The 275,947-nt window shown below is 55.6% G+C and overlaps 13 protein-coding genes across 17 annotated transcripts in view; 5 read left to right on the top strand and 8 right to left on the bottom strand.

Annotated features, from left to right (window-relative positions):
• The window catches only part of WNT9B (Wnt family member 9B), a 17,883-nt gene extending 2,452 nt beyond the window's left edge, over positions 1–15,431 (bottom strand). The window contains exons 1-2 of the mRNA XM_050327476.1: positions 15,343–15,431; positions 5,249–5,505 (exon numbers count right to left, since the gene is read on the bottom strand). Of these exons, the coding sequence (XP_050183433.1) occupies positions 5,249–5,505; positions 15,343–15,431 (346 nt within the window). The remainder of the gene's footprint in view (positions 1–5,248; positions 5,506–15,342) is intronic.
• An 18,871-nt stretch (positions 15,432–34,302) lies between these two features.
• On the top strand, positions 34,303–70,609 carry WNT3 (Wnt family member 3). Its single transcript, XM_050327560.1, has 4 exons — positions 34,303–34,468; positions 60,275–60,516; positions 68,618–68,883; positions 70,086–70,609. Exons 1-4 carry the CDS (start codon positions 34,389–34,391, stop codon positions 70,563–70,565), a joined length of 1,068 nt encoding a protein of 355 aa, XP_050183517.1. The 5' UTR covers positions 34,303–34,388; the 3' UTR covers positions 70,566–70,609.
• Positions 70,610–73,375: 2,766 nt separating this feature from the next.
• NSF (N-ethylmaleimide sensitive factor, vesicle fusing ATPase) lies at positions 73,376–134,212 on the bottom strand. 2 transcript variants are annotated; one of them, XM_050327555.1, is made up of 21 exons: positions 134,159–134,212; positions 123,029–123,114; positions 117,987–118,086; positions 116,832–116,871; positions 114,174–114,340; positions 112,783–112,890; positions 112,273–112,348; positions 108,474–108,629; positions 99,317–99,516; positions 97,460–97,625; positions 96,917–96,991; positions 94,928–95,115; positions 91,724–91,819; positions 90,997–91,153; positions 89,424–89,557; positions 88,735–88,801; positions 88,479–88,558; positions 81,429–81,563; positions 80,546–80,659; positions 75,455–75,510; positions 73,376–75,071 (listed from the first exon to the last, which is right to left on the bottom strand). In XM_050327555.1, exons 1-21 carry the CDS (start codon positions 134,168–134,170, stop codon positions 75,056–75,058), a joined length of 2,229 nt encoding a protein of 742 aa, XP_050183512.1. In that variant the 5' UTR covers positions 134,171–134,212; the 3' UTR covers positions 73,376–75,055. The 2 variants fall into 2 exon arrangements, with proteins under 2 accessions (XP_050183512.1, XP_050183511.1); XM_050327554.1 differs by having other exon boundaries at positions 73,376–74,870.
• Positions 134,213–138,992: 4,780 nt separating this feature from the next.
• On the top strand, positions 138,993–156,388 carry MEIOC (meiosis specific with coiled-coil domain). The gene is made up of 8 exons (XM_050327427.1): positions 138,993–139,100; positions 140,720–140,845; positions 147,067–147,224; positions 147,351–147,455; positions 148,841–150,662; positions 152,379–152,513; positions 154,204–154,384; positions 156,096–156,388. Exons 1-8 carry the CDS (start codon positions 138,993–138,995, stop codon positions 156,386–156,388), a joined length of 2,928 nt encoding a protein of 975 aa, XP_050183384.1.
• Positions 156,389–159,177: 2,789 nt separating this feature from the next.
• CCDC43 (coiled-coil domain containing 43) lies at positions 159,178–166,368 on the bottom strand. The gene is made up of 5 exons (XM_050327564.1): positions 165,990–166,368; positions 164,334–164,421; positions 162,390–162,528; positions 161,723–161,781; positions 159,178–160,610 (listed from the first exon to the last, which is right to left on the bottom strand). Exons 1-5 carry the CDS (start codon positions 166,212–166,214, stop codon positions 160,429–160,431), a joined length of 693 nt encoding a protein of 230 aa, XP_050183521.1. The 5' UTR covers positions 166,215–166,368; the 3' UTR covers positions 159,178–160,428.
• Positions 166,369–166,414: 46 nt separating this feature from the next.
• On the top strand, positions 166,415–179,361 carry DBF4B (DBF4 zinc finger B). Of its 2 annotated transcripts, none has more exons than XM_050327550.1 (11): positions 166,415–166,627; positions 169,089–169,280; positions 170,629–170,679; positions 171,312–171,381; positions 172,218–172,288; positions 172,975–173,011; positions 174,884–174,926; positions 175,751–175,867; positions 176,032–176,137; positions 176,817–176,926; positions 177,450–179,361. In XM_050327550.1, the coding sequence occupies exons 1-11, from the start codon at positions 166,511–166,513 to the stop codon at positions 178,849–178,851; spliced, it is 2,316 nt and encodes a 771-aa protein (XP_050183507.1). In that variant the 5' UTR covers positions 166,415–166,510; the 3' UTR covers positions 178,852–179,361. The 2 variants fall into 2 exon arrangements, with proteins under 2 accessions (XP_050183507.1, XP_050183506.1); XM_050327549.1 differs by having other exon boundaries at positions 174,881–174,926.
• Positions 179,362–181,822: 2,461 nt separating this feature from the next.
• On the top strand, positions 181,823–193,842 carry ADAM11 (ADAM metallopeptidase domain 11). 2 transcript variants are annotated; one of them, XM_050327552.1, is made up of 27 exons: positions 181,927–182,052; positions 183,291–183,490; positions 184,848–184,924; positions 185,345–185,411; positions 185,769–185,854; positions 185,935–186,001; positions 186,131–186,179; positions 186,268–186,335; positions 186,636–186,710; positions 186,801–186,872; positions 187,386–187,552; positions 187,629–187,713; positions 187,796–187,886; positions 187,994–188,045; positions 188,197–188,296; positions 188,581–188,652; positions 188,767–188,859; positions 188,951–189,031; positions 189,111–189,161; positions 189,622–189,685; positions 189,756–189,855; positions 189,929–190,048; positions 190,179–190,347; positions 190,420–190,534; positions 190,993–191,083; positions 191,558–191,575; positions 191,886–193,842. In XM_050327552.1, the coding sequence occupies exons 1-27, from the start codon at positions 181,995–181,997 to the stop codon at positions 191,899–191,901; spliced, it is 2,304 nt and encodes a 767-aa protein (XP_050183509.1). In that variant the 5' UTR covers positions 181,927–181,994; the 3' UTR covers positions 191,902–193,842. The 2 variants fall into 2 exon arrangements, with proteins under 2 accessions (XP_050183508.1, XP_050183509.1); XM_050327551.1 differs by having other exon boundaries at positions 181,823–182,052; positions 191,558–193,842.
• An 8,460-nt stretch (positions 193,843–202,302) lies between these two features.
• On the bottom strand, positions 202,303–222,716 carry GJC1 (gap junction protein gamma 1). The gene is made up of 4 exons (XM_050327559.1): positions 222,368–222,716; positions 207,624–207,731; positions 206,498–206,567; positions 202,303–206,361 (listed from the first exon to the last, which is right to left on the bottom strand). Exon 4 carries the CDS (start codon positions 206,340–206,342, stop codon positions 205,161–205,163), a length of 1,182 nt encoding a protein of 393 aa, XP_050183516.1. The 5' UTR covers positions 206,343–206,361; positions 206,498–206,567; positions 207,624–207,731; positions 222,368–222,716; the 3' UTR covers positions 202,303–205,160.
• A 4,757-nt stretch (positions 222,717–227,473) lies between these two features.
• EFTUD2 (elongation factor Tu GTP binding domain containing 2) lies at positions 227,474–248,165 on the bottom strand. Its single transcript, XM_050327548.1, has 28 exons — positions 248,044–248,165; positions 247,744–247,849; positions 247,192–247,357; positions 246,763–246,841; positions 244,544–244,619; positions 243,948–244,013; positions 243,763–243,798; positions 242,860–242,950; positions 241,896–241,978; positions 241,239–241,405; positions 240,143–240,267; positions 238,483–238,546; positions 238,044–238,134; positions 237,130–237,265; positions 236,738–236,865; positions 235,510–235,703; positions 235,278–235,389; positions 234,935–235,075; positions 234,418–234,519; positions 233,836–233,918; positions 232,254–232,340; positions 231,865–231,991; positions 231,375–231,462; positions 230,903–231,021; positions 230,367–230,461; positions 229,435–229,588; positions 228,434–228,541; positions 227,474–227,878 (listed from the first exon to the last, which is right to left on the bottom strand). The coding sequence occupies exons 2-28, from the start codon at positions 247,846–247,848 to the stop codon at positions 227,783–227,785; spliced, it is 2,919 nt and encodes a 972-aa protein (XP_050183505.1). The 5' UTR covers position 247,849; positions 248,044–248,165; the 3' UTR covers positions 227,474–227,782.
• A 355-nt stretch (positions 248,166–248,520) lies between these two features.
• On the top strand, positions 248,521–252,041 carry CCDC103 (coiled-coil domain containing 103). The gene is made up of 3 exons (XM_050327562.1): positions 248,521–248,951; positions 249,861–249,993; positions 251,174–252,041. The coding sequence occupies exons 1-3, from the start codon at positions 248,803–248,805 to the stop codon at positions 251,633–251,635; spliced, it is 744 nt and encodes a 247-aa protein (XP_050183519.1). The 5' UTR covers positions 248,521–248,802; the 3' UTR covers positions 251,636–252,041.
• Positions 252,042–253,050: 1,009 nt separating this feature from the next.
• Positions 253,051–258,077, bottom strand: GFAP (glial fibrillary acidic protein). Of its 2 annotated transcripts, XM_050327557.1 has the most exons (9): positions 257,636–258,077; positions 257,093–257,153; positions 256,499–256,594; positions 256,264–256,425; positions 255,870–255,995; positions 255,452–255,672; positions 255,268–255,311; positions 254,817–254,902; positions 254,342–254,516 (listed from the first exon to the last, which is right to left on the bottom strand). In XM_050327557.1, exons 1-9 carry the CDS (start codon positions 258,034–258,036, stop codon positions 254,475–254,477), a joined length of 1,239 nt encoding a protein of 412 aa, XP_050183514.1. In that variant the 5' UTR covers positions 258,037–258,077; the 3' UTR covers positions 254,342–254,474. The 2 variants fall into 2 exon arrangements, with proteins under 2 accessions (XP_050183513.1, XP_050183514.1); XM_050327556.1 differs by having other exon boundaries at positions 253,051–254,516; positions 255,870–256,425.
• A 3,749-nt stretch (positions 258,078–261,826) lies between these two features.
• On the bottom strand, positions 261,827–263,071 carry FAM187A (family with sequence similarity 187 member A). Its single transcript, XM_050327558.1, has one exon. It carries the CDS (start codon positions 263,069–263,071, stop codon positions 261,827–261,829), a length of 1,245 nt encoding a protein of 414 aa, XP_050183515.1.
• A 1,992-nt stretch (positions 263,072–265,063) lies between these two features.
• On the bottom strand, positions 265,064–271,353 carry C1QL1 (complement C1q like 1). The gene is given in 3 exon segments (XM_050327563.1): positions 265,064–265,846; positions 270,678–270,986; positions 270,989–271,353. Coding segments are annotated over 3 exon segments (738 nt in total). The 5' UTR covers positions 271,238–271,353; the 3' UTR covers positions 265,064–265,666.
• Positions 271,354–275,947: the final 4,594 nt, after the last annotated feature.

The raw sequence follows: 275,947 nt of genomic DNA, 5'->3' as shown, positions 1-275,947 counted from the left end.
TGGGCCTGTGCAGGGCCAGGAGCTGGACCCGATGATCCTTGTGGGTCCCTTCCAACCCAGCATGTCCTGTGACTCTGTGACATGGACAGGAGGCTGCTCATGGATCAAGGGAGGGGTGGGAAAACATCCAACTGCAAAAAGAGACATCCGTGGAGCTCCGTGTGTGCCCACCCTCCCCACGGGCTGATGGACTGTGTGATGGGTGGGTGTGAGTGGGTTTTCTGCATTCCCTGTCAATTACCCACTCCCAGGGACTGCAGGGCTGTGTTCTGAATTCTCTTCCCAAAGGAGCCTTCCCAGGTTGGCCACAGTCCCTGAGGTCCTGGTGTGACCATGGCACACCAGGACATTTAACCAGAAATCAAAAATCAGTGACTGCATGAAAATTCAGCCTGGAGATGTGAGATCAGGCAGGAATGGGAGTGTTGATACAGTGCCCATGAGCTCCATAGAAGTTCCAGAAACTCTGATTGACACAAACCTGACCTAAACCCCAAAATAGTTTATTTACTCCTTATATTTACCTCTTTGCCTATTCAATCATAGGGATAATCCTAATATTCTTTCCACAGTTTGTTTGTAGAAAAGAAAACTATTAATGAGAACTTGTTTAACAAGTCCACAATTTAGGAATCAGTGCAAGGAAGAGAGGTAGGTGATGGATCAACAGCTCTGAGTGCAGGAATGGGTAAGATCAGCCAAAACAGAAAAAAAAATAGTTTATGAAAAATAGAGCACTGGCACTTTGCATGGAGGAAAACACATTGAAGCAAACAGATATTCCATATGGGAAAATTCCAATTTTCCTTCCACATCAGATGAAAATCTGTTTCCCCCAGTAATGGAAGAGAGAGAGACAACCACAGAGACCTGATCTAGCTTTACAGGCACCTGCTTGGAGCAGAGATTGGAAATCACCTCTGGAATTCACCGAGTCCAACCTCAGATCTTTCCATTATTCTGTTCCCTCAAACAATTCCCATCAAGCTGCAATAAGAGATCAGGCCACTGCCTGCTGAGATCTGAGTCACACCACCACAAATCCGACCCGAGAACAGGACACAGAGCTCTCCTGGTGGTTGGCAGCAAGAAGAATAAGATGTGGGACTGACCATGAGCCCAGTGGAGAGGCTGCATTGGCCAACTTCAGTACAGACTGCACAGGAGCTCCTTGGAACTGCAGAATTGCAGATAAAGATCCAACGACAGTATGGGCACGAGGGGAGAGTCAAAGCATGGAGGAGGTCAAGGAGATCAACCACCAAACTCCTTCCTGCCCTCACCATCTTGGTCGCTGCAAGCACTGGGGCAATAATATTTGCAGTTAACCTCTCTGGTTGATGATGCCCTGTAACATTTCTCAGGGTACTGGAAGAACAATGTCACCAAATCCATCAAAAGATTTGGAAAAGCTGGTGTGAGACACAGCCAGTGCAGACTGTGGACAGCAACAAGGTGCTCACACATTTTCAAACAGTGGCCAACTCACCCCAAAGAAGGAGCCAAGAGGGGGTGAAATATTTTTGTGACCCTGTTAAATCATTCCAGAAGCCAATCTCCAAATGTTTACCAGATTCCCAGTATCCTCTCTGTCCCTCTGATCCCAAAAGCAAGGAGAACATTCCAGAAAGCCTTTCTCATACCATCTGAACGAGGAGCAGCCCCCGGGCAGCTCCTCAGCCCCTACTAAATCTGGCTCTGTGGAACACCACACTGCTCCTGCTGTTTCTGCCCAGCACTGCCCTGGTTATCCTGTGGCACTCCATGGAAGTGCTGGCCAGCTCTCAGCCCACTGCAAACCAGAGGCCATGGCTTGTGGTCAGGCCACTGCAGACAGCAGGGACTGCACATCCCAAGCAGGCTTTCAAATCATCTCCTTCTCTGCCCCTCCCACCTCCTCCCGAGGCAAAGCTTCGACATCTCCAGGCTGCCAAACGCTTGTCCAAAGAGTCTGAGATGATTCCTTGTTCTCTGTCCTAAGGGATCGATCACCATTTCATGGTGAAGGGAGAACTGAAAGAGCCTTCAGCCCCTGTGGAATAACAATGTGCAACAGAGCAGCAGCTGGAGTTTCAGTGGGACACACCACAAATGGGCAGCAATCAGCTGCAATGAGCAGATTGAAGATCTGAGGAGAGGTTTCCCTATGAGTCCTGGTGTCCCTCCTCCCACTGTGCCAAAGCAGCCCTTGTCACCGGAGCCAGCGGAGCCTGGAGCCGATGCCGGGCTGGCAGGACCCACTCTGGGGATGAGTCACTGCCCTGAGCCCTCTGACTGGGACCAGATGGAATCTGAAACACTTGGGGCAAGGGGGAACCTCTCCCTGCAGATGTGTTCGCAGCACAGCAGGAATTCCAAGCAAACCAGCCCCCTCGGTGGGACCTTGCACGGGCCCAAGGCTTCCCCTGAGCTCTCTGGGAGGATTTCTGAGCTCAGCAGCCTATAAATACAGAGAGATGTTTGCTGCAATGGCACCGCTGTTCTGACTGTGCTGTGCTCCAGACCACAAGGAAAACTATAACAGGAGGAGTTCAGCCATGGGCTGGTTCTGCCAAAGGAGAGATGTTCATGGGCAATGATTTTTCAGTGCTGCAGTGAAGATAAGTGAGCCTTTCAGAATAAGTGGAGGAGGGAAAACAATCACATCAACAAACCAACCAACCAACCAACCAACCAAACGACAAAGAGCTGTGGAAGGATTTAGGATGGAAGGATTCTCGAGGTCTTTAGCACAACCTCCTGCTCAAAACAGGGCTAACTCAGTGCCAGCTGCTCAGGTCTTCTCCAGCTGAGTTCCCAAAATCTCCCGTGGTGGAAATTCCACATCTCTGAGCTACCACCCCTCTGCTGCACCGTTCCTCGATTCCTCATGGCATCAACAAAAGCACTGCTTGAAGGTCAAAAAGTCCAGCATGAGGCCAAGAAATGGATTGATGGATGGAAGGATTGTAGAGTGCTCATTTCCCAAGAAGGATTTTTTTTTTTTTTTTTTTTGAGTGCCTGGTTTGGAGCTGTTTGCTGTAGGTATTTATTTTCCCTAAAGCACCATCTTGTTGGAGATGAAATTCTGTTTACCTGACCTTCAGCAACCTTTATGGCACTCTTGGGACACCAAGTGACCATCAGTGCTTTACAAAGACACCAACTGCCACTGTCCAAGAGGATGGCTTCAGATGTCTCTCCAGAATCATTTTCAGTCTAACTCTTAGCATGGATTTTTAAGGAAGTGGAGAGGGAATGCAGAAGGATTTGCATGGATCAGTGAACAGTGACAGCTGTCATAAGTGACAATGGTCACAAAGGAGTTGCAGGTTATGCAAAAGAAAAGTGTCCAGAACAACAAATGGTGCAGACTGTGACTATAATAATCTGGCATTTCAAAGACCAGAAAGCCCTTGACTCTTTTTGGGGTTTTCCCCATCTCTAAAGCAGGAAAACATCGATGACCCACATCAGCCATGGCAGTTTGGGACTAAAAAATTGGGTGTGGCTCTTCACTCCTCCCAGAAACAACCCAGCTCACTGGGACACGACCTTCTTCATTCTCTTGCACTCGTGAGACCTTCAAAGACTGTTAAAAATGTGTATTTTTTTCTTTGTGGTTTCTCTCTAATGGTTTGATCACTCCTAAAACTCTTCAGTTTTAGGAGAAGGGTCCATTGTCTGGCCAACAATTTCCAAGAGATTTCCAAGCAATGTGAGAAACAGGAGTTTGGTTCCTTCACAAAGAGCATCAGCACTCTCAGCTGCCACAAAAGTGGCAGCTGAGAGTGCTGATGCTCTTTGTGAAGGAACCAAACTCCTTTGGAAGCTGCAGGCAAAGGAGAACCAAAAACTGCTCCCAACCCACTGTCCCCTCACCCGGGGGGGGGGCACCCAGCATACCTGGCCGTATTAAATCATCATTTGAGCCTTAAAGATTGTGTAATAAAAGTTTTCAACCCCTTCTCCTCCCTTGCCAAAACAGGTTTGAAATTCCAGGTGATATTTTATTTTGTCAGTCAGGAGTCCCTGGAAATGTCAAGGCTTGTCACCGCCGGGGTAATGAAATGTTTTGCGGCTATTTGAAGAGGAGGATTATTCAATTGTCATTTTCAAGTTCTTTGAGGCTGATGATGAAGGTGCAGGTGTCAGAAAGACGCTCAAAATGATCACAAACAGCTTCTTCAACTAAAGAAATTTGCTTTTGTGTGCTAAAATTAAAAAAAAAAATTGCAATGGAACCTTGCAAGGAGGTAAATCTGACCCTGCACGTACTGGTTTAATAAAATATTACCTTTATATTTAATATAGTAAAAGTGGATAATTTTAAATGGAAACGTTAAAAATGTTCAATCCAAAGGCTAATTAAAATTTGCATTTATTTTCATCGAAGTTAATTTTGGCTTGGCCGGGCCCTTTTTTAAAAAAACTTTAAGTTACTAAATGTTATTAAAGGATTGAAATTCAGTGATTCTGAAGAATGAAGTTTAGTAAATGCCACTAAAAGTCATTGAAGGGCTGAAAGTGGGTAACACTCAGTGAGGCTTTGTTTGGGTCAGGACAGGTTTAGCAAAAGTACTTTTACTAAGAAATGATTTCAGTGTCTGTCTTAATTCTGTTTTTCTCAAGTTCTTATAATTTGAAGGATTTGTTGTGCTCCCTCCTACCTCAAATAGAGAATTTAAGGGACATGTTCTTCCTCTAAAGCATTTTGGGAAACAGAAGTCAATGGCTCATTTGTCCATCCTAAACTTCTACAAAAACTCCAAATTTACGGGAAAGAGTCTCAGGAGAGATTTGTCAGCTTGCACTGAGATGCCTGAATGCTGATAAATGGCAAACAGGTATAAACAGTCCTGCTGACCAACAGAAAGTGGGTATAAATTTTGCATCTGAGAATAACAAATACCCAGAGGCCTAAAAAGGGTTTCTTATTAAAACATCCCTTGACATCAAGCCCTGCCCCTCTTTCCCCACACTATCACCCTGATTCCCAGCTGAGGAGGGTGCTCAGTCCAGGGACCTCTGGACAAAAATCCACAAGCCAAGGGTGACAGCGTCCTCCCACCCTCCAATCCGGGACAAACCGTGCAGGGAACAGGGGGACAAAGTTTGTTCTGCAGCAAAGGGGCCCGGCTCGCCCATCCCGGGGCCAAAGGGATGCCCTGGGCGCTCCCTCAGACCCCCCTTGGCTGGATCTGAGCTGGGCATTCCAGGGGCTGCAGCACCGGGAGCTTTCCCTGCCAACCAACCAACTACCTTGTACCTCTCTTGAGCAGGCTGGTCCTCCCCTCCAGGCTGCAGTTCCAGCGCTCGCTGCGGAACTGGAACTGGCACTCCACGATGCCCAGGCGGATGGAGTCGCGCAGGGTCTCGGCCAGGCCCGGCTCCCTCCGGCACAGCCGCTTCTGCTTGCGGGACAGCTGGAGCAGATCACACTGCTTGACGTGCACCCTGCCCTGGGCAGAGCCCGCGGGGGGCACCAGCGATGGGAAGTGGGTCAGGGCTTCCTTCCCAGTCAGGCTGAAAGGAAGCAGGGAAAGCAGAGGTTACGGATCCAGAGCTCAGGGAGCTCAGGCACAGGGTGTGACTCTGGGGGAGGGTCCTGCGCAGGGCCAGGAGCTGGACTGGATGATCCTTGAGGGTCTCTTCCAACCTGGTGTATTCTGTGACTCCCTGAAGGCCAGGTTGGACAGGAGCTCTGAGAAACCTGGACTAGTGGAAGGTGTCCCTGCCCGTGGCAGGGCGTGGGGCTCGATGGCTTTTACAGGTCCATTCCAACCCCAAACATTTGGGGACTCTCTGCTGATTCTCAAATGGCAGATTGCAGGGCAGGATATTTGGAAAGCTGCAGGTCATGGTCCTCCACCATCTCAGAAGATCAATCAATACAGATTGATTAGGTCTTGTGTCCCATCTCCACCACACACCAAGGCAGAGTGCCAGGGTGATGCTGTGGGCAGCAAGGAAAAACACATGTGTTGTCTCCAGCAACCCCTGGTGGGAAGGTTCTCTTGGCTCTGTGACAGGGTGACAAGGATGAGGAGGGGACTGGAGCACCTCTGGGAGCTGAGGGAGCCCAGAGGAGACACAGAGAGGGGCCCTCCCCAGGGTGTGTCAGTGCCTGCAGGGAGGGGGCAGAGGATGGACCAGGCTCTGCTGGGGGGGGCCCAGCAATGGCACAAAAGGAACAGGCAGGAACTGATGCCCAGGAAGCTCCACCTGGACAGGAGGAAGAACTTCTTTGGTGTGCAGTGACCCAGCACTGAAGAGGGTGTGGACTTTTCCTCACTGGGGATATTCCAGACCCCTCTGGACACAATCCTGTGCCACGTGCTCTGGGATGGCCCTCCTGGAGCAGGGAGATGGGACCAAGGTGACCCACTGTGGTCCTTTCCACCCTGACCCATTCTAGGGTCCTATGATACATCTACACCCCTCCAGTTTGGTTTCCTTCCCAGTCACAGAGTGAGTTCCCAGTTCCTGGTTACCCCATGGTGCTGCAGGTCAGAGCTCTCCAAAAAGCTCTAACCACGCCCTTCCCAGAATTTGTGCCACTGGACACTACCAGGAAAGCCCAGTGGGGAGACAGCATCAATGACCACCTTCCTACAGCCAGCATGAGTTTTGCTGGAAAACATATTCTTGCTGAAAAAAAAATGAAGGAAAAATCAAATAAAAATGTCCTGCCAGACGTAACAGCAACAGGTAACTCAGCTGGAAAATGCAACATATTTTTGAGGCAAACGTTTTCCCTTTTAGGGCAAGACAATATTTTTCTTGCAGAATTTATCTTCAGGATGCTTGAAAACACAGAGGAGTTGTTTTGGTTTGATGCAAGCTTTGAGGGCTGCAAACACACCGGGGGCAGGTGGGATTGCCCAGCAGGGATCTGGAGAGGCCACAGCCAGAGGGGGAAGGTGAAGTCACAAATTCAGACCTTGAGCAGACAGAGTTTAACTCAGGGCTGTTGAGCTCCCCCTGGTTTGTCAGGGGCATTGATGCACTTCAAGCAGCAGCTGCAAAGCCAAGACTGAGCTCTCCTGTAGCTCAGGGGTGGCTGATTCCTGTCTGGGGGCTGACCCAGAAGGACAATGTGGTGCAAAAGGTATTGCTTGAATCTGCCTGAGTGTGAAAGGCAGAAAAGGTGGCACCTGGTTGCCAAACACAGGATCACAGAGTGCCCCAACCCCCACCCAGAAAATACCAAACCCAGGGAAATGGGAACATCCTGGAACCTCCACTTCTGGACACATCTCAGCCTCCACAGTAACATTTGCAGACAACACCTTCCCTCTCCCAAAACATGTGGCTTTCTGTGCAAGTCCATGGGTAGTTTAGGGAGTACAAATGGAAGAGCTGGTTGGTTCTTGCTCCTCTCCCCAACTCAGGCAAATGGGCCCCACTCCACTGTGGGAGCCAGACCAGCAGAGCTGGAGAGGGAGGGATGCAACGAGGAGCCAGCTCTGGAGCATTCCCACGAGGACATCCTGGCCACTGGCACTGCCACCAGCAGTGCAGGGACTCTCCATCCCTTTCCCTGCCCACCTGAGCAACACAAAGCAGGTGGAGATGGGCAGGAAGGTGGTGCTTCCAGCAGCTTGTTGGTACCAAGCAAGCCATTCCCCCCAGCAGAGCAGGCAGTGAGACTCTTCATCTGTGCACCATTCCCAGGCTCCTGGGAAAACAAGGCTCTTCCCAGTGGAACTGTCCAACACTCTGACTGTCTGTGTTTGCAGGTGTGTGGAGCCATCCCAGTCTATCCAGGCACAGGAGTCCAGTTCAGGCCTAACCCCACAGAACTCTGCCTCTGTTCTCACCTCCAGATGTGCTCACACACCCTTATCTGGGAACAAATGCAATGAAATAACACATAGAATCACCCAGGGACCTGCAAACTTCCCAAGAACAGGGAACCTTGTGGATCCCACAGAACCCCGAGATGAGCTCAGCTGGTCAGAGCGTGGAGCTGATAATGCCAAAGTTGTGGGCTCAGTCCCTGTGTGGACAATTCACTGAAGACATGGACTTGGTGTCCCTTCCAACTCAGAATATTGTGGGATTCTGTGATGTTCTGTGAGCACTGAGCCTTAGAAACCAAGTGGGTGAGAAGAATCTTTTCATCCCATCATCAGTGCTGAACTGGGGGACAGAAACACAGGACGACCCAGTGAGCCAAGAAACAACCAGGCAAGGCTGGAGACAGAGGCAGGGCTTTGGGGCAGGTTCAGCTCAAGAAACTCGAACTGACACAGCTTGGTGAGCTCCAGAGAGCAGTTCAGGCAGCACAGGTCCAAGCCCTGTGTGACACCAAACTCTGCCCAGAGGAGCCAGCACAGCTGGTGCTCGAGGGACACGACAGGCCTGAGGCGGAGGAACTGCACTGAGGGACAAGAGGTTGACCTAAGGGAGTGAGGCCAACCAGGATGAGGCAGCCTGATGGCTCTGCCTGGCTCACGTGGTGCCAAAAAGCCAAGACTCGGAGCTCTTCTGCAGCTCTGGGCACTCAGGGGGTGTCTGATGGCATCGAGGGCTGACAGGAAGGAAAATGTGCTGTAAAGGTATTGCTTGAGTGTGAAAGGGAGAAAAAGGTGATAAACATCCTCCAAATTTTTACAAGAGATGTGATGAATGACAGCACTGGGAAGAGCTGAGAGAAACTCTGAAACCTGAGTAGAATTAGCGGGGAGAGGTTAAACACAGAACAGGGGAGAAGAGGCAACACAGCTTTTGTGGAAAGTGGTCAGGCCTCTTAAAACCTGCTGTGAAGGAGCCACTGAAGAGACAACTCAAATTCTACCATCCTGTATAGTGGACAGGTTTCCAAAATAGCTTGTGTATGAACACAGATGGACTGGGTGTCTCCCACAACTCCTACCAGGACAAAAAAGGAACACAAGGAGAACATGGGGCTTTGAAAGCAGGACTGACCTGTGAATGAGTCAAGATTATTCTGACTCCAATATACAAGAGCCAGGGGGAATGATGGTAATTTATGAGCTGATAGACCAAAGCTAAGTGAAATGGGGCACAGAGGCTGCAGGTGGACTTGAAGCCCTGCTCAATGCCAGGGCACAAGGAATGCCAAAGTATCCACGTGTTCATGCAAACTATGGAAGAAGAACTCATCAAACACAAAGATACTTTGACAGAGGCAACTCTTGAGGGGCAAACTGTCAGAAACTGGAGGGGATCCTGAGAGAGCATCTCTATCTGCTGTTCTGCTCCTTTTTGTGCTCTTCTCTTCATATTTCTCATTCCCAGTGCTGACTCAGGTGGGGAAGCCACATGAGCCCTTGGTCTGGGCCAGGACAGCTGGTCTGCAATCCTGGGCAGAGATTATCTCCAGAGTGGCCCACCAGTGAGATCTGGGAGAAGGTGATTTTGCCATTTTCCAGGCCTTGAAGGATGCTGGGTGCTAACATTTGTGGGAAACCCAAACAGAACAACAACAGGCACCCTGAGAACCTTCGAAGAACTTGGTGCCATTTGCAGAGCAATCTCAACAGTGCAGAGCAAACACGCCCTGGGGCCACACACAGAGCAGAGATACCAAGTCTAATTCATCCTTTACACCATGCAAAGTGAAAGCTTCAGGGGAAAAACACTTCCTAGAACCAAATCCAGCAACACTTGAAATTCTGACAGAGGTAACGCAGCATCTGACACGAAGAGCACAGGAAAACTTCCTTACACAGGCAGAGAATCCCAGAATATTCTGAGCTGGAAGGGACCTTGAGGATCATCCAGTCCAGCTCTTGAGTGACTTTCAGTTTGATCCCATTCACGGATCAAACCTGGTGTTGTTGGCACCAGCTGAGCCCACCTCAGAGCACGTGGCACTCCTTGCTGTGATTGTTCTCTTTGTTGTGCTTATCACTGAGTTTGTGATGTTGCAACACACAAAGCAACTTGGTTTTCCTCTAGAAATGGAGCTCAGAAATAACCAGATGGAAACATCACGGTCAGTGAAACAAGTAGTAAATTGGTTAAGTCATGTCATTAAAGCTACCTGGAACATAACCTTTCTCTCACAACCATCACCTCAGACAGGTGAAGGCCAGCAGGAAAAATTGCACTGCTGTGTTTGGAGGCTCAGGATCCTGTCAGGGATCAGGATTCCAGGAACAAGATCCATGCCCAGACACCACTGTCCAAACCAGTCCCTCACATCACCTCCAATCCAACCAAGCAGGCAGAGCAGTTAAAGGGGTGCCCAAGGCCCTGGGGGTGACCAGTGGCACAACTGGGAGCAGAAGCCACTCTCTGGGTCACAACTGACCCACCAGGATCACCCATCTGAGGGGAGGCTTTGCAGGTTCCCACCACAACTGTGTTTCATTGGGGTAAAACCAGCACAGGGTCAGACCAAGAGCACAGGATGGAAACACTCAAACAATATTAAATATAAAGTATGCAGATATTTGCACTTGGTCAAACTGCACATCGTTTTTAGATGATTTAGGGTTTATTATCTACAGATCATACGGCGAAAAAAGGGAGCTCTTTGAATTAATGCACACCTGCTCGTGATCTGAGAGAACAATAAGGAGCTCCAACTTTTATTTCTCTCTGCTTTTTCTGTCTGAGCACTTTGGTAAATTCATCTATTTCCTTTAATCTCCTTCCAGCCACATTCCAGCTGCTTAAGAGACTTTTAATGAGAGAGCCTGTTCTTGTGCAGTGCCCGATGTCCTCTGGAGCTGAGAGGTCTGAAAAACCCGTCAAAATGTGCCTTTCCTACCTCTCCCAAGCAAGGAGAAAAATCAAAGGGAGCCCCTGCAATCCTCCCTATCTGATTTCAGGGGCCTTTCATGTTCCACAGGAACATCTACACCCTACTGAGAGCTGCAAGAGGCGTTCAGGGAAGGCTGAGGGAACGTGGGATGTGAGCAAAGCAAGGCCAGGGTGGTGCACAAAGGTCCTGCAGTGTCCTCTGTCCCCGCTCCCAGCTTAGTGAAAGAGTTCTGGTCCTTTCAGAAACACCACATTTAATCCTCCAGATCTGTCCCTGATGAAGTGAGTGTTGTACTGCTGGGATTAGTTGGGATGGTCCCTGCTTTGCACCACCCACTGCCTACAAAGAAGGAGGCAGAAATCCCCAAAGCCTCCAAATTATACATCTCAATAACCAATATTGGGATTTAATGACTGATATCAAAGGTTTTGACCTTGCACCATCAGAGCTGTCATTTCAGCCCCCGGGGCAGGTGTCTCTATTCCTGTCGTCCTCCAGGTTTTCTACCAAGTTTCTGCTCCTCACAGAGTCAAAAAAAGCTTGAATTAAAACCTCAGGTGAGTTTACACGAGGTTATGAGCTGGAATCCTCTGGTGGGGGCTCTGCTTGCTGCAAACCCTTCCTGGGAGCAGCAACAGTTGGGGTGTCCACACCCATTTTTTAAAAGGAATTCTCCCGAAGCTCCACAGAGAACAGGATATCAAATTCTCACATCAGAGGTCTGGGAGGAAAAGGAGTGACCTGGGTGAGGGCTGAGCTGGGATCTTTCAGTCAGAGCCTTTACCCCTGCAACACATCCCTGTTGTGGCAATCACTGCCCACTCCATCCTCACACTCCAGCTTTCCAAGGCTCAGCTGAAAGTTGCCCTCCCCTCCATTTCTGCCCCTTCTCTCTCTTTTTTAACACCCAAGTGACTGAAAATGCCAAAAAAACTAGGCTGTGACAAACCCTCCTGCTACACTGGGCTGTGAGGAATGAGGATGCAGCCTGTAAGTAACAGCAGCTTTTAATTTATCGGCTCAACAGGAAGAGAAACGTTCTCTGAAACCTTTCCAGGAACACTCAGACAGCAGAGTCCCTATTTGAGGGACATTTGGCCCATTAGGTTTGTCAGGGAAATGCTGCAATAAAGGAGTTGCCAAAGAAAATGTAGGAATGTGGGTAAATGGGTTAATGGGATGGAATCCAAGCCTTGCTGGACATCCCCAGGACACAGGGGAGGTGGGGACAGTGGGTTTGAGGGGGTTTATATTAACATGAAGATGTCATTTGGCACATTATGCTGCTTTCAATACTATGCAAGCCCCAGATTCAACAGACCTGCAGGTCACCTGCTGGTTTTACTCCCCAGGGAGCCCAAAAAACCTCTCCCATCACGAAATGAGCAACAATTGTGCCCCTGGCCATGGTGGGAGCAGAACCAGCCCTAAACACAGAGGGCACAGGCAGGCTGGGCAAAGAGGAGCTGTGAGCCCAGCCAGCACATCCTGGGAAATCCCAGGAATCCTGTGAAATCCCAGGAGTCCCGGTGCCTCTGCACCTACCACAGGTATTTCAGGAGGGGTTCTGAAGGCTCCAGCAGATCTGGCTGCCCACAGAGCACAGGCCAGGCTGGCCCATGGGTCAGACAGGTCCCAGCCTGCTCCACAGAGCTCTCCCAGGAAAAGGCTTTGATCAGGTTTGGAACTTCCCAACAACATCCTACCTGAGGGAGGTCTCTTCCAGATTGTGCCCCGGTCTAATTCTAGGAGGACCCACCTCCTCAGCCTCTCTGAGGAGCTCTTTGCCCTCCAGCACATCCTAAATGCCTTTTCACCTTGAAAACACGGCCCCTGAGGAGGCAGCAGGAGGCTGAGAGAGCTTTTAATGAGATCTGGAGAGATTCCCAGCACCCCAGGACATGAACACCCTGGAAGGGGGGCTGAGGCAAGGAGGGAACACCTCCCAGGAGCTGCAGGATGGGGGGGGACTGAAGCAAAGGTGAAAGCAGCAGGAAGGAAGTTGGGAGGTGCTCACCAGCTGTGCCCAGGGGAGCAGCCCCTCCAGGATTCCTGCAGCCAGGAAACCCCACACAGCCCCTGCCACAGCCCACGGTGCACAGAGAGCCTCTCCTAAAAGCAGGTTTGAATTTACCCCCTGCAGACCCTGCCCTGGCAGTTCAGGGTCTGTTCAAGCCCAGCCAGAGCACTGACACCAGTGAGCCAAGAGCTCCAGGAGCTGGGGATGGAGGGGGAGCTGCTGTCCTTTAAAAGCCCCTTGTCCTAAAGCCCTGGCAGAGCTTTGTAGATTTGTATGTTCAGGGATGATCTGCATCTTTTCCCAGGCACTTGGATGATTTTTGCTGGGCTGCCCCACGCACTTCATGCCTCACTTCTATCCCGATGGAATCAAACTTGGCTGTTTCTTCACCTTTTCAACCAGCAACACTTCATCTTTGCCAAACACCCTGCACACACAGGAAGGGCTCAGGTCCCCTCTCTTCCCCCAAAAACCTTCCCTTTTTCTTGCACCTTTGCAGGTTTTCCTCATTAAGTGTTTGGAAGGCAGAGATCTGAGTCACTTGTCAAAGTCTCTCCTGTTTGGCAAAACCTGGAGGCAAACACTGACCCAGCTCTCCAGTCCCCTCAGCTCAGGAGTAATCTGGATGTGAGGTTGCTTTTCTCCCCAGCTGAGGCCACATCTAAAGTATTCTAAAATATTCTAAAATATTCGAAGATATTCTAGACTATTCAAGTTCCCTCACAAGTCTATAAACTCAACTTTCTCTCTGAAATATTGCCACACACTGCTCACCACCAGGAGTTCTCAGACTTCAGTTTCTTCTTGTTGCTTCCAGATGAAGAGGTGGGGGATATGCAGGACACCCCTGGGTCGAACCCCTCAGGGAACAAAAATCCCCACACTTCAGAGGGAACCTGCAGCCTCAGAGCCCGGGCTGGGCATTGTCAGGAGGCAGCACACACAGATTTGGTAGCCCAGAAAGCAGCTTGCACCCAACAGGTTGATGCCACAGGGTGAGGAATAATTCAGGTTTCTCAAAGAAAATCCAGCCTGAGCAAAAGTCTTGGTGTTGCCTGGAAGGGCAGAACAAATTCATTGCCTTCCACTGGCACAACCATGGGCTCATGTCCCTGTGGGTGGCAAGCCAAAAACCCCTTCACAGAGCAGGTTCCTGCACAGCTCTGGGTGAGGGAGAAAAGGGAGCCCTCCCCATCAGCAGAGACCCAGATGTGAGCAAGGCTGAATGATACAGGTAGTAAATTTAAAATCCAGCTGATTTAAGGAAGCTTTGCAGCAGAAACGAAACAGGGATCGTGTCCTAGGTGAGCAAACCAGCAGAGCCTTCCCAGCCAAGGCAGCACTGACCTGTCCTGAGAGCTGCAATCCCTCCCAACAGTGTCTGAATGTGCTGATGTTTGTGCCTGTTCTGCACTCCCTGACACACACACACAGCCCAACAGCTCTGGCTACCCTTAAGAGAGTCTAAAAAACGTGTCTGAGGAGCAGCTCACACAGAAAACGAGGCAAAACAGAACACTCTGCATGGGAAATTCTGCCTTGACCCAACCTGTTCCAAACCCATCTCTGCCTTTATCCCAAGCAAACAGAAATGTGGGGGGAGGACAATCGAGCCCAGGGGACCCTGCAGCGTCCCATGCTGGAGCAGCAGCTCTGCCTCCCTGCACCCGAGGGGACCCCTCTGTCCCTGTGCTGGCTTTAGTCCCGTGGAGCCCCTCAGCACCCTGGGGTCACCCTCCCCTCCCCGCTGGGCCCTGGCTCCCTTTACCAGCCCCATCATCCCACCCTCTGCCCCCCGGGGAAACCGCCTAGCAGGGAGGAATCACTGCCAGCCACGTCCCTGAGCAGACACGGGGCTGCACTTCGGGGCTACAGGTCCAGTTTTTCCCCCTCTTGCTCCCAGCAGACAGCTTGTCCCACCCCGTGTCCCCGGCCCGTTCCCACAGGGTGATTCCCCCCCGGTCCCCTCTCTCCGGGCTGCCCGGGAGCAACGGGGGGGCTGCTGCGACACCCAAACCCTACGGCCCTTCCGCGGCTCCTCCCGGGCCGTGCGGGGGATGCTCCGGGGGATGCTCCGGGCGCTGCAGGTGCGGGGCCCGAGCGGGACCCCCCGCCCAAGGAGCGGTCGGGACGGTCCCCATGGCCAGGGTAGCCCCGTGGAGCCCCCGCGGCCCCTCCGCGGGGCATCCACGGGAACGGCGATCCCACGGGAACCGCGATCCCACCACGGGCCCCGGACTGCCCCACGGACACTCCGAACTGCCCCACGGACACTCCACATTCCCCTCCGGAGCCCGTGCACTGTCCCACGGACACTCCCACGGCCCCCGACGCTGCCCCACGGACGTTCCGAGCTGTCCCACGGACGCTCCGCGTTCCCTCTCAGACCCCGTCGCCGTCCCACGGACACTCCGTCCCCCATCCCCGGATCCCGCTGCTGTCCCACGGACACTCGCAACTGTCCCACGGACACTCCCAGCTGTCCCACGGACACTCCGTTCCACCCCTGCGGGTCCCGGTGCTGCCCCACGGCCCCTCGCGCTCCCCCCGTGTCCGCGGCGCGGAGGCGGCGCCGGGGCCGGTGCCCGCGGGCGGTGCTGACCCGAAGTAGGCGGCGGCGGGCGGCGGCGGCAGGAGGAGGAGGAGGAGGAGGAGGAGGAGGATGCGGCTGAGGGCGGCGGCGGAGCGCATGGTGCGGGCGCTGCGGGTCCCTCTCGCTCGGGCCGCCCGGCAGCGCGGCCCTTTAAGCGGGAGGCGGGGCGGCCCCGTCCCGTCCCGTCCCGTCCCGTCCCGTCCCATCGCTCCCGGGCACCCCCGGGGTTCCCTGGGGAGCCGCCGCCCCTTCCAGCCCTCGGGGAAGCTGCGCAGGGTCGCGCCCCGCCGGGTCCCTCCATCCCCGCGGAATCCTTCCATCCCCACAGGATCCCTCCATCCCCGCGGGATCCCTCCATCCCTACTGGATCCTTCCATCCCTGCAGGATCCCTCCATTCCTGCAGAATCCCCCATTCCCACGGAATCCTTCCATTCCCACAGAATCCCTCCATCCCCGCGGGATCCCCCAATTCCCACGGAATCCTTCCATCCCTACAGGATCCCTCCATCCCCACGGGATTCCTTCATCCACACAGGATCCCTTCCATCCCCACAGAATCCCTCCGTCCCTGCAGGATCCCTCCATTCCTTCAGAATCCCCCATTCCCACGGAATCCTTCCATTCCCACAGAATCCCTCCATCCCCGTGGGATCCCTCCATCCCCGCCAAGTCTCTCCATCCCCACAGGATCCCTCCATCCCCACGGGATCCCTCTATCCCCGCCGGGTCTCTCCATCCCCGCAGGGTCCCAGGGCGACCCTCGGGGCTCTGCGGCTCCCGGGCCGTGCTGGGGCATCGGCAGGACCTGCACCCTTCCGGGTGTGCCCGGCAGTGCCCCGTGGAATGACGACGGTGGGAGAACATCGCCGTTCCAGCCCCAGCGCTGCCCTGGGCGGGGCGCGGCTCTTCGTGCGGGTCGGAGGTGCTGGGGAAAGGGGGAAGAGGCACCTGCCGTGCCCGGGCACCCTGAACCCTCCCAGCACATCCCTCCCGCTGCCTGGGCTGCCTGCTCTGATGTTCCTGGATGGAGCAGGAGGATCCCAACACTCGTCCCAGAGTATGGACAGACACATCTCACCAAAGGTGATGCACAAGAGACACCTCACAGAAGTGCTGGTGGGAAGGACCCTTAGGAGGTCTCTGGATCAACCTCCTGCCCCAAGACAGGCTGTGCCCAGTCTGGAGAAGGGTGGCTGTGACTTTGTGTGTCCAAATCCTGCAGAACTCCACGGATGCCCATCCCCAGGCCTCCCTTATCCTACAGATACACTTCCCTCCAGGGGAAGGGTTTCACATCCAGCCTGACCCTCCCAAGTGCCAGGAGACAAAACTTTCATGCAGGAACTCCACAGCAAAACTTCCAGAAGCCAATCCAAGACTTTGCAGCAAATGTTAGGAAGGTACAACCCCAGTGCCCTGCAAACACTCCCACAAAATCCCGGAGCTGTGGAGCCACACAAGGAGAAGGGCTCTGGGCAGGCAGACAGACCAGCCCCCCCAGGCAATACCAGGGCAGCTGTGCCGAGCTGGGGGGCCCCTCCTGGATGTCCCACCCTCCTCCAAACCTCGTGAACCTGGAAGGTGCTTTGCAAACAGCACAAAGGTGTGTGTGAGGCGGTGAAATCCAGTCCTTCCTGGTGACAAAGAACCCCAGCTGAGCCTGGGATTGGTCCCATCGCTGCAGCAGGACCCTCAAATGCCTCAGGACAGGGAGGGTAAAGCCCTGTTCTCTGCTACTGGGACCAGTGTTGTTCTCCAATCTGTTCTGGGGCTCCTCCAGTTTGTTCCCTGCACGGGGGCTCCTCGTGGCACTTCCCCTGTAACCCCTCCCCTGCCTGACAGACACGGGCTGCAAGGACTGGGGGGTTTAGGAGAGAGATTAAAACATGGACAGTCCCCATCTCACACCAGTCCCACAACAGCAGGCAGAGAAAGCCCCGCTCTCCTCCCCTGCTCTGAGCTGGGCTGTGCCCCTGCAGCCACAGTGACACAGGAGGTTGAACAGGGTTGTTTTTTGGGAAGGGAAGCAGAGGAAGGTGTGTGGCTGCATGTCAGAAAAGTCTGGATTCATGAAGGGGGGAAGATGAGAGTCTCACATACCATGAAGGGAAACACAGCTGTCTTCAGCCCTTTCAGAGCTCCCCAACACCCAGTGCTCCTCACTGTCCCTGGACCCTGATGACTCCTCTTGATCTTCCCTCTAAACCTGCTCTGCCTCAGCCTTTTTGCCCAAATATTCAAGGAGGAGCAAAGTTCCATTTTCCCTGCCCCTCCCAAAAGCTTTTCTCCTCTCCTGCTCTTGGCTCATGAGGTGAGACAGAGATTTGCTGATTTTGTTCCCCCTGTTCAGGGCTCCTTGCAGAAGAAAGGCTTTTGATGGTGTTTTTCATAGAAACCCAGAATGGTTTGGCTGGGAAGGGACCTTAAAGACCACCAAGTTCAAGCCATGGGCAGGGACACCTTCCACTGGCCCAGGTTGCTCCAAGCCCTGTCCAACCTGGCCTTGGACACTTCCAGGATGAAGCAGATCCCATTGGATTGGGCAATCCCACAGGGACCTGCTGAGGAAGGGTGAAGGGGACTGGCCAGGATCCAAGTGATGAAACACCCACAGAGGTCGATTATGTGCTGATGCACCAACCTTTCAGTCCCAGAGAGAGAATTCCAAGGAAAGACCAGCTCACTGAGGGCTGCCAAGGGAGGCAGGTCAGCAGTGGGGGGAAGAAGCCATCAACACCTCTCTGCTGCCTCCTGGGAAGTGTCTCTGATGCGAGGAAGGGTCTTTGGAAGCCACAACCACAGCCAGATTTTCACAGCTTTGGCAGTGCCTGTTTCTGTTGGCAGAGTGGTGCCTGGCAGGACACGTCCTCCCTTCTGGCTGGTGGGAAGGAGGGAACTTCAAACGGTGTGTGAGTGGCTGGGGAGGGGGTGGGAGCTCCAGGGCAGAGGTTGGCTAAGGAAGGACAATCCCTGCTGTACCTCTTGCTTTGCTCATCCCAAGCCAACAGGACAACTAGAGATGAATCTTCAGCAGGAGGTGTCAAAGGGACACCGTGGGACAATGGGAGTGCTCATCTTCCTTCTTGACCCTTCAGGCAACCACTGTGGCAGGGCCTTTCCCTGTGACTCCTGCCTTGGTCCCGAGGTGTGAGGGAGCCAAGTGTGGGGAGAGGAGGTTGCAAAAGGAGGGCTCTTGTGGAGAAGATCTTGGGGAAAATGCAACAAACCTCAGGTTGGGCAGTGAGGAGCTGGGTCAGAGGGAGGAGAAAGGGAAGGGTGGGTTGGTGTCTGGGGCAGAGAAGGTGTCAGGAGAGAGAGACACTGGAGGAGGACAAGCTGGTGGAGGAGGTGGGCAAGGAGCACGTCCAGGAGCAGGAAGGTGGGTGGTTTAGTGCTTGGCTCAAGAGTTTGTGCCGACAGCAGGAATGGAAAAGAGGCAGGGCTGAGGCTCAGGTGTGTTGGGGACTTTTGGAGGAGAAGGACATAACACATCAGGAGAAGGGAAAACTGGTGACAGGAGGAAGGTACCAGGAGCACCTGAGAGGCTCCCCCTGGGTGGGTGAGAACACTGTTCTCCCTGCTGCATTTGTTCCACTGCTCAGTGCAAGGCCAAGGCTCAGGCTTTGCCATGGGGTTCACAAGCCAGTGAATCCTAGAAAAGCCTGGAGAAAGGAGGAACAGTTGTCTTCTGTCCTGGCATGTTGTTTTACCCCAGTTCCTGGGGTCACACTCCAGGGCTTGGCATTGTAGGTGTCTCTCCAGTTAAATCACTTCCTTTCAGAGCTGATTTGATCTGTGCTGTTTTGAAAGCAGTTTGGGGGATGTTTCCCAAGGAACAATGGCCATGTTTCTTCTAAACCAGGTGGTTTCTGAGGCAGCTGCTCCTTGCCCTGTTCCCTGTCCTGTTGCCTTTTGGACAAGTCTCTGTCCCAGTAGTTATTTCACACCTACAGCTTATGTGGGGGTTTATATGTGGCATTTCAAGGACCTCTTAAATGGATTTCAGTTGCCACCTGACTTTATTTGAGTCCCAAAAAAGAGGCCCTTTGTGAGGCATGCTGTGAGATTTTGGAGAACAGGTGTTTTGAGGGATCCGTGGAAAGCAAAGAAACCTTCCCAATCGCTGCTTCAACGTGCAGGAGTTTGGCTGCACAGGAATTTCTGATACTCCAACCACATGCTTTGGGAAAAATCCTCCTTTGGGGAGCTTTACAAACCCCACCCCACTGGTGTAAGCTGTAAATTAGTCCACACAGCCACATCCAGGACAGAGATCCCCACGTCCTCAGGATCAGGGTGCCACTGGCATTGTCTGCCCACAGGGCAGAACTGCTGTTCTGTTCCCCATCACGACTACCCAGCAGGTCTGAGATGATATTTCTATACAAGGCTGTGCTTAATTAAGCACTTGTTGAACATTAAAAACTCATTATCGAGCAAGGCAAGCTGATTAATTATCTCAGATGTAGAGACCCAGAGCACAGACACCCAACAGATCTCTCTCCTCGTGTCCCACTGTGAAAATGGTGCTCCTTCCACCAGACTAGAGCAGCCCTCAGCTCCCCCCAGGTGATGTTCTGGAGCACTCCCTGAGCCCAGCACTGCTCTGCAGCTTCACTGACACCCAACACTCTCCCACACGGAGGGATCTGGGGAGTCCTGTGCAGGGCCAGGAGCTGGACCTGATGAGCCTGATGGGTCCCTTCCAGCTCAGCAGATTGGATAATTCCATGGTTTCCTGATGCTTGGAGATCCAGGCCCGTGTCAGCCTCCCTCCCAACCTCAAACAGGGGTGCACTGGAACAGGGAAAGGTTTGGAGAACTTGGTCTGAGACAGAGAAGGGATCTGGAGGAGGAGTTACAGAGCAGGGACCCTTCAATTTGGGTGAGGGACAACTGATGTTGACACAACACCCCTTGTCCAGACCACTTCATCTGACAGAGGGTAGCCAGGAACTTGTGATAATTGTGGCATCAAATTAAATAAAATTAAATAAAGCCTAAACCCCCACACTGGATGCTGTTCCTCACACCACCAGGAGCTGTGGGGCTGCAGGTGACTCCACGTCACCGAAGCCAAGCATTCACATGCAGTCTGAGGAGGAACCACGTAGATTTTTGGAAGGAAAAAAAATAAAAATAAACACTGTTACTAAAACCATCAACACCACCTTGGGCTGGGGAAGTCCCCAAGCTGCAAATTCTTGGTGTCTGGGAAGTTTTTTTTCGGGAGGGGAGTCGTTACGTGCACATTCTGTTCCTGTGATTTTCCCAAGGAATCTGCTTTTGCACGGAGCTGCTGCTGGGAGGGAGCCAGGTTTCAAAATCTAAACAGAAAATTGGGGAAATTGTGAAACAGATCAAAAGAGAAAAAAATCGAATTACAAAGACGACAAAAGTGAGAGCGAGGGACATGTCCAGGATCAGAAACACACACGCCTTGGAGAGATGAAAGGCAGGGGGGAACGTGATGGAACTCCTCTGGAAATGCCCACTGCTCCCTGACATCCCAGGACCTGCTGGGGATTTCCTGCTGGAGTTGCAACAGGTTGGATCCACGGTCACCAGTGGGGGTGTGAAACAGCCACTTGTCCAGAGCTTGTGCAGAGCAGGGGACGCTGCTGAGGGGTCCAATGGCCCCATGGGCCCTCGAGTGGGGTGGACAGGGATGAAGTAGAAGCACCAGGAGACCCCAGAGGACCTTGAAATCCGTGTTCCTCAGGGTTTGCCTCTGGCCACAAAGAGGAGTTGTGTGAGGGGTGCTGGGAGCTGCACTGGGAGCACCCCCACCTTCATCACACTGCAGGACATTTTCAAGCCATTCTGGACCTGATATGAACTGGAATCCTGGATTTCCAACTTCCTTTGCTAGTGGAAGGTCCTTGTCTGTGCAGGAAGCCAGGTCATGGAGATGGATGATCTCAAGGTAGGATTGAAGAGCAGGGTCAGGATGGTCCTTGCACCCTGGAGGAAACAGGAGAACAGAGAGGAGATCACCCTTCCTGGCCATGCCATGGCAGCCTTGCTGAGGTCCCAGGAAAGGGCCAACAGCTCTTGGGTGGATGGAAAAGGACTGTTGACCACAAGTCATACTCAATCAGCCCAGGCAGAGCTGCTGGGCTTCAAGGGGGGAATCAAGGACAGGGGACCAACTGAGCCACTCTGAGAGCCCCCTGCTGCCCCCTCCTCTCTTCATCCCCCCTCTGCTCCCAACATCAGCCCTGACCACCGTGTTACACCCTGTCCTGCAGTTCTGCACCCTTGGTGATCTGATCCAGGGAGAGCCCTGAGGGCCCTGAGCCCCTTCCAGGTGGGAGGGAGGGAGGGAGGGATGGAGGGATGGACACAGAACCCTTGGCAGAGGCAGAGGGATGTGCAGAGCAGCCCCCTCCTTCTGTCAGTGCTGCTCCCTGAGCTCCCACCACCTCAGGGAGCTTCCCCAGAACATCTTGTCCCAACCCCACGTTTGTCCTGGCAGCCAAAGCTGCAGCCACAGCAGGGGCTGAGTGAGATCCCCTGCTCAGCCTGAGCCCTGCAGTGCCAGCCAAGCTCCCAGCCGAGCTCAGGTGAGCTGAGCCTCACCCACAGTGTTCAATCCAAGCCCACACTGCTCCTCTCCCCAGCTCTCCCAGCTGTGCTGCAGCTCCCAGGTGCTGATGGTTTGGCAGGTGTGAACCAATTGCTATTTCCAAGGCACTGAGCACGCAGCTCCTCAGTCAGGGGCGTTCTGATGGATGAGCCAGGCCTAGGAAAACAAAACCCAGGGAGTGCAGCCAAGCAGGGACTGTCCTGCCCCTTCTTACCCATCCTTGACCAGCAGGGCCACATCCCAGGAGTGGCACCGAGTCCTGGATCACTTCTGAACCCACAAATACTTTGGGGGGTTGTGTTTTGAATGCTCTGGGTTTGCTTTGAACCACAGTTTCCTGGCCACAGTGTGTGGGCCAGTGCTGAGTGCTCTGAGCTCCCTCTTACCATGAGCTGCACACTCCAGACACTGCTCTGAGAGGACAAACAGCCACCCACAGGAGCAAGGAAGTGATTAAGGGGAAACAAAGTGGATGTGGACGCCAGACTTGAGGGTTCTGAGAGCAGGAATGAACTACTAACAGCCTCAAATCGATCATCTGCTATTTCTTCAGCAAATAAATTGAAGTGTGTGTGTGTGGGGGAGCCTGGGAGACTCAGAGGAAAAAAAAAACACCGTGCTGAGAGGAATGGAAAAGGACAGACCAGAAATAAATTTGGGCTGAGAGGGGAGGGAGGAAGTGTGTAATGCACACTCCGATGGAGAAGAAGGCAGGGGTTAAAAACATCAATATTTAAGCTGCAGTTTAGTAAAAAAAAATAAAAAATAAAAAAAAAAAAATTAAAAAAAAAAAAAAAAAAAACAAGGAAAAAGTGATTAAAATCTACCAATGTAAAACCTCCACGCAGATTTGGCAAGCTGGGCTCTCAGGGGGGCATTTACATCCCTTCCCTCTGCAGAGGGGAAAACATCATAGCCTGAATTAGCAGCTCCGACCGTCCCGGGGGAAACCTCCCCCTCGCAGGGAAAGCTCGACTTTGAGGTCTAAATTTGCCACCTAAATATGCAAAACCGGGCTGAATTAAGGGCAGGGGTGGTTCCCGCTCTGATCCCGGGTCAATCCGAGCTGCCCGGGCTGGCTGTGCCCGCATCCATCGCTCGCTCCGCTGCGGCGCTGCCAGCAGGTGGTACTGTGCCCCCGAGGATCGCACAGAGTGGCTTTCCAGGGAAAAAAAATCCCTTCCAAACACTCGGGAAAGGTGTATCTCGCTCTTTTCCCATTGCCCTGTGAGCTCACCCCGCTGCCCTTGGAGCCCTTTTCTTGCCCTGAGCGCCCGAGGTGAGGTGTGAGGGGTGTGAGGGGTGTGGGGGTGTGGGGGTCACCTCCTGTCACTCCTCAGTGACACGACCCCAGGAGTGACTCCGGTGACGTGGATTTTGCTTCCTCCCCATCGCCTGGAGCAGTTCCACCTCGGGCAGCTCAGAGAGATGGGATGCAATGGGCTGGCCCTCCGTGGATGGTTCTTCTGGAATAGTTGTCCTCCCGTATCCTCACAGCTGGGACACCCCGGTGACGGGCACTGCCAGGTCCCCACAGCCCTGGGAAGGCGTTTGCAGGGATAGGATCTGTGCCTGTGCTCTGCTGAACAGCCCAGCTGGGACCAGGAGAGCAGCAGTGACCCAGAACTTCCCCCCACGCCACAAATGGACCTGCACGGGTTGTCCAGAGAAGCTGAGGCTGCCCCTGGATCCCTGGGAGTGTCCAAGGCCGGGTTGGACGGGGCTTGGAGCAGCCTGGGCTGGTGGAAGGTGTCCCTGCCCATGGCAGAGGTGGGATGGGATGAGTTTAAGGTCCCTTCCAACCCATTCCGTGTGTGACTCCGTGATCCACGTGGCACTCCGCTGGATGGCACTGTGTCCCACGCTCCCGAGCTCTCCTCCGGTCCCTCCATCCTCTCGTGCTCATCCCCCAGCCCACAGAGAGCACGGGAGGGAGGGAACTGCTCTGCGGGTCGGCAGCAGGTTCTGCACCGCCGGCACTGCATTTTAGGACAGTTTTCCTGGAGAATAAGGATGGTTTTTGAGAAACACCAGTAATTGAGAGTCAGCCTTTGTTGCAAAAGCGTGAGCGAGACAAAAGATGCTGCACATGCCGGTTCTGATTCACAAACATTCACTCCTGTGGTCACAGAGACAGTGATCTGCTCCAATACACAGACAACCTGCTGCTCTCTGTGTGCGCTTTCCACCAAAAACGTGATAACAAATCAAAAGGAGCAACAGGTAAAGGTGGCATGGATGTAAACAGAGATTGCACCCCCCCCCAAAAAAAAAAGTAATTTTTACAACTGTCACCATGAACAGGACACCAGGATAACTGGGGGTGGGTAACTGCAGGAGGGGAACGTGTGGCTGTGATGACACAGTGACAGAGAAATTTGAACCAGAGCTGTGGCCGAGGAGGACCTGAGGAACCCCCACCTGAGGAGCCCTCACCTGAGGAACCCCCACCTGAGGAGCCCTCACCACTCTCTCTGAACTGGGAACACTGTGGGCTGGGTACAGAGAGGACCACACTGACTGGGGGATGCTCCAGTTGGGTTTGTTTTCCCTTGTTATGGAACAGAAATGGATTTACAGGGATCCAAAGCAAAGCTCTGGTGTGTTTACAGCTCCAGCTTCCCCCAGCAGTAAGACCCCCAGGGGTGGCCCACTTGTCAAGCTGCATGATGGAAGGATGATGCTCTCACAGTCTGAGGGGTGCAAGTTCCTTTATTTTTGTCTGCAGACAGCAGGGAAGGCCCTGCAGGAGTGACAGAGCCTGGAAAATCTCAGCTGCTCTGCAAAGCAGGGCCATGGAGCTGACAAAAAAAGTCCTGGCTGGGTGGGAGGAGGATGGGATGTGTGTCCAGGGAGCAGCACTGGGAACAGGAGACAGAACTGCCCAGAACAGGAAAATCTGGCAAAGACAGGCAAATCCTGCCTGCAAACACTTGTGGCAGGTGGGTGTCCATCAACACAGCTGCTCTTCATTCAGTGATACCAGCCTTCCCTCCCTGAAGGTCAGTAAGTGCTTTGTGTTATTACCACACACAAAAACTAGACCAGGCAGTAAATGCACCTTGAAAGCAATCCAGCATCACCTTCTCACACAAGTGCTGGTGGGAAGGAGCCTCTGGAGGTCTCCAATCCATCCTCCTGCTGACAGTGGGAAGGTTCCCTGTGGTTTTGTCTGCCTGAGTCTCCAGAACCTCCAAGGATGGATGTCCCACAGTCTGTCCAGTCAATGAGGTCCCTTCAGACAGTTCTGGGTTTAAAAAGAAACCCAGGAAGCTGATGGAAACAGGCTGAGATCTGCCCAGCCCTTCCTATGTTGGCACTTGGACACTCCAGCCCTTCTCAGGGCCTGGCTCTGCTCTCAGAGGGTGAGAGCCAAGAGCAGATTGTCCACCCTGACCTGGGTTCTGCCTCTGTCCCTCTCCTCACTCCTGTCACAGAATCCAACTCCTCAGCTCAGCACAGGGCTGGGAAAGGGGCTCTGGAGCAAAGTTCTGAAGGTTGGGAGGGTGAGCAGGGCCCAACCTCGGTCACCATCCCCTGTCCCAGCCACTGCTGCTCTTTCAGAGCTCACCACCAAAGGTCCAAGAAGCCCTGAGAGCCCCCACAAACACAGGGACAGAGGTGGGCTCTGATGACCAGCTGAGCCCAGCTGGCTGAAAGCTGAGCTATGCTCTGCTCCCAGTGCTGTCCTGCCCCTGCAGGAGACTCATTTCTCCTGCTGCCACCTCTGCCTCCCTTTCTGTCCCCTGTGTCCAACACCAAATGGGCCTGAGCAGGACCTTTGGAGCTCATCCCACTGTGGACTGGGAATGAGAGCCCCCAGCTCCAACCCCACCACGAGGCAGACCCAAGGGCACAATCTGAGCTCCAACAACACAACTCTGGGGCTTGTGTTATGCAACTGCCCACAGGAGGAATCCCAGGAGGCAGCACAGAGCTGGATTTATCCCTTTCACTTCAGCTCCTGGCGCTTGGTCAGCCAGATCCCTCCCGAAATCCCAGGAGCCGTGACAGGCAAGAAAAGTGTCTCCAGCTCCCCTGGCAGGAGGTGTCCAACCCCCCTTCATGCGGGAGGCTGTTTGGGTGCCAGGCTTGGTGTGAGCTGTCTGTCAGCTCTGAGCAAGTAACAATTCCACAACTGCAGAGGACCTGGGGCTGGGGGAATAATGGGCTGGAAGAGGCTGGTCCTGCCCTGTGGGGATGGTCCCTGGGGCACAGGGAGCACAACTTGTCCTAGATTATGGGTTTTTTCCCCCCTTCTTTTTTTTTTTTCACTGAGATCCAAACGTTTAGTTGTAGGAGGGGACAAGGGGGGAAAATGAGCTGAAGACTCTTAACTGCAGAGGCCGTTCCCTGTGAGCAAAGGGCCACATGTCCCCTTTTATCGCCAGCCATAATTCCCTCCTTGGCTCAAAGGCGGCTGTGAAAAGAGCAGGACTGGTTCAAACTTCCTTGGGGTCTCCATGGCAACCAGCCCTGCAGGAGCCTTTTCTTCCTTTCCCCACTTTCCTCTTTTGTTGTTGTTGTTGTTGTGTCATTAAAACTTCCCGGATTGGGTCCCCACCGGGCTGCTCCGCAGGCAGCGCTCCAGCCCTGCTGCCTGCCCTGCCTCCAGCCAGCTGCCCTGCCTTTTCTCAGCCCCTGCAGCAGCCCAGCCCAGCAAAGCCCACTCCAAACTCAGCCCTAGCCCAGCAAAACCCAGCCCAGCAAAGCCCACTCCAAACTCAGCCCCAGCCCAGCTTCCCACAGGGATGTTCATCCTGTCCCACCTCAACCCTCCCAAGTACTTTGATTTCCTGCCCTCCAGCCCAACATCCTCAGAGTAATCAAGGGAAAATGGTGATTCCCTGATCCCCCCCCAGGCTGGGCTGTCTCAGAAGGGCATTCCAGACCTGCAGGCCCAGGGCTGAGCAGAGCCCCTCTTGCATCGGGTGTTTGGGCACAGAGAGGGCTCTTGGGGACCTGTGGAGCCTCATGGCCTTGGACAGTCAGTCCCAGATCCAACACAGACCTCACACCCACTCAGAGTGGGGGTGACAGCCCAAGATGCAAGAGAGACTGAGATCTGTGTCACCCATCCCTCCCTTGGCAGCACCACTGCCATGGGCAGTGCAGTGATTGGAGCTGGGTAAGAAAGCAGAAAATGTGGCTTAGAGCTCTGATCTCTCCTCCCTGGTGAGCAGGGACAGGACACAGGGAAGGGCTGGAGCTGTGTCAGGAAGGGTCAGGTTGGATCTCAGGGAAAGGTTCTTCCCCCAGAGGGTGGTTGGCACTGAACAGGCTCCCCAGGGCAGTGGGCACAGCCCCAAGGCTGCCAGAGCTCCAGGAGGGTTTGGACAACGCTCTGAGGGACAGGGGGGGATTGCTGGGGTGTCTGTGCAGGGCCAGGGGTTGCACTGGATGGTCCCTGGGAGTCCATCCAGCTCAGGGTGCTCTGTGATTCTGTGACTGCAGGCAGGGGCTTTACCTGTGGGCTCAGCAGCCTGGGCAGGGGCTCAGCAGGGAGAAGATCTCCCATCCTCACCCTGTTCCAGTTCACTCCCCTGACCACACAGCCCAGGAGACACAAGGCTGATGTAAATTCAGCAGCTCCTTTTCCTGCAGCAACACAGGCCCTCACCAACATCAGAGGGCCCCAGGATTTCCAGCTACAACACCCTGGAAAGTCACAGCCTGCAGCAAAAAATAGCTGGGCTCATTTTTTACCCACCTCCAGGACAGTGCTAGACAGGAGTCCTGGGGAAGGAGAGAAGGAAGGGGAGGACTGACTCTGCTCCCCCTGCCCCCCATCCCTGGGATGCATTCCTGCAGATGTCAAGGTAGACAGAGCTACCTGCAAACAATCCAAGACCTGGGGCGTAGTTTCTTCTCCTGCTCAGCCCGTGCAATTACTCAGATTTACAGCAGCTCTGAGGGGCAGCTCAGCCTCTCCCTCAGACTGAGGCTGCCCTGGAACACGAGGGGCACAACTGCTCTGCACTTCCAGCTCCAGAGGAAACGTTCAGTGACTTCCCAGCACTGTGTGTGGGTACAACAACAGGAGGGGAACAGAGAAGGCTTTAGAGCTGCCTCCCAAGTGCTGCCCCTGCACCAGCCCCTTGCAGCAGCAGTGTCCCCACAGGGGGCAAGGTGGGCCAGCACTGTTTGAGGAAAACTGTGCCAGTCAAACACAATGATGTCCTTGCATTTACTGCACTTTGTGATGGGTTTCATTGCTCCAACTTGCCACAGTCACCAAAACCCACGAGTTAGGGCTTCGTTAGGTGATTCCTTTTCTGTGGCAGGATAGAGAAAGATGTGAAAATCTAAGAGAGTTTGAAGTGCTGAAGGAATTTCAGGAGATGACAGTGAAAGAAAGATGGTTTTACTCACAGTGTGTAAGAGCTGTGGGTCAGTGGCACCCAGGCACTGATGAAGTTCCTTAGAGGGTTTCTGGCTCACTGGCACTGGTGGAGGAGCCAGGACTCAGCATTTCCACTTCACTGTTTCCTGTGATCCCCTGGCCACAGAGCAGGATAGATGTGAATAAAACAACTGAGCCATGGGCATCACCACTTACCCTTCTTGTGCCCTTCAAATGCAAAACCTGGGGCTCCAGTTCTGCTCCTGCATTCATCTGCTCAGTGTTTGTGAAGTCTGTGATCCATGACTGTCCCTTGGTGTTCTGGCTCAGGAGCTGACAAGATACACACAGAAACAGGTACTCCCACAGGTTTACAAGTCGAAAATTTCGGGATCAGACAAGGAACCTGAGACAGCCAAACCGTGCGTGAGGAGTCATCGGCAAAGCTGAGAACAAAACCCTCATTTCTTGAGTTTGGGTCTGAAAACAGGTACTACAGCAGATTACTCTGCCAGTGGGTTTAAATGAGAGGCTCTGAGATAACTGAGATAACTTGGAACTGGCAAAGGTGGAGCAAAGGTGGGGATGGGGCTCCCAATGGGGCCGTGGGGTGTGCTCGGCCAGCCCAGGCAGTGTCGAGGGCAGGGAAAAGCATCCCGAGGGCTGCTCCATCAAAATAGGTGGACCTTCCAAATGTAACCCCAGAAAACCAAGACCTGAAATTTTGAAAGACCCCCTGAGTTCTGCAGGATGGGGGTAAAGGCAGGAGGACAAGTCAGAATGCCTCGAGCACCAATGAGACGAGGAGCAGAAATTATTGAAGAGAACTCGAAGCATCAAGTAATTAGTGCAAAAATGACAGGAATCATCAAAAGTGTAGTCAGTAAGTGTGAAATATGTTTGCAAAAGAATCCCCAGTCCTACAAAAGGTCTCCTCTGGGGGCCACAGGAAGAGGGAACTGTCCTGGACATTACTGGCAAACAGGTTTTCCTGAGGTCCCCCAACAAGGCAGTTTTAGGTGACACGTTTTCTGGAGGGCACAAAGCTTTTCCCTGGCACCCCAACAGAGCAAGAGAAGTTACCAAGGTGTTGTTAGAAGAAATAATGCCCCAATTCCATTGGGAATGTCAGGTCACTGGTGGTAGAGCACATGGAGAAGATCCATGGAGATACACAGCGATGTTCCTGTCCGAGGAATATCCACCAGACCCTTCTTTAAGCTGCTCTGCTCATGGGGTGAACACAGGATGGCTCTTTCCAGGTAAGGACCACCTGGCTGAGCCCAGGGAACACCAGCTAAGGTGTGAAGAGGCAGAAACAGCAGGGGAGAACTGCCTGTTCGATCCAGAGGGAGCACAAAGGACCTGGGAGAGAGATTCGGCCAAGAAAGCTGAGGAACAGATAAGTTTAGAGGGAAGTGTTGATGTTCACAGCAAACACAGCCCTCAGAAACACATGAGATTTCATCAGTTTAAGATGGAAGGAATTCAAACAGCTCATTTATGCTTTGAGGAAGGGTTTCCTCAGCTCTTTACACACTTTTATATAACTATTTACTCTAGAATGGGTGGCCACGGCCATCAACGCACTAATGTCCTGGTTTACCTCCACTTCAGATAGTAAGACCAGAATTTAGGTCTTCAGCAAACCCAGCTGATTCTGGTACTTGAAACCCCTGAAAAGACCATTGTCCAAGAGATTCACCTTCTCAGTTTCTGTTTCTGGCCATGCCCAAAAGTGCCCAGGTGTGCAGCTCAACCTCTGGCACCCAACTACACCACCCTCCACCAAAGACCTGGGGTCAACCTGCAAGTCAAACCCTCTGATACCACTGCTTGGGGCTGAAGCACAGCTCTTGTACATCCCCTGGCTCCCCCAACACACCAGATCAGGTGTCTAAACCCCCTCTGACACCATCCATCCATCCATCCATCCATCCACCAGGCCATCCCAGATCATCCATCTCTTGCCCTTGGCAGTGAGGTTTGAGTTGTCCTCTTCACATCACACTGACCGTAGGGTGGTCCCCCCAGGAGGGGTCTGAGCTCCTGGTGTCCCACCCTGCCCAGTGGCTCAGTGCTTGCAATCCATGCTGAGAGCAGATCCAGGAGGCTCCATCACCTTCCCCAGGCACTCAGTTCCTTCCTGGCTGGAGATTCCGATGGGGAAAGGAAGAAAAGCTTAAAAGAAGGAGAAGTCGCAGAAGTTAGAGCCCAAGGGGGAGAAGAGGCACATTTCCAGTGTGGTTACAATGCTCCTTTGCTGGAGGATTGCTGGAATGAAGCGAAGGATCCCTTTGGGTTCCTCGGCACCTCCAGCGACCACGTCTGCAGGACCACAATGTCCCACAAGACAGAAGGACCTTTATACTGACATTGTAAAGGCAACAGGGCTTTTCTTGAGCAGCCAAACCTCTGACTTCCTCAATTTCTTTCATTTCTGGGCACATGGAAGCTGGTCTATGAGAGTCAATATTGCCAAACTAGACAGAGTGATGTGATTGAAGAGACCCTCAGTTAATAAACCTGTCAGTCAGCAGCACAAGGAGGGGTCTATGAGTCAAATTTTGAAATTGTACTCTTCGGGGTAACTGTCATTAGCTCTTAGAAATTACATTTAAAATTAATGTTTGCTGTGGAACTTATAAATATTTGTTCAGGCTGGCATGAAACACCCCCGGGGTAATTTTAGCATGTCCGCATCAGATTTTCATTTCGCAGCAGAGAAGACTCAAAGTGAGTCTGTTCCTTCCACAAACAACGTTGTCTTCATCCCTGGGAGACAGGTCCTGCTCCCTGGGGAGCCAGGCCTGCCATTCCAAGGCTTTGGGGATCAAGGCTGGTGCAACCCAAGACACAACTCAAACCTGGCATTGCTTCTCCACTCCTTTTTCCACTCATTTCAGCGGGAGAAACTCGGAGCCAAGAGTGACCGGTCAGGGACAGGGGGGACCTCCTACTCACAGCATTTCCAAGCCAAAGCAACTGCAGACAAGATGAGAGAACATCATGAGTTGCTGATGATGGTGGGACAAACAGATGTTCAGAGCAGGCAAAGGGAGCAGCGAGAGACGTTCAGAGGAGTTCGGGCGGCTCGAGAAGCTTCATCGGAGCCAAAGAAGGCCATGGAGAGTTCTCCTGTGGCTTCAGCTGCTTGGGATCAAACCTCTGCCAACACACTTCATCTTTCAGGGCCTGTGTGTGGCCATGTCAGTGATGCTGGGCAGGTACAGGGGCTGGGTGGGAGCTTTCACATCTCTGCTGCTGTGGGGACACAGGGCAGCTCTGAGACCTCTGCCCATCTCCCAGCAACACATAAAGACTCTGGGTTTGGTCTCAGGTCACTTTTCCACTTGTTTTCCTGCAGATGAACCATTATGCAGCTGGGTTTTGGCTTGGCTTACAAATCCTGGCATGGAGAGATGGATAAAGAGCACTTTGTATTCCCCAGAGTGTGATGGACAGGAGTGTCTCAGCCACCAGAGAATCAAAGAATTATTAAGGTTGGAAAAGACCTTTAAGATCATCAAGTCCAACCATTAACCCACCATTGCCAGGTCCACCAACACCTTGATGGTGGTCTCCAACCAACCATTCAATTCAGATTTCAAAAGCTTTCTCCATGTGGATTCCCACATGAGTTTTGTTGTCCCCTTCCACGGGCTCTGTCACCTGCAGTGTCACCTGAGACAACTCACTTCAGTCTCTCTTTGCTGCCTCTCTGAGAGTTTGACATTTCAGTGTCACAAATTCTGTCACTCAGTACTGTTAATCCTTATTCTGTTTGTGAAGCTTCAAAAGAACCAACAGTAGAGGTACAGACCTGGGCAGCACTTTCAGTTCTGCTTTTCTGGACAGGGTCATGGGTGTTTTTGTGACATTTCACCCACTCCATGGCTTTCTTCAACCAGTAAGTGGAAAATGACCATTCCCTGGGACTGGAATGAGACAGACAGGGGCACAGAACCACCTTCATCCATCCTCCTAAACTTCCTTAACCTCCAGAAGAGGTGGGTCACACCTTAAGGGTCTGTTTGGAATAGTTCCTGTTCCACACCAACCTCAAACTGGGGCTAAAATATCTGCAGGGCTGTGCAGCTTGGCCAGGCCAGGCCCAATCCAGGGTCCATCTCCACAGTTAAAAACATGGGCAACAGAGTTCAAGAGCTGGGGAATATTTCCAGGCAGAGTTTAATTTATTGAAACAGATTAAATCCATGTCTTCAAAATGCTCCTTTGACAATCGTGGCTTCCTTAGACCCAGATGGTTGTGTTCAGTAAAACATTTGGGTGTCAGGAAAAGATTTGCCAGGGCAGACTAAACACCCAACAAAACCCTTTGGGATTTGAAATCCAACAAGCCATAATTAACATCTGTGATGGGTCATAAACAGCTGGAAAACCCACTGCATGAAACCTGGTGAAGTTTGACCTCCCAGTCCAGGAACTGTTGAAGAGGGAAGGTGTGAGGAGCTGCTCTTGGGTGTGTGATGGCCAAGAAAACAATTATCACTTCTGAGAGCAGCTCTGCATTAACTCAGTTAAACAAAAATCAACAAAAACCAGGAATCAAGAAAGCAAGAGGCAGGTGCATCATTGGATCATGGAATGGTTTGGATTGGGAGGGACCTCAAAGCCCATCCAGTGCCACCCCTGCCACGGGCAGGGACACCTTCCACCAGCCCAGGCTGCTCCAAGCCCCGTCCAGCCTGGCCTTGGACACTTCCAGGGATCCAGGGGCAGCCACAGCTTCTCTGGGCACCCTGTGCCAGTGTGTAACCCAACACCAAGAAATCTGCTGTGCTCAGAGCCTCAGTATAAGGAGCAGGTTGAGAGCTTTCAAACCCATGAGGTGACTGAGCTGTCTGAGAGCACCTTGAACCTCTGTTGTGGCCATGGCTCTGAAATAAAGCTGATTTATTGTCTGCTCCTGAAGCCCCTGAACTCCAGGTGGTCACACCCCGTCAGCCCCAGGGCAGCCACAGAGCTGTGGGTGCTGAGTGTGTTTTAGGAGCAACTGTTTTGGGGTTTCCCCTTCCTTTGTCCCACCCCTGCTCTGACACAGCAGCCCCTGCAAAAAGAGGCTCTCTATCCAATGACAGGGATTTTTAAGGCAAAGCTTTGTTGGCTCCATTTGCAAACCATGACACCCATTGTGATTTTTTTTTTTTTTTATACTCCCACCCGTGGGGTTTTGATAACATTTACAACTTTCTGCCTCCAGAGGTGGATGCCCTTCAGAAGAAACCCACCCATGGGCCACATTCCCACCTCCCTGCTCCCCTCTCACCGTGACATGGCATTTTTTTCCCAGTGGAAACCCAGCCTGCCAGCGCTTCTCCCCTGCACCCACCCCACCCACCCACTGAAAACCCGGGCACTGCGGGTTTCCTTCCGAGGTCAGGAGCAGTTTTGCCCCCACCAAGGCACCCAGGGGGTTGTTGTGCCCCCTGGGGTGCCTCCATCAGCAGGGCTTGGTGCTCACCTCTCCCTCCACCTGGAGAACACGCCGTGTGTCCCACCCCCAGCTCGACTGAGCCACCCGTGGACCCTTCCCCACGGCCACCCCTCACCCTTACCTTGCACAGTCCTGGCGAGGAAGGGCCGAGCATCCCGGGCTGCCAGTGAAATTACTGGGGGGGGAGGAAAATTAAACCAAAAAAATTCAAATACCAAATTACCCCCCCCATCCCCCCCCCCAGAATGTAAGTGCCCCAGCAGAGCCTGGTGCACAGAGGGTTTGTGTGGCAGCCAGGGCTCGGAACAAAGTTGTGGGGTGGAGGGGGAGGAGGTGATTGACAGCCCTGGGCTGAGGCTCATCCCTCACCTTGGGCCCTGATTGGCCGCCTGCTGACATCCCCGAGCCCTGCACTTTTTAATAGACGCTTTTGGATGATCTACGGGGGAAAGGCTTGGAGAGGTGTGTTTCTGACAAGCCAGAAAGTCACCCACCCCGCACCACCAGGGACTTGGACTTGGCTTAACTCTTCTTTTTTCGCCTTTTTTTTTTTTAATTTTTTTTTTTTAATTATTTTCCTGCGAGGAGGGGGATCCTTCATTCTGGCACTTCATGTTTTGCTGAAAACTTCGCCGAGGTTTCCCCCCTGCACCAGCCTGGACTGATGGATTACCACCTGCTTGGACTAATTCTGTCTTTTCTCTTCAATGGCACAAAGGTCTTAGCCGGGTACCCAATTTGGTGGTAAGATTTCTTCCTTCCCTCCCTCCCTCCCCCCCACCCTTCCCTCTTTCTATGATTGATTAATGAATTAATTAATTATTAGCCATGGGGGCTGTGTGGACGCAGGTTCCCTTTCACCCCTTGCCCTGCTGAGCTGGTTGATTCGGAGCATAATTTGACCTGCAATTAATGAAATGAATGAAAAGTTTGGGGGTTATTTTGAAAGGGTTTCCCTTTGCACAAATGGAGGCTTCCCCACCACTCTTAATTTCTCCATTTTCGGCACTGGAGCGAAAGGCTTTTGGTTGAGATGGGGAAGGATGAGGTTTTATTTCCTTGAGCAATGGGAATTTTGTCTCTCTCATGACTCTGTCACAGGGATTTTCCTCCTTTCCGTTAAACTGCTATCGAGCCTTTAAAAAAAAAAAAGAAAGAAATAATTTAATTCTATTTTCTTTTTTGGCTGCTGCATTTTTTGGACTTCTTTCTCTTCTTTTGTTGCATCCTGTCATGTGAATTTAGTCCGGCAAATAAGCCCAGAACACAAATGGCACCTGAGAAAATATTCCTTAGTAAAATTCTTCACAGACGGATTTTGTTCATTTTAATTGTGGAAATGGTACCGATTTGCTTGCGCCGACAACGAAAATAATTTTGAAAAGAATTGGTTATATCTTAGAACGGGGCTGAGAAGTAACCTGAGTTACTTATTTTAAAAATAAATAGAACACCACAGAAAGAAATGCATGAGCAAAACGCCATTGGAAGCACTTTAGAACAAAAAATACCGAATCAAACATTTCAGGTCGTCTGAACCCAGCAGACAGCGAGTTGCATAACAGAATATTTCAGGGAATTTTTTCCCTTTATGTTGGATTTCTCCTTGGAATATCTCTCGTGGAGTTCGTGTCTGTAGGTAGGGGCTGGGAGCCCGAGGATCCAGAGGGCAAAGAGGGAGATGGTGGAATTCGGTGCTGCTGAGATCCTTGGGTTATTTTTCGCCTTTCCAGAAAAGTCCCCCTTTATTTATGACTGAATTTCATCCTTTCGGTGACAACATGGAGATGGCAAGAAGTCGGTGGGAATGAACTTGGGAATGGGCTGCCGTGGCTGGGGATATTTAGGAATCAGAAGGGGGGAAAGGAGGTTGTTTTTGTGGGTTTTTTTTTCAATAATCCATTTATTACCGTGGGCTTTGGGCATGGGATTGTGGCGTTCCTGTGGGGAAAAGACCGAGAGCACAATGAGAGAAGTCCCCGCTCAGGAAGCGTTTAAAGGCTCCGCAGGTTCGGGAAATGGCTCAGTCACAGCAGGTTTGCCTGAGGAATTAAACGATTTCCTCGCCCCGAGAGCGGCTGCCCAACTTCAGGACCTCAGCCTGGGGCAGGGGAGGCTCCTGGATCACAGGAGCAGCACTTTGATTCCTGCCAGCCCTCCCATTCCCAGCCCTTGTCTCCTTCCCCGGGGACACGCGTGAGGTGGGACAGGTCAGGACGGCGGGGCTGAACTGAAGGCAGGAGCTGCACCCACACCTTGCTGTGCCACCAGCTCTGCCAGGGTCTCACCAGCTCCTGACCTGCCCCGGGTTTGATATAAACGGGGATTGAAAGGCCGAATCGAGGAGGGGTTTGATTCTCCAAGCGAAACCTCCTCGGAGGAAAGGGCTGGGTTTAACCTGGGAGGCAAAAACCTCCCTGCGGGCCCACAGTGCCTCCCTGTCTGCAGGAGGAAAGGCTGCAGACAGGTACAGGTGGCTGCCCCGAGCCCTCACCTCGTCCACAGCCCCCAGGAGTTCCCCCAGCTGAACAATGCAGAGATGTCAGCCCCAGACACCGGGGCACGGCGGGGAGGCGGACGCGCTCTCCTCGCAGTTTCAGTCCACACGTCCAGGCTTGGCGGATTTTTTAGGGACTGTGGCAGCACCAAAGGTCCAGAGAGTCTCTCTCATCAGTGCTGAGATGCCCCACGCAGGGCTGAGGCTGTGAATGCCGGGGGGTTGCAGAGGTTTTGTGGAGGCTGAGGGAGCAGGAGGCAGGAATATCTGGGCCAGGGCGCTCTCATTGCAGAGACAAAGCTCCCACAGCACAGGAATGAAACGTCTCCTTCGGTCCCACCGAGGGCTGTCAGGTCAGTGCCTGCCCTGGGCAGCTGAGGTGTGTGCAGTGGGCTCTGCATGCTGTCATAACACCCTTAAAACAACATCCTTCTCCAGTTGCCTTCCTGAACCTCTGATCTTCAGGCAGCACGGAGCAGACTTTGGGGGCTGAGCCTCAAAACAGGGGGAGGGAAGCACAGGTGGGGCACAGCATCAGCCCAGGCCCCTGTGCTGGGCTTCTGCACCCCACCAGCCCAGGCTGGGCTGGGCATCCTCACCCTCAGCTCAGCCCAGCCCAGCTAAACATGACAGCTCCAGGAGGATTGTTCACCTGGCAGGACCCCAGGGATGCTGCCAGACACTGCCCTGTCCTGCTGGGACAACCCTTCTGGGGGTTTTCCTGCTGTGTGGGGAATGTTTCCACAGCAAAATCAAAGCAGGTGATTTCTGCTGTGGGACAGGAACAGGAAAAGGGTTTATTCCTGTGGTGCTGAGGAAGTGTCTGGATCTGTCCCAGGAAAAGAAGGGCAATAAGAGCGGGGTCTCAGCACCTTGGAAATGGGTTTGGGGCTGGCTGGAACAATCCAGCTGCTCCAGACAATGGCCAGCAAGGGCCAGCAAGGATGGCAGCGTGGTGGAGGGGTAGAGGCAAAGGGATGAAGCAGCTGAGGGTTTGTGGAGTTGCAGTTTTATTGAGGGGCTGGGGAAGGACATGGCCATCTGGTCACAGTGTCTGGAGGGAGCAAACCCCCAACTGCAGCCCTGCAGCTCCTCAGCATCACATCAGGAGTGGGTCCTGCCTTGGCCTCTGTGGTGAAGCTCTTCGAGCAGAGCAGAGGGGTCACCCCACCAGCTCTGGGCAGGGGGCTCGGTGTGGGGAGATGGCACCCAAAGGGCAGGGGTTTGTGGTGCAAATCCAGAGCTCAGTGTCCAAGCCCACTGGTGGCAGCAGGACAGGGCTGCAGAGCAGCCTGGTTGTTGGCAATCCCCTGGCATCTCCCTGTCCCACTCCAACCAGCACTGAGTGAGGTCCAGGGGTGGCACGGGCTGGATGTAACCCTGAGTGAGCGGGGGAGGGATTTTGACACAGGTCCAACCCTTCTCCACATGCTCCCATCCCATTAGAGCAGAGCAAAGGAACAAATGGGGCACAGATGGGAAAAGGTCAGTGAAATGCTGCCTGTGGGAGTGCTGACAGGAGAGGCTGAGGCCAACAAAGCTCCCTCAGATGCGTGTCCAACTCTTGGGCTGTCTGGGTTACTGCTGCTGAAAGAGGGGCGGAGAAGGAGGAGATGGGGAGATGTGGAAGGCCATGGAGGCCAGCACTGCTGCTCCTCCTGACCCTCAGGGCAGCAGGGCCATGGCTGGCACCCCAGACCCATGGGCAGCAGTTCTGGGTCATGCCAAGAGGCTCCTTTGGGACCAGCAGGAGGGGTGGGGTGACACCAACCACACTTGCAGTCGTTTGTTCAATCCCAAATGCCCTGATGGCACAAGAGGTGGCAGGACATGTCTGAGGCACTGGGGCTGGGGGGTATGAAGGTGTGAAAGACAGGTCAGTGCAGTGTATGGACAGACTGGTGGGTGGGCCTGAGCTGTGCTGGGAGAATTCAGGTGGAAATGAAGCCCATGGGCAGAGCTGTGCCAGTGCAGGCCAACAGAGACACTGTGGCCCAGGGAACAACCAGAAACAGCTGCCAGGTTGTTCATACATGTGCAGGGACTGAGAAGGGCAATCAGAGAGACAGCCCCACCCAGGAACTGAGAAGAAACACCAAATGCTCTCCTCTTCCATGGACATCATTCCCTAAAAAGTCTTGAGAACCCCTGGTGTGTCACCAGCCTGGAGAGAGGGGAAAGGTTTGGAGTCACTGGTGTAAACAGGGAGTAAAGACTGAGCCCCACTCCTGTCATCACTCCTCAGGCCTTGGCACTCATGGTCACTGCCCAGAACTGTGGCTGGTGCATCTCCCCATCCAACACTCCCTTGTCTCTCAGTAGATGACTCAGCCACTGCAGGACTGGCTTTGGCCTTCCCAAGTTATTTTATTTCTGTCCCTCAGGAGTGTTTTTGGGGGTAACTGGAGGCTCTGGCAGCTGGCTGAGGATCCCAGTGGCCTTGGGCCCTGAGAAAGGGGCAGAGAGGAGCTTAAAAACCATGTTCCCACTGGTCCCAGAGCAGCTTCCTCATAAGGAAAATCCCAGGGGTGAGAACCCCCTGTAGCTGCAGTCTGAGGTGATGTGTACCTGGTGTCCCTCAGCTGCCCCCCTGCTGGAGCCACAACATTCCCTGCAGCCCCATGGGCTGGGGACAGAGTGGCTGGAGAGCAGCCAGGCAGGAAGGGACCTGGGAGTCTGGATTGACAGGAAGCTGAACAGGAGCCAGAGTGTGCCCAGGTGGCCAAGAAAGCCAATGGATCCTGGCCTGGCTCAGGAACAGAGTGGCAGCAGGAGCAGGGAAGTGATTCTTCTCCTGTACTCAGTGCTGGTGAGGCCACCCCTGGAGTGCTGTGTCCAGCTCTGAGCCCCTCAGGTCAGGAAGGACATGGAGGGGCTGGAGCAGGTGCAGAGAAGAGCAACCAGGCTGGGGAAGGGCCTGGAGCACAAGTGCTGTGAGGAGAGGCTGAGGTAGCTGGACTTTTTTAGCCTGGAGAAGAGGAGGCTCAGGTGTGACCTCCTCACTCTCTCCAACTCCTGACAGGAGGTTGCAGCCAGGTGGGGGTTGGTCTCCCAGAACCAGCAGTAGGACAAGAGGGCTCGGTCTAAAGCTGTGCCAGGGGAGGTTTAGGTTGGATATTGGGAAGAAGTTCTTTACAGAGAGAGTGATCAGGCATTGGAATGGCCTGCCCAGAGAGGTGGTGGATTCTCTGTCCCTGGAGGTTTTTAGGACCAGGCTGGATGTGGCATCAGTGCCATGATCTGGTAATCACAGCGGGGTTGGATCAAGGTGATCCAACTTGATGATCTTGGAGGTCTCTTCCAAACCAGTTAATTCTACAATTCTGTGAAAAGGGAGGTTTCATCCTCTTGGCACTGTGGTTTTTCCCATTCTCTGCAGGCTCAGAACTGCTGTCCTGTGTTCTGTCAGAGGCCCCCACAGCCTCATCCTGAAGGAGCAAAGGGACAGTGCAGGGTCAGACTCGGTGACCCTCGGGGGTCCCTGCTGTGCTGGGACTGTGGCAATGGGGGGGGTGATGGAGCTTGCCAGAGATGGAGCTGATGGCACCTGCAAGCCCAGAGGGGCTGCCCTGGGAGCACAGACACTCCCAGCAGCAGGCTGGGCTGGCACGTGGAGCTCTGAACCTCATGCCTAAACCACACATCACCTCCTGCTGCTGCTGCCAGCACCCACCAGTGCCTGGGGGTGCCACTGCTGCCCCTCAGAGTGCCCCAGCTGCTGCCAGGGCTGCAGGGGGATCTGCCTGGGCACTGCAGCTGGGGTGACCTGTGGCTGCTCATGAACACAGCTGTCAGCAGCTGAATGGCCACAAGTGTTCAGGACCTGCTGCTTTGAGAGGGGTTTGTGGCTTTAAAGGTTTCCTTCAGCATCTCCTACAGCCAGACATGGCCAGGGGGAATCCACATCACCCCCTCCAGAGGATGGGCAGTCCATGCCATGAAAGCAAGAGCTCTCCAGGCTGGAGTTCAGATTCCCCCCTGTCCTGAGCAGCACATTCACCAGCTCCTGCCCACTGCCAGGGGAGAGATTGCAAGGATGCACAGCCTGGGGAACCTCAGCACTCCCCAGGCCTTGCAGATGCCAGGTGCCATCTCTTGTTGGTTTTCTCTCTCCCCTGCACAGAATCCCTGAATGATCTGGGTTGGAAGGGACTTAAAGACCATCTCATTCCACCCCTGCCATGGCCCAGGGCGGTGCAGGGCAGTCCTGAGCTCAGCAACAGCTTCAAAAAAATGCTGGAGCACCAGAGCAATCAGAAATTTCACATTCCCCTGAATATCAGAGAATAATCCCTCCAAATGTACCCACTCCTGTCTCCTGGAGCCACATGAGCACAGGGAGAAGGGCTCTGACTCACACCAAGACTTACAAGTGTTTCTGCCCTTAAGCCAGAAATCTCTGGTACCAATCCTGTAACTAAATCTGGAAGTCAATTTAAGTGGCCACAAAGAGCTTTAAGAGGCAGTTTAATTGCAAACTGGCTGTTTCTCATCAGCCAGGAGGAGGCTGGGGGTGTTCAGCTTCTCAGAGGGCTCCTACAGGCAGGACAGAGCTGATCTTTTCTCTCCAGTGCCAAACAGTCCAACAGAGGGCCTGGTGGGGATGTTAAAGGCTGGTTCCTGAGGGCACCCTCCCTGCTGCAGGGTGGTGAAGCTCTCAGGTGCCCCTGGAGGTGAGGAGGAGCTGTCCTTGGGCATTTACAGCATTTACCTGCATGAAACCTTGGCCACTGAGGGGTGTCCTGCTCTGAGCAGGAGCTTGGGCTGGAGACCTGCAGGCAGGGAGCAGACCTGAGCAGCCTGAGGGGACACAGCTCTTAAATCCCTAAATCACTTTTTTAATTGCACTTTCACCCTTTCCTGACACCCTGAGGGCATTTGGCTTCCCGGGGGACAGATGAACACTCTCCCCAGGGCTGGGAAGCAGGGGCAGAGGGTTGTCTGCCACCTCACACTGGTGAAAGAGCCTCAGAGATGCTCACCAGGCCCTCCCACTGCCAGGTCAAGCAGTCCAGCCTGGCTGGATGCTGCGTGGAAAGGCAGGAAAACCTCTGGGCAGTGGTTTGAAAGAGCTAAAAACCAAACCTTAAGCACGAAATTGCAAAGACTAAAGAAGTGTGCTGTGTGCTGGGGCCGTGCAGATGTGATGCACGGCATTTTAAGTTACCTCTGTTACATGCCAAGTGACCCAGCTGGGTCAGGGGGTGCTCTGAGCCCTCTCACTGCTGACACTTTGCCATTGTCCAGTGAGCCCAAGCTGTTTCTGAGCCAATCTGGCTCTACTTGAGCCCCTTCTCAGACTTCTGCCAGGCCTGAGTGAACCATCCCTGGCATGTCTAGCAGGAGCCTGGGCACTGCTGGTTGCCCTCTCCCCGCTGACCAGCGTTTGGCTGGTCCAAAATGTGACAGCACATCCAACATGGAATACTCTTGAGCATTAAAGCAGAAAGAACTCTGGGTTCAGAGTCCAGCCCTTCACCAGCATGGACATATCCACAGTCCTTGATGGAAGTCAGGGCCTTTCCTCTTCCAGAAAATCCTTCTGGTGACTATTATCATTTTTGCAACGTTATAAAGCTTTTAGAAGACGGATTCGTGGATTTTATTGGTGTCCAGGGGATTCTGATCACATCTCAGGAGACAGAGTGGAACCTGGGCATGCAAATCCAGTGGTCTGGTGTTCCTTGGTTTTTAAGCACAGTCCTGCTCCCAGATTCCTGAAGGCAATGGCTCTAAAGGGAGCTTGTGATGGAAATTGGATTCAGCCTGGCACAGCTCTGAGCAGTTATGAGCTGCATCCCAAAATCCTGACCCACAGCAGAGGAACTGGGATGGGATGTCTGTCCCAGGAGAGGAAACCCCCAGGGCAGAGTCTGCTGCTGCCTCTGTGTAAAGCAGAGCTCCAGAGGGTCTCAGGTCAGACCTTGGGAGGGATGAAATCCTCCCCTGGTGGATGGAGCAGCCAATGACTCCAGAACAGGCACCTGGTTTTCACTGGCTGTTGTTTTGATGAGACAAATTTGGTGTTCACCAGCTCCTGCTCCACAGCCTTGCTCCTCTTCAGCTCCCAGCACCACTCAGGGGATCAATCACAGATTTTCCTACAGGGCATGAAATGGGAAGGGTTTGTCAGGCTGTAAAATTTACACATTCAGTCCCAGCTCATGCTCCCTAAGTCACCTTAAGCTGAATTTTAGCCTTACATGTCATCTTATTTTTGCTGACCTCATCTGAGGTTCATTTTGCATCTACAAATGGAGGTGGCTGTGAGCCTTGCAGGTGATATTACAGCGGTTCTGGCTGGAATGGAAGGTTTTGATGTCAGCATGTGTTACTCAGGGTTGTTTGGGTGGAGTTTTCAGGGTAAAGGCCATGGCTGGATGGGGACTGTGCTGTGATTAACACTTGGTGCCCCTTTAGCACCACCTGGGCACTGGGATTTGCAGCTTTTCCTGGGCTAATCCCTGGAAAGAAAGCTCAGAACTGCTCTAATCTCGAGACTCCCTCAGCTCTCCCACCCCAGGAGCCCCCTCTTCCCTGTCCTTTGACTGGGAGCAAAGCCAGGGCTCCTGAAAAATTCCAAACTACCCCCAAATCAGGAGGTGCTTGCACAGCACGGGATAAGGCAGTGGTGGCTTACAAATCCACATCCTCTGTCCAGCCTGGAAAATGGAATATTCCCCCTGTAAAATCAAAACTGGTGGTCCCCAGGGCTGCCAGTGCAGCTGCTTTGGCACCCCTGACACGTTAAAGGAGCACACTTTGAGAAGCAAATCTGCTGAGGTGATGGAGCCAGAGCTCCTCACTCCTGTGCAGCAGAGAGCAGGTCCCCTCCTTGGCTAATTTGCTCATTTGTCTTTTTCACAGTGTGCTGAACCTGCCTGTGTTTAATTAATCTTACAAATCTAATCAGGTCTAACTGGCACCTTTCCCAGTCCTTTCACCTTTGAATGAGGATCCCTTTCCCTGCTCCCCTCTGGCATCAGGCACAGGGACCCTCCTGCAGCTTTTCAACAGGCAGAGCCTCCAAGTCAAAGGCAGGAGGGGTCGGTGTCAGGTGATAAAACAGTGATTTATTTTTATTCTGATCCTATTTCTGTGTCCCACAGTCACCCAGTTTTCCTGTAGTTGCTTTCTAGAAGCTGTGAAGGCTCCTAATGAGGAAATTTGTGGTGATGCCTGAACGATGTCACAGGAGTTTGTCACAGCTCTGGAGTCCCAACAAGTGTCACTGAGCTACCCCCTCCCTCTCCCCCCCTCCCACGGCACACACCTGGGCTGGGCTGGTTTCCTTGCTCACTGTGGCACATTTGCAGCTCAGGTTGTACCTGCAGAGGTGTAAAATGAGCCCAGTGCCAGTTTTGGTCCCTGGATGGAGGTGGCAGAGCAGGACAGTGGTCTCAGCTGAAATGCCTGCAGTCCATGAGAGCACTCCTGTACCACAGCTGGGTCCAGGTCACCCACAAACACCACAAAACTGTTGATTTTCCTGTAGGAGCTCCCATTTCAGCCCCATCCCAGGTTTCAGCCAACAGCACAGCTATCCCAGATCTCAGCTCTGCAAACCCCTGATCACTGATCTGCCTTTCACTCCATGCCCTCCCATGTACTTTCCATCCCTGCTGATGCTTCCAATACTTAAGGCTTTTTGGGTTTTTGTTGCAAAAGATTCCACCTGTGTCTTTTAAACTCTGATTATTGCACGAGGTGTGCTCTGGCCTCATTAGGTTTGGGAACAACCAGCTCACCTTCAGTAAGTTTCTAATGAAACCCCCCTGATGTCTGTCTGACAAGTGGTTAATGCAGAACCCCAACCCAGGGCTGGCTGGATATTTTCACTTTTCATTCCAGTTTGTTCTTTTTTTTTTTTTTTAATTCCTCTGTAAATCTCCTAAAAACAAGATCTGCAGAAACAAAAGTCTCGTTTGTGGCTCTGGTGGGGCACGTCCTGCTGCTTCTTTTTGGTTGAGTGAGAGCATGAAGAGGTCTGGGAGCTGATTTGAGCCCCTGCACAAAGGGAGCATGTGCCTCAAACCGTGCTGCAACTCCCACAATTGGAGTTTTGGAGGCCTAAACTCTACCAAAGCCCCTGAAGGAGCCCCCTCCCCACGTCCACTGCCCGTGGTCTTCCCAGTCTTGCTGTGGGCAGTGATCTCATACCCTGGTGACACCCTCTGAGCAGGGAAATGAGCTGCCCAAAGGCTCTGGAGGGAGAACTGGAGTAGCCCCATCACCTTCACACCCCGTGGTGTGAAGTTCTTGAGAACCAGCCCTTTTATACCCAGAGGACTCAGATGAGTCTTCCCAGCTGCTCAGAGGGGATGTGACCCCACGCAGTGCAGATGTGCCCAGCCTGAGGCAGATGTGTGTTTACCCTGGTGGTGCCTCCCACCAGCCCCCTGCTCCTGATGCTGCCCCAGCTCCTGCTCCCCCTTCCTGCTTCAGGTTTGGAGACCTGGCTGGAGGGGTTGGAGTTTGAGTCACACCAAAACCTTCAGTTTTGGTCCAGGTCTTCATGGCCCTGCTGTGAGTCCTTGGTGTCCCACCCAGCCCGAGGTTTAGTTGTGTTTCTCCCAAACCCCCTCATCCCAGCAGCCCTTTTTCGATCCTGCTGGGCTGGGAGACGTGGCTGGGTGACAGCTGAGGGTCCATGGGCTGGGATTTGGAGGAGAGAGCCCTGGAGATCCACCCTGAGCCTCCAGACCTTGGCTCGAGGTGCGTGTTGGCTCTGCTGCTGGGGTGGAAACCACAGGCAAACTGGAGCATCAGCTCTCTGATGTGGGTTTGAGTGTCGGGAATATTCAAGGTAACCCCTGAGAAATGAGAGAAATGGGGGGGTAAGAACCACCCCCCACCCTGGGTGCTGGAATGACTTACCCTGGAAAACTGCTCTGCAGGGAAAGCCTCTTCAAAGAACATCTGCTCTGGGCTTGTGCTTTTAGTCTGTGCTTCCTGAGTCCTATCAGGCTCCAGGGATGTGTTTTGCCTGGGCTCACACCTGGGATCACCTGATACCACCCCTCCACCACCTTCCCCAGGATGGGCTCTGGGCTCAGCTGGGATCAGTAGAGCTGCTACTGGCCAGAAAAACAGGGAAAAAAATGATTAAAAAGAAGGGATTTCTCGGCAATAACAAATCTGTGAGGAAAGGTTTGGTTTTTCAGATCGATGCCCCTCTATTCCTGACCAAGAACTCTGGGAGTAAAGGGTATTTCTCATGATATCCATGAAATCCAGATCTGATTTTCCTTCAAAAATTATGGAAAAGGTGTTTTTTGGCATTGGTGAGGAGCCTGCAGGAGAGCTGTGCAAGGACACAGAGTGTCCAGCATGCTGAGAAAAGGTTGTAAGGGGAGAGCAGAGGAAACCTGGGCTGGTGGAGGTGTCCCTGCCCGTGGCAGGGGGGTTGGAATGGGATGAACTTTGAGGTCCCTTCCACCCCAAACCATCCTGTGACTCCATGGAGATTCTGTGATGGAGTTTGCCCAAAGGCTGGGCCACAGAGGGCAGGGCTGGCTGACATTTATCCAGGGGGATAACACAGGGGCAGATTAGTGGGAGTTCATTGCCCATGAAGGAGTGGAAATTAGGAAAGGGTCCCAAACCTGCCCAGTGCTGACAGAGGCTGGATTTTCTATGGCAGCTACGCTGGGAACAGCCATCCTTATGGACAGTTTTATTATGGACAGTTTTATTGTGGGCAGTTCTTTGCAGGGGGGACTTCAGTGCTCAGTAATAAACAGTAATAAACAGTATAATGTGCATCTCCAAGATTTGCACCCTGTTGCTCTCTCACTTGCCCAGATTCCTGGGGCTGTGTTGGATGACAGAAAGGTCTGTGGGGAGCTGTGATGGATCTTTTACTCTGAGCAGAAAACATCAGCCTGTCACTATTTTAGCCACTGATTATTTTTTATTGCTGCATCCCGAGGTCTATTTGCAATCTGATCATTGAATTTCCCCCCAAAAAATGGTTCTATAAAACGAGGAAAGCACAGCAACAACCCCCCAGGAGCAAGGGGCTCACTGCTCAGGATGTTGGGGGTTACAGGGGGGCAGCCCAGCACCAAAGCTGTTCCCTGGCAGTGGGGTGGGGGAGACAATCAGAGGGTAAAAGTGCAAAACTCGTGGCTTGAAATAGGGACAGTTCAGTTGGTAAAGCAAAGCTGAACACACAAGGTAGGCAAAGTGAGGAATCCTTCCAACATTCCCATCACAGGCAGGTGTTCAGCCTCTCCCAGGAATGCAGGGACCCATCACACATCCTGGTCACCTGGGAAGGCAATGCTGGAGCTCCAAACACCCCCCACATCCTCCTGCTTCCCCAGCTTGTTGGTTAGTTGGTTATTTATCACTCAGGGTGAGCCACCTCCCCTGGAAAGGTTCCAAAATGTCTCTCTCTCCACCAGTCCATGATCACCTCCAGGACTGCTGGGTCAGCAGAGTTTCCCATCCAAGCCCTGGGCAGTGAGATCCCCTGCATGGGGTCAGGTGTGTGATGCACCAAGAGAACGCCCTTGAACCCTCACTGAGGTGCCAAGAGGAGCTGTGCTCCAGTTCCAACCTTCCTGAGGTGTTTCAAACCCCTCCACTCACGTCCCTCTTTCCCTTGGAGGGTTGAAAGTACATTTCTCACAGCTTGTCCTGTCTGGGCTGGCCCAAAGCCCCCCCCACAGACTGTCTCCTGTTTAACTCATTGCAAGGCTTCTTGCTGCTGCTCAGGGGAATTATTGACCCCTGGAATTGAAATTATCTGAGGGAAATGTGTAATTGGATTGTGGGACAAGTTCCCAGGAGGAACTGTGGGGGCTACAAACACCGTGGGGTGAGAAAACCACTGAGCATCACTTCAGTCACTGTCCTTAAACAGGCCAGTCCAGAGCCAGCCCCCAGCTCAGGACATCCCCCATCCCCTCCCTGCTGAGCCTGCCTGGACAGGGCACAGCCACCTTTCCCCCTTGCCTTGTGTCTCGTGGTGCCTCCCAGCAGAGCTGAGTTACCTGTGCAGGAGGCAGAGCACCATCTACACTGACCTTCACAGCCCCAGAGCACCCCAGGGGTCAAGATTTTCTTCAATAATCATGGCACTTTGTGTCTCACACCCTCCTAGAGCCCAGAACCCTCCACCCCAGTGCTGCTTTGCTCTCCATGGAGAGAGGACACCCCTAGCCAGTAGTAAAGAGGCCTAATTTTTCACCAGAGGAAACCACCAGGACTGGTTCTAGATGTGGTTTCCAGAAGGTCCAACTTGGCTGGATGAGACACAAAACTCTGCCAGACCCAGCTCAGCCTGCTGAGACAGAACTGGGTGCCCCCAGGATGGGCAGCCCAAGTGACCCCAGGCCCTGCTGTCCCCTCCTGGGCCAGGCTCGTCCCTCCTGTGGGATAAACACCCCGGGTTGTTGATGGCAGCAGAGCCACCCCTGGCACCCCAGTCCTGCTCTCAGAGAAGGACTCTCCAAAGATGCAAACCCCCCTTAGATCACACCCCAAATTGTGGGACAGCTGAGGTGGCCCTGGTCACACAGGGTGCACTCACAGAGGTACAGCCCCACCAGGACCCCCCGACCTCGGGGGGGAGATTCCCCAAACAAACCCCAGCGTCTCCCTTCGGAAGGGAAGGTTTTTCCAGCGCTGAAAATCCTGCCGTGTTTATCGAGGTCACAATCCCGGGAGCCTGGATTTGCATATGCAAATCATATGCATTTATGTAAATTCCCGGCCGAATAATATTCTCCCGGTGCCCGCAGAACAGATCCTCTCCCACGGCAAATCCCCTGATTGTGTTTTCCAGGCCGAGGGTGACATTGCTTTGACCGAACGTAACATTTCTATCTGCTGCGGGAACAATGCGGGGGGAGCCCCGCTCCGGGCACGCACCCCCTGTGCGAGCCGCTCCATCCCTCGCCGGGAGCAGCGGCTCCATCTCCCCTCCCCAGCCCTGCCTCCCCCACCAACCTCCCCCTATCCCCACCCTCCCGGCCTCTGCCGGCAAAGAACTGCGAGCCAAACCGCGTGCGATGCCAAGACAAAGCGCTGGGAGCAGACGCCAAATCACTTCCAAGCCCGCGACAGAGCCCTGAGTCACCCAAACCGGAGCGGCTCCCCCGGAACGGGCTCATCTCCCAAAAGTGCTGTTGCTGCAGCAACACTAATCCACACGTCGGTGGGCAGGGAGAGAGAATGTGAGGGATGCAACGCCCTCCCCGTGCTCAGACGAGGGGAAATTACACCAGGGCAGAGGGATCTGCTGGCCCTGCCGGGAGGCCCTTTGGTGTGGGGACTCCTCGGGCAGAGGGTTCTGCCCCAGAGGGGACCGCTCTGGGAGCAGGTGAAGGGCTCAGCTCTGACCTCACTCGCTGCCCCACAAGCTGAGAGGGAGGAGGAGGTGACAGAGCTCCCTGAGCTGTCTGGGCTGACTTCTGACTTCTCCACAAGGTCACCTGAGGCCCCGAGGTCTCAGCTGGACTGACTGTGCCTCACACCCAGTCTGGGCTGAGCAGCATTTGTGTCCTGGCCCCAGTTCCTTGGCTCGTGTCACCAGCAGGTTCCAGGGCCACCCTTCCCCTCTCTGCCCTCCCCTCCTGCCCTGCTCCCCTCGGGGGCTCACAGAATACCCTGAGCTGGAGGGACCCTCCAGGATCACCCCAAGGACCCCACCACATCCCTGAGAGCATCATCCAAACACTCCCTGGGCTCTGTGAGGGCTGTGGGAGACAGAAGAGCAGCAGTGGGGGTGACATCAGGAGGGGAAGTTGGGTGCAGAGACAAGAGGGTTGCAGTGAGCAGCAGCACAGAGGGAAGGAGGGAAGGCCAGGGGTAGGAGGTTTGTGGAGGAAGAAGGTTGTGACTGAGCAAAGAGAGGGTGAATGTGACACTTTTGGGGGGAGAGACTTTCTCCCATCAGAAACGTAATGGCTTTTGGGGTGAGGCTGTTGACAGATGTCAGTGAAACAACCCAGCTTGGAAATGAGAGGCTTTCTGGGTGTTCAGAAGGCAGGAGGGGGGCAAGTTTGAGATTTGGGACTCGGCAATTCCCATCTCAGGACTGAGCAGGGAGGACACAGGAAGGGAAGAGGAGAAATGAGAGCTGCAGAGGGGAGAGGAGCTGCCCTCCCAGTTACAGCTCTGGGCAGAGACACAGCAATTCCAGCTCCCAGCTGCCCAGGGAAGCTCAGCCAGGCAGATGGGCTGGAGTGGCTGCAGGACAACGGTGTTGACTGTGTGACAGTGGCACTGAAACCACCCAGGACATCCTGGTGCCACCCTGCACTCCTCCCCCTGCCACCCTGCCAGGCATCTCTCCATCCTCCCTCACAGAGTGGGGGATCCCAGCAGAGCATCGGTCAGATCCATCCCAACCCCCCCAAGCCAAGCTTCTGGTCCTTCAGCAGGTTGTCCAGGGCTGTGTCCTGGTTGTGTCTCCAAGGACAAAGGCCCCACAAGATCTCTGGGGAACCTCTTTCAGTGCTCTGTCACCTCACAGTGAGCAATCCTCTTGTGTTCAGAGAGTATTCCATGTGTTCCAGCTTGTTCTCATTGCCCCTTGTCCTGTCTCTGGATACCATCAGAGGAGTCTGGCTGCAGCTTCTCCACTCCCTCCCATCAGTTATTTACACTCACTGACCAGATCTCTGCATGGATTTCTCTTTATTTACACTCACTGACCAGGTCTCCATGGGTTTCTTTCCCTCAGTCTCCACAGTTCCGTCTCTCCCAGCCCCTTGTACATCAGGTGCTCCATCCCCAGAACACCTTTGCTCCTGCACCAGCTGCACAGACATTTCCCAGCCCCACAGGGCACTGAAGGGAGCATTTAAATGGCCTTTGGTGCTCTTGCCTGCCCACACAATGCCCAGGATTGCAAGGCAATTGCAAAATGCTCCCCTGCTGGACTCCTCTGACTCCATTCCCATCTCATCCCCTGGATCTGCTCTCAACCAGTTGCCCAGAAGGGAAAATGCCACTTCCCTTCCCTGCACAGCTCACCTGCCCAAGCCTCTGTGTGTGCAGAGGGAGGTGCTGGGGGGGTTCTGAGGCTGAAAGGGTCACCTGCTGCTCTCTTATCCAGAGGGGCTGCTCAGAACAGCCCCCTGACCATCCTGGGGGGCTCCACCAGACTCCCACCTGCATGTCCATGTCCTGGGGAGCCCCAAACTGGACATGGGATTCCACAGGTGCTGAGTAGAGGGGAGGAATCACATCCCTCAGGGTTCCAGCCTTGCCAGTGCAGGCCCAGCATGCAGATGACCTTTTTTCCTGCATGGATAAAAGGGACTCCCGTTCCAGTTGTTGCCCACCAGGATCCTGGAGTCCTTTCCTGCCAAGGGAGTCAGCCCAGCCTGTCATGCTGCAGGGGGCTGTCCCACCCCTGAGGCAGGACCTTGCATTGGCTTTTCTTGAGTTTCATGAGGTTCATGGAAGTGTCCAAGGCCAGGTTGGACGGGGCTTGGAGCAACCTGGGACAATGGAAGGTGTCCCTGCCCGTGGCAGGGGGGTGGAATTGGATGATCTTTAAGGTCCCTTCCAACCCAAACCAGCCTGGGATCCCATGGTTCTAATCATGCCTCTAAAATGAGCTGCTGGAGGGGAGGGGTTTATCTCCTGATTGCACTGATTGAATTCCTGTGCACAAGTCCTTTAACAACCATCCTGACCTTCCTTCTGCCTCTTCCTTCTGTGCTGGACACAGGGCTCTGAATTTCTTTATTCCTTTAACTGCCAGGACTGTGAGAGTCAGCTCAGACTTCCAGCCCCAACTACACCATCTCCCATGCTTTTGGTGCCAGGTCCCTGCAAGAAGCAAGACACTCCTGAGGAAGGGGCCGAGGGGACAGACAGGGATCAGGACAGCCAGCTGGGCTGGTGGGAGCAGCTCCCAGGTTTCCAGTGGTGCTTGTGGGCTGTGGACTGTTCCTGCACAGGGAGCTGCAGGCAGAGCACTTGGAAAATGTTTAGAAGCTCATTTCTGCAACCACTGACCCTCAGCCTTTCACCCCAGGGTGAGCAATTCATCTGCAGGGCCTCACACAGTTCTGCTCACAGCAGCACAGGCTGGTTTTGGTGGCACTCAGAGAACGTGCAACAAGTGTTGGGCACTGGTCTTTGTCTTTGAGAATTGTGCCTTTGCATTTGCCTGGTCTGAATTCCCACTCACCAGCCATTGTCTCACCCTCTTCTGCTGGACACAAAGTCTTAATCTTCCCCCTCTTCTCACTGTAACTAAATAATCTCTCAGAAGTCCTTCCAATAGACTAATCAAACTGTCAGCATAAGCCACTGCCTCAGCTCGCTGCTATTGCTCCTTTGTCCCCTTCCCATGTTTAACATCCCCTTTACAAGGAGGAGGAGGCTTAAACCTCTGCAGATTGTGCAGCACCGTGTGCTCCTGACGGGGAGAGACGGCTCAGGCTGGGCCAGAGCTCTGGGGAGGAAACCCCAGGGATGGGCACTGCAGTGGCCTGGTTGGGGGGGTGTCACACACATTTCTTCAGCCAAACTCATCTGATTTCCATCCAGAAGGTACCTGGAACAGCAAAGCCACTCCAGCAAGAGACCCCTCTCAGAAGGGACCAGACCTGCAGCTCCATCTCCCTTCCCTTTGGCCCCCCTGCCAAGCACTCCCCACCCACTCACAGGGAAGTGCTCAGGGCCAGGTCAGGTGGGGCCCTGAGCAGCCTGCTCTGGTGGGAGGCAGGGCTTGGAAGGAGATGATCTTTAAGGTGCCTTCCAAGCCAAACCACCCTGTGGTTCCATCATCTCTTTTGATCAGAGCCAAAATCACTTTGACTTGCTAAACCACCAGAACACCAACTCAGCAAAACCAAACCCAGTCAGTGGCAGGGCAGCACCTGGGTCTTGTGCAGGGAAGGCAGGTGAGACACCCTATTTTTTTTATTTTATTTTTATTTATTTTTATTTATTTTATTTTATTTTTATTTTATTTTTATTTTATTTTACTTTATTTTATTTTATTTTGCTGCAACCTGGCCTGTGACACCGGGCAGAGCAGTGGGTGCAGGGATGTGGGTGATGGCTGGCAAGCCCATGCACAGGAGAGCAGCTCATGCCATGCCTACAGAGAAAAAAAAATTGAACAAAACAGCAACATTTAATTCAGTTTATGTGGAAAAAAAATCTCCCTGTGAACCTTCTGGGGTCTGGCCTTGGTCATCCTTCACCCAGAGAACACCCACGTGCACTGCACTGCCCAGAACTCAAGGGCAGCTTCATCTGAGCTGATCTGGGAAGTCCTTCCCTAATTCTCTGAGGAGCCAGAGGAGCTGCTCTGGGCTGTGATCTCCCTGCTCTGCAGCAGCTCCACGTGGACCAGAGTGACTGTGTCCCACCTGTGCCTGCTGCTCCCCACCAGTCCCTTGGGAATTCTGAGCTGCAGCCCCTGGGGTTTAAAGGGGAGAAGTGGCCCCCAGTGGCAGGGAGGGCAGGAGATCCCATCAGCAGTGCCAGGAACACCCAGGGTAGGAGGAAAGCTGAGGAAATCAATGTTTTCAGAAGCCCTGATGCACCCAACACACCCCTGCCCTCGCACCCACCTCACCACCCAGGTGAACCCTCACCTGACAGAGCCGCTCCTGGTCCCAACCTGCACCTGTTTGCACTGGCGATATTTGCATTTCCCTGAAATCTCCCACATCAAAGAACTCCAGCTCTGCTGAAGGGGAGCAGCCCCTGCAAGGCACCAACCCCTCCCCAGGCCCACAGCCCTGCCCCCCCAGGTACCCCTGGATTGCAGCCACACTCAGGTTCACTGAAGCTCCTGATGCGTTTCGGAGCTGGACGTGGATTTTTCATGGCTCTCTCTGTGGAAAGATCCTTCCCACAGAGAACAGTGGCCACCCCCAGCCCATCAGACACACCAGCTGTGAACAAGTCTCTGCAAATAAGCCCAGTGTGGGAATTTGCTGTGTCCAACAGCAACAGCTCCTGGAGTGTGTGCAGCTGGGGCTGAGGCTGAGGCTCCTGGACACGTCTCTGTTGGGATGCAGTTTGCTTTTGGCCTTGGCAGCAAGCCCAGGGCACGGCAGGTGCTGACCCAGAGCAGGAGGGTGAATCCCTGGGGGATGATTTGGGAGTTGTCCATCAGCTGGTGCTGGTACCTGTGGAGGGGGAGGCTCTGCAGCTCTCCTGGGAGCCGCCTCCTCCCATCCCCCTCCTCCTCAGCCCCAGGCTCTGTCCTGTCCTTCTCAGGCAGCCTGAGGTGACAGCTGGGACACCAAGGGGACAGATGGTTCCCCTTCTGCCCCAAAATCAGAGCCTGGGACACCAGGTCACAGCAGTGTTGGTGGGAAGGGATCCTGCCAGCCTGCAGTGCCAGCTCCTCTGGAGCAGCATTCCAGAGCAGCAGGGACTGTGTCCAGCTGACACCCCCAAATTCCCAAGGATGACACCCCCCCAGCACTGCTGGGCACCTGGAAAGGGAATCCTTCCTGATGCCCAGCCTGAACTTCCAGGCTGCTCCTCAGCTGTTTCCCCTTCTTATGTCATCTGTGATGCCAGTGGGAAGAGTTTGGCTCCATCACACCTGTAGCTGTTGTGGGACACCCTCAGTGAACCTTGTGAGAGGAAACAAACCCCAGACAATTACCCTGATTCTTTCAGAGGTTTAGCAAACACGCAGGGCTGGGGCTGTGAGGAGCAGGAGGATCCTGCTGGTGACTCTGCCCAGCACAGCCAGGGGGAGGGTGGCACAGCCTTCTTGGGCAGCATCACATTGGCAGGGAAACCTCCTGGCTTTGTGGATTAGGAGAGGTTGTGGCGTCAGAAACAGCAGCAAATATGAGGGGTTTAACCCTGGAAGAGCTGGGTCATTTCCACCCTTTGCTTTCACCTTCATCTGCTTTTCTGCACTGGCTCTTCTTCTTTTTTATTGACTGACAGAGCAGAATGGGAAATACATAAAATGATGGATAATAATCCCATTTGTAACATAAATACAATAAACACCCACACTGAGCAGGGCAGCCCCAACACTCACCTTGGTGCTTCCATGAGCCTCATCCTGGCTATTCCCTGCTCTGGCTTTCCCTTCCCATATCCCTGCACTCTTTTTCTTTTCCACTCATGTCTTCCTGGGATTAAACACTCAAGAGTTTACAGTAATCCATCCCCTGCCAGCCTGTCTACAGTGTGTCCATCCATCCCTCCATCCATCCCTCCATCCCTCCATCCCTCCATCCATCCATCCATCCGTCCATCCCTCCATCTGTCCATCCATCCCTCCATCCATCCATCCATCCCTCCATCCATCCATCCCTCCACCCACCCATCCCCTCAGTGGCACTGCAGGTCCCAGGGGCAGTGTCTGTGCCAGACCCACCACTCTGCTCTGGTGCCCACCCAGCACTGGTGGAGCCCCCAGGGAGTGGGATGGGGGGATGGGGATGGATCCTGGGGCTTGAGCTGCTGTCCTGCAGCCCAGGATCCCTCCCAGCTCAGCTTTCCCACTCACCACCAGCAGATGAGGAGCCACCACCTCACTGGTGTCTCTCCATGATTTGACAGCTCTTCAGACCTGGCAGCTCCAACCCCTCCACCTCTTGCAGAGGATACTTCATTTCCAGGCAGCAGAGAGGGTGGGGAGGATGGGAAGCACTCCCAGGGGTGAGATCAGAGTGGCTCAACCGCTGCCACTGCAGCACCGACTCACTCTGGACTCACAGAGAACTGCCACAGGGACTCAAACCCTTCCTGAGTGACACAGTCACACACAGCCCCCCACTCTGAGAGGCTCCTGAGCCACTGCCCATCCCCAGGGGCTTCTTTGGTGGGGCACCATCCCCTGGAAGGGCAGCCTTGCTGAGCTCTGCTGCCTCTGCACCTGCAGCACAGGACAGGGACAGGTCACAGGGACATGGGATCCCCCCTCTGGAATAAGCAGAGCATTTGGCATCCAGCCAACATGAAAACACTCCTGGTGTTACTAAGAACAATTTTCTCTGTGTGCAGATATTTGGGCTTTTCATTTGAATTAATGCAGATTTAGCCTGGGATGTGTTTCAGTAGCTGCTTCAACATCAGTGTTGGTTGGAGGCTGAAATAAAACAGCAGCAGCCCCTTCCTCTGACTCCTCAGCCCTGGAGCTGCCCCTCTTCAGCACCTCTTTGGAGTATTCCTGGGAGTGATTCCCAGGTGAACTCCTGCCTTTGTGAGGGGTTTGAGAGGGTTCCAGCCCTCAGGTGTGACCACACGAAGAGAGAATTGTAGCTGGGCAGAAAGTGGCCTTGTGGGCTGGGGAGTGTTGGGCAGGTCACACACACAATTTAATGAGGTCCTTTTCAAACACACCAGCTGGGAACAAAGCTCTTGGCCAAGAGGTCCCACCACTGGTGTGGAAAGTGCACAGAGACTTTCCAGGGCAGCTGAACATGAAAGCCCCACATCCCTCCCCTGCCTGTGGGACTCATCCTTAGCTGGAGGATCCTGTTTAAAAACTGTTTTATTGGCCCCCCCAAGGATTGCAGAGCTGGGGGGTGGTCTGTGGGGATGGTGATATCTCAGACCGGGGAAAAAAGTGTCCCCTCTGTGGGAAAGCTCAACACTCTGGACAGGCTGAGCCGAGATTAAGCAGGGGGTGATTCCAGAGTTAAAGTTTAACCAGTAGAGCTACCACCCAGTCCCTCAAACTGCAATTGGAATGGAAAGTGCTGCTCCCCCCGGGCCAGGCAGAGCTGTGACAGCAGGAGGCCACTGGCACAGCGGGCTGTGGGAAGCAGAACATGGACCAGAACTGGAAAACAACAAATACCTCTGAAAACCATGCAGTGAAAACGGGCAGAGACAGCTTTTCCCCAAGGCAGCAGGTGGCAAACAAGGTCTGAACCGTGAGCTGGCTTTCTCCTGCTGGTTCTCAGCTTTCCCAGGGCATTGGCACGACATCAGAGGGCATGAGCAGGCCAGTGTTTGCCTTGTCACCCTGTGCTGCAGTGACCTGAGCTGCTGGGGGAGGGAAAACCTCTTGCCCAGAGAAGCTGTGCCTGCCTCTGGATCCCTGGAAGTGTCCAAGGCCAGCTTGGACAGGGCTTGGAGCACCCTGGGCTGGTGGAAGGTGTCCCTGCCATGCATTGGATGGGCTTTGAGGTCCCTTCCCACCCAAACCATCCTGGGATTCCATGATCAGGATTTCAAAGAGCTTCATTTCTATCATTCCTGCAGCTCTCAGGGACGTTTCTGGCCGTGGCTTTTGAGGCATTTGGGAAGGGCAGTTGTTATTTAAGTGCTGCTGGGACAAAGGGAGCAGGATCTGCTTTCAGCTGCTGAGTCCAGAGCCTGAAAACATTCCCTCAGCAGCACAGCCCAGGAATGTTCTCCCTGCATTTGGAGGGGAAAGCAGCAGCACTGACCTCAGGCAGTCCCAGGGGCTCACTGGAGGATGCAGCACAGCCTGCACTCAAAGGTCAACCCTGCACAGGGCTGAGGCAGCTCCCTGCCCACCTCCAGGACTCCCAGGGCTCCCACGACAGCGACAGGTTCATGGGATTGCAGGAGAAAGAGAAAGGGGTGACCCCACCTGGTTGTTCCCCAGTCCCCTCCTGGTCCTTTACTTCCCTTTTGTCCTCATGAAACTGGAATATGAAACACAGGTGAGCAAACCCCAGGTCAGAGCTCACCATGCCCTGCACACACAGCAGAGAGAGGATGGACAAACCTCTCCCCAGGGAGCTGCTTTCCTGCCAGGGCATCCCCTCTGGGAGGGTTCCACGGAGGAGCCTCTCCCCAGGGTTTGTCTGGGAACACCCAGCTGGGATGAGCAGCCTGTGGCACCTGGTGAGGCCAGTCCTGAGCGCTCCAAGCATCCTCCAGCCTCCTGCAGGCAGGGGAGAAGAAATTCCCCAGCAGCTTTGGAGCTCACTGTCAGGAAACCTGCCCTGGGGATCACCCCAAAAGCTGCTTTTCACCTGTGTGGGCACAGTTCCAGTCTGGCCAAATCCTGCTACTTCCAGGCACTGCAAGGTCTCATTTCTCTTGCTGCCACGTGTCTTTCCAACTGGAAAGATGAGTTTTCTGGCCAGCTCTGCAGGAAGGATGAGGGTGGGAGGGAGGGCAGAGCATCCTCCACACTCAGGCAGTGGGAGGACACGAGTCAGCTCTGCAGGGATCAGAGGATGCACCCACTGGCAGCTACAGAAAGAGGATCTGCACAGGACAATTCACTCCCAGGGCTTCAAAAGCCCATCCCAGGGCACTGAGAACCTTGGAGAGCCAGCTGGGTGTCTGGCACCAGCGGGTGGGAATGAGAGGAGTCGCTGGCCTGAGAGGGTCAGGACTCCTGAGAGGCTGAAGGGGGGAGGCAGAGAAAGAGGGAAGGGATCTCCTGTGTGTCTGCCATCAGCACTCAGTGCCTGTGTGTGCCCTGCACTCCCACAGCACTCACAAACAACCTCACACGTGTCCATGAACAGATAAAGGGGCTCCCAGCCCCGTGGAGCTACCCCTGAGGGTGCACAGGGACTGGGACTGGAGCTGCTGCTGGAAAGAGGGGTCTGTCACCTTCTGGGTGGAAAGCTGAGGGCAGGAAATGAGGATTTCCCTCTGATGTGATGGGAGCCAGAGAAAGGTGGGCTCAGGCAGCCAGGAGGGGCACTGAGAGCATGGAGAGCAAGGCAGGGCAGTGTGGGCTCTGCCACTCCTGCAGGCACAGCCCTGGGGTCGTGTCTGGGCTTTAAAAATTGTCCTTGTCCTCCACCTGCCCCAAATTCACCCCGTGACACTTCCTCCCCAATGCGATTCCTTCGTCTCCATGAGCTCTTGTTGTTGAGATTTAACCTTGTGATTTAGATTTAATTTGTGATTTAGATTTAATTTGTGATTTAGATTTAATTTGTGATTTAGATTTGATTTGTGATTTAGGTCTAATTTGTGATTTAGATTTAATTTGGGATTTGGATTTAACTCTGTGATTTAGATTTTAGATTTAACACCTTGTGTTAGAGCCAGTATTTGCCCCTGGGATCCCAGATCCGGATTTCAGAGAGGTTTTGTTTCATCTTCACATCTCAGCTGCTCCACAGAGGAACCACCAGCCCACAGGACCCAGGAGCTGCAGTCACTCCCAGGGGACTCCTGGGGAGGTGGGGATGAGGGGCAAAGAGGAATTGAGGGGGTTTTTTTGTGTGTCTAAGAAGGGTCAGCAGAGTGGGGAAATCACTGACAGGGGGACAAAACTGAACATTGGGTGGTGACTGGAGAGGAGAAGGTGCTGTCAGTGAGGTCAACAGGGAACATAAGGAGCAAACACTTGGCAGTGATGGAGGAGGAAAAGGGAAAGATGGGAAAGCTTGGATCAGGTGATCAGAAGCACATGGAATCCTCCACCAGCTGGGTGTGTGGCCATGGGCAACCTGAGCAGCCTCCACCCTGCCCAGCACACTCATCACCATCCCAGCCTCAACAGAGGCACCAGAACCAGCTGCACATCCTTTACATCATTCAAACCATTAGTGTGTCACTAAATCCACCACTTGGGGCCAGCCCTGTGTCCAGCCTGAGACTCCAGGCTGGGAGAGCAGCTCAGGACAAGGACAGTCAGCCCCAGGGCTCAGAAAGCAGCAGCATCTCTGTCCTTGGAGGTGCTTGAATAGGGGGACAAGGCCCTGAGAAACCCCCATCAACCCTGCCCTGAGCAGGAGGTTGGGCCAAAGCCCTGCTGAGGGCCCTCCTGGATTAACCAAGGCCCACAAAGGATTGGTTCATTCCCATACAGCCCTCAGGTGTGGGCAGGTGTGTGAGGGAGGAACAAGTGAAGTGGGAGAGGTGGTTGATGCCCCCCCAGAGCTGCTGTTTGAAGGTGCTTGCATGGGCAGACAGGAATGTGCTGCACCCCAGGCAGGGGATATGGGGAAAACAACCTGGGCAGCAACAACCCCCTGCACCTGTAAGGGCTGGGGGCCAACCAGCTGCACAGCAGGGCCTGGGGGGGCTGCAGGACCAAGATGTGAATGTGAAGTAGCCAAGGCAGTCATGAGGGCAGCCCAAGGACAGCACTGACAGCAGGCAGAGAGAGGAGCTCCTTCCCTTCTCCTCAGCACTGGTGGGACCCCACCTTCAGTCCTGTGGGCTCCCAGGAGGAGAGAAGGAGAATCCAAGAAAAACAGAATCTTCTGAGCTGGGAGGGGGCCCCAAGGATCGTAGAGTCCAACTGCTGGCCCTGCACAGGACGCCCCAGCAATCCCACCCTGATAAGTCAAATCTCTGTCATATCTGCCCATGCTGGCACCTGCACTGCGAGGTCTCTGCTCAGAGCTCCTGCTGGCACAGAACTGCTGCTGCCTCTCAGCTGTCCCCAGGGACCCCCCAGGCTGGGCTGGAGCCTGAGCAGCAGCTCAGCCTGTCCCTGCTGGTGTGACACAGCAGTGTCTCAGTGCTTCTCTAAAAAAAAAAATACACCCATTTCCACCCTTCGGTGACAATTTCTGGCCAGAGAAGCAATTTGACATTTAATGCTGGGCCACTGCCAGCTCCTCTCAGCTCTGCCCTTCCCAGCACTCAGCTGCTGCTGCAGACTGGGATCCAGCCAGGTGGGACTGGGGTGGCTCAGTGGCCGCTGGGATCACCTGCACAGGTGTCCACCCAGCCTGGGACACCTCTGACCCCTCTCCAGGAACGCTGGTCCCTCTGCTGACGGACTCACAGGTGTTGCCTCCCCAGCCCCAGCCCCTCGCAGGTCCTGTCAGACCCTCCAGCCCCTCGGGGGGGTCTCAGACACTTGGGAATATCTGGAATGGCTCCGGAGGGCTGAGCCCTCCCTCGGTGCCCACCAAGGCCCGGGGTGCCCCCAGGTGGGAAAGCCCTTTGCACACCAGTGGTGCCAGCAGCAGGAAGTCTCTTTTCCTCGGGAAACACCCATTTTTCAGTGCTTTTTTTGAACAGCTGGTTCACCCTGGCTCACCAAATTCCTGCTTTTCAGCACTTTTTTGTCCCCCCGATCTCTCTGTTCCCTTTGGCTCACCGAACTCCCTCTGGGATAAGGGGGTGGGGTAGAGCAGGACCATCAGTGGCTGCAGTTCCCAGCGCTCACGCTGTCCCTGTCCCCGCAGGTCCCTCGCCCTGGGGCAGCAGTACAGCTCCCTGGGGTCCCAGCCCATCCTCTGCGGCTCCATCCCGGGGCTGGTCCCGAAGCAGCTCCGCTTCTGCCGCAACTACATCGAGATCATGCCCAGCGTGGCCGAGGGGGTGAAGTTGGGCATCCAGGAGTGCCAGCACCAGTTCCGCGGCCGCCGCTGGAACTGCACCACCATCGACGACAGCCTGGCCATCTTCGGGCCCGTCCTGGACAAAGGTAACACCGCGGGGCCCCGGGGGCAGCCCGGGCGGGGCGGGCAGAGCTGGCACAGCCCTGCTTGGCCTCTGGAGACACCTCATCCTACCGGGAACGCGGCAGGGAATGACCCGGACCTCCCAGCTTTCAGCCCCAATGTCCCTGTTCTCTTTTTCCCATTTTTTTTGTGTGTTACATCCCAGGGGAAGGCTCTGCTCCCACCTCAGAAGGACCAGGGAGGATGGAAAGCACAGGAAGGGGAGGTTTAGCCCCAGGCACGTTCCCATGTCCTGGAATTGTGGGCTCCATCCCAACAGGGACCAGCAGGACTGGGGAAAGCCAAGGAGAGGGGCTGGGGTTGAGTTCCTGGGATTGATGCAAGGCTATTGGAGCTCACCCTGCCCACCCCAGGAGGTTTCCCCACCAGGGAGAAGCCATGGTTGGGAAATCCACGGTCCTGGTCAGGCTGAGTTGGGATTTCAATGGATCTTTTCACAGATGAGCCCAAAACCCTCAGGGCTGGGAACAAAGGCAGAGAACAAATGTGCTTTCCCTTCTCTTCATCACCTCCCCCTGAAAGGCCACCTTTCGGGATCCATTGACATGGATCAGGCACACTGGGAGCACGTGGATGAGGCACCATAAAATTGTGATTCCCAGGGGGATCTTGGGCCAAAATGAGGTTTCTGGGCCCCAGGACACCCTGAAGGGAGAGGCTGGAGGGCTCTGGTGGCAGATCACAGCAGCACAAAGTCCCCTGGGTTGCAAGTGACCCACAAGGACCATCCAGTCCAACCCCTGGCCCTGCACAGACACCTCAACAATCCCCCCCTGTCCCTCAGAGCGTTGTCCAAACCCTCCTGCAGCTCTGGCAGCCTTGGGGCTGTGCCCACTGCCCTGGGGAGCCTGTTCAGTGCCAACCACCCTGTGGAGGAAGAACCTTTCCCTGAGATCCAACCTGACCCTCCCTGACACAGCCCAGATAACCTGGATACAGATAACCTGTCCCACAGCTCAGACATCCCATGAGCAAACCAAGACCTTGGACTGAAAGGCAATCCCAGGAAACTGAGCCCAGGGGTGGATTAGGAACTGCCAGTGGATAAAAATCTCCAGTGTGTCCATCCCGCCCCCTGGGCTCTGGTGCCTCTGGGCCATGTTCAGCACAGGGGACATCCCCAGGTGACATCTTGGTTTCACAGCTTCCCAAACACAACCAGGAGCGTTTCCTCTCAGCCCCAGGGGTGTCCACACCCTCTGGGTCCCTGCAGCCTCTTGATTGCACAGGAATTATCCTTTCCAGTGCTGCCTTGGAAATGGGAATATTATGGTATAGCCTTTAAGAAACTGGAGAGGTTGGACTGGGAGCAGGACACTGGACTATTTCCCAATGCTCTCCTGGAGAGTGCAGGGCTTCTGGTGAATTTTCTCCCAGAGCCCCAAGGCTGTGCACATCAACAGCTCATGAGATCTTTTTCCAAGCTTCAGCCTCCCAGGAAGGGAAGGAAGAGTTTCAGGTCCCTGAAATGACAGTCCAATATTTCGGTGAGAATTACTCCTTTGTGTTAAAGTTCAGTCCTTTGTAGGAATCAGGATTGTGAAGTCTCATTAGAGCACTAATAGGGACCCTGACAATCATTTCCCCTCTTTTTGCCCAGGATGTATTTTGGGGTAACTACTGTATTTACTAGCAAACAACCTGTCATCGAGGCTCACCACACTCTAACTTGCTGCCTAATAAAAACCTGTCCTAAATTTCAGCACTTAAAAGATCAGAAAGTTTTAATTCTCTTAAAAAAAAAAAAAAAACAAAAAAACCCCACAAAACTATCATTAAAAAACTGTCATAAAAATTTTAAACACGTTCTGAAAGAACTGTTGGAGTGCTGAAAATCTCTCACCACCGCTTCTGTCAGCGTGAAAGCACTTACTTAAAAATTGGATTTGAACCATCCTGCCAGTAATGAGCAAACTGAACTTTGGATTTATGAAGAATATTTTAAGACCCTTTGGGCTGCAGGGACTGGAGCAGAGCCTCCTGTGTGGACTTGCCTCAGCACTGCCACGCAGTCAGCCCGAGCTGACAGGGTAAAATATCACCCGAACGCTGAAACTCCTCCTGACAGATGGAGGAGAAATCCAGGAGCGCACTCCTTATCCAGCTTTCCCCATCCCAGGCAGCACTGCCAGCCCCCCACTCCCCAAATGCGTTCATTCTGGTGCCTCACTAACCTGTAAGTAGAGCAGTTAAAAATAAACATCTCATCTGCAAACAAGGACACATCAAAGCCCAGCCCACGAGGGGGGGGTTGTTTACGTTTCCGAGCTGTGCTTGTGTCTTTTCTCTGCTGTCTGAGGAATTAATTCGGGGGACAGGGTGGGACTCTGTCACCCATGTGCCAGTGAGGAACACAGGGAACCTCTGAGAGTCCCAAAGTTTGCAGTGAGAGGAGGCACAGAGAGAACCAGAACCTTTCCAGCTTCCTCAGCTGAGGGCAGAGGGAAGGTTGGTGACAGAGCTGACAAGACTGGTTATCTGTGCTGGCTCTGGGACCAGCACAATCATCACTGCTGAGGGGGTGTGGGGAGGGGAGGCCACTCCTGGGCCCTCAGGGAATCACTGGACAGTTTGGGAAGGGACTTTTTAAAGAGCATCATGTCCAACACAGCATTGCCTTCTCCCAGCCTGCTGCACCATCTTCCTCAGATGCAGCAACAACAAGAATCATGGAAAGTCCCTCTCAACAGAAAGCCCCACTCCAGTTTCTTGGAGCAACCTTAGGAGAGCTTCAAATCGAGTTTTTGAGCCCAGAACCTGGATCTGAGCCCCGTGGCATCCATGGGAACCTTTGCCATGTCCCCTGTCAGTGATCTCCAGCACACACCGAGGGCAACCCCAACGAGCAGACCCAGACTAGGAGGACAATCCCACTGTCATTGGGCCAACAGCCAGGGAACACCAAGCCCAAAGGAGTTGGTGTCCCACCTGTGCCTGGATGAAGTCACCCCTGAGTAGCAGAGCAACATTTGGGGTAATCTCTTCCTCTGCTCCCTCAGGTACATTGAGGCTGTTTTGGAAAACCTTCAGAGGTGCAGCTCTCACTACAATAGCATCACAAATCATTTCTAGTACAGCCTGGAAGGAAAATTAGGGTAATTTCCTTTTGAAGGAGCTGCATTCACCACAGGGTTCATCACAGTGGTTTCCATTCAAGGAGAACTTAGTCTGGAAAACAATTCAGCTTCTGGGCACATCTGATTGTCTTCCTCCATGGAAGGACAGGCTGGGAGAGCTGAGGGATGTTCAGCCTGGAGAACAGAAGGCTCCAGGGAGACCCGAGAGCCCCTTCCAGGGCCTAAAGGGGCTCCAAGAAAACTGGAGAGGGACTTTAGACAAGAGTATAATACAGTGACAGGACAAGGAGTGAAGGCTTCCCACTGCCAGAGGGCAGGTTAGATGGGATGTTGGGAAGGAATCTTCCCTGTGAGGGTGGGCAGGCCCTGGCACAGGTTGCCCAGAGAAGCTGTGGCTGCCCCTGGATCCCTGGAAGTGTCCAAGGCCAGCTTGGACAGGGCTTGGAGCAAGCTGGGCTGGTGGAAGGTGTCCCTGCCAGTGGCAGGGGGGAAATGAGATGATCTTTAAGGTCCCTTCCAACTCAAACCATCCTGGCATTCTAAGTTTTCTCCTTTGCATGTCTTATTTCCTTACCTGGGCTATGAAAAAAAAAAAAAAAAACAAAACAACCAAACAACCCAAACCAACCCCCGAACGTGGGGTAAGATCATGTTTTTACAAGCAAATTCCCCAGGATGATTTATACTGCAGGTGTGCAGTCTGGGACAGGGAGGGAGGAAAAACCTGCTTTCCCCCCCTCCCTCCTCTCCCTTTTCTTTGTGCAGTAAGGTCAGTTCTTATCCCAGAGTCGGTGGCTCCTCCAGCCAAGCCCTGCCCAAAGCCCGGGCTGAGCCAGCAGCCGGGTGGCACTGCCCTGGGAGGGTGGGGAATGCCCATTCCCTGGGGCAGTGATAAACCCCCGGTTTTGCTCCGAGCTGGTGCCCAGAACGAGCTGGTTGTGAGGGCAGGGAGGCCCCACGGGCATCTGGAGACCGAGCCCTGGGATCTGGGAGAGGTCTGGGAGCCTCGGGCAGGGCGGGATCCGCCGGAGCGATCTGCGGGAGGCTCACACATCTCCCCCCGTGCCGGGGGCCAGGGGATCCGCTCTGCCCCTGCCTCCTCGCCCTCCTGCTCCGGGAAGATGCCGCCGGTCCTCCGGGACCGTCCTCCCCGCGGGGCAGGGCGGGGGAGGCAGCGGGGCCTCCGGGGGTCCTTGTGCTCTGCTGAGCCCCCGCCACGAGCTGTGAAAAGGCCCAGGCCCCGCACCAAGATAACCCGTGGCTTTTCTCAGCCACGACACTCGCAGTCATTTGCATCTAAACAGGGGTGTGTGGGATCAGGGGGGGCCGTCTTGATATAAACTCAGCAGCTTAAAGGGAGGGGGAGGGAAAGGAGAGAGGGAGAGAGAGAAAAATAAGCTTATACCGATGAGAAAGAGCTAAGCTTCCTCCCCTACTGTGAGGCAGGGCGAGCGATACCATCCGAGCGCCGCAGTCGTTTCAAATCGCTGCCGCATTCACACGCCCTTTGGGCCATTCTGAGCCGGGGGCGGGGGGCCGGGGAGCGCCATCAATAGGGATTTCCCAGCCGGGCCGGCGGGATTGGAGGGTGACGGCAGGACAGGGGAACATTGCCCCGTTGCTACGAGGTGCTCCTGGGGAATGCCAGTGCTCTGTGCCGTGGGTACGCTGGCCGGCGGAAACATTCCGCATTATGCGGGTAATACAGTGTGACACGGCGGGAACAATGGCAAATTGAGTGTCCCAGCAGGTAACGGCCCGGCCGGGACACAGGCGCGGTGGTGCACTGTCAAGGCGGCTCTAATCCTCCCTCGCCAGCCCCTCCCCTGGTTCTGGGAACGCCGCTCCCGCATCTCGTCTCTGGGAAATTCTCCCGGCTCCTCGCCCAGAGCCGGGCGAGGATTTCGAGGCGAGGGGTTTGTGTTTGCAGCTCGCTCTCCCCACCGCCGGCATCGCGGGGACACGCGGGGGTACCCGGGGAGCTGCGGGTGCAGCTCCGGGGCCGTGCCAGTCCCGCCTCGGCTCCCTCCCACCATCCCCGCTCCCTTCCCAGACGTACAAAATCCGCGCTGACCCTCCTTCCCGTGCCCCTCCTTCCCGTGCCCCTCCTGGTGCCCATCCACACCCTCTGGATGGAACGCGAAGGCACCTCAGCCGGGAGAGCAGCTCCAGTCCCCTCCCTGTCCCCGAGCCGTCCCGGTCCGGGGCCAGAAGGGCTCCCTGGCTCCTCTAATCTCATGTGCTTTCGATCACAGGACACCCAAAGAGGCTGAAACAGCCCCCTTGGTGCAGGGATCTTCAGCTGGTGGCCCACAGCTCCCAGTGGTCCCGGTACAGGCAGCTGGTGAAAGATACCCAAGGAAAACCTTGGGATGTGGATCCCTGCTGGCACACGGGAGGTGGGAAGGGCAAGGAGGGAAGAGTTTGAACTCAAAGCCAGTGGAACCCCCAGCAGGGTCCCACCAGCACAGACAGGACTGAGCAGCCCCGGTTTGGGACCCCATTTGGCTGCAGCAGAGCAGAGCTGTGGCTTCCACAGCTGGAACAACCCACAGCCATCCCCTCCCAGTGCCTGCACGGGCTGCAGTCAGCCCAGCTTGGGGGGCCTGGGTTTTGGAAGCCAGACCCACCTCCACAGAGAGACTGGAGCTGGAGAGAGACCTGCTGCAGGGGAGGGGTGCAGGGACAGCTGAGGGGATGGGCCAAGGCTGGCCATGCTCTGGAAGGAGGGGATGAGCTCCAAGGTTGTTTTCTCAGCAGAAATTTGTGGCTTTTGTCCCACATCCCCTGAGTGTCCTGATCACCAGCTCATACCACACCCAGAGGCTCTGGAACCCTCCTGCCCCCTGCCCAGGCACAGCAGCCCCTGAAAAACGGCCTTCAGCTCCTCCCTGCCTCCTGCACGAGGAGGGGGAGGTTGGATTGACTCCCACATCTGCTCTGGATCGAGAGACCTGCAATCTCCATCCTTACAGGGGGGGTGAAGCCCCCCAGGGCCACTCTCTAGAGAGCTGGGGGTGTGCAGAGAGTGGCACAACGAGGCTCTGGGCCAAAAGGCACCCCAGGTGATGCTGAGACACTGCCTGTGCCCGGGAGAGCCTGGCTCGGTGCAGCCACTGAGATCAACAGTCCAACTCCCACTCCTCTTGATTCTGAAATGAGTAGAAAGAGCACAACACTGCTTTGGAAAACAGAGAGGAAACTTAAAAAACACCCAGCCAAAAGAGGAGGAAAGGTTTGAGGACACCCTGGCAGTGAACAGCCAGCTCACCACTGCAGGAACTGCCCAAGGGAGCAGGGAGTCCAACTGAGCAGGGACAGCCACGGGGGACCTGCCAGGCTGTGCCCTGAAACAGGAGACACCTCTGACCTGTGGAGGGACGTGCTCTGCCCTCAGCTGAGGGACAGTTGGCTCCTGGTCACCCCCCTGGAAAGGGGAATCACCCCAGAGATGGGTAGCCAGGCTGGGGACTGCCATGGACAACATTTTATGGAAAGATTCAACAAAAACGGCTCTTTGAGCAAGGGAAAAAGGCAGTTTTGCTCCCTGCAAGAACCATGGAGTAAACTCAGGGGAACAAGGCATGTAACTTGGCTGGGCTTTAAAAAATCCAGGTTCTCCAGTGTCCTGCCTTCAAACCATCAGACAGCACTAGGGAAAGGACCAGCTCAGTTCAGAGCTTGTCACAGCTTCTCCAGCAACCTCCTGGGGGGATCAGCTCACCAAGATAATGCAGGAAAATGCAGGAAACACCCTTTCAGTTTGACTGTGTTTTGTCCACCTATGGACAGAGGTCAGGACTCCCAAACCCAGGACGTTAAATTCACAGAACTCACAGTAGGGAAATGCCACCCAGGCCACACAAACTGCTGGGGACATCCCTGGGGGGCACTGTCACTGCTGCTGTCCCCAGTCCAGGTCAGGCCCCACGGGATGTGCAGGGAAAGGGGTGGCTTGAGGGTCACCCTGCCATGGCCACAGGTGGGAGAGGGGATGGACTGGGATGCTCCAGCTTAGTAAACCCACTGTACCTTCTTCATCTTCCAGTGGATTTTCTGGTTTGTCCCCACCACCTGCCCAGGTTTCTCTGTCCTGCTGGAACATTTCCCCTCCCTTAGCACAGGGATCCCCCCACCACTGCCATTCCCAGCCCCCATCCACCCAGGAATCCTGGGCACTTTATTTCACCCTTTCTGCAGCTCTCAGCACCTTTCAGGGCTGTCTCCAGCTTTGCTTCCTTGGGGCCAAAATTCATTCACTGCAACTGTTCCCTGGAGCCTGGCAGTGGTTCCAGAGAGCCCTGAGTTTCATCTGCTTCCCGAGAGGAAAGTCCTGCTTAGCAAACCTGAGGATCCTGTGCAGGGCCAGGAGTGGCACTCCATGATCCCTGTGGGTCCCTTCCAACCCAGCTTATTTTGTGACTGAATTCCTCCAGGGTTGCTCAGTAACCAGCGAGCAACTTCGAGGGCATCTTGAAGTCGGGTTTTATCATTTATTACCTGTTTATCTCCACTCAAGGACAAGTCACATGCTGTTTGTGTGGGCACATTGAACAGGAATGACCAGCTCTTGGGCTTTGTGCTGCCACAGTCCGTGCTGAATGACCTGAAACCTTTCTCAGGGCCAGTGGGCTCTGTCACCTCCCCTGGGAATAACCCTGGCGTGGAGCCCTCCCTGGGTTCCAGCAATTCTCTTCTGGAGCTCCCTGAGCTCCTACTGATGTTCTGCTCACCCCTTGGCCCCTGTGCTGGATCAAATCCCGCACCAGCTCTATTTGGGAGAACTCCAGAGCTGCAATCCCGCTCCTCTCCCTCCTCCTCCTCCTCCTGCAGCGGGCAATTCCGGCAGCACCCGCTCCGGAAAACATTCCTTAAAATAACCAATAAAACAACTCGTGGCTCTCCAGCGGGGTTTAGAAGCTGCTGAGGGAGGTTGGGAAGGGAAGGGGCTGCCCTCTAATCCCGTCCCCCTGCTCTGTTTTGGCAGCCACCCGCGAGTCCGCCTTCGTGCACGCCATCGCCTCGGCCGGCGTGGCCTTCGCCGTCACCCGCTCCTGCGCCGAGGGCACCTCCACCATCTGCGGCTGCGACTCCCACCACAAGGGCCCCCCCGGGGACGGCTGGAAGTGGGGGGGCTGCAGCGAGGACGCCGATTTCGGGGTGTTGGTGTCCCGGGAGTTCGCGGACGCGCGGGAGAACCGGCCGGACGCGCGCTCGGCCATGAACAGGCACAACAACGAGGCCGGCAGGACGGTGAGTGCGGGCAGGGGGGGCTCCTCCTGGTGTAATTCCCAGGCTGAGGCTTCCTAAGGTTGTTTCCCAGGGCCCAGCATTTCCACTCTCTCCAAAGAGGTTTCTGCTCCATCCAAACACGCCTTGCTGGCAGCACACATGGAATCATGGCACAGTTGGGGTGGGAAGGGACTTAAAGCCCGGCCAGTGCCACCCCCTGCTAAGGCCAGGGGCACTTTCCACCATCCCAAGGCTGCTCCAAGCCCTGTCCAAGCCCCTGGACACTTCCAGGGATGAGGCAGCCACAGCTTCTCTGGGCAACCTGAGAGCATCTTCCAAGGCCACGTTGTACAAACACAAGTCAGCCAGGACAGACCCCAGGCCAGCAGAGGAACAAGAGGATTTTCCTCCCAGGCTCCTCCTTCCTACAGGTTCCCTGTTATAACATTGTCCCAGTGATTCCCTGGAGTAGATGATGGCTGTCAGTCCCTTCCAACTCAAATATTCTACTCTATTCTAGTCAGGTCTATTATTTCTATTTCTATTCCATTCCATTCCATTCTATTCCATTCCTGCTGTCAGCGTGGTCTGGGTCATTTGCAAACTCAGTCAGACCTTTCCAACAGTGCTTGAAGCAAACACTGATAAGGCTTTTCCACACCACAGCAGGCAGAGGGGGAAGGGTAGAAGGCTGACAGTTTCTGGCACAAAAACCCCACCAAACTCCAGTAATTTTGGCAGAAATCAGTGATTATTTTGCTCCACACAGAGGAGTTTTCTGGGAAAGAGATTAATGTCCACAGATCCACGATTTCATTATGTTCTAGTGCAAACTGTCAGACTTGGGCCATGAAGGAAGGGTCATCAGCAAAGAGAGGACAAGGGATCAGTCTCCATCCAACCCTCCCCTTCTCTGAGCTCTCGCTGTGCACACACACAAGGTAGGGGGACCCCAGTGAAAGGACCTGACCCTGGGATTAGACTGGATTAGATTGGGTTGGATTAGATTAGATTAGATTAGGTTGGGTGGATGGTTAGAGCACTGCCCACCTCATGCTTTCCTAGTGCAATGCCTGCCTGGAGACGTTTCTGGCCACCAAAACTCATTCCCAAGCAGCCCACACTTCCCAGCCCGAGCTCAGAGCAGCCATTTGAGCCCAGGTGGCAAAGGCAGGGGATGGAAAGCAAACCCTGCTGCTGATCCTGTTCTCCCACACACACAGACCATCCTGGACCACATGCACCTCAAGTGCAAGTGCCACGGGCTGTCGGGGAGCTGCGAGGTGAAGACCTGCTGGTGGGCCCAGCCCGATTTCCGTGCCATCGGGGACTTCCTGAAGGACAAATACGACAGCGCCTCGGAGATGGTGGTGGAAAAGCACCGGGAATCCCGGGGCTGGGTGGAGACTCTCAGGGCCAAGTACGCGCTTTTCAAGCCGCCCACGGAGCGGGACCTGGTGTACTACGAGAACTCGCCCAACTTCTGCGAGCCCAACCCCGAGACGGGCTCCTTTGGCACCAGGGACAGGACCTGCAACGTCACCTCCCACGGCATCGACGGCTGCGACCTCCTGTGCTGCGGCCGCGGCCACAACACCCGGACTGAGAAGCGCAAGGAGAAGTGTCACTGCATCTTCCACTGGTGCTGCTACGTCAGCTGCCAGGAGTGCACCCGCGTCTACGACGTCCACACCTGCAAGTAGGGCCCAGGGAGGAGTCTGCTCGCGGAGGGTGCCCCAGAGCAGGGGCCTCGCCCTGCAGAGGACGGCACGGAACTGCTGGTGGCCCCAGCCCCTCGCCCAGGGTAGGGCTGGCCTGGTGGATCTCGTGGGATCTGTGACTGCTGCTCCCTGGGGACAGGCAGGGATGGTGGGGGAGCCAAAGCCAGGCCTGGCCACAGCAGGCAGAGCTGCCACGGCACACCCTGAGCTCTGTGCTAGGCCAGAGGTCCTGCCTGTGCGGACACCGGTGCAGGGCTCAGGTGGAAATGGGTTCTACATGGTGCAAGCTGAGCAGACACAGCTCCCCCAGCTGCTGCCAGGGCTGGCCTGGGCTTGGCAGATGGGGTGGGTAAGAGGAAAGGAGGCAAACCCTCAGAACCAGCCCAGCTCCCTCCTGCCTGCTCCACAGAGATGGGGCTGGAGAACCAAACCTGTCCGAGTACACAGAGCCTACGGGTGGTCTCCTCTTCCCTCTGCTCTCTCTGCTCCCCACGTCTCCTCCAGTCCCCTGGGGAGGATGGCAGGAAGGCAGAGCCCAGAGCTGATCCTCCAGGACGAGGGCAGGGCTCAGGGCACTGCTGGCACTGCCACAGGGGACACGGCACGGCCCCAGCGCCTGGGAGGGGATCTCTGGGATCCGCCCAGTCCCTGCACCTGTTGGCTAAACATTCCCTGATCCTTCACATCCCAGAGGGAGCTCAGGGGTGCCTCTGGGGACAGGTCACCTGCCAGCTGAGCTGCTGCTCCAGCAGTCCTGGGGACACAGGGGCCATGCAGAGGGAATGCCCATCCCAGCCCTGCCCAGCAGACACAGCGATCCAACCACTGCATCGAGCCAGGGACAGGTGAGGGAGGCAGGGAAGGGAGCCCTGGATCCCACAGCACAACCCAGGCAGACCCTCCCCTTCCCACAGGATTTGCTGAGCTATCAGCAGCTGTCCCTGAAGTCCCCACCGAGCACGGAGGCTCCAAACCATCCGCAGGGATTTATTTGGGCCCCCCAGGCCCCAGACCCACTCAGTGCAGAAGAACTGGGGTTTGTCCCACCTGTGCGGGGACAACCAGGGCAAAATTCCAGGTCCTTCCTGGGCAGTGTGAGGAGCTCCTGCACCCCCAGGGCCAGAGGAGCCTCCACTTCCAAAAAATAAAATCACAGAGAGCTCAAAAACCCCTCCCCACCCAGAGCCAAGCCGTCCTCTGATATGCATCTATTTAAAGTATATATTAAATTCCATGTCTGGAAAGACTCCCACTACCTGACTTTAAACAAAATCCCCTTTTTGTTTTTTTTTTTTTAATCAAGAAAAGGTATTTAATATTAAATAGAACATTTATTGCCTTGTAATTATTTTACTGTAGCCAGGTATTCTAGCACTGAATGGAAGATCTTTTTCCATCAATCTGCTGTATCCAAAGTTTTGTATAAAGTTGTAGAGGTCGATTTTTTTTTATTTTATATTCAGAAAATTTCTCTTTTTATAAGCATTATTTATTATACAATGTATATACTTGAGTTAACTAAGATTATATATTATATAAATATATATATTTGGAGAAAAATATATTTCAACTTGCATTTCTTTTGTGGTACACCATTAAAGAGAAGGTAAAAAAAAAAAAAAATCAAAAATATGTACTTGCCAGCTTGTGTGGTTTGGGTCCTTCAGGTCCTGCTGAAGTGGGGGGTCCTTATCCAGATGCTTATGGGCAGGGGCACTCGTGGAATTATGGAATCACAGAGTGCTTTGGGTTGGAAGGGACCTTAAAAACCACCTGGTCCCCAGGTGCCACATCCACATGTCCTTTAAATCCCCCCAGGGATGGGGACTCCACCTGGACAGCCCTTTCCATGAAGAAATTTTCCCTAAAATCCAACTTAAAGCTCCCCTGGCACAGCCTGAGGCCATTCCCTCTCCTCCTGTCCCCGTTCCCTGGGAGCAGAGCCCGACCCTCCCCATTTCCCCCCTCCTGCCAGGGAGTTGCAGAGAGAGAGAAGATTAAATTAATCTTAGTGGATGAAAACAGGTTTTAGACTTCATACACTCCCCCATGAACCCCCAGGCTGTCACTGACTCACCTTCCAGCGGTTTGGACAGACCAAGATCCAAATTTCCTCACGTTAAAACATCTTCTCCTGCCCAGGAATAACCTGTGGGGGTTTCTGCAGCGTCTCCCCCGTGTTAACGATGCTTTTAAGTGCACGTGGTTTTCCACAGCACTGGCCTCAAATACCCCTGTGTGAGGGGCAAAAGCAAACATAAAACCCCTCAGTGTTCTTTCCTTGCACACAAAGCCATCCCAGCACCTGGAAATAACCTGTCCCTGGTTAAACAGCTCCATTTCAGGGATGTGGCTGGAAGGTTCAAGGTGAAACAGGGCAAGGAAGGGGATGAAGACCTTGGCCCTTGTTGAAAGCAATATTGTTTATATCTTACATGTGCAAGGCCGCTCCAGGAGCCCTTCCCTCGTGCCACCTGCAGGAAACAGCTCAGATGGAGATCCTGGAATAGGCTGGAGGTCACACCCAGCAGCTCACCCTGGTTTTCCAACAGGAACTTCTCCAGGAGTGACACACCCACCTCACACACAGAGGGACATCCCTGGGGGCTCCTCAGCCCTGCAGGGCCCACAATGGGCTGGACCAGAGACCCCTCAGCCAATTCCTTTGAGACCACGGGGGCTCAAACTGTCCAGGCTGGGGGTAAATTCACTTTTAGGCACCCCCTGAGAACAGCTCTGCTCCTCACACGCCTCAGCTCGACCCCCTCCAGACACAGATGGCACCCAGGGCATCACAAGGAGTTGTGCTTTTTATTGAATCCATTGAATGTGCAATTAAACCAGATATTTATTCATCAATATAGTTCTGGACAAAGACATGATAAGGTTTACAGCATTTACTCTGAAAGATAAGTTAACTGTGTGCTGCTGTCACCCGGACTGGCAGAGGGGAGGGAGGAACAAATAAACCCACAAGATCATACACGAAATGAGAGGGGATAACCAGCACTGGGACTCACAAGGGCATCACAACACAACAGCACTGCCAGAGAACAGAGGGGTGGCTGGAACGCCCCCACTGCTGCAAGCACACACTGAGGACAACAGTACCTGCACCTTGGGCCTGCAAGGACGGGGAGCATCTCCTTCCCTGGACACCCCTCTGGAACCACTGCAAGCCCTGACAGCGGCTCTGGTCAAGTTTAGGAAGCTACACTGGCTAAAATCTGACAAATGGCTTTGATTTCATGCCCCACCAGGCTGAGGTATGTTCCATGGACATCATTGGAGGAGTGGAGCCCCAGAAGCAGGGGGAGCCTCGAGCAGCCACCGACAGCACTCACCGAGGCCAGGTGACAGCCGGGAAGGACCACGGAGCGAGGTCTGATACATTCCTTTGTTTCAGTGCAAAACCACGGCAATCACATCTCGTGCACCTGCAGGGCTTGGCTTCCTCTCTGAGTGCAGGGAGGAATTTCAACCTTTGGTAGCATGGCATGGAAATGGGATGTGAGGCTGGAGGACACCAAAGCTGCCACCTGCACGACCTCGGGAAGAGCTGGAGGCTCTGTTAGAGGTGCTGGAACCAGCACTTCTAAAACTGTTGTTGAATTAACAAGCTTCTGATGCCTTAAATACTGGATTTGGAAATTTCCTCTACTCTGATCAACATTCCCTGCCCTCTTCCAGTCCCCAGTGCCACTGGCAGTGTCTCAGGGGGCCCCGAAATACCTGGCTATAAATAAAGCAGGTGCACCATCCAGGCAGCCCTGGAGCTGGACTGCTGTGGGCACTGTCTGTGGGGTGTGGGTCTGGCTCAGAGCTCAGTGAGGGATGGGGTGACACCACAAGAAAGCCTTCACCTGACCAGGATATGACAGAGCAGTGCTCCAGTGTCCCTCCACCAGACTGGCAGGTTTATCAGGAGTCAGGATCTCTTTCCCACTGCAGGAATGCTGGACACAAGTGAGCACTGGCTTCAAACTCCCACGACATTCCCCCATGCTCAAATCAAAGGATGCAGCCTGGCTGCACAGAGACAGAAGCACAGTGTTCTAGGAGACACTTCCACGTGACATCAGAATATTAAAGACAAAGAATAAAGATACTGCAGTATTGCACTAAACATGCAGATTCCACATGGGGCTCTGGGAAATGGGGAGCATTTCACTTTGTCCAGTGTGTTGAGCACAGAAGAGTAAAGATCCCAGTGCATTTTCTCCAGGTTGGTCGCTTTTCCAGCTGTTGATCTTGCACTTGGTCCACCTTCAGTCTAGGGTAGGGACTCTTGCAAAAGAAGCCAAATCCATCAGGAAAGCATCATGCACATGTATAAAAGCATCAAGCACACACTGGAACCCACTCACATGTAGCCAGGATAGACAGTGGTGTGAGCTGCCCCAGCACAGGCACTGCCCTACATGTATTAGAAAGTCATTCTCTAGGAGCTGCCACTGTCCCACTGGGCTCAACTACTCCCTGTGGCACCTACGGGGAAAGAGTAGGACATCCTTCTCTCAGACAGGAGGCACAAGAAATCAAAGTCCCAGATTTCACACAAGCAGCTGGATTTTAACTCGAGGATTTTAACCTCTTCTGATTTACTTCAGTTAATTGTGGCCCGGTGTCTCATGGAAACTTGAAATCAAGGGTGAATTAAGACAGGCAGAGAATTCAGACGTGCAAGTTCTCAGCTCCTTCACCCCTCCCCCCTCCCCAAGCGCTGTGAGAACTGATCTGACACAGCTCTGAAAACACAGAGGGGCCACCAATGAGAGCAGATACCCCAGCACTGCAGGTTCCCCTCACAGATGCTCATTTCTGAGCAGAACAGAGGATTTCAAGCAATGCTTTAAACTGAAAGTACTTACGTTCCTTCTTCTCTCAGAAGAGCCAAGAACTTCTTCACCCGATACTCAGGATCCATCTGAACACCAAACAAACAGGTCCTGTTAGTGCCCTGCAGCCCCCCAGGAAATCACAGAACCTCCTGAGCTGGGAGGGACCCACAGGGACCACCCAGTGCAACCCCTGGCCCTGCACAGACACCCCAACAATCCCCCCCTGTCCCTCAGAGCGTTGTCCAAACCCTCCTGGAGCTCTGGCAGCCTTGGGGCTGTGCCCACTGCCCTGGGGAGCCTGTTCAGTGCCAACCACCCTGTGGGGGAAGAACCTTTGCCAGGAACATCCCTTAAGGACAGTCCTGCCTCTGCCCCAGCACAGGCACTGAGACAGGAGCAGGGAGTGGGAGGGAGGGCTGAGGAGACACTCAGGCTGCCAGCAGAAGACACAACATGTTACTGCCTCAGTCCTGGTGCATGGGATGGTTGGTTCTCCCATGGAAGGACTTCCCCTAGATGTGCACCAAAATACACTGAGTGAGGACTGTGAACATTTGGAAATCAGAGGCTGTTGGTGCTCAGGATCTTTGTGTTGTACTGTAACAGTTCCTGTGTCCTAGAAACTCCAACCTGCGTCCCCTCTGCAACCTGCACTGACATCCTGGATCTTTAACACCCTGGGATAATACAGGGCATTCAATCTGCAAACATCCAGTACAAGGATCTAGGAAGCTGACTGGTTCCAAGACTCCCAGCTCTGTCACTCCTGGCAATAAACAGGCAAGTCTCTATTCAGACATTTAAACCCCTGAGTGCTGCAGTGGAGGGCAACACAAACCTCTTCAGAAACAGCTCAGGGAAAATAAATCCTAACCCACCATCAGTGTCCCCAGTGATGCAGGCAGGGGACAGAGCCAGGGAGAACTTCTGCTTTGAGCTAAGAAAAGCCTGAAAATGTAAAACTTGCCAGTGCTGTGAGATGTGTTAGCAAGGCCAGGACCTCAGTGCCGACTGCTGAGCTACTTTTAGATCACAAAAATAAATTCACTGAAACAAGCAGATCCAAAGGAACTTGCTGAGGCTCTCTGAGTTAATCAGATGGGTTTAACATGCACGGGAGTGCTGGTGATGGTCAGGTCCTGGCAGAGATGAAAGGCCACCCCCCACCTAACACAGTGCTTGGAGCGTGGAATGCCCAGGTGCGGATGTGGCACTGGGGGACAGGGTTCAGTGGTGGCCTTGGCAGGGCTGGGGTAACAGCTGGACTCGATGATCTCAGAGGGCTTTTCCAACCTCAGTGATCCTGGGATTCCACCAGAAAGGCTGGGGGCAGCTGGGGCAGGAGCCACACACCCTGAACACTGGTTCAGTGTCCCCTTTCCCTGGGGGCATTCACAGGTCCAACCCACCCTACAGCACTCAGCATGTTCTGTTAAAAACCCAACACGATCCAACACAAACAAATCTCTCCTTTTCATCCTTGGAAAACCCCTGCTAAAGCCCCCAGCTGCGATTCAAACTTGCCAAGGCCAGTGTGTTCTGCTTCCCACGCTGAAGATGCTGAGGTGGCCACGGCAAGACCCTGTCCATAACCTGCACTGACTGCTGGGGAGGGACAGCTCTGACCTGCAGGCACACACCTTGTACAAAAGGCTACAGCAGGCAGCTGAAAGGCCACAAAGACTCCAGCTGGACCAAATGGCTTATTAAAAATGCAGGCCCAAACCCCAGAGGCTGATCTGCCTGGGAAGGAGTGCATAGGAAGCAGGTTCCAGACTCTTGGACAGACCCTCTGGTGCCCTGTGGAAGTGGAAATGCTGCTGCCAAGGGGGGGTGGGCTCAGACAGGGGAAAGGACATGGGTGCTCCTGCCTGGGCAATGCAGCACCCCCAGGACATGCCCAGGAGCCCTCAGGAAACAAAGGAACTGCAGGGACTTCGTTAACCTGCAGTGCAGGGAAGGAGATCCTGCACCAAGCTGTGACATTCCTGCTGGGAGTGCAGAGCTCCTGAACACCTGCCATCAACCCCAGACCTTCAGCACATCCAGGGAGAGCATTTGCTTTAAAGCAAATTGGGCAATATTACAGGATGAGCTTTCCAAACAAGTTCCCATCTCAGTTAGGATACATTAAAGACAAACAGCTTAGATTTAAGTTTTATTTATGCTGATTAGGTTTTATTTATGCTAAACAGAAGTTACCAAATCAGGAAACCCTGGAGGTGCCAAAAGGGGCTTTCTGGAACCCTGCCTGGCTCATCCAGGTTCCTGCTCCAAGGGGAGAGAGCCCTTGGGTCTGGGAGTGCTGCCAGCAAGGTCCAGGAGCAACCAACAGGCAGGGAAGGAACCAGATCTGCAAAGATCAGGTGTCCAGCAGCACCCAGGGCAGGGTGAGGCACCCAGAGCACTGTGAGGGGCCTTGTGCTGCAGCCAGGGCCACTCCAAACCAACCTCCTCTGGATCCACACGGGAAACCCTGGGAGTATCCATGGATCAAAGGCCTCCCCTTGGAAAAGAACATCATCAGGACACTCAGTGTACACGGGAGGGCCAAATATGTGACACTAAACACGAGCAGCTGGACATTAAAGGGCAGGAGCAGCAATAAACAGTGTGAGGGGGATGCAGCTGCCAAAAGCTGGGGGGTTACACAGCTCATAAAGGCACCAGGGCAGGGCAGGTACCCCAAGAAAGGATTTTGATATTGAGGGTCTGGTTCAGTGTGATTTTAGCCTGAAACAGTCTGGAAGTTCATTGACCAGCTTAGGAATCCCTACAGAGAGCACAGGGTGGGTTCACTGCTCCAACAGAGCAAACCCCACTGTTAAATTCAGGGAAAGGCACTGTATGCACACTTTTGACAAAGAATTCATTCACCATGCCATCTAATCAGCTGAATTCTGAGAAATTTCATCCATCAGTTGGAATTTTCAGGAGATTTCAGATTCGAATTTCTTTCTGAAAAGCTGTGCTCCAGCTCAGGGAAAGAAGGAAGCAGTCCTGGAGTGGTGCAATTGTGCTTTCCTGTAACACCCAGCCAGACCAGAGCTCCCTGTGAGTTCCAGAGCACTCAGAGCCAGTGCTGTGTGTGCAGGGAGAGCTGCTCTCCTGTATTTATAGCACTTCAGCAGATGGAGTTATGGAAACACCTCAGACCTTTGGGAGCAGAGCTTGCTCATATTTAGCTCCCATATGCTGTTGCCTCTGCTGTTACACAACCACCTGAACTGGGTGTGACAGCACAAACCACCCTCCTGCCACCCCTCCCTGTGCAGCAGCCAGGGGGACCAGCAGTGGCTTCGTGGGCAGCAGTTCATGGGACACTTTCCCAGTGTGTCACAAAGGGCAGAGCAACAGCTCTGTCTGTTCTCTGCCAGCCTGGCTGGTCATGGACCCACTCACAAAACACCAGTCTGGTTAAAAAATTAATGCACCAGATCAGTTTAGCTGCACAGCCAGGGCAGCACGATGGACAACAACACAGGTCACAGAGCCACAGAATATCCTGAGCTGGGAGGGACCTCCAGGGACCACCCAGTCCAACCCCTGGCCCTGCACAGACACCTCAACAATCCCCCCCTGTCCCTCAGAGCGTTGTCCAAACCCTCCTGGAGCTCTGGCAGCCTTGGGGCTGTGCCCACTGCCCTGAGGAGCCTGTTCAGTGCCAACCACCCTGTGGGGGAAGAACCTTTCCCTGAGATCCAACCTGACCCTCCCTGGCACAGCTCCAGCCCTTCCCTGGGTGCTGTCCCTGCCCACCCAGAGCAGAGGTCAGAGCTGCCCCTCCAGACCCCTCGGGAGGAGCTGCAGACCCCAGTGAGGCCTGACCTTAGTCTGCTCTTCCTCACCTCAACAAGCCAAGTGACCTCAGACACTCCTTGTATGGCCCCTCCAGTCCCTTCCCCATCCTGTGTCCCTCCTTTGGACACTCTCTACTGCCTTTATACCCTCCTGATACTCTGGCTCCCAAAGTGCCCTCAGGACTCGAGCAGAGGCCACCCCAGCAGGGCAGAGCAGAGCAGAGAATGCAAAGCAGAGAGTGCAGCCACGGGGCCAGGCTGGGAAGGGGGCTGGGGGCAGCATTCCCATCCACCCCCCAGTCCAGGACTGCCCCTGATTTACAGAACCTTCCCCTTCAGCTTTGCAAACAACCAGCACTGGAGGTCAGATCAGCCCAAGAGCACGTCCTGTGGCAGGGGAAGGGCTGCACTGTGAGGGCTGAGGGGACGGGGCTGCAGCAGAGCCCCCCAAGGCCAGCCCCCCTCACAGCCAGCTCATGCACGTGAGCAATGACTTACTGACTTGCCTGTAGGTGTGGAATTAAAAGCCAAGGAAGAAGAGGAAAAAGTAATCTAGATAAATGACTTTATTCCCTGAGGTGACATCCAGTCAGAGCAGATCCTCAGCGCTGAGCAAGTTCTAACAGAACCGGGAGCAGCGAACAGAGGGGGACACGACTCATCTGCTGGGAACCACGTGCCTCTTCCCTCCTGCTCTGCCTCTGCCAGGCACATCTGAGGACAGTTCACTCAGCTGCACTAAATCCATCTGATGGGAGCAGGGGGGGCACGGGGATGTCAGGGGGGGATTAGGGCTGCACCTCACCCCGTGTCAGCACGAGCCCCGAGTGCTGGCTGGCTCCAGGCAGGGGAGGGCTCAGAGCTGCATATTTCTGCCCTCTGCAATTATTTGCTTTAAAGTGCTGAAAGTGGAAAAAATAAAGAGAAGAGCAGCTGAACAGCCTGACAGATTTATCTTCTTTGGGGAAGGAGCACATACACCTGCACAGGCACCTTCTTCTTGAAAAAAAAACCAGCCAGGTGATTGCTATCTGCTGGGTGGAGAGCAGGAATTCCATGAAAGGTGAGTTAATCCAACCCCTCCCGCAGCAGATGCTCTGCTCTGAATGCAGCTCTGAACCGCCCATGGGTACGGGCTGGGGGGATTTAAAGATCTCTGAGGACCAAGACCCGGTGATTCCTTTGTTCTGAAAATGTCTCCTCACTGCAGCTCTTTTCCCACTTCAGGCTCCCACCACAACTTCAGGGGAGTCTGCAGAGAAGGGGGAACCTCCAGGAGCCCTCCAAGACCCCAGTCCTGCCTGCCCCCAAACATTCCTACCTGTAATGACATTTCTATCAGCATCAGCAGCTTCTTGATCCCGATCCAGACAGGCTTCCCTTTGACATTCTGGGCAATGGTGCTGCGCTCCTTGTCTTTGAAGTTCCCCAGGAGCTGGGGGAGAGAATTCAGATTAAAGTCAGCAACAGCAGACTAACAACAGGGAAAATGTACCCACCTCAGGAGAAAGGGAATGGGAGGCTTAGGAGGAGAGTTTGCTGCAATGTGCCTCGACAAGGCAAAACACTGAGACTCTTTTATTCCATAATGGTTCTTTCCATGACATCCCACGTCCAACGGTTGGGGCTGCATTCCTGGTTTTCTCCAGATCAGAGATTGCAAGGACACAGTGGTTCAAGCCACAGGAAGATTCCAAACCTGCTGCAGGAGCATCTGAGCCTCTCAGGCTTCGGTGACACCGTCAGTGGGACACGTTTGCCAGTTGGCAGGAGAGATCTGCCTGTTCAGTTTATCTGAACAACCTTCAGCACCAAATTCCCACTATGGCACAGAACAAGGAGCCACTAAAGGCAGGAATTTCTGAGGAACAGATAATCTCCTCAGCACCAAACACCCTCAGGGGATGCTGCCAGCTCCTGGCACCCTCTGGGCACACTGAGTGCAACTGTCCCAATTATATTCACTACCCACTGCCATGCCCTTTGTGGAGTCTTTCAATCCACACCACAAACCTCTCCCCCAGACCTGCTGTTCTCTTACTGTGCCTTAATTTAATGCATGAGAGAGTCACTGGGAGAAGCCCTGGAACTGCTGTTATGACATGATATGAGCGGGACAATGTCACCAAGCCAAGAGCCACTGGAAAATCCCCCCATTCCCAGCAAATGCTGAGCTTGCTTGTTACCCTTGCACTGTTCCTCACCTCCAAGGCCTCCATGAGCTGCTCCCCTGTCGCAATGTTGGGCACGTGGATGGTGGTGCTGAAGGCGTTCAGCATTTCCATCTCCTGCAGGACATCCTTGCGGCTCGTGGTGCCGATGATCAGGAGCTTCCGGCCCTGCCCGGGGAACAAAGGGTCAGGAAGGGGAGAACAGGAGGCCAAGCAGCCTGGGGGAGCTTCAGCAAACCACAGATGGGAAAATGGCCGGTAAAAAACCCACCTCAAATGAAATTATTAGGATTAAATCTGTCAGTAATTGAAGGAGCCGACGCCGAGCACACAGGGCCGGGATCAGATCTCGGAGTTGTGGCAGCAACAGGGTCTAAAAATTCGGGTGCACAGAACCCCCCCACAGTCCCAGCTTTGCCACCTCACTGCTCCTTCTGAATCCAGCATTATAAATAGCTGGATCCTCATTAAATTTAAAAGCCTGAGCAAACTCCCACTCCTAAAAGCTGAATTACAAATGACTCCTCGGGGGAACAGCCTGTCTTTAGGAACCTGTGGGTACAGGGAATTCTCTGTCCCTGCACAGACAGTTCCAATGGATTTCCAGCTCAGGCTTTGGAGCAGAGGCTGCTGTGAGTCCCCAAGTTCCCACTGCAGTGGGAGGTACAGGACAGTCCCACCCTGGCAGCCCCCATGCCCCAATCCACTGTTCACACAGCAACCCTAAGTCAGCCTGAGCAATAGCAGGGTTTGTAAATAATGAGCTATGAGTGGAAAACATCAGCTGCCAGTACAAATCCACTGCTGTTCACTGCTCTTGCAGAGGCATTTCCAGTGCAATTTGAATTTCCCCACGCAGGGGTCAGACACTGATCGACACTGGCTGATGGAAGGAGCTGCTGGGATCATCAGATGGGATCAGTCCCTTTTCCATCTCAGTGCCCAGGGAGCCCCTGGGCTGGGAGGGGCCTGGCTGGCCATGGGTCCTCCTCTCTTGCTGTTCAGCAGTTTGGCTGATGCTAAGAGACAAAGGGAAAGTTCCAGTGCCAAACTAGAGGGTGGTTGGCACTGAACAGGCTCCCCAGGGCAGTGGGCACAGCCCCAAGGCTGCCAGAGCTCCAGGAGGGTTTGGACAATGCTCTGAGGGACAGGGGGGATTGTTGGGGTGTCCTGGAATTGGTCTTGATGATCTTTGGGGGTCCCTCCCAGCTCAGGACATTTTATGGTTCTATGGCTCTCTACAAGTTCTGTATTTCAACTTCATGACACAAAACTCTGCTCATCCCCATAAAAACAAAACAATACCCTAAAAATCCATTTAAATCCAACACACCTCTGACACAGACAGTGCATTTCACAGAGCCTGCTCTTCCCCAAGAGCTGCTGCATTCCCTGGACAGCCAATTCCTGAACTGACGATGGAAATGCCATCCAGAAGTGCAGTGGGGGCACGGAATGCATTATCAGTTGACAAAACTCAGCTGCTGGCAGCACACAACACACAAAAATGGGTCTGAGGGTCCCAAACTGTCTGCAGGTCACCTTGGGAAGGTGTAGTGTCCTCGGGAAGCAGCAGCACAGCCATTCCATGGGGTTATGCCCCATTCCACAGCCTGCTGCTTCCACCACCCCCTGCATGGCCAGGGCTTCCCCGCTGCTCAGTGTTTGTTTCCTTGTTGATGGTCACTGTCCAGCCAGGCCAGCAAAACACCTCATGGAATTTGAGCCAAACCTGAGCAATTTGGGAAGGGGTGGCAGGCAAAGATGAGAACCCAACACACCCAGCGGAGAGGAAACGAGTGGAGTTGGATCCTCACCCCCACAGGAACTCAGGAATCCCCATCAGGTGCCCATTTTCAGAGAATCCCAGACTGGGTAGGGTTGGAAGGGACCTTAAAGACCATTCAGTCCCAACTCTTGCCCTTGGAACACCTTGCCTTGGACACCCTCCACTGGAGATTTTCAGCTGAAGCCCTTTTAGACCAGGATCAATTAGTGATGCTCAGCAACAGAGGAAGCCAAGGACACACTCCAGGGAAGGACTGAGGCCTCCAAAACATGCAGCAACCCCTCCTGCAAGTGCTGCACCACCCAGACCCATCTGCCTCCCCAGCTCTGGCAATTCTCATAAAAAATTGTTTGTTACCGTCAGAAACTCCAACTCCAGAAGAGCTTGGGGAAGGGGTTGTGTTACCAACAGTTTGCCATGAACTATGAGCATTTTAGGGGGGAAAAAAAACCCTGCTAAACTGCACCAGAGCAGCGTTTGTTCCCCAAATATAGCTCCCAGCATGTGTGCAGTGCCTGGCACAGCAGACCAGACATCAATCAAAGGGACAGCAACTCCAGAGTCACTGCCTGAGGGATCCCACCCCAGCAGCTCCCACATGATGGACCCTGGGTCTGATTGCAATAAAAATGAGCCTAGTTTGGGGCTTCAGGAGAGACTGAAAGGTCTGACCAGGGAAGGACAGGAGCAGCACAGGAATGTCACCAGTGAGGGGAGTTTTACCTCCTGTCCCTTCAGGGGTCCATGACTGGTCTCACTCCCAGCATTTCCTTCTCAAGGGAGCCCAGATGACGCATTTCTCCTCCCAGAGAAGGCGCCCACACCCTGCACTCACAGAACAAACATTTCCTCCCCAGCCAGCTCAGCCCTGGCAGCCCCACTGAGTCACCTGAACCCCCAAATCAGGTCAGCAGGCAATTCCTCCACAGACAGAAATGGCTGTAAATGCCTCACTGCCATCGAGGAAAACCACTGGAATGGGTTGTTGTGGGAATTCTGTGAGAGCACCAGCTCAGTTCAATCTCACTCAGAACGAGACCAGACAGTTCCAGAGTGGGAAAAGGGTAAAACAGGGTCCTCATCTGCCATGTGAGCCCAGGGAGCTCCTTCAGACACTGTGCAGCCCTTTCTGTTTCAAACAGAACTTCAAATCCATTATTTCAAGGCCAGGTTGGACAGGGTTTGGAGCAACCTGGGCTGGTGGAAGGAGTCCCTGCCCATGGCAAGGGGTGGGATTGGCTGGGCTTTGAGGTCCTTTCCAATCAAACCATTCTGGGGTTCTATTTAGTTGGAGAAATCAGGGCGAAGCGCTGGGGATGGTCAGAAACAGGAAATAACTTGCCTGAATAAATCCTTGGTAAATTGATGGGGTAAACAGAGAGGTCTATAAAACCCTCGATGGTTTAGAGGAGGTGAGGGGGAAAAATGCAGCTCCTCAAAATAAAAGCAAGCCAGAGAGCACAGGATGGAATCACCAAACAGGAGCTGAACTCAGCTGGACTCAGGCAGCTCTAGCCCAGTCCTTTCACCAGCAGAGATCAGACACAGGCACAGCACTTAGGCCTGGATTCATCCTGTCCATTTTTAGGCCAAGTGCTCCAATTTGGAGCCCCAGATCCCTCTGTGCTGACAGGGGGATTGTAGAGAGGTGTGTCCTGCCCCCACAGGATAATCCCAAATTCCAGCCCTCTGCTGCAGCTGACTCAAGGACATTGCCATGCTGGGAACTGTGGGACTCAAGGATGAACCCCCTACATTTTCCAGCCCCATGGGATGTTTTCCTGCACCACAGCACCAGTGGTGCCCAGCAGTGACTGCCCCAGGGAAAGCAGAGCACGAGGCTTACACAGGTCCTGCTCTGAGCAACTGGAGCCTCAGCTCCTCAGTGGAGCCTCCAGTTATGGGATTCCAGCAAAGCCAGACAGCCCCAGGGAAGGGCAGTGAGGGAGCCCGAGCTGGGCTGGGAACAGGCACAGGTGACACGAGTGGCTCTGTCACCCACCAGCTGCTCACTGTGCTCGGGACACGGGAGCACCCTCATCCTTGGGTTTGGGGTCTCAGCAATTCCTCACATGGAAGGGGGGAGAACACCATTCCTCAGGTTTATGGGTACAAAGGGAACGTCACTGCTGACTGGAGTCGCTTCCAATTCACACCAAGGGATGTGGAATCAGGGATGCACCTGGGATTAGATCAAACTGGGAGATTATTCCCCCCCTTTACTCTCATAAATCAACAAAAGTCTCTGGTGTCCCAGCAAGGAAAGGGGCTGGGAGCAGTGGAAGGGCAGCCCCAGGAGTGGGTGTCCCTTTGAGGGAAGGGGTTTGGAGCTCAGGAGCAGTGGAAGGGCAGCCCCAGGAGTGGGTGTCCCTTTGAGGGAAGGGGTTTGGAGCTCAGGAGCAATGGAAGGGCAGCCCCAGGAGTGGGTGTCCCTTTGAGGGAAGGGACTGGGGGCTCAGGAACAGTGGAAGGGCAGCCCCAGGAGTGAGTGGGTCTCCCTGTGAGAGCACCCCACGCAGGCAGACGTTCCCCAGCCCTGCCCAGACTGCGTGTCCCGCTCCACGGGGATGCTGCTGGTCCTGCCCCCGGGATGCAATTGTTGGGAAGCAGCAGGGAAGCACATGTGAACGCTCTGTGGGGCTGGGGAGCGTCTCCAGGCCCTGTGTGACTCTCATGTAGATGAAGCAGCCCCGGCCCTGGGAGCTGCCTGTGCTCAGTTCTCAGGGAAGTGCTTTTCTCCCGCCCGGCTCCCTGCTGAGCCAGCCCTTTTCAGCCTTTCCACCCCCCCAGTCCCTTCCCCTGCACAACACAGGGGAACTTCATTGAATTCAAGGCCCAAGAGAACATGGTTTATTTTCTTCTCTTCAAGCCGGTTCAGAAAAGATTCTTAATTGGTTTAAAAAAAGATGCTAAACAAAATGCAATGGTTTTCAGTCCCCTGGAACCAGCAGTAACAGATACCACTATTTAACACTGCTGAGTGGAACCACAAGCAGGAGCTGTGACTGGGAATTTAAAGCAAGCTCAGAGAGGTTTCTAGTTTATTTAGAGTCTAAAGTGTTTAGTCTCAAAAGAAAACCAGAACCTTCAAGTGTCTGCCCTTCCCACACCACGTTCCAATAATGCAGCCTCACCAGGAAGAGGGGAGCCTGGGAGGCAGCTCTCACACACCAACTCAACAGAGACACGCACACCTCGATGCATAATTAATAACATTTCAGCCCAGAAATGCTTGTCTGATTGCAGGGAGCTGTTTGCACATCAAGTGCTGTGACACCCCAGTGAATTCCTAATCTGGGCCACAGCGATGGAGCAGCTGCAGCCGCTCCTGCCTGCTCCTTGTGGGGCTCCCACTGCTTCGGTCCTGGGTCCAGGCTTTTCCAGCCCACAGGAGAGCTGGGGAGGGACTTGGGACAAGGGATGGAGGGAGAGGATAAGGGGGAATGGCTTCAAAGTGCCACAGGGCAGGGTTAGATGGGATATTGGGAAGAAATCCTTCCCTGGGAGGGTGGGCAGGCCCTGGCACAGGTTGCCCAGAGAAGCTGAGGCTGCCCCTGGATCCCTGGAAGTGTCCAAGGCCAGGCTGGACGGGGCTTGGAGCAAGCTGGGCTGGTGGAAGGTGTCCCTGCCCCTGGCAGGGGGTGGGAAGGGATGGTCTTTAAGGTCCCTTCCAACCCAAACCATTCCAGGGATCTCTGAAATCCAGAAACACTGAAGATCCCACTGACAGCAATGGGGAGCAGGAATTGTCTCCCCAGCACGTGCCATGGATTTCTCTCAGCACAGGGACATGCCTGGCATGCCCCAGGACACTCCATTTTCACAGGGAATGATCCTAACCCACGATCCCAGTCCCACAGAAATGCATGGTGATTCCCACAGAGCCAACTCTGGACACTTAGGAAAAAAAAAAACAAAACAAAACAAAAACCCCCACATGATCAATCAAAGAGTGACATTTCCTCAGCAACCTCACTCCCTGCCCTCCAACAATTTATGGCTTAAGTCACCATAATATTGGCTGTCAAGGCAGAGTCTCCCAGCCCCCAGGGCACTTCAAACCCTGCTGAGAACAAACCTCTGCAACATGCACAAACTTGGCAAGTGCCTGTGAGCTCCAGCCCTGTGTCCTGCCCCTGGGAGTCCCAGGTGCCAACCCAAGAGCAGCCCAGCAGCAACACACACTCAGCATGGTCAAATGGGCAATTTAATATTTTAAATTCCTTCTAAAACCTGAACCAAATCAAGCCCCGTTTTCCCTACTGATTTATGGGAACAATCACGTCCTGGCACTGTGGAACACCCAGTAACAGGTCAATGATTCCATGAGACTCTGGGATCAGAAATGGCTGTGCTGTTGCACACAGGCAGCTGCTCTGTCCCAACCACGTGCTAAACTTGGGTTCTGTTATGTCACAGACTTCATATGGCCTAGAAAGCTCACTGGGGAGATCTTTGTTCTCCCAGGCTGACAGTCACACAGGGAACTCAGGGCCTGTGGCACTACAATTGAGTTCAAAGTCGTGTGTTTGAAAGGTCTTTTCACCAGCCTCTGTAATGAAAACAACACTCACACACAGGTTGCTGTGCCAGGATATTAAACATGACAAAAATCTGACTTCACCCAGGCTGAGCTTCGCTGCTGTTTCCTGACACCAACTTTCAAGGTGTTCCTGTTCTGATGTTATTTATTCATGCACAGAGAGCAGAGATCCAGTGAACAACGGGGAAATGGCAAACAAGAAAGGAGGCCCTGCCTGCCTGTCTCATTCAGGGTGAGCTGCAGAACCCTCAGCACTTGGGATGTTCTTGAATCTCATCGAGGATCAGCATGAGAGGCACCTCCCCAGTCACTGTAATTAACACCTGATCATTTCAGGTTAAGAACAAATAACACCTCTGACAACCACAATCACAGATCACAGAGAAATTGATTTATAAACAGGGAGGGAGCACGTGGTGAGCCAGGGCTTGGTCTGGCCCAAACAGCTCCTCAGAGAACAGGCAGCTGGAGTGTTTCAGCTTTACATGGTGAAGCTTAAATGGGTTTGCTTAGTCAGTATTTTTAGGACTGACTGCAGAAGATTCAGCCCTCAGTAATTAGATATTTCAAGTGGAATCCCTTGTGGTTATCCCAGAAATGCCCAAGTGGATGAAGAGCAGCAGGCTGGGATTAACGTGGCTGACTCAGGGACAAAGGCACCAACACCACTGGCAGCACAGCAGCTCCCAGCACACCCAAAGCTCCCCCTGTCCCAGTTCCCACAGGAACAGGGCACCTCACTCGGCCTTACCTGAGGGGGGGCCTTCTTCAGCAGCACAAGCAGGGCTTGCAAGACCAGATTGGAGAACCGAGGTCCGATGGGGACATAGTCTGAAAGGAAAAATGCACTTTATTGCCCACGAGCAGATGTACATTTAACTGCATCAAAACCAGCCCAGTGCTCCCAAAGCAAGTGGTGCCAGACCACGTCCAGTTTGCAGTGTTTCAGTGTGTCAATATATCAGCAGTGCTGCAGCAGCCAGCACGGCTCTCCCTCCCTGACTCACCCAGCAGGCGCTCGATGTCGTCCACGACCACACAGCTGAGCTGGGACTTGTAGGCATCATCAAAGATCTGCAACCAGCAAAACCCCTCAGGGTTAAACTCAGCAGCAAATACAACAGCCACAGCCAGACCTGCTGGTGTGGCTTCAGCAAACACAGTAGCACTGAGAGGAAAAAACTGAGAATGGACAAGGCAAGTATCCTGAGAGCAGGCTCTGAAACATTCCCTGAGTCACCCAGTGTCACAAAAGCATTATTGCAAGGGCCTGGAGTGACAGGGCAAGGGGAATGGCTTTAAGATGTAGCAGGGTAGATTTAGATGGGATATTGGGAAGAAATTCCTCCCTGTGAGGGTGGGCAGGCCCTGGTACAGGTTGCCCAGAGAAGCTGTGGCTGCCCCTGGATCCCTGGAAGTGTCCCAGGCCAGGTTGGACGGGGCTTGGAGCAACCTGGGCTGGTGGAAGGTGTCCCTGCCTGTGGTAGGGGGTGGGACTGAATGGTCTTTAAGGTCCCTTCCAACTCAAACCAGTCTACAATTCTATGATCCATTCAACTTTACAAATAAATACATGCACAGAAATTCTGGACCCAGAGAGAGCAGAAAACACCATCCCAAGGGTGATTCACCTTTCCCTCCCTGAGAGAACCCAGAACTGGGCTGTGATCAGGCAGAGAACAGGACCTGTACTTACCTTCTTCATGGCCTGGCACTTGGCTGTTTCAGAAAACCCAATCATCTTATCTGGAGAACAGATCTTGATAAAGGGGAAGTTGGATTCTTCAGCTATTTTTGCTGCTAGAGCAGTTTTCCCACTGTGGGGGGGACCTGAGACAAAGCACAAGCAATGAATAAACACAGGAGAAAGCAGCTCTGGCAATGATCAGTGTGGATCATATTTACAGCATGTTTTCATCCCAGCCAGAGGTATCTGCATTTGAAAGGACCTTTCCTTCTACTTGCAGAAGGAGCAACAGACTCCTGGGGCAATCCAATCCAGTCCAGTCCAATCCAATCCAGTCCAATCCAGTCCAACCCAATCCAGTCCAACCCAGTCCTCCAATGAATGGAACCATTTGAGCACATGCAGACTGATTTGCCATGAAACCAAAAGAGGACATTACATATTCTGCAGGACTGGCCACTGCACCAAAATCAGTCAGTTTGTGCTTTTGGGAAACTTCTTGAACTGTGTTTATGTCCCCTCTAAAGATGATTTCTGCTGGTACTGTGGCAAACAAGCCAGCAGAAACACCAGGGAAATAATGACAAAGGCAATTGGGCTTTGGCCTGAACTCACACCAGGATAATTCAGAGACCAAAGACATCTGGATCCATGAACCCAACACAGATTAACTGGGGGGCCAGAAGGAACTGCACACAGGACATGTGTCACAGACACACAGAGTCATCCAGGGGCTCTGCTCAGGGTTAATTCCAAAGCTACAGAACCACCAAGCAACAGTGGCCATCCACCTTTCAGGAAAATAAAGAGGGAAGAGCTAAACTCCAAATTCTACTGCAGCACCTGCTTCCAGTGTCTGGGAACTCTGCACAGCCAGCACCAGTCTGGATAAAGGGAAATGCAGCTCTGGCTGACAGAGACACCTCAGCTGCTGGAACTCAGTTCATTACACTGATGAGCTCTGCAGTGACTTCAAAGGGAACTGAGACAACTGACTCAGCCTGAGACACCTTCACTGTAAAACAGCCACGTGCAGGGCATTAGCTGCTACATTTTGGGTATTAACTGGTGTATTTTGGTTATTCACTGGTACATTTTGGGTATTAACTGGTACAGTTTGGGTATTAACTGGTATATTTTGGGTAATAACTGGGTACATTTTGGGCATTCACTGGGTATATTTTGGGTATTAACTGGTACAGTTTGGGTATTAACTGGTATATTTTGGTTATTATCTGGGTACATTTCTTCTCCCTTGTTCCAAACACAGGATTTCTCACAGAATCAAGCAGGCTGGAAAAACCCTCTGAGGCCAAACCCACCCTCTGACCCGAACTCCCTCCATCTGAGCAGCCAGTGTTACCATCCGAAGCAACTTCCCCCCAGCACACTGGGAGAGCCCAGCTCCATTTCTCCCCCCCCACCTGCTTCCTACACACACAGGCACAGGATGGAACCGGCAGTGGGGGGTGCCGGTGGCAGGAGCAGCGTGAGGAGTGCCCAGGGTGTCCCCTGGGTGTCCCTGGGTGTCCCCTGGGTGTCCCTGGGTGTCCCCTGGGTGTCCGTGGGTGTCCCTGGGTACCTTCCAGCAGCACGCTGACCAGCGGGGTGCGGTCGCTGTTCTTGGTCTGCTGCACCAGCAGCTCCCCATCGTCCAACACCCTCGTCACAGGGTCTCCCCACTTGATGATGCCGTTCATGATGTAGCTGGCATAGTCCTCCTGGTTGGTCCCGAAGGCCTGGGTAAAAGTAGGGACATTTCTTTTACCAGAAAGTGCCATGTCAGAAAGCACACAAAACAATTAAAGTGTCACCAAAATGACGGGGGCCAAGGGCCTGGAAGTGCTGAAGTGAGACAGTCAGACCCACTGGTGACTCCCAGCATTCCAGCTGGACAGGGGTGCAGGCCAGGCACATCTTTACACACGCCCTCACAACCAGCTCTAGCCAGGGCAAGTTGCCAGTGGGTTCTGACTGCACATCCTGTGAAGACAATTCTCAGAAAGGAGGCTTAAGCCTCTTCCTGCAGCCCATGTTAAAGCTGTCACCCTGGAACTGAAAGAGGCCTAAAGAGGAGAGAGCACATATGGTAAGGAGAAGAAATTCTGAGTTGTTCTTTACCTGTTCTTTTGTTTTTCATTACTCTCCAGCAGCAACAGGCACAGACAGAGCCCCAGAGGCTCCCCACTGTCACCCCCCCAACACAGGGCACTGTCAGCCCTGGGGCACCGCTGCCTGTGTGATCCCAGCAGGAATCTGCTCCCCCCCACCCTGGGGGGCTGTCCCAGGAGCTCCACATCCCCACTCACCGGTTTGATGTCGTTCTCCAGGGACGCAAAGAAGTCTCCCCTGGTCACACGGAGGCTCTCGGCCTTCTCCATGTCCACTTCCACTTTATTGCTGGCCTAAAAGGGCAAGAGAAGGCCCCGAGGTGCAGCAGCAGCATCACACAGAGCCCTCATCACCCTCCCTGCACTGATGCTCCTGTGACAAATGTCCCTGCAGGGGCATGTGCTGGACAGCCCCGGAGCAGAGCTCAGCTCCCAGCTCAGCTCCCACAGCCACACCCAGCCCCAGGGAGCCCCCAGGTCACTGCTGGGCACTGGGGTGCTCAGCAGGAGGGCCCGGCACTGGTTTACTCTGTTCTTATTTTCCTGGGAAGGTTTCAGAAGCAGCAAACTGGATGCTCCATTCTCCTGTCAAACGAGCAGGGAATGATCAGCCAGCTGAGCAGTGACTGACTTTGGAGAATCCTTCAGGATCTGACACTGATAATCCTTTCCCTCCCCTGGCAATCCTTAATTCTGCTTTGCCTGGGACCTGTAATAGTGTTGTGTGTCAGGGTAGGGTTGAATGCCCTCAAACTTTGAGTTTTCCCTGGAAGCAAATTAGCAGGAATGCTCCAGTGAAACCCAGGGAGGGATTCCAGCTGGGGAGTCACTGGAGCCAGGACTGCAAAGGGCTTTGGGCAGCACTCAGGAATTACATGGATCCATCCACAGAATTCCAGGCTGGAAAGGACCTTGAGGATCATCTTGGTAGAAGGACAGTCAAGACAAGATGGTCCAGCTCAATCTCCAAAGTCTGCAATGCTGGAGAACCCCCCACTTCCCAGGGAAGATCATTCCAAAGGCTGATGTCGTTCCTCAAGTTGTTTGTACATTTAAACCCAGGGGAGCTTTTACCCTCCCCAGCCTTCCAGGAGTTCTGTGCTTTAATTTTTCACACTTTGAGAGATAATCAGAAGGGTTTAAATGATTCAGAAGACCCTGATCAAATGCCCCTTCATTTTCCATTTGTCTCTCACAGGTGCTTCTGAAAACTGGGTCAGGCCTATGATGTATATTTTAAATTTTCAGTGCATGTAGGAGAGAATAAAGTACCTTAGTGCATCATTTGGCTGAAAACATCTTCAGAATAACTAATATTATCCAAAAATACTATGTCAAAGCGTTTGAAAAGCAAAGCAAAGCGTGGCTGCTTCCCATGTGGAATACAAATCCATGGATGACTGGGATGTCAATCACAACCCGACCCAAAGGAGGGGACTGCTCTCTTCCATTTGCACAAGGACATCTTCCCTTCTCCCACATGACATCCTGGCACAACAGGGAATGCATCAGAACAACAGCAGTCCCCAGACTCACCCAAAACTCAGGCACTGAGAAGGCATCAACCACAAGCAAAATTAATTATTTAAGGAAAATGGTTTGCCTGCAAAGGGATGAAAATCCCTCCAGAACTGCTGATTTACTTATTTTTTAAGAAAATGAGAAAGTGTTGATGTTTGTGGTTTTTTGCTACAGGAAGCAATTAATAACTTTGCAAGTGCTCTGGCTATACAAGAATAATTAGCAGAAAGAGTCCTTTTCCCTTTACAAAGAGCACTCTCAGGAGACAGAAATGTCTCCCCACCAAAGGATTCCTCACTCACTTCCATCAAGGTGTGATTTGCTCTCTTCACATTCGAGGCTGAGCAGGTTTTTCCTGAACAAGAGCCCAGTTCTGCAGGACTGATGTGCAGGGCTCTTCCCTGCAGGAACTGCCCCCCAGGAGCAGGGGCTGTGCCTCAGCCTCCTCCCTCACCACCTCACCTTTCACCACCACCCAGTGCTGCTTTGCATCTGCATTCTCAGCCCTCTCCCAGTTAAGGACACACTGAACCTCCCAGTCAGAGGGAACTGGGAAGGCTGGGAAATGTTCCTTGAGAAGAGAGGGAGCTGGGAATGTTCCACACCTCAGTGGCCACTGGGATGATCAGCATGGGAGCGCTTCCCTGCAATAAAAGACTTTGTCCAACCCCCTCTGAATCTGATCAGTGTTTCAGCATCCCTGGAGCGAGGGATTCACTTCCCACAGAGCACAACTGCTCTGCTGTCCCGAGCTCCTGCAGCAGGAGCAGCAAACACTCCTTCCCATTCCCTGATCCCAGCACACTCGTGGCTTCACACACTTCCCATAACCCTTCAGCAAACTTTTTTTCAGGCTAGCAAATCCTAGTTTAATCATTTTTCCAGTGAAAACCCTCCTGTTGCCATCCCACACTCTGGGTCCACCACAACCTCCCCAAGGTGGGTGTCCCAGGGCTGCACAGATCCAGGAACACCAGGGATTTTATCTGTGACATAATCACAGCCCCACCTTTGCTCTGTTTACCTCTCCTAGTGAATGCTAACATTGCACTTGCTATTTTCACTGCCAGGGACTGAGCTGAGAGTCCCAGACCATTCTGACTCCAAGAACTTGACCCAGGTAACCCCAGGTCAGCTCCCATCACTGCCTCCACCTGTGGGAATTCACTGCTGAATTCACTGACACTCTGTGCACTCACACCACCCCAAATGCCCCTGCAGATCCCCAGATCTGACCTTGGTCTCTGTGCCCACAAACCAGCCCTGAGTTTGGACCCTCCCTTTCCCCCCTCTCCACTCACAGTGAGTTATTTGTGAGCACTCTGAGCTGCACAGGCTCCTGCAGATCCCTCCCCACAACTGTTCCCATTTCCACCTCCCCTCCTGGGTCCAAGCCATAAACTGAGCTCAAGACTTCCAGTTTTTCCCAAAACACCCTCACAAACCACCCCTTTCCAGCCCACTGAGCTGTGCAAGAGCCTCTCAAGGGCAGCAGAGGGAAGAGGTAATTCTGAACCACAGAAAAGCACAGGGAAAAGTGGTGCCCACATGAAATTCATCTCCTGAGGCACACTGAGATGTCAGGACCCATTTGTGGGGTTTTGCTATAGGAAACAATTAATAACTGTTTCAGTACTATGGTTATACAAGAATAATTAGCAGAAAGAGTCCTTTTTCCTGCAGAAAGAGCACTCCCAGGAGATACAAATGTCTCACCACCAAAAGATTCCTCACTCACTTCAATCAAGGTATGATTTGCTTTCCTCACAATCGAGGCTGAGCAGGTTTTTACTGATCAAGAGCTGATTTTACTGAACATTCAAGATTCCAAATGTAACCATTCTCCCTTTTTTTGCCCCAGAGAGAGATGACGGGACTGACCTTGATGTGCCTGTTCATGGCCGTGGACTGAGCAGCTCGAACCAAACCTTCCAGCTCAGCACCACTGAAGTTCTTGGTCTCCACTGCCAGCTCTGCAATGTCCACATCCTCAGCCAGCAGCTGGTGCTCCCTCATCCTCACCGTGTGGATGTGGAGGATCTGGAACCGGCCCTTCTCGTCTGGCAGACCTGGCACAGTAACAGAGCCCACCCCAACCCCTCAGCACAGTGACAATTCCTTCCCATATCCCATCCAACCCTGCCCTCTGCCCAGCACAAGGCACTGCTCCTTCCCTGTCCCTGCAGGCTCTTGGAAAGTCTGTTCTGTTCCTTGATCCCTGAGTGTCCTTTCCCAGGGAATCCCATCCAGTAGTTACGGAATCAACTGAAAGTCTGCTCTCCTACAATGCAGGGCCTTGATTTCCCTCTTCACCTGCTCCATATTGTTCCTATAAAATGCTCCTTTTCTTCAACTGAAGTGATCATTCCCCAGTTTGCACCTTAGCAAGTCCCTTCTGAAACACAGATAATGGAAGGTACAGAGAAACCTTTTCTGAAATGAGATCATAACCAGTCAGCCTGGCACATCACGCTGGCAAAGCCCCCCTCTTCTCAGCTCACCTTCCATCCTTCCTTCCCAGCCTTTGCTGATTACTTTGTGCTGAGGGGATGTGAAAAGACATTTTAAAATGTGCACAGTCCCCAGCACTGTTCAGTCCTTGTCACTTGGCCATTTATTCCAGGGGTCCCTGGCTCAGTCCCTGGAGTTTATTGATTTAATTCACTTTTGTCAACCAAAGATGCAGGTACTGCACCTGCAGAACAACCCACCTCACCTGCTCTCCCTAAGAACAGTCTCTGTTGGGCATTTACTTGCTTGGAAGGAGGAGACTGACAGTTCCAATTTCACCTGCCACTCTGGCATGACACCACAGGGGTTTTAGGGTTATATGGACATTTTAGTCTAATTTTCCGCCATTGAAAAAAAGCAAAACATGTTAATACTTGTAACTTCTTTGCTTGTTCTGGTTTTTCACTCGCTACAGTTTGAGTGTTTTTACATCAGCTCAGAACACAGACAGGATTCTGTGACATCTGGGTGCCTGTGGAAATGTTTCAGGAGCTATTCCAAACTCCACATTTGACACTGCATTTTCAATCTCTACCTTAAACACAGATTTTGACCAATTTGGGTTTTTCACTACAAAACAGAATCTTTGAGCTTTTCATCAGTCCCAGGCTGTCCTCTACTCAAACTTTCTGCACTGAATTGTCACCTCAGCACTGAGCCCCCAAGGCCAGTCCCTCTTTAGACTTCACTACGATCTTCAGTGACCAAACTCTGATCTCAAATGTAAAGCCAGAGGCTTGTTTTCATGGGCTTAATTTCTTAACAAAGCCCACATCATCAGGTATTCCCCAGTTTAATCTGCACCAGCCTGAGGCAGATGTGCACAGTTACAAAGGTCACACAGCTCCTTTCCAGTCCCCAGATGAAATGGCAAACAGAGCTCTTGGCCCACTTTTAGTTCTGCTGGAAACCCAGCCCTGCTGATTCCAGAAGCCACAGCAAGTGCTGGATAAATCTGCAGTTCCTGCAGTGAAAGTCACCGCTGTCACTTCATGCAGATGGAATGCTCTGCACTCCCTCAAGCCCAGAGCTGCTCACACACTGTTCCTGCCTGCTCTGCCAGTTCAACAGCTCCACAACTTCCACCCAGGAATGACCTGGTGCCATGACTTGGCTGCTTTCATTCACACAAGAGATTCAGGGTCCTGCCTACCCAGACCTGCCTGTTCTGCTGGACAGAGACTGACATCAGGTTTATCAGTAGGAAAGTCCAAAATGGTCCTAAATACTCTGGAGGGAGCTGTGTGAGGTTCAGCACCTGAGCCATCCTGGTCAGCTGCTCCCATTACGATCTGTATTTGCAATCTGTACCTACTGTAGGTACAGGGAGTTTAGGAATTGGATCTGCAGCGTCCTTACCGATCTCCATCTTCACCTCCAGCCTCCCTGGCCTCAGCAGAGCCTCATCAATCAGGTCAGGTCTGTTGGTCATTCCTAAATTCAGAGTCAAAAACAAAACAAGTGTTATCTGAGCTTAATAAACAGGCATCCAACCCCTGGTACAGCCCACAGAGGTACCTCCAAGAGCCTCAAGAAAACAGACAGAAGACACTCACTGAGTGCTGGGAAAGCCATGCCCTGAGGGAGAGTCAGGGATCACACCCATGCTGGTGGCTGTACCTCCCTGTCCTTGGGATTACCCAGCCCCACTCCTTCACAGGCCAGCACATCACGGTGCACCAGCCCTTGCAGGTGTTCTGGGACTATGAAACACTCCTTTTGAAAAGCTACAGGAGGGGTTGCTGAAAGCAGCAACATGATGTCACAGCCCTCCAAACCTGCTGCTCAAACAGCAGCCACCCCTTTGGATCAGCCCAACACCAGCAGTGGTAACTCAGCTGCAAGGAGGGGAACCCCAGGGGCGTTCCAGCAGCCCCCAGCACGGAGGGAGGGCCGTCCTACCGATGACCAGGATGTTGTTGAGCTGCTCCACGCCGTCGATCTTGGACAGCAGCTGGTTCACCACCGTGTCGTGCACCCCGGTGCTGCCAGCCATGCTGCCCCTCTGCTTGCAGATGGCGTCGATCTCGTCGAAGATGATGATGTGCACCCCGCTGTTGGCTCCCAGCTGGGGGGGACAGGCGTGTCAGGAGTGTCACCACTCGCGCCGAGGGCGACCCGACACGGAGGGAGCTCCCAGATGACACCTCCCCGTGTGCTCAGCACCCCATGGCACCTGAGGGTGTGCCCGACCCCCTCCCACCCTGCCCACCTCCAAACCAGCCTGGCTGGTGGGCTTTGCCCGAGCTCAGGAGTTCATAGTTTCAAGGAAGGGCACTAGACTGGACAAGCAAAGCCGAGCCCAAAGCTGGAAAACGAAAGGTCTCAGCACTCAGAGCTGGGGAAACACTCTGAGAGAGCTGGAGAACAAGGCCTGTCTGAGGAGGGAGGGCTGCACCAGGCTGGGCTGAAGTTGGTAAATACACAGCTTGCCAGAGCAGCTTTGCTCAGTATTTTTAGGGAGCCCAGTCAGTCCCTGGCAGTCACTGCTGTTTCCAGGTTCACCCAGAGGTGAGGCAGTTGCAGCTGGTAGGAGAACAGGATACTTTTTGTGACCGTGTTATGAAGCCTCTTCCCTTCAAATTCCACCTGTAAAACATCCTCTGTGGCCAGGGCAGCCCGTGTTAACAGGGGGTGAATGTGCTGGCCCTGGCAAGGTGCCCCAGACACGCTCATTACAGCCCCAACCTTTGGGAGACCTTTCTAATCTCCCAGCCTGTCATCAGCCCTGGCCCCTGCGGCCAATACCCAGGGGATGTTAACAGGTGTGTCACTGCAAAGGGAAAGAGCCCTCAGATACTGCAACAACCACAGAGGAGATTGCTCACGTGGCTCTGGGTTACCACACAAAGCTCACTGACTGACTGACTGATTAATAAACCTTCTGCTGAAGAAATTACATCATTTCAAGCCACCACCAAAGTCTGTGTCTCATGAGCATGAATAAAATTAAAGGATCCTTTGCTAATGACTTCTGAAAAGACTCCCCTGTACTTAACTGTGACTTGCCTGACATGTTAATTTACAAAAAAATCTATCAAGATTAAGTGATCCACAACAGAGAAAAATTACCCCAGCACACGTGAAATAAGCATTTACACCTTGAAACTAAAGATTGGGTCTTGATAGCCAGCTAAAGTAATGGGTAAAAAAACAAGTCTGGAGAAACAGAATATGTATCTCCAGTTTCAAAGTTTCTAGTTTTGAGACATTACTGTCATCCATTAGTTTTCTGCTGAGAAAAATGAACAATGTATTGATTATTGCACTTCAAGGACTACAATACACCAGTCTGCCTGTAATCCAAAAACCTGATACCCTGGAATCTTATCTGGAATTCATCCTATTTTATAGGATGCCACCTGAACTTAGGAGCAAAAGTCCAAACAGATGAGTTACGTCTCTCCCACCAAAAAAAAAAAAAAAAAGACACTAAAACCAGCAAAAAAAATTTGCAATCCCATTTTTTCAGGGGGTTTGGCACAGGTGACACCACACAACCCAAAGCACAGCACTTGTATTGCTTCCAGCTGAGTGTGCCTGGAACTGGAAGGTTGTGCCTGCTGGCCAGAACTCAGCTGCCTTTCCAGGTGCTGAGCCTGTTTTCACCACTGTGCTGTACAACACTAACATTGACCAGCAAGGAACTGCTCTAGTGCCAAGCCAGGCAGTGACTCAGTGTGTGATTTAGGCAGGAACCTGGTGATTGCAGAGCCTCCCTGGGGCCCAGGCACCCCCCAGTGTGTGTGTGTGCATTACCCTCCTCTGCTCCTCCTCGGCATCAGCAAACAGTTTGCGGATGTTGGCCTCCGACTCGCCCACGTATTTGTTGAGGATCTCGGGCCCGTTGACCACCTTTGGCTCCCTGGCATTCAGCATCTTCCCAATCTGCCTGGCCATCAGGGTCTTGCCACAGCCTGGGGGCCCGTACAGGAGGATGCCCTTCACGTGCTTGCAGCCTGGAAGGCAGAGAGAGCAGGGTTGGGAAGGGGGAGGAGGACAGGACAGCCACGGAGCGCTGAGGGAATCACCCGCACAGGGAGGTGCCTGAGCTCTGCTCAGTGCCCTCCTCACTGAAATCCAAACACAGGCTGATCAGAGTCCTTCCAATGATGTGCCAGGGAAAACAGCCCCTGAAAATCACCCCTAAGAAACAGTCCCAAAAAACAATCCCTCCGAAACCATCCCAAGTGCTCTCCCTGCATCAGCCACACACAAGGACTGACACCCGAGTTGCAGCTGCTGGTGATAACCCACAGCACCAGGGATCACCTGGGAAACACGGGAATGACACACCTCTCCCCCAGGGATGCTGCTCATCCCCAGGCAGGGAGGGGCTGCACATCCTCTTTTTCACACCCGCACATGCCCTGAGCACCAAGCAAAGCAGACACAGCCCAGACACACCGCCCTGATTCCTGAAGGAGAACACCAGGAGTATTGGGGGGTAACACCCTCATCTTTACCCCTGCACTGGGCTTTAAGCAGTCCCACATCACACAGCCACCTCTGGCTGCAAGTTCAGAGGGCAAACACTGAGAAAACTGAAAAGCACTTCCAAGAACCATCAGCCCAAAATCCTTGACCTGTAAGCAGAAGGACCTGAAAGACTCTAATTTATTCCAGCAACAGGACTCAGAGAAGCACAGAGTCCCAGCTTCATGGCAGAGGGATCCAACTGCAAAACCAGGGAAAGAACACAGAAGTTCCCTGGAGAAGACAAAGGAGTTCTCTACTGCCCAACTTAAAAGACATGTACAAGGGACTGAGGAGTTTGGACACTGCCTGGTCACAGAGTGGTGAGGAAATAGAAGAGAAACCTAGAACTCATTTTGTCAAGACCCAGCAGAGCTCCTCTTTCTGTTTTCCAGCTGATATCAAGGACCAATGAGTAAAAACAAAGCTACAAGGAAATAAACTTATTTTCAACATTAGGACCCAGCGGGTATTTCAGCATTTCAATTTATTTCTTCCTACACAATTTCAAGCACAATAAAAGTACCAGTTCCTCACTTTGCCCGTGGATGAGGCAGATGGGGAGATACAAAGCACCCAGGATGTGCTTCCCTTGGTTTGGGCCTCCCTGACCCCTCCCAGCACCATCTCCTGCCCTTCTCCAGAGTAACAACTGCCCCTGCCACTGTCACCTCACTGGCCAGCCCAGCAAGGACATCCCAAGGCAGCTGTCCCTGCTGCAGCCTGTGGGAAAACAGCACACTTGGAATCTGCCTCGAGAAAAATCTTAACTTTGAACACAAGTGTTCAATCACAGGGGGAGGGAATTCAGCAGCACCTTCTCCTTTCTCTTGCTCCATCCCCCCTGCTGCACAAAATCCCTCACTGTGCCCCAGAGAAGTGAGGAACACGAGATATCCCTGTAGATAAAAATCCCTTTGTTCTGTTTCCAGACAATTGACCTGAAACCTTAGAAATCTCAGTGTATTGATTGTCTGAAGGAAAAGGAACACAGTAATTAGTGGGAACTGTTCCATGCTGAAGGTGACAGACAAGCTGGCCTTAGTGTTGTGCCAAGGATGTTGTTTAGGTTGGATATTAGGAAGAATTCATTCACAGAGAGGGTGGTCAGACACTGGCACAGGTTGTGGTGGAGTCCCCACCCCTGGAAGAGATCAAAAGGTGTGTGGATGTGGCACTTGGGGACACGGTTTAGAGGTAAAAACAATGCTTGGACTCAACGTTAGAAGTCTTTTCCAACCCTAATGAACCTATGAAAATGCATTTATTTTATACTCCAGTCTTGCAGTTAGACTTTAAGGATGCAAACTATCCAACAGGAGCCCTGCAGTGCTTCAGATGCACATTAAAACCCAAAAAAGCAGCAAACTGATGGCACTGAGCTCAGACTGAGAGGAGCTGAGCTCAGTTCATTGCACCATCATAAGCTTAGGGAGCTTGGGCAGTGGGGTGTCTGTCACCCACACACAGTGACCCCCCCCATCACCCACACACAGTGACCTCCCTCCTGCCTGCCAGAGTCCTCAGGGCTGCACAGACCCCAGAGCCATGTTCTGCCTCTAAAGGACACACAGTGACCTCACTGATGCTCTGTTGTGGTTTCATCTGCTCCTGGGTATTACAGCCATAAAGAACTGGTTTCCACCTGATTTCCCCTGACCCACAGGCTGCTCTCTCTCTCTTTGGCTGTTCACTCACTGCAGTGAAGTTCCAGGAGGGCACAGCCACGAGCAGAGCCTGATCCCTCCACACCCTGCAGAGCAGCAGTGCCGTGCACTGAACAAGCAGCAATAAAGCTGATCATTCTGGCCTTGTCTGCAGATAAAAAATCTACTGCAGAAATCCAGAGCTCAGAATTCATGAGTCAGAGTGCAGGCATCAAAAACATTCACAATATCTACTGTCAGTGCAGCCAAATCTCACAGAGGGGTGAGTGAGACACAGGTAAATTCACAGCTCTCCCTGTCTACCTGAGCTGGAAGGGACCCACAAGGACCATCCAGTCCGACCCCTGGCCCTGCACAGACACCCCAACAATCCCCCCCTGTCCCTCAGAGCGTTGTCCAAACCCTCCTGCAGCTCTGGCAGCCTTGGGGCTGTGCCCACTGCCCTGGGGAGCCTGTTCAGTGCCAACCACCCTGTGGGGGAAGAACCTTTCCCTGAGATCCAGCCTGACCCTGCCCTGACACAGCTCCAGATGATCCCTCAGGCTCTGGGATTTTCCCAGCAGAACTCCCAGCTCAGGGCCCAGCAGGCTCCCTGAGACACCTGGAATTCCCAGGCTTTATCTGGACAGCCAGTGCTGGACAACCCCTGCTCAGCCTTGAACAACACCCACACCTGCACCCTGAGCACAGCACTGGCACCTGCTGCAAGATTGGGTTGCCACTGAATGGGCAACATTGAGAGCAGGGGCTGAGTCAGGTGGCAGAACATTCCTGAACCCAAAGCAATTAGTTCCTCTTCAAACACAACTGCCACAAGCGACTCCAGCAGAGACTCCCCTGGACAGCCACGTTCACCTGGCTAAAATCAAAGTTTTAAGCACAAGCAGGACTTTATTAAAATAGACAGGTGATGACAAACCACAAATGTTACCTCTGAAATCACAGGGGGATCCTCTGCACCACGCAGGAATTTTGATTAAGTTTATCTCCCCTCTGCTGATTTCACCAATGCAGCCCAAATGTCAATACTATTATGAGGATCTTTCTAAACACAAATTATTAGCAGTGCAGACATCTCCATCTCGTTCAGCTCACCATTAGGGCTCCAAAGCAAAGGTCACTCCTGTAACCTGAGCCTTAATTATGCCATTTAATGACATACAGGCTGAAGAGGGATGTTAAGAGGAACTCAAATACACCAACGTGGGAAGCAAAATATCAGGGAAAAATCATCAAAACTGGTGAGAATGGGAGAGTAACTGGTGTCAGCATGGGAAGTCAAACTCTGTGGCAACCCAGAATGTCACCTGCCCAAAGACAAGATAAGGTTTATTTGTTCAATTCTCCCTCTTCACTTTTTTTTTAGAGATCAGAAGAACTGGTTGACTACAGCAGGGATTTTCTACTTGGGAGTGTAATTCCCCTTTTCATGAAAATCAAAGCATTCTGGTGCGATTGGATCACTGGGATGCACCAGGGAAGGATCCCCAGCACAGCAGGGAGATCTTTATCTCTGCACATCAATTTTCAGGCGGGTTCCCACACCTCACCTGCCACACAGGCAAAATTTCCCCACAAACAGAGCTGGGGGGGATTTCCCCCTCTCTGCTCCCCAAAGAAAGAGCACAGAGGTCCTGCTAAGTGTGTGGAGGAAGAGTTCAGAGCCAGGCTGAGCCTCGCTGGCCACAGGGATCCACCTGCTCGGGGTGAGTAAAGCACTCAGTTCAAATTCCACCAGGAGGGGAAGAGCCAGGAAAGCACTGCCCATCCCAGCAAGGAAGAAGAGTGAACAACAGCAACTGCTGGGTTCAGGCTGTTAAATACTTTCTAACACCAAGGGAGACTCGATGTGTTCAGTGACGAAGGGGCAGGAACGGGAAAGAGGAGCAGGAAAGGCACAGGAGGCACATGAGCCCACGACTGCTGGATGTTTGCAGATCACCTGGGCGTGAACTTCACCCAGGGGCACTCAGAGCAGGGGGAATCATCTCAAAGTCACTGAGAACCTGGGCAGGGTGGGTGAGAAAGTGGAGGGAAGAAGGTGAATGTCATCCACCATGTTACAAAGGCAAAGGGGTTGGGCTGAACTGAGAGATCCCTTCCATCTCAGCTGTTTTACGTGGTGTGCTACAGACCTGGCACTCACCTGATTCCTGGAAAATTCTGGCACAACATGTTTCTGTGTAGGTAGGAAAAACCCAAGGATACAAGAAATAGCCAAAAAAGAATTCATTAGAGCAGCCTGAGACAACTCCCCTGCAGGAAAAGGTGGGGGGCCCCCACAGAGGAAACAAAGAAAGCAACAGGGGGGAGGTTTAGACTCTCCTGAAGATAAAAATAGGTTTTACACATCCCCCCAGACACGCAGGAAGAGCACAGGCTGAATGAAGTTAGAGGTAGATGAAAAGTGGATAAAAACCCCCAGACTTTAAAGCACAGTGAGAAATGCTCCATCCTGAATTTAGTGGCATGTGGTGCCGGGAGGATGGAACAGGACAGAGCTCTCCAATTAAATCTGTCCCTCGCACAGCCAAGAGCTACAAACACACTGACAGGTAGGATTAAACTCATCTAAAATCTGTGTAACTTGATGCACAAGTTGCTAAATCAGGGAGGAATAATGAAGTGCATGTTGCAAAACAAACAAAAAAAAAAAAATCCTCAGAGTGGGGATTAGAACCAGGCCCAGACACAGCCAAAACCTGCCAACTGATAGAGATTTTTCATTCAAATCACCCTATTTTCAGAACAGCTGGATGAGATCCTTTCCATCATTATCCTTCTCTTCCAGTATCTGAGTATTCTGGGAACATTAATGTATTAATTTTTAAGGCAGCTTAAAGGACAAGCCTCCACTTCAAGGCAGAATCCAAGAGAGAAAATAATATCTGAGTATCTGCTCTTTTCAGTGCTCCCCTCGTGTGTTCTGCTGATACTTGTAGGAGGTGAGATGAGCTCTGAGACCCACTGGCCCCACGAGGGCAGGTTAAGATGGTTCCCAGGAAACAGAAACCACCTCGAAAGAGTCTGATTGAGCCTGTTTGTGGTAGCAGGAGAGGGTGGGGAACTGGGGTTCCATTCAGTCTCTTAGAAGGAACAGGAGCTTGTGACACCAAATGTTTCTGTGCCTGCTGTTAAATGATAACAACAACATGGCTAAAGGTCTGTTAGAGTTAGGGAAAAAAAAAAAAAACAAAAAAAAAAGAGAGAACACTTTTCTAGCAAGCATTAAACAATCACCTTAATGGCACAACTAAATAAGCTGGATTTAAAATCTCAGCAGAAAAAGACCCACATTTCCCCTGGATGAGAAGAAAGGCCTGATCTGCAGGGACACTCTGGAAAAACATAACACTTATCAAGGAAAAGGAGGAGCTTCAGCTGGAGCAAGAGGATGCTCTGAACTGCAGCCAAGAGCAACCAAGACCAGACTGCCTTCACACACAGCTCTGCTGTGAGCTGGATGGCACAGGCATCCCAAAAGGGCTTGAAAAGGAGGAGGAATCCCTGGAATCAGGGCACTGTAGGGCTGTCCCTCAGAGACAATGTGATTCTCAGGAGTCAAGCATCAGTCACTGCTCCCTGGGAGGGTGGGCAGGCCCTGGCACAGGTTGCCCAGAGAAGCTGTGGCTGCCCCTGGATCCCTGGGAGTGTCCAAGGCCAGGTTGGAGCAACCTGGGCCAGTGGGAGGTGTCTCTGCCCATGGCAGGGGGTGACACTGGGTGGGCTTTGAGGTCCCTCCCAACCCAAACCACTCTGGGGTTGTGTCACATCACACCAACCAGGGAGCTGATCCAGCTGAATACAACCCTATAAACTGCTTTTATTAACAGTATCTTTTGATTCCAACTGTATTAGCTCCCTCCAGAGCCCTGCAAGCCCAAAGCCACCACAGAGGAGCGGGAGATCCAGGTATGGGAAAAGCAAAGTGCCCCTTGCAGGTGAGCAGGGACAGGGTTAGTGACCAGCTGGAGCTGAGCTGACATTTCTTCTCTGGGATAAACCAAAGCTTGTGCCATCAGAGCAGCATTTCCCCTCTTGGATGATGACATGGTTAACTAACACTGATTTATGTGCTCCAAACCCAGAACATTCCTTGGAAGTTGGATCAACCACACACAAACTGCAAGGAATGCTGGAAGGGTCTATAGAGCCTCTGTGTAGTTTGGGACAGAAATATTTATGGTGTTTGGCATGGAAGGTGCAGTCTGGGAGCACTGGGCAAAGAACAGGACTGGGTGAGCACCAGAGAGCAGGCAAATTCCTCCTTCTCCTTCCCAATAAATTATTCACAGAGGTGAACAGCTGTCACACCGACATTTCAGATCTGAAATATAGTTAAGAGCAAGTTGTAACTAAGGCAAAGAAAATGAATGTCAGAAAGTTGTGGGTTTTTCCAATTTCAGATAAGCTCTTTAGCCCTGGGGTTACTCCCAGCTCTGCTCTCAGCCCAGCTTCTCACCTGACAGCGTCTCTGTGTGCAGCCTGGGTGTAAACATGCACAGAGAGGGGCTTGTGTTCAGAGAGGGAACGTGGCACACCTTGAATTCATCGCCCAGGGGAATCCAGATACTACTGGGCCTTCAGAGAATCTTTGTCTTCCTCTATTAAGCAACACCAATTAGAAGAGGAACCCTCTGGGCAGCTCCAGGGCCTCACCCTGCAGCCAGCAGGGATTCCCACCTTCTCCAGAGGTCCCTGCTGGAGCTGTAGGTCCTCCACAGGTTCCAGGGCCCAGCTGGCAGGTGAATCCAGCTCGTGGATATGCCCAGGGAGTGCAGTGGCACGGGACACAGCAGGCTGGCAGCTGCCCACACAGCCAGGGGAAGCTGCAGCAGCAGGGAAATGAGCTCTGATTGCCTTGAGTCTACAAACACACTCCTGGCACTGCAGTGGCACTGGTGAGAACCCCCAGGGCCTAAACCTTTTCCCTTCACATGTGGTCACATCTTAGGACTTTGTACTGCAGCCACAAAGTCAGAGAATCACAGGATGGTTTGGGTTGGAAGGGACATTAAAGCTCATCCAGTGCCACCCCTGCCATGGGCAGGGACACCTTCCACCAGCCCAGGTTGTTCCAACCTGGCCTTGGACACTTCCAGGGATCCGGGGGCCTCCCCACCCTCACAGGGAAGGATTTGTTCCCAGTGTTTAACCTAAACCTCTCCTCTTTCAGTTTTAAATCATTCCCTCTTGTCCTATCACTGTCTGCCCAGGTAGAAAGTCGCTCTCCCTCTGTTTTATAAGCCCCCTTTAAGCACTGGAAGGGGCTCTCATGTCTCCCTGGAGCCTCCTCTTCTGCAGGCTGAACAGCCCCAGCTCTCCCAGCCTGTCCCCATGGGAAGACTTCACAAACACACAACAGTTGCCTCCAAAGGTCAAAGCTTTCAGGCACAGGAGGCTGCTGGAGGCAGCAGTGCTGAAGTGGCCACCAGCATCTCTGGGTAAGAGCTCCTCTTTCCACTGCCAACACCATTTCTCCCATCTCCTCTCTCTGCAGAGCAGTTAAATATTTAACAAATCCAAGCTTTTGATGTTCTCAAGCAGGAGCAGAGCAGGGATGTCTTGTTCAGAGCCACAAAACCCAGGAGACCCGAGAGATCCCCCCGAAGGCCTCTGCTCTCAGATCAACGGCAAGTAAAAGGCAGGAGGGGGAGAGAGAATCAGGCACTAATTGGATTCAGCCCCTGACTTTCTCCAGTGTTCTTCCATAGGTTTTCCAATCACCCAGAGGAGACTGAAGGCACCTCCCAGGGAAGTTTACTTTGCATCAGTTCCACAGGCCCTGGAAGCGCCCCCGCCCCGCCAGGACGGATCTCCCGCTGCAAATCTGGTTTGTCATCAAAATCCTGATTGCTGTGCTTGTTGGGGGGGGAGGGAGGGCGGCTCAGAAACATAAACATACACGGAAATTATCCAGCCACGGATTCCAAGCCTAAATACAAACCCACAGAGATTATATTCCGAGAACAAGGAGCAGCCAGAACATCCCCAGCCACGTTCTGTGACAGAACCAGCCACCTGCAGCTGCACACTGCTGACTAAAAACTAAACCCAGCACCACTCATCTGCCTGCCAGCACATGTTTACCAAGTACTGGGGGCTGCCTTTCCATCCCCTGGCCCAAAAACAAGGGGTTATATTTAGAATGGGTGCTTTCATTTCCCCATCTCCAGGACGTGCCACGGCCTGTGTGTCCCCTCCAGCACCGCAACCCTGACCGGGCAGAGCCCACACCCGAGGCTGGGGCTGCTGGGCTAAGGCTGGGGGGAGGATGGGGCTCCTGGGGCAGCTGGGATGGAATAGGGAACAGGGATTGTGGAGCATTCAAACAGCCTTTCCTCTGACCTCTCTGGACAGCCCATGGCAGTCTGGAAGAGGAGCAGTCAGTCCCAATGGATGAATGAAGCATGCAAAGAACAGGGAGTGTTTCACTAAGCCATGGAATGGTTGGGGTTGGAAGGGACCTCAAAGCCCATCTCATTCCAGCCCCTCCACCAGACCAGGCTGCTCCAGTTCCAGTTCCACCAGAACAGAGTCCAGTTAAACCACGTCTCTCATTCCTCCAGACACTCCAGGTGCAGGGTTGAGCATGTGCTGGGTTTGTTGCCCTTCCCTAACCCAGTAACCAAAATGCATTTGGCAGCAACGGGGGCAGAAGAGGCTCTGTTGGTGTGTCAGATCCCTGAGAAACTGCTGTGTTACAGCACCACAAGGCTGTCAGCTGCTGGCCAGTCCTTGCAGCCCCAGCCACACTTCCCTGGATTACTCACCCATTTGCTCCACAATTTCTGGCGGGAAAACTCGAGAAGCAAAAGCTCGTCGGAAAATATCGGAGAATTCTTTGTCCAGGCCCCCGATGCCCATCTTCTCAAAGTTCCAGTCGGGGTTGATGATTGACTGACGGTTCTCCTTGGTCTTGGATTTACCTGCAAAACCAAAGGAGTCATTTCCAGCACTGAGCCCAGGATCCAGCAGACACAGGTGCAGAACCAGCACAGCTCAGCCCCACATCCTGGGAACCCCAGCTGTGCTCTCAGGAGGACACCCTGGGTCAAGGACACCAGGGCAGGACACCACAGACCTGGTTTACCTGGTAAGCCATTTTCCCAGCCTTCCAACCCCTCACAGGGATTTCTCAGCACCCTGAGTGCCCTCAGCCCCCAGCTCTCGTGGCTGCTGCCACTCCCAGTGTCCCCTCTTTTCCAGGCCACCTGGGATGACAATATGTTTGTCCTGTATCCTCCTCAATGCCTTTTCCAGCCTTCACCTGCTCTCCCTTCCTTCCCCAGCAGCAGCTCCACACTAGAGCCCCCTTATTGCTCTCTCAGCTTTCTCTGTTCCCACCACATCCCCTGGCAGATGGACCCGCAGGATATATCTTAAATACAGGTACAAAATTATCTCCACTTTGTTCATACTCCTTTATCAATAATCTGCAATAATTCTTAACTAACACAGTAATTCTTAACAGTGCTCAGGCTGTACAAGCATGGCTCCAGCATTCCCTTCAAACTGTCCTCCCTGGGATCTTGTCCCACCACAGCCACCAGCTTTACCCAACTTTTCCTCCCCCATGTCACTTGATGCTTATTTATACCGAATTTCCTCTGCCATTTTCTGCCTCAGTCACCAGGCTAAATCAGAGCCAGCTCGGGCACCTCATTGCTCAGGCTTTTTCCCAGTTTATTCAGTAATTCCAGTGGGAAGCAAAGGCCCAGCAGAGATTCCCACTGAACTCCACCAGCCTGGGCTATTTACTCCTTCCCTTTCACCACCCACTGACCCGTGCCAGGACCTTCTCTCTCACAGATCTCTGGTTTGATTCTGTTTTAGGAACCTTTGATGAAGGGCCTTGCTGGAGGAGCTGGGACAAACCAGCAGCCCTTGTGCCAGGGCTTCCTGATGAACTGGAATGAGCTCCAAGGGGGTCAGCCAGGCTGACCCTTCCCAGTGTAACACCTTAATAAAGGTATCTCTAATTTAGTGCTTTATTACAGTTTCTGTTGGCCTCTCCTGTACAGATTTAAGATCCAAAGATGTGCAGCTCTGCAGAACTCCAGGATCCTTTGGGAAGGCACAGCACATGAAAGTGTCCCCAGACAGCAGAGCAATTTGCAGCAAGGTCACACCAAACAATCACAAGGTCACAGCTCCTTTACAGCTCAGAAGAGCCAAGGCTGGTCCTGGCAAATCACCAGAGTTGTGTCTGTTCCACAGCCTCTTCCAGAGGGACTCCAAGTGCAGCCAGACCCCCAAGCACAGCTCTGCAGTCTCTTTAACCACCTCCTCTCCCTTCTGCTGACAAGCCACTCACATTCCAGCCCTCCCGAGTTCCTCACTCCCTCTGCAGAGGGGTTCCACCAGCCCAGGCTGCTCCAAGTCCCGTCCAACCTGGCCTTGGACACTTCCAGGGATCCAGGGGAGCCACAGCTTCTCCGGGCAGCCTGTGCCAGGGCCTGCCCACCCTCCCAGGGAGGAATTCCTTCCTAAAACCTACTCATGGCAAACAACAACTGTGCCTGTTGCTGGCCTGTTCCACAAGCTCTTCCAGAGGTGCTCCAAGCTGAGCCAGGAGGGCACCCAGAGTGCAGTGAGCGCAGCAATCAGCAGGTCTGTGTTAGCTCAGTCAGGCTGCTTTCATCTCGCTCTAAACACAGCTGGAATCAACTCTTCAATTCCAGGGGCAGCAAAACAAACCAGCAAGGTCTGACCCACACACCAGGGCCAGCAGGTGTAACCAGAGCACCCAGAGCCAGTGCTGTGCAGGGCACAGGGAGCTGATGCACCAACCCCCTGTGTTCATTACCCTAGTGCTGCACTCCAGCCCTTAGGTCAGAGCCCTCAGCCAGGGATGCTCCTGCAGAGCTTGGCCTACACCCCCCCCTTCTGGCTGCACCTCAGCACGATGGAATTCTTGCAGATTGCATTAAAACTTCATCCCTTGGTTTTATAAGACAATTTTATGCTAAGCAGAAGAAGTGGAATTTTTTTTTTAAACAATTATTACAATTCTTCTCTATTAAAACAATGTAGGTCCTTTACTGGAGGTAGAGCTCAGTGACACTCACTTCACTTTCATCTCCTCCTCCAGAATTTAATTATTCAGAACTTTACAATTCTCCAGAGACCAACAAAGCACATTAAGCAGTTCTGCCTCAGATCAATGAGGAGATTAAATGAAGTACCAGCTTGATAGAAGTAAATCGAGGCACAAGCAGCTCTTTTGTCTTGTCTGCAGACAACGAAACAGAATCCCAGGGGGAAGGATCCCTGTTCCCAACCCATCAGCCCTCCCCTGGGACCACTCCTCACACCCCCATGAGCCGGGAGGGAGCTCACAGGTCATTAGATATCTCTGAATATTATTAACAAGTGCAGCATCCCTGCTCTGCCTCAGTGAATGGGGTCACTGAACACTCCCCGTGTCCTGCCAGTGAAAGCTGAGCCAGTGCAACCACGTGGGCACAGCTGGGAACTCACTGCCCTGCCCGGGTTCATCTGGTGCCATTAACACCTGTATCCTCGTTAGGGTGCTTAATTACAGCCATCCACAGCTCAGCCCACAGACCAGGATGGGCTGTGTGTTCAGGTACAAACCTGCAGCGGGTGTGAGGTGTGGTTACACCACAGCCTCCCACCTGCCCCTTTCTGCAGCTGAGTTCTCCTCTCCTAAGTGGCTGCTCCCCTCAGATGGTTTATTGGGTAGCAGATTCTCCCAGCACCCAGCACAGCCCAGGGCTAACCCTCCCTCAGGTGGGAGCTCACCTGGGCTGGCCAGGGCCCCTGACCCCCCCCCAGCCTTGCCCTCCCCTCCCGAGCTGTGCACGAGCAGCAGCACAAGGGGTTCCCTTCAGCTCAGGGCACTCCAGGAAGAGGGGACAAAACAGAAACAAAAATGAGACAAAACAAAAACAAGAGTGTCTGTTCAAGGGCAGGGCTTGAGTCACACCCAGAAGGGAAGGGCTGGAGCCACATCAGTGCCCACTCCACGGTCCAGGTCCCACCATTCCAGCGGGAGGCTCTGTGGGAACATCCCAGATCCAACCCTACACAGGTTTCTGTCTCAAGGAATGAGCAGAGCACACCCCCATTATGCCCCAATGTCCAATAGTGGGACCCTGTGGTGTTGTGCAGCTCCCAGGGGCTCCTGAGGAGCAGGACTGGCAGAAGGCAAGAAAAACTGAACTGTTGTGCACATCTGTCCAGTGCCCTGGAAAGGGAGAACTCTCTGACAGGAGATTTGCAGAAGTTCATGCTCACTTTGAGATTTTGGCTACACATTCCAAAAAAAAAGTTCTCAATCTCCTACTCCCTGCTCTTTTTAATTAAACTTAATGAAAGAGCTGTTGGCTTCTTACTGTCCCTGAAAACATCATTCTCTAATGTTTCAGGAGTTAAAGTATTTCAAACCTGCTGCTGCCTTTTGCTGGACCTACTCATCCACTTCACTGTTCTTATCCAGACCTGGCAGTGAGGAAAAGAAACCACTTGGAGGCAACCAAGTCTGCAAGGCCTGAAAAGCAGCACATTTCAAGCATTATTTCTCTCTCTGGGTACAGTGGCACTCACCAATCAGATTGAGAGAGGAGTTCTCAGCTTTCTCAAAGGCAACTTGACTGTTCCCAAGAACCAAACCAACCTCAATCTGGAAAAAGGAGGGAAACAAATAGTTACATTAATTGCTGTTAGACTCAGCTTCAGATTGCTCTTCAGGTACCCCCCAAAAAAACAGGAAACAGTAGCAAAAGCTCCACTGAAAACGTCTGGGAAGAATGTGAAATACCAACACCTCCTCTAAAACAAACATCACCAAATGCAGAAGCTCATCAGGGGTAACAAACTGGCTTTTTAAAGTTACTGGTTTAGTTCAAGCCCAACTACATTATTTCAGCAAGATCCAGCAAGAAAAGAACAAAATAAAATTATGACCTTTCTATAGAAGGAAAAAAAAAAATCAAAACTGGACATAACTGGAAGACAAAAAAGCTCAAGAGAAATGTGTTTCTAGGAATTAGCTCTTCAAGACCAGGAGCAATGTGTGCAGTGCCTAAGGATGGGCACGAATTCCTGGGAGCCCACCTTCTGCTTTTTGCCTGTTCCAGACTCCCCTTTGAGAATGCTGGGGTCCATGGCTTCCATGTCCTTCACCAGCAGCCCAAAGAGCTTGTCATTGAAGCTGAACACAAGCTGTAGAAGGGAAAAAAACCATTAAAAAGAGCTAGAAAGGATCTGACAACGCTACCGAGATTTGCCTGGAGACTGAGTTTGCCACCCAACAACTCCCACAAGAGTTTTTACCCTGTAAAGCTCTAGGGTGCTGACCACGTGCTCTCCCTGCCCCAGCTTAAGAGTGACACATCAAAACTATCAAAACATGAAGTCAACTGAAAAAAACTCGAAGAGAAATTCTCTTTCCAAGAAAAGCTTCTCTTCCCCCCCCCTCCCTTTCCTCCCTCCCCAGCTCAATGTTCTACATCATCACTTGACATTTTCCTCTCGCTTTAATTGCTGGTGCCAGGCAAGGAGAACAATTGAGCTCAAAACTTTTGGATCTCTCACATTTCAGTTTGACAAAGATACCTCAGGGACAGGGCTAATGAGACAGGATGAGGGGAGCAAGGAGCAGGGTCCATCCCCCAGAAAACCAGGGCTGTCTCTGCACAATTCCTCTCCTCTGAGATTGCATCTGCAACCAGCTTAAGATTCAGACCCTGCAAGTTGTGAACTGCTGTGAGAGGCCAACCTGAACCTGTCCTGAGAACGAGGCAAAGCAGGGGCTGTCACAGAGTTTGCAGGGGCACACAACATCTGCTGCAGAGCTGAGCAGGGTGAGCTGCAGGGACAACAGCTGTCCATGATCCCCAGGGAAATATTTCATCCCTGGAGTCCAAGGAGTAGCAATAAATCACAGAATCCCACAATGGTTTGGGCTGGGAGGGATCTTAAAGCCCATCCATTCCCAGCCCTGCCATGGGCAGGGACACCTTCCACCAGCCCAGGGTGCTCCAAGCCCCATTCAACCTGGCCTTGGACACTTGCAGGGATCCAGGGGCAGCCCTGGGTAACCTGTGCCAGGGCCTGCCCACCCTCACAGAGGATTTCCTCCTGATATCTAAGAGGTGCCACTGAGAATGAATTAAACCCAGTGTTCATCTTGATCTTGAGACAAAAGTGGTTTCTCAGAAGATTCCAGGAGCTGCCAGGCTCATAACCCAACCAGGCCACAACACAGGGAGATCCCAGCTCTCCCAAGCCTTGGGATTTTCCTCACGGATTTCTTCAGTTCAGGGTAAGACAGATTTTAACCCCCTCTGCTCATCCTCTCAGTGAAAGTCAGGAGGGTTTGACTTTTCACAGAGAAACCATTCCCACAACAAACAATTCTCTTGGACCTCTCCAGGTGTTCCCTTCCTGTTCAGGTCACGGCACTGAAGCCCATTTTTGCCTTAGAATCCCCCAGCAAAGCCCACCTGCTGGCCCACGGAGAAGGCCTGGCTGTTGAACTGCTGGATGAACTCTGCAGCCATCTTGTCGGTGTCGTAGGGGTTGGAGTCGATGTTCTTCTTCTGCAGGAAGTCGATCTCGATGGTCATGGTGCCGATGCACTGCTTGGCCTTGTCGAAGGTGTACAAGGAAACTGGGGAAACAGAGAGAGGAGCAGCACATTTCAGAGCAGCAGGGGCCCCCCAGTGTGTTGAACATTTGGCAATACAGCATTGCAAAACGTTTGGCAAGTGCTCTCCCCTCTAGAATGAGCACTTGGTAAAACTCAGTGTATTATTTCTGATCCACGTTCTACTCCAAGGCCATGAACACAGTCAAATTTCCACTGAAAATCCCTTAAAAAAAAACTCTAATAAACCTTGCAAACAGCTCAAACACCACACAAGCTTTGGGGGACGAGGAGGATGAAAGCACAGACATGCTGTGGTACCACACAGCTGTAACTGCACCCAAGAGTTTGGAGGACACACCTTCAGAAGGCCCAAAACCAGCACTGAGGGTAGTCTGGCCCACAAGGCAATGACAAGAGGCCATCCCTGGTTTTCTGTTGCTGAGCTCTTCTCCCAGGGAGGCAGCAGGAAGTTGATTCCCTGCATGTTTAAGCTGTGAGGCCCCTGCAGCCCAGAATGCAGCACATCATCAGCTTCCCTTCCCCTCTGCCAGTGAGGGAACAGCCCCTACCCCAGGGGTGCCCTTGGGCTCATCCTGACATTCCCAGCTTACCTCCAGTAACACAAAACCAGCTGAACAGTCCTTGAAAGGGGCAGAAAGTCAAGGGGAATGGGAGGCACTGCCCAGTCACTGCCAACTGCACCTGAACCCACAGGCACAGCACAGCAGGGGCTGCTGCTGCCAGAGGAGAGAGGATGGGAAGCAAAGAGCAGCGTGGTTCCAACACCAGGGACACTTCTCAGCACAGCTGACCAGAGGGCAGGATCCCACCAACAGGTAGCCCCAGCAACCCCCAAACCAGGCTGCAGCAGAGGACAAGAAGCCAATGATCCTCCAGAAGTCTGAGGATGGTTCAAGGTTTGCCTTGAATGTGGAGAACAAAGTCTCCTGTGCTCCAGAAGCCACTGGTAAGGATAAAGCAGCAGGAGGGGAATGAGGGAAAGGTACTTCAGTCAATCTGTGATTTCCTGGCCAGCCTTTGGCAGCAGGAAGGTTCCAGATTGAACCTGCAGACCCTGGGAAAGGTGGGACCTCAGAGCAAGGCTCCAGCACACTCAGATACAGGTCCTGAGAACAAAGAGAGCCTGTCCCTGGCTGGAGTTGTTACCAGAGGACACACACAGGTCATCACAGCACACACCCCAGATGGCCTTCCTGGGATGAGAACAGGCCACCCAGGAATGAGCTGTCAAAGAAGGATCTTCCAGGAAACAGGGATAAAGATCAAACACAAGCACCTCCTGAACTGAGGTCTATCTCCTGGATGGAGCTCTTTCCGAAAGGGATATGGCAGCAGGGTTATCCCTGCCTGGAACTCCAGAGCCTGGAATGTCCCAGAGAGAGGCAGGATGGAGGGGCAGCAGGTCTGGGAAGGCAGCCCTGGCTCCAGGAGTGTGTGGGAACAGGGGAGCTGCTGGAGCTGAACTGCCTGGAAGGCAGGACAACCAACCCACCAACCCGTCACCGGGGCTCAGCAGGCTCAGCATCGCTGCCCCACCAACATTTAGAGCTCAGTTTTCACATCATTTGGGGACCACAACAAACCAGGAGCCCTGGGAAATCACTGGTTTTGTGAACACTCCTCCCTACCTGCAGAACAACATCACAACACCTCCCACCCCACAGGGAGTCAGATGACATTTAGTCACTCTGCACAGAATTACTGCATCATTTTTCTTAACACAGGCTCCCCCAGAGCTGGGAAGTTTACAGCCAGGTACAGTCACAAACCTGCTGGTGACACAGTATATTAGTGCTTCTCTCCTCTAATAACTTCAGTATTGCTCTAGAAGCCAGTTGGCACACAATCAACAACCACAGAGGGGTGAGAAACAAAATAATTATGGGTCTCCCCTCCATTAGAGGTTATTCTTCAGTTAAAAAAAAACAAATCAAAACAAAACCAGGTAGCAAAAAAAATCATAGAAAAACAGAATCCTTAAGGTTGGAAAAGACCTCTAAAACCATCAGGCCCAACCACTCCCATGGTCAGCACTAACCCATGTCCTCATGTGTGTGCAAACATCAGTGCTGCTCACAAAGCTCAGCACTCCAGGGCTGTCTCTGGGAACCCTGGGCACTGACACCTCCCCACTCTCCAGATTGAAAGGCAGATGCCAAGAAATTCCCCAAGCTGTCCTGTGTTAGCTGGGAGTGCTCTCTGGAGACCCAGGAATGGAACAGACCATCCAGGACATGCCCAGCGTTCGCATCTGCACGTGGATGCTGAAGTCCCACCCAGAGCCATGCTGACACCCCAGCAGGAGTCTGGAGGAACTGCCACAATACTTCTCCAGGTTGGGGTTGTTAAATGCAGAAAGCCTGCAGGCAGGAGAGCCCTCCCCTCCTCACCACCTGAGGGTCTGAGATTGCCCAATTTGGTTTCACTCCAGTGTGAGAACACGAATTCAGCTTTCACAAACACGTCACAATCACACTGACAACTGACTTACCATCAATCTCCTGTCCAATGGAAAGCCCAGCCCATTTTCTCTGTGAAAACAAGACCAAAGTGTCAGGAAGCCAGTCCTTCCCCCCAGAGGCTCAGGATGGCCTGAGAGCCCTCAGCAGCAGAATGGGGCATCCCAAAGAAAACCCAGTAACACCAAACAAGTCAAACAGGGGATAATCTCATTAAATAACTCCATCTCTGACATCAGCAGGTTGTTCTGTCCAACCTCCTCAAGGAGAAGCGGGAAGTGGTTCAGTCATTATGTGACACCACAATTCTTAGCAATTCCAACAGTTCTGGCTTAAAAGTTGCAAAAATGGTACTTTTGCAGTGTGGAGACAGGCTGAGGGAAGGGGGGCTGTTCAGCCTGGAGGGGAGAATGTTCTGGAAAGATCTCACTGAGGCCTTCCAATACTTAAAGGGGGCTTAAAAGAAAGATGGGGACAGACGTTTTTAGCAGGGCCTGTAGCAACAGAAAAAGGGGAAATGGTTTTAAATTAAAAGGGGGTGGATTCAGACATTTTATATGGTTCTATATGGTTTATATGGTTCTATATGGTTTATATGGTTCCACCCCTTTATATGGTTCTACCCCTTTATGAAGGGGTAGAACTGTGGTACAGAAAGGTTTTCTGTTTAGAAGTTAATTGTATTAATTATTTATTCTAACCATCATGTAACATCTGATAATGACTTAACTAAGAAAGAGGAGATCAGTTGTGGGGTTTTTTATTATTTTATGCATTTCCTTGCATTTTTCATCTAAAAATATCAACAATGACTGGATGCAGTCACTAAAATTTCTCTGGCAGGTCTTAAAAAGAGAAAAACACTTTAAAGAAACCCTTTAAATTCAAGGGGAAACAGGGAACAATAAAAATTCACAAGGAAAGGCAGACATTGCTTGGGGTTTTTCTTTTTCAAATAGTTTGTTCCTGGTGGGTTTTTAAAAGGTGAAATTGCACCTTTTCCAGTATCTGCATCTCACCACGTGCTAAAAACAGACCAAAGAAACACAACCGCGGTGGCTTCAGTTGTAGCAAAAGTCTGCTTGAACTTCTGCTGCCAGAGATCAAACGTGCAGGAAATCACCCTGGCTCCAGTCAGAACCCATCTTCAACCCTGACCACAGCACAGCAGGGAGGCAAAGCCGTACCTGGGGCAGGCTGAAGGCGATGCTGCCGGGCACCACCGAGTGGTGGGTTCTCAGCGTGAAGATGTACTTGTGGTTGGGAGAGGTCTTCACGACAACGTGCCTGCAAGAGAGCACAGGGTTTTCCTTTGGTGCATACACCAGCAGGATTTGGCACTGCTCAGAGCTGGGAGGGTGCAAAAGGAACAGCCAGCTCCTCTCTGGTGCTGGGAAGGCAAAAAAGCATCAGAGCCACGGCACGACACAGACAGCGGAACAGGAGTCCAGACCCTTCACTGGGATCTCAAAGCCCAACTGCAAGACATGGAACAAATCATTACTTAATCATCCCCCCCAGCAACTCTTTCCTTCAGCAACTGCTCTGTACCAGTGTGAGGGAACCAAACTACAGCCACAAACACCAGGGCTGCTACAGCTAAAAATCAGCACCGGCTTCACACCTCAGGTATTAACACCACAGCATCAGCATTTTACAAGCACTATCCCCAGCTGTGATTCCAACCAGAAGCAGATGCCAAGCCCACACAGGGCTCTCAGGACATTGTTTAGAAGTTTGATGGTAGAAAAAAATGGAAGGAGTTTAGTTTCTGTACAAAAAGCAAAATCACACAGACCCTGAGGCTGTTCCTCCTGATGAGCAACTGAGCCTGAACCCAGACAGCACCTGAGTGCTGGAAAAACCAGTGCTGGTAGTGGCTGGAAGGTGGCCCAGCTGGGAAGGACCTGGGGGTGCTGGTCAACAGCAGCTGAACGTGAGCCCAGGGGGGCAAGAAGGCCAATGGCCCCTGGCCTGGATCAGCAACAGTGTGGCCACAGGACAGGGCAGTGACTGTCCCCCTGTGCTGCCACTGCTGAAGGACACCTTGAGCGTGTCCAGTTCTGGGCCCCTCAGGACAAGAAGGACACGGAGGGGCTGGAGCGTGTGCAGGGAAGGGAACGGAGCTGGGAAGGGGCTGGAGCAGCAGGAGGGGCTGAGGGAGCTGGGGGGGCTCAGCCTGGAGAAAAGGAGGCTCAGGGGGGACCTTCTGGCTCTGCAATCCCTGACAGGAGGGGGGAGCCGGGGGGGGGTCGGGCTCTGCTCCCAGGGAACAGGGACAGGAGGAGAGGGAGCGGCCTCAGCTGTGCCAGGGGAGGGTCAGGTTGGACATCAGGAGGAATTTCTCCATGGAAAGGGTGGTCAGACACTGGAAGGGGCTGCCCAGGGAGGTTTGGAGTCCCCAGCCCTGGAGGGGTCCAAGGAAGGCCTGGCTGTGGCACTCAGTGCTCTGGGCTGGGGACAAGGTGGGGATTGGGCACAGGGGGGACTCGATGCTCTTGGAGGTCTTTCCCAACCTCAGGGATTCTGGGATTCTGTACTTCTATGTGAAGACCAGGAACACTGTTACAAAACCAGCAGTGCCAGCAGTCAGGAGCAGCCCCAGCAGCAGCAGCAGTGGCGTGTGCCTGTCTGTCACACTCACAATTTAAGCTGTCAGCAACAAAGATACTCCAAAGCTGCTTATGGCTCTCCTCAGCCTCTGCCCGATAGCTCTTCTCATGTGACAGGCAGCCTGGCTTTGGCAGCACAGAGCAAAGCCAAAGCAAGCTGGGATTTGTGTGCACTGGTGACAGGGGTGATGATGGAATCATCCTCCTCTTCCCAGCTGCCTGCATGGAAGTGCCCCTGGGGGTACAGCAGCTGTATGCACACACCCCCTCCCCTGCCTCCTCCTCCTGCCCCTGCACAGCTCCAAGAGCCTGGTACAGCTGGGGAAGCTCCCTGCAAATGTCACTGGGGAGAGCAAGGCATTTACTGGCACTGCCCAGCAACCAGGGAAGGTGCCTGGGCACTGGGAGACAGCAGATGTCACTCCTGTCCTCAGGTAGGAGGATCCAAGGAATTACAGGCTGGGCAGCCCCTCTCAGTCCCCAGGGAAGCGATGGAGTAACTAATCCTGGGAGCCAAACATATTAAAGCCCTGGGAGTCACTTCCAGCTTGGATTTAGGAATAGTCAGTGGGAAATTCAACGGAGGGAACATGTCCATAGGCAGCACACAGATTCCAGTTCTGTCACTGGGATACTCCACCACAAAACACACCTGATGACAACCAACACCCTGCTGGCAGCAGCTCATCAGACAGGAAAAGACCCAGGATTAAAGCTCCTTAAGCCTGGGATGGACCCTGAGCACTGCACAGAACGTGCAGAGATGCAGGAGGAAACAAACCCCACCGTGCTGGGCTTCAATTCACAAAGGGAAAATGCAAGAAAATAAGGGTAAAAATACTGCAGGGGGAAGGGAATGTCAACCAGGATCTGGTACAAATGAAAATTACTGTATTGGAGCGTATAATTCACCAACAACACTGCCAGGCACACAGAAAGACAGCAAAGCCTGAGATGCCAGGAAGGAAAAAAAAAAAAAAAAGAAAGAGAAGGAAAAACAGGGAAAAAAAAGAAAAAAATCAGCTTTCTGAAAGAAAATACTGGGAAAGGTCAAATCCTGACAGATTCTGTGAGAAAAATCTGCAAAAGGCACAGGAACAAGCACGTTTCTTCTCAAAGACAGCAGGAGCAGGCAGCTTCCACCAGGCTGGAAGCAACCTAAGTATTACAAATGTTCAAAATAAGGCGACAGCAGACAAACTAAATGCATTTTCCTACACTGGTGTTCACCAGGAAGGAGCTCTGAGACACAGGGGAAATCTGAACCTCATGAAGAGCTTCTGCTCGTAAATGAACAAAAGGAACAAGGAACCAGCAGGGCCAGGCAGGTGCCAGGAGCTGTCCCAGGTGGAACTGCTGTGCTGTTCCATGAGTAAACCCCAGGGTGTGATGGTAGCTCTCAGCAAGGACTCCAGGCCAGGCCCAGGCAGCTGCTGGTCCATTTGCTGGCCAGGCTGAGCGAAGCAGCAGGAGCTCCCCCAGACACCAGGCTGTGTGTGCTGCAGTTTTCATGCCCACAGGAGGAGGGAGGGCATGACTCAGGGGTCTGGCAGAGGTGCCAGCAAGCACCTGATCCCTGCAGGCAGGTATTGCTCTGGTGCATGTCTGGAAAGCTGCAGCCATTGTTCAAGAAGGCTCCTCAAGGGCTCCTCGGGCAACTGCACTGCCATCAGATAGCAGGGATGGTGTTCCCATGGAAAAGGCAGGGATGAAAGGGAAGAACAATTAGTCAGCTCTCCACACGAACAAGAGAACTGCCATGGAGACAGACTGCCCTGACTGCTGTCCCCTCCCTGCCTGGGTGTGTTCAGCACCTGTTTCCATCTCCAAACTACCCCAGGAGCCCTCAAGGTAAAAGCAGGCCATGGGAACCCAAGGTAGTGCCAGTCCCCAAAATGCAGAGCGTGGCCTGCCGTGAACTCCTGCAGCACCAAGCAGTGACTCCTCCCTGCCCAGCTGCCAGGGTGTGCAGATGAAGATGGACAGCAGCACCCTGGGCTTCAACCAGCTCCCTGCTGCAAGGTCACACTCCACCCCCTGAGCAGCTCAGCCCTGTGTGGGACTGTCCCCAAGGCCACCGTGGGGGGGACAGGAGGTGCAGGCACTGCAGGGCTGGCTGGGGCTGGTTCCAGGGATCTGCAATGCAGCACTGACTCCAGCCTTCAGCAGGAACACCGGGAGCTTCCCCGTGCTCTGCAAAGCAATTTACAGCATCTGCTCCCACCAAGCACAGGCTGCTGCCTGGGGGAGCACTCAGTGCTGCAAACAAGCGGCTCTCAGGAGGATCAGCCCGGCCAGAAGCACGGCCAGCTGCTCACCCAGCACTCCTCAGGGCTCTGCTTCCTGCAGACTTGCACCAGTGCCACGGCCCAGGGCTCTGGGAGCCAGAGGAACAACAGCCCCTGCTGCAGGGCTGGCAGCTGGGCCCCCCCAGGACCTGAGGAAATGAAGGCTTCTATAATGCATGAGCTGCAGTGCTCAGTGCAGGTATTTTTGTAACTCAATTACTTTGGAAAAAAAAAAAATCTACCAGGGGAAAACCACCATTTGGACAGAGCAGGACACTTCCCTGTCCAAATACACACTTTCACCTGCTGCTGGCTCTAAAAGTTCTGCTCATTTGGGGTTTCTAGGGCGGTGGGTTTGATCTGGTTTGCCATTTTGTACTCAAGCTGGGCTTGTGAAATCACACCCTGAAGGGCCAGGACAGGAGCCAGGGCAGCAGAGCTGAGTGACAGCACAGACAGCCAGGTCCTGAACACAGCCCTGCACGCCCAGAGTCCAGCACCACCGTGCCCTCCACCCTCAGCAGAGTTCACCTGGGGCAGGTATTTTATCTGGGTGGACCATTCAAGTCTCTCCTTTACCATTTTTTTCCCAGTTTTCAACCCCTCTCCTGCCTTGTGCTGCATGTGATACTCCCTTCCTGCTGCAAGTAATTACTCCTGTCTACAACCTGCCCCCTGAATTCTGGGAGAGCCTCCCTAAAGCTGCACCAAAGCACAGAAACCAAACATGTTAATTGGCTGCTTTGAATATAAAACCCTCCTGTGTGGGCTGAGCTGAAAAATTCCTCTGTTTTCTACCTTTCTCACAGAAGTAAAACCCGGAGCTGGGTTCTATCAGCCACCCCAGAGCTGTAATTAAAGAATCCAACTTGTTGTGCCCACACTCTGGCTGCCTTTCCCTTTTGTCCTGGTGCATGAAAACCCTGAGAACAAGAGGGAGTTCTCCTGACTCTGCTCAGCATTCCCATAGGATGTGACAGTGAGAAGATGCCCCCAGTACCACAATTAAATGATAAAAGTGTTTTTGAAATAGTTCAAATATCCCAGCTATGCAACAGGAACAACAGCAAAACCAAAACAAACAAGCAAGAGCACAAAAAGGCCTGAAGTCCTTCATTAAAAGGGTGATCCTGCTGGTTAAGCAGCTGCAGTTCCCAAGGAAGAAATGCTTCAGAGAAACACTCAGAATTATTTTAGCACCTCCCATTCCAAGAGCCATATTTAAAGTTTTGGTCTCTAAAGACACGGGAATTTTGTTTATTGACCCTCCCAAATCTGAAATGCCACTCCCCTGGGTTCCAAGCTGCCAGAGCAGCAGTGCACACTTACTGCCCAGACTGGAAGTCCTTCTCGTTCACCACAGCACAGTTGGTCAAGGACAGCTCATCTGTGGGACATCTCGCTGCTTGCATAGGCTGAGGGGGAGAGAGAGGGGAAAAGTCAACCCAAATCCCGTTTTTCTGGTGCTAAGCCAAGCCTCGAGCCTTCTGTCAACCCCCAAAGCACAAAACAGCTCTCATGGCTCCTGGCACAGTCAGAGTCCATCAGTATCCACAAGCTCATCCAGGATTCTCCCAACCCTGCTGTGCCACAGGTCCTTCCACCCCAAAGCTCTGCACTTGGATTTTCTACCCTACCTCCAGAAAATGCTTTAAAATCCCCCAGGAAAAGGCCAGCCAGGTAAATGCTGTCCCCCTGGAGTGAACCCTGGTGCTGATGAAGCCCCCTGGGTGCTGCCAGGAGGTACCAGCATTCCCTGGAAGGGGTTTCTGGCCCCCTAACAGGACACTGGGATATTCTGATGTTCTGCTCTGGAGCCAGAGCAGCTCCCTGGGCAGCCCTAGAGCACAGTGTGACCCTCCTGCTTCCCAGAAAACTGGGATTTGAGCACATTCCCCTCTGGATGTTCACCACCTTCACACGGTGCAGTTCTGAGGGTCCACAGGAAGGTTTAACCCCAGCCAGCTGCTGTCCCCCCCCAGAATCCCTTTATGGCACTTCTCAAAAGAAACATCACACAGTGCCATGATGCAAATACTTCCTACTTTATAGGAAACATCCCAGATCCATAGAACACAGAAGACAATAAAGTTAAACAGTCAGTTCCAGCCCATCACTAAAAAAAAAAAAAATTACTGCAACAAATTTGGTAGAGGTGTCCTCCTCCCTTCTTTTATTTTTTAAAATTAAAGGACCAATTTTATTTCAACAGGATGCGTTCATTTTTGTCCCTTTTAATATTACTCCTGAATCAGCAGCTAAAAACCCAAATCCCAGCACTGCCAGCCCCATCTCCACCACGAGGCAGGATGGATCACACGCAGGGAGCTCAGCACAGGAACCTCAGCCCCGTCCTGCACCTCCCTCACCCCATCTGCTTCTGCAGACTACTGCACAAAACAATGGCTGAGTGACGAAGATTGGGAACAGAATGCCTCCAGAACTGGGGGAAAGGATGGCAAAAGCAAGATGTTTCTATCATTAGCTATGGAGGGAATAAATTTAATTTGGGGAAAAGCTAAACTTGCCCCCAAGGGTGTCATTTCCAGAATTAAAGCACAACCACCTCTACCAGATACAAATTGACGGGCAGTGCAACAGAAACCATTCGACAGTGTCACCCCACTGCCAGCAGCAATCCAGGCTGCATTTTTCTCTTCAGGACACCCTTAAACCCCAGCACGAGCTCAGGGAACACGGGGATCCCAACACACACGTGCAGATCATTTCCCAAGGGTCATTCCCGTCCTCCCCCAGCCCCTCTGGGCAGAGGATCAGAGAAAACCCCTCCAGAGCAGCCTGCAGCCAGTCTGCCCCCAGCTCCCCCCAGCTCTCCCTGTCACGACGGGATTTGTCTCAAGTCCTTGCTATTTAGATCAGGAGCAATTCGTTACTCCTCCTGAATGATGCTCAGCTGCCCTTGGCGTGTGTGACAGCACAGGAGGATTTCATTTCCAGCCCTGAAAAAGATTTATCTGCCTGAACGTGAAGTATAATAAGAGACTCCAATGTTCCTCTAATAAAATACATTTTATCAGTGGATTTCTGAGAGCCACAGCCTGCCTGCTGAGCCTCACTGGCTTGGGCACCTCACACAAAATACCTCATTTTATCACCTCTCCCTCTATCTGCAGGGACGGGCTGGTGAAGGACATGCCCGGATAAAACGCATTAGGAGGGATATTTCGGGAGAAAACTGAGCATGGAGGTCCTGGATTAAACCCTGTTACAGCACTAGTCCTCAACTGCATTTTTAATCCTCAGTGACAAACTGCTTCCTGCACCAAGCTGCTGCTGTCCTGCAGCATTCCTGGCTCTCCTGCATTCCCAGGCTCCCCTGCAGCATTCCTGCCTGCAGCTGGGAACACTTTTCCTCAGGAAATGCACAGAACCCACGGGGTGCATTTCCAATCCCCAGCTCTGTCAGAGGGTGGGTGATGGCAGAGCACCCTGGGGTGTCTGACACGGCAGATAACGCCTTGCAGCACCAGCACCAACCGTGCCAGCCTTGCCAGGGCCCGGCTCATCCTCCCGGGCAGGAGCCCAGTTCTCCCTGGCAGTGACCAGCATTTCAGATGGCAATTCTACTGCCAGCTCTCCAGCACGTGCCTTCCTCAGGCTCCAGCATTCTCAAGCCCTTCAGCTCATTGTCAATATTCTGCAAAGGGTTGAACACCACACACACAGGGAAGGGGCGGCACTGCCAGGTGTGGGTTCCACTGCAAGGGACACCTTGAGGAAATCTGGACATGGAAAAGGTGAGGATTGAACTGGAAAGCTGCCAGGCAGGAGGGAGGAACACACTGGTCCAGGGAGATGCAGGGGCTTCCTCTTCCCTGCCCTCCCCAGAGAGCTCAGATCCCAGAAGCTGCTGCTCACAAGGACAGGGACACAGGCTGCTCCTGAGGAACTTTTCCTGGCATCAAACAGCAGTCCAGGGCTGGAACACATGGCTGGCATAGGCCAGTGAGGGCACTGTCAGGAACACTTTAAGCTCTCGCATTTTGGGTTCCAGCCTCCCAGGCCACCAGCCCCAGGACTCCTGGAACCTGCCCCTCTCCACCAGCCACTGCTGCACTCACAGCTCAGCTCAGGGAACAGAGGCAGTAGGGGAGTATTTCCAGGAAATCTCAAAGTGTGGTTACACCAGCTCACTCTGAGCCAACTGGCAGGGCCACAGCACACTGGCAACTGGGCAAGGCACAGCTCTGACAAAGCAGAGAGCAGCTCCTGCAGGTGACAGCAGATGCCACCTGTCCCTCGGGCTGGAGGTGACCCACATACACCCTCTCAGGTTGCCATTATACCCGTGTCCACAATAAGGATAAATCAGCTTTAAAGAAGGCAAATTAGGCTTAAATCAGCCAAAAGAATCTTCCCTGCTTCCGGGTCTTGTGGTTTACGAAAGCAGTGACTCCAAGGACAGGGAAGTCCCAGGGAGGTGCCTGCACACCTGAGGCAGAGCCTTCCCTCGAAAGCACCCCCTGCTCCAGCATCACCACCCAGCACCCACAATACACCCAGCACAGACTCCTCCTGTTTGCCAGGACAAAAACAAGCCCACGTGATGCACTGGTGAGTCTCACTCTGGGAGATGAAGGTGAAGGACCCCTCCTTTGGGGCTGTGACAAAGCAGGAGCCCCGACTGCTGTGCTGCCCCAGGAGGCTCAGTGACACTGGCATTTATTTTATTTTTACAAAGAAAAGTCACCCCAAAGAACAAACAGCTTCATAGTAGAAACAATCACCTCAACAGCTGATCTCTCAGAGGTTTTTCCCAAAGCTGCCTGGATTCTGGTTTTCCTCCACAAAAAAACACAAAACTACCTCATTCCCACAACCACAGAATAGCTGGGGTTGGAAGGGCCCTCTGGACACCATCCAGTCCAACACCCCTGCTGAGGGGGAATGTGCCCAGGTGGGTTTGGAGTGGCTTCATGACCTCCCTGGGCAGCTGCTCCAGTGCTCTGCCACCCCCATGGAAAGCAGTTCTCATGTTGAGGTGGGCCTTGCTGTGTTTTAGTGTTAGGAGAGCTCAGCCCAGAAGGCAAGGCTGCTATTTGGGTATTTTCATACACACAGAAACCACACCTTCTGTGTTTTGTGAGCTGTGAAGTCACCTCCTGTGAATCCTTTAGGCTGACAACAGGGATAAGCCAAGGCCAGACGTGTTTGCCATCACTCAGAGCCCGCTGCAGGTGCTGTTCCTGGCAGGCAGGGTCAGTCCCCCCTCAGCAGGGCAGAAGCACCCACTGCAGGCTCTGTGGAACCAGGACTGCCCTGAGGTCAAACACTCACCACTACAGGTCTGCAAATAAAATTGAGTTTGAGTGCTGAAAGGAGGAATTGTGATGGTAAAGGAGCTTTGAGGATAAACAGGGACTGAGACCCCCCACATTAGCCAGGACTGTGCTCCTGATGGAAAGCAGACACACGGAGTGACACACACTGTGCCTAAAGATCCAAGGGATCCCAGGTGACCACAGCACCTCTGGGCTGCACACAGGGGACAAGCAGCAGCACCAGAGATGAGCTGCAGAGCTGGGACAGCAACGGCAGGAGACAGACCAGGCTTTAAAAATGGGTGTAAAGCAACAATAATGCCTGCACAGGTCCTGGAGGGCAGGGAAGAACGGGAGGAAGCTGCTCTGTGACAGCCCACAATGGGAAACAGCAAAGACAAAAACAAAACTCCCCTAAAGAACAACTCGGTGGTTTTTATGAAAGGAATGACAAGGTATTGCCTCCATCAGAGACCAGGAGTTGTCATAAATGCTGTCACTCTAAAATGTAAAAAAAAAAAAAAAAAATCCCAAATAACTTAACTAAGGAAGTTTACTAGCTTGCAGAAGGTTTTACTGTACATCTTAAAAAAATACTGAATAAAGCCTCCACAGCCACAGGAAGAGTTCAAACACCTACAAAGAACTTTTTGGAGCAGCAGGCCTGGCCAGGCAGGCCTTTCCAGACCTGCAATTGCTGTGCTGGCAGGACAAGCTGCTGTCCCTGGAACAAGGAGCTCTCCTGACTCCCTGCTCAGGCCTGGCTGTTCCACCTGCTCCATCTGACCTCTATTTGCTTTTTTTCTCTTGAGGAAGGAGCTGCATTCTCCACCAACAACCCATAAATACCGATTTTCTCCTCCGGGTAAAGAGGAACAAATCTCCGATTTACATTTTGTCAAAGCCAGGGAACCCTGAACGAGCCGACACCAAGGCAGCCACCGTGGAGTCCGGAGGAGGAGGGGAGATGAGATCCATCCCCGCTGCCCACGCCCACCGGGACCCGCCCACGCCGTGAATCATCTCCCCGTGATCTGCCAGCAACGCAAACCCAAACAGCTGAAAACAGGACGCAGGGAAGAGCTCCCGTCATCCCCTCCCGCATCACCCGGGGCTGGGAGCGAAACCGGGCACGTCGTGCCCTGCGAACACCGCTCTGCCCCGCACAGCAGGGACAGCGGACTCCTCGTGGCCACTCTCCATCCATTCCCGTGTCTCGGTGTGGGAGCAGCTCCCCCCGGGCACGGGCGGAGATCCGGACATCGCTTCCGTCCTGGCACTTGACACCTGGCACTTCATCGGGGCAGCCACGGAGGGATTGCTGGTCTGCAGGGAGGCAGCGGCTGCTTCCCTTCGGTATCAAAGCCCGCAGGAACTCGGCTGTGCGAGGGCAGCTCTGCCACTGCAACACCGTTCACCTGGGGCACTGAGGAGGGTGCTCCCACCTTTGGGAATCGCTACTTGTTGTGTTTTGCCTGAACCTCTTTAAAAATGCCCAGGGAATGAACCCCCAGCAGCCAGTAAGGTGTCAGCCTGGGATGCAGCTCAGGACACCTCATGGATGCAAATTTCTTCCCATTTATTTAGCAAAGCTACCCAACAACAGCAACAAGGTTAAAAATACCCCTGTAGACTTGGAATGTGCCTTGTGAACACCCAGGATGCTGCTGCCCCCGAGTATTTACAGCTCACCCCAGCACTGACACCTGGCACTGAATTCCCAGGACTGACTGATGTACAGCACATGACACAACTCCAGGGCATCCATTACTCCAGATCTTCTGACAGAAGGTCATTGCTTTATTGCATCCCAGGAGACCAGAGAGACGTGGTAAATCTCCTTGTGCTGCAAACCTTTGACCTCCCTGCAGGGAGGCTCTGCCTGCACGGGAAGGAGCCCAGTAGTCACTAGTTTAGGTTGTCACTAAACTCTCTCTGCCCTGCTGCCTCCTGAGAGCATCATGCAGAACCTTGTCCTTCCAAACCCAAGGCCACTGTCCCTGCTCAGGGCTGTCACTGCTCCAGCTCTCCCTAAAGCTCATCCCCTCTCCCACCTGGGCACAGCCACCACCTCCTGGATCAGAAAAGGATCCCAACCTGAGCAGAGGACCCACATTTTAGCCGTCATGTAAACAGAGGATCAGTCCTGATTTCATTGCACTGTGTCCTGCCTGCTGGGTAATTCAGTAAAATAGGATATATAAAATAGTCACTGCTTTCCAGGGACTGGTTTTCTGTAGACTCAAACAGATCTGATTTTATGACACAATTCACCATCCTGAGCCACAGGGTCTTGTCCCGAGTGACCTTTGTGCTCTGAGGCACAGGGCACAAAACAGGAGAGGGAGAGACAAGATCTTACAGTGCTGTGGGGGAAAATAAAGGTAAAAAAAAGTAATACTTCAGAAATTCCCACTTGAAATGATCCTCAAAAGGATTCTCTGATTTTTTACAGGGTTTTTTTTTTCCTACTAAGAAAAATTCTGAACTAAATTTAATTATCCTAGCCTGTCCACACAAGTAAAGAGGTACCAGCACCCCCAAAACTGGGGATGGGGAGGCAGAACAGACATCTCCCTGCTGCACTGAGTTTTTAAGCACAAGCTGTGGACACGCTGCTGCTGCAAGACCAAGACAGGCAACAAATTAATCAGAGGCAACAGGGTCAGATATCCTGTGCCCACAAGCATTCACATGGTCACACTCTTATCAGCATTTTATTTTAAATCACTTTAGATTTTTTAAATTCTAATAATCCCTGTGACTATATTTTGATTCAGCAAGGGCTTTCCAAAGGCAGGAGCCCTGCAAGAAGGTCACAAGCCCATCTGAGATGGTTTCACAGGACAGGTGTATGGGGTTGCAGAAGTGATCTCAGAAACACAGACTGAGATCGAGTTATCATCTCCCATTTCCCAAAAAACATTGCTACACAGCTATTTCTTCATATTACACATTAGGAAACACTAAAAAAAGCTAAGTGATGCTGGCAGGCTCAGTGCAGGCTGCGAGAAGGAACCCAGTTGATTCCCAAACGTTTCTCCAGTTGCCTGACGACGCCTGCAGCTCTGAGGGCTGCTTCCATATGTCATCAGAAACCAGACCCCACAGCTTTAACCCATAAACATAAACCCCAACCCTCATCTTTTCAAAGGCTCTACCAAGCTACCCAAGCTAAAAACTGTTCTGTTTGGGTTTGAAACACTTTTAAATAATTTAAGCCAACGATAAGCCATATGTTATTTATTGCCTAGGGTTGGTTCAGGTATATTATATAGATTAGATGTTAGGAAGAAATTCCTCCCTGGGAGGGTGGGCAGGCCCTGGCACAGGTTGCCCAGAGAAGCTGTGGCTGCCCCTGGATCCCTGGAAGTGTCCAAGGCCAGGTTGGAACAAGCTGGGCTGGTGGAAGGTGTCCCTGCCCATGGAATGGATGGGATTTAAGGTCCTTCCATTCCGTGACTCTGTGATGTCTGCAGGGGCACAGGAGAGCAGGGTTAGCCCAGCAATGCCTTCAGCAGCCTGAACACCAGGGACAGGGCCTGTCCTTCACCACTCCTGCTACACTCCAACAGTTGGTATCAACAGACCTTTCTGCTCAGGCTGGGCTCTCTGAGCCCTGCTCTGCAGGTGAGACAACATCCAGTAGTGACACCAAACCATTTCCAACTCAACACAAGGGCAGTATGGGAAGCAAACAGGGCAGTGCCACAACTGGGTTGAAGGCAACACTGCTCCAAATGAGCCCTGAAGAGCAGAGAAGGGAAACTGGAAGGGTTACACTGATGATACCCTCAAAACCAGCCACTATTTCAGTCACCACCAACTGCTGCACGAGTTCAGCTACCACAAATCTGATATTCCTTAGGGCCCACCACAGCAGTGTCTCTGGTGGGGATGCACACTGCCACAGGAGCACCCAGCACTCCCAGCTGCCCTGGGGAGCAGCAGCCCTGCCCCACCTGCCAGGGGGACCTGCCCTGCAGTGATCCCTGCCCCACACCAGCCTCCTGCTGGACCCACAGCCCCACACTGGCTGGAACCAGGCACAGCAGTCATCTGGCCTCTTCACGTCCCTCTGGGAACTAATTCCTAATGAGTTTCCAATCAATTAGTTACAGACAGTACCAGTGAACTTCCAGGGATCAGTAATCAGATGCAGCAGCTTCCCAACACTGCCTCTCCTGCAGCAGCCTCTGGCTGATGCCCTGGCAAGCCTCCCTGCTCTGCCTGTGTGCCTAATGATTCCCATGCAGAGAGATCCAGAATAAATTATTACAGAAACAGCCATTATTTCTAATCACCATAAACTGTTTTTCCTGTAAACTTCAATCACTGCTAATCACCATCTCTTCCCTGCCATGGAGAAACCCGGTGCAATTAGGGGAGCAGAGCAACACACCTGAAACAGCACCACAATTAATCACATTTGGCTTATCACTCCCCTAAATTATTGCAAATGTTACACCAAGTTTCAATATTTTGTCTCCCTGGCACCTGAGCAGAGCCATTCCTTTCTCCCCGTGAAAATGCACGTGCACAAATCGACCCACACCAGCCCAGCAAAAGGGATTAAGCTCTAAATCACATTTGCAGCACAGATTTGCAGGGCAGGAGGAGTCACTGAAGCTCCTGAGCAGGTTTAAGCACCTGTTAGAAACGCTGACAACAGGAGAGCATCGGTGTTGCAGCATCAGCCTCACCTGCTGTGTGCACAGGGCTCTCACACACCCCCACTGCCTGTTCCTCATTTACAGACAGGGTCACACAGCTCCAGGGGCACAGCCATCCTGCTCTCCCTGACTCCTCACCCTTCCCAGGGGCAGCTCCTCTGATAGCTCCCATCAACAGCTTCAACACTCTAAAGGATCAGATCTGGCTCGGAGAACGAGATGGAAAATTCAGCCTAAGAACCCTCTTGCCAGTGTTAAATAACCTGATGATTCTGCAACAGCTGCATCTGAAGGTAAATCATGAAAACACTCAACAGCAAGAAGCCTCCTGGTAACCCAAGCAGGGCATCACCCATCAAACTGCCAGATTAGGAGGCAACTGAACACCAATCTTTCCCTTAAATTTGCATAAATCCCTTTCTTCCACCAGCCTTCCAAGCTGGCCAAATAAAGGCACGTTTTTTCAGGTTTTCAGCAGCACCAAAGCTCACAGCAGCAGGAGGGGTTGGGGATGACCCTTCTCCTTCCTCCCCACATCCCCAGTCAGCAGTCCCAGCACTCAGGACACGAAGACTCCTGAAGCCACAGAGTGTTCTCTGGTGACCCAGCAGGGCTGGGAGGGCTCAGGGGAGCAGGGCCAGGTCTGGGCTTCAGGGAGCCTCAGAACCCTGCTCAGCGTGGGTTAAATCATCCCACCCCTGACCAGAGCTCTGGGCTCCCACTGGGGCCACAGAAAGCTAAAAAAAAGCCACTCAGGGCACACACATTTTTTATCTTGGGCTGGTGCAAAGGGTGAGACAAAGAAAAAGGTGCAAGGAAGGAAGCGAGACCAGGAATGTGGAGCAGAAGCTCTTTTATCAAGAGACAGACCCCAAAATATGGGTTTTTTCCCAATTACTCAGCACATTTCAGGGGTGGCTCTGGAGCACCTGTGATGCACAGCACGTCCCTGGGCCAGACTTCTCAGCCCTGTTCTGCAGCACAGCCCTGCACCAGCTGCCCTCCCTCCACCACCCAAACACGGCACGAAAACACTTGGGAAAAAACAATTCTCCAAGGTTTCCATCCCTCAATTGTTTGGCCAAGGGACAAGATTGCAGCTGGAGGCAGTGAAAAATGTGACTTTCCCAGGCTGATATCCAGCAAAGCATGACTGAGCTCCTGGCAAAGGGCAGAGCGATGCCAACACATCCTGCAGCACCTGGACACCTGCAACAGAGGGCATGGACAGGGCACCACGGGGAGGGACTGCAGAGGCAAGGCTGGGCCTTCACATTTGAAGGCCCCTCTGGCCACTTCCTGATGTGATCTGTGGCCAATAAGGGATCTTTTAGATTTTAAATAAGTAAGGAACAAATGCACTGCACAAACCTCGAGGGGTTTTCACCCAACACGACATGGACCCACATCACAAAACTGTGCCTGGCTGCTCCTCACAGGGCAGAGCAGCAAATCTCCCCAGGTCCCACAGCACCCAGGGGTCACTGGGGCCTCACAGCACCCTCAGAGCACCCCAGAATCCATCCACACACCCCATCCTCATGAAGGGGACAGGGGCACCCACCCTCACACCCCATCTTTATGAAGGGGACAGGGGCACCCACCCTCACAAAGGCTGCTCAGGGAATCCCACAATCCTGCCCCACATCCCAGAGCACCAAGGGGTCATCTCCCACTTCACAGCATCCCTGGAGGTCCCTGCCCCACAGCCCACAGGGAGAGGGGTCAGCACAGCCCCAGAGCACCCCAGGGCACCCTAAATCCTGAGAGCAGCACCCACAGACCACAAGGGCTTCACTGCACTCTCAGGGGACCCCACGGTCCTGTCCCACACCCGCTAAGGAAAGGGGTCACCCCAAGCTCAGGGTGCCCTCAGAGAACCCTAAACACTCACCCCACAGCACCCAGGGGTCACCAGAGCCTCACAGCACACCCAGAACACCCCCAAATCCTGCCCCGCGTTCCACAGGGCCACTGCATCCCCACGGGAACCCCACGGGACCCCTAAATCCTGCCTCATGCACGCAGGGACAGGGGTCACCCTGGTCCCACAGTGCTCCTGAGGGCTCCCCCCGGTCCCGTGCACACACACCCCACCCACAAGGGGCCACCCCGACCTCGCAGCAGCCCCGGGGACCCCAAACCCTGCCCGCGGGGAGAGGGGTCACGGCCGAGGGAACCCACAGCCCTGTCCCACACGCCACATCACCACAGGGCCACCCACCTCAGCCTCAGGGGAAAACACAGCGACAGGGGTCACCCCGAGCCCCCCACACGGCCGGGGGGTCCCCACACCCTCACAGGACCCTCAGAGCCCCCCACACCACCCAGGGGAGGGGTGGTCGCAGCCGCACAGCACCCCCGGGGGAGCCGGCGGGGCTGTGAGGAGCCCTCAGGGCCGCAGGGGGAGAGGAGCGGGGCAGGGAGCAAGGGAGCGGGGCAGGGAGCAGCGGAGCGGGGGCAGAGGCAGAGGAGCGGGTCCGCTCGGAGCCCCTCACACTCACCCTGCCCGCCATGTTGCCGCAGCGCCGACACAGAGCCCTCCCCGCGGCCGCCAGGGGGCGGGGCGGAGCAGGCGCGCGGGGCGGGGAGGCGGGGCCATGGGGAACAAGCCGCGCCTTCTTTGCGATTGACAGCCTTCTATTGGCTGTTCGGCCCGTCGCTCACAGTGATTGACAGCAGTCCCCGCCCTTTGGGCTGGCGGCGCGGGGCGGGGCGTGCTGCTGTCAGTCAGCGGGAGCGCTGACGGGATTGGTCGGTGGGATGGGGTGGGCGGGGACGCGATGAGTGGGCGGGGCCTGGGGCTCCCGGGAAATCCGCGTGGGAACGGGATGGGATCGGGATGGGATCGGGATCGGGATGGGGACACGGGATGGGACCGGGATGGAGACACGGGATGGGATCGGGATGGAGACACGGGATGGGACCGGGATGGAGACACGGGATGGGATCGGGATGGAGACACGGGAGGGGAACAGGATGGGACCGGGATGGAGACACGGGAGGGGAACGGGATGGGACCGGGATGGAGACACGGGAGGGGAACAGGATGGGACCGGGATGGAGACACGGGATGGGACCGGGATGGAGACACGGGAGGGGATCGGGATGGGACCGGGATAGGGACAGGATGGGACTGGGATGGGACCGGGATGGGATCGGGATGGGACACGGGAGGGGAACAGGATGGGACCGGGATGGGACCCGTATAGAGCACGGGATGGGACACGGGATGGGAACGGGACGGGGACATGGGATGGGACCCGTACAGGGCACGGGATGGGACATGGGGTGGGAACGGAATGGGGCTGGGATGGGACACAGGTGTGCCCAAACGGCCCAGGATGGCATTCTGGAGGGGCCGTGGTGGGGTCGGGCTGATCCTGATCCCTGTCCCGGTTCCGTCCCGGTCCCGGTCCCGTCCCGCGGGCAGCGCGGTGACAGGACGGGCGAGCCCCGCGGTGTGAGTGTGAGCGGGGCCGGGCTGCCAGACAGCCCCTGCTTTCATTCTTTAAATTCTTTCATTTTATTTTAATTTAATTTAATTTTTAAAATTATAATATTCATTATTATCTCTAATATTTAGTGTGATTTTACTATATTAATAGCATTCATATATTTTTATAATTTTATAATTTATAATATTTACTACATCTTTCTATATCTATATATCATATTTATATAATTATATAGACTACATATTACATCTTATATCTTTATGTAATTATATACTATAGTTATATAATTTAATAATTTAATAATATTACCTTTTAATAATTTTTAATTGTTTTAATTGAATTCTGTTATAATTTAATTCTTAATCTAGCTTTAATAGGGAACTTTAGTGCCTTCCCAGCCCGTCCCAGCAGCTTCCTGGGGGGGCTGACTGCAGGATAAAACATTCATGCTGACTGTGACTGCTGGTTTGCTGCCTCTAACAGGTCTCAGAGACAGCTGTGCCCCAGGGGGAATGCCCAGTCCATGGAAAAGTGGCCCTGGGGGCACTTTAATCCAGAGGGACAGGTGGCTCAGGCCATGGATGTGCCTCAGTGCAGAGCACAGGCCTCGGAGATGAAGAAATGGGGCCTCAATCTGCTGTGAGCTGAGCCAAGCAGTGCCAGGATTGTTTCCACCACATCTTCCTCTGCAGCTGGAAAGGTGTCCAGCCAGGAGGGTCATCCCTGGCACAGGCTCTGGCTGAATGGTGTGGTTTGGGGAGGGATTGTCAGTGCTCTGAGCTTCCCAAATCTCAGCTGTGTGGCCTTGAAGGGGTCTCGTGCAGCAGGAAATGCAGGAAATGCAGCATTGGAATTTGTAGGGAAACAGTGAGGCAGTGGCTGTGCTTCCCCACTTTTCACCATTTAAAAAGGGGAAGAAAATCAAAGTGAAGTGCCCTAAACCAAGCACAAAGGTCACAGTGGCTCCTCTGCAGATGAAGGGGACTCTGGATCACCCCTCCCTGCTCCTGAACCAGACCCAAATCCCTGCCCCACAGCCCCAAATCCCTGCCCCAGAGCCCCAAAGCCCTACACCAGAGCCCCAAATCCCTGCCCCACAGCCCCAAATCCCTTTGCTCTCCCCATGATCGTGTGGGCTGGCAGCACCCACTGAGGATGTGAGAGATGGATCACAGCACACCAGAAAATAACACTCATAAAATAACATCTGCCCCTGCGGGCACCTGCTGCCTTCAGCAGCCTGGGCAGAGGTGGCAGCAAAAGTGCTGTCCTCAGAGTCCATAAAGACAGTTTGAGGGGTGCAGACCAAAACAGCTTGAGAAGTGAAAACAAGTAAGGTTTGGCTTCAGGGCTTTTGGGTTTCCCTCAGTCCTTTTGAGTGAGAACAGAGATGTTCATGTACTTGGCAGAGCATCTGAACCAGCAGCAGTGAGGAGGAGAATAAAGAAACACAGGCTGTGATGCAGTGACCCTTCTGCTTGTCCTGGCTCCCTCTGCCAGCAGCTTCCCTGGGGCTTCTCTTCCAGCCCTGGGGCTCCCCAGAGGGATCTCATCCCACAGACCCCACTGCACATGGGGATGGCTCTGTCACTGGTGACGGGTGATGGAGAGTTCCTCCTGCTCCTGTGGGAGATGTGCAGGACTGAGGAGACCTGAGGACAGCCTGTTAAGGAAACATCCCTGTCCAGCCATCCAGGAGCACTCTGGAAGTCACTCCCACACCACCTGAGCTGGAACCGAAGCCCCTTGACAGCCCCACACTCACTGTCACCCAGATCTCCTCACCAGCTCCACCCCAGGTTTCCCAGAGCAGAGTCCCAGACGTCCAGATCCTTAAAATAATTTAATCACAAAAGCTAAATAACAAAATCACAGCTCGAGCTGGTGCCTCCAAGGAGGGAGCCTGAGGAAAGGAACCCCTGGGCTTTTACAGCCTCCCAGCCCGAGCATGGGGCAGTTTGGGGGTGTGAGCTCCTCCTGTCCCTCAGTGCCTGATCCCCCCGGGCCCCTTGTGATGGAAAGGGGGGTGACAGGGCCTGCAGCAGTGATGCTGTCTGGAGGAGTGACAAAATCTGGAGGGGTGACAGGGTCTGGGGGGTGTGACAGGGTCTGGGGAGGTGATGGAGTGCAGGGGAGTGACAGGGTCTTGTGAAGTGACAAAGTCCAGAGGGGTGACAAGGTTTTGAGGGAGTGACAGTGGCCAGGGGAGTGACAGGGTCTGGAGGGGTCACAGGGTCTTAGGGGGTGACAGGGTCTGGGGAGGTGACAAAATCCAAAGGGCTGACAGGGCCTGGGGAGGTGACAAAATCCAGGGCAGTGACAGGGTTTTGGGGGAGTGACAGGGTCCAGAGGGGTCACAGAGTCTTAGGGGTGACAGGGTCTGGGGAGGTGACAAAATCCAAAGGGGTGACAGGGTTTTGGGGGAGTGATGGGGTTCAGAGAAGTGACAAAGTCCAGAGGGGTGACAGGGTCTGGGGGAGTGACAAAAGTCTGGAGTGGTGCCAGCGTTTTGAAGGGTGTCAGGGTTTTGGGGGGTGCCAAGGTTTTGGAGGGTGTCAGGGTTTTGGGGGGTACCAGACAGTGTTTTGAGGGGTTACTGACAGCTTTTTGAGGGGTGCCTGGCAGTGCTTAGGGGGTTGACTGACAGTTTTGGGGTGCCTGGCACTGTACTGAGAGGTGCCCGGCAGTGTTTTTGGGGTACCTGGCACTGTTTTGAGGGTGCCTGGCAGTGTTTTGAGAGGCGCCTGGCACTGTTTTGGGGTACCTGGCACTGTTTTGAGGGTGCCTGGCAGTGTTTTGGGGGTTGACTGACAGTTTTAGGGTGCCTGGCAGTGTTTTGAGGTGCCCAGCAATGTTTTGGGGAGTGCCTGGCAGTGCCTGGCAGTGTTTTTGGGGTGCCTGGCAGTGTTGTGAGGTGCCCGGCAGTGTTTTGGGGTGCTTGGCAGTGTTTTGAGGGTTGACTGACAGTTTTAGGGTGCCTGGAAGTGTTTTGAGGGGTGCCTGGCAGTGTTTTTGGGTGTCTGGCAGTGTTTTTGGGGTGCCCGGCAGTGTTTTTGGGGTGCCCAGCAGTGTTTTTGGGTGCCTGGCAGTGTTTTGAGGAGTGTCTGGCAGTGTTTTGGAGGGTGCCTGGCACTGGTTTTTGGTGCCTGGCACTGTTTTTGGGTGCCCGGCACTGTTTTTGGGTGCCCGGCACTGTTTTGAGGGGTGCCCGGCAGTGTTTTTGGGGTGCCGGGCAGTGTTTTTGGGGTGCCCGGCACAGTTTTGAGGGGTGCCCGGCAGTGTTTTTGGGTTGTCTGGCAGTGTTTTTGGGGTGCCCGGCACTGTTTTTGGGGTGCCTGGCACTGTTTTTGGGTGCCTGGCACTGTTTTTGGGTTGTCTGGCAGTGTTTTTGGGTTGTCTGGCAGTGTTTTTGGGTTGCCCGGCAGTGTTTTTGGGTGTCTGGCAGTGTTTTTGGGGTGCCCGGCAGTGTTTTTGGGGTGCCCGGCACTGTTTTTGGGGTGCCCGGCACTGTTTTTGGGGTGCCCGGCACTGTTTTTGGGTGCCCGGCAGTGTTTTTGGGGTGCCCGGCAGTGTTTTTGGGGTACCCGGCACTGTTTTTGGGTGCCCCAGCCCCGCTCCGCTCTCTGGGCAGCCGCTCCCTCAGGGCCGGGCCCCGCTGTCTCCGGGCGAACCTTCCCCCCCGCGGCCGCTGATTGGCGGGCGGCTCGAGGCGGCCGTTTCCCCATTGGCTGCGCGCGGGCGGGCGCGTCCAATCAGCGCCGCCGCCGCCGCTCTCGGCGAGGGCCGGTCCGCGTGGAGATCCGAGCGGGGTCACGTGGCGCGGGGGGGCGCGAGGCGGCCTGGCGGGCGCCGATTGGGCGGGGGGCGCGGGCGGTGGCCAATGGGGGCGCGGGGAGGCGGGGCGGCCGTTGCGGCCTGCGCGAGGGCAACGGACCGGACTCGCCTGAGGGCGGCCCCGCGCGGGGCCCGCGGCCCGAGAGCCATGGAGGTGAGGGCGGGGACGGGGGATGGAGATAGAGGGATATAGAGGTATAGAGATATAGAGATATAGAGATATGGGCACGGGGAACGGGACGGGGGAGAGCTCTGCGGCCCCACCCGTCACACGCCCGCCGGAGCTGCCCCGGCGCTCCGGCCCCGCCCTTGCTGAGGGAACCCCCGGCCAGGATCGCGCCCGCCCCTCATGAATGTCCGAGCCCCGCCGCCCCCTCCGGCCTCGGGGCCCCGCCGCCCTTCCGGGGGTATGAGACAGAGCTCAAACCGGTGGGAAACGCCCCTCTCCAAGCGTTCTGGAAAACACCTGTTTGGGAAAAACGGGGGGAAGTTCGGGTTTGGGGACGTCCCAGGGACCTGTGCTGTGGGCGAGTAGAGGAGGTGGGTGAAGGGCTGGACACGATGGTCTCAGGGGTCTCTCCCAGCCCAGTTGAGTCTGTGATTCTGGGCGTTCTCCCGTGTTCTGTGGGGTCACAAGACATGAGTGATGGGTGTGGCTGTGAACGGGGGGCCCTGAGGGGAACACACGGCGGGATGAGCCCAGGGCGTGGGCTGAGCCCAGGGCTGGCTCTGTGTGTTCCTGGGTTTGGAAGATGTGCCTCAAAACCACAGAAAAGTACACAGTTGACTGTGGTGTGGATGAAGATCATGCTGTAGGTCACTGAGGTTTGGTGCATCCTCAGGGACCTTTAGAAGAAGGTGTTTTTAGAGTGCAGAGCTTACTCAGAACGCTTCAGAACCCTGTGAAACCTTGACTTTTTCTGAATTTCATAATCATTGCAGATGAGCTACCATGGTAATGTGATGCCAATAACTTCACTTTTGGATTTGTTAGCTCGAGGGGTTCTTACCCAGCCAGTGCAGGTTTCCCTAGTGTACTCCACCCTCTGGAGAGGGGAAGGAGACCCCTCAGTTTTTGTTTGTTCCCATTCCTTGCTCCTGCTGGCCAGTGATTTCTGGCTCTTGCAGGAGGTGATGGGCAGGGGGGTCTTTCAGGTGGGAGTTGTTTCTCCCATAGTTCAAAAGGGAGCAGATTTCCACCACAGCTCCCAGGGTGTGTATTATTGCTCCTGGCATGTGGAAATGCACACCTCTGCCTGCGAGTGACATAAACAGCGGGATGGGAGCAGTGAGGGAAGCACCAGAGGTGCCCAGGAGTGTGTGGAAGGCTGAATGATGACTCTGCTGCTGTTGGTCAAAGGGTTCCCTGCACATGGCAGAGGGTTGGACTGGCTGAGCTTTAAGGTCTCTTCCAACCCAAACCATTCCATGATTCCATGAGCGTTCTCCTGCTCCTGTGGCTGATGTTCCTCTGTTGTGTCTCTGGTGTTGGGAAGCTCAGCTTGTGCAAACAGGGAGAGTGCAGGTTTTCCTCTTGATCTCCTAACACCTTTTGAGCTCCTTGTGCTTTGGTGGGTTCAGCTCTTCATTAAGGGTAAACATGAAGGTGTTTCACATCAATACAAAAAGCCGATTCCTAAAACTTTGATGAGCAGAATCCACCGGTAAATAAAAGTATCAAAGGAGTTAACATGGGTTTGAAATCCACAGCTCAGCTCTGTGTACAGTCGTGTCCGTGCGGGTGTGCTGATGTCCCTGTCCCTGTCCCTGCAGCCCAGCGTGGTGTTCCGAGGCGGCAGCCGCTGCTGGGGCAGCGCGGAATCCGGCGGGAGGCCCACGGACGTGTTCGGCGCCGGAATGCCGGGCTCAGGCTCGCTCTATGGCTGCTACAAATCACAGGTCCGGTTGGCTCTGAGCTGTTCTTTGTGTCTCTGTGAGGGTTTGGGTTGGTTGTAAACAAAGCGTGTTTCCAAAGCGGTTGCTTGTGGTGGTGAAGGTGAATCACCGCATGTGATTAACGGTGACAAACCTCTGTGGTGTAACGTGCACCAGAGGGGACAGGGGCTTTTCTGGTGCAGTCACAGGTGAAGCAATAAGGTTTGTAAATTAGTATTTCACTGTGTTCTTTGTTTTTCTGCTGGCATAAACAGTTGTAGACAAAATGAGGAGCAAAGGAAAACTGGGAAGTCCGTAAGAAGGAGAACCTTAGCTATTTCCACAGGTATTTCTGTGGCACATGACAGGTGTAGAGTCCAAGTGTTCTTAGTCTGACCAGTAGAAAGTGCCAAGACAGTTAAAGAAATCAGATCTCTCTTGGAGTTTTTGCCTTTAATAGCCATAAACCTATGCTGAGGTAGAAGACTCAAAGGAAAATTCATTCCCACCACCTTCAAGATCAGACTTGCTACTTAGTCCATCCAGGATTTTGTGGTTTCACCCAGCAACTGGGCATCTTTCTGTGCTTACAGACATGGGGAACCCAGAAGTGTGGCAGAGATGTGTCTGTGATTAGGCACAAAGCCTTACTGGGGTGAAACCTGGCTTTGTGGGAGGTTTCCTGTTGCTGCCAGACTACTCTGCTCCACTAAGGAATGTATCACCTGTCTTTAACGTTCAACCCTGCAAAAGCACCATTAATTAATTTTTTCACTTATTAAGAGCTAAGAAGGCCGGTTGTGTTTAAACCAAACAGGCAAATACTCCTTTTCACCTAATCAGGAACCTTTCCTCAAGAAAAGAATTGGCTGAAAGTCTTCTTCAGTAGCTTAAATAACCTGTCATGGTGGGGAGAAAGGAGATTTCTCCTGACCCCTGTCAGGGATCATCTGTTAGAAACAGGAGCAGGTGTTTTAGGCTGACAGTGTTGACAATTTTAGGAACTCTCTAAACACAGACAATGAGTCAAGTTGAGAAAGGAGACGTTGTTCATTCTGCACAGGGTGCAAGGTGGAAGTTTTCCAAAAATCAAGCACACTGAGGTGTAAAAAGTGGGAGAATTTATGCCCTAAGGTTGACATAAACCCACCTACCTCATCCAGAGCTCCTTCCCACCTACTGCAGAGTCACTGAGCCTGCAGTGACTCCCCCCCTCCCTGGGCAGCCCATTCCAGTGTCTGAGCACTCTCTCTGTAAAGAATTTCTTCCCAATATCCAACCTAAACCTCCCCTGGCACAGCTTTAGACCGAGCCCTCTTGTCCTACTTCTGGTTCTGGGAGACCAACCCCCACCTGGTTACAACCTCCTGTCAAAGCTGCAGAGACTGATGAGGTCACCTCTAAGCCTCCTCCAGACTAAACAATCCCAGACTCCCTCAGCCTCTCCTCACAGCACCTGTGCTCCAGGCCCTTCCCCAGCCTGGTTGCTCTTCTCTGCACCTGCTCCAGCCCCTCCCTGTCCTTCCTGACCTGAGGGGCTCAGAGCTGGACACAGCACTCCAGGGGTGGCCTCACCAGCACTGAGTACAGGAGAAGAATCACTTCCCTGCTCCTGCTGCCACTCTGTTCCTGAGCCAGGCCAGGATCCATTGGCTTTCTTGGATGATGTAGCATTTTATTAAAAATTCCTGGTGCTGTTGGAGACCATCTGAATGAAATATCCCACCAATGGTGATTTCCAGCTTTCTTTACTCTTTCCATTAGCTGATGGATTTGTTTTTGTCATGGTGGGCAGTAATAAAGTATTTCTGTTACTCTCTTTAGCTTCTTTTAACAGCCTTTGCAAATTTTTATGTTGTAGCAATTTCTTTATTGGACTACCCAGAGAAGTAGGTTCTATACTTGCAGTTAAGGTATATTTTGGTTTTATTACTTGGAAAGAAGTTTCTGGGGCTGAGTATTTAAAATCACAGCCTCTGATCTGGGTAAATGTACAAACACAATTGGAATGTGATTTAATTGATTTATATTTCTATGCATTCACAAGCAGTACTAAAGCACCCCCCCTTTCCCTATATGTTCAAAGTACCATTTTTATATTGATCTCTGGTGGAATTTCAGATTTAGGTGTTCTGTTTGTATCTGGGCACATATCTTGAGCTCCAGTTCTGTTTCTTCACAGACAAACCCTTGTGCTCTGCAGGTGCTGATATCTGTGCTTCTCATGTGTTTCTTTCCTCCCTGTGCTGTTGGATACATTGTGGTTCCATTATTGATCACACCTGGAGCAACAATGGGATGGATGTCACAGACTTTGGTTTTTAGCATAGTCAGTATTAAATAGTATTTGTTGTTTCCCTGCCTCCTTAGTTATGCACAGGCCAATTTCCCAGATTTGAGGGGCTTTGGGAGGCATTCAGGGAAGGGTTTTCCTTTTACCTTTCCTTGTATCCAATGGCCCTCTCCTGTGGTTCAGCCATGATATTTACTTCCTCCTCCTTATGCAGCAAAGGACATTTTGAGGGACTGTACATTATCAGATCCACATTCAGTTGTAACAATTAATAATTTAAATTCTCTTCCATCCTCTTTAAACCACTGCACACTTGTTTTTTTGTTACAGTATTTGACTGGACAAGAAAGAGTAAAAGGGTTCCCTCTATAAATTTCATATTCAGAAAGCAATTCAGAGAAACACATCACAGTAAGGGGCTCAAGCACTGTAAAATGATACCAACATTATAATTATACCAGGCTGGACACCTGGCAGTGCCTTGGCAGTCCTGGTCCATGGAGTTGTGTTTGTCTGGAATAACTCCTGCACTCAGAGATGCTGCTGCCCCTGAGGGCATTCAGGTTCTGTGTAAGACAGGCCTTGTTCCCAGGTGCAGCTCGGGAAGTTACTCCTCCATTTGTTTAGTCCCAGAGGTCTAGAGGGGGTGACCTCTCACTGTCCTGCTCCTGTCATTTCTTCAGTGGGTTTCCTCAGTAGTCCTTGCAGTGTCCCAGCTGTGTGTGTTGTGCTCCATTCCTTTCCAGTGTTCCTTTAGGGGCTCGTTATTCCATGGTCTTGGATTGACCCGAGCTCCCCCCTGGAGAGGGGGAACAGGAAGGTCCAATCCAATTGGATTCCTGCACTGAAGAGACCTGTTGATAGAGGACAAAACTTTCCCTAGGGAGATAATTATTTACATCACTACAGCCTTTTGTGCTCCACACTGGGCACCAGTTAAGGCTGTCAAGGTTCAGGAATGGTTCCCCAAACCACCTGGCTTTCTGTCACTCCTGTGTTTCTCCCTCCCTGCTGTGGTGGGAGGGAGAGGAGAGACAAAAGGCAAAGATCACGGGCTGAGATAAGAAAACAAACAGTAACAGCAACAGTATTAATGACAGAGGGTTACAAGAAAAGAAACAATTCACGTGGATGAACTCCCAATAGCAGCTCCCTCTGCCACTTCTCTTGATCAGAAGGAGCCCCTTCTCCCCAGAAGAGAGTCCCTTTCCCTCACCCCGGGCAGTGACACGAGGTGGTACAAAATAACCTCGGAGTCCTGGCCATGCCCCCTCCTGGCTACTGCAAAAATTAACCCTGTCCTACCCAGAACCAGGACAGTTGGATGGCACACCTTTGGGTATCCTGTACCTGGGAATGGTCTCTCCCAGCAGGACCCTTCCAGCCTCGTTGGTTGGACAGGCAGAAGCTTCAGGCTACCCAGAGAATGTATCCACGTGCCAATAAGTATCAATACCCATTTTGCTGTGGGAATTCAGAGCAATCAATTTGCCAATAACTTCCTGGTGTGTTCCTTTCTTGGTTTGTCCTGGGGGAGGCCGAGGCTGGATCTGTGGACACAGTTCCCATTTCTTCAGTGTACTTTTTGTGATGCTTCCCATTCCAATCCCAAGGATACACAGTTTTACACTGTTTTCCAAAATTCATAGAGCACTTCTTCAATCCCTGTGGTACAACAGGCCAGCATAATGGAGTGTTTCACCCTGTTCATGGATCCTCCTGTTAAAATGCAAATAACTCCTGACTTCTGGTGTCCAGTGAGGCACAAAAGAAAGCATCTTACAAGTCCAGTACTGTAAACCACTGATCAGTCTCTTCTCATGTGGTTAGAAGGGTAGATATGGGTTGGCTACAACTGGATGCACATCTTGCACTATTTGATTTATGGCTCTTAAATCTTGGATGAGTTGGTATTCATCCGGGTATGAACTAGGGTATTAAACTCAGACTGGCATTCCCAGAGCTGATGCATCTTTCCATGTTTGGCTCTAGTCCTTTTCCAGCTTCCAGTTTCATAGAGTATTGTCCTTTTCTTACTGGTCTGGTGCCTGGTTTAACTGGATCATTACCAGTTTCACTTCTTGTGATCTTCCAGGAGAACTGGTCACCCACACCAGAGGAGTCACTGCATTTGCCTCTTCTTTGGGTGTCTCTTCCTTGGGGTCCTTTTGATCCTGTACCTTGTGTCCTCAGGGCTTTTTTTTTTTTTCATGTGTGTAATTGGATCTGTCCTTTTCCAAAGGTTATTTGTGCATTTAATTTACTTCATGTGTCTTCCTAATAATGGCATTGGGCAGTCAGATATGTACAGAAGCTTCTGGGTTAAAACTCTTTTTCTAATTCCAAAGTTGAGGGTCTGGAAGAAAGGCCTTACTTCCTTTTTCCCTGTGGCTGCACTACAGGTGTGCTGTGTTTCCTCTGCTCTCCTTTACATGGGTTCAGTACCAAGGAGGTTGTTCCTGCATCTGTTAGAAATTCTACCTTTTTATTCCCCAACTTTCCTGTGACCAGGGGTTGTGCTGGGGAGTTTTTGAGCTCTCTGGTCCCTGTCAATGTAAATCCCAATGGAGTGCAGCAGTGTTCCTCCCCCTTGGAGGGTTGTCCACACGTCCTGGATTCTGGGGGCATTTCTGCTTTCAATGAGCACATTGATCTGTTCCTGTGATGGGAATTGAGCAGTCAAAGTCCAATTCCCTTGGTGGGGAACAGGGTGTCTCTCCCCCTTTCCACCTGTTACAGCCATCAACCAAACTTGTCTATCATCCCTTTTCTGAACTCTTCTCCCTGGCTCTCTTCTTTATTTGCTCTTCTCCACCTCATCCTTTTTGTTACACTTCTCTTCCTGTGTCTAATGCTAAAGCATTCCTGTCTGCTGTCATCAGTTCACAGCCCCTTTGAGCATTTTAATTGTTCCACGATGCAAAGAAAAATGTCCCATTTTTCTTCTCAGTGACAAAATAACATGAACTGCATCCTGTGTGATAGTATTGTAATTCAGAGCTCCACTCAGAGCCTTTTTCTCTAATGCATACACAGGCCATCACTGGTTACAATACATAATTGCCTTTTGTCTGGCAGGGGGATCCCCTCCAAACTTCCCCCCATGTCCTAAGGTGAGGCTTTCACAATTCCCTCTCCACCTGCTCCTGGTGATTCCCTCAGCCATTGGCAGCTGCTGTGTGACATCCTGGTCCCATTCACTCCATCCCACCTGGGCCACCAAAACTGGTGCTGGTTTTAGGAACACTCTAAACACAACCAAAGAGTCAGGCTGAGAAAGGAGACATTGTTCCTTCAGCACAGGGTGCAGGGTGGAAAGTTTTCTCAAATGGAGAACACCAAGGAGTGAAAAGAGAAAGATTTATACACTAAAGTTTACATAAACCCCCCTACCTAATGCAGAGTGACTGAGCCTGCACAGCTTCAGGCAACACCTGTTACTGCTCCTGCCTGGGCCTCTTTGAGGGGCTCTGGTGGTCTGGGGAGGTTCCCCCTCCTCTGTTTCAAGCCAAGCTCAGCTCAGAACACACAGAAGCCAAGGCTGAGAGCCAGAGGTGTGAGCTGCAGCTCCAGGGCCACATCTTCTCAAACCACTGCCCAGCAGGACAGAAAATACAACAGCTTTGCGTGAGCATCAAAGCAACAGCTGTTTAACACACCTTAGAATGTGTGTTTGTATTCAGAAGAGGGGCTAAAGGTGAGAATGATGCCATCAGCTTCCATCTGCCCCAGAGAGCAAAGGGAGGGACAGAGAATTCTGCATAAAGATTCAGAGAGTCCTACTTAAAGATACGGATAATTCTGCTTAGTTTTTGTGTTCCCAGTGTGTGGATCTTGGTTCTCATGTGCTGGTTCCTCTGAGAGTGAACCTGGTTATAACCACACAGAGCAGCAAAATGACAGTTTGAAGTGTTTAATATTAAATCAGTGCTTTTATTTACATTAAATGCAGAATGAAGAAAATGTGGAGTTACCTCAGACCTACAGCTCTTCCCTTTCAACATCAGAGTACTCTGCACCCATGGACCCTTCCCTCCTGTACCCCCCCTGGTCTACGTGTGCAGATGACAGCAAGCAGCCTGCTGCTCCTCAGATTAACCTGAAGCCCAGGTATTCATCCTCAGCAGGGAGTGTGTGTGTTGGTGGAGGAGATGGATTAGATTTGTTTGTTAAATTTGACTTAGGAAATGCTTTGAATGAAGGAATTGTTTTAATTAGTACACCCTTGGTTTTCAGGATTCAGCCCGAAAGGAACGATTATGGCAGTGAAACAGATTTATATGGACTCGTGTCAAACATCCTGGAAGAACAAGACAAACCACAGCCGTGCTTTGCTGAGGGGTGAGTGGTGCAGGTGCTGCTGCTGAGGTGTCCTCTGACAGGATCTCCCCTCCCTGATCTCCCTGTGCTCATTAGCTGGCTCCACATCTGCTTCTGCCCAGGCCTCATGCTCTGTGTGCTTCCCCTTCCTCCCCCTGATCTTCCAACATTTCACTTGGGATCCTTGGAGTCTTTTCTGCAGGCACTCAGATTGCATGGCAGCTCCTGGCTCTCTGGTATTTACAGAACTTGCTAATTGGCATTTTTAAAATAAGGCCTTAATGAGTGTTGTGGGCATGCTGTATTCAGATAAATTCCTTGGATGTATGCCTTGGCCTGTTGTCTTTTAAATCAAGACTGAATTCAGACTTTAAGTTTCTGTCTTAATTAATGTCAGTTCACAGAAGGAATACACAAATCAGACTCCTTCACACTTTCCTGAAATGGCAGGGGAGAATTCCATGCAAAATGAATGTTTCTTGCTGTTCGTGCTACCTAAGCAATATTTGCATATCTAAATGTCAGGTTTATTTTGCCTGTATTCCTGCACAGGAGGGACAATCACATAGTCATAACCACATGACACAGAAGGATGCAGGTCCAGCATCCCCAAGAGATTTACAGTGTTCCCTGTCTTTTCCAGGTCTAAGAGGCAAGAGAGGGAACCCAACTCTTAGGTTCCCAATGCAGGCACTGCTTTTTCATTCTCTCTTCCCAAACAACTCCAGTGATTTCTATATGTGTGCTGAGTTATGTGGCTGAAATGAGGGAAAAATTCAGTCAGTCGTGAGATAACTCAGTAATTCCTTTGCTTTGGACAGGCAGGGCTGGAATTCTGTTTGCAGTAATCCCACATTTGGCCTGCAGTGACTTCCAGGCACAATTTTCCGTTTCCTTAGTCTGTTTGCAGTTTTCCTGGTCAGTGAGGGATAGATTGTCCTGGTTAATTCCTGGTGCTGGTGGAAGGGCAGTGTGCTGGGATGCTGCCCTGGCTCTACCTGCAGGAAGCAGTGCAGGCCAGTGGAAGGCACAAGTGAGGGGAGAGAGAAGCTTCCTCTGGAGTGCTGGGACGTGGCCTGGGAAGGCTGAGGGCACTTTGGTTACCTGAATTGGTGCTGAAGCAGGAGGATTTTGGTGGGGATGGACAGTAAATCTCCTGGCAGCACTGATGGACCACGAGTTGGTCTGTAGCTCCTGAGCTGGGGGGTGGGCAGAATTTACACGAGGCAGAATTGGTTTTCTCAGCTGGGTGAGGGAAACTGAAGGTGACAGGAAGGAGTGATAGCTGAAGTCAGACATCTTGGAACGATTAGGGACAAACTGGGTTCTTAAACTTCCTTTTGTGTTTGGGAATGAAGAGCAGCACCGCGGATCAGACTCTGACTGCACATTTCTTGTTTCCCAAGGAGTTGCCCTCCCACCTTGAAGTCCCTCTGGCCAGTGAATGCGAGCAGAATGGAGCACCACGAGCTGCTGCCAGAAGGCAGGCGTGCTGGAGCTGTCCCCCAGCAGGGCTTCTACAGCAGCGAGGCTGTCCCTGCTGCTGACAAGCAGTTCCTGGCCAGCGCCCCCCTGGTGTCCCAGCAGAAAGCAGACGATTGTTACCGCGGCTTCGCCGGCGTGGAGCTGGAGGAGCAGAGCCTGTACCCTGCCAGGGCTGAGCGTGCCAGCATGCAGAGTAACGAGGCTGTGAAGGCAACTCCTGTGTATCAGAACTACCCCTACCTGAAAAACACCTTTGCACCCCAGGCTGGGTACCCAGAAGCAATCAAAGACTCGGGAGCTGATGCTTATTCTTACGGAAGAGAGAAGGTGTGTCCCAAGGGAGCAGATGCACAGGTGCACCCAAAGCGGGCAGAAACATTCCTTCCCCAGTGTCACAGGTACAGTGAAAGCACAGATTATGGCAGATACACTGAATATTCTCATGCTGGTAAGGCAAAGCCCAACAAGAGCACCAGTTGTAGCCTCCAAGAAAGTAGAAAGGTGGTAAATGGAACCCCCGAGGCACCATCTCTGGATGCAGAGCCTTATGCTAAATTATTTCAAGTTAAATCAGGAACTCAGAAAAAATTTGAAGATATGATTTCAGATCAGCATGACTTTACATTTCCCAAGTCTGTAGGACTTGTATCAGAAAAACAATTTGCAAACGAGCCTTCCTTCAGCACTGATTTTGGGCAGAAAATTGAATATGGACTAAAGTCTTTTGCAGCTTGTCCAGGGAATAATGGTGTGGAAAAGCAGCAGTTTTCCAAGGCCGATCTTCAGAATCCTGAATTCTATAAATCACTCTCACTGTTGCCCAATGCAGCAGTGCCTTCAGCAGGCTCCAGTGCGAGGCCAGCGTGGATGAACATCCAAACCAAACCCGCTGCTTCCGGCCCCTTCCAGAATCCAAGTCCTTTGTTGAAGGTGAATAATCAGTCACCTGCGTTTCCAAAAAGTTCCAGTCATTCTAATGATGTTTTTCAGTTGCCATCTTCAAATTTGCCCTTAAACTGTAATTTACTTCACAAGCACTATCAAGACAACCCGTTTCTCTCCGGCCTCGACTTGGGTTACAGCGCTGCGGAACGAGCGCGGGCGGCTGCGTGCGTGGAAGCCCTGGTTAGGGGTGGGGAAGAGAACCTCATCGAGTACCTCAGCGAGAAGAAGCTGAAGCAGCCGAATGGATTCTGTGACAGTTACTTGGCTCAGCAGTTTGGGATCATTGACAACCTGAACAAACAGCGTTTCCAGCTGAAGCCGCAGAGCGAGCACTGTGACCTGGAAGGCCAGAACCAGGCGGATGGGGTGTTGCAGGACATGTACCAAGAGCTACTGGAGTCTCAGGGGCAGCTCCATCTCAGGGCAGGGAGCGGGGACAGCGGTGCCATCAGTGCTGGCAGCAGCCTGCAGGCTCCAGGCATTCCCAACTGCGTGGTGGGAGACTTCAGGCGGAACCGGCAGCTGGGATCGGGCGCGTTCCCCGTGAGATCCGCTCACCTGCTGGGCCGTTCCGTGGTGCCTCTGGTGGAGCCTCCCACCTTGTTCTCCCAGGATGACCTCAAACGCCTGTACCCTTTCACAGACAAGATGTACAGTGACAGTGCTCTCTCTGGTTTCGTGTCAGCATTCGGCTTTCAGAAGCAAGTGAAGAGCCGCAGTGGCCCGGCCAGCGAGCTGCACGTGAGGCTGGAGGAGTGCTATGAGCAGTGGAGAGCTTTGGAGAAGGAAAGGAAGAAGGTAAAAAATCCCAAACTAAAGTAACATCACAGATTTGATGTAGATCTCATCCTGCTCAGTGCAGTCAGGGGTGGTTGGGCTGTTGGGAGTTGAAATGTTTAATGGGACTGCAAAGTTACAAGTTTGCTTCCCTGTGTGTTTGGGACTGGAAAGGGAGGGTTTGGAGGTTTGGAGCCTGGCTGGGAGCAACAACTGTGTTACACCTTTTTTATTAATACAGTAAATACAGTTTCTTTCAATTCTTTCAATTTAATTTCTTAGATGCTACAATGAGTTCTCACCTTCTGTTTCCCTGAAGGTTTAAACCTGAGGTGTATGTGAAGGGGCTCTTTTTTCCCCAGAAACAGAGGCTGAAGAAAGGGTGATTCATTTAAAACCCTTGAAGTAAAAGGCTCAGGCAGTGCTGTGTGAAGCCCTGCTAAAAGCAGGTGCCCTTTTTGGTCAGCAGCAGGAGGAAAATGTGTCTTCATTTCACCAGTTGGGATGGGGTTGGAATTTCAGTCCGTGGGACTGTCTGTGGGGGAAGCTGGGCCAAATGTTACCTGGCAACAGTGGGAGCTCTCCTGTGCTAACCCCCCCCCAAGAAACCTAATTCCAAGGGGGGAATTTTGCCAAAGTGTTTCCTGACAAAAGCCAATGGTTGCTTTGAATAGAGGGGCTGGAGGAGAGTGAACCCAGCTTGAGGAGGGGATTTCTGGGGTGCATGAAGAGCGCAGGGGAGGAGCAGTTGGCATGTGCATGGCCTGGGGATGGTGGGGGAAATTCAGCTGCAGCTTTGGCATAGAACCACAGCATGGCTTGGGTTGGAAAGGACCTTTAAAGCCCATCCAGTGCCACCCCCTGCCATGGGCAGGGACACCTTCCACCAGCCCAGGTTGCTCCAAGCCCCGTCCAACCTGGCCTTGGACACTTCCAGGGATCCAAGGGCAGCCACAGCTTCTCTGGGCAGCCTGTGCCAGGGCCTCCCCACACTCACAGGGAACCAATTTTTTTCTAATATCCAATCTAAACCTATTTTCTCCCAGTGTGAAGCCATTGCCCCTTGTCTTGGCACTCCATGCTCTTATAACTAGTAAACCACTATGAAACCACCCCAGAAATGCAATTTTGATGCAGATTTAGCTAATGAGATGTTGTAATGCAAAAAAATCTGAGATTTGAAGTGTTGCAATCAGGTTTCAAAGTAATTTTCTGATGGTTTGGGTTGGAAGGGACCTTAAAGACCATCGAGTTCCACTGCCCTGCCCTGGTCAGGGACACCTTCCACTAGCCCAGAGTGCTCAGAAAAAAAATCTTTTTGTAGTTTAAGTGATTCTTATAAAAATTAGGTTCATTGCTGACTGAAACAGTTTTAATTTATCCACACCTGTTTGGTCATTTTTTTCCCTGTAATTCTGACTTGCCTCCATTTTATTTCCAGGCAAACCCCAGTACAGGCTGTAGTCAGAGTGAGCAGACATAGCACTGCTGGAACACGGTGTGTTGGCACGGTTGCTTTAGTTGCACTGCTTTGAGTAAAGCAGTTGTTCACTTAAAGCAGGTGATTGTCTCACCAGAGGGTTAAATCCCAAATGCCTGAATCCTCATTATCTCCTTTAAAAAAAATCCAAAACCCTGAGGGGAAGAAATGGAATATCTGATATTTTTTCTTGTTTCTGTAACGAAGCACACGCCACACGTGCGTTCTGAAGGAGTTGTTCTTTTGTTTTCCTGCAGACTGAATCAGCTCTTGCTAAGAATTTCCAAGGGAAAAAGGTTTCCAGTACTAACAACATTCCAATTCCAAGGCTGACATCAAATCCATCAAGAGTCGATCGCTTAATTGTGGATCAGCTACGGGAACAAGCCAGAGTGAGTTGTGGGACTAAAAAAAAAAACTCTATTGAACTTATCCTACAGAACTTAGAGTACAGTGTGAGATAGGTAAGATGATCAGAGCAGCTTTTCCCAAAATAGCTTTGTTCTGTGCAGGGAATAACATTTCAGCAGATCCTGCTGGAGTTTCTGCAGCTCCAGGATCCCTGTGCCGTTACCAGGGAGCCTGGCAGGGGCTGAGGCTCCCAGTTACATCCCCACGTGCCCAGAGGGTGGGGGTTCTGCTGCAAGAGCTGCAGGTGGGGCCAGCACCCAGTCCTGGAGCTGTGCCTGCACAACTCTCAGCTGTGCTGCATTCCCAGAGCTCAGCAGGGGGATGCTCGCTGTGGGTTTGGGGGCACTGGGCTGGGGGAGGTATTTGTGGGGAAAAGCAAGTTTAATTCATGTTTGGAAGACTTTGATATGTATTTGCTTGAGAGTCTGTTATTTTTTAATGCAGAATGGTTATTTGATGCAATTTCAGCCTGAATTTTTGTTATTAGTTTGATGCCAAATCCAGGGAGCCGTAACCCGTGGGGCAGGTGTGAGTGGGGTCTGCTGAGCTGCAGTGGCTCTGTGCAGCCCTGGGGAGGCAGCAGCTGGCAGGGTTCTGCAGGGGAGAGCACAAACCCCGAGCCTCCACGTTCAGAAGCCTTGCCTGTCCTTGCCCTGTACCTTAAAGCTGCCTCTAAAACAGGACTCCCTCCTCTGCAGCCATTTGAGAAACCAAACTTCCGGGTACAGAACCTCAAACGCTTGTTAGGTGGCAACTGAGAAGTAGTTTTAAGGATGCTCAGAAGCACAGTGGGGCTGTTGAGCCTGGGTTCTGACATCAGACAGCTCAGTGATGGCCAGAGAGGAGCAAAGGTTGGAGTGGAAGCTGAGTTGGCTCAGTCTGGGATTAACTTTTCCCAGCGTGGAGCATCCAGTTAAATCCTTTTGGAGGTCACACCCGTTACTTTGGTTACTTTAGGCCATCAAGTGCAGCCATGGCCCAAGGAATATTGCAGTTTGGGGATGTTTAGTCTTACCTCTTCCTGCAAACCAGGTTCTCAGTGCCCTGTGAACGTGGCTGAGCAGTCACTCACCGGGGGGAAACCCAGTGATGTGACTGGTGTAGGATAAACAAGACAACAAAGATGCAGATTTTCAGTGGATCAGACAAATCTGAATTATTTCTGAATGTTTGTGCTCAGCCCCTTTAGTGCTGAGTGTTCATCCCAAAAGCCACCACACGTGTGGTTCCAGTGCAGCTTTCCCTTTCCCAGTCCAGCTGCCCTGCACAGCACAGGGGCATCACCTGGGTGGAATTAGTTTTCACCCAGGAATTGCAGCAGTGCTGCAGGAAGGGAGGACCCCACTGCTCTGGATTCAGGGACATGCATGTTGTCATGGACCCACCTCCCGTTCCAGGCATGTCTCAAAGCTGCACAGATCTGTCATTGACCACTGGGCTGGGGGTCCTCGTGTGGGGGTATTGTAGCTTTGCTGGTGTGCTGCAGCTTTGGGTTTGGGGATGAACAACCCCAGGTAAGAACTTAAAACTGCTTCAGCTATAACTCTATGAACTGTTTCAGAGCAAAATAATGATTATCATGAACCTGCTCTTCCTAATTCGTGAGTTCTCTGGTGAGTGTGGGTGAGCACTGTGGGTGAGAACTCCCATGACGTGTGGACTGTTGGTCAGGTTGTGACCCTGCTGGGGAAGATGGAGCGGCTCCGCAGTTCCCCCCTCCATGCCAACATCTCCACTGCTCTGGACAAACACCTGGAGTCCATCCACGTGGTGCAGGCACGGAGGAAGGATGAGATTGTGAACCCTTCCAACCGGCAGCGGCACGGCCCGCCCCGCTGCCAGGACGAGAGAGGTGAGCTGAGCTGGGGAACCTGGGCACGGGGGCAAGGCTGGGAAAAATAAGGGAGGGGGATTGGAGTCAAGTTTGAGTTGATTTTTCAGTGTTGGGGCTTTGCCAAAGGCAGACTGAGTGGGGTTTGGATGAGGGTTTGAGGAGACACTGAAACTGGGGTTTAGAGATAAGTGAGTTAAATCACTTTAGAGTGGGTTATTCAATTAATGAACTAGCAAAGAATAGAAATTAGTGGGGTTTTTTGGTAACCCACTCAGGGTTTGGAGATGATATTACGCTATTGCCTCTTTCTTCTCCCTGTCCCTCATATTCCTGTTCCCAGCACCCCTCCAGCTCTGTCTTTGTGTAGAACTTCCCTGGTATTTCCATGCTGAATCTGCCCAAAGAGATAGAGATGGCCCTGGGTTACAAATGGATTTCCTCTTCAAGCTTGTTCTGTCATCATAGACTGGCACATAGACTGGTCACAATGTTTTCATTCTTAGTGGTATCCAAAATAAGCCAAATACTCAGCTTAACCTCTCACTGGTGCACAGGCAGAGTGGCAGGTTCCCTTGTCCTGTAGATGGGAGTCAGGGTAAATTCCTGCTCCCTGACCTCCTGCCTTGTGTCAGAACCTGACATTTCTGAGTCCTCTGATCTCTTCTGCCTTCCTTTCCACATCTGAATTACAGGGATTATTTTACTTCTTTGGGGTGTCCCACCATGCAGTTCTGTAATTCCCAAGTTTACCTCAAAAGATACACCACAACAGTTTTTCTTTTCAGCTGTTCACCGTCATTCTTGTTTCTCTTTACCTTGACTGAAGATTATGGGACTTCTTAAGGTGAAGGGTGGGGTTTTTGGGTGTTGAAGCCCTTGAATATAATTAGCCCTCGCTTTACCTGGGACTACCAGATCTGGGAGCTCTTTGGAACAGAATAGTATGGAAAGAGTTGGAGTGGAGAGGAGAGAGGAGAGGAGAGGGAGCCTTGGGCAGCAGCTGGAGAGGATTTTCAAACAGTAAATTATTGCATGTAGTAACTGTATTTGCTGTGTGTCTGGGAAAGCCTCCAGAGAAGGGCCTGAAGCTGTACAGCTCCTCTCTTTGGCAGAGCTTTCCTGTTAATGGTTTTGGTTTGTTTGGGAGTTCTTGCCTGGCCCAGCCCTGTTCCCACAGCACCTTTATGTTCCATCTGATCTGATGTTAAACATCTATCATGGAATCACAGGATGGTTTGGGCGGGAAGGGACCTTAAATCCCATCCCATTCCCACCCCCTGCCATGGGCAGGGACACCTTCCACCAGCCCAGGTTGCTCCAAGCCCCGTCCAGCCTGGCCTTGGACACTTCCAGGGATCCAGGGGCAGCCACAGCTTCTCTGGGCACCCTGTGTCAAAATAACAGGATAACAGAATAACAGGACCACTGCCCACTCCACAGCACGGGGGTTCAACACCCCTTCCCAATTCGGGTCTGCCCCTGTAAAGCCCAGGCCAGGTGAGCCCTAGGAGGCCATGGTGTGGGGAGGGACCTGCAGGGCTGCACTAAGGGGCCGTTTCCCCGAGTGGTGCTGGCACTAACAGGGCCGTTTCCCCGGGTGGTGCTGGCACTAACAGGCCGTTTCCCCGGGTGGTGCTGGCACTAAGGGGCCGTTTCCCCGCAGTGGTGCTGGCACTAAGGGGCCGTTTCCCCGCAGTGGTGCTGGCACTAAGGGGCCGTTTCCCCGCAGTGGTGCTGGCTCTGGCCGTGGCACTCGGAGCGCTGTGCCAGGCCACGCGCAAGGTGCGGACCGTGCTCTGGTGCGCCTTCCAGATGACCCTGCCCAAAGCCTCGGCTGCGAAACGGGCCCGGGACAGAGTCCCCCAGGAGCTGGCAGCGAGCGAGGAGAAGCGACTGGAGAGCGGCCCGGGCGCGGCGCCGGCCCCGCGGGGGCTGAGGGAGGTGGGCGCAGAGGGAGCCCCCGCCCCCTGCACAGACCTGCTGCGCGCTGTGTACGACAGAGGGGACGCCAGCGCCTCCTAATCCCTCATTCCTTTCGGTTGCTTCAAAGTTTTAACTGCTAATGTTCGTATTTAAAGCCGTATCTTGACGAGAAGTGCGATTTGCCTTCGGGGCTCTCAGGTTAAGCTGTTAACAGGCAGGGTCAGATTGTTGTAAAGCCAAACTGGTGGATGTTAACTTAAAAAAATAATCACACTAATTCATTAACAGCCAAGATATTATTTATCTCCTGCTGGTAAACCCTGGTGTACAACTCTCCCGATAACTTTTTAGTTTTGCTTTTGGAAATAAGTTTTTTAATAATGGTTCTTAGAGACTGTGGTGTGGTGGGGGGTGAGATTGGTGTCAGATCAGATTGTAATGTGTTACAGTTTCCGTATCGAACTAAAACTTGGAAACAGGAGGAAAAAAGGCTAAGAATACCCAATATTCATGTCAAATTAGATATTTAAAATACAAATATTTATGAACTTGAGATTTTAGAATCTTATGTTTGCGAAAGGAGATATATGCACCAGGTTCCACTAAATTACCAATTATTGCCGTGTGAAACCATGAATGTAGTGAATGTGTTCGGATATTTGAGCATGCTCTTGGGAAGAAAGAAACCTCTGTTTTAAAGTATTTAAGCTTAATCAAACTACAACAGGCACACAGGATTGTCCTGCAGAGCTGTGCAGCAGCTGCAATAATGAGCGTTGTTTCTAATGAATTTAAATTTGGAAGAGGTAGTGCGAAGTTCTGAAACTTGGGTTTTGTTGAAGTTAGTCTTTCACTAGTTTGGTTTGAAATTTGATTGTCAGCTTTTAGGCTTCTTTGTTCCCCTCTGCCTTTGGGCAGCTCCCAGCACTGGTGTTTCCTGCAGCTCTCAGTCTGTAGGAGCAGGAGTGGCTGATTCACCGTGTGCTCGAGGAGGAGGAGGAGGATCCACCCCTGGGACATCGTGGGGGTAAAGTCACTGAGCTGTCCGTGCCTGGACACCCTGGTACTGACAGGGTTCGGTTCTTCCTGTGCTGGGAATGCTGGTGGGTGGAAGGGGTGATGGCACCCTATAAATTGTCATTGGATGATGTGACAGAAGCGACCGAGGAAGGCTCAGCAGAAGGTGGGTGAGCGTGAGATCACTGCAATGACCAGAGGCGCTGCCAGGGTGAGTGTTTTGGGGCAGAACAAGCACAACTTCATAGCAGTCACTGCACTGGGGTTTGTTCAGTTTAACCCAGGCTGTGTTGATGTTAAAGCAAAACCGACTGTACTGGCTGGAGTCGTCTGTAGGAAATAAATTCGCTTTTGCTGAAAAGCTTTTGTTCTGTCAGTGTGTTCCCAGGCTGGGCTCCTCAAGCCTGAGCTGGTTCTGGAGGTGAAACCTTCAGTCCTTTCTGGAAGTGTGTTTAGGGGGATAAAGCAAAGGGGAATCATGGAGAGAGCCATGCCCGTAATGTTGGACATGCCAAAGGGAGCCAGAGTGAGGAATTTCTTTTCCCTGCAAGTGTCTCGTGGTCTCCCAGCTTTGCATTGCCAGGGAAAGCTGATGCAGCAATTCCAGCATCTGCACTGGGATTCTTCAGGGTGAGTCCAGAGCATTGCTGCTCTATAAATAACTCCCCTGTGGTGCTGCCAGCCATGCACTGCTGACTGTCCTGGGTGGGCACCAGTGGAGCAGCAGCGCTTGGAGCTCCAGAGGATGAGTCAGTGCCTGCCTGGGAGCCCAGACTGCTGGTGTGGGAAGGGGGGCCACTCTGGGGGGCAGAGGGGACAGCAGCCCTGGGGGGCAGGGGCAGCCCCGTGGGGTGGGGGCAGCCCTGAGAGGGCAGGGAGGGGCAGCCCTGCAGCCTCATGTGCTGAGAAGCATCAGCTCACTTGGGGTTGCCAACACCACTGGCTGCTGCCATGGTGCTGCTCCTGGCTGTGGTTCCACAGCCCCAGGACAGTGCTGGAAGCTGGACCTCCCCTTGCTCCTGATCCCTGTCCCTGGCAGGGCCTTTCCAACAGCAGAGCGAGGCCTTGACCAGCCAGACACACCAGCCCAGCCCAGCCCAGCCCAGCCCAGCCCGGCTGGGGGTGCAGGGGACAGCGGTACCTGCAGAGGGAACTGCGGGGCTGTAGGAGCCTGTTCCCACCGTGTGTGTGACTGTGCCTTCCTTGCATCCATTCCTATGGAATGTGCACACACATCCTGTTGTTCCTGGACAGAGGGGGCTCCTGCTCCTCGTGGGGAGGTGAATGGTGCCCCCCCTCACAACCAGAGGTCTCAAGAGGCCATGAGGGGCTCAGCTGTGCCGTGTCCCTGCAGGTGGCAGCTCCAGCCCCGGGCTGGTGTTTTCCTTGGCACCCAAGGGCTGGGCAGGTGGCAGAGCTCTGGGTGCCCGCTCCAGAACGTCTGCTGGCAGGGGTGGGCAGCTGCTGCTGCCAGAGCAAGTGAGCTGGAGGGAGATCACCTGGGTACCAACAGCTCCCAGCCCCGTGGGAGGGCAGAGCCTCAGCCCAGGGCCCAGGAAAAGGTGAAAGCCAGCCCAGCGAGTGACAGACCCTCCCTCAAGAGCTGCCTCCGCCCGCGGCAGCTGCCTGAGCCACTGGAAACACCAGGAGCCAGCCAGGATCCAGCACAGTGCTCCAGGCCAGCCTGGGAGCTGAGCCCTAGGGAGAGGCACAGCTGGGACAGTGCCCGGCAAGGGCAAAAGGGGCACCACAGCCCTGGGAAACGAGGCGTGAATGGAGCAGGACCTGCAGCCCGGCAGACACGGGACAGAGGGCACTGCTCCACAGGCACCACAACGCGAGCTGCCACGTCACTGAGGCAGAGGAACCACTCCTTGGCCAACCAGGTTTATTGTTCAAGTCCAAAGACAAAGCAGTTGCAGAGTCACACGCGCAGCAGGGGCTGGGGGGAGGCCTGGCCCTGCAGTCAGAGCGGTGCCAAAAGCAGGTGCCGGGTCAGGCACCCTGGAACTCAGGACCACAGGAGTTCAGGAGGTCACAGCCACAGGAGCTCAGCAGTTCAGGAGCACAGGAGTGCAGGAGCTCAGCAGTTCAGGAGCACAGGGCACGTCGCAGCCAACAGGCAGCCAGAGCAGGATGTGGCCCAGGGCCAAGGCACAGGGCCCCGAAATGCTGCAGCTCCTCCTTCCCCTCCATTCACAGCATTAGTGTTTTCCTTCCCAGGGTGGGTGACACCGTCACAAGGAAGGCTGGAACAGCAGGGACGAGCCCTTTGGGGCAGGAAAAGCATCCAGACCCTGGTTCCTGATGGGAGCTGTGCCCGGGGAGAGCAACAGGCTGGTGGCTTCAGCACATCCCCGGCTCGCCCTGCTCGGTGCCCAGACGGCCTCAGAGCTTCACCCTGGCAACAGCTGTGGAAATAACAGTCTATGTTCTCCCCCTCAGAACATCAGGGAGCTGGGGAGCACCATTTTCCAGCTACCTGGAGCCTTAAAATCCTGTAAGGAGTGTGGTTTGCTGCTGCAGAGGCCGATGCTCCGGCCCACGGGGCGTTTCCCTCACCCACAGCCCATGGGTGATGCAGTGGTGTCGCTGCAGCTCATCTCTAGTTCACACACTCCGTTCCTTTGCTGCAGACCAGCACTGCCCACACTGAGCCCAGCTCCAGTCCTGCTCCAGCCCGAGCAGGGCCGTCCCGTTGTTCTTGGCAGCACAAACACAGGGATTTGCAAGGACGTTTTTCAAGGCTTGTGTAAATAAAGCCACGTCTGCCCCGGAGCAGCAGCGTGTCCTGACCTGACCAAACTCCTCCACCGTGCTCTGCTCTGGGGTGGTCAGAAGTAAAAATGGATCAATTGAACACCATGGACATAATCACTTCACCCTTCTTTGGTACAGACACTGGCCACGAGCACCGACGGGGACACTGACACCACAAGCACAGGGCACGCGGGGCCAGGAGCTGCCCAGAGTTTCTTTTCTGCTACGTAACAAACCAAAAAAAAGAAATACCTCCCAAGAACCACTCCCAGGCATGTGCCCACAATTCCTGCTGCTTTTTTAAACACACACCGTATTCAGAATTAATTTTATCCCTCGAGAGTCCAACTGGGAATCACCGGCTACCGCTTCCGCTCGCCCTTCTGTGTCCGCTTCTTCTCCTTCCGCTCCTGCTTGGCCAGCTTGTCCTTCTCCCTCTGCAGTTTATCCTGCTCTTTTTTCCTCTGGAACTCATCCCGCAGCAGCTCCCGCTCCAGCTTCCTGGCGTTCAGCACGTCCTCCACGTTGGTGTTCCGGAACAGCGCTGGGGGGGTCAAGGGCTGACAACGCTCCAGCCGAGGAGTTCATTCCACCTCCCCCCTCACCTGCCACCTCCCACTCCTGCTTCCTCACCAGGCAGGTAGGAACTGGGGAATGAGGAATGGAGAAAGGAAAAGGGGTCTGTCTTTCCAGGTGGAAAAGTCAGAATAAACGCAGGCTCTGTGAGAAGGAGGGGTCTGAAGCAGCAGGAGCGGCTAAGGGAGGTGGGGTTGGATATTGGGAATATTCCTTCATGGAAAGGGCTGTCCAGCCCTGGCACAGCTGCCCAGGGCAGTGGTGGAGTCCCCATCCCTGGAGGGATTTAAAAGGTGTTCGAATGTGGCCTTGGGGACACAGGTCAGTGCTGAGGGAGGGTTGGACTGGATGATCTCAGAAGGTTTTTCCAATCTTTAATGATTCTACCATTTTTTCCTAGAAAAATAAAGTTGCCTCCAGGTTCTTAAGACTGAATGTGTAAAAAAATGTGTCAAACCTCTACAGACCTGAGAGGAAGAAAACACCCAGGGTACAGCCTCTGAGTGACTTCACTGCAGCTGTGAGACATGTTCTAACACACATATACATGTGTGTACATGCATGCATGTGCAGATACATACCTGTCCCTAATGTGGGGGCAGGAATAAGTTACCTTTCATATTTAATTATGTGATAAAACCTGCTTCCATCTTAAACTTGCCAGCTGGGAGCTCAAGGACTGTCCCAAATCACCATCCTGAGATGGACACGGGACCCTCGGTCCTGCCCACCCGGAGCTGTGCCGTGGCCTGAGGAGCCTCATTCCTGCTGTGATTTCCCTCTCTGGACACCAGTTAACATTAATCTGAGTTCTGGGGGGATTGTCCTTGTTCTGTGAAGCTGCAGGGAGGTGGAAGAGGGAAGGAAGGAACAGGGGAGAGGAAGGGAATGGTCTGACAGGGCACTGTCACTGTCACTGCAAGGTCGGGCTACGCGGAGAGCAAAACCAGTGCCCAGGCTGGAAAGGTGGCCCTAAAGAAACAGGGAGATGAGCACAGGGAAGGAAGGATGATGGGAAGCTCCCCATGGGGGCTGCCTGCCTGCCCAAACAGCCTGAGTCACCAGGAGCTCAAAGGATACATTTTTCAGATCCAATGTTTACAGCTGTCCCAGTCGGTCCATCCTGCTCGTCCCCACCAGTGAGAGAATTAAGGAAACAGGGACATCAGTAATGAACTTGTGCCTCTCTACGCTCACACTTCACTCCAAACACCTCAAATAACAACCTTATCAAGGCAGGAGGGAGCAGCTGAACTCACACAGACCAGGAAGGCACAACCCCCACCCTCAGCTCCTGCTGCTCCAGGGCTGGGTACAATTCCCTCTCTGTACAGGGAAGGGTTCCCTCTTCAGCACCACCAAGAGCGACCCCCAAACCCTCCCACTCCACACGCACTCTGTAGAGGATTTTTTCAGCAGATTTCTCCTCAGAAAGCAAGAGATAAACTCAGCACCATCTCACAGAGGGACAGGGGGTCTCCTGCCACCCCTGGGCTGGGCAAACCTTCCCAGCCATGTGTTGGTGGCAGGAACACCCTCCAGGGAGCATCCACTCCCAGCGCTCCACAAACTGGGAGCTTCCATGCTTTGTCCATAGAAGTTACTTTGCCACAGAGAAGGAAGACTGGAAAGTTTCCCCAGCTCTCCCCACCAGACCCTTCAGAGCTGGGAGGGTGTTGCTGTTGGAAGTTTAGAGCAGATATTGTCCCCCCAAGCCCTGAGTCTCAGCCGGCACAGGGAAGGATATTCCTCCTCGTCGGTCACGTTGGCGTACTGGGCCAGGAGAGCAGCCTTCCTCTGCTTCTCCTCCTGGGAGGAGACCTCCTTGGGCTTCACCACAATCCTGGCCTGCTTCTCCATCATGCTGGCGATGGCCTGCACCTCATCTGGCAGGAGAGGGGGAAGGTGTCAGCCCGTGCTGCAGACACGGCCCCGAGCCCCGGGGCCATCGCTGCCTCCTCCCTCTGCAGCCCCAGCGTGTCCTGTGGGACAAAGAGCTCACCCAGAGGGAGCCAAAAACACCCCCTCCCTCCCTCCCTCCCACAAGCCTCTCCCAAAGTCAGAGCTGGCTGCTTTGGGGAATTCCAGCGGGGATCTGTGGGAGCCAGAGCTGCAGGGGAGCCACAGTGGGACTGGTTTGGGCCAGGACTGGTCTGGGGGTGACACAGTGACAACAGAGGGTGACAACGGCTTCTCCCTGCAAGGGGAATTCCCTGTGCTGTGCCAGCCACCTGCACACACCGTTACTCCTGGAGCAAGGGAAGATCCACAAAGAAACTGGAATCACTCAGGCCCTGCCTAAGGAAAATACACTTGACTCCAAATCACATTCTCTTCCACTTCAAAGCAGCTTAATAAGTTTATTTAAGTACATATTTAAAAGCCCACTGAAGAGATATTTCTGGAAACCCAAAGTGAGGGAGCAGTGCTGTGCTCTCCCTTTTCTCCCAGCCAAGAGACACCAACAGCTGATTTACCTTTAGCACCGAAATCCTCCTGCCCATTTCCTAAAACGACCTCCGACTTTTGACACCAAATCATTTTGTAGCCTGTCAATCACTTACCCTCAGGATTCTGCTGTTCTGAGTAGAACACAGACTTCAGTGGGGATTTATCCTGTGATGGAACCCCAGTGAAATAATTAAACCCTGAATTCCATGAACTCAGACACCCTTTGCTGCCCTTCTGTGACAAGACAAATCCCCGAGGGGCGAGCACTGGCAGGAGCAGGAGGAGCCCAGCAGCAGCTCCAGCCATCCCAGTCACTTGTCCCCAGCAGGAATTTATTTTATCTGATGCCTGGGAAAGGCAAGGTCAGGCCAAGAATTTTGGGGAAAGCCACGGAGCTGCTGCGCGGTGGAGCCGCCGTGCCCAGGGGTGAGGGGGACGCTGGGCTTGGGCACTGCCAGAGCCACTCCCGGGTGACTTTGGGCAGTAAAAATGAGCTGTTTGCTACCAGGAGTGACAGCCAACTGCAGAGCAAACAAATCAGGGTGTAGCCCAAAGGGATGTTCCCTCGTCCTGGGCTAGGGTCAGCTCCCTGCTGCTGGAATGTCACTCACTGATCCCGGTGTGCTTGGACCAGCAAATCCTTCCAGCACAGGGCCCAGGGATGGACTCAGGGGACACAGGGACAGTGGGACTGTACCCACAGCTGGGGAAGGAGCAGTGATGGTTCAGCCCTCACAAGCATTTATGGGAAAAAAAGGAGTTTGAAGGGAAGATGCTGGAAGAGGAAGCAGGGATGTTTTGCTGGGGTCAGCAGCAGGCACAGCCCAGCTCTCCAGCTGCCTGTCCAAACCAGATGCCTCCCAGACTGGCAGAAACTGGAGCAGCACAGGTGTTTTATGCCATAACTGCTGCATATTCCCCCAGAGTGCAGCTGCAGTGCCAGGGCTGAGCAGAGACAGCCCTGGGTGTACTGGGAAAGAGTCCTGAAAAAAAATCCCAGAATGGTTCAGGTTGGACCTTAATGACCATGGCATCCAACCCCACCAGCAAAAAAAATATCCTACAGGGGGAAGAAAAAAATAAACAAAAAAGAGCTTTTCCCCTGAAGGGAGATGAGCCCCAAGAGCAGCAGGGGCAGCCCAAAGTGAGACTGCTCGTTCCCATTCCACAGCTCAGGATGAAACAGAAACTGAGCTGTGATGGAATGAGGGGCAGGTCAGCACCCCTGAGAGTACAGTACCTTCTTTTTCCTCTTTGGCATCAACAACCTGAGAGTCAGACCACTTCTCCACCACCTCCCTGCACACATCGTTCAGGAGATCTTCTTCCTAAGGAGGGAAAGGAGATTCCTCAGCCTTGGGCTCAGACAGGAGAAGCAGCAGCTGCAAAGAACTGGAGCAGTGAGCTCAGGACACAGCTTTTCACCCCGAATCTGCTCAGAGAGCACACCCACAGGGCTCTGGTTCCCCATGGTCCTGAGACAGGAGGGTTTCCAAGTGCCCAGGAACACTCATGGCAGAAGGATCCTGTGAGTGGATGGGCTCCCCTGGGTGCAGGGAATGCAGGGAAGCAAGGCTGGCAGAAGGATAAGGGAATTTATACTGAGCCTGGAGAGAAAGCTGGGAGAGACACATTCCCTGGGCACCTGTCTCGGTGGGCAGGAGGAAGGAAATCAGGGAAGGGATTGCCAAGGCACAGGAATGGGAAGAGAAATGAAGATTAACAACGAAACCAGCACAGATGAGGTTGGTTTGGAGTTCAGTGAATACAGACAGAAAACAACCACAGAAAACAAAAGAGAGCCAGGTTCTGTTGGTTTGAAGAGAAGAACTGGACAGAAACAGAACCCACTTTTAAATTCCTTGATTAGAAATGGTGACACCTGAATGAACTCATGAACTAGTGCAAGGCATGGTCAGGAACCACAGACACGAGTCAGATGTCACCTGAGCTTCACTTTCAGAAGGGCTGTGAAAAACAAACAAATGAGCAAAGAAAAACAAACAAAGAAACCAAAAAATCACCCGGAATTTGCACACAGAACTAAGAGAAAAGACTTGGCAAGAAAAGCCCCAATTCACCAAATTGTTTCACAGGTCAATAGAGAAATAAGCACAGAACCTACAAATAAAGGGGAAAAAAGAACATACTAAAAACAGTGATTACAGAGTCTGAGTGTTCAACAGACAAAAAAAACACGTTTTACAGGAACTGCAGAAAAATCAAACTGAGCTGGAAGCTGCAAAGGAGCAAAGGAGGAGAAGGAACAGGCTGTGGTGGGACAGGGACAGGGCACAAACAGCCCTGGACTCGATGGGAACTCAGGACTGGGGAGCAAAGGGAAAACAGCCCAAGCCCAGAATGTCAGCAAAGGGAAATCCCGTCCTGGCTCTGTCCCAGGAATGTGGCAGGGGCAGAGACCAGCCCTGAGCTCTCCCCGCGGCTGTTCCTGCCCATCCCGGCGGACACCACGCGGGAGCAGCTCCCGGCACCCTCCGAGGGCTTCGCCGGGGGATTTATCCTTATAAGTCGCCTCTCAAACCAGGCCAGGGCTCTCCCAGGATTGACCCCCGAGCCCCGCACGCAAATAACGGGGATGGCCGAGCCCCCCAGAGCCCCCTGCCCGGCCACCACCACCCACCGAAAACACCCCCAGGGGCCCGGGGAGGGCACAGAAAGGCCGGCGGAGGTGTGTCCCTCCCCGGGAAGGGGGTGATCCAGCCGGGAAGGGGGTCATGCACCCCAGGAAGGGGCTGACCCACCCCGGGAGCGGCCCCGCCTGGCACCCCCTGTCCCCCGCCGGACCCCACAGAGCCCCCCCGGCGTCACCTCCCGGGCCGTGCGGGAACCCCGGCGAGGCCCTGCCCCCGTTCTCCCCGGCTGCCCCGGCCCTCACCAGGCAGGCGGCGAGCACGGCCCGCAGCGCCTCCAGCCGCTCCTCGTCGCTCTCCTCCTCCCGCAGCAGCCCCTCGATGTAGGCGCCGTACACGGCGCGGTCCAGCCCCAGCGCGTCCAGCCGCGCCGCGAGCCAGGCCGGGAACGGCGGCGGGGCCGGGACCGGGATCTGGTTCGGGATCGCGTTCGGGATCGGGGCCGCGGCCGCCCCGCCGGGCGCCGCCATCTTGCGCCTCCGGAGGGGTGGGGGGGTACGGCGGCCGCGCGGGGACAGACTTGTGTCGGCGGCGAGAGCGGCGGGATCGGCGGGGCCGGGGGTCGGGGTCGGTGCCCGAGCGGGAGCGGCGGGAGCGGGGGGCGATTCCGAGTGCCCCCCGTGCCCCCGGTGCTCCCCGCACGGCTCCTCCTCTCCCCGGGCAGCCGCGGGGCCCCGCGCGGCCGCCGTGCGGGGCGGAGCGGGGCGGGGCGGGCGGCGCAGTTTGAACGCGAACGGGCGGCGGGAGCGACCCCCCTGAGAGCGCCATGGCGGGCACGGCCCCCGGCAGCGCCCGGCCCCTCCGCGGACAGTCCTTCTACCTCGACCTGCCCGCCGGCACCAGCGCCCGGCACCTGGCGGAGGCCATCGAGCGGCTCGGCGGGGTGAGGGGGCACCCGGGGCGGGGGGAGCCGGGACTGGGGGGGCACCGGGATGGGCTCGCCCCGCTCCCGGCACCCCCGGGGGTCTCAGTGGCCGCGGGCTGCGGTGCCCCCCCCTTCTCCTCCCATTTCTTTCTGTGCTCTTTAAAAAGAAAAAAAAAAAAATCTGATTTTCTCCCTTTTCCCGGTGGTTTGGTGTCGCTCCCCTCCCCGTTCCCTTGGCAGCCGGAGCCCTCGGGGTGGGGGGAGGTCGCCCCCCATCCCTGTCTCCCCATCCCTGTCTCCCCATCCCTGTCCCCCTATCCCTGTCTTTGCAGTTTGACAAAAACCTTTCTATGATCTTGCCATTAGCGCCATTTCAGTCCATTACACATCCTGCTGTGCCAGAGTCCCTCCGGGGTCTCTGGGTACCACCATCCTGCTCGGGACCAGCTCCCTGCAAACCTCTCCCTCCGCTTCCAGGTGGTTCCCGGGCTGCCCGGTCGGGCCAGCACCGTCTGGGGGGTGGTGGCCACCATAGGAGCAACTTCCAGGCGGTGCTGAGCAGCCCCCTGGCCCCGGAGGTGCCTTCCAGGCAAGGGTGACTGCTCACTTGGTCCTGCCAGCACTTTTCCAGAGTATGGGAACTGGTTGCCCAGTCATGGGGGCGCCTCCCAGGTGGTGGTAACTGGTGCCTGGCTCCCCCTCATCGCTCACAACAGCCTGTGGCTGCTTGATTTTTTAGGGAAGCTGTGGAACTTCCACGTGGAATTCAGCATAAGGTAAAGCAGGGAAGCAACAGCCAAGGCTCTCATGCTTTTCTCGTGGTTTTCCCAGAAAAGCCATCTGGACCCTCTTCCCTGTGAGGCTGTTGTTTGAGTGGGTCCATGTGACACCTTCCATGGCCTCCAGGCTTCCTGGCTGCTGCTATTCCTCATGAATTCCTTATATCCTCCCTCAAGGCCCTTCACCAAGTAGCATCACCTCAGTCCCTGAGCTGGAGCTGAGCACGGGGGTCGTACCTGGTTGTTCATCAGGTTCATCTGTTTCTTTATGACTCTTGTGCACAATCTGCTCCCAACAGTTGTTACTATTTGTTTTCAAGCTCTTTAGTCCCTCTGAGGTGATCATCTCATGTTACTCCAACATTTAAATCCTTCAATGTGGACACAGAGGTGAAATCTTCATTTCATTTGCTGCTGTGTCTGCTGCCAGGATCACGTGTTGGCTGCACAGACACGTGGGGAAGTGCAGTGCCTTGCACTGTTTTCTCTTTTTTTAACTGCACCGCCATCCTGAACTTGCTGTTTTCTCTCTGCCCTGCCCTGGCTGTGCTGCCCACACTCAGGGACACTCCACTCACAGCACCTCATCTAGCTGTGCACCTTCAAGTCTGAGAGCCAGCAGTCAGTTATTTCTCCATGTAACTGCCCCTTGGAAATAATTTTAGCCTTCTTCTGCCCTTCTGATTCCTGTCAAACACCGTCCTGGGTCACCTCCCTGTCTGAGAGGAGGCACACAGGGAGTGCAGTTCTTGTTGCTCTTGCTGCTGTGGAGATGCTGAACACAGCTCCCCCACAGCCCAGGTCTTGGGTGATGTTCAGGGCATCCTGTGGCCTTGGACTTGCATGTGGCACCTTGAGCTTCACCTTGGCAGGGGGCAGGGGACATCCTGGAGTGGTATTTGGGGGGGATGTTGTGATTCCCTCTGTTCTGTGCTTCCAGTCCCCTGATCTCCTGTGACAGGGGTCACTGCTGCAGGATGGCCTCCACTGTCCCTTCAGCACTTCCCACGGAGGAAGGGGGTCTGGGATCCTGGTCAGTGGGGGTTCTGTAAAGGAGCAGAACCAGCTTGTTCAGCAGCTGAAGTTTTGGACTGCCCAGGTCTTTGTCTTCCTGGAGGCCTCATACCCATGTGTTAGTGCCCTGTGCCTGCCTTCTGCTCAGCTCCTGAGAACCCAAGTCATTATGGATTTATAATCTCATTAATGTCCCACCTTCTGGGTTTCCAGCTCTTCCTTGGGCTCGTAGCTCCTGCTGTGTGTGTGTTCCATCCTTCTGGTTCCCTGTTCTGTGTGGAGCTGCTCATCCCAGCTGTTCCCTTTCTCCCTGATTTTGCTAAAACACGTCCTGCTCTCCTGAGGACAGAGCTCCTCCACCCTGACCCACAGTGTCCAGGGCCTTCCTCTCAGCTGTTGCCTTTTTCTGAAGCCTCTGCTTGAGGGGTGGGTGATGGGGGACAGTCATGGGCTGTGTGGATCTGGAGGTTCTGGTGACTCTGCTGTGCTCCCCGAGCAGGATGGCATCTCCTCCTCCTGGGAGACCACCCTGTGGAATGGGGGAAGGAATGCTTGGAGGTATCATGAGCACTTCCAGCAGCCCCTCAGCGTGTGGGGGGTTAAACCAGAGGCAGTGGTTTTGTTTGGCAGGGCTCTTTCAGCTCACAGCTGGACACTTCCAGAGCTTGTCTGTGCTGTGCCTGCAGGTGACCGAGAGCTTCCTCAGCAAGGAGGTGACGTGCGTGGTGTCCAGCAACAAGGAGGCCAAACGGGGCAGAGCCGGGACTGGGGACGGGAAGCAGAGCCACCCAACCTCAGGAGACACCAACCCCACGAGCTCAGGGCCTGCTGCCTCCAGAGGGAACCCACCCAGGCCTCACCAGAAGCCACCAGACACTGTAAGAGCCATAAAGGTCTTTGGCCACCTCCAAGTTCATGCTAAGGGCTCTGCAGGGTGCAGTCAGTGTTGGGAGGTGAAGTCAGTCCTGCTCTCTGAGCAGTCATGTCTGGGGTCCTTTCCCCCCGCTCTGGCTGTTCCTGTTTGTACCCATGTGCCTTTTCTCTGCCATCATTCTCCTCTCAAATGTGCATGTCACAGCTTTGGGCTGGGATCAAGGAAATCTGCTGGAATGGCAGGGGAAATGGAGGGCTTGGCTGGCTTCCCCAGGGAAGGGCAGAGGAGAAGCCAGGGAGGTGTTGAGCAGATAAAACCAATGCAGGCTCTGGATGTTTAATCACAGACACAGGGCAAGGCCACTGTAACCTGGGAGGAGATCCACAGGGGATATCCTCCAGGAAGGGGGTTTTCTGGGTGTTGTTACCCTGAGCTTTCTGCTCAGCAGTGCTTGAGGCCAAAGGCCAACATCCCTCTTGGAAAGTGGAGTCTGCTGGAAGCTGTGACTGGGGAGAGGCTGCTGCCCCACTCCAGGCCCAGGACATCTCTGCCAGCCTGGAGCTGGACCACCTGCAGTGGGAAACCTGAGCTTCAGGGGCTGCACCCAGTGCTTGTCCCTGTCCTGGCTCACAGCACTGTCCCCTTGTCTTACCAAGAGCTGAACTGATCTGGGACCACTGGCTTGCAAATAAGACTCTGATCCCAGGAAGGGAAGCAAGAATGTCCCTAACCCTTGGCCAGCATGTTGGGATACCTGGAGAAAAGGAGCCTCGGGGGGGATCTTACCAGAATACAACTCCCTGACAGGAGGGGGCAGCCTGGTGGGGGGCAGTTTCTTCTCCCAGGTAATAAGTGACAGGACAGGATGGAATGGCCCCAGGTTGTGCCAGGAGAGGTTCAGCTTGGATATTTGGGAAAATTTCTCCACTGAAAGGGTGTTGAGGCCTTGAAACAGGCTGCCCAGGGCAGGGCTGGAGTCCCCGTCCCTGGACATGGGGGCAGAGGTGGCCTTGGCAGTGCTGTGGGAATGGTTGCACTGGATGACCTTAGAGGGCTTCTCCAGCCCCAACAATTCCATGATGCAGCAGCAGTTTCCAAGCTAAATCACTGCTTCCTCTTGGCTCACTCTGGAGCCTTCCCTGCCGGTCGATAATTCCGAGCCTTGGCTGGTGCTGGGAGTGCAGAGCCAGGGGGGCTCTGCGGGTTTGCTCCCTGCAGGTGCTCATTCCCACTGGCTGGGAGAGGAGCCTTGGCCAGGCCCTGCTCCCCAGCAGCCTGGGGGTGTGCCCAGGAATCATTCCCACTGCCCTGCTGTCCTTTGGCATCACCTGGGCTGTGTCTCCTCTCTGCAGGCCCTGCTGAGCCGGGGGAAGGAGCTGCTGCAGAAGGCCATGAAGAAGCAGGTGAGCAGCACGAGGCCGGGCCCCCCTCGGGCTGGGTGTGCTCAGAGCTGTGCTGAGCAGTGCAGAATCAGAGCCAGCCCTCCTGCAGAGCCCCTGCCCTGCTGACAGGGCACATCCTGGGGCCAGGAGAGGCACGGAGCAGTTGCTTGTGGCCTGCAGAACGTTGTGTAATCCTCCTGTCACTGCTCCTCGTGGAGCTGTGCCATCCGTCCTGGATGGGCGACACCCCACCCTCTGAGGCCCGTCCCAGCCATCTGGGTGCTCAGGACAAGAGAATTACTGTTAGATTAATTTTTAGCCTAAAGAGAACTAAAGCCACGTAGCTGGGACAAAAGGCTCCCTGCAGTCCTTTCCCTGATGTCACTCCAGACCAATCTCAGTGCCCACTTTGAAGCTCATGCTGTAACAGGGATTAAAAATTTGCCCCAGGTGCTGCTGTTAATTTGGGATTGATAAAGCATGACTTCAGACCTTTTTTTCTGCTGTGCCCTGATTTTAATAACAGCTACACCGTGGTCTGTCAGTTGGGCAGCAGGAAAAAAAAAAAGGCAAAAAACCCTAAGTGTAAGCTCAATTTGGAGCTGCACATGTCCCTGCTCTGAGCTGTGCTTTGCCAACCCCTCTCTGTGCAGGACACCTGCAGTGGCAGCAGCATCCTCGCCAACGCTCGCCTGTGGGGAGTCCAGATCCTGCACGTGGATGGTATCCTTAACTGGGGGTGGAAGGAGGCTCTTGGAAACCAGGGATCTGTGAGACAGGTGGAGCAGGAGTGATGTCAGGAGTGTGGAACAGAAGGGAGAGATTGCAAGGAAATACACTGGGCTGGTGCTGTGCTGGCTGAGGCTGGGTCTGCCCCCCGGCACCAGGTGAATTCTGTGTGCAGGACACCCCCCTGTCAACAGCAAACACGGGGTATATCACAGTGTCCTGGAGCTGGAACGTTAGAAAATGTTAATAGCTTAGTCAGTGCATCAATTTGCTCCAAAAAAGACCATTGGTACTAATTAACTGGGAGCACAGATCACGAGGAGGGCAGGGTGTGGTCGGTTTTAATTAGGGCCTGTGCTGGAAGGCTCTCCCTGTGCCTGTGATGGGTAGGAGAGGGTGATGGGGAAGACAGATGGTGGAACTCTGGCTCTAATAATAGGTCTGGAGTAAAAGGTTCCTGAGTGTCTGGTGACAGTGACATACAGCCTGTCTGGAGCTCAGTGTGGGCGCTGCTGCCCTGTCCCTGAGCTCTGCTGAGCCCAGAGCCTGGCAGGGCTGGCAGGGCTGGGGCTGCTCTCTGTGCTGCAAAAGCCCTGCCCCTGCCTGCTCTCTGCAGAGCCCCAGCTCCCTCCAGCTCTGCCAGAGAGCAAATGGGGGGGCTGTCCCTCAGAGTGTCTCCTTGGCTTCATCTTGGGCCAGTTCCCTGGGTGGGGGATGGATTCTCTGCCAGGCTCCAGCATTCCCAGTGCCATGGGGGACTGTGCTGAGCTGGAGGGGAACAGCCCCCTGCCCCTGCTGAGCTCTGGCTCCTTGACATCCCACTTGCACAGACATGGTGTCCTACGCCCAGCAGCTGCTGAGAGCCATCTCTGGAGCCAGGAAACGCTGCCAGAAGACAGAGGTAACAACTTCACTGCAGCCAATTTCGAGAGCTCAGGGCCCCTGGGTAGCCCTGAACAATCCCTGCAGCTCCTCCAGTGCCAGTGGAGGGTGATCCGAGTGCTGGATCCCATCCAGCACTGGGCAATCCGGGGCTTCTGTTTGGTGAGGGAGATGACAAAACTCAAAGAATTTTTCCTTTTATAAAGCTGGGGGTAAAATCAGATGATAATGAGGCAGCTGTTGATAACTGTCAACATCTGTAGCACAGCTAATCCTGGTGTTGGCTCATAAGGAACTAAGGGTATGTCATTTCCCAACCTCAGATTGCAACTCGGCCCCACAGAGTCACTCTCATCCCCCCAGGGGGGTTTAGGAGAGAACTCATGGATTGAGATAGACATGATTTATGAGGGAAAGCAACAGCCACACACACAAGCACAGCAAAATAAGGAGATGATGTGGCTGGTAAACTGGTTTCCTGAAGGGTTTTTTAATGCCTTGGAGAGTTGGGGGAAGGTGGGATGCAAGGCCTGTGTGTTGTATTTAAACTTAAAGTCTGGGTACCTTGGGAGACAAAGTGAGGGGAGGTGCTGTGGGGGGTGATGCAGGAGCTGTGGGGTGGTGGGTGAGGCTGCTGCTGTGGGATCAGGAACTGCAGCTCTGCCTGTGCTGCTCCCATGCTAAATGTGTCTCTTTCTGCTCTAGGGGAGATGCCTTGCCTCTGGATCCAAAATTCACAAAGGTAGGCCTGGAAGTTGTTCTCCTGTTTGTGCTCAGATGTGGAACTGCTTGCAGAAGCCTCATTTAGAATTTGAAATCCATCTGAAGCTTCAGCAATCCCAAAATATGCCAACTCTTAGGGCCGTTTGCTTTGAAGGGGTTCTGTTACTCCTCATCAGAGTGGCTGCAGCCTCCTGGGGCAGCTGAGGCCCTTTGGTTTCAGGGCAGTGTTCTTAAAAAATCCCATGAAGCCTTTGCTGCCAGCTGCCAGAATCCTGAGGCACCTGAGAACTGCGTTCTTGCACACTGAATCCACCAGCTCAGAGGAGGTTTCGAGGAATATAATGCATCCTCCAGAGGAGAGCGTGTTCCTGCAGCCCACTCACTGCTGTCGGGCTGAGATGTGCTGCTGAGACACCCATCCTAGGAGAACGCTTCCAGAGGGAGGAGGGAAGGGGGGGAACAACCAGGTCCTCATCTGCAATCAGACCAGAGCGGGCTGTGGGGCTGGGACCGGCGCTGCTGACGTCGGTTCCTCTGGGACGGGCTCGGAGCAGCCTCCGACCTGCACTGCGTGTGTGACACCTGGGAGGCCATTTCCCACTTTGGGGTGGGCAGGAGGTGCTGAAAAAAAGGCTGGAGAAGCTGCTGGATGAGGCAGCCTGTGCTGCAGGCTCTGAGCTGTTTCACCCTCCGAGCCTGGCCCGGGACCCGCGGGGACAGCAGAGCTGTTTGCTCGGGCTGTGCCCCCGTCGGAGCTGGGCACGGCCTCGCCCTCACAACGCTGAGCATTTGGCAGCATTTACGCAGGAAAGGCTCGATCCAGCACTGAAATAGCTGCTGGGGTGACGTAGCAGCACATTTAATGCGAGTGGAGGGTGAGGCTGGAGGAGCTGCTGGTGAGGACAGGTGGGCTCAGCCTTTCTGGGGAAGGAGGGTGAAATATCTCTGGAAAAAATAGCTCTGAGTGCCAGGATCATGAGAAAACAAACCTCCTCGCCCTTCAGAGGCAGGCAGGGAGGCAGGAGAGGCTTGGTTTCAGGGTCAGGCAGACTCCCTGTGGGAACACCTTGGGGCTTATTTGTTTCTTAGCCAGATCAGTACTCGGGTTTCCAAGGTGAGTAATGTTATCACTTGTGAGTGGAACATACTTGTGGGACAGGAGGGACCTGGGATCTCCTCCTGCCAGCCTGGCCCTGAAAACCTTTTCCCTCAATGCAGTGCTGAGGCTCTTCTGCTCCCTTCATGTGTTTTATGCCTCTGTAGGAAGCAAAGCTGCTGTTTGCCCTCCTCAGGGGCTGAGTGAAGGCCAGATTCTGCTCTCGAGTAGTGTTCTGGTGCCAGGCTTGGCTGTGCAGCACCTTGGTTCGTCTCCAGCAGCTCTTGCTGCTTTGATTTCACCGTCCTGGCCTGAGCTGGTCTGAGCCCTGGGCTCTTGAGTCAGGGTGAGTGGAGGAAAAGGCGAGGGAAGGTTGATGCAGAGCTCTGAGCCTGTGCAGCTGCATCTGGCACTGGTGACTCCCCCCTCGTGTGTCGTGGCCACACCGAGGAGGGGATGGAGTTCTCAGGGCTCGAGTCAGAAGGCTCAGGGTTGGGCCAGTGTCTGTAGGGCTGGGGAGGCATTAAGGATTTGAGGGTTGGCTGGTTGCTTTTCCAAAGATGGAAATGTCCCACTGTTGGGCTGCCTTGGGGTTTGGTCCCCCACCCTGCACACTCTGAGGGCTGTTGAAGAATCCCCCAAAGAGCTGGTCTGGCTGTGCTCAGCCATCCCTTGGCATTCAGCAGTGTCAGGAGTCCTGATGAGCTCAGCTCTGTAGCCCAGTTCTGTTGTGACAGGAGTGACTAAGTAGGGAATTGGGCCAGGAAAGCTTCTAACCACATTTCTCTCTAGCAGGAAAACTGAAGCCCCCTTTTCTGAAGGTTGAGGACCAGAGCAGGTAAATGAGACCTTTCTAAATAACATACCTTGAAGCCTGGGGGGCTGTCAGGGAGGGATTCCTTCCGTGCTTTCATCCCCACTGACTGTTCTGCCCACAAGGCAGACTCTGTTCCACACTGGGAAGCTGACCCCTCTCCTAGAGGGAGGCAGATGGAGTTTAGAGAAACAATGCAGGTGGCTTGTGTGTCAGGGGGAAAAAAGGTGTCAAACGAGACTTGACAACCATTTCCTTCCTTGCTCGGGTTCCACGTGTGATCCTTGTCAGGTCACTTAATCCACTCGAGCCCCGTGCAGTGAGGAAGGAGATTGAAGCACAGGAGGTCAGGGCCTGTAACTTGATTACAGCCCTCAGCACCGGGGACCTGAGCCTGTGGTGTTTCTGACAAGCCTGTAACTGTAACAGCATCCACAGGGCCAATTAATTATCCTGAAGGCAACACTCGAGGCGGCTCGGAGTCAAATACTCAGTTTTCTGTGCTGCCTGCTCTGAAGTGTGAGGGGAGAGATGTGGTCTGGGAACCACAACCATCCCGTGCTGCTGCAGCTGGAAATGCTGCCCTGCTGTGCCCCGGGGCAAAAGGAGGGGTTTGGCTGGGCAGGCAAAGCTGCCTCCTGTCCCAAAAAATCCCCTGTCAGGGCCCTTACTGGGAATCTGGTTTGACACTTGCAGGGAGGAAGGGGAGTTGTGGCACAGCCAGAGGAGAGCAGTGGGCAGTGTCTCTTCATAAATGGGGCAGCACCTTGAGCCCCTCCGTGGGGGGCACAGCTCTGTGGCCAGGCTGTCCCTGCCAGGAGACTGATGTCCTGATCTGCCGCTTTCAGGCAATTCCGGCCCTTCCATCACCAGTTCCAAAGCTTTCCCCACCTGAACTTCCTGGCTCCCAAAAGCTGCAGCCCCTTTGAGCCTCTGAAAAGCCTCTCGAATCCCTGCCAGGCCAGGTAAGGTGGAACTCCCTTCTGTGCAAGCTTTTCACCCAACTCCCCCTCTCACTGGTGATTCCTGGGATCTGGGAACCTGCTGCCTTTGGGATGTGGGCACAGGGAGCCTGTGCTGGGTTCAGAGGCAGCACAGCCCCTGCTGTGACCTTTGCTGTCCCTGCCAGGGCTGAGGGCAGCGATGGAGGGAAGAGCCCCCGCTCCAGTGCAGCTCCCAGGAAACGGAGGGGCTTCTGTGAGTGCTGCCAGGAGACCTTTGAAGAGCTGCAGAAGGTAAAGCTTGCCCTGGCATCTGATTCCTGGCCAAAGTTCTGGGGGTCACTCAGGGGCCTTTGTCAGTCACGTCATGCCCATTAGCACCGTGAACTCCTTCAGAAGGAACTGCTGTAGCCGGGTTGTATCCCTTGGGGTATCCCTTGGTATCCAGTAGGATCTGCCTTGTGGATGGGAACGTGGTATTTCTCTGCTCTGACCTGGTCTGGGCACACTGTTTGTGAAGGCTGCTCATGTCTCGGGCTGGGAGAGCCTCAAGGATCGTCCTGTGCCCTGATCCGTAAGGTGAGGAGCCTGTTCCGTGGCACTCAAGGGGCACAGGCGGATTTAAAAGTTGGGAAAATGGGTTTTTATCTCCTGGAAGGTGCCAAATAACATGGCTTTCAGAGCCCAGCCTTTACTGACAGACAGTCTTGTTGGAGTCTGTGTTTCCCCTGCTGCTGGGGGGGCCTGTGGCTGCTGGTGGGTGTGGACACAGGCTCCTCATCCACAGCTCTCTGGGAACGGGACCTCCGCGCAGCCAGGTGAGGACAGTGTGGTCAAGGGTTCCCAAACCTGCTCCCAAACAATGGCTCCAGTTTGCCCTCTCTGTATCAGGCTGTGGGAAGTGCTTGTTACTGCAAATTCCCCTCCTGGGAAAGCTTTCAGTGTTGCTAAAGGGCCTCTGCCCCCCCTCCAGCACCTCCAGAGCCCCCGGCACCAGCGCTTTGCCCAGGATGACTCCCAGTACCTCCCCGTGGATCGTGTCATCTCACAGCTCACCCACAGCTCCCTGCAGTGCTCACACAGGTGAGTCTGGGGGTCTGGTAACTCCTGGAGCCCAAAAGCAGCAGGATATGCTGCATGGCACACTCCTGGGAACGGGATCCCTGTGCCAGGGAATCATCGGGCAGCTGGAGCAGAGGCTGCAGCAGGACCAACCTGGACCTGCCAGGCAAAGCTTAGACAAGCCATGGGAGCTGTTCTTGCATTTCCGTGGGTCTGCTGCTTCAGAGAACTCCCCATGGACTTCTGGTGCCTCCTAAACTAGAAAGGGCAGCTGAGCCCAGCCCTTCTGTCCCCATGTCTGACACAAACCCCACAGCTGGGTAGCACCCTGTGCCCAGGCCCTGGGCTGTGGGGAGGCTCAGATCCCTCGTGCTGCCCCTCTTCCCTGCCAGCAGCAGTGTCACTGCTGAGCCTCACCAGGCTGCAATTCCTCCCCTGCTCCTGAGCAAGGGCTGCAAACACCCTGTGCTGCAGGAGAGGCCTCGTCTCGCTGAGGGAGGGCGTTGCTGGGCCTGGATGAGCATTAACTGATGGTTCTTCTCAGGGTGCCACAGTCCTACCTGGCAGATGAACATTTAGTGCCTCAAGCACATGGTACTGGAGAACTGGAGATGCTGACAGAGCTGGGAAAGGAAAGGGAGCAGCCTGAGCAGGGTACTGTGGAACTGGTGATGGATACGGAGCAGGATCACGACCTGGAGATCAAGGGATGTTCCCCCTGCCTGCCTGGGGACAGGGTCAGAGATCCCAGAGAAGGAGGGGGGCTGTCAGAGCAGGGCTCTGTGGGGCTGCCCAGGGGAGCAGAGCTCAGTGGAGGAGTCTGTGCTGCCCATGGCACCACCGAGGGGGCCGGGCTGGGGCCTGCAGGGCTGGGCTCGGCCCCTGCCCTGGGCTGGGAATCCTGTGCAGCAGCTGCTCCTCCATCTGAACCTCGTGGACAGCAAGTGCCTGGGTCTGTGAGCCACCCCCCAGCGGCACTGCCTGTCCCCAGGAAGCGCCAGCTGTCCCCCAGCCAGAGCTCCCAGGTGGGGAAGAGGCCCAGGCTGGAGCAGGGGCAGCAGATGGGCCCGGTGCGTGGTGGGCTGGGGGCACAGGGTGCAGGGCAGATGCCTGGGCCAGGCCTGCCCGGTGTGCCAGGGGCTGGCAGGCTGGCCCTGCACACACAGCTCTGCAGCAGACCTCGTGGCTCCCTGGCTTTGGATCCGTGCCCGGGCGGGAGCCCTGGGGACCCGGGATCCCCGGGAGCTGTGGATGCTGCGGGAGCCGCTCCAGCCAGCGCCGCCGGCGAGCGTGGCTGGAGCGGGGCGGGTGCGAGACCCGCAGGGCAGCAGCTCCGATGGGAGGACGGTGCCACCCCCGGCAGGGCGAGCAACCCGGGCCTGGAGAGCACAGCGAGCGGCAGGAGCAGCTGCCCCACTGGCCGCCCGCCCGCGGCTGGGGCCAGATGTTGCTGCTCAGTCTGTGTCGGGGCGGCAGAAAAAGCATCCCCCGAGGCTGCCGAGCTCCCCGGGCACAGCGCAGAGCGGGCACCGTGCCCTGGGCTGCTTCCCCCTCCCGCTCGGAGCACACGGAGCTTCGGCGAGAGCTCCTCCGAGTCCGACTGGGATGTGCAGCTGCTGCCGGGTGTGCAGGGCAGCGGGATGGCGGCTGGGGACAAGGACGTGGGACACAGGACACAGGGCAGCGGGATGGCGGCTGGGGACAGGGCCGTGGGACACAGGACACAGGGCAGCGGGATGGCGGCTGGGGACAGGGACGTGCTGCACAGGACACAGGGCAGCGTGGGGGACAGCGGGTACGAGTGCCGGCTGCGCTCGGTGCTCCGGCGGGACCCGCAGCCGGGCTGGGCGGCTCAGGACAGCGGGAGCTGCCGGACCTGCTGCACGGGCACCACGGCAGCCCCTTTCCCTGTGCTTGAGACGTTTTGTGGCAGCTGGACGAGCTGAAAACGCCTCCTGGACCAAAGTGTGGGAGATGGCAAGGGGCTGGGAAGGGATTTGGCCAAGCCACTCTCCATGTCAGGAGCAGGAAGCACATCCAAGAGTGAGGACCACCAGCAGTCTGGACACTTCCTTCTCCTGTTGGGAACTGATGGGGATGCAGTCTCTTCACTGCCCTTGGCTGTGTTCTAGGCTGGCATCTCCCCTCCTCTCTGCTAGCCACGTTGAGAGCCAGCAGCTTCCTCCAGCTCCTCGTGGAGCTGCTGACACAGTGGTCCCTCTGGAAGTCTCTCTTCAGCAGGAATGTGTTCTTGGCCCTTCCAGAGTGTGACAGCAGGTGCCAAGACGTGGGAGGGAAGGGTCGAGGGGGTGAGATTTTTTCTGCTCCTCACATGGTTTGGGAGGGGTTGTTTTTTAGTATTTACAGATGTTTTTCACATGTTTTTAACATGGTTTGTTGGGGGGGGGGGTTAGCAAACTTTTAAACTTTGTAATAAAATGGAAGGTGAGATCCTGCTCTGGGTGGAATGTGTCTGGTGACCAAAGCACAGCCAGATTCTGTGACACTTCCAGCAGTAGAGGTGGGGTGGAGAGAGGCCTTGCTAGAGGGGTGCTGTGGGTGCTGGGGTGTGGTGTTTCCAGTCACAGAACATCACCCCACCCGTGGTTTACCAGAGGAATGTGGTCAGCAGGCTCTGGGAAGCTGTTGCAGCCGGTGCAGGGGTGGCCCCCACTAAGGAGGGATGTGCAGAGCAGTTGGTAGGAACCCGTTGACCTCTCCTGGGTGTGGGGCCAAGGGGAGGAAGTTCTGGGATGTTTAAAAGCAGCCTTTTAGACAGCCCTTCTTGAAGGGCGGTTCCAAACTGGATGGAGCCAACCCTTCTGCGGTGCCAGGAGTGTCCCTAGGCCAGGCTTCCACGTGCAGGTTGGGAAAAGGAGAAGCTCAGTGCCCAGCAGGGTGGGACAACCCCAGACCCAGAGGAGCTGAGCTCTGTCTGTCCTTGGAGATGTTCAATGCTCGAGTGAAGGACAATCATCCCTCCTTCACTGGAGGCTCAAAGGAAGGCCTGAGCAGGGGGATCAGGTGGCCCTGCTGGGAGCAGCTTTGGGAAGCAGCAGGGTTCAGAGGTTCCTCCTGAGAGAAACCCTCCAGTGCAACAGCCAAACTGCAGCTCTACCTGCTCAAGCCCCTGCACAGGTAGCAAAGGGCTGCTCAAAGCTGCTGCAGGAGCTGAACCCTGCCCAGCACAGGGCTCTGCTGTGGAGATGTCCCTGTACCACCGACTGTCCAGCAGGAGGGGAATTCCTGGGAGAGAGGTCAGGAGGGGCTTGGAGCACCAACCAGCCACCACCCTGGTGTGCTCGGCCTCCTGCAGGGAGGGACCACTCTGTGCCCCTCTGACAGCCAAGGGGGTGTCCTGGCTGATCTGGAATGACCCCTCCAGGCCCTCTGGGGCTCAGGTTGTCCCCTGTGGAGACTGAAATAATTTGTGGCAATGTTCCTCAATGGAGGAGGCAGTGAGCTGCCCTGGCAGATCAGCAGGGGGGTGATGGGTTGTCCTTCACCAAGCCTGGCCTTTCCATGGAGGGCAGAGGGAGCCCTGATTGCTGCCTGCCCCCTCCTCGTGTGACCTGTGACTTATGCCCAGTTCCATGGGCAGGGAACACCTTCCCCTAGACCAGGTTGCTCGTTGTCACCTGGCACAAACCCCCTCTGGCCGAGCACCCCTTTGTCCCTGTGGTGCTGGGGACCACCAGGAAAGGTTGTCCCCCCTCAGGTTGGCACCATCACAGACCTCCTGAGGGGCTGAGCGGGTGCTGGATCAGCTCCACTGCAGGTTCCTTCTCCCACTGGGCAGGGGGAGAGGAAGGTCCAAGGGCAGAAGGTCTCAGCTGGGAAGCTCTGCCTGCCCCGTGCTGTCAAGGGGGGAAGGGTGGGGCTGATCCAGTCTCGTCTGCCCTCGGGGTGCTGGTCAGACACTGGGGGTCCCTGGGGCTGGGGTGTGTGCCAGCTCTCTCATCCTGGAGAAGGGAGAGGGACATGAAGTGAAACCACCAGCTTGGTCTTTTTAGGAACATCCTGGGGCTCAGAGCCCCTGTGCCCACCCTAGGATGGCCCCTCCTGTGGGTGCCTGAGGCTGTGCTGCCTCCCCCCACGGGCTGGGTTTCACCTTCCAAGGGGCTGTACCCCCACACAAACAGCTGCAATAAACAGGAGTTATTTGGGGCTTCTCTCTCCGAAAACTGTTCCATTATCCCCAGGGGGAATAGAGCCTTACAGCATATCCTGGAATCAGAGCAGCCTGTGGGGGGTTCTGGGCTCAGGTGGTGCTGGCTGGGGGGCTCTGACAGTGGTCGGGGGCCCTGGTACTGGTTGGGAGCCTGGTACCAACTCCAGTACAGCCTGGAGGGGCTCCGGGGCTGGCTGGGGACCAGCTCGGGACTGAGGACCACTCAAGGACTTGGTACCAGCTGAGGGGGACTCTGTACAGCCTGGGGGGCTCCAATTCCATCTGGGGAGCTGGAGGGAGACCTGCACGTCTGAGGGGTGGGGGGCAGTACTGCCTGGAGAGGGTCTGCTTTTGGCCTGGGGAGTCCAGACCTCGGAGGGTCCAGTATTGACTGGGGGGACCCAGTCCTGGTGCTGCTGTACTGTCTGGGGTGGGGGAGGACACGGTCTGGTGTTGTCTGGGGGGGTCTGGCACTGTCTGGTGCACCCCTGTTCTAGCCGGAGTAGGGGGTACCCAGGACCGACGAGGGGCTCTGGTACCGGGGGAGGGTGATACCGATCGGGGGTGATGCCGATCGGGGGTGAGCCAGGCCAGGATGGGGGTGATGCCGGCCGGGGCTCCGGTGCTGCAGTGCCGCGGGTGCCAGCGGCGCTGCGGCAGCCGGGGCGGGAGGAGGGAAGGGGCCGGTACCGGGGCGGCGGGGCCGGGCGGGGCGAGGGCGGGCCCGGGGCGGCGCTGCCGGTGCCGCTGCCGGCGCTGCCGGGGCCGGTGCCGGTCCGGTCCGGCGGGCCCGGGACCGCGGGCGGGGCGGGGGCGGGGCGGCGCTGCCGGCCCGGCCCGGGGCGGGGGCCGGACGGGACGGTGACGGTCCCCGGCGCGGCGGGCCCGGCGCGGCCGCTGGCGGAGCATGAGGGAGCCATGAGCCCGCTGCGGGGCTGGCTGCTGGCCGCGCTGCTCTCGCTCGCCCCGCGGGCAGGTAGGTCCGGACCCGCTCCCGCTCCCGCTCCGGCATCACCCCCGGTACCGGCCCCGCATCGCCCCGCTCCGCTCCCGCTCCCGGCCCCGCCGCCACCGCTGCGGCTTTTTCGCTGCATCGACACATTTTTCCGCAGCGCCGCCCCGCAGAGCCCCGGGAGGGGCCGGGCCCGCGACCCCCCCGCTCCGGCACCGGCACTCGGCCCCGCACCTGCCCCCCGGTCCCGGCCCCGCATCACCCCCGGCCCCGCACCTGCCCCAGCCCCGCGGTCTCCCCGGCCCTGCATCTGCTCTGGCCCCGCGTCCCCACCTCACTGTCTTCGCAGTGGCCCCCCCGTGTCCCCTCTCCGGAGGTGACCCCAATAGCAGCCCCTCATGCCCCCTCCAGGATGTGTCCCCGTCTCGGTTTCCCTGTCCCCTGCGTGTCCCCATAGATGTCCTCGTAGCAGCTCTCCACGTCCCCTTGGGATATGTCCCTATAGCAGCCACCCCCCGTGTCCCCTGGGTGTCGCCTCCGAAGGTTTCCCTGCACCAGTCCTACTGTCCCCTCCGTGTCCCTTCTGGGGGGTGTCCCCATACCAGTCTTCCATCTCCCACTGGGTGGTGTCCCCAGCCTGGCCCTCGCTGTCCCCTGAGTGTCCCCCCTCAGATGTGTCCCCATTCCAGTCCCCCGTTTTCCCTGGATGTTCCTTCAGGATATGCTGAAACCCCCTCTAGCCCTTCCTCCAGGTGTGATGGCATTTCTGAGTGCCTTCCTGTCCCCTGGGTGGCCCCCCCCGGGATGCATCACTTTATCAGCCCCCCCCCATGTCCCCTGGGTGTCCCCTCCAGGACGTGCCACTGCATCTGAGGCCCCCTGAGCTTCCTCTCCCAGATGTGCTCCCATATTGGTCCCCTCCACCCCTGGGCACCCCCCAGGCCGTGCTGCCTCGGTGTCCCTTTCCTGGACACACCAGCGTACCTGGATGTCCCCCCATGTCCCCAGCTGTCCTCCCACTCTCCACATTCCACGAGTGTCCCCTTCGGGATGCAGTGCCACACTCGGGTCACCCCCGGAGCATGTTCCCCAAACTCCGTCTCCGTGTGTCCCATCCCCTCGTGGACCTGCCCCTCCTCACCCCTATCCCCCCGTGTTCCCATCCCATGTCCCATCCCCCGTGTGCCATCCGCCGTGTGCCATGCCCCTGTGTCCCAGCCCCCCGGGGTCACCCCACCCCTGTCCCTGTCCCTGTCCCGCAGGTCCCGCCGCGCAGGCCGGGGCGGTGCCGCGCAGGGTCCCGCGGGCCGGATGGCAGGACGGGCGGGTGGTCTCCCAGATCACCCACCCCAGCAGGCTGGTGGGGCAGAGCTCGGGAGGAGGAGAAGTGGCAAAGCATCAGCTGGACACCAGGGTCAGGAATGAGCCTGGAGGAAGAGGAGGAGGAGGAGGAGAAGGACCCGTAAGTGAAGCAGAGCCCCCCACCCTCTCCCTGTCCGGGGTCCCAGGCGGGTGGCAGGTCCCCAGGCAGCTGCTGTTGCTGGTCCAGCTGCCTCCCAGTGCATGTGTGAGCACCAGCATCCCAAAACAGAGCCCTCATCCCCCCAGGGACCATCCCACTGCCATCCAACCCAGAGGGACACCGAGCTGTGCCTCGAAATCCCATTAAATCTGGGTGTTGGCGGCGCCCGGGCATTGGGAGAGACGGAACAGGAGCGAGCAGGTGGCGGGCAGGGCTCCCACAGCATAGGAATGAGTTCGTGGCTCTGCTGAGGAGGGAACCAGGCCCTGCTGGAGCAGCCCCCCATGTCCCACCCAGTGCTGCTCCCCAACCCCCCCCGGGCTCGGTGCATCCTTCATCCCGATGGCTGGAGCTCCCAGCGTTTCAGGGAGCGGCACACGCTCCCATCCGGCCGGGGGTGGTTTGAGGCCCTGGCAGCCGCCCAGGCCGGCGCCCATCGATCCCCTCCCGCGCCGGGGACGGGGGGGGATGATGAGCTGCGCTCACCGCAAAGGTGATTTACACCCGGCGTCGAGTGGAACCGCCGGACGCCGGGAAGCGCCGGCAGCCGCCGCGCTGGCGGGAGGCCAGGGAGGTGTTAAACCCAAGAGCCACGGAGGGATGGAGCGGCGGAGATCCCGGGAACTCGGGGCTGGGTGCCGGCGGCAGGGCCCGGTGACTCCCTCCGGCCTGACCCGGGGATGCGCTCTTGGTGCGGGACATCCCCTACCGTGGTGACGAACGGGTTCTCCCCTCCCCGTGTCCCCATCCCGAGCTGGGCCAGGTTCCCAGCGAGGGGGACAAGGCACCCCAGGGAGGGTTTGGATTTTCCCGGCTTCTCCGTGTGGAGAGCCGGAGCTCCCGAGGGCCCCCCTGGAGGGACCGGGCTCTCACCCGTGCGGTGAGTTTGCGGGGTCTCAGGCCGCGCCGCAGCGCTCGGCTCCCGCTGCCGCTCCTGCTCCATCTCCCGCTGCCGGCGGCAGGAATTAGGTCAGGAGCGCCGGGCGCCGCAGGGAGGGAAAAGCGCCGGCTCGGCTGCGCCGCCCGAGCTGGGCCCAGCGCCGGGGGGACCCTCCAGCAACCCCCACCCCAGCCCGGCACCTGGGGAGGGGGTGATGGGACGCGGGTAACCTGCAGGTACCATGGGGGTGGTGGTGGGATTGAGGATAAAAAACACCGATGATTTCCTTTATGCTGAATTTTTGGGGGTTAAAAATAAAAGTGCAGCTGTACAGGCTGCGTGTTTTGGGTTGGGGTCTGAACTGTTATTTTAGTTATTGGTTTGGGGGGGGTACTGACGGCCCGGCCTCTCCTGCAGGGGCTGCACCTGGCACAGGTGAGCTTCGTGGTGCACGCCTTCGGCTCCGCCTTCACCCTCGACCTCCGGCTGAACCAGTGAGTGATCGGTGACCCCCGCGGGGGTCCTGGTGGGGTGGGGGGCGCCCACCGTGGGGCTGCTGCTGCGCCCCAGGAGGAGGGAGGGGGTGGAGGAGCTGGGGGTGCTCAGGATGGGGGGTGTTTGTGCAAAGCCATCTCAGTTTCAGTACTGGGGGCTGAGCCCGGGGGGAGAGGGGTCCAAGGGATGCCAGTACCCTCCCAAACTGGGGCAGTCCCACGGTGGGGTGATTCCACGTATAGGGATGTGGTGGGTCTCCCACACTGGGGTGATGTCGTGTGCATGAATGGCTGCTATCGTCTCCCTCCTCTTCCTCCTCTTCCTCCTCTTCCTTCTCTTCCTTCTCTTCCTCCTCTTCCTCCTCTTCCTCCTCTTCCTCCCCACCCCACGGCCTCTCATCCCCCACCTGCTCCCTGCAGCCACCTCCTCGCCTCCCACTACGTGGAGCGGCACCTCGGCTCGGGCGGCAACGGCAGCCACAGCACGGTAAGCTGAGTGCCACACCTTGCCAAACCGTGCCATGCCGTGCCATGCCAGCGCTGGGGTCATGGTGGCAGGTTTAGAAATCCCACAGAAGCCCAAGTAGTGGCCCCCCCAGCAACTCAGCACCCACCTTCCCCCGCGGGTGCCCCTGGGGTACCAGCCCGTGCACGGGGTTTTGCCATGGTGATGGGGGATGCTCCTCGCACAGGGGTGGTGATGGGGATCCCCGCGTGCTGTGGGCGCTGGGCACACCCCGAGGGTGCCAGGCAGTGAACCCCAGAGCCCCCAGCCCGGGGGGGAGCCCCTGGGGGTGCGGGGCGGGGTGGGACCCCCGTACTCAGCGCTGTCCCCGCTCCGCAGGGCGCGGGGGAGCACTGCTACTACCAGGGCCGGATCCGGGGGCAGCCGCGCTCCTTCGCCGCCCTCTCCAGCTGCCAGGGCCTGCGGTGAGTACCCCCCACTGCCAAAAGGGGGTCTGGGGGGGCTGCACCCCTCTGCACCCCGACACGCCCGTCTCTGCTTGCAGGGGGGTCTTCTCGGACGGCCGAGCCACCTACCTGATCGAGCCCCAGGCGGGCGCCGAGCACGGGCAGGTGAGCGGTGGCACCGGGACCTACCGTGTGCTGCCTCAGTTCCCGCAGGCTTGGGGACAGCCTGGGGGACACGGGGACGGGGCAGCCCCCTCTCCACACTCGACCATGACACTCCTCTCCCCACGGCAGGGCCTCCGACCGCACCTCGTCCAGCGCGTCCCCAACTGCCCCCGCCCGGGTGAGCCTTTGTGCAGAGCCGGCGCTGGTCCCCAGGGACTGGTGGCACCGTGTCCTGGTGTCCCACCAGCTCTGTCCCTTCCCTCCAGGCTGCCTTTTCCCTGCGCTGAGCCAGCGAGACGCGGGTGGGATACCAAAACTGCGGCGGCGGCGGCAGGTCAGCGGGGACAGGGACAGGGACACAGGACGTGGGGCTGGGGACAGAGGATGTGGGGCAGGGGACAAGGGTGCTTGACCCAGGTTGGTCCCTGACTGTCGGCTGCGGGCTCAACCAGGCTGGGGTCATGTTTACTGGATGCTGCCCAGGGGACCCACTGGAATACTTCAGGGGCTCCACCCCAAGCCCACCCAGCGGTTTCCCCCACTCCCTGCGTTCCCAGCATCCCTGGCGGGGTCAGGAGCCCCGTCCGGGCGGCCGATCCTGCCGGGACCGGCTCAGAGTGGGCTCTCCCCGCAGGTCCGCCGAGCCCAGCACACGGTGCACAGCGAGACCAAGTACATCGAGCTGGCCGTGGTGAACGACCACCAGCTGGTGAGCGTGGGGGTCCCTGGGGCTGGCAGGGGGGGTGAGGGGTCGGGGTGGCCTCCCCCCAACCCAACCTGGCCCCCGGTGTCCCCCCAGTTCCTGCAGCTCCGCAAGTCCGTGGTTCTCACCAGCAACTTCGCCAAGTCCGTGGTCAACCTGGCTGACATGGTGAGGGGGATCCTGGGGCAGGGATTGTCCCTCGGGGGGGTTGTAGCTGGGGGGGTTATCTCTGGTACCCGCTGTGTTTGCTCCTGGGGGGCTCATTCTCCGGGGTTTGTCCCCAGTGTGGGCTTGTCCCTGGAGAGTGGGTTTGTCCCCAGCCCCTGGTGGGTTTGTCACTGGGGGTTTGTCCTTGAGGGGACTGTCCCCAGCAGCTGGTGGGTCTGTCCCCGGGGAGCTTGTCCCTCATTCCTGGCTGGTTTATCCCATGGGGTTGGTCCTCAGCACCTGATGGGCTGGTCCCTTGGGAGTTGATCCCCAGGGTATTTGTCCCACTATTTGTTTTCCTCTGGCACCTGCTGGGTTTGTCCCACTGGTGGCTTGTCCCTGGGGAGTTGTCCCTGGTGAGAGGTGTGTGTGTCCCGCTCCCGGGAGATTTGTCCCCAGGGGTTTGTCCCGGTAGCTGGTGGCTTTGTCCCTGCGAGGGGTCTCATCCCCAGCACCGTCCCCTCGTCCCCGCAGATCTACAAGGAGCAGCTCAACACCCGCATCGTGCTGGTGGCCATGGAGACGTGGGCGGCGGAGGATCGGATCCGGATGGGACACGACTCCCTGGAGACCCTGAACGAGTTTGTGAAGTACCGGCGGGAGGGGCTGGCGGAGCACAGCGACACCGTCCACCTCTTCTCGTGAGCACCACGGCTCTCTTGCGCTCCCCGGGCCCGGGGGTTGCGTCCCCCGTCCCCACCATCCTCTTCCTCGCAGGGGTCGGACTTTCCAGAGCAGCCGCAGCGGCACCGCCTTCGTGGGGGGCATCTGCTCCCCCACCCGCGCCGGCGGCGTCAACGAGGTGGGTGCGGAGAGACCCCCGTGAGGGCGGGCTGGGCACAGGGCCGGGGGTCCCCACGGTGACCCCCGTGGCTCCCGTGCAGTACGGAAACGTGGCGGCCATGGCGGTGACGCTGGCACAGACCCTGGGGCAGAACGTGGGCATGATGTGGAACAAGCACCGCACGGCCGCAGGTACCGCCCGCCACCCACGGGGTATGGGGACAGTGGGGACACACCGCGGGGCCACCAGGCTGTCACAGGACAGCCAGCACCCCCTAACCCCTCTGCTCTGCCCCCAGGGGACTGCCGGTGTCCGGACCCGTGGCTGGGCTGTATCATGGAGGACACAGGGTGCGTGCCCGCTCGGGGTGGCACTGCCACGTCCCCTGCACACCCCGTATCACTGCCCCCGGCAGGGGCATTGCTGAGGGTCCTGCCCCGCTTCAGGGCCCTGGCCGTGCCCCAGACAGGGCAGGGGGTGACAGTGGCCCCCACCCCACAGGTATTACCTCCCGAGGAAGTTCTCCCGCTGCAGCATCGACGAGTACAACCAGTTCCTGCAGGACGGCGGCGGCAGCTGCCTCTTCAACAAACCCCTCAAGGTAACGGCCCCCCTCCGACCCTGGGGGTCACAGCAGGGAGTGATGCTCCGGGGGTGGCTCCCGGGGTCTCCGGGGACTCGTGGTGTCCCCAACCCCTGTCACAGCCAAGGTAACGGTGCTGGTGTAGAATTAGGGTCCAGGGAAGAGCTGCACCCTCGTGCTTGAGAGCTGCTGTTCCCCAGGGATGTGATGCCCTTTCTGGGGGGCTCGTGGCAGCACCTGGCTCGGGGCACCCCCAGCAGCTCTCATGTGTGTGTGCCATGTCCCCCCCTCGGTCCCGGCAGCTCCTGGACCCTCCGGAGTGCGGCAATGGCTTCGTGGAGGCGGGCGAGGAGTGTGACTGTGGCTCACTGGCGGTGAGCGGGGACGGGGGACTGCTCACCACACGGGGGGCTGCTCCCCGACGCTGTGGGGGGGTCTCGGGGCTGCCAGGGGGCTGATGGCTGTGTTTCTGGCTGCTGTCCTGGCAGGAGTGTGCAAGGAGCGGGGGGAACTGCTGCAAGAAGTGCACCCTGACCCACGACGCCATGTGCAGCGACGGGCTCTGCTGCAAGGGCTGCAAGGTGTGGGGCTGGGGGGGCTCCTGGGGTCTGCATCTGGGGATCCCCTGAGGACTCTGTCCCACCCCTGGTGTTGGTGTCACGCCCTGTGCAGTACGAGCCCCGAGGTGTGTCCTGCCGGGAGGCCGTGAACGAGTGTGACATCCCCGAGAGCTGCACCGGGGACTCCAGCCAGGTGAGTGGGGCCGGGGACACGCTGGGACACACTGTGGGCCCATGTGGCATCACCCGTCCTCTTTTCCGTGTCCCCATAGTGTCCCCCCAACCTCCACAAGCTGGATGGATACTTCTGTGAGAACGAGCAGGTGAGTCCAGCCCCGTGTGGTCAGACAGGGCCCTGGAGCTGGGCATGTCCCCCTGGGCTCCAGCACTGGGGATTGGCAGTGTTGGAAGAGCACTGGGACCATTCAAGGTCAGGCTGGACGGGGCTTGGAGCAACCTGGCCTAGTGGAAAGTGTCCCTGCCCGTGGAATGGGGGTGGAATGGATGGTCTTTAGGGTGCCTTCCATCCCAAATCAGTCTGTGTGGGTTTTGGGGTGAGCCTGTGGGTGTCCTGTGCACCCGTGAGGCTCCCACTCCCTGCACCACACGAGCCAGGGCGGTGGGCTCGGGGCCAGGCACGTGTGTGGGGGCTCATTGTCCCTGCACCACCTATCTCCACATCCATGCACAGCCCCTCTGCAGCCCAGTGACCTCCCTGCAGCCCCCTGACCCCTCTGCAGCCCCCAGTCCTTCTCCAGCCCCTGATCCTCTCCCCTCCCACAGGGCCGGTGCTACGGCGGGCGCTGCAAAACCCGAGACCGTCAGTGCAACGCTCTGTGGGGCCGGGGTGAGTACGGGCCGGGGGCGGCTGGGGGGACGCAGGGGGTGACAGGCGGGTGACCCCCGCTCTCCCCCAGGCTCGGCCGAGCGCTTCTGCTACGAGAAGCTGAACGTGGAGGGGACGGAGCGGGGGAACTGCGGGCGCGAGGGCCTGGGCTGGCTGCAGTGCAACAAGCAGTGAGTGACCCTCGTCCCCGCGCCCCCTCCCGGTGCCACCCGCCGCCCCGGTGACACCACCGCCGCCTTGCAGGGACGTCCTCTGCGGCTTCCTCCTCTGCGCCAACATCTCGGGGTCGCCGCGGGTGGGGGAGCTCAGCGGGGAGATCGCCACCACCACCTTCTTCCACCAGAACCGCTACGTGGACTGCAGGTGGGTGCCACGGCGGGGACTGCAGGTGGGTGTCACGGCGGGGACTGCAGGTGGGTGTCACCGCGGGGACGGCGGTGTCCCCCCGGTCAGGGCGGTCCCGGTGCCACCCACTCCGGCTGTCCCCGCACAGGGGGGGCCACGTGCAGCTGGTGGACGGCTCAGACCTGAGCTACGTGGAGGACGGGACGCCCTGTGGGCCCGGAATGCTCTGTCTCGACCGCAAATGCCTTCCAGCCACCGCCTTTAACTTCAGCTCCTGCCCCGGCAGCTGGGACGGGAAGATTTGCTTCGACCACGGGGTGAGGGGCACGGCGGGGACAGGGGGACCCGGGGGGTGTCGTGGTCACGGGGGTGACACCGTCCCCTCGTAGGTCTGCAGCAACGAGGGGAAGTGCATCTGCCGGGCGGAGTGGACGGGGAAGGACTGCAGCGTCTACGACCCCATCCCAGAGCCGAAGCCCACGGGGGAGACGGAGCGATACAAGGGTCCGTGTGCCCGCGGGGGGGGAACGGGCTCCCTGCGACCCCGCTGGCCCCTGGCCCCACAGACTGGGGCGGTCCCACTTTGTCCACACACGCACTGGGGATCCAGAGCGTCCCCCCACCCTGGTGCCACAGCTCGGCTGGGTTTGCGCCCCCTCCCACAGCACTGGGGTGTCCCTGGGGCTGTGTCCCTGTGTCCCCGTGTCCCCTCCCCACTGAGGTGTCTCCCTATGGCTGGGTTTGTCCCCCTCCCAGGTCCTCACGGCGCTGGGACTGCTCTGGGGCTGTGTCCTGGTGTCCTCATGTCCCCTTCCTACTGACATGTTCCCTATGGCTGGGTTTGTCCCTTTCCCAAGTCCCCCTGGCCTTGGACCATAGCTGGGGCTGTGTCCCCATGTCCCCCTGTCCCCTTCCCACTGACGTGTGACCCTGTGCCCTCCTCCCTGTCCCCTCTGTCACAGGTCCCAGTGGCACCAATATCATTATCGGCTCCATCGCGGGGGCCGTGCTGGTGGCTGCCATCGTCCTTGGGGGGACAGGCTGGGGATTTAAGTAAGCAGCCACCGCATGGCTCGTCCCCTCTGCTACTGTCACCGGCCACGTCCCCCCCGTGCACCGCCACCACCCCAGGACCAGGCCTGTGCCCCCCCGGGGCACTGCCAGTCATCCCGGCTGGCCATCCCCTGCAGCGTGGCCCCCGGTCCCCTTGTCCCTGCCTGGTCCCCTGGCCCTGCCTGGTCTCTTGTCCCAGCCCCTGCCTGCCCCCTGGCCCTGCCTGCTCTGCCTGCATGTGCCATCGGGGTGTCACTGTCACCCCGGCCCCGTGGCCGTGTCTGTCCCCAAGCATGGGGTGCCGGGGCGGGGGCTGTGTCGGTGGCCCCCTGTGTGTGCTCCTGCCTGGCACCGGGACACTGCTGCTGCCTGTGGGACCAGGGACACGGGGGTGGGGGGACACACCGTGGGGGACAGCAGAGACTGGGGGGTGGCACTAATGCTCCTCTCCTCTCCCCCTGCCACCCCCCCAAGGAACATCCGCCGAGGAAGGTACGACCCGGCGCAGCAGGGAGTGTAACCGTGTCCCCCCCATCGTCCCGTCACCGTCCCTGTCACCGTCACCGTCACCGTCCGGCAGCCTGACGGCGTGGGAGCCCCCGGGCCCGTCTGTCCGTGTCGCTGTGTGTCCGGCCGTGCTGTCTCCATCTCTGTGCCCCCACGGCTGAACAGGGACAGCGGCTGGGGGGGCCTGGCAGCAGCCCCCCCCCCGGTGCTGGCTCATTTCAGCTCAGTGTCCCCCCCCATGTGTCACCCCCCTGTCACAGCCCCCCACTAAACACACCCCACTTCTGTGTTGCAGGTCCGGGGGGGCCTGAGCGGGGCCGCTCTGCCCCACCCCCCCAGCGCCTCATTAACAGCAATTAAATGGGGCGGCGCTGCCGAGGGTCCGGCCGAGGAGGAGAGCGGTGGGGGGGCCACCCGGGACCACCCCCCCGACCCCCCACTGCACCACCACGAATGTACAGGGACCCCCGGCCCCCCCGGGCTGGCGGCACTCGGCACCGGGATGAATGTACCTGCGGGGGCAAGGGGAGCCCCCGGCCCCACATCCCCCTCCCTGCCCCCCCAGCAGCATCTTCCAGCCTGGGGGCCCCAAAAGGCAGCCCCGTGCACCCCAGGGCGAGGCCAGTACCCCCAGTACCAGGCCAGTACCCCCAGTACCAGGCCAGCACCCCCTCCCAGTGCAGGGCCTGGGAGTTGTGTCCCCCCAGCCCTCACGGGGACCAAGGACTGCACCCCCAGATGTGCCTCCCTCCTCCCCCACCCCCCCAAAAGTGGCTCAGCAGCCCCCATATGGGATAAACCCCCTCAAACTTCCCCCAACCCCCCCTGTCATGGCTACACCCCCCAAGCCATGGGACCCCGAGGTCCCCAGTGGTGGGACCGGCACCCACGGGTGTCAGCTCTCCCTCTAGAGTGGGGAACTGGGGTACAGGGTGAGCCCTGGGCTGGTGGCACGTGGGGCAGTTTCACGGGTGACACGTGTCACCCCAGCCCCAGGACAGGCTTGTGGCACCCGTCCCCCCCCGGAGGGGTGTTCCCCATCCCCAGGGCAGGTGTGGGGGATGTGTGACCCCATCCCCAAGGCATGTGGCACATGTCACCCTGCATGGGGTGGCTCTGTAGGGCCACCCAACCCACAGCACCACAGAGCACCAGGGGCCACACTGGTCCCTTCAACCACTGGTGACACTCAGCATGGGGGGGGACACCCTGGTGACACTCGGGGTGTGTGTCTGTGTGTGTGGGGACACTCGGCAGGGGCACAACGGGGGATGACATGCCATGGCCACGCCAGTGTGGGGGTGTCCCCCTGTGTGTCCCCCTTGCCTGGTGTCTCTGCCCATCACTGAGCCCCTTTGCATGGGGACAGAGGGTGACCGAGGGTGTCCCCATGCCAAGGCACGCGATGGCCCCAGCCTGGTGTGACAGCCCCACTGGGCACCCACAGCACCCACAGGTGGCACCACAGGGGACAGGGTGGGGGGTGATAGCAGGGTGGGGGTGGCTGGACATCCCCAGGCCGGGCTTCTCTGGTGGCTTCTTGTGTGACATGTGAGCGATGGGCTGGGGGACACGGGGAGGGGACCTGAGGCCACCGTGGGCATGGGAGGGGTCTGGACCAACCCCCGTCTCTATCACTGTCACCGCAGTGTCCCCACAGCTGTCACAGCCGCAGTGCCGAGGTGCTCCCCAGGCGAGGGGACGCCTCTGGCTCAGAGCAAGAAGCCACCGTTGTCACTGGGTTTGGGGACATTAATATATATATATATATATAAATATCGGGACTTTTCTTAATGATTTTAACGCTGTAAGGGCGGGCGGAAGGGCCCGTGGTGGGGGCAGGGGGGACACCCGTGGCGTGGCGGGTGGGTGGGGGACACCCGGTGCTTCCAGAGCCAAGAGAGCAGAACCCCCTCCCCGGCCCCCGCAGGCTGAGCCCACGGGCCCCGTCCTGTCCCGCGGCCCGGGACAAGCACAGCGGGGCGGGGAGCCCCCGCACCCCCTCCCCGCACCGCCGCCGTCCCGCACCGCCTCGCTCCGCTACCGCAGCCGGGTCGGGGCCGGGGGGCTCCACCGCCCCCCTTCCCTCGCCCACCGCGCCTCCGCTCCTGCTTTGCACGTGCTGGGAGCCGCTGGAGCCGCCGCTGGAGCCGCCGGAGCTGCCCCGTGCTCCTGGCTCGGCCCCGGCTCCGGCCCCGGCCGCCTAGTGCAATGTCGTAGAAATTTATTTACAATAAAGGTTTGGAAAACGATGGGGGCTCCGCTTCTCACCCGCGCGGGGAGGGGGGCAGGAACCTCCCCAGATTTCAGCTCTGAGGATGCTCCGGTCCTTGGTCCCCTCCAGCTCATCCCGCTGATGTTTTCCCCACGTCCCACACCGGGCACAATTTCCATGTCTGAGTCGGGAGTCTCCCAGTACGGAGCCCATGGCACACGGCGAGTGCCACCAAGCCCCCTCTGAGCCTTTACCTGGCTGGGGACCTTGTCCCACTGAGGGGACACTGCTCGCTGTCCCACCACAGGGATGCTCATTCCCAGTGTGAGGACACTGCTCCATCCCTGTCCCACCACGGGCACCAGTCCCGGTCCCATCCCAGGGACACCGTCCCATCCCAGGGACAGCCTCAGCTGGGTGAGCACCGCCCAGAATCCTGGCAGCAACTCCTGGCAGAGGGGATCTGGGGGACGGGATCGCAACTCCCAGAGGGCTCCACGAGCGTGGAGCATCTTCCCGTGGAACCAGCCCGGATAACGCTGAGCTGGGGCTGGGCCGGGCTCCCGGGAACAGCCGGACTCCCTGGCACAAGGGGTTGATTCCTTGGAAAAGCCAGGATCGCCTGCGCAGCCACCGACCAGGAGAGGGCTCTCCCAGCCCAGCCCATGCGGGCCCGGGCTGGACCCGCATCCCTGACGTCCCCGAGATGCTCCAGGGCCACGCGTGTGCCCGCGACCCCAGCCCCGCTCCGGGAGGACGGACTGCGGGGACACGGGCACAGCGCTGCGGGGACACAGGCACAGGCTGGGGGTGGGGGGTGCAGCACATCCCCTTGTCAGGGTCCTTTGCTGGTAGAATAGGTGGCGGATGGGAGGTCACCACACGAGCATCGTTCCCCTGGGGGACCCCTTCTCTGCCCGCAGGGGACGAGGGGAAGGATGCCGAACAATTCCTGCTATTACCAACCCCCCCGAGCCCCCAAACACGGCGATGGAAGTGCCCCTTGCCCCGCAGAGCCCTGAAGGGACCCGTTCTGGTGCCCCCGTAAGCGTGGCAGGACAACATCCCTGCCCCAGCACCCTGCGAGGAGATGTCGAGCACGGGGCCAATACTCTGCCCCGGCGCGCTGGGGGTGCCCTGAGCACCTCGGGGGGCTGCCAGGGTGGTCCCTGGGGGCTGCCTCCTGGGAGGGGGGGTTAACCCAGCCCCAGGTGGGGGCCTCTTTCTGGTTCTGGAAGGGTGCAGCCCATCTTATTAACGGGATCACCATCGTCCCCTCGCTCTGCCCCAGTGCCTGCAGCCTCACAGGGTGTGGGGTGGGGAGAGGGAGATGCTGGAGGTGTCCCTGGCCGCGGTGGTGAGCACGGGGTGAGTGGGCACAGTGGAGCTGAGGGGTCTGCCCCGGGAGCCCCCCGGTACTGCCCCCTCCCCACAGTGCCCTCCCCGGCCGGGGCAGGGCTGGGAGCAAACGGGGCTGTTCCCCCACCCCTGGCACCCTGAGCCTGTTGCTGCAGGGGCGTCTTTGCACCCCAGAAAGGCTTTAGTGCAGCTTTGCTCCAGCCACGGCGGAGCTGCACCACAGCACGGAGCTATTTTGGGCTGGTGTCGAGATACCAGCGCGACGAGTGAGTCAGAAATATTCCAGATGCACAGGCTGCCTCTGAATCTCGAGTTATTTGGAGTCTTCAGGGTCAACAGGGCAAAAAACCATGATTTAAGGTGGGCCCAGCTCCATCCTGCTGCCCCACAGGGTCACACAACACCCCCCATGCACGATCAGGGGCTGGGACTCGCGAGGTCACCAGGGTGTGTTGGATGTGCCTTGGACAAGGGGGATGCTCCTTGGTCAACTCCCCAGGACCACAAAAACTGCAGGAGGCAGCAGATCCAGTGCCCAATCAACAGCACTTGACACCCCAGGCTGCCACTTCCCTCCATCACAAACTGCTCCAGCTCCTTTCCAGCTCCCCCATCCCACCACTCAGCTGCCCCAGCTTCAGAGCACAGATGGGTGTGCAGAATTCCTGCCTGTCCTCGGCTCTTTCCCTTCTCCTGACTCAGGGACCACTCTCCTGTCAGGGAGTTGCAGAGAGCGAGAAGGTCCCTCCTGAGCCCCCTTTTCTCCAGGCTGAGCCCCCCTCCAGCTCCCTCAGCCGCTCCTGGTGCTTCAGACCCTTCACCTAAGGGAAAAAACCACCCCAGACAAATCCCTCATTATCAGCAAGCCCAAAGAAACAAGAATCCAACGCTTCCCCCCGTGTCTGCGCCATTGCATAAATGGGAAACCCTCGAACCTAAAATATCCCCACTCCTCTGGTTGCTGAAGCTGATGATCGACCATCTGGCTGCGATTTTTCAGCTCTGATCTAACGAGGCAGACGCTGCTTTTGGGGTGAGCACAAGGACAGGAACCCTCGTGGACCCCCCCCGGAAGGTGGTGGTGGGTTCATGTAGGGGGTGAGGGGGTCCCAGGTGAGCAGTTTGAGTGAGCAGAGGGAGGGTCAGGCCCCTCCTGGGATGTTTGGGGCGCCTTTGGGAGCAGAGGGACATGTCAGATGGTCGGGAGGCACCGCTGCTGCCGTGGGGAGAGACAGGGAATTGTGTCCTGAAGGGAGAGATCCCCGGGGTACATCCCAGATCCCCGGGGTACATCCCAGATCCACGGGGCACATCCCATTCCAAGGGGGCACATCCCAGGGGAGGGAAATAACACCCCAAAACCGAGGAGAGGAGAGGAGAGGAGAGGAGAGGAGAGGAGAGGGAGAGGAGAGGGAGAGGAGAGGGAGAGGAGTAGGGACAGAGGGAGTAGGAGAGGGAGAGGAGTAGGGAGTAGGTAGAGGAGAGGCAGAGGGAGAGGAGAGGGATTGAGGAGTAGGGAGTAGGTACAGGGTTAGTAGGAGAGGGTTATATTTAATATTACATATTATTATTTAATATATTATATATATATTAACATTTATTATTGATATTACATGACATTAATATTTTAATATTTATTATTTTATATATTAATATTAATATTTATATTAATATTATTATTAATACATGGTATTACATTATTAATATATTTATTAATATTTATATTACATATTATATATTATTATATTTAATATTATTAATATTTATTATTTATACATATTTAATATATATATTACATATATTTATATACATATATTTAATATGATATATATTTAATATATGCATACACATTACATTTTTACATGTTAATTTACACACTATTTGATTGCGTTTTTACATGGTTATATTAATATATTATTATACATTAATATTATTATTACATTAATATTATAATAATATATTTATACATATTATAATACATATTTATATTATTATTACATATTATATTATTATTTTATATGATATTTACATATATAATATATTATATTTATTACTATTTATTATTATCATATTATATACATTAATATTTTAATACATTATTTAATATATATATATTTATACATATTATTTTAATACATTTATTATTTTACATATATAGTATACATATTATTTATTATATATTATATATATATTTATTATCACATTGATTATTAATATTATTATTATTATACATTTATTACTATTTATTATTTTAATACATATTATTTTATTACACTATATATTACTATTTATACACATTATTACTTCATTTATATTAGCATTATATTATATATTTATTATATTTTTACATATATTAATTAATATTTAATATTTAGTATATAATATTAATATGACATTAACATTTTTACATTATTATTATTTAATATTATTACACATTTAATTATTAATATTTAATATTTAATATATATGTATTCACACATAATACATTAATACTTAATATTAATAATATTTAATATTGATTACACATTATACACATTTATATACACATAATATGACATTATTTGTTACACATTACATTAATACTATAATAATAATATTTCTACACACACACAATATGGTACACATCATTAATAATACTACTACTAATACACATAATATATATTTACATGATAATACTTACACTTAATACATTTATTACTATACACTATTACTAATAACACACATGTTAATAATTTAATATTTTACATATTTAATGCTAATACACACATACATTTCACATGCACATTCACATTTTTACATACTAATATTTTAATACATTAATATTTCACACACTTAGTGGCTTAATACACTATTTACACACATTTACATGACATTTAAGACAGAGGACGACAGACAGGAGAGGAGGGAGACAGGACAGTTTTACAGAGTTACAGGGAGAGAGACAGAGGTGAGAGAGAGGGAGAGAGGAGAGGGAGAGAGGAGAGGGAGAGGAGAGGGAGAGGAGAGGGAGAGGAGGTGTCACCTGGGGCTCGAAGAATTTTGCAGAGCAAAGCTGAGACTGTTTGGCTTTTGGGTAAATGCAAAGGCAGCAGAGCTGGGACCTTCCTCTGGCCAGTCTGAGTTACCACTGACCCTGTTCTTAGTGAGGATCCTTCAGCAGCACAGAACAAGGACCTGAGCAGAAACTCAGCCTTCCCAGGGCTGCTCACAAACCCAAAATCACTTTTAAAAATTCTTTGAGGCTTAACAAGTTCGGGGCGGGGAGAAGGGACCTGCCAGGAGCAGCCACGCACTGAACTGCTCCTGTCAGGGGGAAAGGCAAAAGGGAAGAGGAGCTGAGCCCTGGGGTCAGCTCAGCAGCTGGAGCATCGGCAGCCCCACGGCACTGGGGACAAATCCCGACGGGAATGCGGTGGAGCCTCTCGCAGCCGGACGCGCTGGGGGTCAAAGCAGCAGGGACCGTGAGAGGCCGCGGGCTGGAGGGGGGTGAGAGCCCAGACAAGTAGGGGAGGGGAAGGATTGTCACCAGCCAGTGGCCCGAAAACGTGATCGAAACCTTTGGTGTCCTTTAACTGCCGGCTCCGGGGGGAGGGAGGGCACGACTGTCCCGGGGAAAACGGGGGAAACCCAATTCCTGGAGCCTGTCATGGCCAGACAACGCTCAGAAAAATGTCCCAATGCCCTTTAAGGAGCGATGTCGTGCTGCCTGCATCGCTCGTGGGTCTCTTCCAGCTCACAGCCCGTGTCATTCCAGGCACTCCAGCAGCTCCGCTTTAACCCCCGCGTGGTCGGGCAGGGATCTCCAGCAGAGGTGCGGCCCCCGTGGGGCAGCTCAGGCGGTTCAAATCCAGGTCACCAGGACTCCACGGGAATTCCCGGCGGGCCCGTTCCGCCCCGGCAGCTGCTCCCACCGGGAGGGACCACCCTGCCCCTGCCCCCAGCACCGCGCAGGGCCCTCCTGGGGAGAACCAGGGAACAGAGGCTGCCCAATTAAACCGGCAGCTGACAAAGAAAAGGCTCCTTTTTCCCCCCTTTTTCCTGAGTTTTTCCTCCCAGTCCTTAAGAATTTAAATTCGTAACCAGAGACGAGCATTTTGTTGAATTGGGTTAAATTAGGCTCGAGGTCTCTCAGAATCCTGGCTCTGCTCTCTGGGATATCAGTGGCACTGGGGCCTCCAGGACAGAGAATTTTATGTAACTCTCTCCTCACCCTGCACTGGTTACAACCCTTTCCCAGAGATCTCCTTTACAGGGATCTTCCCCTCCCTCACTGGACATCAAAATGCCTAAATAAATACAAAATATGCCTAAACTGGAGCATTGCAGAGCATCCCAGCCTGACCTTGGACTCTTCCAGGGATCCAGGGGCAACCACACCTTCTCTGGGCAACCTGTGCCAGGGCCTGCCCACTCTCACAGGGGAGAATTCCTTCCCAGTATCCCATCTAACCCTGCCCTCTGGTAGTGGGAAGCCTTTCCCCCTTGTCCTGGAATTCCAGGTCCTTCTCACGAGGGCATCAACGTGTTTCCAAACCCATTTTTGGCACAGAACAGGCCTTTTAAAGAGTTTGCAGATCGTGGATTTTCAGGTGATTTCAAGTTTATGAAAAAAAAAAAAAAGATATAAAAAACCTGGCAAATATTTATAAATGGGAATATCGGTTTTCTAGGGACAAGAAACACTCAGAGGTGAAAAAACAAAAGGAATTTACTCCCCAACACTCACAGCAGAGATGAACCACAGCTCTGCTTGGCTGCTCACTGAAGAAATCTCAGTCATTGCCAGGGCCAGGGATCCTGAATGGCATCGGAATTCCAAGGGGAACCTCCTGGCAAAGCACATTCCAGGGGACACAACAGGGAAGTGGGTTCACAGCTCCTGCTCCTGCTCAGCCAGACCTCACCCCACAGAGGGAATCCAGGCCACGAGGAAGCTCAGCTGGGAGTCACAGCTTGGGCACCTGGAGAAGGGCAGGGTGGGAACAGCCAAAGAGTCCCCAGAACATCCTGTCCAACAGAAAAAATGGAAGGGAGGAGGACAGCAAAGCCTGGACTGCCCACATCTCCCTAGGCCACATGAGAGCTGAGGAGATGCCTTTAAATCCCCCTTCCAAGGCATTTTCCCCAGCTATCAACATGGAATTTACACAACAGCGATAATGTCACGCTGCAGAAAACAAAATGTCATTTCCTGAGCGATGATGAACTGGTATTTGGAGTCTCCTCTGAAACAGAGAAAAAGAATGGCAATTTCCCTGGGAGCAGAAGCCCCCGAGCTCCTTCCTCTGCTGCTGCAGAGGGTGGATTGCACTGAGTTCCAGCACAAACAGCGCTTCCCTCTTGCCCATGGATCCGTCCTTCAGGAGCTGTTTCACGGTAGCTGAGCAGAGCGTGTCCCATTCACAGGGATCAGGCACTGAGCACGTCTCAATGAACAGCTCCTCTGCCTGGAACCTCCCAGCCAGCCAGCCCTGTGTGCCTGGGACCAGGAAATCCTGAATTATTGACAAACCAAGCTACAAGGACGAAACGTGCCTCCCTACAAGCAGCTGCTACAGAACTACAGGCAGGAGCACTCGGTGCTGACAATATTTAACACCCAACCTATGCTTCCAAGGGGAAACTCACCCTGCAGCGAGGATCTCGTTTATACTGGCGCTATCCAATACCAAACAAATCGTGTTATCCTCACTTTAGAGCGGAGGGAAAGGAGGTGGAGCCGTCAGCGAGGGCTCAGTTGGGATCACGTCTAGACGCGTGGTGCTGTGGGAGAGGCCCTCGGGCACCCGAGGCATCGGCCCGGGGGTGGCAGATGTGACAGGGGCACCCTTGGGAGCAGCTCTGCTCCCTCCCGGAGCTGCAGCTGGAGGCCACACAAACACCCAGGGGCACCTCCGGCAGCTCCGCGCATCTGCCCGGAGCCTGCGTGTGATCCCGGCTCTGACCTCCGCCTCGGCTGCTCCCGGTGTGTTTGCATCGAGCACGGCAAGGCTGGCTCTCACCAGACCGTGCAGGGCAGGGCCGGAGCGCTGGCACCGTCCCCGCGTTCGCAGCAGGGCTTTAAAGGCATTTCGGACCTTCTCGCTGGGAATTCATTGTTAAGAAAAGGTTTCGGTGCTCAAAAACCCCGGAGCTCACGCTGAGCCGGGGCCTGGGGCTGCCTGCGGGGACTCACCCGGGGAGAACCGCGTGTTTAGAGACAGACGGAGCAGCAGGAGCCCCGATCCCTGATATCCCTGCAATTTGACCCGTGCCAACGCAGCAGGAGCCCAGATCCTGGTGATCCCTGCACTTTAATCCATGCCAGTGCCGCAGGAGCCCAGATCCTGGTGATCCCTGCACGGGAACCCATGGCGTGCTGCAGAATGGTGTTACCATCCCCGGGCATGGAGCTGGCAATGGAATCTGGGCTGTTCCCTGCTCCACGCACTTCCCCCAGACTGTGGAGCCTGTGGGCTGCTCGGGGGCCCTGGCAGTGGAGAAATCAGAGTTATCAGCGCTGGAGCTGCCCTGGGTGACCGCCACCCCCCCTGTCCCCCCAGCTCAGTGCCCGCTTTCCCCTCGCTCCGCACAAGCAGCTTTTGTTCCCTCCCAGCGCCCTCCCGGCCGCACACGCGGCAAACCCTCCTTCCCCGGGCTGAGGTCAGAGCGGCGGCGAGGGGACAGCGGGGACACTCAGCAAAGCCACCCTGTGACAGCCCCAGACAGGCACAGTGGCAGGAGCGGCTCCTGCAGCCGCGGCTCAACTGGGGCAGCTAATGCAGCACAGTTCACTGGGCACTGCCCGCATGCTCATCCATATGCACACATGCAGATTTCCCTCCTCCCCGAAGTGCCACCCTTTCCGAGGCCCGACTTCCAAACTTCGTGGGTTTTTCCCTCTTTTAACGCCATTGTTCTCGGCCCTGCACAGCAACTCCCACGTAAAAGGCGCAGCTGGTTCCAAGCCGACCCCTTTTTTCTTCACTAAACAGGGTCAAATATAGAAAGAATCCCAAATCGTGGCTCTGAGACAAATCATTAAACATCCCTCTCCCTCCCATATTCTATTGCTGGAAAAAAAGAAACCATCTCACTCAGACTGGAGTAATCCACTGGATTTAATAACATTTTTTTTTTTTTTATCCAAACCCAGAGAATGTCACCACAAACCCAAGTTCCATCCAGTATTTTTTGTGCCAAAGTCTCTCCTGGACGTTTATTTTGGAATGACCTTCACATGAAGCCAAAGCAAGGGCATTTTAAAGCAATTCAAGGTGTCATTTCTTCAAAAGGAAATATCAAGCCTGATGCTCTGGAATCGGCCACAGCCAGAACAGGGAGCTGTGACAGACCCCACGACCAACACACGCTCAGCTTCCAACAAAATGTGCACTCCACACACAATTAAAGTGGAAATAAAAAGCAGCAACAGAAACAGCTCCAGTACTTGGCATTTTCGGAGTGAATCCAGCTCTGGGATTGGAATGTTCTGGAGACTCTGTTCACTACCAGGGGTTTACTGGGTGGGCAGGGGCTCATGGGACTGACCTGAGGCAGCAGCTTCGTGTGGGGGATGGCTCAGATCATTAATTGGGAAATAAACAACAGGGAGCAGTGGGGGTGGGAACCTGCTTTATTTTAATCCATTAATAGGAAATCGCTGCAGTTTGGGAAGAGAGCACCGAGGGGAAGGATCTTCCCTGCTTTCCCTGGTGAAGGGCTGTTCCCAAAGCCCCACACGGGGTAAGAACAGCGTCACTTGTTTGGGACAGTGAGCAGAACCACCCCAGTGCTGGGCATAACAAGCAGGACTGCAGCCACCAGCCCTGCTCATCTCCGGGCTCCAAATGTCTCTCCCTCGCACTTCCAGGCACGTTTTCCACCCAGTTTCCCCACCACGCTCACAGCTCTCTCTGCCAGAGCCTCTGTGGCTCCTTCTCTTCAAGCCCCTGTTTAATTAGAGGAGCCCTATTAATGATTTTCCTCTCCCCTGCATAGCCAGTCCCACCTCACGGGCTGTCCCTGCCCATGTCCACTTGCTCTGGTCCTCCCGTGTCACCTGCCCTTCCTTACACACACCTCCCTGGCACTGCTCTGCCCGAAACCCAGCGGCTGCTGCTGCCTGGGGTCAGTGCTGAGCCAAGGGCTGAGCAGCCAGTTCCCTTCCCAGAGCCCCCACAGCCCCAGAGGGGCTCACCCGGGGGCTGTGCTGGCTCTGGGCACTCCAGATTGCTCAGGGATAGTCGGGATCCACGCCTGGCCTGCCTGGTGAACCTGAGGGAAAACACACCAGAACAACTCAGCACAACAACTGTTTTCATCAGCAAATGCTCGTGCAGAGGGGACAGCAAGGACACACTCCTGTTCCCTTGGTGGGTGTTTAGCATGGAGCCTCTGTGAGGGTGTCCAAGGGATGGGAATGGAGCAGGGATTTATCTGAGCCTCACTCCTCACTCCTCACAGGCTGCCCAGAGCAGCTGTGGCTGCCTCTGGATCCCTGGAAATGTCCAAGGCCAGGTTGGACAGGGCTTGGAGCAACCTGGGCTGGTGGAAGGTGTCCCTGCCCATGGCAGGGGGTGACACTGGATGGGCTTTAAGGTCCCTTCCCACCCAAACGATCCTGTGATTCCAGGACTCCCTGAGTCCTGCTCCTGACCCGGCTCTGATGAGGGACTGAGGGCTGAGGCAGCCCCGGAACACAACAGTCCTGCTTGAAACACGCCCCCAAAACTCACTGAAACCCCCCAAAACCTGACAGCAAACAGGGAGAGCAGCAAGGCCCCAAATCCATCACCAAGAGCACGGAAAGCAGAGACATTTGCAGAGTGTCTCCAGGACGATCGGGGCTCCCTGCCAGAAAGACAGAGCCCGAGGCACCGTCCTGCACTCCCCTCCTGCTCAGTGCCAAACCCTGGGCTCTCAGGCAGAAAGCTGAATGTACATATGGCTCTGTCTGAACTGAACCCCTCGGACAGAACAGGGGGAAGAGGGGGCTGGGATAAGGCAGAATGAGGGATATTCGGGAAGGGCCTCGTGGAGCTGCCCCAGACAGCTCCTGTGTGCCGGCTCAGGGAGAGGGAGAGGCAGGACCAGGGCCAGGAATCCTCCCCAGGAGCTTCCACTGCCTGCCCTTGCTACTCCACCCTCACAAGCTTCTCCTCCCATCAACATCACCGGAATATGTGGAATTTCTGAATCCAGGCATTCCTACTCAGGTTTTTTTCGGATGTCTTGCAGGACTTTGAAGTGTCTCTTCCCTCCTGTTGCACGAAGCGTGCAAGGAGGTCTGAGCCCTCTCCACCTCTGGCACTCCTGCTCTCCACACACACATACACACTTTTTTTCCTGTAAGTCATTTTCCATAGGGGGAAGAAAAAACCTGTGGGACATAGGAGTTTATGGGATGATAATTCCAGTTTGCCAGCAGCACATCATTTTAGTAAAGGGCAGAGTCAGGAGCACCATGAACAGTTTCCCAAATATTTCCCCACCCAGGGATTGCCCAGAGAGTGGAGGCTCCACTGTCTGCACGTTCAAGGCACTTCGGAAACGCAGCATAGAAAAGTTTTATAAAAACCTTTTACTCGGAAAACAAGGAAGAACAACGACATAACTGCTGACAACAATAATAAAATTAACAAAATGCTAATTAATGGCTACCCATGGCCTTGTCCTGGTCGATATAAAAAGTGGAACATCAGATCCAGTGTACAAATACAAAAGAAATTGTGCATAATAAATGTACTATAATACTGTACATACAGCATAAACCGTTCAATGAGAATGAATTAAATATACCTATTTGCCTCCTGACTTGGAAGACAAAAGAATCAAGTTCTGTAATCCCAGAGTCAGTGTGTAAACCCTTTCCAGGGGGTGAATCACTAGCCAACGGTATCCCTGAAAATAACCACAGTCAAATATTCCCTTAGTGGAAGCCATTATTGACGGGGCTGCTGGTTATGATGATAAACTAGGGGAAAAAAACCCCACAGTACGTCAGCTCAGCCGGCGTTAAATCCAGACCGAGTTCTTCCCATCTCCCGACTTGCTGCTGGCACTGCTTTTGTTCGAGCCTGCCTTGGACTTCTTCCCTCTGGAGCTGCCGGGGTTGTTTTGGTTGTTGTAGGCCTGGATGGCGAGGTCCAGGCGGTCCTGAGCCACTTTGATCTCCCTCTGCAGGATCTCCAGGTCGGTGGGGATGTTGGCCTCGGTGCTGCCGTACTGCTGCTCCTGGGCGATGTTGGCCCTGTTCTGCCTGTAGGCCATCTTGGCGTTGGACAGCTCCGTGCACGGCATCTGCTCCGGCTTCAGGGCGATGTTGTACCCGGGGGGAGCCGACGGGGTGTTCCAGGTGAAGGGGTAGTTGAAGGTCCCCGAGTCCACCAGCTCCTTCCTCTTGCTGTTGAGCGTGTCCCGGATGGTGCCGAAGCCCAGGTGCAGCATCTCCCAGACGTTGAGCAGCAGGCACATGCAGCTCACCCCGTACATGATCAGCAGGAAGATGGTCTTCTCGGTGGGCCTGGAGATGAAGCAGTCCACCCTGTGCGGGCAGGGCTTCCTGCCGCACACGAACACGGGGCTCACCTGGAAGCCGTACAGGAAGTACTGCCCCACCAGGAAGCCCACCTCGAACAGGGCCCTGGCCAGGAGCTGCAGCACGTAGATCCTCATGAGCCCGTCCTCCCGGATCTGCCGCCGGCCGTCGTGCTTGGCCTTGGCGGGGCTCTGCTTCTCCTTGCTCTCCCGGACGCTCTCCACCTCCATCTCCGGGTACATCATCGGGTCCTCCTCATGGTCGCCCTCGGCCTCCTCCAGGCCGCGGTGCTGCTTCCAGCGGACGGGCAGGCTCCTCCTGCGGCCCCTCCTGCCGGCCTCGCCCTGCTCCACCATGCGGGCGATCTTGTGGATGGCGTAGCCCAGGTAGAGCACGGAGGGGGTGGCCACCAGGATGATCTGGAAGACCCAGAAGCGGACGTGCGAGAGGGGGGCGAAGGCGTCGTAGCAGACGTTCTCGCAGCCCGGCTGCTCCGTGTTGCACACGAACTTGCTCTGCTCGTCGTAGTAGATGGACTCGCCCCCCACGGCGATCAGCACGATCCGGAACACGATCAGCACCGTCAGCCAGATCTTGCCAACAAAGGTCGAGTGGTTCTGGATCTCCTCTAACAGGCGGGTCAGGAAGCTCCAACTCATGGCGGTCAAGTGAGTTTATCTAAAGAAACGAGCAAGGTCCCCCCCAGTTTTTATCAGTTTCTCAGCCTGAGCCTAAACGGTGCAAACCCTCAACCAAGAGAGCCTGAAAACTGCACACTTTTACACCCAACACCCACCCGTGGCTGTGACATCACCTGTTATCGGGATCCAGCTGCCAGAACCTGCCTGAAGATCCTACGTCTCCTCTGCAGGCCTCCGAGGAGTCTGCTGGGACAGAAAGCAGCAGTTTAGGGACATTTCCCAGAAAAATGTGCTGTGCTCCCAAAGCTTCTCCCCAGCCAAAGACAGAGACACACATTATCTGTGTGTCAGCACCCTCAGAGGGAAGATTTTGTTTTTAATATCTGATCTAAACCTACTCTCTCTCAGTGGGAAGCCATTCCCTGTGTCCTGTCCCTCCATCCCTTGTCCCCAGTCCCTCTCCAGCTCTCCTGGAACCCCTTTAGGCCCTGGAAGGGGCTCTCAGGTCTCCCTGGAGCCTTCTCTCCTCCAGGTGAGTTGCTATTATTAATAGAAACTTTCACAACAGAACATTTGGTGAAAGATCCTAAACCCAGAACTGGACAAATCTCCAGCACTCTGATCTTAAAAGGGATTTATTCTTAACCTGGAGAAATTTCAGGAGACCAGAAGAAAACTAGGAACTGTTCAGCTTCTTCCACATAACTAGAGTTGTTCACAAGCAACATAATGAAATGTGGAGGGATGCAAACAATGCAGAATTAAAGGATGCAAATGTAACCCCATTGTCCCACTGAAAAGCCAACAGCAGGGACATGGTGTGGATGGGCTGTGCAGGACATCTGATCTATCACTTCGTGGCACTGAGAGAAAAAAATAGCACAGGAGAGTATTAAAAAAGACCACATTAAGTGGATCAACAGTAGCCAAGGTCTTGACAAATGGTTCCCACATTAGATCCAAGATCAGTGCCATAATTACAGCAGTTCTGCACAAGCCCAGCCAGGCCTGGCAGCCAGGCTGGACCTCCCCAGGCCCGGCTGGGAAGTGGCTGCACACAAAGTGGGCACGAGTTTGCAGGCTGAGAACTGGAGATGAGTTACCAGTGGAAGAGGGAGACGTGGATTGCTGGGACAGATCCACTGCTTAAACCACGCTCAGACTGCAGCTCAGACTGGATGTCAGCTCAGAGGGAAGGGAGGGCCCTCAAGGGTAAGGGTCTGATGAAAGCTGGTGATGGAGCCAAGGTCAAGGCTGTGAGCCCTGGCTGTGCCATCAGGAGCAGGGGGCTGATCTTACCTCCTTGTCAGCGAGGCAGCCCCCGGCGCCCGCATCCTTCAGCACAGCCCCCAACATCAGAGGGCAACCACGGGGGGCTCAGAGCCAGCTGAGGGACGGGCAAGGAGCCTGCAAGGGAGGCAGTGAGAGAGATCAGTTTGGGTAGCCGAGAAAAACGGGAAGGAAATGGAAGGGTTACGGGGGAATCTCAATACCAGCAGGCTCAGGATCATGACTGCCATCAGAATTATCAAGTAAGACAAAAATCACCAGTCCTGACTTGGCTGGACAGGTCACCTGCACTTAACCTCGAGGAGGGCCACGTACAAATTACAAGTGTTGCATAGATAGCAGCTGTTAGAGGTGCATGCAATCCTGCCAAGGTTTCCATCACAGCTCTTCCTCCTGCACAACGCCCCTGCCCTTGTGCCACAGAGAACTGGCAGAAATAACACGTTTTTAACAGGAAAAAAAGAACAGACATTCCAGTCCCGGTGCAGTCCCTCTCTGCACCCCTATTTCAGAAAGACATCCAAGGCCAGCTCTGCCTCCCTGAGTTCTGCACTAGTGGGGCAGGAGACAGTGCTTCAGACACCCCCATGCTCGGCATTTCCCACCTGGATTTGGGGGCAAACAGGACAGGCACGTTCCTGCTGATACGCCACGATTTGTCAATTAAAAAGGAGACAAAACCCAAAGGAGTTTAGGAAGGGGTTAATTCTCACTCACTGAAAACATTAGGGCTCTGAAAATAAACTACTAAGTAAATTTTAAATTAATTAAATGCTGTTGCCAATGTAAATTTGGAATAACAGCAGGAAGCAGCCTGAAAGTCCTCAGATACTGTCACACTCAGTTAAGAGCAGAGAAGTTTGAAATGAGTGCTGGTTTCAGTAGGAGAGTCTTTACTTTGAGACAAGCTGCCACCTCATCATCAGATAAATCCCTTTGTGTCATGTGCCAGCTTTTCATGGTGTGCCTTCCACCTGCAGACACGTTCCTGAGGCTGGGCTGCTCCTGGGCAGCGGTAAAGAGGGAGACACAGGGATCGTCCCTTGGTCACCACTCAGCCACTGGAGGGCACGGGGCACCTGGGTCGTTCTGGGACTTGTCCAGGAGGATTCCCAACCAGTTACAACAATGCACAGAGTGCCAGAGCCGTGTACAGACCCTGCCCACCCACACATGTGGGCTGGGGCTCCCTCCAGCCCTCGGTTGCAGTTGGCATTGTCTGACAGTTGGCACTGTCTAATTGACCTCTGTCAATCAGCAGGTCCCGGCTGTGAAGCTGCAAAGCTGCTGAAGAGCTCATTCTCTTCCCAGTAAAGTGCCACTTAGTCTAAATTCAGTCCCAGTCCTGGGCAGAGCATGGCACGAACATGGGAGGACCCACCAGCAGCCAAAGAACTTCCTTGTCTTTGAGGAAACATTTTGGCCCAAGCAGAATGACCAGTCACTAAACTTTGCAATCCCAGGTTCAGACCATCCAAACCAAATGCAATGCAGACCCAAGAATCTACAAGCAGAGTAATGGCACTGGAAGTGGTGTTATCCTTCAGTTTTGGGCAGGATCAACCTTGGGATCAGCCAAGGTTAGAGAAGCACATCCTGCCTTGGCACCACATGCTGCAGCACCCAGACACATCCCAGTAACCTTCACCCAGCCTACACTCGCGCCTCCTGCATCTCTTCTGGAGACATTTAACTCAATAATTTTCCCATGTTTGAAAGAAAAGTTTATGGACACTGACACGCATCCCAGAAAGGCAAAATGTCAGCAGTTTCAGCTAATTTAAGTCATGCCAGAAAGTGCATTTGAGGGAGATTTTCATTCCTTGTATTTGTCATAAATTCATTCCAGCACTTCCAGCAGAGGAGGCTCCTTGGAGCGGGCAGGATCCACAAACATCAGACACTCGTGTCTGACAGCAAGCTGGCTCCTGGATTAAAGCTCTGCAGGCACTGACACCCAGAGAGAAGGGAGAAGAGTTTGGGCCAGGTACATGAGAGAAGAGAAATCAGTTTTCCCTGCAGAAAAGCTCTGGAGCTGTTCAGCACAGCTGGTGTTCATGAGCAGCCAGGAACAGTCCCCAAGGTGTGCCCTGTCCCCTCCCCAGCCCAGAGTGGGCTGTGGGGATGAACTGAAACACCTCAGAGGCTCCAGCCATGTCCCCATCCCGCTGGGGACCTGGAAGGCGGCACCACACACACCACATGGGGGTTAAAACCAGTCTCTCTCCAGGCTGTCAAATCCCAAATGCCCCCAGAACCATCTCCTGATCCTGTCCCAGCACAGCCTGGGCCCCAGCCCAGTATAAACTGGATCCCTGATCCACTCCCAGCACAGCCTGGGCCCCAGCCCAGTATAAACTGGATCCTGTGGCCTCAGCTCAGTACAGACTGTCCTGTGGCCAGTAAAGACTGGCTCATGTCCTGGTACAAACTGGATGTCCCAGCCTCATCTCAGCACAGAGTAGGCCCAGCCCAGTCCAGACTGGATCCCCTGGGCTCCATCCCAGTCCAAACTGGATCCCCTGGGCTCCATCCCAGTCCAGACTGGATCCCCTGGGCTCCACCCCAGTACAAACTGGATCCCCTAGGATCCATCCCAGTACAGACTGGATCCCCTGTGCTCCATCCCAGTCCAGACTGGCAGCTGCAGCCCAAAGCACACGAGCAGGAGGGTGCAGGGAGTTGTGCAGGTTCAGCTCAGCACTCAGCAGCTCTGTGAGGATCAGGGAGCTGGATTGGATCATCCTTACGGATCCCTTCCAGCCCAAGCTCTTCTGTGATGCTTCTCTGGCATCAGGATTCCATTCCTGCCATTCCCTGTCATTCCAGCATCAGTGGGGCTGGGCACAGCCTCAGCATGTCCGTGGATGGCACCAGGCTGAGGGGAGATGCTGATCCACAGGAGGGAAGGGGTGGCATCCCCAGGGATCCTGACAGCCTGGAGCAGTGGGCCCTGGAACAGGCCAAGGGCAAGATCCTGCACAGCCCAACATCAGCACAGATGGGGGTGGGTGAGGGATGGGGATCAGCCCCGCAGGGAAGGACCTGGAGATACTGGAGATGGAGGAACTGGACATGAGCTGGCAACACGTGCTGACAGCTCAGAAATCCAACTGTCCCTGGGCAGCAGGTGAGGGGGGGATTCTCTGGAGTCCCACAGGACACATGGACCTGCTGGAGCCAGCCCAGAGGAGGCCACAAAGATGCTCCAAAGGCTGGAGCACCCCTGGTCTGGAGACAGGCTGAGAGAACAGGGGTTGGTCAGCCTGGAGAAGAGAGATCAGCCTGGAGAAGGGAGACCATCTTGTGACCTTCCAGTGCATAAATGGAGTTGTAAGAAAAATGGGGACATTTTATCCAGGTCTGTAGTGACAGGACAAGGAATAAACTGCTTTTAAACTGCCAGAGGGCAGGGTTAGGTGGGATATTGGGAAGGAATTCCTGGCTGTGAGGGTGGTGGGGCCCTGGCACAGCTTGCCCAGAGAAGCTGTGGCTGCCCCTGGATCCCTGAGAGTGTCCAAGGTCAGGTTGGAGCAACCTGGGCTGGTGGAAGGTGTCCCTGCCCATGGCAGGGGGTGGCACTGGATGGGCTTTGAGGTCCATCCCAACCCAAACCATGCTGTGACTGTGGCTGGAAGGGCTCTACCCCTGTCCTGGCTGAGCCCACACCAGGCACAGGCTTTGGCTCCGAGTTTCCCCTGGAGTTGAGGCTTCCAGCCAGGAGACAGTTCCCAGAGGGAACAGGGAGCTGAGGCTCTCAGGTCTCTGCATTTCCACAGTTCCCCAGCACCTCCTCAGAAAGGTTTGTCTGCAGGAGGTTTTGCAGCCTTGAGGCGGTTGTTAAGGAGAATCAATATATCTAGAGTACACTTTTCTCCCCCTTGAAATATGTCCTCACAGGTCATGCAAGTGAAATTTGATTAATTTATTAGTGATTTATTTGTTTTGTTTTGGGTTTAAGCAGTTTAAAAAGACATGTGCTGAGCAAGAAAAAAAGAAGAAGAAATGCATGGCAGTTCTGTTGTTGATCAAAAGAGGTTTCATGCTGCATGAAAGTGAAATTGGGCCCACAGGCTAATTAAAACAGGATTTGAATTAGGATGAATGAATAATTAGCATTATTCATTCAAATCTCATTTACATTGAAAAGTAAGAAATTACATGATTTACAAGTACTTTTGAGGAAGCAGAAAAGTTCCTTTTTTTCTTTTAACCTGGAAAATGAGTAAGACTTTACTGCTCAGGAAAGCAGAGAGTTGTGGTCAGAGCCAGCACCAGCAAGGGACCAGCACACCCCAAATCCTGGTGAGCGCTGTGCTGATGCTACCTGCATTCCAGGAGCAGCAATTCCAGTGTCCATCCTCCTAAGAGACACAAGGGGGTATTCCCAGGAATACAACCCACAGCCATCACCCTTCCATCCTTTGTGAAGGAAGCGGGCTCAGTCACTCCCAACTTCCCTCCTATTTTCAGCAACACAGATGAAAAAAAAGAATGAGAAAACTGTACTGAATTTTATTTTTAATCTTACAGAGCACTCGGGGAGGAAAAAAAGCTGGGACTTTTTGGAAAAGAGCACACAGTGCTCTTTCAAACAAATCCTCTGTCAGCTGGCAGGGCTCACGTGGCAGCGGCAGGGAAGGGGTTGGAAAAAGCCACAACGTCAATGTCAATTGGGAAACCATTTGTGAACGGTGCCTTCCAATCCCGGGCAGGATAACGAGGCCCTGCTGATCCCCAGACCAAACCCCCCCGAGCCTGAAAAGCCCCCACGTCGAATCCTGAGAGCATGGGATATAAATAGAGCAGGAAAATATGGGTAAGAGGTAGGGATATAATAAGATTCTTGCGCTGTCAGAAAAATAAAGATGTCAAGAACGTATCTCTTGGAAAATCAACATATCCCCACCCGAGCACTGGGCTCGCAGATAAACCGGGATGTGCAGCTCAGACACGAACCTCCGGCCGCCTCGGCGTGCCCTCAGGTGCTGCTAACATGGGAAGCCAAGTGACAATTTTAGCAACGCTCCCCCGCAGTGACAAAATTCAAATGAAAATCACGACGCGTTTCGTGCTGGCCCAAAGCAGCTCTCGCTGCACCTACAGCGAGCGCAGCGCTCCGGGAAGCCTCTCGTGTCCAGGGCAGGCCCCCCAGAACACACCTGGAACAGCAGGGAGGGTGAGGACAGGGTGAGCTGTGAGCCTGACTCGAGGCTCTGTGGGGAACGGAGGCTGGGCTGCACAGCCCCTGTTACCCTGTGGGATTTTGGAGACCTGTGGTGGGGTCTGGGCCAGCCTGGATCCCCTCACAATCCAAATGAGCTGCACCAGCTCTGAGTGGGGCTCTCCTGTCAGGACTCTGGAAGGGGCAGAGCTGTGTGACACCCAGCAAACCCAAGGCTGCTGCTCACACCTCTGCTGCACACTGCAGGTATCAGGAGGCAGAGGGAGCCCCAGGTGACGCCAGCACTGTGGTGATGGGAAAAGCAAGCGGTCCCAGACGCTGCCTGACAGCCTGCAGGGAAACCCCCGCTCCTGGGGGCAGCCTCGCTCACACCAGCGTGGCATCAGGGACCAGCACCATGCCAGGTTGCAGTTTGGAGCAGGAACACCCCCCCTCCTTCACAACCTACTGGTGGATGAGGAATAACTCAGCAAGGGAAGGGCCTGGAGTCTCCTCCACATTCCCAGTCTCCCAACAAGCCTGGTAAATGTAAATATAAAGGAACAGAAACTCTGTGTGATCCCTGTTCTAAACCAGTTCAGAAAAATGTAGCTTGTATCACAGATCATATCCCCCAGCCCCTAGGAGGGAATGGCTCATTCATCCCTGTGGAGGAGCTGGGAATGCACAAGAAAACTCTTTCCCTGTGTCATTCAGTTGGATGCTGAAAACAAGGAACTGCAGGGAATTACAGCACACACCTCCCCAACACTGAGCTCTCCTCCCGAGGAGCTGCTCCCTCCTGAGACATCACCCTGTGCTCCTCAGCTCAGGGCTACTAAACCCTGGCTCAGACACATGATGTGTTACCACTTGCTAAAATACTTCCAAGGTCAGGCACAGCGAACACCCAACCAGCCCAAGGCTGAGACAGCTCCTTGGTGAGGGACAGAGCCACCCTCTTTCTTTAGTCAGTCACAATTCTGAAGATGTTCAACCCTTGAACCCAAATGCATCACCCTCACAAATGTTTAACGTTCCCATAACCAGCAGTTTAAACTGTTTTAAAAACCAAAACAGAGTCAGCCAGAGCAGGTTGGTGGGTCCATGTTCTGCTGGGTTTTAAATACCTCCTTGGCTGGAGACCTCACAAGCTCTCTGGGCAGCCAGATCCTACTAAACATCTCCAGGGATGGAGACCCCACAAGCATTGAAAAGTAAGAGTGGGCAGCCTGATCCTACTGCATCTGACCACACTCACAGTAAACAAACCTTTTCTTATGTTTAAGCAGAATTTTCCCTGTTTCAGTCTGTGCCTGTCACCATTCCCTGGGTACCACAGGGAAGAGGTTGGGACAAGAGCAGGAGCAGCAGAGCAGTTTCTCCTGTAAGAATGAACATAACAGAGCGTGGCCAAGTCACAGGGACTTGAGTCACACAGGCAAGTGAAACTGTGACCTGAGATCCTTCCCCCTCCAGGGCCCACCCCAGCCCAGGTCACTGCTGTGTTGCACGCCCAAGGTGCCCCCCACAGCACTGGCATGAGATAATGCAATATATTATTAAAATATTAAAAGTATTGAGTTGTTGCCTGCTGCACCTGCACTCCCAGTGGTCATTCCTACAAATATGGGTGATGGAAGGGTAAAGATGGAAAAAATACAGCGGGAAGGATGACAAAAGGCAGGTCCTGAGTGACCAACAGCAATCCAAGTGGGAGTGCGATGGAGCAGGGCCAGGGATCCTGCACACACCGGCACTGAATCCCAGGGATTCAGCTCCTTTCAGGATGCACTCACCAGCCTGGGAACAGCAGAGGGAACAGCAGGAGAGTGTCCTGCTGCAAGCTCTGCCTGTGTGGGCAGGCCCAGCACACAGGGAACCACCTGGGGACACGCAGGGAGGAGCAGAACACGGGCCAGGCAAACCCACCCGTGCACACACAGGGAACGGGAGCACCTTGGCCTACCCAAGAGCCCAGGGCTACAGACAGACACCCACCCTGACCCCCAGCACTGCAGAGACACAAGAACCACCGTATTTCAAGTGGAAAATCGCAGAACACACAGGAAGTGGAAGGTCCAAATGGAAGAACAGGGAACACACTGCGTGTTGCACCCCAGGAAACATGCCCTGCTGGGGCACAGCAGGCTTTGCACGGGTTGGAGCACCCATGGGCTTACCTGGGTCCCTCCAGCTCCCTGACAGCGAGGTCTGGGGAAGGCCATCCTCACTCCCATCCAGTTCCAGGCAGGCATCAGAGAGATGTCCCTGCCTTGATGTGATTAGCGACTCGAATAACCACAGCACCCCTTTAACTACACCCGAGTCCACTGCAGCCGACAGCTCCACAGCCTTTCCCCACCGGGCTCCTCCTCTTCGCTCAGAGGGACGAGTGTCAAAAGAAAATGACACACTGGAGGCAGCTGACCCGAATATCACTCTCCCAGCCATTTCGGGGAAGGAGAGAGGAGCCAAAAGAGAGCAGTTCTGTCGGCTCCTGTACGTCAAAGGCTCTGGCTGAGCGGGAGGCAGTGGGGTGGGGATGAACACCTACTGCTCCCACCACCATCTTATGACAGTCAGGAGAAGCACAGCAGTGTTTGCTTCAGAGATAAGCCTCACCAACTAGCACGAACAGCTTGAGAGTGAAAGGGATACCACGCACCACGGCGCAGCCCGGGCTGCCACAGCGTCCCCAGTCACCCACCCCGCACCACGGCAGCTGCTCCTCCCTGACCCACATTCACAAAAAAAGACTTCTATTCCCCAGCTCTGTCATCTGGTCTAGCAGGAGCCACCTCCTCAGCCCACAGCTCCACCAAATCCATGGCACGTTTCCTACGCCAGCAGCTCTGCAGAGAGGGAAGGATGTTTGGAGGCAGAGGAGGACACTGCAAACGCCTCACTGCCAACTGCTCTTCCAGCCATCCACTGCTTGGAATTGCTCCACTAAACCTCGTCAGGGCTGTCCCTGAGCTGACACATGGAGGACCAGAGAGCTTTTCAGAGCCCTGTGACTTCACCCAGCTGTGGAGACACCAAGATGAGGAGGCCAGAAGCCATCTCCTCACTGTTTGCCTCCGGTGTGTCACAACAATCCATGGGGACAGGGTTGGGATGGACAGCCAAGGACAAGGGCTCCACAACAACAAACCAGCACCTCACTCGCTCTCCTGGCGCTTCAACTTCCCCCAGGTGCTACCAAACTGCACAGTTAGTTGGAGGGTTTTGTTTGAACACACCAGTTTTACACATAGCTTATTTTGAGTCGAGGAGAGGAGTAAGTCAGAGCAGATTGCCACACTGGCATTAAAATGCTACTCCAGCTTGAGTTCAACAGGAGTCTTAACAGCTTTATTTTGCCAGAGATAAAATTCAGAATATAAATACGCACATAAAGTCACTAAGTGACTTATCTGTTGAAAAAAACCCACTTATTTGGTACAATAAAATAAGAAACCTAAACCCGTCATTTTCTGAGAGACCTGACTACTTTGAGACCCCCCTGGGAAGAGAGCCTCCCCTGGCCTCCTACTTCTGAGCCTCCACGATTTTAGGAGGGTGGTTACACCTTGTTAGTCACTGAGTGAACTTCATGCTGGTTCTGTAGATGTTCTTATCAAGCTCCAAGCCATTCCCCTTTGTCCTGGCAATCCAGGTCCTTGTCCCAAGTCCCTCTCCAGCTCTCCTGGAGCCCCTTCAGGCACTGGAAGGGGCTCCAAGGTCTCCCCAGAGCCTTCTCCTCTCCAGGTGAACCCCCCTACAGCAGAGCTGTTCCAGGGAGGGAGGTCAGAGCAGGGATCAGGGGAGAGGTGGGGAACTGTGCCAGACCAGGACACAGTCTGAGTGCACACAACAGCAAGTGGGTGGGAGGTGACCAAGGATCCTGCTGGCAATATTCAAGGTGAGGCAGATAAACAACCACAAAGAGCAGCACAGGGACCACACGAGCCTACGCAACCCGGTAATAAAATGGCAGATGGAATTCCACATGGATAAAGTGAAGCATACATGGAATAAACAAAATAAATCTCGATTTCACACTAAAAATAGATGTGCCCTGAGATGGCCTCAGCGAGCAGGAGGTCTTGGGGCTGTCAGGCTGCTCTGTGAAAGCTCCAGCACTGCTGAGCATGGCCCTGAGAGCCAAGAGCGTTTCACCAGAGTGAGAGGACAAGCACCCCAAGTGCCCCCAGCTCAGCCATGGCTCTGGTCACTCCCATCACCCCCATCATGGCAACAGAGGAGAACAGCAGCTTGGAGAAGAGGTGTGGGAGGAACACTGCAAAAACAAGGCAGTTGAGAGGGGCAAAGAGGGTGGGGAGCTATAAAACCTGGGGGAGCCTGGAGAAGGAAAAGCCCTTAACACCTGACAAGCAGAGGCAGCGCCTCAGCCAGGGTAAGTCTGCAGGTTAAAAGCAGCCAGCAGGCTGGGGGGTGCAGACAGACTTCTCCTGGGCTCTGCTGCAGCTTCCACGTGGCCAGCTCAGGAACAGGACTCCAGAGCAGGAAGGGCTCTGCCTGATCCCTGTGGCTGCTCTGAAGGAGCTGGGAATGTCCTGGCTGATGGGGAAGAGCCCCTCAATGAACCAGCCACAGGAAAGGCATCACAGGGAACAGAAGCTCAGGTCATTTATTAATCACTGCTCACTCCCAGCCCTTTGGAATGGCATCTGTTCCCACGGGCAGCCTCAGGCACTTGGCACACCTGAAGGGCAGCACTGATTTATTTCTGTCCCTGCTCCCCGGCACAATCCTCCAGGGAATGGCATCTCACACACACCCGGATCGATACGGGCTGGCCACAGATTGCAAAGAGAGCAAGAGCAGGCTGAGGAATACAAACCAAGCACGGAGGAGGAGGAGGATTCCAAGGCAGCTCCAGAAGGAGCAAAGACTTCACACGAACCAAGAAATGCAGATAATTTCCATATGGCCCTATGGAAGATCACCGTGTGCTTCCTCCCAAACGCTTCAATTTTATTTTGCTTTTTAGTGTCTCAGGAATCACACTTTCCACTATCAAAATTCTCCTATTCAAAACAGCTTGACTACATATCTGAGTGCCAGAGTAACTCTGAGTATCTGAGCAACTCCTGCGAGTGAATCAGCTGCGAGTAAAATTCATTTCCCAGCTACTTCAATGTTTACCACGAAAAACCAGAAGGTTTTCAGATTTTTAGGAGGAGGTGCTGCGTGCAGGGCGGCACACCTGCGAGATACATGAAGAACTTTAATTATTTTTCATTTTATACCTTTGAAAAATGTACTGACACCAGGGCAGCCCCTTCCCTGCCCACAGACTCATCTGTAACCTCAGGATCAGGCAGCCTTAGTTGTCATCAGCTGCATCCCCGAACCCACACCAGCACCAGGCTTCCAGGAGTTAACAAGGAGTCAAAACTCCCCCTCAAGGGAACATGGGAACACACAAGACATGCAATCGTCCTTCCAGGCTCTTGACTATTTTAAGCACAAGAGATACAGAACTTCCCAGGCAATGCCTTGTTCTGTACCAGGCTGGCAGGGCTGCACCGCACTGGGATGTCCCCACCAGCAGGAGCTGCCATCCCCTGATGCCACCAGCATCACCCCTCAGCCTTTGAGAGCTGTATTCCCCACCTACACCACAGCCAGACCCAGGTTTAAACCCAGAAATCACCAGGTTCAGACCCAGAAGTCATTTTTCCACGCTCCTTCGACAGACAAACAAAGCGGGAGGAAGTGTCCCCAGCACGCCGCGGTTTTGGGGAAGACTTTGGGGACGTCCAGCAGAGGGGGAGTGCTGTGCACAGCCACCCATGGGGCACAGAACACACCCCTGGACAGCACAACAAGGGATGAGCAGGGAAACATCAGTGGAAAAGAATCCAGTGCAGTCGTCAGCCTCCTCCAGCACCACCAACTGCGCCATCCGGGCGGGAAAGGACGGGAGGCACAATCTGCTGGTCATCCATATGGATGTCTTCCCTTTCTCCTTCCACAGGATCTCAAACGAGGTCAAGTGCACACACTCAGCCTTGTTTTCTGACAAATTTGTAACTAAAAAGGTGGAACTAATAACTGCAAGAGCCCAGAGCTGGTATCATGGACTTATTTAGGCAAAAGAGCTGGCTGACTCCACCGACTCCCAGCTAAGCAAGGTAATAGGGAGAAATCCCGAGCAAAAATGTAAATCCCAGCTCAGCGAGCCACTTAAGCACATGCCTAATGCAAAGCTGGAAATAAATCCTGCTAATAAGCGGGCTGCTCACTTCTTCACAGCTAGGCTTGAGTACCTGGAGGAGCTGGAAATACCCCCGAGCCCCCGGAAAAGAGCCTAAACCAGACTGCTCTGGGAATTAATCACAGCAGTGTGAGCAGAACTGTTAATATGAACTGGAGGAGGACTCTGTGTGTGTGTGTGTGTGTGTGTGTGTGTGTGTGTGTGTGCTGAAGCATCTGTTCAAGTTTAGGCATATAAAACATTTTTCAGCCCAGTGACTCCAGAGGGAAATGCCTCATACATCAGCTCATCTGACTCAATTTTTCCATCACATTTCCCTTAATACAGTTTTGTCCATAAATACACTATTTGTTTTTTTTCCAAATATAGATTTTTATTTATAGCCAGAAAACCTTGTAACTTGTGTTACTGCTTAAAGCCCTGGGTTCTGCTTCGAGACGGAATCAGGTTCTGCTTTGAAATGGAACCACTGAGGAATTATTTTCCAGTAGTGAGGTATGAAACCAAGTTCTCTCCGTTTGCAGAAGGAAAAGGGATTTCTTTTTGCTCCAATATTTACTGCTCTCAGTATTTCCTTCACCAGAGATCACCAGTTAAATCATAACTGCCCAGCCAACACGTTGAACATGGTGTTTATCCCATACCACATCCAGGAACTTTCACCTTAAATCTTCATTAAAAAAAACCACACAAAACTCAAACAAGTTTTCAAAAATCCCAGCCAGATCTTCCAGCCAGTCCCAAATTCGAGGAGGACTGTGCGTCACTGCCCGAGCGGTGATAATTCATATTTATGGCATGAGGTCAGAAAAGGAAATGTAATGTTGCCCTTTCCCCTCCGAGGAACACTTGGAAGACAAATTCCTTTTTGTGGCTTTTTACCGAAAGCGAACGAGGTCCCAAAACCAGGACCGGGAACGGGCGGTGATTGGGTGATTTTGGTGATTCTGACCTTTCAAAAGTATGGGGTTTTTTTCAGAGGCAGAATTTAGGCATTGAGCAATACCAAACACGGCCAGTGAAACGTGATTTAATACAGTTTAAGCACTGTTAACCACAACTTGAGTTAAAAAAAAGCACAGCATGTTATTCCATGGCACAAGCACAGGGCAGTGGAATTGCACTCCTGCTGCTCGTGGGAAGTGCAGAGCCCAGCTGGAAGGACTGATAATGCCACGGGGTTCTGCAGTAAAACCTTCACTCCCTCCCAAACGGGGCACACAACCACCCGTGGGGGCCCAGGGACCAGGTTTTGGGGGCTCCTCCATAATTCCAACCTGGTGGGCAGCAATGTGCTTCCCTGCACAGTGCAGTGCTCAAGCAGAGCTACCAAAAAAAGCAGGGAGCATTGACAGAGCTTCTTGCACAGGCACAATTTACTTCCTATTGAGCAGATAAAAATAAATAGATCTGGAGCATAAGTCAGCTCAGTGGAGTGGCAGCACAAAACACAAAGGCTGGAAGCAGGGTGGGAGGAAAGGATCACTTTCCCCCTAATGAGGCAGCACAGCAACAAAGGGTTCCATTATCCACCAGGGTTTCACTCCAACTGTTTAATGACTGTCACCCTTGTCCCAGTTCGTGCTGCTGATCAGGGGATCCTGTCCCAGCGGGAAGGGTGAGGATGAACGAGGTACCTCACACAAGGTAGCAACGCGCCTCGTGATTCCCACCTTGGAAAACCACGGTGGAAAGTCATAAAATACCCCCTCTTTGTCGGCTCCATGTTGATGGTGAGGCTACAGCCCCAGAGAATCACAGAGTATCCCGAGCTGGAAGGGATCCATAAGGATCATCCACATCCAGCTGTTGTTCTCCTCAGGCACACAGCCCCTCGCAGGTACAGAATTCACCCTGGTGAGCAGGGGCTGCCCCGCTCCTGGCTCACACTCTGTGCTGTTCCAGCAGCATTCCAGGGAAAGCTCAGCACGCTCTAACAAGTCCTCGGTGCCAGTATCACAGCTGGGACAAAGCCGAGGCATCAGCAGCGCTGCCAGTGTCTGCCGGCTCCGCTTTCCCCGGCTCCAGCTCCCCGGAGGAGCACCAAGGCACAGGGGCTGCAGCCACCCAACCCACAACACACCCGAGGAAGGGGTTTTCAGGATTATCCAACCCCTGACTGTGTGTTTTTAGTCTGCTTTGTCGGCCTTTTAAGGGCTAGATCACACCTGGGTACAACCTTGGGCACCGGACCTCATCCTGTCCTCGGCAAAAGTGACAGATTGGGAAAGTTTGGGGTTTTTTCACGGACTCGCAGAAGTTGCTGGCACTCAGCAAATGACTAAGTCAACAAATCTCTGCGTTACAATCAATCACAAACTCTCCACTGCTGATTAGATCTCTTGGCTTATAAGAATTTTCCTCTTGCAAACTCTAAAACCATCCAAACCCAGAAAAGACCTTTTAAGATAAAGCTGCACCTAAGCAACACAGTTCTCACACCAACTACCTTTAGAACCACTGGATTCTTCAGAAAAACTGTGTCTACAGTTAAAACTCTCCAGGCTGTACCAAAATCTTTGTTAAATTCCTAAAGTTGGTGTAAACTTGCCCAGCAAGGTTTTCTTTTAACCTTTCCTTTGCCGGGGACCGGCCGGGACCGCTGGGACTCCTCACTGCCCAAACATTCCCAACCTCTTGGGGCTCTTCTCTGAACCCTTCAAAGTGAGTTGTGCTCTGAGTCGACCCAGATTTTCCAGTTATTTACTGTTTTTTCCATCACTTGCACGTTATCTGTGATGAGTTGGGTGTTTGCTTCGACGTGACTGGCAAAAACAGTCTCTAATGATGGGCTAAAGACGAAACTCACCTAGCAAACAGGTATTTCATGAAAATTCCTCCTGGGAGTTGCTTTAAAAAAACCCCAAAATGTTAATATTGTTGCATTAATTGAGAAAACACTTAGTTTGGTAAATGGAAACTTGCCACTCCAGTCTAAAAGCACTTGAAGGCAGCCAGACCCTTCGGTAAGGGAGCAGCCCCGTCAGGAAAATGTTCTTAATAACTTTTCACCACTTCACCTGATAAACTGGCTAAAGCCCGTTTGAAGAGGACGAGAGACCCTGGGTGAGGAGCCCGAGGAGCAGCTGGTCATGTTTTCCACAGAAAAAGAACAGAGACCCTCTGGTAAAACAAGTTTCCTGTGATGTGAAACACAGCCCTCCAAAGGGACGTGTCCCGGTGCTCCTGGCTCTGTTCTGCCCCATTTCAATTTGGAAATGGCAGTCCAACCACTGGTTTTTTTTGAGGAACACACTGCAAAGGGACGGTTTCCACAAAGAAGGAGCCCCAGCAAGGCTGGCAGGGCAGACCCCCACACCCAGCACATCCCCCCCGAGCCCCCAGCCCCTCAGCCCTTACCTCGCCTCCTCCTCGCTCGCAGGCATGGTCCGAGCCCCGGCTGCACCCGGGAATGCCCTGCACTCCAAGTACTCCAGCTCTGCTCCCGCGAGGACCAGCCCCTCGTTCCCAGCTCTGTCACTGCCCACAGGAGCGGGACGGGCCGAGCGAGTCGCGCATTCGCCAGACACCGAAATGTGTGACAGCTCAGCCCACCCCCTGCGAGCCGCGCAGCCACGGGAGCACAGAGCCGCCAACACCGTCCTGCCTGCTCTCCAGAGGAACACTGGAGCCACTGCCAGCACTGCTGCAAACCCTGGAGTCAATGCCAGCACTGCTGGAATCCCAGGAGTTAATGCCAGCACTGCTGGAAACCCAGGAGTTAATGCCAGCACTGCTGGAAACCAGGAGTTAATGCCAGCACTGCTGGAATCCCAGGAGTTAATGCCAGCACTGCTGGAATCCCAGGAGTTAATGCCAGCACTGCTGGAAACCCAGGAGTTAATGCCAGCACTGCTGGAAACCCAGGAGTTAATGCCAGTGCTGCTGGAAACCAGGAGTTAATGCCAGCACTGCTGGAATCCCAGGAGTTAATGCCAGTGCTGCTGCAAATCCACGACTTTCACTTGGAGTCCAACAGCACAAAAAAGCTCCAATTCCCTTCTAAAAATCCTTCCCTATCCCGCTTCACAGGACTGAGCTGAGCTGTTCCCCCAGGAAAGCACGGGTACAACTTCGGAATATACTTAGAAAGAAGCAAAAATACAAAAGAAAGGCACCTTGCATTTTCCTAAGCACAAATCTTGACAGAACACAACAAGTTTCCCTCTCCAATGACCTGAAGAACGGAGGGTTTGGTAACTGCACTGACAGCTGGCTCATTGAACATCCCCGTGACAGGGATTTCTAACAGGAAGGGACGGTTTGGGGTTTTTGTAGCCAATTATCCATGACCTACAGCAGGCAGAAGACACGGAAATAACAACAATAATCAACGGTCTGTCAGATGGAAGGGTTTTGTTCTTCCTCTCATCTCCAAATACCAACTGAACACCCAATGAAAAAGCTGAACCCAGTGGTACCAACTGTTGCTCCAGAATCCATACAGTACATCCATGCCCTAATTACTCCCCATGAACTATCTCCTATTTGTAATTAATTTGACGGTGGAACAAAACCAGCACTTCCCTGGGAAGCAAGGTCACACTGCCCAGAAAGCGTCAGGACTAATTCCTACCAACAGAAAAGAGAATTGGCTAAAAAAAAAAAAAAAAGCGAGTAAAAATAGCTGTACAAATGTCACTCTTGTGAAATTTTACTGTGCTGGGTGAAAGTCAGGCCTACGGAGGCAAACACTTCCCATTATCCCATAGAGGGGTGGATTTTTCTCCTTGTGCCTCTGTATTAGGGTCAAGCACAGAGAACCACAGAATGTCCTGAGAGGGAAGGGACCCACAGGGATTATCAAGTTCAGCTCCTGGCCTTGCACAGGACACCCCGACCATCCCACCGCGTGCCTGAGAGCGCTGCCCAAACGCTCCCTGAAGCAGAAGGGTATTTCCCAGAGCGATGCCAACCCGCAGGGCTGCAGCTCCGGGCAGGGCTGGGGAGGTTTATCCGGGCAAGGAGAGCAGGGGCTGCTGCTGCTGCTGCTTCCAGGGCTTGTGCCGGAGCTGCAGCTCCATCCACCGCCGCGGGCCGACCCCGGGGATCCCTGAGCCGGGAGGGGAGGAGGGCGCAGGGGTGACACGGGAGGGGACACGGCAGGAGAGGACGGAGGTGCCCCGGGAGGAGGGGACGGGGGTGAGCCGGGGGGTGCCCCGGGAGGTGCCCCAGGTGCGGTCACACCTGTTCCCGCGCTCGCTCCTCACCGACGGGGCTCGGCCACGTGCACCGGCCGCTGCTGCCGGGAGAGCCCCGGCGGGCTCGGGGATCGCCTCAGGGATCGCTTCGCTCGGCGTGAACAGCGCGGAGAGGCCCGTCCGGAGCGCGGGGGGACGCGGGGACAGGCGGGCGGCGCCGGGCCCCTCACGGCGGCGGAGCGCGCCCGGCCCTGCCTCCGGATCGCCCCGGAGCGCCCGGCTCTGCGGCCCCCGCCTCCCTCAGCCCCACAGCTCCGGCCCCTCAGCTTCCCGCCGTCCCCCTCAGCCTCCCGCCGCTCGCTGCCCTGCACCGCCCCCGGGGCTCCTGCCCGCCTCCGGCTCCTGCGGGCCGGTCCCCTCACGGCGCCGGCTCGGTGCCCTCGGTGCCCGCGGGTCCCGCTGGGTTCCCGCTCTGTCCCGCTTTCCCCTCACCCCCACTCACGGTCCGGCCCTGGCCGTGCCGGGGCCCCTCGGCCGCCGAGCCCGGGCGGGGGGCGCGGGGCGCATGCGCGGAGCCCCCTCAGCCCGCGCGGGCCGGGGCGGGGGACAGCGGGAGTGAGGGGAGAGGGACGGGGGAGAGGGGGAGTGAGGGACAGAGGGACTGAGGGACGGGGGAGACGGACCGAGGGACCGGGGGACGGGGGACTGAGGGGGAGAGGGCCGGGGGGACTGGGGGACAGAGGGAGAGAGGGACTGAGGGATGGGGGGAGAGAGGGATTGAGGGAGAGAGGGACGGGGGACAGAGGAAGAGGGGGACTGAGGGACAGGGGGACACGGGTGGTGACAGCGCGTGAGAGAACAGGTCCCCCCCTATAACGGGACACGAGGAGAGGGGTGCGAGACAAGGACACTGCAAAGAGAACGGGCACACGGGGACACGGGAGCAGGGAGAGCAGGACAGGGACACCAGGAGCAGGATGGGGATGGGGCCGTAGGGAGAGGGGGAAAACCAGGGCCATTGGGAGCAGGAGAGGGACAGGAGCAGGGTGGGAAATCAGAAACGGGACCGGGGCAAGGACACAGGGAGCAGGATGGGGACAGGGACACGGGGAGCTGGACAGTGATGGGGACAGTGGGAGCAGGGCTGTGGATGGACACCAGAGCAGGATGGCGGCACTGGGAACGGGAAGGGGACAAAGACACTGGGAGGAGGATGGGGACATGGGGAGCGGGACAGTGGAGACAGTGGGAGCAGGATGGGCGATAGGGACACTGGGAGCAGGATGGGAATGGGGACATTGGCTGGGGTGGAGACAGGGAGACCAAAGCAAGGTGGGATGGGGGCATCAGGAGCAGGACAGGGACAAGGACACAGGGAGCAGGATGAGGACAGGGACATGGGGAGCAGGACAAGAATAGGGACACTGGGATGTGCACAGGGATGTGGACAGGGACACCGGGAACAGGATGGGGACATTCCCCGAGCCCAACAAAGCTGCTTTGTGCGGGGAAATTCCAGCCGCATGGAAGGGGCCGGGGTGGGGGTGGGGGTCAGGGTGCAGCCGCACAGCCCCCGTTCCCAGGGCAGAGCCGTTTCCGTGGAAAATTCCCAGCTCACGTGCGCGGGACCAGGTTTTCGGCTGCGAGGGCTCAGGCCCCGCTGCGGGTCAGTGTTTTCCAGCCGCTGGGAAGAGCCTGCGTGAGAACCGGCTCCTTCCCACGCCTGCCCGGCCGCTCCCGCCGCCTTTCCCCGGGGTGACGGCCGGGGCGCTGCTCGGATCCGCAGGGATCCAGGGGATGGATGCTCGGATCCGCAGGGATCCATCGGGCAGCGCAGCCCCGCGGTTCTGCTCTCCGAGGGCAGGGAGAACCAGCGCTGGTGCCCGGTGGTGTCCGGGTGTCCCCGTGGGACCCTCCAGCTGCCTTATCCGACCCTGGAGAGCCCGGGGTGGGACGAGGGATGTCCCCTCCCTGGGACAAACGTGCTGTGCAGCACAGGCACTGCCGGCCCCCCTCACTGATCCTGCTGCACAGCATCCAGGGACTGCTCCAGGAGATGCCTGGCCTGGCCCCCGGGGGCCCAGGGTGGTGCTGGGCTGTACTGGGAGGTGACAAGCACCCCCAGCAGGATTGAGCTCCCCCTTCCCCCTGGACAGAGGGGGAACACGCTGCCAGTGAGGCTCCAGTGCCAGGATGGATGTGGGAAGCTGTGGGGTGCAGGAATGGCTGAGCCTGGTGACAGGGCTGGAGCCTCCGCACCGTGTGCCCTCCTGCTGGGAGATGGGATGAGGCGATGCCGGTGTCTGCAGGCAGGAAATCCTTCCCCTCCCTGTTTTCCAAGCTCCATCGGCCCCGAATTATCCCCCACAACATCCAGTTTCCACAGAGAGCCAGCAGGCAGCGGGATGGCTGGTCATGCTTTCCTGGGGATGTCAGCCCAGCACCTCCCAGTTTCCATCAGCAGCTGGCAGGAGGTTGTCCCTGGCTTCACCCTCTGCTCCCGCTGTGCTGGTGCCCCCAGAGCCACCTCGAGCCTCTCCAAGTGCAGGGATGTCCTGGAACAGGCTCCCAGCAGTGCCTCTGGGATGGACCAGCCTACCAGGGCCAAACCCAGCACGGCAGCACCAGGGTAGGGCCAGCCCAGGTTGGGCTGGGGACAGCCAGGGGCCAGGGAGGGGCAGGAATGTCCCCAAGAGCTGTGAACCAGCCCTGGTGCCACAGCACGTGCTCAGGAGTGACCAGGGGCACAGTCCAGAGGCACAGCCAGTGCAGGGGAAAGGAGATGAAGCACTAAAACCTCTCAGAGCAGGAGCAGCTGAGGAGAGCCCTGAAAACTCAACAAGATCCAGTGAGAAAGGAAGAAAATTCAAGACAAGTTTGTCCTGGGCTGGCTGGTCTGTTTGCTACCACAGGCAGGAGGGGATGACTTGATCCTTGAGGGTGGGACAGTGCTGAGGCCAGAGGGAACCAGAGCTGAGGATGGGGGAAATGGGAGCTGGGGATGGGGGAAATGGGGGCTGAGGATGGGGGAAATGGGGGCTGAAGATGGGGGAAACGGGGGCTGAGGATGGGGGAAACGGGGACAGCACACGCTGGGAGCACCAGGAAGACTCCCCCAGCACTGCCATCTCTGAGTATGATCAGACTAAGCCCAGCCTGGAAGTTTGTACTAAAATGTTTACAAGGGTTCAAAACAGGGGTACAAAAAAGGTCAAAGCCACACTCATCTCTCCTCCCAGGGAGCAGGTAGAAGCACTGCCCCCTCCAGATTCCCACCCCAGAATCTCCCCTCCTCAGCTGCCCCAAATGCCTGACACACACACTGTTTAGGCCCAGCCCTCAGGAATCTGGAGATATTCACAGTGCTCTGCTCCAGGTGCCTGGAGGAGCCAATCCAAGGGGAAAACCTTGCTGGAGGTCACAGTACAAACAGGATCAGGGCTCTGGGCTGCTCCCCAGGTGGGGAACGCCCACAAATGGTCCACGAATGCCCAGGGAAGATTTCCACAGCCACGGAAAAGCCATCTGAGGAGCAGCTCCCTGCGTGCCCTGAGCCTCCAGGAGCCAGGGCTGGGCAGGCAGGGATGGGGAAGGACCCAGAGGTGCCAGCCAGGGCTCGGGTCAGGCTGCACCTTCACATGGGGTAGTTGAGAACAACATCCTGCTTGGCCAGTTCCAGCAACATGGGGTCGTCGAAGAACTTGCTGATGCTCACGTCCTCACTCAGGCCCTGGGGGGAAACACAAGGCCAGGGTCAGTCCCCACACAGCCACCCCACCGGGAGCCCACCCAAAAGCCCCCGTGTCCCGCAGCAAGATAAACTTCTGGGCTCCAGAGGAGGCATGAGGTGCTCTTCTGCAGCTTGAAGGCCTCCAACACCCCTCAGGAGGCTGTGAATGTGCAGTTGCTGAGCAAATCTATCACCTCACTGCCCTCCCATGGGGGAACTTGATTCCCTCTGCTCCCTCTGTGGCCCTGGGAGACCCTCCAGCCCCTCAGCCCAGCTCAGAAACCAGTTCCTGCTTTTTCTGCAGGACAAGGGGGCTGGAGGAGGGGCCACTGAGGAGTCAGAGAGGCTGGGGAGGGAGTGGGGCTCAGTGGAGGCCACAGGTTTGTGCTGCAGTCCCAGATGGGACCCCCCAGGCACTGAGAGGCAGCACTGGGGAAGCCCTGGGGCACAGAGGACACTGGAGCGCTCTGGGAACACAGAGGGGACGTGGCACACTCGAGGGACAACACTGCAGCAGGGCCAGGGGAACACTGCAGGGGTTGCTCCCAGACAAACCTTCCTACGCCTGGTCTTGATCATGAACTCCCTGGCCAGGTGAGGGGCCGGCTGCGGCTCCAGCGGCCGGATCACGATGCTCTTGTCCAAGGGGTCCCCAGGCACAATCTGGAACACAGGGCCATGGGATCAGAGTGATGTGGAGCTGGTTCAACCTCCTGGAGACCCCAAACTGCAACAGCAAACATCCCTGGGCCCTGCAGACACCTCCAGCATCCCATCTGTTCTCCAGGCACACACAGACTCACGTCACTGCTGGTGTTCATGCCTGGGGGAAGTCACTAATACGGTGTTGAAAAGCCAAGCCAGGACATGTCCCACCTTCCCCAGGGGCTGGTGTAGCCTAAGACCCCTAAAATAACCAGCCCAGCCCACGTGGGTCTCAGTCAGCACAACCCTCTCCACACACCAGGCGTGTTTGTTCTTTCAGAGCTCAGCCTTGGGCTTTGACAGCTCCACCTTTAGGCTCAGCCTGCAGCTGCTGCTCCCACCTGGCTGTGCCCAAATCACTGTGCACCTCACAGCAGTGGCTCCCACAGCACCTGACTTGCCCCAGCCACAGAAGTGGCCAGAGAACAGTATTTTGTCCCAGACTTTGTTTTCTACAGGTTTAAAACACCTCCTGTGAGAGGCAAAGCTCAGCTGTGGCACCCCATGTCTTAGAGCAGCTCAGTGAATCTGACCCCTGCTCCCCAGGCTGCAGTCTGCATCCAAACATTCCCTCCTCCTGAGGAGGATTCCTCTCCCTGGGCACTCCAGGACCTTGACACTCAGCCAGCAGCAGCATTCGGTGCTCCCTCGTTAGGACAAGGTGTGATGGCACTTGGAACCAAGCCCTGGCAGACGTGGAACAGCTGGGGCACAAAACCTGCCCAAAATCCTCTGAGGAAGTTCTCCAGAGCTCCATGTCCTGCCCTGTGTGAGCTCTGGCACTGACAGCACCTACCTGGCACCTGACCCTACCTGCCCCTCTTCCCTGTCTCCCCAGGGCATGGACTCACCTGCCAGTGGTGGAAGACAGAGAGGGAGAAGGCCTGTCCCTGTGTGTGGGTCCTCAGGTCCGTCTCAAAGCCGAAGGAGTCGATGGCTGGGATGAAGGCTTTGATGGTGTAGAGAGGGGAGCCCGGGATGGGAGCATCCTGTGTCACGTGGCCTCTGCAAACGTGTCAAGAGATCTGTCTTTCCAAGTGTCACACAACCATGGAACGGTCTGGGTGGGAAGGGACCTTAAATCCCATCCCAGAGCCCATCCAGTCCCACCTGCCACGGGCAGGGACACCTTCCACCAGCCCAGGTTGCTCCAAACCCCGTCCAACCTGGCCTTGGACACTTCCAGGGATCCAGGAGCAGCCTCAGCTTCTCTGGGCAACCTGTGCCAGGGCCTGCCCACCCTTCCAGGGAAGAATTCATTCCCAGTATCCCATCTATCCCTGTCCTCTGGCCTGGAAGCCATTCCTCCTTGTCCTGTCTCTCCAGGCCCTTGTCCAAAGTCCCTCCCCAGCTCTCCTGGAGCCCCTTTAGGCCCTGGAAAGGGTTCCAAGGTCTCCCTGGAGCTTCTCTTCTCCAGGTGAACCCCCCCCAGCTCTCCCAGCCTGTTCTTACAGGGAAGTTGCTCTGGCCCTTTGAGCACCTTTGTGGCCTCCTCTGGACCTTCCTGTGCTGGGAGCCCAGAGCTGAGCCCAGTGCTCCTGGTGGGGAGCACATCCCTTGGTGAATCCTCCTCTCTGACCCTCGGGAAGAACCAGGCACAACCCACGGGCCGTGTGTGATCCCGGACATCCCTCCCCACACGGCCAGGATCAGTCAGGAAGCTTCCAGCTGCCACTTCGTGCAGATTTTCCCCTCACTTCACAAGCAGTGCCAGGACTGTGGGAGCCTCCAGCTTCCATAGATCCCACAGCTCTGCAGGCTCCGGGGGGTGGGAGCAGCTCACCTGCGCCGGGCCAGCACCGTGTACACGGCGGACACGCAGTCGGCGGGGGCCTGCACCTCCACGAAGTAATAGGGCTCCATCAGACGAGGGGTGGCCTGTGAGGAGACAGGGACACCACCCACTGAGCCTCCAGCACCACCAGCACAGCTCAAGCAGGACTCAGGGATTGGCCTGAGGTCAAACCCAGCGCCTGGCTGGGGATTGCAGGGCTCCTGCTGCGCAATGGACGCCCAAACCAACATCAGGGACACTTGAAAGGAGCTTTTCTCCTTCTGGCCGTGAGTCACACACTGCCCTCTCCCTCATGCACACCCTTCCCAGCCTGCCAGGCAGGAGGAGGGAGAGGAGAGCAAGCAGATGCACACCAGCTTCCACCCAGGCTGGAACGTGACCGCTCCTCAGACCCTCGGTGTGCAGCCCTTCAAGGGCACTGGAGATGCTCCTGGGTGGGTAAGTCAGTCCAAACCAGCCCCCCCGGGAGAGGAGCCCAGTCCAGCCCAGCCCAGCCCAGCCCAGCCCAGCCAGCCAAGCCTCACCATGAGGAAGGCAGAGTACACAACCCTGCGGGCCGTGGGGATGATCTGCCCCCCGCCCCTGTGCAGGGGCTCCTGCGCAATCACCGCGTCCAGGATCTTGAACTTCACGTTGCGGATCACTGTGAAGGGACAAGTGACACGGGGTGACCTGGGGGGATGTCCTCTGCCAGCACCAACTGCATCTCCACATGCCCAAACGCCCAGGGACACCAGCAGTTCTCCTGCATTTAATTCCAGCAGGGAAAGCGTGACCACGTCATAGCACTGCATATCATAGAATTGTGGAATGGGGTGGGTTGGGAGGGACCTCAAAGCCCATCCAGTGCCACCCCCTGCCGTGGGCAGGGACACCTTCCACTAGCCCAGGCTGCTCCAAACTCCGTCCAACCTGACCTTGGACACCTGAATGCTCAGGGATTAAATTCTTAATCAATCCTGTCATTAGTGCCACTTCCCCACAGGTCCCACTTACATTCATCACAGAGGGGCCCTTCCCTGGTCCCCCACTGGAAGCCCTGCACGATGCTGTCCTTCACTGAGCCCAGAAGGGACTTGTCCACCTACAGACAGACAGAGTTTCAGAAACCAAACCTGCACCAGCAGCAGTAACAGCCAGACCCCAGTTAAAAGCCAGTTCCTGAAAGAGCAGCGACATTCCCCTGTACCCTCAGTGTCCACCCCTCAGCTCAGGACGAGCAGCTTCGGAGCTTGGTACCCAGAGCTGTAAATTAAGGGTCCATATTTTGGTGCCCCTGAAAGGCAGGCCCATTTGCTGCCAAGTTTTAAGACAGTGGCACAAACAGCAACACCTGAAAAATAACAGCTGTGCTGGAGAAAGTGCAGCAGGTCTGAGCTGTGCCAAATAATGAGCACCCCAACTGCAGGAGGTTCTGGGAGGAGTGGGAACCTCCTGGCACCACGGGACAAAGGTCTCACTGAAGCATGACCCCTTTCCCCCTCACCTCTGAGGGCAGTGTGTCATCTACCAGGATGTTTGGGCCAGTGGCATCCGGCCCAAAGGCCCAGATGGAACGGGCAGCCAGCAAATCCCAGTCGTATTTGGTCTGGAAGAATTCACCCAACTTCTTCCTGATAGAAGAACAAGGGAAGAAACTGTAGGAAACAAGTATCTGACTTGCACTCATAATGTCTTTGCAATCCTGTTCCCTTCAGTAATAAAACAGTCTCAGCTTTTTCCATTTCCTGGGGTAGGGATGCTCATGGACAGGCTGCAAGCAACACCAAACCAGGATCCCTGCCTGACACTGTGCACCCTGTAGATCCCAGCATTCCCTTTTTCCCCCAGTTATTTGCATCCAGACAGACTCCTGCCCTCCCTGATCAGTCATACCTGTTCCACGTTATCTGCACCACCTCGTTCTCAATGTCCTCTGCAAGTCCCTTCTCCAGGGGCTCAGCAATCATTGTGATCTTGTTCCTGAGGAGAGGCAGTCACAGTGAGCCCAGAGAGCGATGGCAGTGGAGCTGCTGGGAGGATCTCAGGCACTGGCAGCCCCTCAGGACAGGAGAGACAGTGAGGGGCTGGAGTGTCCAGGGAAGGGAACGGAGCTGGGAAGGGGCTGGAGCAGCAGGAGCAGCTGAGGGAGCTGGGGAGGCTCAGCCTGGAGAAAAGGAGGCTCAGGGGGGACCTTCTGGCTCTGCAACTCCCTGACAGGAGGGGGGAGCCGGGGGGGGTCGGGCTCTGCTCCCAGGGAACAGGGACAGGAGGAGAGGGAACGGCCTCCAGCTGTGCCAGGGGGAGTTTAGATTGGATATTGGGAAAATTTCTTCTTGGAAAAGGTGGTCAGGCATTGGAACAAGCTGCCCAGGGCAGTGGTGGAGTCACCATCCCTGGAAGTGCTCAAAAAATGTGTGGAGGTGGCACTTGAGGACATGGTTTAATGGTGAACATGGTGGTGCTGCCACATTGACCATTGGACTTGATCATCTTGGAGGGCTTTTCCAGCCTTACTGATTCCAGATTCTGGGATTCCACGACTGCCCCCTGCCTCCAGCACAGCTGGGCTGATGAAACCACACGTGCCTGTTGCTGTCACTGTTTCCTTGTAAACACAGACCAAGTGCTCAAGAACCCCCCACACCAGTAACCTGCCCCCAGCTCAGGTCATTCCACGAGTCCAGAAGGTCAAAGCCTCATCTAAGGTTGGGAACAACCTGGTCTGGTGGAAGGTGTCCCTGCCCTTAGCAGGGCTTGGAACTGTATGGTCTGTAAGGTCTCTTCCAACCCAAACCATCCTGTGATTCTGTGAAGATTGGAACCTTTCTGCTCCCAGAAATGAGGCTGCCAACCACGGAGGGAGCATCTCAGAATAAAGGAGGGCAAGAAGAACCAGAAACCACGGGGGAAACACAGGAAAGCCATCTTCAGCAGATCAGGATTTCCCTGGACATTCAAGGATGAAGATGTCCTGTGCTCCCACATCTCCTCCTGGTTCTTAAGCCCACGTTCCCCCTTCCAGTCACGTGCACCTCACAGTGCACTGCTGGAGGAGGAAGGAGGTGAGAGCAGCTGCAAGAGCCCAGGGCATCACCAGGAAGGCACAAACCCAAGATTAAGAATGGGTACAAGAAGACAAAAGCTTTTTGCTCATGAAATCGTGTGGGGAGTTACTGAAGGCAGCACTGGGCTCTTTGGCACCTGCTCCAGGATCCCAGGACAACTCCCAGCCTGGGAAACACCCACAGAACTGCTGAGAAGGTGCGACAGGTAACAGAGGAGGTTGTGGATCTGTATTCCCTGACATTCTGAGAGCTCCCACACAGCACAGGAGCATCCCTGGGATTCCAGTGTGTTCCTGGGCAGTGCAGCTCAGCTGGACACTGCCCACTTGTGTGGACCACAGCCAGAGGGAACAGCCCCCCTGCAAGGGATGGAACCCCCCCCTCTGCCCCCCTCACCCCCAGCCTCTCACTTCTTGTTGGGGGTCTCAGCAAAGCACTTCAGGGAGGACGTTTCCACCACTGTCTCGCAGAATGTCACCACTGGATCGGCCACCTGCAATGACAACAGGCTTGTTTTCAGTCCTGCTTTGTTTGTAAAGAGATTGTTTGAAAGCCCTGAACTCCTACAGGAAAAATCTGGTTCACCTGGCAGTGTTTTGTGCCTGAACCACCCAGGCTGCACAGGCAGCTTCACTAATTCCTTCACTCAAATGAGGCAGGAAGATTTAAACCTGATGCCAGGTGTGAAAAATTCCACTCAATTTATTTATTTGGTGCTAGCCAAGCAATGGCTGAGGCACGGGAAAAGGCTGGAACATGGAAAACCCTTCTCTTAAGACAATTTTTCAGTCTCTCAATCCCACTGGTGTGGCAGTCAGGCTGTAAGAGGCACTTCTGCACCCCAACAGCCCTTTTTATTTTCCTTTTACATGTGACAAAACCCACGGTGTACCTTCAGGTAGGTTCATTTTCCCACCCTTCTGAGACAGGGGAACAAACCCCTGGTTTTCCAGGGTTCCCAGGTGGGAAAAGCCCTGCTCTGATCCCCTCACCTTGATGTCAATCTCGGAATACATCTTCCGTAGGTCGTGCATCACACAGTCCAGGTACAGCTCTCCCGTTCCCAGGATCACGTGCTCCCCAGACTCCTCCACCTGGAAGGGAGGAGAGGGGGTTCAGCTGACAACATTCCTGCTTCACAGCTCCTGCCTCCCAGGGATCAGCTTTAAACACACAGGGTGGGATCAGAGCATCCCAAGGAGAGCTCCTGCAGCCTTTTCCAGCAGGAAGCGCTGCTGGGATCTGCAGAAAGCTGCTTCTCCCTGGCACACCAAGGGGGGTTTTCTGCTGGATTTGTACTTTTCTGCTACTTCCACATAATTTACGAGATCAACTGCCACAGTATGGAAAGACCCACAACAAACACAACAACCCACAGTAAAAAATTAACTACTTTTAAGATCAGCCCAGAGGTTGCCCCCAGCACAGGCTGGAAACAGAGAATCACAGGATAGTCGTGACTGGAAGAGACCCCTGGAGATCATTTAGTCCAACCTTCCCCAGCAGTACCTTCGTTGTAAGGGAAGGGTAACTCTTGTTGACTTTCCTGAGGCCATCCAGCATTTTGGGGAGCTCTGAGGGGTTCACTGGCTCCACAGCTATTTTGATGACAGAGGTGGTGTTGAACTTCAAGGGACGGAAGATCTGAGCCTGGAACCAGAGAGGACAAAGAGCTGAAGGTGCATCACAGACGCCCATGGGGTCGGACACGGCTGCTCCCTGTTCCTCAGTGGCTCCTGTGCCTCAGCATCAGGGCCAACGAGGATTCCTCAGCCTCACCAGGGGAGCTTTTGGGATGCCCCCCACCACCCTGCCTTGCTGGATGGCTGAGCAATGCCAGCCCTGCAGGTACCTCCTCATTGCCCCGGGGCTCCGTCACCGTCGCCGTCTTCACGATGGGCTGGTCCACTCCCTCAATCAGCACCCAGTTGCCAGCAGGAACCCTGTTCACCTCAATGTGATACCTGAAAGGCAGGGCAGCACCACTGCAGCCTCAGGCCTGCCAGTGCCCTCCTCCTCCCTGTCCCTGCAGCTCTCCCAGCCCCTCACCCACCCAGCGAGCCCATTGCCAGAGCTTTCCATACCTCGCCACCGAGATCCAGAGGCGTCCCACGGTGCAGATCTGGGAATCCTCCTCGTCTTCCAGGGTGTAGTTCTCTCCAAGGACCTTCACAGGCTGCCCAGCGTGGATGGTGCCACTGAGCACCCTGCCAAAGGCGTGGAACTGGACCCCATCGTCCGTGCTGTACATCTTTGTCGTGTGACACATCAGGGGACCCTTCCCGAGACAGAGAGAGAGAGAAATGAGCCTCTTCCAAAGCACAGACAAGAGACAGACACAGACCTGGCAGGACTGGACTCTGATGATCCCTGTGGGTCCCTTCCAACTCAGGATATTCTATGATTCCATGATTTGTGTGTAAAAGGGATTAATGGGCTGGAATTGAGGAATATTTCTTTTCATTTGCCAAGTCCTTCATTTCTTCCCACTGCAGGCCCTACATCTCCTTGCCCTGGGTGGAAACCCCTGGAATGACCTTGGTGGACCGTTCTGGAGCTCCCATCCCTCCTCCTGCAGAGCAGCAAAGGGTGGCTGGGACAAAAGCCACGAGGAGAAATGTCACCTGCTGGCCTGCAAACCCGCTCAGGGCACAGCACCTGAGCCCCCCACAGATCACAGCCTCCAGCCCCACAAGGTCACTCCACCCCGGTGATGTGGTGACAGTCACCGATGTGGAGTGTTATGTGGATAATCACAACTCATTAAAATAAGAGATTCGTTTTTCTCTGCAGACATCAGAGCAAAAGTCACAGGCAAATTCCTCCCTCAGCTGCCGGCGTTGGTGGCTCCAGACAACTCCGAGTGACAGCTCAGTGCAAGCTGTTTGAGGAGGAAGGTTTTGCAGGGCTTTCAGAGGAAAGGTGCTGACTAACTAATGCAGGGTTATTTTTATCAGCACAGTTCAGATCAGTTTTCTCAGTTTGGGAAGAGAATCAAACTTCAAGGAAAAGGGACAAAAAGGCAACAAAAGGACACGAAACCACCCTGCAGCTCTCCCACGTGCTCTGGAGTCCTGACCTAGTCCTGTTCTTCTCTGAACACTGTCAAACAATTCCCTCTCTCCAGGGCTGCCCTGGCAGGCAGCTGAAGCTCCTCGGAGTGAAGAGATTTGTGCCAGTGTCGGATGAGAGGTTTCAAGAGCGCTGTGAGTGAAATCTGTGTAGATGGCTGGCTGGGAGGCAGCTGCCCTGTGAGGGCAGGGCCTGTTTGCCTCGGGTGTGGACACTGAAAACAAACACAGGTTTCCTTACGTCGGGGTCGCACTCGCTCATGGCCTCCCCCAGGTCCGAGTCCACGCCGCCCGTGTAGGTGTGCTCGATCTTGGTCTTGGCCCCCACCTTGGGGGAGGGGATGTGCTGCACACACATGTCCACAAAGCCTGCAAAGGGACACTGGGTGAGCACAGGATTAGCCACAGTGGAGAGGAGAAACGGGCCCCACAAGCACGAGGCAAGGCCTTTGTGACACAGCAAGCGGGGAGGGGGGAGCAGCGTCCCGTGGGTTTAACGGTTTGGATTCGGAAAGCTCAGCAGGGTCTGTGCAAGTGAGCACCCAGTGGGCAAAACACAGCCCTTAACTGTTGGTGGGAGGTATTGGGGGGTACAGGGAAGATTGTGGAGGGGAAGACAAACAGCTTTTAGACCTGTGAACTCCCCAAAGAACTTCTTGCACACCAGGCGCAGGAGGGGCCGGATGTTCAGCTTCAGCTCCTCTTTGGTCAGGTGGATGCCGAGCTCATCCAGGGTCCTGGGCAGGGTCGTGTCCACGTCCCCCACCACCTGCAAGACAAGGAGCCCCACTCTTACTTCAGTGGGGGGGTCCAAGCCAGTGACTCCCAGGTGCAGGTTCACACACCACCCTCGGGGCTCTGGACCTGCACTGGTTTAGAGCTCACACGAGAGCCAGACAGGTCAAATCACAGGATCATGGAATCAGTAAGTTGGAAAAGCTCTCTACAACCACTAGACCAAGTCTATAACTAACCCATGCGCCCAACCAGGGATGGTGACTCCACCATTGCCTTGGGCAGCCCATGCCAATGCCTGACCACCCTTTTGGTGAAGGAATTTTCCTCAACCTCCAACCTGCCCCTCCCCTGGCACAGATGGAGGCCGTTCCCTCTCCTCCTGTCTCTTGTTCCCTGGGAGCAGAGCCCAACCCCTCCCCAGCTTTCCCCTCCTGTCAGGGAGTTGCAGAGCCAGAAGGTCCCCCTGAGCCTCCTTTTCTCCAGGTTGAGCCCCCCCAGCTCCCTCAGCTGCTCCTCATCAGACTTGTGCTCCAAGACTTTGCTCCAAGTCCAAGCACTACCACTTGGCTGCTACCAGGGCATACCAGGAACACTAAGGGCAGTTCTATTTACTGAAAATAGGAGGCTGCATTTGCAAGGAACAGTTGTTATGGAGTGTGTCACTGCTGCTCTGCAGCCCTTGTGAAGACCACGCTGCAGAACGAGACAGAAGAGTCCCACAGGCACCAGACTCATCACCCAGTGCCCAGGCCATGACTGCTCCTGGCTGGAGGAAGAGAGAAAAGACAGGAGAAAGAACCAGCACCTACCTGAGCCAGGATCTTGTACAGGGGCTCCAGAATGAACTCCACAAAGCTGCGCTGGGAGCTGCTCGTCGGGGCCTTCTTGGTGAACTTGCGGCTGTGGGAGATCAGAGGAGAGACATGAGGAGCAAGAACTGCAGCCTGGAACCACCCCTGCACGGCCTCTGCTCCTGCCAGCTTATCCTCTTCTCCCTCCTGAGCTCCAGCAGGTTGTCAGGGCCAGGCTTATTCCAAACAAAGGCCAGAGGAGCCTCTCTGCTCTTCCCCAGCACGGGAATTCACACCCAGGCAGGAGGCCTGACCCAACCCTTCCAGATACTACTCCATCCCAGAATCATAGGATTGAGTTGGAATGAGCTTGGGTGGTCATCTAGTCCACATTTTACAGGGAAAGGAGGGGAAATACTCAGGAAAAAAGCAACAGACATTCTAACAGGGTTCTTACGTCTTGGGGTTGAAGTAGATGTCGCCCCAAAGCCGCTTCGCAAACTCCTGGTAATTGATGTCTCCTGAAGGGAAAAAGCAAATGGCAGAATCAGATGTCACTGTATTTCTCTCAGCTTGGAAATCTTTACTTTTTGGCTTTTAAAACAGCCCTGAGGATTCGATTTAATGAACTGATGCTGGTGAGTGAGCGCCAGGTCCCAGCTCTGAGCGAGAGATTAAGCCCTGACCTGGGGAGACCAGGCCGAGGTGAGGAGAAACAGCCCACCGAGGATGTCCCCAGCAGCCCAGGGACACTGAGGTTCACAGACTGGAACCCTCCAGCTCTCTCAGCTACCCAAGAGGTCAGAGCTGAGCAGCCCTGGCTGGCAGACACAGCGCTGCAGGAGCCCAGCCACATCTGCTGCGCTTCCGAACGGGAACGCTGTGACTGACACCGCAGTGCCGAGGTGCTGGGCTGCCCTCCACCCCTCAGGCTCAGCACCAGCATTTTCTGCCCTGCTGAGCATCTCCAGGTTCCTCTCTCTTTCTCAGCCAAACACCCAGTGCTGAGGGAACAGAGCAGTGCTGGCTGTCACAGTGAATTTACAAATAACAGGACAGGGTGAAAACCTACAGCAGTTTCCAAACAAGCTTTGGCCGCGGGCAGATGTGTGAGCACAAGGAATTTTATGGTGGCTGTTGTTTGGACACTTAAACCGCTCTAACTCCTGCCAGTTGACGTGTGGTGGCTGCACACACAGTCCCTGATGACCAGAATCCAACATTCCCCACTCCAAGTACCCCACCAGCTCCTCCTTACCCCACATGGGTGGCATCTCCTGCCGACTGTGCCCTCCTCAGCCCCCCAAAGACGGGCTCTCATCCCAGCAGGCTCTGAATTAAGGCTGTGACACCCAGGGAGCTCATTTACTGCTCCAAACAGTCCTGACACACCAGTCCCTGACATCTAACCGCTTCATCCTCCCTCAGGCCAACTTCTTTGCAGGAGCTGGGCCAGCTGCTTTACAACCTCCTTCTTCCCCTGCTCACGGCTCCTACAGATCCCTGAATTCCCCAGTGGGAGACTTCAAAAACCTGGGCTGTGCAGCTGCTCCTGCCAGCGCAGAGCCCGCTGCTCCACACAGCAGATTGCCCTGAGTGGGCACCTGGGGAGCAGGAAATTACATCCAAGCCAGAAAAAGACACTTTCTTAAAAAAGAATGAGGGCAAGAGTGCAAAACCTTGTGGGCCAAGCTTGTGCCCAGCTGCAGCCGAGCCTCAGACTCCAGAGAGTTTTGGGAAAAGGCAGGAAGAGCTTAACTGCTTCTCTCCTGAGCTGCTGATCAGGAGGCAAAGCACGACTCACACACCTGCCTTCAACTGCCAGAGCAGGGCTTGTTATTCCTGCTTTGGGTACATATAAAATCTTGGCTTCTTGCTCCAGAAACATTTATCAGGAGATAAAACCCAGCTAAAACTGTATTTCTGCTTTCTGCCCTCCAAGGCTCAGCTCTGCAGTTCCTCCCCCCCACAAAACTCCCAGCAATTCCCGAACACAAGCATTGGCCATCTCCGTGCTGGGAGAGCTGCAGGGCTCAGAAAACCTCAACAACAACAACAAAAAAAAAAGGTTGGGGAAGGAGACATTGAAGTGCACCAGGTTTCTGGATAATCCTCACCATATGTGTCTGCATAAATCTTTGCAAAAGACCCCAGCGTGAAGCAGATGCTGTACTGGGAGCTGGAGAAACACACGTTGCCCAGGAGGGGAGACAGCACCAGGTTCTCGTCGGTGGAATACATGCTGAGAGGAGGAAAACAAACCCAAATCAATGTTAGGAACCAAAGGAGAGGCTCCAAGCCACCTCCCACACCCAACAGCAGTATGTGACAGGCAGGGATCCTGCACTGCCAAGCAGCATCTTTAAACTGCAGCTCGGAATTTCAGGGTCAGGAACATTTTCTGCCTATAAACTTCAAAGCATTAATGTGCAAAGATTTAAAGATGCTGGAACTAAAAAGTTACCAGCACAAGTGCTTTGGATTTTTTCGTCTGGGGGAGGTTTTCTTTTCCCTAAAAAAAGCATCCAAGTTGGTCAACCAAGTATGGGAAAAGATAATACAAGGACAGAACTTAATCCAAACAGTTTTAATGAGCTCACAGGCAAGCTAGGATGAATTACCCTCCTCCCAGCTGCCTGATGCCAGCACACACTGAACAGGGATATGCCAGGGTGCCTGTGTGCAAATCCACACACACTTGAAAGGCAGAAGGTTGTTAAAAAGATTCCCTGGATGCAGAACACATGGAAATGATGCCTGGCTACCAAGATGTCCCTCCCTTCCCTGAGCAGGGCTGGCAAGGAGATCTGACCATATCAGTATCACATCTTTGTTTAGGGGTTGCAACAGCAAGTCCCTTCTGGATTTTTAGCAAATATTTAGGAGCTTTGAGACATCTCGACCTCCAGTTTGGGACACAATCTGGATAATTTCAGTGTATTTGAGATATTTGGGAGCACAGAAGCTCACTGCTCTGCCCCTACTTCTTAATGGAAGACAAATAAAATGGGGGGGGGGGGAAATGAAATCCCATGAAGCTTGTCAGGAAGAGCCAATCCTGCCTAATTGAACATATTGGCTGAAATAAATTAAATTTCCAATGGTTTTTCCTGCCCCATTTTCTCTGATTCAACCTATCAAGAGACAAACACTTTTTTCAGGCACACACAGAGAGAAGCACCTGCAGTGGGACAGGGACACAACCCCTCTCACCTGATGAGACCATTCACTTCATCTACAATGTGTCTGAGTTTGTAGTAAGCATCTGTTGGGGGCAGTTTGAGCTCCAGGATGAGCCGGTCGATCTTGTTGATGCACACGGTCACTGCCAACCTCTCCTGCACCGCGTGCTTGATCAGCCTCTCCGTGTTCAGCATCACCTGCAGGGAACAACCAGCTCAGAGCCCCAGGAAAGCCTCCATGAAATGCTATCTGGGGCGTGAGGGGCAGCCAGTGACCCTTGCACTGCTGCCAGGCTGCAGAAAAGCCCAGGCTCAGCCACCAGCGATCAGCTAATCCTCCAGAAACTCGGAGATAGGTGCTGACCCAACTGGATTCCTTGAATCCAAGCCTGTGGACATCTCTGGTATAAATAACCTGCTCAGTTTTAGGTATCGTGGGGATGGAGATGCAGGCAAGTTGAATAATCAGCCTACAGGCCACACGAATCACATCAGCCTGGACACAGGAGCCGGAGGCGTCACTGCCTGTTTGGATGGAAAACTCACTTCCCAACCCGTCCTCCAAAAACCCTTCACCCCAGCCAGCTGAGCCCATCCCAGGCCTTTGTGCTAAGGCAGGAGCAGGGGAGGGCTGAGGATCACCCCTGGGAGAGGCTGGCACTCACCCCTAGGAGAGGCTGGCACTCACCCCCTCAGCTGCATCGATGAAGAGCACGACGCCGTCCGAGATGCGAAGGCCGGCGGTGACCTCGTCAGAAAAATTGACGTGACCTTCAAAAGCACAGAGAGGTGGTGAGTGGGGGCAGAGAAAGCCCTGATGGAGCAGCACAGAGAGTGGGAAGCTCTGCAGATTCCTGGTACCCAGTGAGGCAGAAGAGAGATGGGTTCCCCCCTAGACAGGGACGCGGGAGCGGCCACCAGAGCTCCCTGTGGGGATTCAACTTCAGCTTTAATGCTTTTTTTTTTTTTTGGAGAATATACACAACAACTTGTTTAACAGGCACTTTTCCTCACATTTGTTACTGTTTTTCTCACAGCCCCTTGCAAGTACTTTGGGAAAAGGAGGAAGATTTCTCCTCAGCAAAGACAACAGATGCCTCTCCCTGCAGCCTCCTCCCCCTGCTCTAGCCTCCCTCAGCCTGAGCTGTAGCTCAGCAGATGTGTCCCAAGACCCTCTTTCCTAAAGTTTCCTAAAACAAGTTGATCTGTGATCCTGTTCCCTCCACAGGAGCCTGTCAGAGGCTCAAGGGAATTTGCTGAGTCTCGCTGTGGGGCAACAGCGTTTGAGCAAAGAGCAATCCCACTGCGACACCTGGAAAAGCCAATTCTACCTGTGCTGTTTGTATTCTGGGGTGAAAAACCCTTTCAGCCTCATCAGCCCTCAATCAGGCCAGCTAATCACAAACACAGGCCTGACTGATTCCTGCCCACAGCAGGGGGTTGCAACGAGATGGTCTTTAAGGTCTCTTAACCCCAAACAAAGCTGTGACTGTGGGACTAAGGGCCAGCTGCAGTTGTTAATGCTGGGAGTGACTTCAGAGGAATGAACTCAGCTAAAGGCTCAGGACCAGGCTGGAATCAGCTACCAAAAAAAAAATACAAAAGAAAGCCAAGTGGTTCCCAAAGCAGGATTTTCAGGATTGCACAATCACCTGGAGTGTCAATGATGTTGAAGAGGAAAGACTTCCCTTTGGTGTCCGGCAGAACAATCGTCACTGGGGTGCTCTTGATCCCCACCCCCCTCTGAGACACAGGAAAGCAGGATTAGCAGGTCAAAGCAAAAGTAAACACAGTGATCACCATGTACAGAGGTAGAAGATGACCAAGCAAAAAAAATCAGAGAGATGGAAAGAAGCAAACAACCACCCAGGACATGCTGCTACTCCCAGGGAAGGAATGACAATGTCAGGTCACTGCAGTGCCCAGCCCAGCTGCCCCAGTTGTACTGGTTCATACTGGTGAGCCCCCACTGCACCTGACTCCAGCTGAGGAGGCACAATGTGCAGCATCAGACACAGAATGTGCATGTCTGTCTGTGCTTTCACCCTCTGCTGCTGCCAAGTTACACCTCAAAGACAGAGGTGTAACACGGACTCACACAGAGTATAAAGCAGAGTTTTAAGATGAAGAGAAAAAAAAATGCTTCATAGGAGTGTTCTGGTCATGACACAAAACAAACCTCCCACTCGTGTCCAACCACGTGGAGCCAGCTAAGGAAGAGGGGGAGAAATGTATTTGTTTTGAAACGGCTTTTCTCCTCATCCACAACTGCTGCAAAAACCTCTTCCCCCTCTTTCTCTCAAAGCAAGTAAGTTACCCACATGCTGGGGTGACTCTGCTGTAGGTTTAGCATTACACAGCTCAAAAATCATCCGTGGAGAGGAGGGTTGTGGGAAATGGAAGAAAGCTGGACCAGGCAGCCTACTGAGGCAAACAAGAGGAGCAGATAAAGGAAATCACCAAAAGGTGGAAAGCACAAAAAGGCCAAGAAAACTGCCTACTGTAACTGAGTAAAGCATGAGACAACTGGATAAAATCACTGCAAGACAACTCACCTCCTGCTCTGTGAACAATATATCAGTGTAGCAGAGCTGCAAAGGCAAAACAAGAGTCAGGACACCCCATTTTGGTCTCAAATCTGAAGCAGGACACAGGGGATGCAAAAGCCTCCCTTAGGGTGTAAAAGCCCCCCCATCCACGTTCCCAGGGCAGGGCAGAGACAGGGCAGGGGCTCACTCACGTCCTGGTCGTAGCGCTTCCGGATCTCCGGGTGCGTCTGCTCTATCAGGCAGTCGACAAAACACGTCTGGGAAAGGGCAGGGAAAGGAGGTGACTCCACTCAGGCAGGGGCAAACACAACCCCAGCCCTCCTGCAGCAGCACAGAGAACCCTGGGCACGTTATTGTAAAACCTACAGATCCAACCCACGAGAAAACCCACAAATTTCACACGGGCCTGGAGGGACGGGACAAGGGGGAGTGGCTTTAAGCTGAAGAAGGGTTGGGTTGGATGGGATATCAGGAAGGAATCCTTCCCTGGGAGGGTGGGGAGGGGCTGGAATGGATTTCCCAGAGAAGCTGTGGCTGTCCCTGGATCCCTGGGAGTGTCCAAGGCCAGGTTGGACAGGGCTTGGAGCACCCTGGGCTGGTGGAAGGTGTCCCTGCCCATGGCAGGGGGTGGCACTGGGTGGACTTTGGGGTCCTTCCCATCCAAACCATTCCCAGACCCTATAAGGGAATCAGCCAGAGGAGCAGAAGGTGGTGCTATGGAGAGATGGCAAAGCAAGGAACAGAGAGGTCACCATCACCATCAGCACACTCTGGACATTCCCACTACCTTGCCGTGGTGCAGGTGCCCACACAGCGTCACGTTCCGGATCAGCTCCGAGTTGTCCATGAGATCTGCCAGGAAACTGGGGGGGAACAAAACACAAAAGACTGTTGGAGGCTCCTGCCGTGGCTAAGAATAAAGCAGGTGCCGCCTCAGCCACGCTTCCCATCCAAGGTGCCCCCTGAATCCTCGCCAAACTTCCACCCTGCCGGTGCCCTGCAGGGGAAGAATCCCACTTCCCAGATGGGGAGGACAGGAGAGTTGGAGTCCCAGACAGATGGCAGTGGGTGGGAGGATACGGAGCCGGCAAAGCTGCCAGCGATGGAATATTATTGAATATTTTTCTTCCCTTCCAGTCAGTGCTGGAGCAAAAGTCACATCCATGCACTCGGATGATGAAGCACTTCCACTCAAACCGTGGCAGGCAGTCAAGTAAATCACCGTGCTGGATAACAAGCACCCCACAGAGCTTTGGAAGCAGCCAGGGGGGTCCACAGACCATTAATTCTGATTTTCGGGTCTCAAAACAGCGACGTTCCAGGGACTCAAGGAAACAGCAACGGAATTTAAGTCATTTTGGAACCTGCAACCGAGCTGGGTAATGATGGGCCAAGTCACTTCTGCAGGGATCCTGGCCAAAAGATAATTGAGAACCTAAATTGCCACCCCTACAAAATAATGGGAGGCCATAAAACACGCAGCCACTGCCACAGGCCTGCAGAGAGTTAAGTGCTGTCAAATCATCCCCTTCTTAAACAGATTAAGTTTTCACTGATGCAGTAGACTTCTTAATGTACAACATTTCGATTAAGAGCTAAAAAATACCGAAATCAATACTAACCCTGATTAAAAGCTTGCTAATTGGTCAGAAAACAAGGCTGAATGGGAAATCGATGCCCAGCTCGCAGGTCTCTGGCAACGTCCCACAAGGAATTTCTCTGGGCCCTAATCCCAACCATTTATATCAACAAACAGGACCAAAAGGAATTAATTACAAATGGGATGAACACAGCACACAGGGAGCAGGGAATCAGTGGATAAGGACTGAGCCAAAGGAACTGCTGAGGAAAACCAGCCCCAGCAGCTCTGGGGCTCTGCTCTGGTTCTGCTGAACCCCACTGGGCAGCGAAAACAGCAGGGATGGACCCTCCCAAAACAGCCCTGGGAATCCCTGAGGGAGCACCAGCTCCAGGAACACCCTGTTCCCTCTGGAAATCAGGAGGCTGCTGGATGCCAGGCAGAGGGACTGCTCACACCGGGGCTGGTTCCGGGATCCACACCGTCAAAAACCGGGGAAAGCTCTGACTGGCCATGAGGTGGCACATGGAGAGATGAGCCCAAGGACACTCCCACAGCTCCATCTGCTCATCCCAAACAGGGACAGCACACACACACACACACACACACACAGAGCACAGCAGGGACACAGACCCTCCGCCCACCACAGCCTGAAAAACGCTGATGCCAAGATCAGATTTTTAATAGGAGTTATATATTTATATATATAATTATGGCTTTTGTTCCACAGCAAACTTGTGTGAGATGTTATCTTTAAGTTAGTTTGAATTATTTTTCTTTCCAGAGGTTTCCTCCCAGTCCTGGTGTCCCAGGAGCTGCTCTGGGGGACAACCAGCAGGCCCCACCAGGCCCACGGTCCTGCTGACCTGCACAGAGCTCTGCAGCATAAAAATTCCCAGTGGGAGCTCCTCCAGGATAGATGGGATCTGATTTGAGACTGGGATCAACCCCAAATGTCCCAATATGATGTGTGCCCCATGAATATTTACCAGGTTGCCCAGAGGAGCTGTGGCTGCCCCTGCATCCCTGGAAGTGTCCAAGGCCAGGTTGGACGGGGCTGGTGGAAGGTGTCCCTGCCATGGCAGGGGTGGCACTGGATGGGCTTTAAGGTCCCTTCCATGCCAAACCGTTCCATAAGTATTTCCTGAGCTACACGAAGCTCTGGTTATGAAACCTCATCTCAACCCTCGAGATGAGATTCCCATTCTGTGTCCAAGCCCTGCAGTCTGGGAAATGGTCATTCCTGCACTTCCTTCCTCTGGTTTTTGGTTCAGAACCTGGGCAGCAGCTGCTCTCAGTTCTGTGCTGGGGCCAGCCAGAGCCCCCCCAAAAATCTGCTACCCCTCCCAGCCTCCCCCAGGGCTCCCCCAGGGCAGGGGGGACCAGCAGAGGTGACAGTTTGAGCTGACTCCCCCCCCAGCACTCACTCCATCTCATAGACAGTGACTGGCAGCGTCTGCTCCATCAGGGAGAACTTCTTGGTCTTCACAGGTTTAATGATGGGCTCTGAAACAAAGGAAAGCACAACAAGCTGCACCCAGAGCCCCCAGACCAGGAACAACCCCCAGGAATGGGGAGTTTTGCCACCAACCCCTCAGTTTTCCAGCTGACAGGTTCTCTTTATCAGAGCAGCTGATAAAGAAATACCCAACAGGAATATTCTAGAGGGATGCAGAGGGATCAGAGGAGATGACTTAAATATATTAAACTTCTCCTTAAACACCTTCCAAGTCCTTGCTGATCCCTGCTTTTCTGTTTGGGGATTTGGAACGACCCCGAGCGCCCAAACCCGCCCACACCCCCAGACAAACAAAGTGTGTGTGCGTTCCTGGGGCACTTCCCTCCCTCCCCCTCACCTGTGAGGGGCTGTGTGTCCTCCTCCTGCACGATGGTCTCCACCTCTGGCCCGTACACCTCCTCAGCAGTGGGGTAGTACTTCTTGTCCTCGTGCAGCACCACCTCCATGCCGGGGTGCTCCTCGTCGTGCTCGCCCAGCTCGTCGTCGTCATCGTCGTCCTCCAGCTGCCAACGGGGCCCTCCCTCAGCTCAGCCCCAGCCAGGCACCCCCAGCCCCCCACGGGGGTGCCCCCGGGAGCAGCTCCTGGGAGAGCAGCACGGCCCTTCCTCAGGGAAATGAATGGCCTTGCAGGGACTCCTCACACACAGCGCAGCCCACCCCCACCCCACACAGACCCACGGGAGATGGGAATTACCCCCTCATTCCACCCCCTGTGGCTCAGCCCCTTTGCTCCCCCCACCCTCCTCCTGCCCCCCTGGCGGCCCTGGGGTCTCTCTCTGCCTCCTCCCGGGGGGATCTGGCTCCTGCTGCAGCCTCAGCTCCCGAGCAGACCCCGAGAGGGACAGGGAACCCGGGCCGGCCCCGGGAGTCGCTGCCATCCCCCCCTCACCTCATCCAGATCCTTGGCCTCCCGGCCCAGCTCGTCATCGTCATCGTCCGAGTCCAGCTCGGGCCCGATGTAGTTCCCGAACTCGTCGTACAGGTCGGTGTCCATGCTGGGGGCGAGGGGGCCGTGACCGAGTGCCCACCCCGGCAGGGCCCCCCCCGCAGGGGCTGCCCCTGACCCCGCTCCGGCCCGCTCCCGTACCCCCCGAGCCCCCCGCTCCGGGCCTTCCCGTCTCTCTCCCTCACCCTCCCCCTTCCCGTTCCTGCTCCTTTGCCGTTCCTTTCCCTCTCTCTCTCCCCTCACCTGTCCTGGTCCCGCTCTCGCCGGCGCCGCCGCTACCGAAGGCCCCCCGGGCTGCCCCCGCCGCCTGTCCCGACTGAGCCTCCCGCGCCCTCCGGCAGCGCCGCGCCCGCGGGGGAAGCGCCGGGGTCGGGCCCGGTTCGGTTCGGTTCGGTCTCGGTCCCGGCGGGTCCGGGAGCCGCGGGCCGGGCGGGGCCGCGCGGGGCGGCGGGGCCGGGTCTGTCAGGCGCGGCTGGGGCAGCCTCGGCGGGACCTCGGGTGGTTCCGTCGCTGTGGAGGCGGGAGCGGGACCGCGGCGGGGTTGGGACTGTCGCGATAGAGCGGCCCTGGGGCTCGCCACCCAGCGGGGCTGTCGCGATAGAGTGGCCCTGGGGCCATGGGGGCTCGGCATCCAGCGGAGCTGTCGTGATAGAGCGGCCCTGGGGACAGGGGACTTTGGCACCTAGCTGGGCTGTCACGACAGTGAGGGGCCCCGGGGCCGCAGTTGTACCAGGACCTGTCGCGATAGGAGCGGAGCTTTCCCCGTTGCCGCCCACGTGCATAGCCTTTAGGGCTCACTCGCAGTGGGAGTGGAGTCCCCAGGGCCGGACTGTCGCGATAAGAGCGGGGTGCGCGGGGCCAGTCCCGGCAGGGCTGTTGTGACACGAGTGGGGTCGCTCAGACCATCCCCAGCAGGGCTGTCGCGATAGCGGGGTGCCCTAGGCCATCCCCCCAGGGCTGTCGCGACAGCAGGGCCCCGTGCGCGGTGCCCGTGGTCCCGGGATGGAGCCCGGGCTGGATCCCGGCGCGGCTCTCCCGGCCCTGCAGCGGGAGCTGCGGGCGGCGCTGGCCGAGGACGAGCGGAGGCAGCGGGAGGGCGAGGCCAAGCTGAGGGCGCTGCGACAGCGCGTCCCCGACTATCGCGACTTCAGGTGCGGGGGGAGCTCGCCCTGGGGGCCTCCGGGAGGAGCCCGAGGCAGGAGCGGCTGGGCAGCAGTCCCGGGATCCCGGGAATGGCCCCGGCCCCGAGGACACTCGGTTGTGGTTCAGATTTGTCCCCAAATCTCGGGTGGCCCCGTGTGGGCCGAGCTCGGTCCCTGCTCCGGGACTGGTCCCTCTGGTGCCCGGTCGTGGCCCAGCCCTGGGGAGGGGCTGTCCCCTCTCCAGGACACTGTTCCATGTCCCCATTCCCACTCCAAGCCCCCTTCTCTCCCCACACCCCCCGGCCCTGCAGGGGCTGCAGAGGCAGAGGGTTGTGACAGGAGTGTTGTGAACCCTGTCCTCTGTCCCTGCTGTCCCTGCTCCCAATCCCGTCACTGGGTTGGGGTCATGTTGGGATGGCAGGGCTGCTGCACAGGGAGCAGTGCCAGGCAATCCCAGTGCCCACCAAACTCCTGGATCCACCTGCATGTCCAGCAGGGACTTCCAGTGCCCATCAACACCATGGGTGTCCTACAGAACCATGTGGGACTCCCAGACCCCACTGAAGTCCTGGATCCCACAGAGATCTCTCTGGTGACCCCTGTCCCTTGACACCCACAGGTGGATCCAGGGTTTTGACCGCACTTTTAAGGACCAGATCAAATTCCATTCATGGATTCACCTGCACTCAGTCACTGCCTGATGCCTGAGAGGCAGGAAAACATTTCAAAGTGGCTTTTCCTACCCCAAACATCTTACCAGTCCCCATCACAGGATTCCCAGGGGATTTTAAGCTGGTTTATCCCTGTGTTGATGAGGCCCCGCTCCTCCAGCCTGTCCAGCCCCTCTGACTGGAAGCAGCTCGAAGCCTCAGAGCATTTTCTCTTGCCCCCTGTCCCTCCCATCCCTGTTCCCTGCAGGAACATCGTGCTGGCCTCACACCTGAAGCCCCTGGAGAAGAAGGACAGGCTGGGGCAGAGGAGGAATGTGCTGTGGAATCCCTGTGCAGCCCCAGCCAAGGCACTGCCTGCCCACACTGAGGAGATCCCACAGGTGAGGGGGAGACTCCAGGGCCTCCTCCCCAGCTGGAAATGGCTTGGGAATGATCTGGGTGTTAGCTGGAATGTGGGAGTTACTCAGGGACTGTGAGCCAGCCTCCCCAGACCCTGGAACAGCGGGGTTTGCATCCCCACAGGATCCCCCTCAGGAAAAGTGGGCTCCATCCCGGTGGGAATGGGGGCTGCACAGCCTGGGCCCAGAGCTCCCAGTGCCTCCCGTGGTGTCCAGGGACACTGGGGGAGCAGAGCCCTCCCAGCCCAAACTGCTGCAGTCCAGAGATGTGCATCAGCATCCTCCCTGGAACAGCCTCTGGCTGCAGAGATTCCCTGGGCACAGCCAGTGCTTCCTCAGAATCCCAGAACCTGGGGTTGGAAGGGAATTCGGGGATCACCCAGCCCAACCCCCCTGCCAAGGCAGGGTCACCTGCAGCAGGTGACACAGGAACGTGTCCAGGTGGGTTTGGAATGACTCCACACCCTCCCTGGGCAGCTGTTCCAGGGCTCTGCCACCTCCATGGAAAGAAGTCCCTCATGTTGAAGTGGAACTTTTGGTTTATGCCACTGCTCCTCATCCTGTCACTGGACACAGTTTATTATCCCCAGCGTGGAAAAGGGCTGGTGTGGGTTAATCCTGCTGCCTGGTCCTGATCCCTAATCCTGCTGCCTGGTCCTGATCACTGATCCTGCTGCCTGGTCCTGATCCCTGATCCTGCTATCTGACTCATGGCATGCTCCTGATTCCTTCAGGAAACAGGGATGGGACATTTCCTACCTGGGTCCTCTGATTGGAGTGACCTCAGTCCGGCCCCTCTCATGGCCTCTGCCCGTGCTGGAGTGAGCCTGGGATGTTTCCCATGGATCTTTCCTGTGGATTGTTGGTGATGCTGGATTTCATTCACCTGTTCATGGTCAGGGCTGCACAGCAGGTCTGGTTGGGGTTGGGATCACCCCACAGCCGTCTGTGTTCACACCAGGGGTCACATCTCATCCACCTTTCCCTTCTCCCCCTGGAATTCCCGGATCTCTCTGGGATCGGGGCTCATTTTCCCCCTCAGCAGCTCCTTGTGCCGCCAAAGCCCCCCTGAGAAACACCTGGGGCTGCTCGGGGCGGGGGGCACCACAGTCTTCGAGGGGGAGCAAAGCAAAAGGAGCTGAGTGACTCCTCTTTCCCTCAGGAGCTGGCTCAGCTGCCGGGAACGGCCGCAGAATTCCACAGGGATTGGCGCCGGTGCCTGAGGAGCGGCACGGAGCGGTACCAGTTCCTGCTGGAGCTGGGAGGGGACGCCTTGGGCAGGATCTTCCGGGCTGACGTGGGCTTTGGGCTCCTGGGGGAATTCCTGAGGGTGCTGGCGGAGAACTTCCAGCCTGCCGACAGGAATGCCGTGCTGGGCGTCCTGCGGGGCCTGGCGGGCACCGGGCGCCTGGGGCTGAACCTGGAGCTGCTGAGCCAGGAGGAGAAGGAGAGCGGCAGGGAATTGTTCAGGAAGCTGCAGGGCCTGAGCAGGGAGGGCTGGGCTGCTGGAGAGCCGGGCCAGGAGGCAGGGAGGGAACCCCAGCCCGTGGACACCCCCTTGGAAAAGGAAGGCGAGGAGGAAAGGGCGGTGGTGGAGCTGATGAAGCATTTCCAGCTCAGCTGAGGGGGCAAGAGAGGCTCAGAAGAGACAGGATCCCTCCCTGAGGCCTGGCTTTGGGAATCAAACATGGGCTTCATCATCATCATCATCATATCTTCATCCTCACCCCCCTGGGCTGCCGCTGCTGGTGGGCACTCAGGAACCCGCCCAGGCTGGAGCATCCCCCACAGGGCACTTGGATCATCCTCCCTTTGGAAATTTCCAATGCTCTGGCCACCAGCAATCGATCTCTGCCAGGCCCTGCTCACCCTCCCCTCGGGCAAGAGCAGGACTGATGTGGGAAACTCCTTGTTTTGGGACAGCTTAGTGGGGACAGGCGGGATTTCACACCGCGAGGATTTGTTCCAGGTGGGATTTCACGCCGCCAGGATTTGTTCCTGGCGGGATTTCACAGTGCCAGGATGTATTCCTGGCTGGCACTGGGGGTTTAAGCTCAATAAAGTCCTTTTTATTCCAGTGAAAACTTGGAGCTGGTGCGAGATGTTCTGGCCAAGCTCTGCAGAGTTCTTGATCCGCATCGGTGATTTATTAGAGTTGTTTTCCTAAAAGGTTGATAAAAAAGATCCACCAAACTATTTAAAATCAATTAATAGTTGCTTTTCTCACCCTTTTTTCCCTTATTTAACTTGTTTTTCTTGCTGAGAACTGTGAGTCCCAGCATCCCAAACACCTCAATGTTCCTTTGAGCTCCTTAGCTGGAGCAAGCTGAATTGTAAACTAAATTTTGGGTTAAACATTTTGTTTGCTTGTTTTTGAAAGACAAAAAATATTTTTCAAATTAATCAGGTGATTTTCTTCAGAAATTTGTCTGATTTTTGAGGGTTTTTAACTCACAGAACTCAGCACAGAGCCGGGAGTCAATGTTGGTGCCAGTGTTATTTTGTGCATCCCCCAAAGGTGGTGGCATCTCTGCAGGGTTTTGGTGGCCACACATTCCTCAGTGTGGAGCAGGACATCCCCACTGGGCTCATCCCCTTTTCCCAAGGATGTGGCTTGGGGATTGCAGCATTCCCAAGACAACAGTCACTGCCCAGGAGGGCACTGAGGGTCCCAACGATGCCCTGGCACTTGAACCGTGTCGATGATGTGCAGGATCCCAAATCCATCCTCAGCCCCAACAGCTGCAGAGGATCCCCCCAGGAGCTTCCTGGGAGGGTGGAGAAGCCCGAGCAGATCCCTGTTCCCCTCCTGGGAAGGGGGTCTGTCCCACCCCCCTGCCTGGCTCAGCTCAGGGTGTTATCCCTGCTCCCCTCTCCGTGTTCGGTCCCTCGTGGGTGTTGGTCCCTGCAGCGTGTCCTGCTGTGGGGCTCAGCCCTGAGCACATCCCCACACAGCACTGAGCTCCTTGGGTCCCCCAAGGACCCAGATAACCCCCAAACCCCGTGGCTTGGCTGCAGAGAGGTGGATTCAGGCACGAGCAGAGTGTTCAGTAGCTTTATTGCTCCCCCCGAGCTGCGACAGGCGTTAGTGTGTAAATTAATCACAAGGGAGGCTGCTCGTGGGGGCCACACTGCATTCCCCCTGGGTTCCCACCCTGGGCACCACCCTGGGCTCCTCTAACATCTCCTGCCTCGGGAATGGCCTTTCTGGAGCTGGAGCAAAGCAAAGCTGAGCTGGGGGACGAGGGGGACAGAGGGATGAGGGGGACAGAGGGATGAGGGGGTGGATCCAAGGACAGGGATGTGTCTTTGGGGGCTGGCAGGGCACAGGAGGTGCTGCTGGGTTGTTGCTCCCGTGTCAGGTGATGTCAGGGAAGGCTCTGCTCGTGGTCAGTGGCTGCAGTGAAGGTGGGAGTGGGGCTGGGCGATGGCCCTGCCGGGTGTGTGCTGGTCTGGGGGAGGGGACAGGATCTGGGACAAGGGATCTCCACAGTGTGAGCCCGGGTGGGACAGGCAGGACGGATGGCTCCATCTGTGAGAGCCCCCAACATCTTCCTCCTCCTCTGCACCCCCTTTCTCTCCATTTTCCCCTGTGTGGGACCCCCAGGTGCAGGGCCAGGGGTCACACTCACCACGAGCCCCTCAGGTCTCAGTGTTGGGGACACCCTGGTGGCAGACACCCGGTGTGGGGGTCAGGACAGGGCCATGGCTCCGTGCCAGGAGAAGCTCTTGAGGCCACCCAGCCCACTCTGCCCCCACAAACCACCCTGGACACCCCCAGGAGCCCCTCCTGATCCCCATTTCATCACCCTCTGACACCATCCTGAGAGCATCTTGCTTCTCCACTGTCCTCTTCCTCCTCCCCTGCCTCCCCATCCTCCCCACTTTCCTGCCCCTGCCTCTCAGCTGAGCTCAGCGACCCCTGTCCCTCTCCAGCGGGTGCCCTGCACTCTGCAGCCCCCCACCCAAGGGTGCTGGGGGTCAGGGTGCGCTGGGGAGACCCAGGGGGTCTCCCAGACCAGAGAGGGCAGCAAGGTGGGTGCAGGAAGATGCTCTTGGCTCCACCATCTCATCCAACCCGGTGCACGGAGATCCAAACAGGATGGACCCTCTCCATTGGCACAGCTGGAGACCCGGGGCGAGGCTGGAACAGCCCCAAAACCGCCGGCACCCCGTGCCGTGGGAACGTGGCGGGATCCCGTGGGGGAGTTTGGCTCTGCCCGGATCTCCTCACCCCCCATCCCGGGCGCTGCCCAGCCCCGCCCCACACAGTGCCCGCTCCCTGCCAGCCCCAAACGGGCTGCCAGGGGTCCCTGGGCACGGGGTGAGGTGGGAGAGGCGAGGGGTGCGGCGGAGGGAGATGCCCCACCCGAGGCACCGCCGGCTCCTCCCGTCCCCTGTGCCCGCCCACGGGGCTCCCTCGCAGCGTCGGGCGGGCCCTGCGGAGCTCCGGATCCTCCGCCCTACGGCATCTCCTGGTGCTCCTGCTTGGGCTCCTTGAGCACCTGGAGCCGGGGGAGGGAGGGACCATCACGCCAGGCTCAGGCTCCGCTCCCGGCTGAGCCTGCCGGGGCTCTGAACGAGGGTGGGGACGGGAATAGGGATGGGGACACAGGTGACAGGGAGCTGTGTTCTTTGTGAGCTGCCAGGCTCAGCCAGGCCGTGCTCTTGGGGATCACTGGGATCACTCCCTGCCCGGGCTGCTCCTGGGGCTCAGGGATGGTGGCCCCACGCACAGGTTTCTGGGGGACAGCCCGTGGGGAGGTGGGGGTGGAGCGTGGGTGACGAGGATGAGGATTTCCCACCTCTCCACCTCGGGTCTCCACGGTCTTGACCACGATGCTCCTCTTCACGTGGGCTTCTGGCACGGATTTGGTGGCCAGGCTGGTGTCTGGGGGACAAGGCCAGGACAAGGCAGTGACACCATGGCCAGGGTGTGGCCCTTCCAGCCACGACCAGGTGGAGAGGCCCAAAGTAAATGGATTGGGCTGGAAAACCCTGAACCTTGGGAGGCAGTGGCCCTGGGGACACGACCAGCCTCAGGGACAGTGTTGGCCTCAGGGACATGGTTGGCACCCTCGTCCCCTCATCCTGGGAGAACCAGGAGCCCTGGTTCCTTGAGATTCAGAGAAAAACTTCCCAGTCCCTCTGGATGGGGCAGGGATGGCCTGGGCGGCATCTCCTGCCACAGAGCCCCCAGAAACCACCCCTGCTCATGCCACCATCCTGCCCCCACCCCCCACCCCACAGCCTCACCTCGGACCTGCGGGTTGGAGAAGCTCTGCACGGGGATGGTGATCCTGCAGGACCAACGGGGCCGTTGGGAAGAGCAGGGGGTCCTGCTGCCCCCCAGCTCCACCTGCCCGGGGCTGGGGCAGGGGGCTGGAGGATGGGACCCCCGAGGGACCACGAGGACTCGGAGCCCCTGCAGTGCCATCACCTGCTCTCCTCGCCCTCCAGCAGCTTGCGGTACGTGGCGATCTCCATGTCCAGGGCCAGCTTGACGTTGAGCAGGTCCTGGTAGTCCTGCAGGTGCCGGGCCATCTCCTCCTTGAGGCTCTGGGTGTCCTCCTCCAGCCGTGCCACCGTGTCCCAGTAGCCGGCCGTCTCCAGGGCGTGGCGCTCCTCCAGCTCCCGCAGCTGCCTCTGCAGGGACTCGTTCTGGGGGGCCACGAGGGGCTGTGACGCCCTCCATGGCCACCTTCTCCCAGGAGCTGGGGGCTCATCCCCGTGCCCGTCTCCCACCCCTGAGGAGCCGCCGTTCCCCAGCACTGGGTGGTGTCCCACTGGGGTTCCCGTGGTGGTGGCAGCTCCCCAAGGCCGTGTCCCCCCTCTTGCCCCTCATGGCCATCACCTACCGAGCCCCTGAGGGCCTGCAGGTCGCAGGTGAGCGCCTGCAGCTGGCGCCGGTACTCGTTGGCCTCGTGCTTGGCGGCGCGCAGGGCCTCGCTTTGCCGGGCGGCCGCATCCGTCAGGTCCTCGAAGCTGGGACAGGGACACGTGCCATGGCATGGCACCACACACTGGGGTGTGTCCTGCTGGCACACGGCCTGGGGACGCGACCCTGCCGTGCTCCACAGGAGGGACACAGCCCCGGGAACACGGAGGAACATCCCTGACACGGTTTTGGAGATCCCAAACCCCCTCCCCGCCACCCAACCACGGGTGAGCAACCGCAGCCTCCAGCAGGTGACATTCCAGGGGGGACACAGCCAGGGCACCCCTCCATGGGGCCACCAGCTGGCTCTGCACCTTGGACTTGTACCACTGCTCTGCCTCCTGGGCGTTGCTGGCAGCCACGGCCTCGTACTGGCTGCGGATGTGGCGCAGGGCGGCTGTCAGGTCGGGCTTGCTGGCGTCCACCTCCACCTGCACCCGCTGCTGGGACAGCTGCTCCTGCAGCTCCCGCAGCTCCTGGGGGGAACAGGGGGTCAGCACAGCCCCCCCCAAGCCCCAGCACCCCCCAGCTCCCCCTGGGCAGGGTTACCTCCTCGTGGACCTTGCACAGGAAGGCGATCTCGTCCTGCAGGGTCCCCACGCGCCGCTCCAGGTCCAGGCGAGCCAAGGTGGCGTTGTCCACGTCCTGTCACCGTGGGGGGACACGAGGGACAGTCCCAGGCTGGGCCCCCCTGAGTCTGCTCCCTCCTGAGCTGCCTGGCCCAGTCCATTCCTGCCCTCTCCCGCCCAGCCCTGCCTGTTTCTGCCCACTGTAACATCTCCCAGTCCCTCACTCCCTGCTCCTGCCCATCCCTGCTCCATTCATGCCCCATCCCTGCTCCATTCATGCCCCATCTCTGTTCCATTCCTACCCCATCTCTGTTCCATTCCTGCCTCTTTCTGCCCATCATAACACATCCCAGTCCCTCACTGCCTGCTCCTGCCCATCCCCACCCCTTTTCTGCCCATCCTTGCCCATCCCTGCCCCATCCCTGCCCTATCCCTGCCCCTCTCTGCCGATTGTAACATCTCCCAGTCCCTCACTGCCTGCTCCTGCCCATCCCCTCCCCATCCCTGCCCATCTCAAGGAGAGGACAAGACGGAGCCGAACCCCTGCAGTGCAGGATGTGTCCCCTGCCCTCACCTGCCTGTAGGCAGTCAGGTTGCTCTCGGCCTCCAGCCGCAGGGTCACCTCGTCCTGCAGCCTGTGCCGGAGCAGGGGCACCGTTACGTGTGTGGCACCGGGACCCCTCCAGCACCGGGACCTGTCACTCTCTGCACGGACAGACCCACCTGTGCAAACACAGCCCCACAGCACCAGCACCCACCCAAACCCCCTGTCAGTGCCTGTACCCATCCTACACCCCCCCACCATCCCACAATCTTCCCAGGGGTCACCCTGGTCCCCCCCCCAGCCTGGTGCACGTCAGTGCCTGGTCTCCAGTGCTACCCTGCTCCTGTGGTCACCCTGATCCCTGGGTACCCCCCAGTCCCCATCCTGGTCCCAGGGGTCACCCTGCTCCTTGCCACCACCATGGTCCCCATGACATCACCATCCCCATCACCACCGTGGTCCCCAGGATGAGCCTGATCACCGTCCCGGTGGCCATCCTGCTCCCTGCTGCCACTTTGGATCTGATGGCCACCCTGGTCCCCCAAAACCAGCCCCAGCTGGACAGGGCCTTACTTCTGCTGGAGGCTGCCGAGGTCCTGGGCCAGGTTGTCCCTCTCGATCTCCAGCCGGGCCTTGGCGGTGCCCAACTGCTCCACGCGGCTCCGCAGGTCCCGCAGCTGCTCCCGGTACACGTCCCCCAGGCGGGAGGGCTCCCGGTCCCGCGCCCGGCTCAGCTGCAGCTCCAGCGCCTTGTTCTGCTGCTCCAGCAGCCGCACCTTCTCGATGTAGCCGGCGAAGCGGTCGTTGAGCTCCATCATCTGCACCCTCTCGCTGGTGCGCGTCTCCCGGAACTCCAGGTTGAGCGCCGTGGCCAGCGAGAAGTCCATCGTGCCCGAGCCCAGCCTGGCTGCGGGGTGGGTGCTGCGGGGTGCCCGGGGCCGGGCTGGGGGGCTGGCAGGGGGCACCCGGTGCATGGGGGCGGCAGGGCTGAAGCGGTGGCTGTGGGAGGACGGGTTCTGCATGCCCGGGGCTGGGTGTGACGTGCCCTGCCGAGGGTTTTTATGGAGCCCGGAGCCCCCGTCCCGCTGGGTACCCCCGCGCTGGCCGCCGGCCAGGGAGCTGCTGGGCTGGCACAAACCAGGCCGTGGCGCCGGGCAGGGGTGTCTGTGCCCTGGCACCCGGCCCGGGCAGCGTGGCACAGCCCCCTGCCCTCCCCCTGCCCTCCCCCCGGGGTTTAGGGGGGCAAGTTCACCCACAGGGCAGCCAGCGGGTGGGCGTGGGAGCCAGGCTGGGTGCGGTGCCGTGGGTGCTGCGGGGGAGATCTGCACACGTGTACGGGTGAGACCCGGCCATGCACGTGGGGGGTCACCTACACATCCACACGCACAGGCACACACGTGCACACAGACACCTGCAGAGGCACACACGTGTCTGTCCGTGTCCACAGACACGCAGCCCACGGGCAGTGCACGCACATGGCGTGCACGTGGGTGCACACACAGTGTGCACAGATACACACGTGTGCTGCTCCCCCTGAACACGTGTGAACACACACACGGGACACACCCAGAGCTGCACACACACACATGCACACACGACACACATGTAAACATGGGCACACACATGAACACATGAGCACAAGCTGGGTCTGTGGGAGCACTGCCTGGTGGCCCTGGAGCCTGGGCAGGACTCAGGACTTCCATCCCCATCCCAGATCCAGAGGGACTCATCCCACCATAGCTGTGTGTGCACGACCATGTCACCATCCACACACACACTCAGTTTGGGGGATCTTTTGCCCCTTCTGCCCCTGCTGGCCCATGGCAGGGAGCGGTGAGAGCCAGGGCCGGGTGCCAGGGGCTTTCCCCGGCGGCTGAAAGGGGCTTTGTGCGGGGCCGGAGCCGCGTCTGCCCGGCCCGGCCTGGAGGGGGCCTTTGTGCCAGGCACGGCAGTGCCGGGAAACACGGCGGGATGGATCCAGGACGGGCACGGGGCCACCGCCAGCCCTGTCCCCTCCCAGCCACGGCGGCCTGGCCACAAACTGGGACGTGGATGGGCCTTGGGGACAGCCCATGCAGGGGATGGGCGTGTTTTGGGGCACCGGGGTGGGTGCCCGGAGAGGGAGCTGGGGTGAAGCTGCGGGGCAGGGGGGTCCCTGGGATGCTGCTGTAAGGATGGGGACAGGGACAGGGATGGGGACAGCCTTGCTGCTGGCAGCAGGTGGCAGCCGATGGCCGGGAAAAGCTCCTGCCCTCTGCGGGACGGGGACACGTGGCCGGCCCGGAGCCACCTTCGCCGGGCCACCGACAGTGGCCAGTGGGAAGGGCTGTGGGAGCAATTTGGAAGGCCCCAGAGCCACTGGAGACAAGACTGGTGGGACGGGGGCAGATGCCACATCCCCCTGGAATGCCCAGAAGCTCCTCGTCCCCAGCCAGCCCCGTGTCCCCCCAGCTGTCCTGGGCCGGTGTCACCCGCGACAGGCAGGGCTTTGCCCACAGTTTGGGGGCACCCACACATCCCACGGTGGCGCTTGGTGTCCCCAGCCAGAACGGTGGCGTCCCTGGGGACACGCGCTGTGTGACAGCCCTGCTGACAGGGGCCCTCCACCCCTCACGGGGAGACAGAGCGGGGGCTTTGGGGTCCTCTGTGAGCCCCCGCTGCTCCCCAGGGATTGATCCTCTCCCGGCTCCCACGCAGCGGGATCAAAGCACGGGAAGCTGCCAGTGCTGGCGGCCGCGGGAGGCAGAGCTGGGCTCTCCCCCCTCCTCCTCCTCCTCCCCGGCCCCCCCTTAATGAGACAAACGAGCTGCGAGTGTTAATGAGAAGCTTCCAGGCGGAAGAGGACAGAGGTGAGAGGAGCCGCTGCCAGGCAGGGAAGGGGCAGGAGGAGCCGGTGACCCCTGTTCCCGGGGGACAGCGGCACACCCGGAGCTGTCCCACATCCCGCTGCTGCTCCTGCCACCCGTGGTCACCTTTTCCAGCCCAGCTTAGCTGGGAGCTGCTCCAGAACCCCAGCTCCTCCCACGGGAGCTGCTGTGGGAGCCCAGAGAGGGGAGCAGGGTTGTGGGAGGGGGCTGGGGGGGCCCAAAGAGGTTGGAGGGCTGTGAGAGGGGCTTTAGGAACCAAAAGGGGGTGCAGGGCAATAGGGGAGGCTGTGGCTTTAGGGGGTGTCAGGTCGTGAGAGGGGCTAAGAGGGCACAGAGGGGACAGTGCTGTCCTAGGGGAGGCTGTGGGGGCCCAGAGGGGGTTCATGGGGTTCTGAGGGGTCACTGGCCAGAGTTGGCACAGTGAGGGAGTGGGAGCAGGCCTCGTCCAGCCTGGGGCTCCCTCTGCACTGCTGCACCCCCAGCTGAACCTCAGATCCTTGCAGGAGCTCCTGCCCCATCAGCTCCTGGGCTGGGGGGGCTCAGTGGAGCCTGGGATTTATTTTGGAAGCCCCCAAAGAGCTGTGGGGGTTGGGGGGACACAACAGCACCCCAAAAACCACCCAGCCTGAAACTGTGCTGTGCCTGCACCGGCACTGAGAGTGGCTGCGTGTCCTGGGGACACGGGGGGTTGACATCCCAGGGTGGCCCTGCACAGCTCCAGACTGGCAGCAGATGTGACCCCAGGCTGCCACGTGGATCTGCTGGATGCCTTGGCCCCAGTGCCAGGGCTGTGCCCTTCGGCCCTGAGCTGGGAACTGTGCTCCCCAGGGGCTCTGTCCATGTGCTCCCCTGCTCCTGCTGCAGACCTGCCAGTGGATTTCAGTCCCAGCACACAGAGGCTCTGGTTGTCACTGCAGCCTGGACCTGGTGCTGCTTGCAGGGAGCAGTCCAGGTGTCTGGATGCTTTTCCAGCAGCTCCCAGCTGCTCATTGGTGGGTATTGGATTCCTGCCTGCCACAAATCCCTGAGCTGTGCTGGAATCCTGCCCTGCCCGCTGCTGGCTCTGCCTCCCCACAAACCAACCACGTGTTGGTGCGGACACGGGAGCAGTGCCCAGCTCCCAGCACCTGTGAGACAGCTCCAGTCCCTGCAGGGGCGGTTCCTGGGGGGGCTGGGGGTGTTATAGGGTGATGGGGGAGGCATGTTTGGTTCTCCTGGAAGATTTTTAGGGATCCATCAGGGAAGGCAGGGAGCAGTACTACCACAGGTTGGTGGCTGTGTCCCCCCTGGCCTGCACCAGCCCTGGGCTTAGCACCAAGGGCTCGGCTGGTACCTCCCTGGGGGTTCTGCAAGGTCTGGGGGCTGAGTTGGGGGGCAAAGTCCAGAGGGAGAATCAGGGCTGGGGCTGCCTCCATGTGTGGGCCCTTTTGGACTCTGGGCAGGTGTGTTGCCCTTTAGGGACCCAAACAGTCCTACTCACCCCTTCACCAAGTGTGGGAGGTGCTGAGTGTTTCCTGTAGCTCCGTCCCTTCCTGCCACATCCCTTCCCTGGCTTTGCTCCTCGTGTCACCTCCGAGTGTTTGGCTCATCCTCCTGAGCGCAGATTGTGTCCCCTGCAGCCACCCTGGGCTCCCTGGAGGGCCCTGGAGCCTGGAGGAGGCTGAGGAGCTGCACTGCCCCAGCCTGGGAGAGGGCTCCGTGCTGCCCCTGTGCTGTCTGCCTCAAACATCAACTCCTGCCTCTGCGCTGAGATGGGCGAGTTCAAAACAGCCCGAGAACCAGAGACATTTAATCACCAGGCTTGACCTAAAAAACATTTTTCCTTTTGAAAAGTCGAAAGCCAAGAAGAACCGGTCAGAACACCGGAGATTTCCAAGAGCGCCCTGGAGGGGAGGCACTACAGCCTGGCCGGTTTCCTGAGCGCCCACCAGCAGCAGCGGCCCAGGTGGGCGAGGAAGAAGACGCCGGTGATGACCCCGAAGCCGATGCCCACGGCCCTCATGACAAAGATGGACTCGGGGTCGGCGGGGCTGCGCCGGCGCTGGACCGGGAAGGTGACGCTGAGCCGGAACCCCGCCACCATCTGGCCGTCCCTCCAGCAGAAGTAGGTGCCCCTGTCTCTCCTGCGCACCCGCAGGATGTGCAGGTGGTTCCCGTGGTCGATGAAGACCCTCATGCCCTTCCCGACCCCCACGAGGTACTGGGAGCGGTAGAGCCGGAGCGAGTCCTTGTCCCAGCCCACGGTGTGCTCCGGGCGGGCCCCCGGGCAGGCGATCACCAGGTCCGTGCGGGAGGGCTGGCTGTGGTACTGGATGGGCACGCGGGGCACGTCGGGCTTCTCCCCGAACCTGTAGACGATGTTGGAGATGGACCGGACGCCCTCCTTGGGCTCCTCCCTGGGCGGGCAGGGCGCCAGGCAGCTCCTCACGGCCACCTCGGGGCTGCGGAGGCGCAGGAGGCGCGGGAAGCGCGCGGGCACGGCCCGGGAGCCGCAGGACGTGACGTTGGGCAGCGAGGTGCGGTAGCGGGGGCTGAGCTGGGCGCTCTGCACGTAGCACAGCCCGATGCGCCGCTGCTCCCCCCGCACCCCGCAGCGGTCGCAGCCGCTCCAGTCCCAGAAGGTGGTGAAGAGGCTGAACTCCTCGGCCGCGTAGTCGTCCTGCACGTGCTGGCCGCTGTCCAGGAAGGCCACCGCGATGCGCTCCGTGGGCTGCACGTCCACGTCGTAGCCGTAGAAGAGGTGCCCTTCCTTGGAGCCGCACAGGTAGTGCCCCGAGTCCCTGCCCTGCGCCCGGAACACGATGAGGCTGAACATGCGGATGCTGAAGCGCTTCAGGAGGTCGCTGCCCGCGCGCACGTGGCTTGAGTCCAGCACCGCGGTGCCGTTGAAGTCCGTCAGCACCGCGGTCTCGCGGCCGCGCAGGTTCTTCTGGAAGTACCAGACGACGGAGGAGACCTCCTCGGGCTTGCACTTGCAGGGCAGCTCGAAGGTCATGTCCGCCAGGTAGGCGACGTTCTCGAAGGTCAGGAAGGCGGGGCACGCCGTCTTCTTGAACACGTCCCCTTTCTTCTCGATGGCGAAGGCCTGCAGGGCACCCACCAGGCAGAGGAGGACGGTGGCTCCCAGCAGGCTCGGCCCCATCGCTCCAGGCCGGCTCTGCTCCGGCAGAACTCACCCAGCACAGCCAGGGATGTGCTGGGAGCCACCCCCTGCCCCGGGACAGCCTGGCCTCTGTGACACCCGCTCTGGAACATTCCTGCCCTCAGCAGCTCTGGAGCCCTGTCACCTGTGTCCCTGGACACGGCGGAGCTGTGATGGGAACAATGGAACTGCCGCCATCTTATGGAATCAGGGGGTCACGGAATGGCTTGGGTTGGACAGGAGACCATAAAGATGATCTCACACCAACCCCCCAGAGTAGAGGAGGACCATCCCTTCCCTCACCCCTCTTTTGATGCACACCAAGGATGCACTTGGCCTTCGGTGCTGCCAGCGCTCGCTGCTGGCTCCTGTCCAGCATTTCCTCCAGCAAAGCCCCCAAAGTCCTTCTCTGCAGGGCTGCTCTCAGCCCTTCTCCCAGTCTGTGCTGATGCCTGGGATTGCCCCAGCCCAGGTGCAACCCCCTCCACTTGGCCTTGGTGAACTTGGTCAAGTTGTTGTGGTCCCACTTCCCAAGCTTTTCCAGGTCACCCTGCATGTCCCCGTCCTTCTGTCATGTCACCTGCCAGCGTGCTGAGGGTGGGCTCTCCCCCACTGCCTGTGCCGGTGATGAAGAGGCTGAAGAGCCCTGGGCCCAAGGCAGACCCTGAGGGATCCCCCTGCTTGTCACCAGCGTCCCCAGGACACGGAGCCACTGCCCACAGCTCCCTGGCACCCCCACCCAGCCAATTCCTGGATGTCTGGGCAGGTGATGGGCACTGGGACACAGCAGGGAGGCCCCAGACTACGGGGTGCACAGGCTGGGAGGGGACAGAAGCCTCCCCTATGGCCCTGCACCCCTCCGTGAGCCCCCAAAGCCGCTCGCGGAGGGCTCTGCACCCCCTTTACGCCATCAAAGCCCCTCTCACAGGGCCCTGCACCCTCTCCGTGCCCTCCCAGCCCCTCAGGCACGCACTCCAGGCACTTACAGACGCTCGCTCTCCCTCACCGTGCCCCTCCCCGGACCCCGTTCCCTCAGACATTGAGACCCCTCCGCTCCCGCCGCCGCTTTTAAATGGGCCGCGAGGCCCCGCCCCGCGTCCTGATTGGTCCCGCTCCGCCTCCCGACTCCCCATTGGCCGCACCCCGCGAGCGCCGCGCGGTGCCTCATGGGAGCTGCAGTCCCGCGGCCCGCGCGAGGCACTACGGGATCTGTAGTTCAGAGCCCTCTGCGCCCCCTGCCGGCCGCTCCCGGCACTGCGGCGGGGCAGAGCCACGGGGGCCCGGGGGGTTTCGGGGGGGTCCTGGAGGGTCCCGGGACCCCCGCGCTGGGCCTGTGGCCCTTCTGCTCGGGGCTGCGGCCACAGCCCGGCCCCACCGCTGCCTCCACGCCTGCAGATGGGATTGGTGCTGGGGAACAGCACCCACTGCCAGGGTTTGGGGCACACACACACACACCTGGGGACATGGACACACACCTGGGGACACACACACACACCTGGGGACATGGACACACCTGGGGACACACACACACCTGGGGGACACCCCCCGTGTCCCTAGGGCTCCCATCCTCTGACCCTACCCTGGCCACCCCAAATGTGCCCACTGGCCCTGGGCACCCGCTGTCACCTCTAATTGGGTCACATCCTGCCCATGCCAAGGCAGCGGGACCGGCGCGTGTGCCCGAGGGTCCCGGTGCCTCTCTGTGGCCTGGCCGTGTCCCCCCCCTCACAGTGGCGATGCTGTGTCCCCTCCAGGAGGCCACCCAGCCTCTGGGGACAGGGACGTGGCAGTGGTGGCACCCCCAGTGTCCTCAGTGGAGGTGGCAGAGGGCTCACAAGCACCTGGAGCCAGGAAGCCCCTCCTGGCTGGGTTTGGATGAGCCAAGCAGGGCCTGGGGGGGTGGTGGTGGCAGAAGGACCCCATCCCCATGGCGGGGGACACCAGGGACACAGACAGCAGACGGGGAGAGGTCACAGCTCTGCTTTACCATGTTGTCACCCCGGGGGGGGGCAGGCCGGCGGCTCCCCCCGTCCCCCAGTGCAGCCCCCCAGCCCGGGGCCGTGCGGGCACTGCACGTCTGTACATCGGGACCCCCCCGTCAGACCCCCGGCACCGCCCCGGGGAGGGGGAACAGCGGGGATGGGGCACCGGGGGACAAGGGAGGGTCAGCCGGGTGGGGGGGTTGCAGTGGGGCAGCGCGGGGGGTCCCCCAACCTTTTTTCGACCCCTTCCAAACCCTATGAAGCCCCAAGCCCTCAGTTGGCAGCCGTGGGGTGAGGTAATAGGAAAAAGGGCGTTTGGGGCACCGCGGGAAGCCGAGAGCACCGGGCAGGGGGGACCCCCGGGCAGGACCATGGCAGGGGGATGCTGGGGGGCTGGGCGGGAGCGAGGGGAGGCCGTGGGGGCTGTGGGGCAGCAGGGAACTGAACCACGGCACAGTGGACGCCGTGGGGAGGAGGGGTCGGAGGTGCCGTGGGGCTGAACCGCAGCACGGGGATGCTGTGGGGCTGGAGGGGTCAGGAGGGGTACCAGGGGCGATGCCGCGGGGCTGGGGGGGTCAGGAGGGGTGCCGGGGGCGATGCCGTGGGTCCAGGCTCAGTCCGAGTAGATGATGAAGCCGGAGAAGGTGCTGTACTTGTTGTTGTTGCCGCCGTGGGCTTTGCCCCCGTCCAGCTTGATGAACACCTCGTCCCCCGCGTCCAGGTGCAGGATGACGCTGTTACTCGCGTAGTCGTAGTTCTGGTCGGCGTCCTGCGCGATGGCGCTGGCCCGGACCTGCCCAGGGGACACCGCGGGACCGGCTCAGGGCACGCCCCGGTCCCAGCTCACCCGCAGCCAGGGGATTGCACCCCCCTGGATCCCCACCCGTGGATGAACAGGTCCCGCATGGACGAGGCTGCTCCGGGCATCCCCCAGAGCCTCTCCGTGACCCGAAGGGCACAGATAAGGGACCATCTCTGGGTGTGGGTGTGGGACCGTGGCACGGACGTGGTGCTGTGGCACTCGGATTCGGATGCAGGACCACAGCTCTGTGTTCTGATGTGGGACCACAGCTCCGACATGGGATCCCGGATCTGGGCTGGGATGCAGGACCACGGATCACTCATGGGACCAGGGCCCACAGACAGGACCCCAGCTCAGGGACAGACCCCAGATCCAGAGTCAGATGTGGGACCACATCTAGGACACAGGACCCCAGCTCCCAGTTCAGATGTGGGACCACAGCTCCAACGTGGAACCCAGATCCAGGTTTGGATGAAGGACCCCAGCTCAGACACAGGACTCTGGCTTTGGATTTGGATGCAGGACCATGGCTCAGACACGGACCCCATCTCTGGATCAGGACACAGGACCGTGCCTGGGACACAGGACCCCATCTCCCGGCCCAGCCCCAAACCAACCCCCTGAATCCCGCACATCCCCCAGTGCTTCCCACCAGCTGCACAAGGACCACGAGCGTGTGGAAAGGCTGAGCTGAAACCCCACCAGTCCCCCCACCACACGGACTCCAACCCGCTGCGGGGCAGGGTGCTCCCCCCACAGAGCTTTCCTGGGAGCCGGGAGGTGCCGGGAGGTGCCGGCAGAGCCGGAGGAGCCGTCACCGCCTGGAGAAGCGGCTCCGCGGCTGGACCCGCTGCCGCTGCAGAATTCTTTGGGTAATCAAATCTCCGCCGGCGCCTCGCGGGGAGATCGCGGCGCTGGGTGACAGTGACAAGGCGGCTGGTGAAATCCCCAGCGAAATGCAGAAGCGCTGCGCCGGGAGAAGGTGCCGCTAATTACGACCGACCAGAATCGGCTCTTAATTGGCTCGCGCCGGGCGGGCAGGCAAGCACCGGGCTCCGGGAGCAGCGGGAACGGGAGGGCTGTGCCCACGGAGTCCTGTTCTTTGCCCCGCAGGACGGGGGTCCTGGGGTCTGCTGCTCCTCCCCGAGCCCACGGGCAGCGCTGGCGTGGTCAGATGCTGTTAACTCTGGAACCTACTGATGGCCCGGCTGGGGATCCCACAGGGTTTGCTCTCACCCCACCCAGCCTCGTGCCGCCACCAGGACTGTCCCCCTGTGTCTGCCCCGCCACCACGAGCGTCCCCATCCCCGGGGAATCTCCGTCGGTCCCAGCACCGCAATCTCCAGGGGACGCTGCCTCTCCCAGGGAAGAGGAGAGGGGAAGAAGCCGGAGAACCAGGAAAAGCTGGGTTTGGTGCCGGGTTCTTGCCACGGCCCCCCCTCGCCCGTGGCAGCCGGAGCCGCCCGGTGCCATCCGTCTTCCCTCGTTAAGGAGCCGCCCCGTCACCGCTTGCCTGCCAGCCCTTCCCTAACCAGGCAAGATAAATGGCAGCGCTGGGCCCGGGCTGAGCCGCTCCCGGCACCGCGCTGGCACAGGAGGGGGGGCTGCCACCCCCCGCCCCCGATGGCCTCACCCCCCTCGTCCTGCTCCGTGCCTCAGTTTCCCCGTGGCACAGCCACGGGGTGGGAGCCACGGGGGTGACGCAGCCCCAGCCCCGACTGTGCTGTGCCCGCTGCCCCTCACCCCAGTGACAGCGCTGGGGGTGTCCCCGGCCCTGGGGACACTCTGGGGTGGTCCCCGAGGGGGTGGGCTGTACCCAAGGGCTTTCAGGGGGCGATGGGGGCAGCGAGGCGCTCCCATGTCTAGGCCGAACCACTCCCAGTGACACTTGGGGCCTGGGGCATGCCCTGTGCCCCACGAGCCGTGGCCACCATGGCCCAGGATCCTCAAGGTGTGGCAGCAGGTGCCCCCCCAGGCCCCCAAGTGCAGTAGTAGGTGCCCCCCAGGATCCCCGGGCACGGCCCCGGGAGCCCTCCAGGACCCCCAGACATGGTGGTGGGTGCCCCTCCCAGCACTCCTGAGCGCAGCAGTGGGGGATCCCCCTCCAGACCCTCTGGGCAGGGCAGTGGGTGCTCCTCAGGGCCCTTGGGTGCAGCAGTGGGTGCCCCCCTGGCCCCCAGGCAGGGCAGTGGGTGCCCCCAGATTGCCCTGTGTGCCCTTGGGGACTGTCCCCACTGGGGTCCCCTGGGGCTGTGACCCTCCCTGAGCCATGGACAGCCCTTGCCCCATCACAGGGATCAAAGCCATCCCGGTGTCACCCCCATGTCCATCCATCTGTCAGTCCATCCATCTCCTCCCTCCCGCTGCCCCTTCGCCTCAGCTACGGGCTAATACAAATAATAATTAATGCTAATTAACCACCAGCAGCAGCTCCCCTGGCTCTCATTAACTCCAGCCCTGACACCAGGGTGATGGGCTGTCCCCAAACCGGCAGCATCCAGAGGAAATTTGGGGGTCAGAGGGGGCCCCCCAAGTCCTGACTCCCTCCAAAGGTGCCGGATCAATGCTTATCCGCAGGCTCCCCCCAGCCTGCCAGGGCAGGGATGTTTTGGCAACAAACCCCTAAATAACCCCATTTCTAAAATTATTTGGGGCATTTTTGGGGGGGAACTTTGCCACGGATATCGGCACGGCGATGCCCTGTCCGTAATTACCAAGCGGTTAATTAAGCTGCATCACCCGCCCGAGCGCGGCTCCTCTCGACCAGGGGCTCCACAGCTCCCGGCCATTTATCCAAGAACATCGGTACCCCTCAGAGCTGGAGGGGTGGGGAGATTTGGGGTGGCCCCCAAATATGTTTGGGGGAGGCAAAAGGGTCGTGGTGAGTTTTTGGGGTGCTCAGTGCTGAGTTACACGGATGCTGCTTGGGAGGAAGAGCCAGGGGTGCCAAGCGGCGCTGGGACACCCCAAAATTTGGGGCTGCAGGGTGGGAGAAGACAAAAAAAATCCCAACAGAAGGAAATTTGAGCTGTTTGAATGGAGAAAAGCTGCCGAGCAGCTCCTGCTCCCGCTCAGAAGGGCTCGGAGCCGAGGGGTGAAGCTCAGTGGCTGTGACAGGGCGCCTGCCTACCCCCACCCCCCGCGCTGCTTTTTGGGGTGAAAACTCAGTTTTGGGTTAATTCGGGGTCCCAGATCCTCGGGATAAGGATGCACCGCAGGGGGCGATGCCGGGGGCGGCGATGGGAAGCGGGAGCGGGGTGGGACGGGATGGATCCCGGTGAGGACGCCGGGCTGCGGTGACATCCAGGGAATGGAGCCCGGGTGACAGCTCGGGGGTCACTGCCGCGTCTTGTCCCTCGAGTCGTGGCCGGAGGGGGAGGGGGGGACCATGGCATGGGAAAGGAGCACCTGAAAACCGCGGGGGGGGCAAGGCTGAGTCTTGGGATTGGGAGGTTCAGCTGGATGGAGTCGGGGGGATGCGGGAGAGGGGAGGGGGAAGGAAGGATGTGTGTCCCCCCTCGGTGTCCCCACACAGCCCGGTCAGGGGTGGGGACATCTCCCCTGGCACAGGAACTGCAGAACCAGCTCTGGGCTGGGGGTGCAGCCCCCCCCAAAAGCGGGGCAGGCGCTGCCCCCCTCGAGGCCACCGCAGACATTGTCCCTGTTCCCTCCCCCGGGACCCCAGCGGGGACAATGGCACGGCCGGGGGGGAAAGGGGGGCAGGGCACCCCGGGGATGCTGTGGGGGTGTCCTAAGGCACCCCAAGGCACAGCAGGACACATCTCCAGGGCCAAGGAAAGGATTGAGGGGACCCCTTGGGGATATGTCAGGGCGGGTGGTGACTGTCCCCAGCGCTGGGACAGGGATGGGGCACTCGGGGGAGCGGTTTTGGGGATGGGAGGGGCTTGGGGCACCCTGAGCACGTCCCTGTCCCTGGGAGAAGGATGGGGCACCCCAGGGGTGCTCCTTTGGGGCAGCGAGCAGGACAGGGCACCCCGGGGGGGGCACTCAGAGCCTGTCACTGGGAGAAGGATGCTCCCGAGGGAGCATCTCCGGGGCTGGGAGAGGGACGGAGCACGCTGAGGATGCAGCTCCAGGGCTGGGAGCTGGACAGGGTGCACCCAGAGTCCTCCATGTCCCTGGGAGAAGGACGGGGCACCCCAGGGGTTCCGTATCCACGGGCAGGAGATGGATGTGGCACGCTGGAGACGCACCCAGAGCCACCAGGAGAGGGACAGAGCATCCCGGGGGCACATCCCTGGCAAAAGGACAGGGCATTCCAGGGTGCAGCCAGAGCCCATCTTCACCCCTGGGAGAAGGATGAAGCACCCCAGGGGTGCATGTCTGTGGATGGGAGAAGGCTGTGACCCCCCAGGGATGCACCCAGAGCCCATCATTGCCTCTGGGAGGAGGATGTGAAACCCTGGGGAGGCATTCCCGAGCCTGGGAAAAGGATGGGGCCCCTGGGGAAGCGCACAGAGCCCATCATCAGCATGGGAGAAGGATGTGGCACCCTGAGGGTTCGTCCCTGGGGCCAGGAGAAGGATGGAGCACCCACCGGGTGCATCCCTGGGGTCGGGAAAAGAATGGGGCCCCCCGGGAAAGCACCCAGAGTCCACCATCAGCACAAGGGAGAAGGATGTGGCACCCTTGGAGGCGCATCCTTGAGGCCAGGAGGAGGATGGAGCACCCAGAGGATGCATCGCTGGGGCCGGGAAAAGGAAGGGGCACCCCGAGGAAGAACCCAGAGCCCTTCTCCGGTGCTTGCGGGGGCAGCATCGCTCCCGTGGCCGCGCAGGGAGCCGGGATGGGCAGCCCTTACCTGCCCGTTCTTGCAGAGGTCTGCCCACATGCTGGTGCCGTCGCCGCCGCGCATGAGGACGTGGTAGGTGAAGAAGTAGGTGCCGGGGATGGCGCAGGTGAACTTGCCCGAGGCGGCGTCGTAGCTGTTGCCCAGGTTGGTGACCACGTCGTCGAACTTGAGCACCTCGTAGCCCTCGTGGGGGTTCTTGAGCCCGGCGTAGAAGGCGACCCTGGGCACGGTGCTGTAGGTGGCCGCGCTCACCGCGCCCGTAGCCCCCGGCCCCGGTAATCCCGGCGGTCCCGGTCTTCCCGCTTCCCCCGCGCCCCCACCGGCCCCGGCGGCCCCGGTTCTCCGGGCGGTCCCGGCGGTCCCGGTTTGCCCGGTCTGCCCGGTTTTCCTTGCGGACCTTGCACCAGCGTGGAGGGCGGCGGGAGGGGGCCGCGCTCGGCGGGCTGCGGGGGGGCGGCGGGGCCGTAGGGCTCGCAGACCATCCGGCAGGTGCCCAGCATCTCGTAGCGGCCGTCGGCCCCGGCGGAGCTCACCAGCACCGGGATGAGCACCACCAGCACCAGCACCATCACCACCCCCGCCGCGGCCGCCAGCAAAGTTTTGCGGCCCAGGCTGAGCCGCCGCCCGGCCGGGGCGCGCTGGCGCCCGGGGGAGGGAATGGTGCCGGCGGGGGGGAGCAGGGCGGCGGCGGCAGGGGGGGCTCGGGGCGGCGGCGGCGGCTCCGTGAGCTCCGCTGGCTCCGGTGCGCCCCGAGCCGCTCGGGACACGCCCACCCCGCTCGGGACACGCCCACCCGGCCACGGCCACGCCCACGGCCACGCCCATCCATCCCCGGACGCGGCCGTGGTCGGTGCTAACCACGCCCAGGACACGCCCCTGCCACGCCCACCCGCGACTGCCGGTGCTCCGTGGGAAGGGAAACTGAGGCAGGGGGGTGGATGGACCCCGGGTCCCACCCTGACGCCCCCACCAAGATGTCGGGACCCTTCGGTCACCCCTGGCCACGCCCTGTCCCCACGCGATGCCACCCCCAACCCCGAGCATCCCTCGAGCTGGGGACACCCCTGGGACCTGTCACCTCACCCTAACCCTAATCATAACCCCAACCATAACCCCGCTAAGGGACACCCACGCGGGATGGTCCCCACGGCACAGCCAGGGGCCGTCCCACCTCCCTGCCTCAGTTTCCCCTCCCTCCGCGCTCTGGAGAAGCCCCACACTTTGGGAAAGCCCAGGTGACCCCCACGTGGCCCGAGCATCCATCGCGGTCACCCGCGGGGTCCGTGGGCTGGGGTGTCACCGCTGGTGGCACAGGCCACGGTGACAACGGGGCAGCCGCGGGTGCCACCGCGGGGGTGGCCGGGCAGCCCGGGGGCTGAGCCCCGGCGGGCTCATGACATGGGGACACGCTGCTGCGCCCGCTCCGTCGCCTGCCATCTCCATCAGCCTCGGCGGGGACAGCGGGACGCGATGGCAAGTGACAGGCGCCGCCAGCGCCGGGGGTGAGCGAAGGACGCAGGGAAGGCGGGGGGGACACGGACACACGGGCGGAGAGCAGCCCGGGGGCCACTCCCAGTGCCGCCCGCTGTGGCCCCGGGTGACAACACCGAGGTGGCATCAACCCTAATGGCACCTATGAGGTCCATGGGGTCATCGCCCCCCCCCCACAAAAAAAATAACACCCACACTGGGAGTGCATCCCCTCTTCCAATGCCACACCTACGCAATGTCCCCAAACCCCGGGGGACACACGGGGCACAGACACTCCCACCCCCCTAAAAGAGGGGGGGACCAAGGGGACGCTCGGCAGCCATCGATCGCCCCCGCGTGTCCCCGGGCTCCCGCGGAGGCTTTAATCAGCGAGCACAAATCAATTAGCTGCCTTTAAGGAGGCAATTATTCCTGGGGGCATAACGAGACTGGGGGGGGGGAGAGTATTTTGGGGTGGGGGCACTGCCAGCACCGTGCCCCCCCCCCCTCAAAGCTGTCACCATCATGTCACCAGCTGCTTTCCTGGTTCTGTTCTCCATCGTTATCATCGCCCCCCCCCCATCCCCCCCGCTCCTCGTTATCTTTCTTTTTAACAAGCGCCTAAAAATACGCCGCGGCGAGGTCACGGGCTGCGTGAGTCACCGCCGGCGCGGGGACGGGGTGGCCCGGGTGGGCAGGGGGCTCTGCATGGGGACAGGGTGGCCGTGGCGGGGTCACGGAGGGTGGGACAGACATACCCTGGTTGCATCAGGCCACTCGTCTCAATCGGAGGGTCAGGGGACATCCCTGGTCTCGGCCACTGCATCCTCACGGCGGGGACACAGCCCCAGGTCACCTCATCGCTGCGGGACATTGGGTGGCACGACCACCACCCCAGGCCACCTCGTCACCCTGGGCAACCCCGTCCGCGTGGCACGGCCACCACCCCAGGCCAGCACGTCCCCAGCCCCGCTGCGGAGCCGGGACAGCTTCAGCACCGCCTCGGGACGGCAGCGGGGGGAGACAACGCCCCAGGTGACACCGGCTGGGCACCCTGAGGTGCTCCCTGTCCCCAGCCCTGGCATAGGGAGGGAGGGGCTGCAGTGCAGCCCCCCCGAGGCAGCTCCATCCACCTGAGGATGGACAACAGAGTGGGAAAGCTCCAAAGAGCCATGTTTGGGAGCGCAGGGGCAGGGAAAGGGATGAAGCTGGGAGATGGCAGTGGTGACTGTGGTGGCAGCAGTGTCTCCAGTGGTCGTGCTGGCAGTGGTGGCAGCAGTGGCTGTGGTTGTGGCTGCGGTTGTGGCTGCAGTGGTGGCAGCACCTGTTGCAGTGGTGGTTGTGGGAGCAGCAGTGGCTGTGGTGGCAGTGGCTGTGGTGGCAGTGGCTGCAGCAGTGGCTGTGGTGACAATGGCTGTGGTGGCTGCAGCAGTGGCTGTGGTGACAGTGCCTGTGGTGACAGTGGCTGTGGTGGTTGCAGCAGTGGCTGTGGTGACAGTGGCTGTGGTGGCTGCAGCAGTGGCTGTGGTGACAGCGGCTGCAGCCGTGGCTGTGGTGACAGTGGCTGTGGTGACAGTGGCTGTGGTGGCTGCAGCAGTGGCTGTGGTGACAGTGGCTGTGGTGACAGCGGCTGCAGCAGTGGCTGCGGCTCCGCTCGCCGCCCGCCGCTCCTCTGCAAAGGTTAAGCAAACAGCAGCTCCCGCACAATCGATGCTCGGCTGTTTGCTTTGGCAGCGCCGAGCGGGGGCGGGGGGCGATGCCGGGGGGATGCCGACAGCAGAGGGGGGACAGTCACTGCTCCAGGGGCGTGGGTTTGGCAGGGGGGTGGCTGTACCTGCTGCTCTCTGAGGGGCTCCTGGAGCAGGATTTGGGGAAGGGCGAGGGTGGCCGGGCCGGGGCAGGGGTTTATGGGGCTGGGGCTGTGCTGTGCCTCAGTTTCCCCTCTCACTCCACCCACAGGACCACGCGTGGCCAGGGGTACAGGGACATTGTGCCCCCCACCGCCCCCTCCACCCAGCCCCGCAGCTGGGGGTCGGCCTGGGTGGGCTCAGCCCAGGGGTGGCTGTAATTATCTGGGCTCAGCTGTAATTAGCACTGAGAGCCAGACACAACTAACGACCCCAATGTCGGCCTGGGGAGGGAGTAGCCATTCACAAACTGCCCCTGACGAGTTTGGGTGCTGCCCCCAAAACCCTTCTGTGTCCCCAGAATGGGGTCTGGAAGGGGCCATAGGAGGGGGACACTCAGCTCTGGACAGTGTCAGGTCCTTGTGCAGGACCCCGATGGCATCGGATGCCTCTGTCCAGACCATGCCCTAGTCTTGAGAGGACACCAGCCACTTCACCCACCACCCTCCAGGCCTAAGAAATGCCACCCCAACCACCTTGTTGGGAGGCAGAGGTTATTAAGAAGAGGAATTAAGAAGTTTTCCAAGCTGTGGAAGCCCGGGGAGATGCAGCACCAGCACAGACCAACATGGGAGCAAGGGAAGACCCCACGGACCGATCCCGAGGTGATGACCCTGGAGCTGGCCTGTGGAGTGCCTGCCTGGCTGGTTGGCCAGGTTGGTGACTGGCCAGCTGCTTGGCTGGTGGGTTGTCCAAGTGGCTGGTGGGCTTGAAGGCCAACTGGGTGGCTGGTTGGTGAGCTGGGTGGTCGGTAGCCAAGTGGCTCACTGGCAGTGGGCTGGTTGTTTGGGCTGGCTGGTGGATGGTTGGCTGGGGTGGGTTGGTTGCTCATTGGCCAGTTGATTGCCCATCTGGCTGGTTGGCTAGTTGGTCGGCTGGCCAGTTGACCAACAGGCTGTCTGGCTGGCTGGCCAGTAGAGCACCGGGCTGGTTGCCTGTCCAGCTGTCTGTCTGTCTGCCTGGCCAGTTGCCCAGTTGGTTGGTGGCCAGGGCCTGGCAAGCAGGCCGGACAGCCGTGCCAGCCCCGGCCCTGGGGCCAGCGGTGTCCCAGCCCCGCGCCGGGCACTGTCCCTCGCCCAGCGGGGGAGCCCGGCTGCAGGGGGGATGGGGCACGGCGTGGGTGGCACATGTCCCTGTCCCTGTCACGCTGCCGCTCATTACGGACACGGCGGGGCCCGTCACCCTCCCGCCGCGCGGCAATTAAGGGCTGCCAACACCGGCAGTTAATTAGCGCCGGCGGTGAGCGCCGCGAGGTGACGGCTGAGCGGCTGGCGAGGGGACGGGCTGGGGACGTGTCCCCCCGGGGGCGCGTGGGGTGGGAGGAGCGGGGACTTGGGCTGCTGGGACCAGCTGTGCTGTCCCCGGGGCGCCCCACGGCCGGTGTGACACGGCGGGGGGTGCGCAGTGACAGTGGGGGACAGCGACGGGACGTGCAGGGGGTGGCACTGGGGAGTGTCCTGCGTGGTGACACCCCGGGCCGTGCAGTGACGGTGACAGTGGGTGACACCCCGTGGGCCATGCAGTGACGGTGACAGTGGGTGATACACTGCGGGCCGGCAGTGACGGTGACAGTGGGTGACACCCCGTGGGCCACGCAGTGACACGGCACTATGTGACAGCCCCTGCACCGGGCACTGACGCTGACTCTGTGTGACAACCCACGGGAGCTGCAGTGACACTGCGTGGCACCCGGCGGCCCCGCAGTGACAGTGACACCCTGTGCACTGTGCGGTGACAGTGACACCATGTGACACCCCGGGGAGCAACAGCGAAGCTGTGCAGCACCGCGGGGCTGTGCTGCGTGGCACGAGTGGGGCTGTGCAGCCACGGTGACACCGTGTGACACCCCGGGGAGGTGTGCAGTGACAGCGACACTGTGCCACACCCCAGGGACTGTGCAGG

Source organism: Myiozetetes cayanensis, unplaced genomic scaffold (genome assembly GCF_022539395.1).
Source record: "Myiozetetes cayanensis isolate MyiCay16 unplaced genomic scaffold, myiCay2020 scf34, whole genome shotgun sequence".
Classification (NCBI taxonomy): Eukaryota; Metazoa; Chordata; class Aves; order Passeriformes; family Tyrannidae; genus Myiozetetes; species Myiozetetes cayanensis.
Note: the sequence above shows the minus strand (reverse complement) of the source record. Positions and strands in the feature narration are given on the sequence as shown.

What these genes read in the sequence shown, in the direction of transcription:
- WNT3 (XM_050327560.1), top strand. Translation starts at nt 34,389, where the DNA reads ATGGATTACCACCTGCTTGGACTAATTCTGTCTTTTCTCTTCAATGGC. An exon ending in CGGGCCCGTCCTGGACAAAG is followed by an intron (nt 60,517 to 68,617) that starts GTAACACCGCGG and finishes CTGTTTTGGCAG; the next exon opens with CCACCCGCGAGTCCGCCTTC. An exon ending in ACAACGAGGCCGGCAGGACG is followed by an intron (nt 68,884 to 70,085) that starts GTGAGTGCGGGC and finishes CCACACACACAG; the next exon opens with ACCATCCTGGACCACATGCA.
- NSF (XM_050327554.1), bottom strand. An exon ending in CTCCTCTCTCAATCTGATTG is followed by an intron (nt 108,630 to 112,272) that starts GTGAGTGCCACT and finishes TTGGTTTTGCAG; the next exon opens with GTAAATCCAAGACCAAGGAG. An exon ending in GGAGGTGAAGATGGAGATCG is followed by an intron (nt 95,116 to 96,916) that starts GTAAGGACGCTG and finishes TTACTGTGCCAG; the next exon opens with GTCTGCCAGACGAGAAGGGC.
- MEIOC (XM_050327427.1), top strand. Translation starts at nt 138,993, where the DNA reads ATGGGGGCGCGGGGAGGCGGGGCGGCCGTTGCGGCCTGCGCGAGGGCA. An exon ending in GCGGCCCGAGAGCCATGGAG is followed by an intron (nt 139,101 to 140,719) that starts GTGAGGGCGGGG and finishes CTGTCCCTGCAG; the next exon opens with CCCAGCGTGGTGTTCCGAGG. An exon ending in AGCTACGGGAACAAGCCAGA is followed by an intron (nt 152,514 to 154,203) that starts GTGAGTTGTGGG and finishes ACTGTTGGTCAG; the next exon opens with GTTGTGACCCTGCTGGGGAA.
- CCDC43 (XM_050327564.1), bottom strand. Translation starts at nt 166,214, where the DNA reads ATGGCGGCGCCCGGCGGGGCGGCCGCGGCCCCGATCCCGAACGCGATC. An exon ending in CCGTGCTCGCCGCCTGCCTG is followed by an intron (nt 164,422 to 165,989) that starts GTGAGGGCCGGG and finishes TTCCCTCCTTAG; the next exon opens with GAAGAAGATCTCCTGAACGA. An exon ending in AAACATTGGATCTGAAAAAT is followed by an intron (nt 160,611 to 161,722) that starts GTATCCTTTGAG and finishes TGACCCCCCCAG; the next exon opens with CGCTGTTCCGGAACACCAAC.
- DBF4B (XM_050327549.1), top strand. Translation starts at nt 166,511, where the DNA reads ATGGCGGGCACGGCCCCCGGCAGCGCCCGGCCCCTCCGCGGACAGTCC. An exon ending in TGGATCCAAAATTCACAAAG is followed by an intron (nt 173,012 to 174,880) that starts GTAGGCCTGGAA and finishes ATTTCTCTCTAG; the next exon opens with CAGGAAAACTGAAGCCCCCT. An exon ending in TCCCTGCAGTGCTCACACAG is followed by an intron (nt 176,927 to 177,449) that starts GTGAGTCTGGGG and finishes GGTTCTTCTCAG; the next exon opens with GGTGCCACAGTCCTACCTGG.
- ADAM11 (XM_050327551.1), top strand. Translation starts at nt 181,995, where the DNA reads ATGAGCCCGCTGCGGGGCTGGCTGCTGGCCGCGCTGCTCTCGCTCGCC. An exon ending in CTCGCTCGCCCCGCGGGCAG is followed by an intron (nt 182,053 to 183,290) that starts GTAGGTCCGGAC and finishes CCTGTCCCGCAG; the next exon opens with GTCCCGCCGCGCAGGCCGGG. An exon ending in TGGCTGCAGTGCAACAAGCA is followed by an intron (nt 189,856 to 189,928) that starts GTGAGTGACCCT and finishes GCCGCCTTGCAG; the next exon opens with GGACGTCCTCTGCGGCTTCC.
- GJC1 (XM_050327559.1), bottom strand. Translation starts at nt 206,342, where the DNA reads ATGAGTTGGAGCTTCCTGACCCGCCTGTTAGAGGAGATCCAGAACCAC.
- EFTUD2 (XM_050327548.1), bottom strand. Translation starts at nt 247,848, where the DNA reads ATGGACACCGACCTGTACGACGAGTTCGGGAACTACATCGGGCCCGAG. An exon ending in TGAGCGAGTGCGACCCCGAC is followed by an intron (nt 235,704 to 236,737) that starts GTAAGGAAACCT and finishes TGTCTCGGGAAG; the next exon opens with GGTCCCCTGATGTGTCACAC. An exon ending in AGGGCCCCTCTGTGATGAAT is followed by an intron (nt 231,022 to 231,374) that starts GTAAGTGGGACC and finishes GTCCCTTCACAG; the next exon opens with TGATCCGCAACGTGAAGTTC.
- CCDC103 (XM_050327562.1), top strand. Translation starts at nt 248,803, where the DNA reads ATGGAGCCCGGGCTGGATCCCGGCGCGGCTCTCCCGGCCCTGCAGCGG. An exon ending in CCCGACTATCGCGACTTCAG is followed by an intron (nt 248,952 to 249,860) that starts GTGCGGGGGGAG and finishes TGTTCCCTGCAG; the next exon opens with GAACATCGTGCTGGCCTCAC. An exon ending in ACACTGAGGAGATCCCACAG is followed by an intron (nt 249,994 to 251,173) that starts GTGAGGGGGAGA and finishes TCTTTCCCTCAG; the next exon opens with GAGCTGGCTCAGCTGCCGGG.
- GFAP (XM_050327556.1), bottom strand. Translation starts at nt 258,036, where the DNA reads ATGCACCGGGTGCCCCCTGCCAGCCCCCCAGCCCGGCCCCGGGCACCC. An exon ending in ACCTGACTGCCTACAGGCAG is followed by an intron (nt 256,595 to 257,092) that starts GTGAGGGCAGGG and finishes CCACGGTGACAG; the next exon opens with GACGTGGACAACGCCACCTT. An exon ending in CTGGAGGGCGAGGAGAGCAG is followed by an intron (nt 255,312 to 255,451) that starts GTGATGGCACTG and finishes TTGGTCCTGCAG; the next exon opens with GATCACCATCCCCGTGCAGA.
- FAM187A (XM_050327558.1), bottom strand. Translation starts at nt 263,071, where the DNA reads ATGGGGCCGAGCCTGCTGGGAGCCACCGTCCTCCTCTGCCTGGTGGGT.